This window comes from Notolabrus celidotus, chromosome 21 (assembly GCF_009762535.1).
Source record: "Notolabrus celidotus isolate fNotCel1 chromosome 21, fNotCel1.pri, whole genome shotgun sequence".
Lineage (NCBI taxonomy): Eukaryota > Metazoa > Chordata > Actinopteri > Labriformes > Labridae > Notolabrus > Notolabrus celidotus.
Window position 1 is genome coordinate 15,783,667 of NC_048292.1, and position 217,500 is coordinate 16,001,166.

At 40.7% G+C, this 217,500-nt stretch overlaps 6 protein-coding genes and 1 long non-coding RNA gene across 9 annotated transcripts; 3 read left to right on the top strand and 4 right to left on the bottom strand.

Annotated features, from left to right (window-relative positions):
• Nucleotides 1-17,855: 17,855 nt before the first annotated feature.
• On the bottom strand, nt 17,856-20,505 carry LOC117805352. Its single transcript, XR_004629410.1, has 2 exons — nt 20,412-20,505; nt 17,856-18,030 (listed from the first exon to the last, which is right to left on the bottom strand). It is a non-coding gene; the product is annotated as an uncharacterized LOC117805352 (long non-coding RNA).
• A 65,666-nt stretch (nt 20,506-86,171) lies between these two features.
• Nucleotides 86,172-140,442, bottom strand: flncb (filamin C, gamma b (actin binding protein 280)). Of its 2 annotated transcripts, XM_034674024.1 has the most exons (49): nt 139,486-140,442; nt 120,108-120,356; nt 119,597-119,694; nt 118,314-118,464; nt 118,013-118,131; nt 117,842-117,919; nt 115,799-115,961; nt 115,402-115,602; nt 113,733-113,855; nt 111,493-111,630; nt 111,230-111,356; nt 110,811-110,947; nt 110,432-110,625; nt 110,230-110,343; nt 109,991-110,134; nt 109,689-109,812; nt 109,345-109,505; nt 109,161-109,251; nt 108,421-108,590; nt 108,220-108,337; nt 106,843-107,105; nt 106,126-106,723; nt 104,652-104,825; nt 101,340-101,502; nt 101,087-101,247; nt 100,788-100,955; nt 100,540-100,663; nt 100,301-100,457; nt 97,435-97,624; nt 97,330-97,353; nt 95,977-96,224; nt 95,695-95,787; nt 94,949-95,048; nt 93,693-93,833; nt 93,359-93,487; nt 92,925-93,098; nt 92,155-92,316; nt 91,867-92,070; nt 91,445-91,597; nt 91,208-91,330; nt 90,828-91,085; nt 90,147-90,416; nt 89,711-89,848; nt 89,190-89,305; nt 88,660-88,792; nt 87,720-87,896; nt 87,404-87,622; nt 87,085-87,291; nt 86,172-86,991 (listed from the first exon to the last, which is right to left on the bottom strand). In XM_034674024.1, exons 1-49 carry the CDS (start codon nt 139,865-139,867, stop codon nt 86,804-86,806), a joined length of 8,337 nt encoding a protein of 2,778 aa, XP_034529915.1. In that variant the 5' UTR covers nt 139,868-140,442; the 3' UTR covers nt 86,172-86,803. The 2 variants fall into 2 exon arrangements, with proteins under 2 accessions (XP_034529915.1, XP_034529916.1); XM_034674025.1 differs by lacking the exon at nt 113,733-113,855.
• Nucleotides 140,443-144,624: 4,182 nt separating this feature from the next.
• Nucleotides 144,625-172,571, bottom strand: LOC117804700 (coiled-coil domain-containing protein 136-like). 2 transcript variants are annotated; one of them, XM_034673019.1, is made up of 10 exons: nt 172,116-172,571; nt 171,542-171,713; nt 169,209-169,438; nt 161,196-161,477; nt 160,960-161,034; nt 158,060-158,353; nt 157,713-157,830; nt 157,356-157,566; nt 156,131-156,265; nt 144,625-150,884 (listed from the first exon to the last, which is right to left on the bottom strand). In XM_034673019.1, the coding sequence occupies exons 3-10, from the start codon at nt 169,258-169,260 to the stop codon at nt 150,792-150,794; spliced, it is 1,260 nt and encodes a 419-aa protein (XP_034528910.1). In that variant the 5' UTR covers nt 169,261-169,438; nt 171,542-171,713; nt 172,116-172,571; the 3' UTR covers nt 144,625-150,791. The 2 variants fall into 2 exon arrangements, 1 of the variants encoding a protein (XP_034528910.1); XR_004629226.1 differs by lacking the exons at nt 144,625-150,884; nt 156,131-156,265; nt 157,356-157,566; ... (2 more) ...; nt 160,960-161,034; nt 161,196-161,477 and adding an exon at nt 167,411-167,654.
• Nucleotides 172,572-176,420: 3,849 nt separating this feature from the next.
• On the top strand, nt 176,421-179,505 carry LOC117805271 (protein SCO2 homolog, mitochondrial). Its single transcript, XM_034673949.1, has 2 exons — nt 176,421-176,552; nt 178,059-179,505. The coding sequence occupies exon 2, from the start codon at nt 178,079-178,081 to the stop codon at nt 178,913-178,915; it is 837 nt and encodes a 278-aa protein (XP_034529840.1). The 5' UTR covers nt 176,421-176,552; nt 178,059-178,078; the 3' UTR covers nt 178,916-179,505.
• A 1,262-nt stretch (nt 179,506-180,767) lies between these two features.
• Nucleotides 180,768-187,750, bottom strand: ncaph2 (non-SMC condensin II complex, subunit H2). Its single transcript, XM_034673302.1, has 20 exons — nt 187,622-187,750; nt 186,584-186,701; nt 186,352-186,453; nt 186,131-186,192; nt 185,961-186,042; nt 185,097-185,153; nt 184,909-184,988; nt 184,503-184,669; nt 183,816-183,961; nt 183,561-183,641; nt 183,385-183,448; nt 183,209-183,310; nt 183,057-183,101; nt 182,890-182,960; nt 182,683-182,794; nt 182,466-182,558; nt 181,827-181,876; nt 181,522-181,623; nt 181,274-181,423; nt 180,768-181,136 (listed from the first exon to the last, which is right to left on the bottom strand). The coding sequence occupies exons 2-20, from the start codon at nt 186,689-186,691 to the stop codon at nt 181,008-181,010; spliced, it is 1,803 nt and encodes a 600-aa protein (XP_034529193.1). The 5' UTR covers nt 186,692-186,701; nt 187,622-187,750; the 3' UTR covers nt 180,768-181,007.
• An 888-nt stretch (nt 187,751-188,638) lies between these two features.
• On the top strand, nt 188,639-199,627 carry socs2 (suppressor of cytokine signaling 2). The gene is made up of 3 exons (XM_034673303.1): nt 188,639-189,363; nt 194,420-194,660; nt 196,948-199,627. Exons 2-3 carry the CDS (start codon nt 194,534-194,536, stop codon nt 197,421-197,423), a joined length of 603 nt encoding a protein of 200 aa, XP_034529194.1. The 5' UTR covers nt 188,639-189,363; nt 194,420-194,533; the 3' UTR covers nt 197,424-199,627.
• Nucleotides 199,628-207,435: 7,808 nt separating this feature from the next.
• Nucleotides 207,436-216,337, top strand: cradd (CASP2 and RIPK1 domain containing adaptor with death domain). Its single transcript, XM_034674123.1, has 2 exons — nt 207,436-208,028; nt 214,828-216,337. The coding sequence occupies exons 1-2, from the start codon at nt 207,725-207,727 to the stop codon at nt 215,121-215,123; spliced, it is 600 nt and encodes a 199-aa protein (XP_034530014.1). The 5' UTR covers nt 207,436-207,724; the 3' UTR covers nt 215,124-216,337.
• The last annotated feature ends 1,163 nt before the right edge of the window (nt 216,338-217,500 follow it).

Genomic DNA, 217,500 nt, shown 5'->3' on the forward strand with positions numbered 1-217,500 from the left:
CTCGGTTTGTTACTCGTCGTCAGTCTGGATGCTTCTTTCTGACATGGTTTCTCTTTCATCTCAGCTGACTTCTGGTCAGTTTCACTGCTGCAGGCTGTGTGTTTGTGTAGATCAAAGTGTGATGTGGGAGGTCTCAGTCTGCAGAAAATCAAACTTTAAGATGAGGCTGTAGCTCTGCCGGAGTCTCACTTTGATTCAGTTTTGACTTTTCTTCTCCAGGACGCTGTTTGAAACCGATCTCCATCTTGTTTCAATCTTCATCTGTACCTGAGTCATGATGTTTAATCCATTTACAGTAACTGTGAGTGTCTCATTTTTGCCTGAAGAGCCTAAACAGATCTCCAAATCTGAGCAGAAATCTATGAATACTAAGAGTCTCAAGTTTTGGGAAACAGTTCACGATTACACACATCTTTACTTTCATTTTCAGGCAGAGCTCGTCTGTAGCTTTTCATACTTACATGAAATTTCATGTTTAGCTTTTACACAAATACAAGGTTGTCTTGCTCTGTTTTGTTGCCCTTGATTTCCTCTATCAAGTCCCCAAAGGACTTCAGATGTTGTTCAGCTTCTTCTGAGGGTATTCTCTTCTATTTTTGATGCATGTCTTCATTTTGCATTGTTACACCTAAGTGGTTACTTCTTATGTTAAAAAATTAAGGACATATTGAGGTTAAGAGGTTTGCATATTTAAGGGAAAAGCTGACTTGACTGACAAGATGGTGCAATGTTATGGTTATATTTTTGGGTCATTTTCGCCTTTATTGATAGGACAACTGGAGAGAGACAGGACCTTTCTGCGACCTCTGTGACAAGGACCTCAGCCTCTTTATATAGGGTGTGCTTAGAGCGTTAGGCCACCGACGCCCCACTCCCACTAGTCTATGGTAACGCCTAAGGGTGGGAATCGAAAACCGACTTAGAACTGGTTCCAATTGATCAATTCCATTGGAATTGTGCACCTCAAATGTTATCGATTCTTCTTAACAATTCATTTCCAAGCACAACGCCACGTCATGTCGCGGTACGTTGCATTACGTCACACACACTGTGACGCAGAGCTCCTTCAACCACGAAGAAACATGGAGAGGAAAGGCTTTTCCTCTCCAAATACAAAGTCTTTTCATCCAGTCTTGAGGGTCCACATCCGAACCGAGAATGAGGTCAACCTATTGTTCAGTATGTTCAAGTTGAATATGTTCATGTTCAGTCTTGTGCAGACATAATTTTGGAAAAAATAAAATGGTTCCTTTTGGTGCGGAAGACTGTGTAGAACTACTTTTTTTCCCTTAAAAAAATACTCAGGAATCGTTAGGAGAATTGATAAGGAATTACCCATAGGAAAATAAATTTAGAGAAGAGATCTCAAAAGTGTTTCATTTCTGTCTCCTAGACAACAATGAGATCTGTTTGAAAGCAAAATGAGACTATAGCTTATGTCTCCTGTTTCTCATTCTTGCCTCCAGAAAAAAGTTGCAAAAAGTCTCAGCTTAGTCTCCCTTTCAGTTCAAAAGGAGATCTGATCAGAATCTGAAATGATTCTCAGGTATTTCTTAAGTGTTGTGACTCCTTTTGAGCTCAGGAGGAGAAATCAGGGAGCTCTCTCAGTTGTCTCAATCTAACCTCATCCATTTGTTTTTGTCAGACTCAGTTTTTGTGTCTCAAGTTGAGCTCAGTTGGAGCAAAGAAAGAGCCTGAGCTCATCTTTTCATGAACATTTATAGTGCCCTGCAAAATTAAGATTCCAATGTAATTGTCCACAAACTTACAATTCTCATGAAAACATTTGAACCACTTCAGATCAGCTATTTAGATGTCAAATGATCTCTTCTTTGACTTCACAATATGGTCATTCCTTTACAAGTCTGTTTGAGAACAAAACAACTTCACAAAGAGTTAGTGGATTTGAGAGAAATTGCAAAAGATAGAGATTTCATACCAGGTATGATGATTTATTTAAAATGTGGGCCGCAAAAGGGCTGACCAGATTTAGCCAGATTATTACAGTTAAAGGGATGGATTGGTGGAAGCACTGGTGGCCTAGCAGTCTAAGCGCCCCACATACAGAGGCTACAGTCCTCGTCGGAGGGGTTGTCGGTTCGATTCCCAGCCGGTCGACCATTTCCTACATGTCTTCCCCCACTCACTACTCCCTACATTTCCTGTCTCTCTTCAGCTGTCCTGTCAAATAAAGTCAAAAAGGCCAAAAATATATATTTTAAAAAAGAGAAGAAAATGAGCCATTAATGAGATCTCTCATTTAAGTCTCAAATAAGACTCATGTCATGGTCTAAACTATTTCTCCTAGTGAATTTTAGGAGAAACTAATGAGAAACCAATGAGAACAATTTGAGACTTGAATGAAGCTGAATGGAGAATCTCAATTTTGTCTCCAGAGACTTAGAAGAGAAAGTCTTGTGCAGTAGAATTTTCCTCTGGGTAGATTGATAAGCAGAATCGACAATGGCATTGAAATTGATAAAATGGTATCAATTCCCACCCCTAGTTATGCCCCACCCTAAAACAGTCAAAGCCACAGGTTTGATAAAGGACACACCCAAAATCATTCAGCAAAGACCAATTAAAGACAAAATCAAGCTAGCATAGCAACACAAATCCTCTGCCACTGCAAAACTGGACATCACTGGAGTTTTTTATACATCCAAGACCAAGTGCATTGCTCTGACTCAGTATCACCTGAAGAGCTCAGCAGAAGGTGAAATGGGAAAAAACAGAGCAGGAAACAGCAGCTAAAGAAAAGAGTCCACACACCGAGCATTTGGGGCAAAAAAGCCTAAATCAAAGTGTTTGGTGCTGTGTGAGGTGTACAAGTTGTTTTGTGGATCAAACCGAACCACACAAAGTCAATAAATAATGATGCACTGGAAGTATGAGGAGCTGAAAACATCAGTGTGTGGAGTGATGAGCAAACAAAAAACTAAAAAATGTAATGACACCCGTTTTTCATGCTCTGTGAGACAAATGGAGCTGTTTCATGGCCTGTGTCCTCTACTGGGATGGTTTGTTACTGATGGAAACAAGCAGCTCTTCATGATTTATTTGGATCATTTTTCTCAGCTCAGTAAAAAATATGAACTAGATTTGGATGGAAACAGAGACTTTATTCAGTGCAGAGGTCTCATGAGAAAGTGAAGCAGACCTTCAGGTCAGAAACTCCCAGAGAGAAGTCTGAAGTAACTAAAATATCTCCGCTCTGCTCTGCTAGCAGACCACGATCCTCAGGAGTCAGTGTAGCTGGACTCTTTCGAACCTCAGATTAAAATAAGACTGAGGAGACAGACTGCTCCTCCTCCTCTCCTCCTCCTCCTCCTCCTCTCAGCCTGTCCTTGTTCTCCTCACTCTGAGTGGATGTGATCTCTCCAGGTCTAAAACGGATCAGTCTGAATGATCACAGACAGACTGGCACTCTGGAACAGACCTGGACTCTTCACAGCTCTCTTACACACACACACAAACACACACATGGGACCTGCTGTTTGTGTTTGTATGTGACAGGCACATCTGTGTGCATTCATGTAGACACAAATCATTGTAGTGTGCATGTGAATCACTTGTGTGTATTCAACTTCTTGAATAAGTAAACAGAATTTTTCTGCATCACTGTTTTGCACCACATCGGCTGCTGCGAGTGAAAGAAGTGATTTCTTGCTCAAAGGTTTGGACTCTGTCCAAAAGTTTACAAAAAAAGAATAATCACTGTTCTGCAACAAAAACTTAAACCACTAGATTAAGGAGGAAATCAAGATTAAGCCTTCAAAGAGTCCCAAAATAAACCTCAAAAAAGATTAAAGCAAAGAAAACTGGTTCAAAGATCAGAGCTCCAAAAGTTTCACAAACCAAACTTATTAACTGTGATTGAGCAGATTAATCCAACTTGTGTGCGCAAGATGTCTAATGTCAGTGTCCAGAATTCATAACTCAATACATACATTTACTTGTCTGCTTAATTCTTCAACATTGGAATAAAACATTCTCTATTTGAGCATTGGGTGAACAAGATACTTAAACCAAACATAATCAAATGTAACGTACAAGATTCTTACTTTGAGCATCCCAAGTTCCTTAAATTATATGAACAAACCCCTGTAAAAGGTATGCTCACAAGATTTACAGTGTGCAAGATCCTATATTTAAGCACATATCAGGATTTGAAAACGTCATGGGACTACCCCTGGATCCTTACTTTTTGTCAGAAAACCCCGAAGTGAACTTTCGTGCGCAAGATTCTACATCTGAGTATATAACAACTTATTTCAAATTGACCTGAAACACATTTTATGTCAGCATCTTAAATTCTTCATTTTGGCTCACTCTTTTAATTGAGTGTGCAAGATTGATTTCAGCACACACAGTCGTTAACTTTTATTAGCAAGATACTTCATAAAAATGTACCAACACTCTTGGAATTTTAGTGTGCAAGGTTTTCAATTTGAGCAGCCAAAGGATCCTATATTTGTGTGGACAACCCCTTAATCATCATATGTGTAGGAATTTTTGACTTTGCAAGATACTTCATTTAAGTGCGCAAGATTGTTAACTTGATTGTTCATTTAAGCAGGCAAGATTATTTTACTGTGCAAACTTAAAAGGGATCCACTTAATAAATGTATAAGCCAAAGATTTCATCTGAATAATTTTTGCAAGATATTCAAATTGCAGTGCAAGATCCTGCGCTTATTATGCAAGATTCCTCATCAGGTTTACTAGAGGCTTAAATGCAGGTGTGCAAGATCCTCAGATTTGGCATCTAGAGATCCTGTGTTCCTGAAAGATTTTTAACGTATTCAAGATGCTTGAGCTTGCTTTCTTGTTAAATTAGAGCAATATACTTGAAAGAACTCTGGTGCATTAAACTTGTATTTTAACCTACAAATCTTATGGTTGAGTTTACTTTTTTTAATTACATGTTCGCTAGATCCTTCATTTGAAAACAATGTTTAGATTCATACATTTTCTCAGGATACTTGTAGGGACACTTTTTAGGGGGTTGTCTTTGGGTTTATTGATTTGAGTTGGAATTATTCTTGAAGGGATTATACTGTAAGTGTGCTGGATCCTTTAGTTTTGCTACAGCCACATGTTGTGGGCTGAAGATGCTTTTATATTGTTTTTATAAAGTTTGTGCAAGATCCATATCTGGTGCACATTAGTTGTTGGCAACCGGGAACATATTCTCACAGGCGAATAAGATAAGTATCTTGGGTGCACAAAATCATAATTTGTGCAATAAGATAAAAATCATGTTCCTAGACTTCAGGCAGTCTAAATCATCCACCACAGAAGAAGAAGAAATCTCTGCTGTAATCTCAGTACTGTACATCCGTCCACACAATGACTAGATTAGGTCCATTAAAACTTGTAAAAAACAAAAGTTAATGTTTTAATGATGACTTCCTTCAGTTGCAGTGGAGCCTCTCCGCTAACTCAGAGGCATCAGGATTACAGACTGATCTCTAACAGAGTTAATCAGGCATCTCCGTCCTCAGGTGATGAAATCCATCTGAACGTCTTGAGTGTTAATCTGCTGCTGCAGCCGGAGGCAACCAATCAGAGGCCAGCCGGAGCAGAACCGGATCAATGCAGTTCTTCTCCTGCAGCTGAAGCTGAGTGTGGATGTTAATGTGTGTGAAACAGAAGCTCAGTGTTCAGCCGGACCACCCGCCCGCTCTTCCCCCGTGCCGCCGTCACTCCACATAATCAGAAGCAGGATGCCATCGATCAGCGTCACACTCAGACTCTGCTCCCAGTCCTGAAGCTGCTCACAGTTTTTTAATTAATCCTCCTCCTCCTCCCTGATTCTCCCACAACCCTCCCTCCTCTGTCATCCAAGCCAGAGGGGAGAGGAGGCCGGAGAGATGGAGGGCAGAGGGGAGGAGAAGAAGAAAGAGAGTGAGGGGGAGATAATTAGAAAAGAGAGCTCGGAGCTGAGAGAATCAGTCACCTGAGCTTAGATCTGCAGGTAAAAGGCGTCAGACGACAAATGAGAGCAGATTAATGTGAGGGAGACAAAAGATGGAGAGGAAGAGGAGAGATTACCTGGAGTTTCATCACCACTCCTTCATTACAAAGATCTACAAAGACATCAGACCTAAACCCATATCACACTGCACATCACTGATCTGAGAACAGTGTGACCCAGCATGTGAGAGATCAGGAACGATGTTTAACACGAGCGTGTGTTGTTGTTACTTTACATTAACACATGTTGTTACATTTCTGTTTGAATCCCCTTTAGTTTGAGAGAAGCTGTGCACTTTGGACATTGTGGGTCTCAATATTTTGTCTTCTTGGTCTCCTCATCCCTGATTTCTGGTGTAGGCTTTACATTTCCAGTTTCTGTCTCTTAGATTGCTGGCTTGGCCTTATGGACTTCTGGATTTCTTGTTTCTGGTGTCCCTGCCCTTACTGACTGTCTCATAGATTCTTGGTTACCTGGCATCAGTTCCTGTACTTTGGTCCCTGCATTTTTTCAAAGGTTCAGCATCATTGTTCTGGGTCTCTTTGTTCTTTGTCTCCAGGATCTGTATTTTTGTTTGGTTTCCTGCTTAATAATAATAATAATAATAATGATAACTGATATTTATATAGCGCCTTTCAAGAAACCCAAGGTCGCTTCACAGGGTCAGGTAGGGGGTCTGGGGGGTAGGTAGGGATATCTAATGGGGAAAGGCCTTGGTTCCTCTTGCTGCTTTGGTCCCTGAGTTCTCTGCTCTTTGTTATTTTATGTCTTTAAGTATGAGTACTTGTCACACCATGATCCTAGTCTGTCATAAAACTGTTTGTCTCTTGTGCTCCCTTTTTTTGGCTCTGTAATTGGGCTCCCTGGTTCATCTTAATGCCTTCAGTCCCCTGGAACATCCTTACTGTCTCTGGATTTCCTGGTCTCTTTTTTCTGATCTGTTGATCCACCTTGATCTCCTTTCTGTGGTCTACTATCTTCATGTGTCCATGTTCCTTGTATATTTGTTTCCAGTTTCAAGTCTTTGTCTCAAGGTCCTGCTTTCTAGTTCATCATCTTAGTTTTTTGCACTGCTGTTTTCCACTGTAGTTTATATGTAGTTGTAGACTCTAGTTGTAGTTCTTGTTGGCTCTAGTTGTAGTTCTTCTCAGCTTCAGTTGTAGTTTTTGTCAGCCGTGGCTGTACTTTATGTGGGCTTTATTTGTAGTTTTTTTTATCAGCTCTGGTTGTAGTTCTTGTTGACTTCAGTTGTAGTTCTTGTTGTCTTCAGTTGTAGTTCTTGTTGTCTTCAGTTGTAGTTCTTGTTGGCTTCAGTTGTAGTTCTTGTCGGCCCATCCCTGATTTCTGGTATAGTTCTTGTCGGCTTCAGTTGTAGTTCTTGTTAGCTCTAGTTGTAGTTCTTGTCGACTTCAGTTGTAGTTCCTGTCGGCTCTAGATATAGTTTTTGTCGGCTCCATTTGTAGTTCCTGTTGGCTCCAGTTGTAGTTCTTGTCAGCTTCAGCTGCAGTCCTTGTTAGCTCTCTGTAGTTCTTGCTAGCTCTAGTTGTAGTTCTTGTCGGCTTGAGTTGTAGTTCTTGTCGGCTTGAGTTGTAGTTCTTGTCGGCTTGAGTTGTAGTTTTTGTTGGCTTCAGTTGTAGTTTCTTGTCGGCTTCAGTCGTAGTTCATGTCGACTCTAGTTTATGCTGGCTGTAGTTGTATTTAATGCAGGCTGTAGTAGTAGTTCATATCTTGGTTGTGGTTGTAGTTTATGCAGGCTGTAGTTGTAGTTCATATCTTGGTTGTGGTTGTAGTTTATGCAGGCTGTAGTTGTAGTTCATATCTTGGTTGTGGTTGTAGTTTATGCAGGCTGTAGTTGTAGTTAATGCAGGCTGTAGTAGTAGTTCATATCTTGGTTGTGGTTGTAGTTTATGCAGGCTGTAGTAGTAGTTCATATCTTGGTTGTGGTTGTAGTTTATGCAGGCTGTAGTAGTAGTTCATATCTTGGTTGTGGTTGTAGTTTATGCAGGCTGTAGTTGTAGTTTATGCAGGCTGTAGTAGTAGTTCATATCTTGGTTGTGGTTGTAGTTTATGCTGGATGTAGTTGTAGTTCATATCTTGGTTGTGGTCGTAGTTTATGCAGGCTGTAGTTGTAGTTCATATCTTGGCTGTAGTTGTAGTTTATGCAGGCTGTAGTAGTAGTTCATATCTTGGTTGTGGTTGTAGTTTATGCAGGCTGTAGTTGTAGTTCATATCTTGGTTGTGGTCGTAGTTTATGCAGGCTGTAGTTGTAGTTCATATCTTGGTTGTGGTTGTAGTTTATGCAGGCTGTAGTTGTAGTTCATATCTTGGTTGTGGTTATAGTTTATGCAGGATGTAGTTGTAGTTTATGCAGGCTGTAGTTGTAGTTCATGTCTTGGTTGTGGTTGTAGTTTATGCTGGCTGTAGTTGTAGTTCATATCTTGGTTGTGGTTGTAGTTTATGCAGGCTGTAGTTGTAGTTTATGCAGGCTGTAGTAGTAGTTCATATCTTGGTTGTGGTTGTAGTTTATGCAGGCTGTAGTTGTAGTTTATGCAGGCTGTAGTAGTAGTTCATATCTTGGTTGTGGTTGTAGTTTATGCAGGCTGTAGTTGTAGTTTATGCAGGCTGTAGTTGTAGTTCATATCTTGGTTGTGGTTGTAGTTTATGCAGGCTGTAGTTGTAGTTTATGCAGGCTGTAGTAGTAGTTAATGCAGGCTGTAGTAGTAGTTCATATCTTGGTTGTGGTTGTAGTTTATGCTGGCTGTAGTTGTAGTTAATGCAGGCTGTAGTAGTAGTTCATATCTTGGTTGTGGTTGTAGTTTATGCAGGCTGTAGTTGTAGTTAATGCAGGCTGTAGTAGTAGTTCATATCTTGGTTGTGGTTGTAGTTTATGCAGGCTGTAGTAGTAGTTAATGCAGGCTGTAGTAGTAGTTCATATCTTGGTTGTGGTTGTAGTTTATGCAGGCTGTAGTTGTAGTTAATGCAGGCTGTAGTAGTAGTTCATATCTTGGTTGTGGTTGTAGTTTATGCAGGCTGTAGTTGTAGTTTATGCAGGCTGTAGTAGTAGTTCATATCTTGGTTGTGGTTGTAGTTTATGCAGGCTGTAGTTGTAGTTTATGCAGGCTGTAGTAGTAGTTCATATCTTGGTTGTGGTTGTAGTTTATGCAGGCTGTAGTTGTAGTTTATGCAGGCTGTAGTTGTAGTTCATATCTTGGTTGTGGTTGTAGTTTATGCAGGCTGTAGTTGTAGTTTATGCAGGCTGTAGTAGTAGTTTATATCTTGGTTGTGGTTGTAGTTTATGCAGGCTGTAGTTGTAGTTCATATCTTGGTTGTGGTTGTAGTTTATGCAGGCTGTAGTTGTAGTTAATGCAGGCTGTAGTAGTAGTTCATATCTTGGTTGTGGTTGTAGTTTATGCAGGCTGTAGTTGTAGTTTATGCAGGCTGTAGTAGTAGTTCATATCTTGGTTGTGGTTGTAGTTTATGCAGGCTGTAGTTGTAGTTTATGCAGGCTGTAGTAGTAGTTCATATCTTGGTTGTGGTTGTAGTTTATGCAGGCTGTAGTTGTAGTTTATGCAGGCTGTAGTAGTAGTTTATATCTTGGTTGTGGTTGTAGTTTATGCAGGCTGTAGTTGTAGTTCATATCTTGGTTGTGGTTGTAGTTTATGCAGGCTGTAGTTGTAGTTAATGCAGGCTGTAGTAGTAGTTCATATCTTGGTTGTGGTTGTAGTTTATGCAGGCTGTAGTTGTAGTTTATGCAGGCTGTAGTAGTAGTTCATATCTTGGTTGTGGTTGTAGTTTATGCAGGCTGTAGTTGTAGTTTATGCAGGCTGTAGTAGTAGTTCATATCTTGGTTGTGGTTGTAGTTTATGCAGGCTGTAGTTGTAGTTCATATCTTGGTTGTGGTTGTAGTTTATGCAGGCTGTAGTTGTAGTTCATATCTTGGTTGTGGTTGTAGTTTATGCAGGCTGCAGTTGTAGTTCATATCTTGGTTGTGGTTGTAGTTTATGCAGGCTGTAGTTGTAGTTCATATCTTGGTTGTGGTTGTAGTTTATGCAGGCTGCAGTTGTAGTTCATATCTTGGTTGTGGTTGTAGTTTATGCAGGATGTAGTTGTAGTTTATGCAGGCTGTAGTTGTAGTTCATATCTTGGCTGTAGTTGTAGTTTTTTGTTGACCCTAGTCGTAGTTTATTCCAGCTGTAATTATAGTTTCCGTGGGCTGTAGTTACACTTTCTGTTAGTTTCCTTGTGACAAACCTTTTCTCCTTAGAACGTTGAAACAAACTGGAGTCCATCTGTGAAGTCTGCACACTTTTCAAATATTTATGTAGGTTGTATTTCCCTCTGAGCCGTGTCAGCTAGTGGAGCTGCATCGATCGATCGCCTCTCACTGTTTTCATTGTTTTTAATGAAAGTCAGCAGCAGACCTGAATACTGATGAGACCTCACGCAGCTTCGCCCTGAAATAAAGCTGATGATTATGTTAGAGTCTCTCCTCCTGACAGTTTATACAATCATCCTTCTCTCTCTCCCTGAGTGTCTGATTAATCATCTGAAGAGGAAGAAGAGGGGGACTGAACCAGGGAGTAGACTGATCCATCATCACTGTTTCTACACTCTTTCATTCTTCATCAACATCCAGCAGCTCATCCAGAGAGACAGCAAGCCCCCAGAGACTCATCATTCTGATTTCACTCTGACAGAGGGAGGTAAAGAGCTCTCACAGGTGGGTGTTGGAAGACAAATTACGCAAGTTTTACTTTCTTGCCCAATAATACTCAGAACCTCTAAATACAGTTTGGACTGTATAAAAGTCTCCCTGTAGCCCTCTGTATGTTGCAATTTTCCTTTGCATATTTGTACCAATCCCCAGAGTGTGCCCAGTGTGTCCACCTGACTGATTTTACGTTGTGTTACAGAGCAAGCCTCAAACACACACACACACAGCCTCAGACAACAACACAGCGACCCTCTGTCCTCTGACGTTTACAGTGACGCAGTGTCTCCACTGTTTCGTCTCTTTCTGACTGTGATGCTGGCTCACTCCACCATCAGACCATAAGTGACATTTACTCTGACAGTGAAGTATCTGAGGCGTAACTGTCCTGCCTTGAACATGCCGTGTGAAAGGGGTTTATGTGTATGTTAATGTGGTGCTTAAGGGAAGCAAATTGTAGCTTCATGATATTGTTGGAGTTTTTTCTGCAAGATCAGTTATCTTATTTTCCGTTGACTGAACACAACCCTGCCCTTTCAGATACTGCAGAAAAACAACACGCAGTCATGTTTGGGTCCAGATATCAACTGTTTTATTTGGAAACCTTTTCAAGATTTTTTGATAAACCATTTTATTCTCGTCATTTAATGACAATAAAAAGATTTAGTGTGATTTAATGACAAAGAACATATTTTGTGTGATTTATTGACAATAAACAGATTTTACTGGAATTTAATCACAATAAACAGATTTAGTATGATTTAATGACAATAATCAGATTGTACTTTAATTTAGTGACAAAAAGCCAATTTAGTGTGATTTAATGACAATAAACAGATTTTACTGGGATTTATTGACAAACAGATTTAATTCTGATTTAGTGACAAAAGTAGATTCAGTGTGATTTAATGACAATAAACAGATTTTGTGTGATTTAATGACAATAAACAGATTGTACTAGGATTTAATGACAATAAACAGGCCTATATTATATTGAGATTTTGAGGAGGTCTTAATCTTGTCAACTTTGTCGGCAAGACCAGGCAAGAAAACAACTTTAGAAATGCTTATATTTTGAGCTCAGGTTGAACATCTGCTGCTGCAACCTCAGGCTTGAAGGTCACAACCTGAACTAAAATGCACAAAAAAAGAAAAAGCATATTAAAAGTTGATGCTCCTGACCCTGTAAACCCCAGAGACTGCTGAGATTGGGTGGTTCTGTTTGTTAACAAGAATTGTGTCCTTTCTGCAAGATCGTAGAGAACAACTGCTCCATGAAAGGATTCATAAAATCATCCAGTTCACACGTTAGTTAATTTACCCTCTTTTCAGGGAACAGTAGATGGTGTTCAGTGTTGGTTAATGCTACTTATAAAAGTAACTTGTAATACATTACATTCCTGTGTTACTTAGAAACAAAAGTAATGCATTAGAGGTCTCTTACATTAATAAAATGAAAACCCCTTAAAGCTCCCAACTCATTTTGCATATCAGACATAGTCCAGACGTTGTGTAGTCTATATACTCTGCATTATGGGTTAGAAGAGTATCAACTCCACAGCCTTTGAAAATACCAGGATGGATCATGATGCAGATTTATAAAAAGTCTGAATTCATGCTGGTCAGGTCTTTCTGCTAGATGAGACAAGAACACAGTTATTGAAAAAAAGAAAATTGTCAGGAGGTCAGGTCTGCATTCCAAAAACAAGCATTTTAAAACGTATCTGCAGATGACCCAGTACAAACCATGCTGACCTCCCAGGTCAGTCTTGATTTCTTGCCTTAAGCACACTGCAGCTGCTTTGATTTTCTGAGCTGTTGAGCGTGTGTAAAAATAAAATGACAATCCAAAGCTGAAGACAAATCAGTTTACCTCTGCTTTAATCAGTTTTTTGTGAGGTCAAATTGTTTTTCACTTTGTTTTTACTTAATTTCACTCTCTCTACCAGATCATTTCACCATGTGCTGTTATTTGTAAGACTCCCATTCTACTTTGAAGCATATGCTCTGTTTTATTTGATTAATCTTTTAACATTTTCTTAAACTGCTGATAGTTTTCGTAATGTAAAATATCAATACTGCATCTGAAGTTGTCAGATAAATACAGACGAGTACAAATCACTTCTTATAGCTGCTTCAGGCTGGATACATGTTGGCTGTATGATGGCTCCGGCTCATGCAATCAAAGCATTCAGTGTTTTTGCTGCATGTTGGTTGCATGATGTCTGCGTGTTGTCTGCTATGTGGCTGCAAGTTGGCTGCATCTTGGCTGTTGGTTTGATGCATGCTGAATACAATGTGGCTGCATGTTGGTTGCATGTTGACTGCATGTTGGCTGCGTGATGACTGCATGTGTGTGCATGTTGCGATGTGTTTGCATGTTGGCTGCGTGTTGAATGCAATGTGGCTGCAAGTGGGCGGCATGTTAGCTGCATGTTGGCTGCATGTTGAATGCAATGTGGCTGCATGTTGGATGCATGTTAACTACATGATGGCTGCGTGTTGGATGCACGATAACTGCCTGTTGACTGCAATTTGGCTAAAAGTTGGACACATGTTAACTGCATGATGGTTGCATTAGCTGCATGTTGACTGCATGATGGCTGCATGTTGAATGGAATGTGGCTGCAAGTTGGCAGCATGTTGACTGTGCCATGGCTGCGCGTTGACTGCAACGTGGCTGCATGTTGGATGCATGTTAACTGCGTGATGGCTGCATTTTGGTAGCATATCAGCTTTCTCTGACAAGGCACTTGGCTTATCATGGTTAAGGATTTCAGAGTGGCCTATTAGGTGGCCAAACAGATTTCAGGGGTGGCCACCCCCTGAGAGAGCCGCTGAGTGTAGTCCTCAGAAGATTGTTAAACTCAGCGGTAGGTAACTCTCAGGTGATTTGATAAGTTAGCTCACCTGCAGACTGTAAAAGTGAAAGTTTTAGACACATTTGAAGTCGTTTGAGAACTTTAAGAGAGTTAAATTAAAACATCAGTATTCTGTTACAGTGCGTCATTGCTCTTCTCTTCCTCCCTGTGGAGAGGAAGACGAGGATGAAGGATGAACTGAGAGTTTCAACTCTCCCTGTGAAAACAAGACAGTCAGGTGGTTAAAATCAGATCGAAATTGAAGCAGTGGAAACAAAGCTGGGGAAGAAAAGGAGCATTTATTAGAAACGGATGAAGTGTCTGCGGAAACAGAACATCTGATGAGAGAGGAGTCGGAGTAAATTCATTCGTTGAATGAAGTCATAGAGAGTTGAAAAATAACTGTAAGAGACTGATGAGCCAAAGTTTGTCGAGGAGAATTTGTTGTGATGTTTGAGTGGAGGTGTAACTCCAGAATAAAGCTGATGTTGAAAAGAGTCAAGTCGATTATGGGAAGTTCAAATATCAGATTGCAAAGCATTCGTAGTAAGCAGTGTTGGGCTAGTCACCCAAAAAAGTAATTACTATTTCCTTTTCTTAGTTACTCACTGCTGAAAGTAACACTATTAGTTACGTTACTTTTGCAGTACTCACTACTCTCCACATGCTATTTGTACATGCTGACTGTACAGAGGGTGAATTTTTAATCTCTTTCTTTTGATGACATTAAGGTAATGAGATTTTTATAAGTAGGGTAACAGCTGACTTGACCGACAGGCAGGAACACTGCTGCTGTTAGCAAGGAGGTTAAAGGCCTGTAACAACTCCACCTGTTTGCATTATGCTAGGACCATAGAATGTATAAGATATGGACGTAGTATCCGTGATGTCACCCATCTGTTTCTGAAGAGCTGTTTTTAGGCCAATCGTCGGCGAGAGCCATATTGCTGCTGTCAAGGCAGTGTGATGTAAAGAGGCGGAGTTTGAGCCTCCTAGCCAACAGCTGCAGTGTTCCCGCAGCCAGCTGTGCCTCTCATTGGAAGATTCGCAATCTCAATATCTTCGAAGTTGCAGCGTTAGAAAAAAATTCACTCCCCTCACAGTGTGAGCACATCGAGAAATGAGCTATCCAGACTACACTCGTCTTTTGTACCAGGCTGTAAACATGTTTATTTCTACTGTAAAGATCGGCTTTTTCCCATTCATGTGTATGTGACTTCCGGTTCTTCCGGAGCCAGCCTCAAGCGGATCCTCAATGAACTGCAGCTTTTAGCACTTCCGCATTGGACTCATACTTTTAGAATGGAGGTTGCCGCTTGGCTAGGACCTGCAAAAGTGAGGTTGAGTTAGCATTTCCAATATGGCGACCGTTGTTGTTGCGCTTCAAAATGTCAATGAGTGGGTGACCTCACTGAGACTACATCCATGTGATACAGGATATAGTACTCACATTTTCGTTTTCCACAGGAAGAGATAATTTCATCAACACAATAACAGAGTATCACTACTTATCACCCCGATATAATAATTAATGATTGACAGGAGCTGTTATTTTCAGCCGTTAGTCTGTTCAGAGGCAACCAGGCTCGAGAGTCAGCACTTTAACAAACATCAAGTTAAAACAAGCTTTTCATTGATTGGCCAAAAGGTATGAGAATGTCATTTCAACGACAGGAATTGTGTTGGTTTGGACTTTATCCACTAGTTAAGAGGAACTTTATGTCCACACGGTGCAACCAAACAATAACACTACTTAAGTTAGGACTAACTCATCTTAATCTATGGTTTATTGAGGACTTTACAGGACCCAACTTCTACTTCTAGCTCTACTTTTACGTTTTTTTTAAAGCACTGTTATTTAGATAGATAGGTAGATTTTTATTTGACCTTAATAAGAAAATTTGTCGCCACCGTCTGTACAAGGAATATATGTATAAAACACAACAATGGTGCACATCATCCCACATATATCCACATTTTATGCTGACACTAAGTCTTTCATTTTTGTAGTGGAGGTATTTGTGTAGCTCTTCTCTTCTGTGGTGTTGCATTTTTTTCCAAATGAAATGATACAGAACATCTCATCAGAACCTGGCATTTAGAGTTTGGAAACAAATGGAGGACACTTAATCAGAGGTGAAAGATTCAGACGGATCTCCTGCAGGATGAAGCTGCAGTCACAGGCTGTCCCTGTTTTCTGTCTGTGAGTGCATGTCTGATTAACATAAACATGTCAGGAGACACTGAACACATTGATTTATCATTTCAGAGAGAGAGAGAGAGAGAGTGGAGAGAGAGAGAGAGAGAGAGAGAGAGAGAGAGAGAGAGAGAGAGAGAGAGAGAGAGAGAGAGAGAGAGAGTGATTGTCAGTGTGCTTCGATCAGGAGATAAACGAGTGAGACGAGAAGGAGGAGGACCTCCTGATGTTCAGATTTGTAAAACAAATGAAGCTGTAAAGGTCAGATCACACTGACCCAGAGAAGAGATGATGATGATGATGATGAAGGATGGAGGCAGAAAAACACAGTCAGTAGATTTTCCACCAGGTTACATCAGCTGCCAAGAAACAGCCAATACATGTGAAGAGATCTGCTTAAAGAATCAGGTATGACTCTAAAACTGGCTGATTAAACTAACAGAGAAAGAAACGATTTACCTCTTTCTTTACAAAATGCACAAAGTGAATACCGAACTGAAATGTTTTTATAGGATGAACTCTGTTCACTTTAAAGTCCAATTAGAACCAAAGCAACAACCGTGTTTTACGCTCCATACCTGATAAATGAGTTCTAATTAGAGTTCAGTTTTCAGTGAGTTCACAGCAGGTCAGATGAAAATGCTAAACTGTGAGAGCAAAAGTAAAATACAATGTAGAAGTTACAATGATTAATGACGATGAATAAACATTAACTGTGGTTTAAATGAAGCGTTTCTTTACTCTGGACATTCACTCTCACAGAAAGTTTATCCTGTGAAAAATGTTCAGAGGATGTAAATGGCAAAGGATGAAAAGGCCTTCAAACCTGGCAACAAAGTTATTTTTTTCCAAATTGTAATTAAGCTACTTCCACATTATACAGATACTTTTAAAAACAGAAAATTAAATAAGAAAGACCTATCTACACCAGAGATGATTTTATAAACTTTCTGTCCACTCAATAAGGCAGAAACGGTTAAAAAACGCTCACATAAGCATGCCAGGTCAGCAGGGGGTGATACTGTGTAGTCAGTTTACGTTGAACACTATAGAAGAACATTGTACGCATGTGTATTCATAGACATATAAAGAGTAGACGCCGCATCAACCGCCACTACCTATTGGCGCTGCCGTGGGGACCGCCATCTTGCTCCGGTCACCTGCTCCACTCAGTGTAATCTGTTTGGCAGGCGCAATTAAGTGTCAGCGCATTTAATCAATCATAACTGAATACTAAACTGATTTTCATGCAGGGTTTTTTTTTCTGCAATCATCATACATGTAGGTATGACACAGGACACATGGTTCGGCGTATTTTAATATTCATAGTGGGCTTAACAGTAATAGAATATTCTGATATGTGATATATGTGATGTATGATAGGTGTTTTGCCACACAGTGCTCTGGCATCTTGAAGTCTCTGCTGCTTCAGTTTACGTTCACAGGTAGGATCATGGGTGACCGGACCAAGATGGCGTATTTCTTGTGCCTCAGCAGCCAATGTGGCGTCTACTCTTTATATGTCTGTGTGTGTATTGGGCGTCTTCTCCTGTATTAAAATATGAAGCCAATGCAGTGTTATAAACTGCAGTTCATCGAGCGTCCACTTGAGGCTGGCTGCAGAAACACTGAAAACCACATACACACCCATTCAAAAAAGACAATCTCTACAGCAGAAATCAACATGTTTACAGCCTGGTTCAAAAAACGTTAATAGTCTGAATAGCCAATTCCTCTCTCAGCACACACTCGGTACAGGGGATGATTTTTTTTTTAACTCTTTAATTTTGAAGATATTCATTTTTCCGAAATAAGGGCATGGCTGACTTGATTGACAGGATGGCATCCAGTAGCTGTTAGCGAAAAGGCTACAGCCCCGCCTCTTTACTTCACATTAGCTCGACAGACATTGGCTTCAAAACAGGGCTTCAGAAACTGATGGGTGTTGTCACGAATACTACGTCCACAGTCTATAATACAGAGTGATAAATCAAAAACTGTTGAGTGTGATACATTTATTCGCCCTTGGTTTACTTGTGTTGCACTGTAGGAAGCCAGAAGTGTCAGTGGAGAAAAAAAAAGTAACAACCATGATTTGAGCTTCTCTATTGGCTCAATTTTTATTTTGACTGGCCACAAAACAAGAAACACAGCCCACAGTGACAAAACAGAGCCCCAACTGACCTCAACCTTTTAAAGCAGGCTGCCTGGTCCCTGGCCCAATCAAGAAGGAGCTCTGCAATCACTGCCAACTCAACTCAGGTGGGCTTAATCACCTCACCTGAAACAAGACAAAGGGAACCACACACGATAGTAATGTACAAGAATGAACCCTCCTCAGAGGTAAAGCAAGCCCATTTCATATACGTAATACAGGAATATGCAGCTTCCTCTTGATCTGACTTTAGACATTCATCTCAAAATGAGTAAGAGTGTGGCATTAAGCTTCATGACCTTAATGACATTAATCCCAACACTGCCACCAACCTTTAATTAAAGCTAACAGTACTGAGCAGATGTGGACCATAGACTGTATATATAATAGACAGCGTCGCTCTGCCTTTTCCCATCGTACGGTTTTGAAGCCAAAATATCCCGTTCCAGAATGCTGACATCTTTTAAATTTTCTGCAGCCAGAGTCTGCGCAGTAGGGAATTTGTGTGTTTCCACGGTAACAAGCTCCGCCCTACAGTGTACCTTCCTGAGGTCCTACGGAGTTTCTCTCTACGGCAGCTGTCAAAGTAAACCCGGATGTAAAACCCTGTTTTTTAACCTCTAATAACTAACGAAACACTCAGAGAAAAAAGAGGCCTTGAACACAAAACAGTCAAATAATAACCACATATCACCACAGCATACGTATGTGAGAAACATTCGTATGACTTTTATTTATTTTTTAAGGTTTGACCGCAGCTCCATTCAAATGAATGGGGAGAGTTTTTGACCTATACTGCAGCCAGCCACTAGGGAGAACAGTTTTTGTGGCGGCCTCACTTGGAGCCGAGCAAGATGACATCCATTTTATATACAGTCTATGATGTGGACCAGTAGCCCGCAATCTTGCATGTGCAATACATAAATAACAACTGCGATGCATGAGTTGAGGTGATGATGTCACAGTTCTCAAAAACGCTTGTTCACGAAAACAGAAACAAAGGAGTTAAAAAAAAATCTCCAAACCCCCAGATTACATCGAAGTGTGGACATAAGGCCAAAATACCTTGAGATAAACTTTGAAAATGTCTACACACACGTGGACGGGGCTTCAGACTATCATACATTTTACCCACAGATTCAGAGCAGCGAGGAGGTCAATGCCTCACAGGCATTTAGGCAGATTAGAATACTTGTCAAAAATTGGACACCACTCACAAAAATACAGAAGGTTACAAAGCTTGTGAGTCATTGCATGATCCAAAGGGGATTTAACAAGACTAGCTTGGTGACGTTCTACTACTGAGAAGGACAAATTCTCCTGGGTTGACACAGCTGGACTCATTTCTCTGAACTAAACCAGCAGATGTTGAGTCCTGTGATGTCGCTCCGCCAAGCACCAGCTCCTCTGCTGATGTTGAATTGGATGTAGATAGTGAGTGACATTAGCTTGTCACTATTTTTACACTAACTAATTCTACTATTGATGATTCAAGCAGCTGATTGTCCTCCTTTCTGAGGTGTTTGCGTTCTCAATGCAAACAAACCGTTCCAGGGTTGCGAGCCGAGACCTCGTCTTCAACAAGCGATCTCTGCTAAATCAATATAATCCACAACACACCTTATTAAAACGTGCAGAGCGTCTCAACACATCCTGAAGCCGGTGTGTTTATTAAATAATATTCCATCATAATGTTTAATCATAGGAAGCTAATCTAATGAGACATTTACTGACTGTCACTGGTGTTGTATTCATTACAATGACTGTCAGAATGATGCCTTCAATGACCGCTGATGACTGTAAACATGTCACGTTCAGCTTCTCATTATGTCAAAGGGTTTATCAGACACGCCACTCTCTCTCTCACACGCGCACACACACACACACACACACACACACACACACACACACACACACACACACACACACACACACACACACACACACATCGAATGGTCTGATCTCCTTGGACAAACTGTTGACATTTGAACGCATGGCGGTGAATCCTCAATGACTGAGCTGAAGGAGACCTGACTCCCCGAGGACCGACAGGAGGAGGAGAAGAGATGTCACCGCAGCAACTAGCGTCCTCCTAATGACCATTTTATACACTCACTATGCTTTGCCCCCCCCCCTCCCCAACACCTCCTCTTCATCACCTGCGGCAGGATTATGTTAATGAGACATGACAGAGAGGAGGAACAAGCAGGTAAAGAAGAACAGAGGCTGGTTTTGTCCTCGAGGGGCGAGCAGAGATCCAGAGAGGATTTCTGGTTATTGAGGCTGCAGTAAAGCGCTGATTTAGGTGATGGATGGAGTGATAAAGAGGAGGAGAATGAGAGAGAAAACGGGGGATGGAGGGAGGGAGTGAAACGAGGTAGTCGACTGAAGGACGAGAGTTCAGGGTCTGAGTTCACCCATTTTACAGGAACAACGGTAACGCTTTCAAGGCTGCGGGTTTGAGGGGAGAAAGATTCAGTTTTATATTTCTGTTAAAACCAACAAACCTTGAACGAGAGATTATCGTCCATCTCCTCTGAGTTCCCTTTTAAGGTCCTGGACAGAGGGTGCTGCGTTCAATTTGTGCTTCTTACAAAAGGATCCTGGAGAGGACATGATATACGTTGGATGGATACCTCCTGAATAAAATATTAGTTTAACCTTCTTTACACAAAAGAGCCTGAACTGAAAATGGAAACATATCTACACTGTTATTTTGTAAAATACAAACAGTTCAACAAATACCAACATTTTAAATTATTATTATTTATTTCAGCAAAACTTGGAGCCGTTCATTCCAGAAAATAACACAAAAATGTGTCTCTTTTTCAAGTTAATTTCACTGAAGGAAGCCTGAGTGAAGCCTCTGTGTAACTTACTATCAACAGTGAAACTGAGACTCGCCAGAAACAGATGAACAGGTGTTCCTCTGGGGGATGTATCGAACGTAAAAAGTACAGCATTTCTTTTGCAGATGTAAAAATAATCTTGGATGGCAGCAGCTCAGTGCTTGACTGGATATACAGAGAGGTTTACATCAGTTTGGAGATGCATACATCATCATCAGGCAATGACAAACCATGCCTACTCATGCAAACCTGAATCAGTTTACCTCATCATGTGCAAGGTTTTGCTCATGTCACATTATTCTGTGACACCAGGATTGTTCCAGTCAGTGAGATTCGAATAGTGTAAGACAGTTGTTCTCAAAGTTGGGTCCTGGGACCCCTGGGGGTCCGCGAACCATAGCGTGGGGGTCCGTGAAATAATTTGAATACATTTCTAATAAATTATAAAATTGTATCATTAAAAACAGCATATACACCATTGGTCGCTGGTTCGAGTCCCAGTATGGATGAAGTTTGGCAAGTGGACTGGTGGCTGGAGAGGTGCTGGTTCACTTGCCTTGCCTGGGCACTGCCGAGGTGCCCTTGAGCAAGGCACCGAACCCCCAACTGCTCTGGGTGCGCTGGTTGACGGCAGTATCCTCACTCTGACATCTCGCCCTAAGCATGTTCACTGCATGTGTGTGCATTTTATGTATATACCCAAAAAACTGTATGTGTAGCATGTCCATAATAGCATGAGTGAAAAAAAATGAATTTCCCCCCTGGGGATCAATAAAGTACCTTTCTCTTTTCTTTCTTTTTATTGTTATGACACCATTTGGTGTCTGAAGGGATATGTGAGTCTTGCTACTGTTAATTTTCTGAAAGCGTTTAAGATCAATTACTTGAAAAGTATAAATGTTGTCATGTTGAGTCCACAAGGAATGAAATGACCCTCTGTTTTAAAGTATACAAGTGGTATTTACTTGATTCAAATTGAAGTGTTATCTGTTTATCACTATGGTACAGGTCTGAAGTATTTACATTGATACGTTTTACAATACAAATAGTTCCAAGGGCAACTAAGAGTGCAAATGGTAGTAAGCATGTGTTTTAGTGATGGGACGGTCGGCTCTTTTAACTCAGCTCCCAAAGAAGAGCCGGCTCTTTCAACTCCTGAACGGCTCTTAATTTAGGATCTTTTGTGGCCGTAAATTTTACCTTAATTTTGCAAAAACTAGTGGTTTGTGTGTTGAAACCCTTTTACGTACAGTGTTTTTATGAGAAGCCTTTTAATTGACCAATTTTGTGCATTTATTCTGTTACAAAACCATTCTTACTCTTGGTAAGTATTTTAATCAAACTTTTTTATTGCACAAATTAAAAAAAACTGCAAACATATCCACAGAACAGAACCAGGGGTTGTGATTAGCGTTGGGGGTAGGGTTAGTGTTAGGGTTATGATTAGGGTTAGGGTTAGGATTAGGATTAGGATTAGGGTTAGGATTAGGGTTAGGGTTAGGGTTAGGGTTGGGATTAGGGTTAGGGTTAGGATTAGGGTTAGGGTTAGGGTTAGGATTAGGGTTAGGGTTAGGGTTAGGGTTGGGATTAGGGTTAGGGTTAGGATTAGGGTTAGGGTTAGGGTTAGGATTAGGGTTAGGGTTAGGGTTAGGGTTAGTGTTAGGGTTAGGATTAGGGTTAGGGTTAGGGTTGGGATTAGGGTTAGGGTTAGGATTAGGGTTAGGGTTAGGATTAGGGTTAGGGTTAGGGTTGGGATTAGGGTTAGGGTTAGGGTTAGGATTAGGGTTAGGGTTAGGGTTAGGATTAGGGTTAGGGTTAGGATTAGGGTTAGGGTTGGGATTAGGGTTAGGATTAGGATTACGGTTGGGGTTAGGGTTAGGATTAGGGTTGGGGTTGGGGTTGGGGTTAGGGTTAGGATTAGGGTTAGGGTTGGGGTTGGGGTTAGGGTTAGGATTAGGGTTAGGGTTGGGGTTAGGATTAGGGTTAGGATTAGGGTTAGGGTTGGGGTTAGGGTTAGGGTTAGGGTTAGGGTTGGGGTTGGGGTTAGGGTTAGGGTTAGGATTAGGGTTACGGTTGGGGTTAGGGTTAGGGTTAGGGTTAGGGTTAGGGTTAGGGTTGGGGTTGGGGTTAGGGTTAGGGTTAGGATTAGGGTTAGGGTTGGGGTTAGGGTTAGGGTTAGGGTTAGGATTAGGGTTAGGGTTGGGGTTGGGGTTAGGGTTAGGGTTAGGATTAGGGTTAGGGTTGGGGTTGGGGTTAGGGTTAGGATTAGGGTTAGGATTAGGGTTAGGATTAGGGTTCGGGTTAGGGTTAGGGTTAGGATTAGGATTAGGGTTTGGGTTTGGGTTAGGGTCAGGATTAGGGTTAGGGTTAGGGTTTGGTTTAGGGTCAGGATTAGGGTTAGGGTTAGGGTTTGGGTTAGGGTCAGGATTAGGGTTAGGATTAGGGTTGGGGTTAGGATTAGGGTTAGGGTTAGGATTAAGGTTAGGGTTAGGGTTAGGATTAGGGTTAGGGTTGGGATTAGGGTTAGGGTTAGGATTAGGGTTAGGGTTAGGGTTTGGGGTAAGGGTTAGGGTCAGGATTAGGGTTAGGGTTAGAACCAGAACTAAATTTAAGCAAACAGAAGCAGAACCAAGCACATGCAAACAGAACCAGAACCAATGCCAAGCAGACAGAACCAGAACCAAACTCAAGCAAACAGAACTGGAACCAGAACCGGACCAGAACCAAACCAGAACCGGACCAAAACCGAACCAGTACCGAACCAGAACCAAAACCGAACCAGAACCGAACCAGAACCAAACTAGAATCGAACCAGATCCATACTCAAGTAAACAGAACCAGAACCAGAACCAAACTCAAGCAAACAGAACCAGAACCAAACTCAAGCAAACAGAACCAGAACCGAACCAGAACCAAACTCAAGCAACCAGAACCGAACCAGAACCAAAACCGAACCAGAACCAGAACCGAACCAGAACCGAACCAGAACCGAACCAGAATCGAACCAGATCCATACTCAAGTAAACAGAACCAGAACCAGAACCAAACTCAAGCAAACAGAACCAGAACCAAACTCAAGCAAACAGAACCAGAACGGAACCAGAACCAAACTCAAGCAACCAGAACAGAACCAGAACCAGAACCGAACCAGAACCAAAACCGAACCAGAACCAGAACCGAACCAGAACCGAACCAGAACCGAACAAGATCCATACTCACGTAAACAGAACCAGAACCGAACCAAAACCCAACTCAAGCTAACAGAACCAGAATTGTCCAGAACAAAACTCAAGCAAACCGAATCAGAACCGAACCAGAACCACACTCAAGCAAACAGAACCAGAACAGAACCAGAACCAAACTCAAGCAAACCAAACCAGAACCGAACCAGAACCACACTCAAGCAAACAGAACCAGAACAGAACCGAACGTCACGTCGCGGTACGTTGCATTACTTCACACACTCCTAGGTGCAAATACCTCCAATATGCTGAAGCATTTGTCGACTCGGCCTCAGAGCCTGGGGTTTGCATTGGGGTGAGTGGAGAAGGGTTCCATGTGAACATGTTCACATCGGGGAGGCGAACCCCTGCTTACCTCTCCCCTTTCGAACAAGGATGCTTTCCCTCAGGCCTGAGGGGTCCCGTCCGGGCTCATGCGGCCGAAAATTAGGCACAGAGAGCGGGGAAAATATCTCTGCGATGACCCCCGGAGGAAAAGTGTTTTTCCTCTCCAAATTCAAAGTCTTTTCATCTAGGATCAAGGGGCTACGTCTGGATTCACGCAGCCGAGAATGAGGTCAACCTATTGTTCAGTATGTTCAAGTTGAATATGTTCATGTTCAGTCTTGTGCAGGCATAATTTTGGAAAAAATAAAATGGTTCCTTTTGGTGTGGAAGACTGTGTGGAACTACTTTTTTCCCCTCAAAAAAATACTCATAAATCGTTAGGAGAATTGATAAGGAATTGGATTGATAAGCAGAATCAACAATGGCATTGACATTGATAAAATCTTATCAATTCCCACCCCTAGTCTTCAGTCATTTTTCAGATGTGGACACAGATCTTTTTCACAACAGTGTTATATGAACGTAGGTTTTATTTAAAAGCAAAGGAAAGACTTTTCTGTTTCTGGGGCTGTTCTCATCTAAACAAGGCCTAAGTATCATCTCCATCATTGTTTACACCACTGTGGTAACTTTCTGTTTTCTACATAAACTCTGTTCTAACATAAAGAATAAAAAGCTCTGAGACATTGAATTTTCTCCCACCATAAGCAGCATATATTTAGTCTGACAGGTCTTTCACAGCAGAGAGGAGAGGACGTCCTTCACACTGCACCATATTTCAGCAACAGTTTATCCAAACTGAGATGTAATACTGGATATTTATAACAGAGGAGATTGAAGGTGTACAGCTGATACAATGATCATAGTATAACTAACCATTTCATGCAAAGTGAGTATTTATAACTCTAAGTTTGATTGTCTCTGACTGAAGATGAACCAATCAGGGTCCAGGGCAGCCTGAGAGGCAAAACCCAGGACTGACATAGGGGACACTAAAGAAATGACAGTTGTATCTCATTAAGCTGGAAGAATTGGATCTAAGGGATCATTAAGCTGAAGTGTTGGAGGAAAAACCTGAAAAGGTGCAGATGGACTTGGTTTGTCCCCGTGCAGCTGAGAACCCTTCAGCAGACAAACTCCCCGTGTATTAAAGAGTGGATATCAGTCAGATGACTTCCTCTTATCATGTTTGCAGGGAAGCTTCTTACGCAATGAGAGCGATAAGAGCGAGCGCAGGAGGCAAAGAGGTAAATCACAGCAGGAAGGAGGGAGCAGAGAGAGGCCCTGGGGGGAGGAAGAGCAGAATAAAGAGGAAACATGGAGGGGGGAGGAGCACCAATGCTGTGTTTCATCACTGTCAGCAGGCTGAGTTGCTCGGCATGCTGGGACGGAGAGAATTGGAAGGAGGAGACGCAGGAGGGAGTTCCATCTCACTAAACTCAGCTAATTTATCTGTAATCTTCCTCCGGATAATGTTCCCCAGTCAGGGCTTCATTCCAGTTTGTTTGTCAACATAAAGATCTGCTTTCTGGAGAGATCTCAGTTGACAGAGAAGAAGTCTTTCATCAAAACTACTTCCTGAGTATCAGAGATGATCAGGAGCTGCTGTTGCTCCGATATTTAAAACCGGAGTCAAATTGTTACCGATGGTTTCTGTCCTCTATGTTTACCCTTCCTACTGGGTTGTTCAGTGAGGATGGCCCTGATATGTCAAGGGACAGTTTGTTTTTTTCAAGTGTGGTTGTATGAAGTACTTATCAATAGTAAGTGTATTAGCCACAGGGGATTCCAGACAGCTTGGCCCGTTCCTTGAGAGAGCATCTAGGGAACCGCTTTTTCGGTTCATTGGCATTTTCTTGCAGTTTGTACCACCAGATAACTTAGTATATCTCTAGCTGTCCAGTTAGCAGAGAAGTATGTCCTTTTTTTCATTCAGTCTTTATTGAGTCTTGTTTTCTTCTGTTAACCCAAAGTTGTCCATGTATGTCCACAATAAACAGCATGTCATCTGCTCTGTCAGAATCACTCATTACTGAATTTGGTTGTATTTATGTCACTTGAATCTCACCGACTGATCATTGCGCTGCATGTAAAAGAGCACATCTTTGCTGCACCCGCAAATGGTGCAAAAAGAAATGTTTTCTTTTTATGGCAAAGTACACTTAGAGTAAAGTGTACACTTACACCAGGATGAATGCTCGGGTCAGAGTTTCTTAAAGTTAGATAAATTACGTGGTAGACTTGGCCCCATCTGCAGAAAACTGTAGCCCAGCTTGAGTGGCTATTCTTCCAGCTGTTTCTCCTTAAACGGGCCGAGCTGACCCGCATTCATTCAGGCTATCACACTTACTAGTAGGGGTGGGAATTGATAAGATTTTATCAATGTCAATGCCATTGTCGATTCTGCTTATCAATCCAATTCCTTATCAATTCTCCTAACGATTTATGAGTATTTTTTTGAGGGGAAAAAAGTAGTTCTACCCAGTCTTCCTCACCAAAAGGAACCATTTTATTTTTTCCAAAATTATGTCTGCACAAGACTGAACATGAACATATTCAACTTGAACATACTGAACAATAGGTTGACCTCATACTCGGCCGCATGAGTCCGGACGTGGCCACTCGAGCCTGGATGAAAAGAATTTGAATTCGGAGAGGAAAAACGCTTTTCCTCCGGGGGTCATCGCGGAGATATTTTCCCCGCTCTCAGTGCCTCATTATCGGCCGCGTGAGCCCGGACGTTGACCCTAGTGCCTGGAGGAAAATACTTTGAATTTGGAGAGGAGAAACGCTTCTCCTCTCCATGTTTCCTCTTGGTTGAAGGAGTTCTGCGTCGCAGAGTGTGTGACGTAATGCAACGTACCGCAACGTGATGTGAAGTCATGCTGGGAAATTAATCATTAAGAAGAATTGATAACATTTGAGGTGTACAGTTCCGATGGAATTGATCAATTGGAACAGGTTCTAAGTCGGATCTGGTTTTCGATTCCCACCCCTACCTACTAGTGACATGTAACTCATACAACCCCACTTCAAAAATACCAAACTATCCCCTTAAGAGTTGACGTGGATGAAGAAAGTGGAAGCTGCACCTTGAAGCGAGGTCTCAAGTTGATAAATGACAGGTGATCAATCTTCAACACAATGCACCACAAGAAAAGTATACGTTTTTTTGGTGCGCCACATCTGGAAATTCTCTCTCATTGAAATCAAATTTCATGCAAACATGGCTGACACGTCCACGAAAAGAAAACACAAATATGTGTTGAAATTAATCAAACGAAAAACACACGGGCAAAGTTTTGTTTCTTTCCTAGAAAGTTTCAGATTCAGCTCGGTGTTTTCGAACTCGTTCAGGATGAGCAGCATGATGTGTAAACCTGGAGGTGTTGGTGGAGCTGCAGAGTTTCACAGTGATGCAGTCTGAAAAACAAGTCGTCACGGAGACGAGTCGATTACTGCTGACAGAAACACTCTCATTATCTTCAATCAGCTCACTCTCTGCAGGACGGTGAGCTTTAATGAGAGTCTGAACTGACCCTGAATCTGCTGCTCGGACACACATATACCATTATCTTCATCACCACTCTGTCAGCATCATCATCAGCTGATTATAACCATACACAATCCTCCATCTCTACCTCTGCCACTCTTCTATGACCGAGACGCTCTCAGGTTTATTATCACACCTCACACACTGACTCATTTCCACAGAAGGACTCCTCATCGTGGTTTCATTAGCTGCTGCTCATCTTCCTCAGCGCCCACTAACTTTCAATTTACAATCTGAAATCATGTTTCTGTCAGTTCAAACATTAGATTGGGGATTTGCTGCAAACGTGGAGACGGGATGAATCTCTCCTCTGTGGTCCTCGCTAATCTGAAGCTGCTGTGATTGGTTCTCAGACTGGAACCAGTGAGGATGAAGATGGTCACTCCTGACTGCTCCACTGAGGTTTACAGACCTCAGTGAGCTTTTATGTTTGCCTTGGGGATGTAAGATGTAACTGCGGACATGTGAGAGGGCAATTATGTCTGTAGCTATACTGATTTGGATTTTGATGAAAATAAATGGAAAGGATTATAAAAGAGGGATGAAAGGACGGTTTTAAGACACCCCCACACAGCTGTTTTGGACGCCCCTCCAGTTGCCAGATATAAGAGCAGATATCTAGGCAAACCAACACATGTTGCAGCACTGGAAGCCTTAAAATGAACTGGTTCAGATACACTGCTAACTGATTCTACCTGACCTAAAAAGGCTTAGCATTTTTCTAAAAAGCTCCAAGACCAGGTTAGAGCGCTGAAAGGTTTCAAGACCGACACAGAGGCGACTTATTTTCACCAGGCAAAGCAAGCAGAAAGTGGACAGGTAAGCATATAAATATATAATTTCTAATTTAACATGGCTACTAATGACATACCAAGGCAGTGAGTAACGATATCTAACACACATGGCCAGTAAAGTGACAGTTCATTATTCTAACACGAGCTGATTGCTATCGCTAGCCAGACTGGCTCAGGTGGTGAACAGTGAAGTTACACATCAGTCTTTCTTTGGCAGTCATACAAATTCACAATGTTTTGATCTACACCATGACTCACATGTTTTCTTTTATATAAGAACAATAAGAACATGACACCACGGTTGTTCGACATTTACCAAGTTGAGTTTCAGGCTCTTCTTTCGCTCCTTAAGCTTCAGTGTCCATGATAGCAACATTTGTCAGCTCTAAGGGGAATGGGGCGAGAAGAGACAGCTCTCTTCAGTGTTTGATTTTGGACTGCAGTACACATTTTAAACACTCAGGGTCACGCTGAAATATTACTCCTTCAATGCATTTACTTTCTGTTCAGGTAGAAGTTATTCTCATGTAAGTTTACAGCATCGAATATGCTCAAAGTCCATAAAGACATGCAGAGGATTAAGGTTTTGTTATTAACTCTGAAACACTAGCTTGGAAAAGTTCTTGATGCAAGTTTCTCTGTCTTCTGGATCTCTAAGCAGTATCTCATGCAGTGTTGCCAACTCCTCAGTGAGGAAAGTAGCCATTGGCTGTCCTAAAAGTCTCTAGAAGTAGAAATGACGGCATCACTTAATTTGCATAATTGAAATTATAATGGACGCTGCAGGAGAACCGTGTAACGTTGAGGGAGAAACAAAAAGAGGTTAAAAAAACACCCTGAATATTTTTATAACTACACTTAGGAACCCACAACAAATGAAAGTAAAACGTGAAATTATTCAACCATAACATTTTCTACATTTTTAGTGTATACACTCTACATTAACAATCTAAATGGACCAAAAAGACACAGTAGATAGGATCAGCCAGCGGTGTCTTCGTACATTTGCAGTCTGGATGCTGAGGGATGAACGCCTCCTGCTCTGAATGCAGCCTAGGAGGGACTCACAGCAGCATCCACTGTTTGTTGAGAAGAGTAAGAACGATACATGCTTTCATGTTAGTCTCGAAAAGTCTCCATTAACACCAGAAAAAGTAGCTAGATTTGTCACTAGTCACTTTTTTTGAAAAAGAGTTGCTAGAGGGGTCTGAAAACTCTCTAAATATAGCGAAAAAGTCGCTAAGTTGGCAACACTGATCTCATGGCCTTCAATTGCTGCTGAGGTATTCCTGGTACCACAACAGAGGCTAAGCTATCAACCGCTACAGACAGGGTTAGCTCCACCACGTAATTTAGCTCTGACCCAAACACTATGTCATTGTGCACCCTCTGTTTGGACATTCTCCAGCACTTTACTTCCATCAGAGAGTTCATTTGTTGTCGCATTATTCTAGGACGTGACACATGCATGTTCCTCCGCCTGCAGCCCAACTATGGAATACATCTATCTTTGACTTTCTTCACATCCAAAGGAGCTTCCTAATGTGGTTCAACATTTCATCAGCATCCTCCTGGATGCCTTGCTTTAGAGATTTCTGGTCATGTCCAACGTGGTAGACCCAGATGTGAACCCAGAGCAAGGTGAAAAAACAAATTTCATCTCGCCTCGTTTCCCAGGAGAAGGTGGAAAAGAAACGTTGCTGGGCAGAGAGATGTCTGGATTAATCATTTTTTGCCTCCTGCCCAACACCGGATAAGAGGCAGAAAATTGACGGATGTTTTGATAGATTTTGTAGTCTCAGTTTCTCTGTGTGAATAAGAGGCTTGTTTGTTGTGTGGTTTGAAAGCAACATGCCTCAGATCATCTCCTGAGGGGAGAATAAAGTATGAGGGGGCTTCTTCAGCTGCTGTTTGCTCCTCTAATGGTGACAAATAAAGATCTGACAGATATAAGTGCAGGAAAAAACTTGTGTATGACTGATGTAACACCCCTCTGCTAGATTTCCTTCCTCCAGATGAAGAACACCAGGCCTGGTCTTCAGCAGAGAGTGAGCCGCGCCTGCTCTCTGGGTGTCTGCCTGTAATGAATCAGCTCTGACTGATATTACCATTATGAGGCCTGGGGAGAGCGGCTGTCGCAGTGCTGCAGTGCTGCTGTTCAGCCGCTCAGGGAGGAAACAACACAAGCAATCTCACAGGCTGTTACTCATCACAACAGGAGGAGAGACAGAGAGAGGACAGACAGAGAAACAGACGGACAGATGGAGGATTGAAGTTTGACTCTGCAGCAGCCTGTCAGAGTCAGCAGGACGGCAGATTAATGTTTTGACCTTTGCAGTGGCAGCGGCAGTGATTTCCAACATATTTATGATCATTACTTCCTGTCTCCTGCAGCCACGTCCCTCCTTCACCACGACACGACTCCAAATGCTGAGGTGCTGAGAGCAAAAACACAAACCTGCATCATCCAGACAGAGAGCAGACCAAATATAAGGACAAACAGATATTTCAGACCAAAGTCCAGAGGGGCTTCAGAGAGCGGCTGAAGTCTAATGCTGTCTCATGATTGGCTGTCGGGTTAGATTAAATTATAGGTCTGCTCTTCAGACATATTAACCTTTATATTGAACCAGATCTCCTTTTTAAATTTGAACTAACTGTAGCAACCTTTCTGACATTTTATACCATCGTAATTCACTCAGGAACCCCAGGAACGTCTTTCAGATCTGCGCAACCTCCACAAAGTCTTCTAAAACTTCAAGCAGGTCTTCCAAAACTTTCTCAAAGACCTGTTAGACTTCTTCAACCATCACAATGACATTGAGGAGCTAACCTCTGCAATAACTTCTAAAACTTGAGGACCTTGAAGACCTGTAAAACCATCTGAAGGATGTCTTACTTCTTTTCAATGGACTCTTGGATGTCTTACACCTTCTCAAGGACTTCCAAAGACCTTCCAAGAACCTTGGACCTCTCAAAGTTCATCAAGGACCTTTAAACCCCCACAAAGAGATCTGACAACAGTAAAACCGCTGCAAGGATTTCTGAAACCTTCTCAAAGACTTTCAAAACCCTCACAAAGTTTAATAAATAACTAGCCTAAATCCTTTCCAAGGTCCTTGGACCAGTAAAACCTTCATTGAGATTCCAAAAACCACATGTGAACCCCCCAGGTCCCCCCAGACACCTTCCTAAGGATCTCCAAGATATCTACACCCATCACAAAGACCTCTAAGACCTAAGATCTAAGACCTCCGAAAGTCAAAACATTCACAAGGATACTGCTGATCTTCTTTGGGAACTCAGGGATGTCTTAAACCTTTGCAGGACTTCCAAGACCTTCTTAAAAACCTCATCAAGGGTCTCTCAAGCCTTAAAATTGAGTCTGGAATCTCTCCAATAACTTTTAGAACCTTCCCCAGGAACCTCTCAGACCTTTGCAACCTCCTCAAGTGGATCTAACCTCTACAAAGACCCTTAAAACCTTCCACAATTACCTTTCTGACCTCCCCAAGGACCTCTTAATCATCTTCAACCTAGAGGCATCTACAACTGTCTCAAGGCCCTCTTTGACCTCTACAACAGACTGCCAAAACCTTCTCAAAGGCCTCTGAGACCTCCACAAGGAATCCTTAAACCTCATCCCAGGTCTATAAGACATATAAAACCTCCACAAGGACATCTTAAACTCTCCCAAGCCCCTCTTGGACCCTTCCAATGACTAATAGGACAACTAAACTACCAAAGAAGCTGTCTCAACACTTTCAAAGACATCTGCAACCTCTCCAAGGATCCTGTAGCTTTTATGATACACACTAAGCCTTGAAAAAGGACCTGGAAACTCCCCAAATTACTTCAAGACCTCTTTTAAACCTTTAAGGAACATTGCTGATCTGTGACGCCCTCTTAAGAACCATTTCGATGATGTACAGCCTCCTCAAGGACCTCTTAAGAATACTGAAGCACTCACTGAGTTCTGTGTTTTGGGTTGATCCCTGCCAAAATATAATCCTGCTCTCTGACTGGCTGTGAGGTGGCTTAACATAAACTTCTGGTATAAACATGACTGGAAATCATAAACTAGTGTGACTGTAAGAAAACATTATCTGTTTAAGTTTCATGTTTTTGATGGAATCTTTATCTTGTCGTTCGTTTCGCTGCAGTTTGTTTCCATTTCTCTGAACAGACTGGTACAAATCTTTCTCATTACCATGTGTTCTGTGTTTCCTCCATCCATTACAGCTGATTTGTGTTCCAGGCTGTTTTCTTGCTTCTTAAACTAAAATCAATCTCACATCTCTAATTGCTGCAGGAAAACACATTTCCTGTGTAAGTTGAGAGTCATTTCCCAGCTGGAGATTGTGGTTTAAAACCCAGCAGGTTATTTGTTATAAATCTGTCTCTCCTGTTACAGATGCTGCCGAAAAAGGACCTGAAATATAGTTCTGTTTACTCAATCTCTCTCCATACATTCATGCTTTCTGTGTATTCCAATTATACAGACCCACCTGTTGTTTGGTTCCTGTCGTTAGTTCTCGTTAATCTTGAATTCCAGCACACAGTTTCACTAAAATGTGATGGATTTTCTATTAAAGTTTACAGCAAAGAACAGTTCACATAACCCGACCCTGATCAAAGGTTCTACATCATAGTTTAGTGTTTGAGAAATGAGACCAATGTGGCGGTCCTTAAAAGTGTAGTTCCCCCAGTGTCCACTAAAGGCTGCCCCCAAAAGTGAGTCAGTTCCCATAGAGCCTCATGTTACACTGGAAAAAATGCCCCCTCCAAAAACAAGAAACTTACTTATTTCAAGGTACTTTTACCTTAAAATAAGCAAAAAAAAATCTGCCATGAGAACAAGTGAATTTTTGCTTGGTAAGATTTCTTAAAATAAGACTTAATATTTAGAAAACTGAGCTTAAAATTAGCAGGGAAAACTTATTTTAGGCAATATTTTACCAGTATTTTAAAGCTTAGTGTCTCAGAATAAGCCAGGAATGCTAACAATTCAAAAAGAGATTTTTGCACTAATAAATTTCATGTCAACTTCTTCATTTGAGATATATTCACCTTAATTGGAGTTGTATTATAGTGGCTCTTCTCTAGGTTTAAGACCATCTTGTACTTGAAATAAGATTACAAAGTTTAATTTGAGCATTTTGAGATATAATGTCTTCTCATAGTGAGCTGGATATACTAATATTCAGTCATGTTGTTTTTTAGGATAAGCCAGCTATGCTCAAAAAGTAAGTTTTTCATTGTGTGCATGTAGTTTGAGGATGTATATTTCTATCTGATTTAGAAGAAACAGTGCCTGAAAACTGTAACCCACCCTTTAAAAACAACTTTCCTTTCTTTTTTTCTTTCTTTTATGAATGAAGCTGTTTTCTGATAGATTCTCCTATAAAATGCATTGACTTTAATCAAGTAAAGGGTTTGTCTTAAATCAAGATTATCCATCATCTACAAATAAGATCTCAGCTTGAAAAATGTATGAAATGTGAAATAAACCTTGTTTCTGCTAAATTACAACTCAAAACAAGATCATTTCAAGAGTGTTTCACTGAACAAGATATTTAGGATGTCTTAAAAAAAGTCCCTCCATCTTGCTAAAATGTTACTTGTTAAGAAAATGTATCTTAAATCAAGTGTGATAAGACCTTTTGACTAAAAATGAGACAATTTCATTTGGTAAGATTTTGAGTTTTTGCAGTGTAAAATGTCAAACTTTACAGCAGCATCAAACATGTTTACAGCATGGTACAAAAATCTTGTTTCAATATTAATGCAACTGTAGAGGATACTACAAAATGATGGTGTTTAAATAAAACAAAGGTTTGAAATTTAAAGAATCTGGTAGGGGACAGTGCCTTAGCCCTTTGAATGAGCCTGGCGCGCCTGTCCAAGTAGCTTTCAGTGAGGGTTGCACTTGTATTCTCTCTTCCTCTTGGAAAGAACAAACACTCAGACTGTTGAAGTGCTGTCTGAAAAGCTTCTTTCAGCCCCAGTGTTTCCTTTAAGGACCTCCTGTATCACCGAGCCTCCCCCGTATTCTCTCCAGCTTCAGTGTGAAGTGAGCTGAGTGAGCAGTGATTAAACAGTGATGTATATGTGACAGTCTAACAGTGTAATTCAGAGGGAGAGGCATTAGTAGAGTCCCAGCACTCTGTATTAATTAGGTCAGTCTCTTTTAATTATCTCTCAGTCCACAGAGAAAATTAGTCTCTCTTTTCTCCCATCATCCTTTTTCTGCTGCACTCGGTCTTTTGTCCCGCAGACTGAGTGGTCAGCGAGGTCTCAGTGTGGAGCTTTTAATGTCTCCATTACAGTTTTAGAGCCCTAATAAAGGCTTCAAGGTCAGAGGTGATGACAGCAGCAGAGAGCAGAGCTTCACTTTCAGCTTAATGTCAGATTTTACTGAGTCCTCTCTGAGAGAGACGACACTTTAATGGAGGAGGAGATAGAGGAGATCATATCAGCTTCTTTCACAGTTTAACTGACACGCTCAAACTTCCCATTTATTGATAAGGCACAGCCTGCAGGGTCAGAAAAATCTGGGGTTTACTGGATCTCATCTCTCGGGACTTACAGCGTTAGCATGCTAATATATTGAATCACAAAGAGACGGAGTTGAATTCATTCAGATGTACAAACAGTTTAATTTGACATGTTCAGAAACGGTGTTCATCCCTGCTTTGGTCTTCGGGCTAAGCAAAAGGTGCATTTTGACAAAAAGCTGTGGCAGAGGTCGGCCGGTGTTTTGGTTTAAACCGTGACCCTGTTAACTGCCGACTTTCAGCCGGATGCATCCCTCATAAACGCCTTTAGACGATCATTAAATATCTGATGAGGATATGGAATCTTAAAACTCTCTGTGTTTCAACAGCTGTGTAAACTCCAAAAACACTGTTACGTTCAGCTGAAGGTCTCCAGTTTACAGGGTCACTTTTAAAACCGTAACACCGGGAGAGACGCATTCATGGTGGACTGAGAGAAGACTACTGTTACAAGCTGCTAAATCAAGAGAATCACAGCTTCTTCTTTTGAAAAGTACACACACATACAAAAAGTAAAGAAAGATAAATCAAATGAATAAAACACTGTGGTTAATCTACCAATCAGACACGTTCAGCATTGCAGGCCCTGCCCCCCAAAAGCCCCAGGGCTTTTTGAAAAGTACTACCCCTCTAGCCCTAGTTCCTCCAGTCGAAACACACGTAGTTCAGGGGTAAAGTCCCTAGTTCCTGGGTAAAGTTTCAAAATGCCCCTAAAGCTAACCCCATCTTCTCCAGATAAAGCTCTGTGAGTGTCGAACTGCTCCTTTAATGAAGGAGTGAAAACGACCCTCTGAGCGCTGAGAGGAGAGCGTTCGGAGCAGATTAACTTGTGCTGCTCGACTGAACCTGAATCCTTCAACATCATTAAGATTAGTTTCACACAGACGCAGAAAAAAAGATGCAATTATAACCCCGGTGATGAAGCTGCGGCGCGAGTAGGCAGGACCAGAGAGGGACAAGAGGAGAAACTCTGAGAAATCAACGTGACAAAGAGACTGAATCTGAGCGTGTGCTGACTGAGCACTTTAACATCCAGAGTTATTAACAAGCAGAGATTTCACTTTGTGTGCGGGTTTATCTGAGCCGTCCAGCCAGGAGCAAATATTCACATCAGTCACTGCAGTAAAAGACTAATACCACAGTGTTCAACGGTACTCTGAAATAAGGATGTTTTATCATTCTATTCTCACATAAAGACATCAGAGAGGGATCAACGTGAAGAGGAGAGAAGGAGCTCAAAGCTCAAAGTGCTTCTTTCATATTTAAAAAGTACAGATAAGGACAGTCATTAACGAAATGGACTTAAAAAGATGATGAAAAAGAGGAAGAAATGGAGGAAAAAGAACAACCAGAAGATGAAGAACACAGAGACAATGAGGATGTAAAAGAAGAAAAGAGTGTGCATCATTCAGACAGTAAACACAACACTCCGGATGATAATCCCTCCCCATCATTCAGCTGTTCTCTCTGCAGCTCTGACAGCCTCTGTGTTATTTCCTCCATCAGCTATCAGTCTGCAGTCACATCTTCATCATCATCTTCATCTTTATCACCATCATCGTCTGTCAGGCAGACTCCATGCAGAAATAGAGAGGGATTATTACAACAGAGGACAGAGGAGGTGAAGTCTGATAGATCTTCATGACGCTGAACAAAGCTCCATCACAGAGAAAAAAAAGCTCCACCTTGCCACAGTGGGATGTTTCCTCACTTTGTTTGACATCATCGGACATTTGCAGTCAGAAATGTTGCAGATAATCCCTCCTGTTTACCTGCGTAGAAAAGAGAATGATTCAATCTAAATAAGGAGGTAGAGGAGAGCATGGTCATATAAACAGGTTTTACATGGGCTGATGAGATAAACAGAGCAGAACAACAAAGTCAACACAAACATTAGGAGGCAGAGTGTTTACTGGAAGCCTGACTACACACACACACACACACACACACACACACACACACACACACACACACACACACACACACACACACACATTCAGGATGCAGTGTGTGCCCCTGTTTTATTCATTGACTGGAGAAACAAAAGAAACAAAATGAAAATCATGAATAACTGGACGAAGACACTGAGGGGAGATACACAAATAATGGATTGTGGCTGTTGTAAATATTTCACGCTAACTTTGCGTGGCTGTTTGCACCAGTGTTCACGAGTTAGGTGTTATTTGCAATGAGGCTCATTTGCATAGAAAGTGGATGTTTTTTTTTGTTTTGTTTTTTACTTTTTATTTATTATTTTTTTAATTGACACACAACAAGCACACATACGGGAGATGTATTCCCTTTACACTCTCTTAATCTCTAATCTTTATATCATTAATGAGACAATTTCCTATACCTAAAATCTCTCTGCCTCTCCATTGTGTAATGCTGGGAGGTAGTGGATTTAACCAGGATGTTGTAATTGTTTTTTTTTGTTATGAAAAGCAAAATTCTTAGAAAGTACATTAAGGGCCCAATCTACTGAGGGTTTGCATGTATAAAAACACGTGCAAACTTGATAGCGCACGCCGCAAAGCAGATGTACTAACAGGTTGCACCGAGGATTGCGACTTTCAAATGAGCAAAATAGCACTCGCTATCCATTTAGCGTGTTTGCCTTCATGAATATGCAGAATACATGTAGATCATCAGAACGTGCAAAATAGGAGGAGGATGCAAATGTAATCATTTAGCACACGCAGTGTGATCTATCAAACCTGAAGCAGATAGCGCGCTGTTTTTGCGTCTATATTTAGCATGTTTGAAAGGCAGATGCAAACTGGCACAGCGTTACGCACACATGGCTGCGATCACTGTAACGCTCATCATAACATCGCTTTACAACATGCCCACAACAGCAATGCTTACAAGCATTACTACATTTTTTAGTCAATCAAACCAAGAGAACAAAATAATAATAATAATAATAATAAAACAACACAAATTCAAAGCAGTTCAGCACCACGGATAACGACTTAACTTTTTCATATAATGAGAGCACAGTAGGTCACCGTATCAACATACAGTTTAGTAAAATTGGCACAGCGGCCCACATGTTCACATACAAACAAAAAATCAATATGAAGTACTCGGCCTACTCACCACTGTTTGAAGGAGCCTTAAGCTCCGCGGACTTGTCCACGATGCGCTGTATGTCCATTTTCTTTGATCTGTCATTCTCAATGAATAACATGACATGTCCACTCAGTCTATTCTGTCCCATCGTGCTCATCAAGGGGTTTTTAGTTAGTTTTAACTTGGAGAATGAGCGCTCACTGAGCTGCGCCAGGCAGCTTGGTATAACTCCTCATCTCGTGCTTGCAGCAGTGTGTTGGGGTGAATTGCCTCAAACATGTTCCCAGTTCCATTTAAGCTGGTGAATCTTTGGGACAGTTGCTGGATGATGATATCAGGCATTAAAAACGTTCACTCGAAAATTGCTCTCTGCGTCAGTGAGGCGACTGTCTTCATCAAAGTGACGCCTTACTTTTCTGGCCCTGGTTGTTTCAAACTGCGATTGACTTCCCAGTTGAGTAGCTAGAGCAAGGCTGGCAGACTAAGCCTCATCAAATCGCTCTCTAAATTCCATCAAAACACTGATAGCGTTTTGGAGTGGAGTAGATGCGTTTATTACATCGGCAGATCTTCTGTTTTTTCTCACATCATTCACCTTTTCACAGATGGCCTCCCAAATCGTGTTTCTAACGCTGAGATGTCTCTGCTGGAGTTCACCGATGTGTTTATTTCCCTCCTCCACAAAGAGCTCCAACTCCATGGCTTCAAACTTCATTTATCGCTTAAGGCCACTCTGCTCTCTCAAACTCTACATGGTGACAGCTGATAGCACACGCAAAATCCTCGTAAAATAGGGCGGTCCACACCACTTTTGCACTTTTTATCATTTGCGCACGCAGTCATAGTAGATCACCCGCAACACGCCCAGAAATTGCACGTGAAAAATTATTATTTGCGCACGCAAATTAGAGCTCGTTATTTGGGATCTTAGTAGATCAGGCCCTAAGTCTCTGTCATTAATGTTATCAGGGGCTATGCCAAGTACAGAGAGAGAAGGGTTTAAAGCAAATTTCATACCCAGGATTTGTTGAAGTTCTTTTTGAATATTTTTCCAAAAATCAATAAGTTTTAGGCAATCCCAAAATATAAGGGTGAAGTCCCTGATTAACCTAAGAGGGTGCTTTAATGTAAATGAACGTGTAATGGCTAATTTAATTGTATGCAAACAACACTGGCACACAGTGCAATGTGAATTAGATGAGGTTTTTTGACCCATTTTTGTTTTACGGCTGCTACTGTAGAGAGAAATACACCTCTCTGCAGACGATACTCTGGTTTACTTTTCACAGAAGTACTGCTAGAAATGTCCTTTAAAGCAGAGGTTCTCAAACTTTTCAGCCCGGGACCCCAAAATATAGGTGCCAAAGAGTCGCGACCCCCACTATCCCTCAAAGTGATTTAATTTGGCTTCATTTAGCTGGTCTGCAGAAAATGACCCTACCTATATGAGCATGTGGCTGTGTTTCCTGTGCCGTTATGAATTAACCTACTGCTACTGATGCTTTTGATCATTAACTGTTCACTAACCCTAAACTTAGGAGTCATCTGACAACAAAGAAAGGCAGAAAACTCATTACATTTTCTAATATCAAGGTTTTATTTCAAGTTTAGCCACTATTTTTGTCGATATTTTTAACTATAACGGGTAAAATGTACTATTTTTTAGTTAATAAAAAAAAAACATTCCGGAAGACTTCTCACGACCCCCATTTGTGTCTTGCGACCCCCCAGAGGGTCCCGACCCACACTTTGGGAACCCCTGCTTTAGAGAGACATTACTTTAAACTTTGAGGACATTTCATAGCATTGAATGCACAAACCAAGTTTATTCAGTACTTGTACTTTTGACAAGATGCTTTTGCCGGAGTAAGGATTGTTGTACTTGTTAACTGTCCACCAAATTTGTGTGCCCAGTGTGTGCCGATAGAGAAAAGAGCTATCTAGACTACACTTGTCTTTTGTACCAGGCTGTGAACATGTTTATTCTGCTGTAAAGATCAGCTTTTTTGAATTGGTGTGTATGTGGTTTCCGGTACTTCCAGAGCCAGCCTCAAGCAGATCCTCGATGAACTGCAGCTTTTAGCACTTCCGCATTGGACTCATACTTTTAGACTGGAGGTTGCCGCTTGGTTTTGACTAAAAACTTCCTGCAGTCTTCCACAGAAGAGTTTGAAGTTGAAATATGTCAAAGGTAAAAAGAAAACACACTTGTCTAGTAGCAAGAAACGCTTACAATAATATCAGTGTCAGACCATATGAACTTTTTTCGGACTACAATGTAGGAATCTCCTCACAAGTCTACATTTCACTTTAATACACACAAACACACAACCAGGATTGACATGATACCCCCTTTTTTTTTCATCTGTTGAAGACAACAAGGTTTAAAATCATAAAGATATCTTCACAGAGATGTTAAAATTTAGAAACTTTGCAGACAATACTTTTTATTTTTAAACAGAAACAGCTGGTGAATGTTTTTTGCCTGAATGTCTTTTAGAAGAACACCGTTTACTCTTGGAAGAACATTTCAACCCTGAGAGTTCTTTCAGTACTTCTTCTATTGCCAGAGTCTGTATTTAAGGAAGTATTTGTTCTTCTTATTGAGTAAAGATTGCTTGTCCTAAAACCAACTGTTCATGGTCCCCTGACACACATAATGTCTCAATTTGCCAAAGCCCTTGTTGGTTTTAAACTCTTCCAGAAGAAGTTGGACCTCCATCGTTATTATTTTTAATCTTTGGATCAACAGAGACAAAAAAACACAATCTGTGTTATTAATCTGAGTGTGTGTATAAACAGGTTTTACAGGGACAAACAGAGCAGAACAACAGAGTCAACACAAATATTAGGAGGCAGAGTGTTTACTGGAAGCCTGATTACACACACGCATACGCAGATACACACACAAACACATTTCAGATCCAATTCTTTTAAAATTTTACTGCAGGAAATAAGCTCATTCTGTCTTTTCTTTTCATCCTTTCACTTTCTCATCGCTGCCTTTTACAATCAGAAGATGCAAGTTTGGTAAATCTGTGTTCCTGCAACATCTATGTATTATTATTTGCACAGTTGATCTCTATATATACACAAACCATACATATACTTAGAGCATACATTTTTTAATACATTGTTACACTGAAGTAGTTGTGAATGGTTTAAAGAGTTGTCATGTATATGTAATTTATTTACAGTTTGGTGACAGCTCCAGCTGTACTTTGGACTTCCGTAAACTTCCTGTTAGCGCTTGCTGTTCTGTCTTCACTGTAGCTTGAAAAATGAAATGTTTCTGTCTTTATAAAGTGTGACTCTGTCTGGTGGTCAGAGGTCAGAGAGAGAAACAGCTGATGGTTCGTGTTCAGCTTAGATTTATCTCACTCTGCGCTTGTAGAGAAACTGTAAGAACAGCAGGAATCATCAGTCAGACGGTCTGTGACCCCAACATCACACTCTCTCTGTCTGCTGTTAAACTTCAGCTGAGAGGGGTCAGAGGTCAACGCTCTCCTCTCCATCATCTCTCAACCATCAGTCAGTCAGTCAGAGAGGAGGAGGAGAAGGAGGAGGACGAGGAGGAGGAAATAGAGGAGGAAGGAGTGCAGCCAAACAGAAATCAATACCGTGGCTGCAGGTTTCAATTCATTCCAAAACAACACGCATGAATTCTTCCATTTCCAGCTCAGATTGGCTCCTCGCTCCTGAAATCCCCGAGGAGGATGAGGAGGGGGGGGACGAAGGCTCCCTCAGCACCGTGACAGGGAGAGATGGAGCTTTTATTCTGACACTCTTCTTTACGCTCCTGGATTGAGGAGGTACAGAGAGGACGAGCGGTGACTCAGCAAGCTCACATCGTCGCACTCTTTAATATTTCATCATCAGCAGGAAGACAACCAAAACGAACTGTTCCCTCTCTGAGCGTCTGTTTACAGGCTGCTCCTCTCACGCTGACACCAGACTGGTAAACCAAAGTCACAGAGTGGCAACATCAACTCATTTTTAAAAAGTGTCTGTGCAAATTGCGCACTATGCATTTATGCAACATCCGGCATTCCCAGTTTTTGCACATTTCATCCTCTTCATTTTAAACTTGTCCCCCTCATGTAAGATGGGAGCAACAGAAAACATTTGGATTTAGCAAAAAACAATCATTTGACACATTCCACCAGATCCGTGTCCAGTTCGTCTCCGATCCGCACGGCACCGGATCTAATAGGTTTCTATTCTAGTTAATGTGTTAACTCCCACTGGATCCGCTCTGTTGCGCTCCGGCTGCGTCTCTGATCTGGCAGATCGGAACGCAACGGATCAGATGCGCAGGACTTCTATTTTGCGCGATGCCATAGCACCACGCATCAACTCAGCACAGAGCAGATGGAGCGGGGCAGGGAGTCAGGCACCAAAACAAAATCAAAACCTGGTTAATTTTCAGAATAAAACACTCTGTGTTATCGTTAGATCGTTTTTAACTTAAATATGAAAAGAAAAGGTCATTTTGAGCAGAGGCAGGCCTGGAGTCAACAGGTCAGAGGTTTTTAGAGGACCAGAAAGACAACATGGATGAGGAGAGGAGGAGGAGAATCCTTGATTCAGTGATTGCCACTGGAAAACCTCAGTCACATGACTCCAGCTGTCCGGCGGTCCTGCTCCGTGCTGCGTTCCAAATACGCAACCGGTGGGTGTTGACTGTCGAGGGCGCACAAGGCTGGACCGCAGTAGATCGGAGACGGACACGGATCTGGTGGAAGTCTGGTGGAAGTCCTGTGTCAGGCGGCGAGATGGGGAGTGACGTTTGAGGAGGTCGGTCAGGTATGAGGGGGCAAGGTTATTGAGGGCTGTGGATTTGGTGCTGTATGGGGAGCCAGTGGAGTTCTATAACACTAACACTAGCTCTGCTCTGAAAATTTGGCAACAAATGCAAGATGGTTGCCATCAATTTGAGAATGTAAAAATTCAAGCATCTTACAAGTGAGACCTCAACACAGATTACAGCGTGCACGTGCACCCAGAGAAGTATCTGGATCAGGACTGTGAGATGTGAGATTCCGTACGTATAAAACCTTTTTTCCCTGGCAGCAAACCTAGTTCTCTTTCTGGTAAAAACTTTCCCACAATCGACCTCACTCTCACTGCCATGATCAATTTTGCCCAGCTGCTCTTGGAACATTTATCTGCACCAGCTGTTTCGAGACTGCGGTTTGGCATGGCCCATTATGAAATCTAAAAATCTCTGATCTCATCTGCTGTTGCCTGATGGTGATGATAGTTCATCTGGGAGCGATGGTGGTGAGAGACTATGGGCTTCTTTCTCTGTGAGTTGACTTTGTTCACAGTCAGACTGGCAATTTTGGCGAAAAGTCGAACAGCAGGATGTTAGCTGAGCTTTTGTCTTTTTACAATGTTTGACTAAAGGCCTCATTAGATTTCCACCAATGCGATCCAGAATTCCAGGATTGCTGCAATGCGGCTCATTTTGAGAACTTTGCAAGACTTGGCCTGAACGATAGACTGTATAAATAATGGTCGTAGTGTCCGTGATCTGTTCCTGAGGGCTTTTATGAAGCCAATTGTCGGCAGGAGCCATATTGGTAATGATGAACTTAACCAAACTTAGTGTGAGGTAAAGAGGCGGGGTTCCAGGTGGGTGTGTACTTCAAAGAGCTGCACTGGAGCTGCTGGGTGGACTCGTCCTCCAACATTATCCCAATAAGACGTTTGAAGCTGACGTCAGGTTCAGGCCAAGTGGCAACCTCCAGTCTCAAACTATGAAGCCCATGCGGAAGTCTTATAAACTGCAGTTCATCAAGAATCCACTTGAGGCTGGCTGCAGAAACACCGAAACCACATACACACCAATTAAAAAAAGACGATCTTTGCAGCATTAATAAACATGTTTACAGCCTGGTTCAAAAAACGGCTTGGCTCTACGTAGCTAATTTCTCTATCAGCACACACTGTGCGGGGGGTGAATTTTTTTCTAATGTGATGGTTCAGAAGATATTACAATTATGGGTTTTTGCCCAAATATGGACATGACTGACTTGACTCCCAGACAGGAACACAGGTGCTGGCGAGGAGACTCAGACTCTGCCTCTTTACGTCACACTATGCCTGGTTGAGTTCCTCATTATATGGCTGCCGCCATCGATTGGCTTCAAAACAGCGCTAAGGAACAGATGGGTGACGTCACGGATACTATGTCCATATTTTATACAGTCTATGGGTTTTTCCGTCAAAGCAATAGAATAAGGAGGTTTTTGTGCTACAAATCATGCAAAGCTACTCTGTAGGTGTGCCAGGTCGGCATAATGAAAGATGAAAATGAGTAGAATAGGTTTTCTAAATCAGGCCGCACCATTAATTGGCTCGCAATCCAGTTTCTCTCTAGTAATAATCCACCACTCGAGTTCAATTTTCCGGCAACTCCACAAACATCTGATGGACTTATGGACCATGATGCATTGCTGCAGATTAAATAAGCCCACAGCACATAGAGAGGTTAAAATGAGCATTATCTGAAACATACTCAGCATGCACTGTATAATAACAGGTAGAGGATTATTGACCTCTGACCTATCACACAGTGAGGACGTCACGTGTCTTATTGTTACATCATCAATAAGACTCTTATATTCTTCTTCTTCTCTTAGAGTAAAGCAGTAAATCTCCACTCTGCCTGCTGGGGGTAGATAACGCTTTCTGCTGAACAAACACACTCCACATTAAACCAAGCGCTCCTCCCCCTCCTCACCCCGCAGGATCTGTCTCCACCAGGGCCTCAGGGGGGGGGGGGGGGGGGGGGGCTCTGTGTTATCACATGATGGAGATAGTATTTTATTTTTCTGCGCCATCATCAAAGGCTGGAGGAGAGCAGCAGGTGGTCATGTGACCTGACAGAGCTGCAGGTGTGAACTCACCCACTGTGAATATAAATATCCTCACAACGGGTCTACAGAGGAGGTCCAGGTGTAGTCAGAGGTGTCTGTCACCTGAGTTTAGACACTACATGATGTAGTCTTGACCGGAAAGAGAAGAAGAGCGACTTTAAATCCAAAGAAACTTTAAGGCATTAAAACATATACTGTAACTCTGTGAAACTCTGTGCTGTCAGTTTTGTTTCACTTGTTTTCACCGTGCCAGAGTTGGTTTGAATATTTCATTTACTCAGACATGTTTGTTCTTGGTCTCTGCCCTCGGTTCCCTCTGGCTGCTTCAATGAAAGGACCAGAGATCACTGACAGAGGGAGCAGGGGATTGTGGGATACCAGCCATAATACTTGTCAGAAAGAGGAAAAGACTATTAATATTGTTTCATATGGACCAGAGATAGACTTTCACTTTATTAAGACAGCAGTTAACCTGCTGCTCAGATAAGGATATGTTTACTCTGTATTAAATTAAATATGATATATTATGTCTAGTTTATTAACCATTTTTTCTTTGTGGCTGTTTGTTGTTGAGCTAGATCTTGATGGTCTAAAGATGAATCTTGTTGGTCTTGAGCTAGAACTCCCAAGATAGTTCCAGTTCGTTTTCTTTTTGATGCAGCTTTTTGGATTGGACTTTAAAAATATCTTGTTGTTCTTGAAATGGATCTTGTTAGTCTTGTGCAAAATGTATTTGGTCCTTACATAAATCTCCTGTTTGGACTACTGCAATGCACTTCACACTGGCATTAACCAGGCCTCCCTCGCTCGCTTACAGGTAGTCCAAAACACGGCTGCTCGCCTTTTAACAGGAACCCGCAAGCATTAGCACATCAGCCCCGTTCTCGCATCCCTCAACTGGCTCCCTGTCCATTTTAGAATTCATTTTAAAATTTGAATGTTTGTTTTTAAGTCACTACATGGTCTGGCACCTCAGTACACCTCTGGCCCCATAAACATCTACGCCCACTCCAGAGGTCTGCTGATCAGATGCGTCTTGTCGTGCCAAAAAGCCGACAAAAGACGAGGGGTGACCGAGCTTTTTCAGTGGTAGCTCCTAAACTGTGGAATGAGCTACCCACCCAAGTCAAAATGGCCCCCACCCTGGATACTTTTAAATCATGTCTTAAAACTCATTTTTACTCCCTGGCTTTTAATACAGCATGAGAGTTTGTGTTGCTCTTTGTTTGTCCTTTAATTTACTGTATTTTAAATTGTACTATTATTTGTTTCTACTGTTGGTATTTGTTGTGCAGCACTTTGGTAAACTTGTGGTTTTTAAAATATGCTATATAAATAAAATGGATTGGATTGGATTGGGTCTCAGTAGTTGTGAGAAATTGCAGCTAATCCCGAGATAGACCTTGTTGGTATTTATGTAGAACTTGTTGTTCTGGCCAAATAAATTGGCACATCTCATTGTTCCTGAGATAGATCTTGTTGATCTTGAAATATCTTTTGCTGGTAACTGAAAAAGGTTTTTGGAGATACATCTTGTTGGTTTTACAATAAATCCGATTGGTCTGAAGACAGATCTTGTTGATCTTGAGATTAACCTTGTTGGCTATGACAACAATCTTATTGGTGTTGGTATAGATCTTGTTGGTCTTGAGATAAGCTAGTTGTTTAGGAGAACAATCTTGTTGGTTTTCAGACATGGTTTGATCTCTGGAGATAGATCTAATCGGTTTTGAGACGGATCTTGAGGGTCCAAAGAGATCAGGTAGGCTTCAAGATAGATCTTGCTGGCCTTGTGATGGAACAAATTGGATTAGAGATAAATCGTGTTGCTCTTGAGAAAGATCATGTTTGACTTGAGACATATCTTGTTGGACTTGAGATTGTTGCTGGTCTGGTGCAAGATTTATTTGGTTTGATAGATCTTCATAGTCTAGAGAGATCAGGGCTTCATGATAGATCTTGCTGGCCTTGTGATGGAACAAATTGGATTAGAGATAAATCTTGTTGGTCTTGAGCCGGATCTTGTTTGACTTGAGATAAGTCTTGTTTGACAGTAAAACACACTGTTTGTCCAAAGATAAATCCTCTGTAAAGTACAGCCTAATAGTCTGAATTCTCTTTTCATCTAAAGGGAATTAAAGATTACTAACACATTTGATCACATCTAAATCTTGCTGGTCTTGAAATACCCTGCCAGGCTTGCAATAAATCTTGAAGATTGGGCTACTCTTGATGCTTCAGAGATGGATCTTGTTGGTCTTGAGATGGAACCCTTTGTCTTGACATTTCTAGTCTAGTGATACATTTGTGATGGTCTACAAACAGGAAAAAATAAGTGTGGCAAAATATCTTGCTGTTCTTGGGACACATCTCAAAGCTTTTGAGCTATATCTCTTTGGTCCTTAGATAGACATTGCTGACTTAAGATAGGCATTGCCGGTCCAGAAAAAGATCTTGATTCTTGGTGGTTTACGGATACAACTACTACTTCTTAGAATATCCTCTTGGTCTTGACTCATTGGGTCTCTGAAATAGGGCCTTTATGAATATCCCGAATCAAAACTTAACTTGAGATGACTTGGGACTGTCTTGTCTTCTGAAACATGTCCTGACCTTTAACTAGGACAGAAATGCACACATTGTGTTTTTTTGAAAAACATCTTGATCAGATTTCTTCCTCCTGTGCGTCTCTAAACATTCTTCTGATAAACATGGACACTGCAGACCTTTAACTCGTCTTATGTCTGAAAGAAGAGAAAGCAAACCCTGACCAAAAGAGACCTGACACACTACCGACTCCTCTCTTTTGGATATTTATCATTCAGCTGTTTGCTCTGGTTTTGTCCCTGGTGCTGCGAACACAAAAGAGCTTTTCTCCTTCAAAAAAACATCTTTAAGCAGAGCACAGACAAAATACTTTTCAGTGGTCTGTATGTGGTTCTTTGGTAAATCCCCGAATACCTCTCACTCTGCTTTGTCTCGGATGAAAACGTCCCTGAACTCATACACCCAGCATTTTATCTTTCTGAGCTTTTTATTATCTCCCACACTGAAAACCTTCCTGTTTGATCCTTCTTCTGCATTATCACCCAGACTGCTGATCTGAGCTGTTGTGCTCCAAACAAACACACTGAAGACATCTGATGTAGTTTGGTGGTTCCACTTTGATATTCATCAGAGAGAATAAGATGTAGTTCACACAAAGAAATGGAGATGACATTTATATATTTCAGCCTTGTGTTGAACATTTGAAAGAAACAAGGAGTAGGGGTTTCTTTTGGGAACTTTGGGCCTTCCTGACACTCAGACTGACTCAGAAAGTTTAGAGAAAGACTCATGCTGATTCTGTTCTGAACTCTCCTCTGTAAAGTACAGTCTAATAGTCTGAATTCTATTTTCATCTAAAGGGAATTAAAGATTACTAACACATTTGATGAATAAAGGGCTAGAATTTAATTCTGTTTCCACATAATTGTTATTCTGGGGAATACGTGCAAAGCATTTTTTAAAGTCTACATTTAGACAACACAATCTGAATTTGAATCTTATCAGTGTTGGGATTAGATGATGAGCAGAAAGGCTCCATATTTGAACCATGAATGACTCCTGTTGTGGAAGTTTTTCCTGCTCCTGATGAAGAATGAAATCGAGAACTTCTGCCGGCTGACAAGGTTTTATTTTCTTTGCAAAGAAAAGGTCAATCAAAACACGAGCGGTCTGAATGAAGAAGGACCCCTAACATGGGGAAATCTAAACATTTATACCTGAGGAACGCCCCCTAAGGTATGCTTCACATCCTTTAAGTGTTTTTCAACCGCAGGAACTTGAGTTCAGGGGTAGATAATCTCCCCCCTGAAAACCCCCTGCTTGGGGGGGTAGTACTTTTCAAAGGTCCTGGGACTTTCAGATGAACGTAAAGGTGTTTGTGGAGCTAACACAGAACCTTTTAGTTCAGGGTAAAGTAGTTCTGGGGGCTAAAAGACCCTGGAACTCTTGGTTGAAATGTTTTCCTTTTGTCTGCTGCAGGTATCAGCACCAGGACAGGGTTGTGTATTCATACGGGAGGTTTAAGAGGTCGAGACATCACAATTTAAAACACCAAAGGACCTGGTTTCTCGATGGGGCGCCTCAAGCAGTTGAACACAAAAGAACCGAAATTATCATTACACTCCAAAGACGGAAAGGTCGGGTGAGAGTGTACTATGTTCAGAACTCGACAACCAGGATGGAAAACAGTGACTCTTTCAAAAACCTGCTGAGTTTTAAACACCACAGAGGATCTAATGGATGGATATCTGCAGGCATTAACACTGGAGGGCTGATTATGAGTGGGAACAGGTGTGCAGGTGGGCGGGGCAGCTCAGTTACTACGTTGAATGATGAGAAACTAACTGGAGGTGTTCAATGTATCCAAACAGATGTAGTGTACTTTATATTTCTGTATCAATCTACTCTCTGACAAGTCACTTTCAAATGAGCCCTTTGAAAGCACAAACAAATATATGAACTAAAGACACAAGCTTCAAAACTTGAGCAAGGTCTGGAGGGTCTGATGAAAGCCACAAGCCAAAACATGTTGGTCTAAGAATAAAGATGTTCTTTCAACAATTGTTGCTGTGGTTTTTGACTTCTCTTCCCCTCACGGATGGAAAAACAAGGAGGGAGGACACATGTCTAGTTTAAAGTAAAATAATTTAATAAATGAAAGAAATAGACAAAGACAGGAAGTAAGACGAGACCAGACAACTCTTCACACACATGTAATACAAAATTAAAACCATTAGGAAGACATGAGGTCAACTTATAACAAACACAGAATACACACAGGAAGGAAACAAAACTGAACCAAGGTAAATCTAGACACTAAACAGGTCATCAATGACAGAATACAAACTAAACGAAAGCAACTCATGACACTTCCATCTCCGTGCACCTTGGAAGTCGGTGAAGTTAAGCCAAAATATCTCACTCTGCAAATAAAGACATATTAAAGTGGATTACTGATAACTTTATCAATGTTCATTCTATATCATAGACTTTTCTTGTAACAGCAATATTACCAGTTAAAGTAATACAACATGTCTCATCAATTTGTGCATTTTTGAATTTATTTTATCATTCTTATTATTACTATTAAGTTATATTTTGGGTCTTTTACCCCTTTATTTACCGAAAACAGGACAGTGGATAGTGTAGGAAACCAGGAGAGAGTGGGGGAATGACATGAGGGAAGGGAGCCGCAGCCTGGAATCGAGCCCTGTTTGCCAAATATATGGGCGAACAACTTAACCATTAGGCTAAATCTGGGACCCAATTTGTGATTTTTTTTTAATTTTCAGGAAAATAAAAGTAGATTTTTATCCTAAAATGTTTAAAATAAAAAATGTAGTCCTTAAAAAAAAGGGATAGGATTTTTTAATCTAGTTTTCACTCAAATAATTGCAACTAAATTTCCAAATTTACCGCAACTTTTTTTGCAATATGCATTATCTAAAGTTTTTCATTGTTTTTTTTTTGCTTTCAAATATGCATTTTCTTCCTCATAAAGCAATTAGCATCTTATCTTCATGGTTTGGGTAACACTGCAGGTAACACGAATGAAGACTTTAATCTAAAACATTTGAAAAATCTCCATATTATTTATTTACAGCTATTGTTGTACTGCTTAACGCAGATTCAACCTCATTCATTTTGCCCCCTCTCAGTATAATAATAATAACCCGGGTCTCATGATGTCAGGACCCACACTCTGTTGTCTTTGACCTTGTTAAAGTCATTGTTTCAGTCTGCTCTGTCGTGTAATCTCTGCAGCTCTACAGGCGTTCTCATATGTTGATTTTTTTCTTGCTTCATTGCACATCAGTTGTAGAATCAGTGTAGCATGGGCAAGCAAGGTATACACAGACAGGGAAAGAGAGAGGGAGTGCAGATATTATAGAAAGTAGGATTTTTTCTGCTTTGTGGTTTTGGAACAACAGTGCAGTGTGTTTCCCCTCCAGCAGCAGCAGCTTGGTCTGCATCTTCTCAGAGACTTCAGCATGAATGAGACGCCCCAGGCTCTGCATACGAGAGCTCTATGTATAGAAACATCTTCTGTTCTACTTCATTCTGTGATGTAAATAATGATGCTCTCTGAAGCGTTAATACTCTCATTCATCTGAGAAGCAGATCTTCTTATCTTTTATCTCCCTCCTTCAGCGGAGGGACGTAAAGTGTGCTTAGATGTCTCTGACTCACCATAAATCCTCTTATAGAAAGTCTCTGCTCTGATGGAGGGGACGAGAGCACAGAGTGATCTGTGTCGCTTCTCTCCAACTCATCAGTCTGAGTTACAGAGACAGACTGCAGACTCAGCAAAAACTGCAGGAAACAAATAAATAAGACAGTACTTCAACTCAAAATAAAAAAATCTGCAAACTGACCCTGCAACAAATGAAGAAACCTGCATGCTAAAGTGAGAAGGCCTGCAGAAATCTAAAAAATCTAAGAAATCTGCATGAAACTGGAATAGCATAAAACCTAAGTTGCAATGAACTAAATTTACCATAATCTACTGTGAGATAGATTGCAACACAGATAGAAAATGCAACAAAATGAAATTTCAGCTATCATAAAGAAGCTTCAACAAACAGAGAGAAGCTGCAACTAAAGTCTCCAAAACTAATATGGGAGGCAGAGCATTCAATTTCCACGAACTTCGTCAGCGAAGTCCACAAAGAGGGAATCTACAACAAACTGAAATTGCAATTAACCAAGAAACTTTTTAATTACCAAAAGAAACCACAAAAAACTTAGAAACTCAACCTGCTGAGAAACCTATCAAAGCTGAAAGTAGTGATGGGAAGTTCCGCTCCTTTCAGAGAGTTCTTTTGACTCAGCTCCCAAAGAAGAGCCGGCTCTTTCGACTCCCGAACGGCTCTTAGTTTAGGATCTTTTGTAGCTGTATATTTTACCTTAACTTTGCAAAAACGAATGGTTTTTGTGTCGATGTACAGTGTTTTTATGCAAAGCCTTATAATTGCCTAATTCTGAGCATTTATTCTGTCACAAAACCATTCTTACTTTTGTTTCGTATTTTAGTCAAATTTTTTTATTGTACAAATTAACAAAAAACTGCAAACATATCCACAGAACAGAACCAGAACCAAACTCAAGCAAACAGACCCAGAACCAAACTCAAGCAAACAGAACCAGAACCAAACTCAAGCAAACAGAACCAGAACCAAACTCAAGCAAACATTATTAATGTCCTCAGTGCAGGTAGGCATTCAGAAAAATCAGATGCCTCAGCTTGGATGGGCTGATCCGATTTCTCCTCTCAGGAAAAAAGAAAAGAAAGGGAAAAAACAGGGAGCCGGCTCTTCTGATTCACTATAAAGCATCGGCTCTCAGAGCTGCAGCTTTTGATCATGACACATCACTAGCTGAAAGGAACAGCAACAAATTACAAGAAAATGCAACAAACTTATATAAACTACAACAACAAACAGAAACTGCTGCAGGCTTTAAAATCTGCAAGAAACTGAGACAACAAAATGCAACTTAAGGCTCCAAAAGTAGTATTGGAGGCAGAGCTATTATTTATAAGGCCCTTTGGCAACTTCAATAAATAAGAAACTTCCACTGATCCAAAGAAACCGAAATAGCAAGAGGGAAAGTTCAACAACTGGAACAAATTCAGAAAAACTGCACCAAACTTAATTGAAAAAAGAAAGAAAATGCACCGATATCCAAGAGTAGTAGGGGAGGCAGAGCCTCAATCATTAGGCTCCTCTCCAGCTAACAGAATCTTCAACTAACTGAGAAACGTTTGGACCAAATTCAAGCCACTACAGCCTGCCATGAATTGTACTTTAAATTCTGTCTTAAAAAGAGAAAGATCCTGTTAATCAGCTCCTGTACCCATTGATTTAATTCACCATCTCTGCGTTGTTGCAGTTGAAACATGGGTCTGCCTCTCAGTTTGTGGTTTGACTGTTCTTCCTGTCGGCTCAGCTGGAAGCTCCTCAGCTTGCACAATTTATTCATTTTTCTCACCACAGACTCACAAAATCACCATCCCTCTCTGGGCGTCGCTGCCCTGCCAAGCCTGCAGTAATAAATGACTCTGGTCCCGCTCCAGGGTCCATGCAGAGGGGGAGAAGGAGGGGAAGGGGCTGCAGGGGGGTCGATGCATGAAATGATGTTAGAGTTTCTCGTTGCCCTGCGTTCGAGCCAGATCAAACCAACGTCAAACACCTGACGGGCAACAGCCAATCAGATGAGTCTCATACATTTAGGCTGAATTTAGGGAGAAAGAACATACATTACTTACAGATTAGAGAATTAATATGCCAAATGGATTTACACAACTATATTAAATACAACTGAACTGTGAAATTAATACATTCACCTTAGGATTTTATGCTTTCCTTAAATCCTCCAAAGGTTGAACAGGGTTTGGCTCCAGGTGTAGCTGAGAGAGTGTTTGATTCCACCGGTCACCACCTCCCAACACTCCCCCATTGATTCAACATAACTCCAGTGTCAGAAAGAATACCTGAACAGACTGCTGAGGCAGAGGAGGTGAAGAGGAGGAGCAGCAGCAGGAGGAGGAGGAGTAGGAGGAGAGATAGCTCAGGGTCAGTGGCCACAGATCTAATCCACATCTGATCCAAGCTCAACAGTCAAGTCAACTATTGTTAATAAAGCATCAAACCATTGCTAGACTTCCCTCAGCAGTCTAAGCCTATAGCAGCGTAACTAAGAGCTGGTCCAAGCCTGTGCCAGGTCTCACTATAAGCATCATCAAAAAGGAAAGTTTTAAGCCCATTCCTAACGGCCAAATTCCACCAGATCAGTGTCCGGTCCGTCTCCGATCCGTCACGGCACCGGATCTGATGGTTTCTATTCTAGTCAATGTGTCAACTTCCACTGGATCCGCTCCGTTGCGTTCTGGCTGCGTCTCAGCTACGGCAGGTCAGAATGCAACGGATCGGATATGCAAGACTTCTATTTTTGCTGGATGCCGGAGCACGACGCATCAATATACAAATGAAAGGGACAGGAAGTCAAGCACCAAAACAAAATGAAAACATCCGGCTAATTTTCAGAATAAAACACTCTGTGTTATCACCAGATTGTATTTCACTGGGGAAGCATATGAACGGAAATGGCTGAAGTACACCGACATAGCAGCAGAGGCAAAACAAAGTGCTTCCAGTCGAGGTGGGATGTAGAGGGTTTGTTGCCATATCCACCTCCAAGTTCCTCAAGGGAATGGGATTGCGACGACAGGCCTACCGACAAGCCATCAGATCAATGTCAGAAACTGCCGAACAAAACAGCAGAAGGCTATGGATCAAAAGAAAGGACCCCATCTCGGCTGCAAAATTAACAGGGGGTAAGAGCAGAGGGGGGCACACCTGGGATGCCAGGGTCGCCGTTGAGCCCTGCGGAGGTGTCGTGAGCCTATCAACAAAACACCAATGAAGGAGGGTGCCCACCTGAAGACCCTAATGAAGTGCTTACCCCCACCCCACTCAACATCAGTGCTGATTAATCTGTAAAGGATTGTGATATCAAGTCCTGTGAGCTCAACACTTAACTACAACAACATACGGTCACGATGAGCGGGGCCAGGCCTGGAGTCAACAGGTCAGAGGTTTTCAGAGGACCATAAAGACAACATGGATAAAGAGAGGAGTCAGATCATTCTTGATTCAGTGATTACAGCGGGAAAACCTCGGTCAAATGACTCCAGCTGTCCGGCGGTCCTGCTCTGTGCTGCGTTCCGAAAAGCGCAACCAGTGGGTGTTGAACGACGAGAGAGCAAGGAGATAGACCGGACACAGATCTGGTGGACCCGTGTAAAAGTAGAAAGGGTGTCTTCCACCTGAGCCCTAACCGGTAGATGATTCCAAAGGAGAGGGGCCTGATTGCTGGAGGCTCTACCTCCCATACTACTTTTTGAGACTTTTCCAGGTTTGTTGATGTTTCTATTGGTTTCTCAAAGTTTCAGTTCCCTGCAAAATAGCCAGATAATAGAAGGTTCTACCTCCCATACTACTCTTGGAGACCTTAGTTGCAGATTCTATCAGTTTGTTCCAGTTATTTACACCTAAAAGTGTTTTCAAAAAGGGCCTCGACCCCTGCAGCATCGGAATCCCCCTTTAAAAACACAGCATCAATCACAGTTACTGAGCCCTGACACACCCCAGCTTTCTGATGGGTCATATGTTCATGTTAACAAGACTTTTTCATGACTCTGATGTAAGAGGTCAGCAAACTTAACTTTCAGATCTGCAGATACTGCAGATGCACACACACTGAATATACACACACACACACACACACACACACACACACACACACACACACACACACACACAGACACACACATCAGGGGGGCTGTTAGCACACACACACTGACATCAATCGTGCAGTGAACGAGTGCTGGTGTTTACCGTCTCCTACAGCCGTCAGCCATGATGGATTCAGTGCTGATGGGAGAGGAAGGCTCCAGAATTCATCAGTCACACACATACACACACACACGAACACACACACACACACACACACACTGACCCAGATAACCTGATCCAAACTGTAAACTGTGGGTATACATCACTCTCTGCTCTGTAGTTTGTCCTCAGCTAATCCAAAAAAACAGCTGGACATGAAGTCAAACCCACTCTAAGTCACGCAAACCAGTCGGACCAATGACTCAATGACATCACACATTTACTGCCTGTTTCTAAAGTCTCAGTCTTAACTAAAGTCAATACATTTACAGATGATCATCCCCTGAAACATCAACCATATTTATGAACAGCTTAAGCTTTTGTTTATCAAGAAAACACTGAAGTTCCATGAGCTGCAGTTCCTTGAGCACCAACTAGAGGCTGCCTCCTGAAGTGAGTCAGTCCAATAGACTGTACAAAATATGGACGTAGTATCAGTGACGTCACCCATCTGTTCCTGAGAGCTGTTTTGAAACAAATCGACGGCGGCAGCCATATTGGAAATGCGAAACTCAACCAGGCAGAGTGTGACGTAGTGTGAGCCTCCTAGCCAATAGCTATGTGTTCCCGACCGGGAGTCACGTCAGTCATGTCCTAATTTGGGCAAATCTCGTAATCTTAATATCTTCTGAACCATCACGTTAGCCATATCTGCAGCCAGCCTCAAGCGGATTTTCGATGTATTGCAGTTTATAACACCTCTGCATGGGCTTCATAGTTTGAGATCGGAGGTTGCCACTTGGTCAGTCCCCATAGAGCCCCATGTTAAAATCATAGACTGTATAAAATATGGACGTAGTATCGGTGACGTCACCCTCTGTCAGAACTCTGTTTTGAAGGTAATCGACGCAGCAGCCATATTGGAAATGTGGAACTCAACCAGGCAGAGTGTGACTTAAAGAGGCGGAGTTTGAGCCTCTTAGCCAACAGCTATGTGTTTCCGTCCAGGAGTCAAGTCAGTCATGTCCTTATTTGGGCAAAACTCTTAGTCTTAATATCTTCTGAACCGTCACTTTAGAAAAAAATTCACCCCCCGCACAGTGTGTGCCATTAGAGAGATTTTCTACATAGAGCCAAGCCGTTTTTTGAACCAGGCTGTAAACATGTTTATTAATACTGCAAAGATCGTCTTTTTTGAAATGGTCTCTATGTGGTTTCCGGTGTTTCTGCAGCCAGCCTCAAGCGGATTCTTGATAAATTGCACTTCTACATGGGCTTCATAGTTTGAGACCTGAGGTTGCCGCTTGGTTAAAATGTTAAACTTGACAGCAGAAATAAACATGTTTAAAGCCTGGTACAACATAACAAGTTGGTCTCTGTAGCTAATTTCTCACCTCATAACAACTGCACTGGGTTGAATTTTTGTATATGTATCCATTATATCAAGACTTGAAGTTGTGTATAATTAGTCTACAAGGTTTCTGCAGTATTGGCTGAACTCCTTTGTTCATTGACCAGCCAAGGGATAAGCTGTGTGCACAGACTGTTAAGCTTTGATTAAGTGGTGTTTGCTAACCTCTCACTCCTCTCCAGCCAGACATGGTCACAAAGATGGTGATGTACAAAGGCTTTCAAACTGTTCACAGCTTGCCTAACAATCTGTGCTCTTGATACTGAAGAAACCTTAAAAGCATACAAAGACAAAGCTCCATATTTTCAGTTTATTTTCATGTCTTTGAAATAGTTTTCTTAGACTTGCACTAAAATCTCTCCGTGCTGCAGCTGGTGGTTTATTCCCTCGCTCACATCCTGACAATATTTGTTAATGAAGGGAGTTTCAGTGTTTCTCATTAACTGTCTCACTCTCTTTCGCCGCAGGTTTCCTGATTAAATTAAAAAAGATTCTCCCCTGCTTCCTCCTACTGAGCTGCTTCAAATCTTCAAGTTTCCGGTTGTGGGTCTCACTTGAACACTGTCACTCATTTGCATCACCCGGGGCTGTGAAACCCCCTGAAGAGACACCTGCTGGACTTCAGGAAACTCAGCCAGTCCTGTTGATTCAGATCCATGAGGAAGAGGAGAAGAGAAGAGCTGCTTTGTGTTTTTAATTGAATTGAAGCAGAGACTTTTTTTTGTCTTTCACATATCAAATAAAGTTTCTACTGTTTCTCTGAAGAGAAAAACATCAAATATAAATCTGACTGGTCTAATCTGAATAAAGTCTTTATCAGCGATCAACAGCTTTAAGAAACATCAAAGTCTGAGATCCGATGTTTGAAAATCACAGATCCACCTGAGACCTTTACAGAAAGACGCTGTCTCAAACATGAAAGGAAAAAGCTGCAAACTGAAGATGTGAGGATGAAACTTTTTGATGGCATATTCTGAACCTAAATGAGAAAAGTTGAAGCATTAATATTTTTGTCACACGGAGATAATGACTCCTCGAGATGCTAAAAAATAATATTTCAGGTAACTCTTTATTTGCACATTTTAAAGTTTCATTAAAGGCAAATTGATCTGGGCATTCAGCTGCAGAATGCAGACTTAATCAGTTTACTAAAGCATATCCAGCAACTTAAATAGATTACGTAAAACCAATCAAGTATTTTCTTGTACTTAAAATGGCTTAATTTCATCTTAATTTACTGTGAATTTGTGAAAGTTTTGAGGTTTAATTAAATAACTGATTTCATGCTATCAAGTCGACATTAATTTTTAAAACCATTCTTTATTAACTTCATTCATACTTTAATTTTCTGCCGTTGATCAAGAGCTTGGTTGAGGTCGCAACAGGCCAAGAAAGTTACCACAGACGTCTTTCTCCCCATAGCATTTTCCAGCCTTGGGGGACCCCGAGGCATTCAGGCCAGACGGGATGTATAATCCCTCCGGCGACCTCCCTGTTTGGCATCCCAGGAAAACCAAGGAGGATCCTCATCAGAAGACCAAACCTACCTCATCTGACCCTTTCTCAAAGGCTGGACCCAGACACCCTGCAGAGGAGACTCAATTCAGCCGCCTGTATCGGCAGTCTCATTCTTCAAGTCACTACCCAAAGCTCATGATCACAGGCGAGGGTTTAAACGTGGATCGACTTGTAAATTGTAAGCTTTGCCTTCAGGCACTGCAGACGCTCTACTGACACTGGAACACAACCCCTGACACTTGCTGGAGGTCCCAGAGTGAAGAAGCAAATAGAACCACATCGTCTGCATAAAAGCGGAGCTGAAATTCTGAGGCCCCCAAAAACTGACATCCTCATCCCCTTGAATACACCTTGATATCCTGTTTATGAAGAACACAAACAGGATCAATAAAAAAAAGATACGATGACAAGTTTTATTTACTGCAGGTAGATAAACCTTAGCAATGTCTTCATCTTTACATCACGATCGTCTGTTAAAATGCTGCTCTTGTTGCTCTCCTCGTATTCAGCTTGCAGATATTGACCTATATATAGCTGCCTTTGTTAAAAGTCATTAATATTTGATAATTATAGAGACATTTGTAGTTCAAGGAGACAACTGTAATAGTTTCTTCATTTGTTCAAACGGCCCTCTGCTCAGCTTCAGTTTCTTTACGTCAGCATGAATCAGCAGTCAAAATTACTTTTTACACAACAAAGCTGATTTTCTATTTCTCCTGGGACGTCTTTATCCATCCTCAATTTCCTTCCAGTTTACTCACTCACATATCTAAAGCTCCACCCGCCAAACACGCACGCACACACACACACACACACACACACATACTGTATTCACTCATCCACACACTCTTCTTGCAGCTCTGAGACACTTTATGAGATTAAACTTCCTGTTTTCACGTCCGCTGATTTTATTAATAAAAAGTGAACAGAAAGAAAGAAAGAAATTAGTTTTTAAAGATTCGGACCATCAGCTTTGAAAAGTGACATCACTGATTTACGAACACACTCAAACACACACGTACACACACTCACACACAGCTGCAGCGTCATTAATGTCTGTAAAACACTGTAAAGACTGACAGGTGAAAAACGAAAGTTTGAGTCAAGCTGGCAAACACCACAGAGGAAGAAACACTGAAACACTGGCGGACACAAAAACATCATTCTAAAGGTAAAAACTGTAGACTGTATAAAATATGGACGTAGTATCCGCTATATCACCCATCTGTTCCTCAGCACTGTTTTGAAGCAAATCGACGGCGGCAGCCATATTGGACATGCCGAACTCAACCAGGCAGAGTGTGACGTAGTGTGAGCCTTCTGGCCAACAGCTATGAGTTATGTGTTCCCGTCAGGGAGACAGGTCAGTCATGTCCTTATTTGGGCAAAAACGTAGTCTTAATATCTTCTGAACCGTCACGTTAGAAAAAAATTAATCCCCGGTACAGTGTGTGCCGATAAGAGAGATCAGCTACGTAGAGCCAAGCTGTTTTTTGAACCAGGCTGTAAACATGTTTATTAATGCTGCAAAGATTGTCTTTTTCCCATTCATGTCTATGGGCCCGATCTACTAAAGGTTTGCGTGTATAAAAACACGTGCAAACTTGATAGCGCGCGCAAAGCTGACCTACTAACCGGGAGCACTGAGGATTGCGTCTTTCAAATGAGCAAAATAGCACTCACAAATCATTTAGCGTGTTTGCCTTCATGAATATGCAGAATACATGTAGATCATCAGAACGCGCAAAATACTGGGAGGAGGAGATGCAAATGTAATCATTTAGCACACGCAATGTGATCTATCAAACCTGAAGCAGATAGCAAGCACTGTTTTTGCGTCTATATTTAGCACGTTTGAAAGGCAGGTGCAACAGCGGAGCTTACAAGCATTACTACCATTTTTTGTCAATCAAACCAAGTGTACAAAATAATAATAATAATAATAATAATAATAATAATAATAATAATAAAACACAAATTCAAAGCAGTTCAGCACCACGGATAGCGACCGCATCATTCTGACACCCACTTTAACTTTTTCATATAATGAGAGCACAGTAGGTCACTGTATCAACAGCTATACAGTTTAGTAAAATTGGCACAGCGGCCCACATCTTCACATACAAACAAAAAATCAATATGAAGTACTCGGCCTACTCACCACTGTTTGAAGGAGCCTTAAGCTCCGCGGACTTGTCCACGATGCACTGTATGTCCATTTTCTTTGATCTGTCATTCTCAATAGATAACATGACATGTCCACTCAGTCTATTCTGTCCCATCGTGCTCATCAAGGGGTTCTTAGTTAGTTTTAACTTGGAGAATGAGCGCTCACTGAGCTGCGCCAGGCAGCTCTGCGTAACTCCTCATCTCGTGCTTGCAGCAGTGTGTTGGGGTGAATTGCATCAAACATGTTCCCAGTTCCATTTAAGCTGGTGAATCTTTGGGACAGTTGCTGGATGATGATATCAGGCATTAAAAACGTTCAAACGTTCACCCGAAAGTTGCTCCCTGGGACAGTGAGGCGACTGTCCTCATCCAAGTGACGCCTAACTTTTCTAGAGCAAGTCTGGCAGACTAAGCCTCATCAAATCGCTCCCTAAACTCCATCAAAACACTGATTGCATTTTGGAGTGGAGTAGATGCATTTCTTTCACTGGCAGATCTTCTGTTTTTTCTCACAGCATTCACCTTTTCACAGATGGCCTCCCAAATCGCGTTTCTAACGCTGAGATGTCTCTGCTGGAGTTCACCGATGTGTTTATTTCCCTCCTCCACAAAGAGCTCCAACTCCATGGCTTCAAACTTCATTTATCGCTTAAGACCACTGTGTTCTCTCAAACTCTCCATGGTGACAGCTGATAGCACACACAAAATCCTCGTAAAATAGGGCGGTCCGCACCACTTTTGCACTTTTTATCATTTGCGCACGCAGTCTTAGTAGATCACCCGCAACACGCCCAGAAATAGCTCGTGCAAAATTATTATTTGCACACGCAAATTAGCGCTCGTTATTTGGCATCTTAGTAGATCAGGCCCTATGTGGTATCCAGTGTTTCTGCAGCCAGCCTCAAGCAGATTCTCAATTAACTGCAGTTTATAACACTTCTGCATGGGCTTCATAGTTTGAGACCGGAGGTTGCTGCTTGGTAAAAACTAAGAAATGATTCATTAAATTAAAGCACATATAAGTTTGTATTTAATACGCAGATAATAAAAATTTGAGATTTTTCAGTTTGTGGAAGCTGGACTCTGCTTCTGATGTCATGACAAGCAGATCGATCTCACCTGAGACATCAGACAGGTGAGAGTACGACTTCAAAATGTATTATTGAGGACAATTCTCACCTTTCTGATGCATCAACAAAAACTGAAAATGCAGAAGCTTTGAAAAAGTAGAATATATGATCAATCTGTTGTGTTGGATTAGATTGCACTGGTAGGTGTGCATCTGTGTGTCATTCAGTTGTCCACATCACACGGTGTGTTGGCACAATGCTTCTTGATGCTGTCTAACATGTTGCACAGGCGCACTCTGTGGTTCTACTTTTCACACTGTTGGTTAACGAAAGTTTCTAACATGCCAGAGATTCTTTTCTGACATGCCGCTGGACACCACTGCAAACAAGCTGACAACTTTAAGAACAGTCTGACTCAAAAACTGGGTCAGAGTTGATTTCAACCCCTGCAGTGTACACCCAGCCTAACAGAGGAGATTCTGCCTGTTCAGTAGAGGTCAAAGGTCAGGATCAGAGATTCTTAAAGCTACATTTTGTACATAAAATACTAGGATACATGCAAGGAGCAGAGATGCAATGTATGAGGGTGAAACAGGTCTCTAATCAGCTGAATTAGAGTCGTCATGATGTGAGCCTCAAACTGTGAGCATTCACCTGCTGCTGCACATCCAACAAAGGGGAGATAAAGAGTTTGAATGAGACCTTCGGGATGATGACTGACACAAAGAGGGGGAGGAGGATGCTCACAGGTGGATGCAGAGAGGTGAAGCTGCAGTCAGATGTAATGTTTCCCTCTGTGGATTTCTCTGCAGCTGACAGACGGATCTCTCTCTCTCTCTTTGTTATGAAAACCTGCAGCTCCTCTCCGCAGATGTGTCTTCTCTGTCTGCGTCCAGATGTGCGGAGCAGCTCTCTTTATTCTCTGACAGCTGAGCTCTGGTTGTGCAGAGCGAGCGTCGTCGTGTTTTTCTCGGGGGAGCCCTCAGTGCTGAGCTCGATCTGTTCAACGCCGCCAGCGGGAGAGAACAGCTCAACACCGACTCAGGTTTACATCACGGAGATGAGATGGTGTGAACTGAGGAACAAGGAGATATGTGACAAAGTATTCAAAATTTTCAAGCCTTTATTTACAATTGCGTGACCCTGATCTGATGAAAACTTCAATCAAAGTTCCTAAACAGCTCAATTCAGGTTTTAACCTTGTTACATCTGAATAGGGTTAGATTTGATTTGTTGTCCTGGCAGCTCCTCGCTGATGCAAATACAGCTGAGTTTATTTTTCAGAAAGACTTTTCTTTCTTTAACATTTATACACTCAGTGAAAAGGAAGAAAAGTCAGTGTTTCTTACACATAAAGACTGGTATATATAGAGGACTGTTTTCCCTCTGACACCAGATATGACCTCATCATACACCTGTGTGTCCTCTGCGGGTGTCACGTTCCTCATAACAGAGAGTTGGAGTCTGAGTGAAGATCAGAGGTCACACGGTCTCTCCTCATCATCAGTCTGACCCTCCTCTTACTCTGCTGGAGGTTATCGGACAAAGACGACCCATTGTGTGTGCGTGTGAGAGAGTGTGTGTGTGTAGGTGTGTGTCTCTGCGGGGAATTGAGGGCACGCCCCCTCCTGCACCGCCTGATGGGAAGGAAGCAGCAGCTCGCTCTAATGGAAACCAATTACCCGGCCATCAGAGAGGTCCGAGGGAGTCCTGAGGAGAAGACAAGGTGAGGGAGAGAGAGACAGAGTAGGTGTGTGTGTGTGTGTGTGTGTGTGTGTGTGTGTGTGTGTGTGTGTGTGTGTGTGTGTGTGTGAGAGAGAGAGTACCTGCAGTGCTGCAGTGAGGACGTTTGTACGGTGGCTGAGAGGTCCCAAAGCAAACAGAGCAGACAGATTCTTTACACACGATTCAATCTGAGACACAGACTGAAAACAGGAAGAGTCCTCACTGTGTTAGGAGGAAAGCACTGACGTGACATTTATTCTTCCTTTGACTTCGTACTTTGAGAAACTATTACTACAAAACCTCCATTAAGAAGCTGTTACTGGAGCTCCTGACCATTAAAACCATCTTTATTAGCAATGCAGCTCCAGATTTGTCACTAAGAATGAAATATACTTCGGGCGCCCCACATACAGAAGCTACGGTCCTCGACGCAGGGGTAGCCGGTCCGATTCCCGACCGGTCGACCATTTCCTGCATGTCTTCCCCCTCTCTCTACTCCCCATATTTCCTGTCTCTCTTCAGCTGTCCTATGGAATAACGGCAAAAAAGCCCAAAGACATAACTTTAAAAAAAGAAAGAAATGTACTTAGATAATCTACTTATAGATTGCACTGGGATGTATAGCTTTAAAATGTCTCACAATGAAAAGAGAGAAAGGAAGAGATGATTGAATACATTACAAAATTAAAGTTTGCTAAATACCGTATTGTTATTATTATTATTATTATACAAATACTTTAACCACTTGCTTTTTTGTGACTTCGCCTTTTTTAATTAACTTTTTTTTTACATTTATTCATCTATCTTTATTTTATTTAACTAATTTATTTTCATTCTATTTTTTAAATTATTTGTTTTATTATTTCATTATTTCATTTGAATGTTATTAATTCATCTTTTTCTCTTTTCGCTTATGGGATGTTGTCTTCTTAAAACCTTTAGTTTTTTAAAGCAATAATAGTAATTTACAGTTCTTATATAGCGCTTTTCTGAAGTGCGAAAAACAAGATTAAAATGAATATTTTTTCCTTTTTAACAATGATTTATTGGTCTACTGTTTATCCCTTTATTCTGTTTAATTTGCTTTGACAAAGCACTATGTAAACATTTTTTTTAAAGGTTCTATATCAATAAAAGTTTATCATTATATAAGTAAGTATTTTGCGAGTCATTGGATTTTAATGAGAGGTGAAATGTCCTCAAGTCCTTCAACCAGGTCCACTTTGTCTTCTCCCGTCATTACCTTCAGAATAAAAGTCTGAGTCTAAAGATTTTCAGCGGCATCTCTAGTCACTAAATGTTTGTTTTTTTAACATTTTACAAAGTATATCAAATTATGATTAAAAAAGTATGTTTGTTAAAGCCATATTAATCGTTGAAAATCCAACAGACTGTGAGGAGAGGGTTTGACCTTTAATCTCTTTGTTGTCTTGTTTATTGTCCTTGTTTATTGTTAGTTTTCATTCTAACACTCGATGTATTCGTGTCCAACAGGCCGTCATAAATATGCTCAGACGTCTGATCAGGTCCAAACAAACCAAACAAGAAGGTGATCAATAAGCAGCAGGAGCAGAGGATTGTGGGCGCTGACAGGCAGAAACAACATTTACAAATGAGGAACGGTGATGTGAGGGCGGCGGTGAGGACGGGTCATTACTGCAGCCAATGAGACGGAGCTAAAATATGTGTCCTCTGTCCACAGACTAGCGCTAACTGCAGACACAGAAAGTTATTTAAAAGTTATCAGAGCCACAAACTTCTCTGACTCACAAGATCAACGATTTCTACATCCACAGAGTTTACTGAGAGGCTGGAACCAAACTCTGTTTGGTTTTATTGAATCAGTGCACTCTTTGCTTAATATTTCTGACACTCATCTCCAAATAACGCCTTTGCCTCAAGTCCAAGTCACATATTCATTCACTTCAAGTCCTCACAGGCAAGTCTTTGGGGACAATTTGAAGTCAACTTGGTCTAAGTAAGTCCCAAGTCACATGCCAAGTTCAAACTATTAAAGCTTATCGTCAATTTGTGTATTTTTCTTAATAAGCTTCGAGGCACTGGGAAAGTGAAGTCTCAAGTCTTTGTAGACACAAGTCAGGTTTAGGAGACTGGTTTTGGAATGCCTCAAGCATTACTTGTACTTGTACCCAAGATCTGAGGACAACTTCCATTCAAAGCAAGACTTGAATTAAGTCTTAGTCCTTGGGAACAAGTCCTTGTTGAATCCCATGCCTGCAAATTGCCAAGTCCCTAAAAGTGAGTCACAGTCCAGATCATGACACATTTTGCAGCAATGTCTCAAGTCTTCAAGGCAAGTCCATGCAAGTCTTTGGGACTTGCTCTGGCAGACTTCGGTATTCACTTGGGCCCGTCCGCAGCTACCTGAGGACAAGTTGCAGTCTTTCCTAGAGTCTCAAGTCTTATGCGGTAGGTAGTCAGGGAACTTTAGCCCATATTTGGCCAGAGTTAGGGTCAGGGTTGGGGTCAGGGTAAGGTTTAGGGTTGGGGTTAGGGTTGGGGTTATGGTTTATGGTAAGGGTTAGCGTTAGGGCTAAGGTTTAGGATTAGGGTTCAGGTTTTTGACCCCCTGACATAATGGCGGTCATATTACCCCTGCAATATATTGTCGGCTCATATTGCCCCCGCAATATATTGTCGGGTCATTTTGACCCCGCGATAAATTGTCGGGTCATTTTGACCCCGCGATATATTGTTGAGTCATTTTGACCCCGCGATATATTGTCGGGTCATTTTGACCACGCAATATATTGTCAGGTCATTTTGACCCTGCAATACATTGTCAAGTCATTGTGAACCACCTTCCATTCATCCGTTGTCCTGGGGTTAACGTCACACATCCTCGTACCACCTCGTACCACTTTGTGTGTCATTGCTCAAAGATTCAAGCCGAGTCTTAGTTTTTGTAACAGGTCAGAGTCAATTCACAGCCAAAGGAAATCTCAAGTCGTTGGCAGAAGCTCAATCAGGTCTCAAGTCTATCACAGCAAAACTTATTTATAGTCTGAGGTCTTTGAGGACAACTTAATGCAAAATCCTGAGTCGGGAGTCCTTGGTGCAAAGCCACAGAGTCATATAGTCAAAGCAGGGGTAAGGGGTAAAAGTCAAGTCAAGCCTGCCAAAGCAATCATTGTATCCCTAAGACCTGGCTTGAGTCCTGGCAATAGCCTCAAAATATAACTGCTTGCTCTCAGGGACTCGAGACCCAAGCCTTCCACGGCAAGTCTCAATGCCAAATGGGTTGGGAATGCTGACTTGTCTCAAGTCTGTCGGAGCGAGACTCAAGTCCAGAACTTAGGGGCTCCAGACATCAGACATCACACATGACTTGATTAGAGACTGCGCATCTCTGTCAGAACAAAGAGGACTCTCTTGAGTCTACATGGGGCAAGTCCGATTCATGTCTACAATCTGTCAAAGCAGGTATCAAGTCTCTTGGCTGAGACATATTTTGAGTCAAGTCAGAGTCTAGTCTCAAGATCAGGACCGGTCTCAAGTCACATCTTGTCGTAGTTAAGTTCCTGTACTTGGTAAAAAGTCTAGTTTCTGTTGAGTCTTCAGAATAAATTTGAGACAGCTTCAAGGATGTGTTGTCTTATATCAGAGATTTTGATTTTCAAATTCAAAGTGTACATTTGTATTTGTATTTGTACTGTTTAAAATTTCATACAGCTCTTTGTTGATTTGCAGTGAACTTTAAAGCTTCATGAAAATCCTTCAAACACTGAAAACCGCAGAGGTCACAGTTGAAAATTGTCTATTTGGAGGAGAAGAGCATCAATTCTCGATCCTGTATTCTACTTTTTGGATTTTATTGCCTTCAGCTCAGAAACTGCTATCAGCTCTGAGCACTGAACCTCTCTGACTTTCCCTCCTTTATTTCTGGGCTCTTTTTTTCCCCGAGTCCAGCCGAACAGAATATTTTGATAACGATCGAAGCGCGGTGGAGGAGTTTCCCGGGACAGATCTCATTTCTCCTCCCTCGCTGTGGCTCGTTTGAGAGCGAATGATGCCTTCATCGTCTCCTCCATCCTTCACCCCGCAGACAGACTCAGCAGAGGAGTCAGACTTCCTCTCTCTCCATCATCCTTTACTTCAGTCATTACCGCAGCTCCTCTTCATCATCCTGCTGCAGCTCTCTGCTCCTCCTCCTCCTCCTCTGATGAACGTCAGCTGTGACTATAAGCCTTCATCAATCTGTCCATCCTCCTCCCAGAGACTGATGGATGGGAACATAAACACACTGTAAGGTTTTGTGTGAAACCTGAGTTCCAGAAACATCATCTTAATAATGGATTTAACAAAGTAAAAGTACCATTTTAAGACAAAAATAGATTAGTAGAAGTACAAAATAAAAGTAGAGGAGTTGAAGTATAAGCCAGGAGATCCACTGAGACACAAACACAGACTGGATGGGATACAGAGAATAAAATCCCAGGCTGTCATAATTGTAAAAAAACATTAAAAGTGTTTTCTGATAAACTCTGGAGTTCATGAAGGGGCCACCAAAACCCTGAAGTGAAAGTAATGAAAAAGAAGAAAAAAAGATTGAAAAAAGGAATTACCCAGAAGGGCTGCACAGATGTTACCTGTCAGGTGTTATTTGATGTTTTTTTCACTCATGGAGAAGTCAAAAAAAAAAAACATGAGCAGTCCAGAAAGCTGAAGTCAGGGTCGAGCAGAGTGACGGAGGGATGAAAGAGGGAGAAAAATGTGAGAGTGAAAAACAAAATAAGGGACAACGTGCAACAGAGAAAGAGAGAGAGAGGGAGAGAGGTGAAAACAGATTGAAAAAAAAAAAAGGCAGCACACCTGGCCAAGGACGCACACACACACACACACCTAAACAGACACACATACACATCTGAACACACGCTCTTATAGCATCATCCATTACAGCAGGTGGACAGGCGGTAATGGCTGTGAGACACAGAGGACGGAGCTGCAGCTATAAACACTGTAATCACACACACACACACACACACACACACGCACAGACACACACACACACACACACACACACACAGGGCTCATTATTTATAATATAGTGCTCCCCTCAGAGACACACAGGTGTGAGGTGGGGGGGTCGATGGGGGGTAATAATGTTGTTGATGACAAAACTAAACTCTACTTTTAAATCGACCTTCTCTCTCCTGTTTCACTTCAGCTGAACGTCCTCCACTCCAACGTCACTGCCTGAATGATAGAGGCCTGTTAATAGAATCATTAACAAGTGTATGCAGTTAAAAGAAAAGAAAAAAACAGCTGAGAAACCAAAGAGCTTAAAAAATGAACTACATGCAAAGCTAATCAATAAACTACCTAACTGACTTTGTGTTATAGCTGCACTCATGTAACATAATTCATGACTGACTTTGGATTCAGCATCAATGTTGAATCCATTACTGTAGTCTAAATTATGATACAAGCATTAAAAAAGCCATCTCTAGACACTGCAGCAAAGCCTCATGGGACCTGTAGTATTGATTCCATATTCAGAGGAAAAATGATCCTGACGCACGAGTTAAGTATTTAGGATGAATGTTGGTAAAATAAAAATAACACAGAGTGTGATGGTGATACATGAACTCATGACAGAGCTGATGTTTCTCTTTTTAATGTTGTCTTATCTTTGTGTCCCCAGAGTCCAACATACAGCAGCTGTGACATCGATGTGCATCAACACAACAGCTGCTCTTCTCTATTCTACACACACACATACACACACACACACACACTAACACACACACACACACACACACACACACACACACACACACACACACACGTGTACTGTTTCTTTCCAGTAAACATTGATGGATGACGGTTTCCTATTTTCGGATATTTTTGCCAACATTCAAGAGTTGTCTGCCAGAGGACACTTTAAGGCTTGTTAATCTGACTGACAGTTTAAACGTCTTCGTCTAAAGGTTTTGCACCAGTTAGCATAGAGTAAGCTTCTAGTCTTTGACCCCTGGCTCCGGTCAACGAGACCCAGCTGACTACAGTAGTCTATGGATTTGTACCCTAGCGCTACATTATGTGAATCAGACGGTTGCTCCAAGGACCGCTGTTTCTGCTAAGCTAGACTACACATGGCCTGGAGTGGCCTTTAAGTTGAGTTTGCTTCTCTGTCAATTGAATTAAATTGGCAGCTCCGTCCTGTTAGTTTGAAATTAACGTTTAGGTCCAAATTTCTCAAATTTCTCAGCCTTGCTATGTTCAGTTCACATGCAGATTAAGTTAGCCTCTAGATATAATTAGCCACTTGTGAAAAGTTATTAAGTTCGCCAAGTTATGTTAGAAGTTAGCTTCAAGGTCCAGTTAGCTTTAGGATTTAACTTCAAACATCTTTACTCACTTAGAATTAAGATTTAGGCCCAAATTAGTTTAGAGCTAGCTTCTACGTTCAGTTAACTTCAAGCTAACTTTGAATACAATATAATTCAGTCATTTTGAGTTTAGCTTTAGTTTCCATTTTGCTTAAATATCATGTTAACTCACGGCTAGCTTTTAGGTTAATTTTGAGTAAGCTTCACTTCCAGTTAGCTTCTAGGTCTAGTACTTTACAGAGTATGCTTAAAGCTCATAAGAGATGTCAGCTTTGTGCTAGCTTTAGCAATTTAATTGGGATAGCTTTTAGTTTCAGTTTGCATTCAACCAAGAGTTGGCAGTGAGGTGTAGTTAGCTCCCAGGTCAACATAGCGTCTAAGTTCTTTACAAAAAAGATATCTAGATACATTTTTTTTTGCTTAAAGTTAGCCGCTGGGGCCATTCAGCTTCAAGCTAGCTTTAAAAACCTTTTAATCAAGAGAAAAACCTGCTGTTTGAGTGAGTTTTGGGTTAGATACTAGTTTGTATAGAGCTAGCATACAGGTCCAAACAAAAATTGTGCAACTAAGTTAACTAACTAAGACTTTTGTCTCACATTTCTAAGTCATATTTGCTTCTAGATGTAGTTAGCTTAGAGCTAGGTTCTACTGTTAATTTAGAGTCAGTAACTACATCAGGGCAGAGTAAGCGTCTAATTCTAATTTGGGGCGGCAGTAGCTCAGTCCATAGGGACTCGGCTTGGGAACAGAAGAGTTGCCAGTTCAAGTCCCAGCATGGACAAAGTTTGGCAAGTGGACTGGTGGCTGGAGAGGTGCTGGTTCACTTGCCTTGGCACTGCCGAAGTGTCCTCGAACAAGGCACCAAACCCCCAACTGCTCAGGGTGTGCTGGTTGTTGGCAACATCCTCACTCTGACATCTCTCCATAAGTGCATTTCCACTGCATATTTATGCATAACAAATTGTATGTATATACCAAACTATAGCATGATCAAAAAATAACACAAGTGGAAAAATTGAATTTCCCCCATGGGGACTAATAAAGTATGTTTCTTCTTCTTTAGCTAGCTCGGGTTTCCTAATGTCCTGACCCATACAATCAAAATTTTATAGAGATTTAAAAAAAAAAATCATCAGTCAAAGCATCTCTGACCAAAGTGCCACACTTAAAATAATAAACTTAAAGGTTGTAATAGGAAAAATAAAATCTGAAATTTCTCAACTTCACTGTTAAGGACATTTAATGAATGAATATTATATCAAAGAACTGTTCCAATTTGTATTTATTTTTTTTACAATTTTATGAATTGACCCTGACAAGCCCACGGCACAATGCCATTACTATTTTAGAGTGATGTTCAAATATCCCCCCTCAGAGCTGTGAGGTGTTTCTGTGTGTGTCAGAGTGTGAACAGAGCTGCTGCAGAGTCTCTCTGTGAGACTGTATGAGGAGGAGGAGGAGGAGGAGGACTGAGCAGGTACACAAACACGACAGGCTGCTACACCTAATCAAATCCTGTCTGTTAAACTGATGTCAGCCAGAAGGATGAGGGGAAGGAGGAGGAGGGGAGGATTGGGGAGGCAGAGGGCAGATAAATAAACCTGGAGGGTGAGGGGTAATTGGTGTTAGTGGGAGACTCTGCTAATGAGCACAGAGAGAGCTCCTGGTTTATGTGAAGGATGGAGACAGGAGGAGGGTGTGTTCACTGTGAGTTGAAGGTAAAATTAAAATAAAGGGTCGCAGCTAGGATTAACTGGATGTATCATCCAGAATAGAAGCTGTTTAAATAGAAACATTCTGCAGCTCGTAGACGTATAACTAAAATCAGAGCAGGAACCACATTAGTTCACATCCTTCATTGATCCACTGGCTCTACAGGTTTGATTCAGGATTGATTTGAGCCTCACTGTGTGTATCTGAGAGAGGATGTTTCCCAGCAGGATCCATCTGATTAAGTGTTCCTCATCTTTCAAAAGTCTCAGGTGCTGGAAAAGTGTCTCTGTGTTTTATATTCAGGTCATATCAGGATCTATAAATTTACAGGCTCCACAAGTTTCAGATTTCCCAGCAGACTCACTCTCTGAAATCCATCTTGTGCTGCCTTCACGACAGAATATAAACTTTATTGGGAAACTATAGAGCAAATAAGACTCGATCATGTTGTGGTTTTCCATGTTTAAAAAAAATAAGACAATCACCTCAACCCAACACAATTCCCCGCTCTGAGACCGGGGAAACACACTGTAAATAGACAAGTAATTATTCACTCCACTAAATAATCAAAAACAAGTTGACGCAGTGAATCGAATGGGAAATGTAAGAACGGGTCAACACACGTGAGGCTCAGAAATATGCTCTGCAAGTGAGGTTGACATAATTGGCGCAGCAAATGGAAAGGGTAAATTCTTATTTTTGTTGCTAATTGAGGAGGATGTTTGAGTTTTCAGGTCTGATGATTCCAAAGGAGTAAAGCCTGGAACACACCGATTTTGTGAGACCACACACAGACACACAGACACACACACACACACACACACACACACACACACACACACACACACACACACACACACACACACACACACACACTCACGATGGCAAATAATGATATCTTTATCAGTTTTGTCCCTGTAGTGTATGGTGTGTAATGAGGTTGCCATCAGAGTAACAATAATGATAATAATGCTTGTATTTGTATAGCAATTTTCAACACAAGTAACAAAGTGCAAAAACAGTAAAAAACAGATGATAAGAGCAGAGAGGTAAAAAGTAAAAAAAAATAGGGGCGCTGGTGGCCTAGCGGTCTAAGCGCCCCATGTATAGAGGCCGTAGTCCTCGTCGCAGAGGTCGCTGGTTCGACTCCTGGCCGGTCGACCATTTGCTGCATGTCTTCCCCCATTCTCTACTCCCCACGTTTCCTGTCTCTCTTCAGCTGTCCTGTCAATAAAGGCAAAAAAGACCAAAATATATTTAAAAATAAAATGAATTTACAAAATAAAAGCTTTACAATAAAGATGTGTCTTGTGTAGCAAAATAAAATTAGGGACCGATTCTGCAAGTCTGAGCTCCTCTGGCAGGCTGCTCCACTGTCGGGGGGCTCTGACAGCGAAGGTCCTGTCACTTTTAGTTTTCAGTCTAGACCTCAAAACAGCTAGCAGAGCACTGCCAGAGGATCTCAAACTGCGTCCTGGTTCATAGGGGGATTGAAACTCAGAAATGTATGGAAGGGCGAGTCCATGTTGTGCCTAACACGTGATTAACGGTATCTTAAAATCAAGGTAGCTAATGTAGGGATGCCAAAATTGGGCTGATGTGGGAAAATGTTTTATTTCTAGTTAAAAGCCGAGCTGCTGCGTTTCATACTGTCTGAAGGCGGTGGATGGATTTCTGGTACAGTAGTCAAGGCGGGAGGAAATAAAAGCATAAATGAGTTTTTCTAAATCTTTTGATGAAATTATGGACTTTACTGTTGCAATATTTCTGAGCTGATAAAAATCATAGCACACAAAAAAGTTTATCTTCACCAGCATCAGAGTGTGGACTCTCAGAACTTGCAGTAAAACGTGACTTTATAGGTAAACAAACATGGTGGATTTAAGGTTATGTCTTTTTCGTACACCTGTGAATCCTCATGTTGTTGCCAAGAATCAACAAGTAGGTTTCTGTATTTCTGGCATCCATCTAACTTTGTGCTTTGTGTTACTGTTAATGCCATGGCTGTGTTTGGTGTGTCAGCCTGCTTCCTGATTGGTGATCGTTTTGTTCCGCGTGACAATTCATAGAGTCTATGCCCGGCTGTCCTCAGGATTCCCTGAACAGGATTTCTGATCGCAAATATAAAACATGTTTGATATATCTGATTTCAAATAAGGGCAGCTCTGATTTTCTTCTGAGTAGATCAGGGGACTAAATCCCTTTAACCCTCCTGTTATGTTGTGGGTCAAATTGACCCTTTTTAAAGTTCAAAAGTCTAAAAAAAAATGTTTAAGTATTTTTTCGGTATGAAACGTCTTCTGCATGGCTTAATGGGTCAAATCAACATACAAAACTAAAATGGTTCATTTCACGTTTTAGGCAATATATTCCTTCCAAACCAACTAAAAACAGCCTAAAAATCTGGGCAGCATGTGTAACAAGAGCTTTCAAACAAACATCTACGTCATGTAAAATTATTGTATTTATATTCAAGTCTTTCCAATGTACTTTTTGAAAAGTTTTAACGTGAATTTTCACTAAAAACAAGTGAGACATCCTCATTAAACCATTATCTGTGAGGATTAAAGAACACCAATGCACTTAATATTGATTTAAATGGTTAGTAATGGAGTTAACAATGAGATTGAAAAAAAATGTGTTGGAATTTTGGGGGGGTTTTGACACTTTTGGATAACTAAATATGCCCTGGGTCAAATTGACCCAGGAACATTATTGCTGTTCCTGAGAAATTAAAATAAATGAAGTTAAGGTGTTAACTTAGATTCGGGAGCAGGACCACGCCTAAACCACACCCTCATTTACCTGACAAGCCTTCTTAAACGTAGCAAGCCTACTCCAACTGCTTGTCCGTGATTCTTCAACCCACCCTCCCTCACCTTACTCTACTGCACTTAACCTATTTCCTTGTCCTCTCCTACTCAACTCGTGCTCGCTCCTTCTATGCTGTCTACTATCCTGTCTACTTCCAGGTACAACCTGGGTCAAGATCAGCTCCGGCAGGATAACGCTGAGACGGAACCCCCATCCTGAGTCTCCTTCTGCTGGGCACACTACGCACAACTAATTCATTAAATGTTCAACTTATATCCTTGTGTGGCGTGGTCCTTGCTAGTGAACAGGAGGGTTAAAGACCCCTCACACCACAGGAAGATAATCTTCAGAACTACCCTATACTCTGCCTTTAAATGGCTTTTGTTGGAAGAGGTAATCTGGCACAAAAATCAGTGTGTGTTCCTGGCTTAAAAATAACTTTCTCATTGTTTAAGTGGATTAAATTACATTGTTTACAGATTCTTGAGGAATGAGCGATGTCCATAACTCCCTGACATTTGTCTTGACTTTATTACCTCCTTTAAACCACACCTGAAAAACACCAAACCTGCATTATTTTTTAATTTTAACATTTTTCCGCATCAGTCCTCAACGAACAAGAAAAACTGAAAAAAGCAAAGTAACCCAGAGGAGTGTGGTAAGATGAAAAGTGCCCCAGGGACTGGCTGCTTCTCTTCTTATGTGCATGAGAAACAGTGGGCCCAGGTGTGTCTCATATCACTGATTTACCTGCCAACAGGTGTGCAGCCTGCAGACAGAGAGTGGAGAAAAACATAAGACACCAAGTCTAAATGTGCTCCAAAATCTCAGCAGATGTTCTCAAAGTTTTGTCCACAGTTATAAAATGTGGATATAAAATATGGAAGACACACGCATACATATACACACACACACACATACACACACACACACACACACACACACACACACACAAACGCACACACCTGACCGTCCTCCATCTCGATGTTTGATTTCCTCCGCCTAAAGCATCTTGCGAGTATGTGTGTGTGTGTGTGTTTTCGTGCGTGCATGCATGCGCGTATGTGCGTGTCTTAGCTGCAGATTATCCTTGGAGGCAGAGAGAGAGGATCAACTCACGGTATTACAGGATTACAGGTATTACCCAGCAGGATTTGCTGTTTGATTTTAGCAAAATGGTTCACACTGTAACACAAGTACACGTGCAGGCACACACACACACACCCTCTACAGCTCTCACAGCAGGTGTAGTTCAGGTGTGTGAAGAGTTCTTCATCCATATTCATGTACAGTACAGGAGATCAGCGTGTGGGAAGAACCCGATGTTTCACACTCTCCAAAAAATGAATAACAGATTCAGACGGGTCCTGAATAAACACACAGACACACGCATGGGAATTAAAAGCTCTAATAAGCAGAGAAAGTTCTGAACTGACCTCAGACTGTGAACATTCAAGCTAACAAAGAAAACAGATCACAAACTGGAGCATGCAGATTAGGAAGACCGGTCAGAACAATGTTAGACACAAAGGAGGGGAACCACAAAAGATAAAAACATCAAAATAAGTGTGCATCCATTAAATATAAAGGAATATTCTAGTGGCCTCATCTAGCCTGGTCCACCACTATAAAGGGATAATGTAGAGTTAACAGGTGGTGATGCAAATTTGAATCCTGACAAGGTGAGTAGAATCCAGTCCAGTCTCAACCTGAAGGGTGTCCTGCTGCACAACCATACATTCACCATCCTGCTTGATATTTATTCTACTGCTAACTACAGGTGGTGACAAGCGGTCTTCTCTGTCCGAAATCTGAACCTCCTTAAAGGACTGTCCCTTGCCCTTTAGATGTAAATGTCAAGCCGGGTCCTGGCTTGAGGAGCTGGCTCTTTTGTTCTCGGTCGTGTGCCTGTGGATGTACACTTCCCTGCAGGACAGCAAAGTTCAGATTAAGGACATAGAAGACAGTTGGTTTGAAAGTGTTAAGGAAGCCATTGCCAAGCTTCCCTTAACAGAGGAGGTGGTCTAAGAAACCACTTATTTCCAACATAAAATGCTGTTTTGTTTCTCTATCAAAACAAGTAGAGCCTGGTTTATACTTCTGCATCGAATTGACGCCATAGCCTATGCTATAGCCTACATCATAGGTCTGTATAGCTCTTTTCTGATGCAGAAGCCTATGTGCATAGCCTGACTTGCACGTCCTCCAAAATGTAGATTCGTATTGAAACGATGCAAGCCCTGTGATTGGTCCGCTGAACAGCATTGTATTTCCTGCATTCACAGCACTTCCGGAATCGGTGTACATCGGCCGAACATCTGCTGTACATTTCGTCTCCTCTGACGTCTCCTCTCTATTCTTCCTTGCAATGATTGCTGTATGATAACCTCGACATATATCAGCTCTAAATTAACATAATCGCTGGACACAGGCGACCTGACTATCATGGAGACCACACTGCCTGTAAGCGTTTTGGCGGAGTACTGCAGAGCGACGTGGACACATCGACACACAAGTATGTAGTATTCAGGTCCCCATCAGCTACTGCTGCATAGGGTCAATGCAGAAGTATAAACCAGGCCAAAAGCCACACACACACCAGGGATCATGTGACCCCAACAACCCGAAGACCTGAACAACCCTCGGGAATTAGGTCAACGACTCTGTTAACGACCTCATGTGACGACCTCTACTGGCGACCTTCAGAGGCTTATATTTTCTAGATCCGTCCACTGGTCAGTTAATTTATGACTGAGAACCGTCACTGATCTAAATGAGGCAAATGTAACAACTTTGAACATTGTTGGTATGATCACTCCAACTCATGGTTTACGCTAATTTGTAGAGTCTTTGGGTTGATCTGGAGTGCTGAAATTTCACAAAACTTTATGATTAAGAATGATCAAAGCTCCAAATGTTGTTACATCTGCACCAAAGGGCTGATAAAAGAACATCTCCTCAGTCACCATTTGCTGATACACCTCTGATTTACCTGATGTTACCTTTCGAAAAGCCTGTAGGAGAAGCGGAGCTAATTCCATTCTGAACTGAATCAAAGGATAATTAAATTTCTATATTTACCCTCTCATTCAGACAGCTGCAGTCTCTCTCTGGGCCTATACTCCATTTTATTTAGCCTGAAGGAAAGCAACTGTTAAAAGGTAAACAAATAGTGTTTTACGGGGAATTTGTTCCCTCAGAGCAGCCCACTAAAGACTCAGAGAGCGGTGACTTCAATGACTGCGAGCCAAACGTTTGTGTTTTCCGCTGTGAGTCATGGGCTGCAGCTCTGATAAGAAAGAAAGAATCCCAGCGAGCCGACAGGAAACAATGCAGAGCAGAGAGACAGAGAGAGGAAATCAGCCAGAACCACACAAAACAACACATTTCTGTGGTTTTACTGCTCCAAAATTCACACATTGTTCACCCGTCACTGATTCATACAAACAGCTGCCGCAGACTGACACAGAAAACAGACAGGAGTACACCCACCAGTTATTATTCCATGTTTAAGATTATTTCTGGCTTGCTGGTTTGGCAGAGTGGTTAAAGTGCATGCTTCATGAGCCGCACTGTAATAGAGGCTACAGTTGTTGCTGGTTCGACTACCAGCCTCTATCCTTTGCTGCATGTCATCCCCCAGCCTGTAAACATGTTTATTTCTGCTGTAAAGTTGGACATTTTAACATGGAGCTCACTTTTGGGGACAGCCTCTAGTGGACATTCTGAGAACTGCATTTGTTGGGACTTCATTTTCCTAACTTTGGAGATTTTTGAGTAATGATGCTATAAGATGTTATCTTTTTTTGAATCATGTATATTATCTTCTCACAGTGTAGCAGCTTCTCTTTCTTCACAAACTCCTCTTTTAGGACTGTATTTCAGGTTTTTGATTTTAGCTGTAAACAATATAAACCCTGTTGGGTGACTGTCCTGACATTGCAGCAGAGCAGAGGATGTGTTTGTGTGATCTCAGAGGAAATTAAAGTGTTTACTGGTCAGATCGTCCAATCAGAGCTCGACAGGCTTCATAATAAACAATTACTTCATCGTGTCTGATCACTGACACGTTAATAAGAACACTGACTCCACTGACAGGAACAAAGACGCTAATTGGTTACAGGCGGCGAATGGACCCGAATGACTGTCAGCAGATAATACAGCGTGTGTGTGTGTGTGTGTGTGTGTGTGTGTGTGTGTGCGTGCGTGCGTGTGTGTTTGTTAATGTAGGTGTGTTTACATTAACGCTGGTGCTTGCGAGTCCCGAACAGTGCACTTTAAACTCCCCTGTGGTGTGTCAGGACCTGAAAGTATGAGTTTGTGGAATTGCGAGCGTGTGTGTGTGTTCGGTGTGTGTGTGTGTGTGTGTGTGTGTTTGTGTGTGTGTGTGTGTGTGTGTGTGTGTGTGTGTGTGTGTGTGTGTGTGTGCGTGTGTGTGTGTGTGTCTGTGTGTATGTGTGTTTTAATAAAAGCAAAACAAACATCTTCTTGCAGTGGGGCCGTCAAAGAGAGGTCTGAACTGAACGCGTGCAGATGAATAACAGAACGCTGGGGTTAAGACCTGCAGCCGGGCACTCTGATTGGTTTAGAAACACCTGCTGCTCTCACAAATAAAACCAAACACACACTCACACACAGAAATATCCTGCTCCTTCTTTCACCCCAATTTTATAGCCCTCAGTCAGGAGCTGTGTGATTGGCTCAGGGGGGGAGAGGGGAGGGACCAAGGGGATACTGGACTTGGCTGACTGGTTTTCTCTTTATTACAGCTCCCAGAATCCACTGGGAGCCACATTAATGAATTATGAGGAAAGCATCAACCAGTTCATTTCATTCTGTAGTTTATTTTTTTGAAACGTTAAATGCAATGTGTCTTATTATTTAAAAGTATAATCTTGACCTAGAAACAGCAGAACATCTTTATCTCAGGTCGATATAGCAGCATGTTTGGAGCCTCATATCGTGTTTTTCCTCCTTCTCCATGAACTGCGTCTGGATTAACCTTCCTGCTGCTTCCAGCTTCTCGAGGCTGAACAGTGCCCAGTTTGACTTCCTGTCAGTCCAGGATCAATACTAGGATTTCTCTGATCGACACCAACTACCGGCATTCTGTCCCAGCTGTGAAGCAGTTTTCCATCTGTCTCTGCTGAGTCTCAGTTTCATTGTATCTAATGGGGCGTTTACACCAAACACAAATAAAATCATTCACGTGAGGGAATTAAATGTAAAGTCAATGTAAAGACATGAGTAGACTCAAGCCGTTTTTGGGCTGCACCAATGACACGAATTGGGCTGTGAGAATTAGTCTCAAAAGTGGCGCAAATTTACCGGCCAAAAATATTTTTCACCGGCCAAATAAAGTAATCCTGCCTTATTTGATTTAAAATAATTACCATATGTTTTCAAAGGCTGCAGCTCATGCTGTGATTTGTCAGGACCGAGGTTGGCCAGCCTACTGTAGTAAATTTTCCAGTTTTCTTTGAAACGTCGTTTAGTGACATTATTCGGTTTAGCCGTCTGTTCCTCTTCTGGATCGTCTCCTGCCTCTTTGTTTGTCCTTTTTGTTTGCGGTGGCTTCACGCCGGGAATGTGTCGCCACATCTTCCTCGAAACACTCTTCCCCCCGTGCTTCTTCAAGCAAAGGGAATGAATAGAACTCCAGTAGCTGACGTAACGCCGTTCCCGACGTACCGAATCACAACACAAGTACAGCACGCCACAAGGGTCAAAATAGCCTGACAGTCAGCAGAAATGGGCTAAAGTATGAAAACAAAACCTCACTTGCAATACAACATTTTCCATCGGCCACTGGTGGGTGTGTGGTTTTTGTTTCACACGCCAAACTAATTTTTAACCCGCCATTGGCGCTTGGTGGATGTTACTTTTATGCCCTTCTGGCAGAGGTTTACTAATCTGGAAAATATTGGACAAATTGATTATATCTGTACTCCTTTTTTTTATTGGAACAGGAAAAAACAGGAGCTCACTGGTCGGATTAACTGTTAAATTTGGAGAACCTCTTTTTATTTCTTTATTTCTTAGGATCCCCATTAGCTTCCACATTGCGGTTGCTAGTCTTCCTGGGGTCCACACAACAAAACAAAAACAAGAAAAACAATTATTTAAAATCACACATTATCCATAAAACAAAGATGCAATAGCGGTCAGTTATAAAAATCAAGAATGAAAATGAAAAATAAACTAAGTATCTGAGCAAATAAACGATAAGTAGCATTAAACTATAAATAATGGAAACAAAAACAAAATTGTCACAAACACATGGCACCAAAAATGAATAAAACAAAGACTTTCAAAACAGCGATTACATAATAACATCTATGAGGAATTTATCAGCATTTGTTTTTGTGACTTTTTAAAAGAAAATCTGTTTTTGATCATTCTCTTGTCAGTCACTTGAGCAGCTATTCAGCTATCTGTTGTACTAGCGAGTTAGTACGTCCCCCTTTGTCATAACCGGCTTCACCATTCAATGAAGTCAAGCTCAACAGACAAGAGTCCCATTTGACAGATCGCCTTTCCTCTTAAGAAAATTCACATCTTGGGCATTGAGTACTCGCAATTTTGATGCACGAATGGAACAAGTTATTTGTGCGAATTAAGCGAGTAAAACATTCTGTCGTTCATATTCGTAAATAGGCTGACATCTTTTCTTACAACAGCGCTATGGAGCCAAGATAAACAGATTTCCCTGTGATCAAATGACGATGAACAGGCTTAAAGGAAGTTGAAAAAACTACATCAGGATGCTGATTTGTTACAAGACTGAATTCAGGATCTGTCAGGTTTGACTGCAAGATGTTGGTTTTTAAACCCTTCTTATGTTCTTTTTTTTTAAACTGAGTTTGGTTTGACAGTTCTAAAGAATCATCAGGGTGTCTGGAGAGTCTTGACAGTGAGAGACTCTGGATATATTTCTTTACTGATGCTTGTATTTCAGTGAGAAGTATCAGTAGACTTCTTTCACTTCTGACATTCATCATACAGGGTTTTCTTTTTTTTGTGACAGACATGAGACTGAAAAAAAAGGTTACAATGAAACATGAAGACAGAATGAAACGTGGATGAAGACAACCACGAGGAGGAGGAGGAGGAGGAGGAGGAGGTCTCCTGGATTAGAAATCCGGCTGGTTAAATTGGGATGGAGTATTTTTAGCCTCAGCTGCCCCATCATCCTCCCCCCTCCTCTAATTCTCCCCCTCCTCCCTCCTTTACAGGCATTAATTACACCCGTCCACTCAGACTAATAATAACCTTACTGATGCTGCTGGAGGAGGAGGAGGGGAGTGAGGAGGAAGAGGCAACGGGTGGGGGGGATCTTTTCGTCATCATTAAGGTTGTTTTTTTTCGGTGTGGTTTTCAGTCTCCACCTGCAGGCAGATCTGGTCTCTGATTGGCTGATTGGCTTGTTAGCAGAAGTTATTGATGCCTGGTGTTTACTTGTTATTGATCGTCAGTCTGAGGTGAGCGTCTCTGGGACTCTCTGTTTGCTCTTGTTTGTCACAGCGGTGCAGCTGGTCACTTCATCCATCAGCTGATGCTCATCAGGCCTCACCTGACCACATGTGTTTGACCTGCTCACAATATTTCAGATCAATAATCTTAAGTGCTCTACTGCAGAGAGGGGGGGGAGGTAAGAAGACAAGAGAGGAACAGAAACTGAGTAAAGAGAAGACAAAATAAAGAGAAAATACAAACTTGTTGAATATCTCTCAATCTTAAATCCTCAGGCCAACACAGGCGTCTCTTAATTCACTGATTGACTTGTGTTTTTAGAGTGTAAAGATCAGGTATGAGAAACAGGAAAGAGGAGTATATCGAAGTCAAAATGTTGAAGACTAAAGCCCAAGATCCACAGGATGCGTCGCGTTACGTTACGGCTGCGCCGCGCACGTCGCAGCAAATAGGTTCCCATTCAAGTCAATGCTCTAGAGTCCACAGGGCACGCTGCGGCGCGTCTCAGCTCCGTCTCTGGAGCGTTCCGCCGCGCCGCTCTGCCAGAGATACGCGGGGAGTCTATTTTCGCCGCTCCCCGCGCCCAGCACGCGTCAATCGACACAGAAATGATCGAACTATCCCGGAAGTCAGGCACGAGGATCGTATGCAACATCCGCTCACTTTCAAAATAAACACCATGTGCAAACACAAGATCGTAAATTTCACCACTTCTTCAACATTACGTCATAACCTGTGGCATCGGGCCAGACGTCAGTCTCAAAAGATATCCGACACCATGGACGAGGAAAAGTTTATACTGTGTTGTTCTCGCGCGTTTTGGAGTTCTCGAGGGATCTTGAGTTTCCTGCTCCGGAGTGCGCGCCGCTCCAAACACGCATCCTATGGACCAGGGCGAAAGCCCCGGGACGGAGCAGAGCCGTGTCGCAGCCGTAACGCGGCGCACACGCATCCTGTGGATTCCCCGAGTAAGGCAAACTCATCAGAAAGAGAGACATTTCAAAGTTTCACTTTTTCTCTAGTGAAGGAAAAAGTCTCATGTTTTGGTCTCATCCTCTTTATCGTAGAAAGTTATGACCCAAAGAGAATTGGTCCATCAATATGAGATGATTAAACTACAGCAGACAACAATTGATGAGCTGGAAAAACATGAAAGAATGGAAGCAGTTCAAATGAAAGCAAATTGAGGATCTGATTAGGTTCAATTTCCTTAAACACAATATTATCTAGAAACTTCATATTAAAAAAGAACAGATATAAATCCACAGAATGAAAGAAAGGAGGCAAACATGCCTTTTAGGGAGACAGAAAGAAATCAAAACTGCATCAGGATGATCACAGAAATAAAAACTTCTCCTTCCAGGATCTCCCTGCCTCTCTTTCTTCCATCCTCCGGCAATCAGACTGGATCAGACTCACCTGATGATTTTCTCTCTGTCCTCTTTTTATTGACACTCTTTTCTTTTCCGCTCTTCACTTTTTCAGGATCTGTTTTGCATCATCTCTGATGTTTTACTGTGAAAACGAAAACCTTTGAGTGTAATATTTCATGACAGATAAACTGTCTTAACACATTTTCCTGCCGAGCTTCATTGAGTCAGTTTGATGAACCTCTGTTGCCCCCTGCAGTTCTGCTGCGATACTACAGCTTCATTCACTTAAAGCATAGATCACAGACTGGGAGTTTGTTTTTATACAAGATATGATTAGGAAATTCTCCAAAAGAAAAATTTTCATTAATGAATAAATAAAAAAAGTAAATGAAATGAAACAAAATACAATTAAATTAAATTAAATTAAATTAAATTAAATTAAATTAAATTATTAAATCCAGTAATAAGAGCTAATTACTGTTAAGGTTTGTCCTCTCTGTTGTTACTTTTTCCATAATACAAAAAATGTATGTTTCTTAATTTCACAGTAGTTTTTATTTTAAGTTATATTTTTGGCCTTTATTGACAGGAAAGCCAAAGAGACACAGGAAATGTGGGGAGTAGAGAGTATATATATATATATATATATATATATATATATATATATATATATATATATATATGGGTACTCCAGAATTTTTAAAAAAACATCCAGATCTCTGAAATAATAAAAAAAAAGACAGGTTGTGAGTGCTCAAAGTGTCATATATGTTTCTTTTTTGCATCTCAATTTTTTCATCTGTAATGAAATTTTGATCTGGACTATCCTCTCTTTCTTTTCTTCCTTTTCTCCAGCTTTATCTCTCTCCTCTGCTTCCTTACAGAAAACTTTTCCAACCTCTTGTTTTCACTTTGACCAGAGTTCAATCTTTCTGCAGAAACCTTTTTTTTCTTTTTTATAAAAGTCCATTTTTGACTAGAGCAGCACTTCTTCACAGTGTTTCTCTCCCTCCTGGTTGTTGTTCAGATGAAACTTTTAAAGCTCCCTGTGGGCCGGAATCAGCTCAGACTGAGACTCAAACAGTCAGAGTCCAGAGAGAGAAGCAGCTGCTGAGTCTGAACTTTCAAACAGACGAGGACGAGAACAGCACCAGTTTAAATTTTAATCACAAAAGTTCACGTTGGAGCCTGAAGCTAAGACTGAAAACTGAAACTGAGGGACCAATATTCAATCATTCTCCCTGTTCCTCTCACTGTCTGAAGCTTCTGCATTTGAACCTTCACCTTAGGACATACATTTAAATATTGTAAAAGTCATATTAAAATTATCTTGAAATCTCTTCGCAAAAATCACAACCAGCCGAGCATCTTTGTGGCAAGTCAGCGAATAAACTTTATTATGCCTGCACAATCTCGCCGGATTTAAGGTTAACATATCAAACAGTTAAAATTCATTTCATTCATCATTTTTTTAACATATAAAATCACTATAAAATGTCACTCTGTAATACTGTGTCATTGCAACATCTCCTGTGTGTGTTTTTTTTTTTTTTCCAACATTCACAAAATAAACTGAAAGTTTCACCGCACCGCTTCCTGTGGTAAAAAAAAATCTAAATCATCACATCTGTCTTCATCTGAACACAAACTCATCACCTGCTCTCTCAACAATAAGACCATTTTCTGTCAAAGAAAATCAAAAGAGGAAAAGAGGTCTGAGAATAAATTAACTTTTTCTTGTCCCAGCACAGCTCCTCCTGATCCTCTGATTTCACTTCAGCTTTCTGCAGCTCTGTGGGACGAACCATTTCCACGCAGGTCTGACCGGACAAGATACAAAACACGTCTCTTCTTCCCTGGTTGTACAAACTTACTTTGAGAAGTAGAAAACAAACAGGATTTACACATTCTGCATCCAAAGTTTTTGGCTTGAGTCCTGATTTTCCCAGAAATATCCTGAATACATTTTAATCTGACAAATATCTGACAAATGATCTTGCTCTGACGAAGATTGTCTTTCCCTGAACTGAGTGAGAATCAATTAAAGTTATTCAAAGATGGTCTGGCGTTAAACTAAAAATCTGTTTCCCCTCTCACTTAGCTCGTCTCTAAAGTTAAAGAGTTGATTTGTTTAATTTGCGCTAGTATCTTGTAAAGGGGCGAAAAAATATTGATACAGCAATATATCGCGATACTTTGACCTCAGATATAATATCAATATTTCAACTCTTAATATCGATATTTTTGTAAAAATAGAAAAAAACATTTTTTTAGCCAAGTTGGAACTAAAATACGACTTCAGTATTCAAAAACAATGAAGTGAAAAAGTTGTTTTCACTCAAATAGTTTTGACTTAATTTGTCCTTTCAATGTTGAGTAATATTGTGTGATTTACATTTACACCATCCCTATTTTTTCTTAGTTAACTGTGTAGAATATCTCAGTATATCACAATATCGTTATATTATGATAGATCGTGATACAATTGAATCGTGACCCAAGTATCGTGATGCGTATCGTATCATGAGGTTCTTGCCAACACTCACCCCTAGTATCTTGTCCAAGCAATATACCAAGTTGTGCATCAAGAAAAAGAACCAGTATCTTTTACTAATAAGATACTGACTTCTAAAGATTTTAACCTTGCAAGCAGGACTATCAAACAAGATACCCTCAGCTTAATCACTTGGATGAACAGGATACCAAATTGTGCAAACAAGATTCCAACTTGTGTAGAAAAAACATTGGACAGACAAACGTATACAATCAATCCAGAGACAAACTTGGGCAACCATTCTAGCTCATACAAGATACCAGCTTGGGTAAACAAGATACTAACGTGTGTGAATGAGATACTTACTCGAGCTTTAAATGTACGAAGAAAAAGATGCATACTTGTGCAGAAAATTTGTGCAAACAAGATACTAACTTGTGCCAGCAAGATATTTATGTCTGTGTACAAACTTGTGTGAACAAGATACTGACTTGCACATACAGCTACAAACTCATACAAAGGTCAGATACAAGGGAAATGTTCCACATAAAGAAATCTTCAATTAAAATCTTGTGCACATGTTAATATATTGTTTGTTCAAGGTTGTATCTTGCGTTTACGCAAAATCTTGATAATATCGCCCTATGATGACTCACTTTGGGACACTCTGATTCTCCCAACCCTTCAAGATGAAGCACTGATTGGCAAGTCATACAACTGCACGCAGTATCTTGTTTCAATGCTGTTGTGACGGAGAGCTTAATGTTTCAAACTTATTTTGAATTAAAAGCAAACAATCTGACCACCAGAGAAACAATCACTGAGTAACTTTCTTTGACTGAACTTTGGTGTCATTTTTCATGAATGGTGACAAACATGTGACCCGCTGTTGTTGCAGTGATTTCTTGTGTCTCCAAGCGTCAAAAGAAAGAGAATGAAATGAACAAAACATTTGTACAAAGTGTAAAAACTGTCTGAAGGAGTGAAAAGTCTTTGTGTCTTCAGTGCATGAGGATAAGGAGCTGCAGCAGAGGGAGGGACGGAGAGACGAAGAGTTCAGTTTTTATGGGACGGTGACGTGGAAAGGACTGCCAGGGACGTTCTCATCCCCCCATTTGACGATGAGGATGTAGCTGCCCTGCTCTTTCACCGTGTACGTGACGTTGTACATCCTACTGCCCATGTGTTTCACGTACACCTCCTCGCAGGGCGTCTTTGGGCCGTGAACGCCAACCATCAACATGTTGGTACCTAAGGAGTAAAGAACAGAGTCATCAGTCAATTATTTGAATTTTCTTTTTTCAAAGTCAGGTACCAAATCATGTCCTTCTTCTTCTTCCTCACCTGCTTTACTGCAGTCAACCGTGAACGTGTTCTTCTGACCTATGAAGGCCTTCGACAGACCGGACCCTCTGGAGATGACTTTGCTTGCGTCTGAAGAGAATTTGGGCAAAGAGGCGAAGGCTCCTCCCATCACTGATGACTTACTGACAGTTTCCACAAGAACAGATGATGTCTCGTGCAGACTGTGACCACCTGACAGGCGAGGTCCTGCAGAGAGATTCAAAGAAACATCAGCCAACCGGACTCAGTGTATCTCAAGAGAACAATCAAAGCATTTGGAGCACCATCAAATCCAAGCACTGCCAACACTTTGACCCACCTGAGACTTTAGCCTTGAAGGGGCTGCCTACAATGTGCTGGGGTCCTCCATACTTGATGGAGATCAGGTAGTTTCCAGGAGCCATAGGTGTGTAGGAAACCTTGTATCCCTCGGAACACTCCTGACAGTCCATCTTCACCTTTGATGGTCCGTCAATGGTCACAGACAGAGCTCCTGAACCGGCGTTACACGTGTTCACGACAAACTCTGAGGCCACACCTGAAAGAGAACAAAACAGGTGATAAATTCCCATTAAAAATCTACTGAATTATTCCCATAAGTCTTCGAAATGAATGCGCTTCGTTTAAGTTAATACCAGTTGTTCCTCCCTCCAGTCCTGGTCCAAATGCTGACACCATGCCAGGGTCTCCAACCTGTCCTGGTTCTCCGACTCTGATCTTGAAGGGGCTGCCAGGAACGTGGCTGCCATTGAAACGAACGTCGATTGAATGAACTCCATTTTCTCTGGGGATGAACCTGATGGCATGCTGGTCTGTAGAAACACAAAGAGCACAAATTTCACTCATTATTACTTACTAGCACACTAAGTCCCTACATTACTTATGGTCTCTGTTTGTGCTTATTCAGATGAAGGACATTCTGCTTTACCAGAATACATTTGTTGTAGCTATAAGGAAAGCTTGGATCACAAGAATCAACTGCTACATAGAACGGAATGTTATCTGTATAGGGATGAACTTAATCATTATGTTTATGGATTATAACCATGCAGAGAAAAGATTTATAAAACTTAAAGGTAGTGGGACGAGAACTGAGCCTTGTAGGACACCACTGATTCTATTTAGTTGTTTAGACTGGGTAATGGAAGAAGTGGACCTAGAATTAGAAGTCAATAAAGAAAGGAATTGGACCAACACTTAAGCCTAGTGTTGGTCTAAGTAAGTACTGTCTATTTAATATGGTCAAACTCCTTTTTCCCAAACTCAATCAAATCCTGATGCTGATGAAAAATATGAGGGGTTTCCACAAAAAGAAAAAAAAAGCAGTTGGAATGGTTTACTTTAACTTATACAATTAATCAGTAGTGGATCCAGAACTAATCCGTGTGGTACTCCAAGTCTACGTTTCATAGTTTGATTTTGTTGAAGAAAATGAATTCCCCCAGATTATTGCTTCTGGTGCCCCATGTTAAATGAGCAGTTCTCTTTTCTTCTGCAAGTCTAATAAAAAGCATTAACACTGATGACAGTTAAATGCTAATCATACTTTCACTAAGAAGTGACACCTAGTCTTACCGCTGTCGAGCTCGGTTATGAAGCACTCCTCGATGGCTCCTGAAGGGGTGTGGATCTTAGCATCGACCAGACCTCTGGCTCCATTCAGCTGTACAGCAAAGGAGGCCTCCTGCCCAACCTTCAGACCCATCTCCTGATGTTCAAGAGGAGGGAATATATGCTGTCAATCTCACTTATGTCAACGTGGGCAAGGAAGCTTAATACAGCTGGGCAAAAATATTTTTAGTTCATCTTAGATTAAAAAGATCAAACTAGCTTTCTATGTAAGTACATGTGGAGGTGCACTTACTCAAACACACACACACACACACACACACACACACACACACACACACTGAAACACTCTCAGTATAGAGCAGCTGGTCAGACACTAATAATAAATCCATTCACAGTAAATCAAACTGTCACCTTCGATATAGCAGATGACACATTAAAGGGGGGACTCATACATTCGTATATCAGTGACCTCAGCTGGCTGTGCATAAACTGGTTTAGTGATCTTAATGAAGGTTCAGATTGCGCGCTCTCACCTGCAGGCTGGTGATGGTGAGGCGGCGAGCATCGTCTGACAGAGTGGCGATGGGGACGATGAACGGGGAGTCTGGGATGTGTTCATCGTTGAACTTGATGGAGACCTCATAGTCACCTGGAGAGAGATGGAGATAGCAATTAAATGTCAAACCTCAGTGATGAAGGTCAGCAGGGCTCCCTTCATGGCCTCATGCTAATTTCAATATCCATGTTACACTGCAAACTTACAGTTATAACAGTCTAATTCTATAATGGTCTTCCCTGAGCAAGGTTACATAGAGCTGAATGTCGTCTGCATATCGCCGAACATTACCGCTATGTATAGGCCTCCATGCTGGTAATAGAAAAGTAAAAGTAGAGAGCCAATGACTAATTCACATGTGGGACACCTTGGTCTTTCACAGGCCCAGCCTTTGGATCACTTTACATAAAACCTCTGTAGGAAACGTTCAGAGTTCAGTGTACATCTGATTAATATCTATGTAATGGCTGAAATCTGGGGTCAGGTTTTGAGTCTCACCTGGCTCCTGCACCACATAGGCCACTCCACAAGATCCATCCTTCCTGTCTTCAAAGGTGATCTCAGCCTTGCTCGGTCCCTCGACAGCGATGGACAGACCTCCAGCTCCAGCCTCTCTGGTCCAGATACTGAACTCAGCTGGAAAACAAACAAGCCTTGCATTTATCGTCAAAAAGAAAACAAGAAAAGAGGGACAAAATGATAGAAATTCTTTTTTTTTTAAAGTTATATTTTGGGGCTTTTTGCCTTTATTTGACAGGACAGCTGAAGAGAGACAGGAAATGTGGGGAGTAGAGAGTGAGGGAAGACATGCAGGAGATGGTCACGGCCGGGAGTCGAACTGGCGACCTCTGCGACAAGGACTGTAACCTCTGGATGTGGGGCGCTTCAACCCCTAGGCCACCAGCGCCCCATGATAGAAATTCTTAATGCATACCTGGGATCCCTGCAACTCCTCGGTCCAGACCAGTCCCTCCTGCTCTGACTTTGTGGGCCCCTCCCTCTCCCAGAGGCCCCACAGTGAACTGGAAGGGGCTACCAGGGACGTGCTGGCCTCGGTATTTAACATTAACAGTGTGAGCTCCCATCTCCTGAGGGATGAAGCGGACACTGTAGGTGCTGTCCTCTCCTTTAATGATCTCTGCGTCCTCAATCTTTCCTCCTGGACTCGTCACCTGAGCCGTCATCTCCTGGTTAGCTGCCTCACCTGGGAGAGAGGAGGGAGAAGGGAGGAGAAAGAGGGACACAGATCAAATAACTCATCCTAGATTCGTGGCTCAGGCTGAACAAAATAAGGAGTACCTTCAATGAGCTACGTGGGAATAACATTCAACTAGATTATAGTCAAACCTTTCAAACAATACACTTGATTTTTTTTCGTGAGAGAATTTAAAGAGTTTCAAAATTCAATTTCTGACATGTAGACGTTAAAATTCAACAAATGTTTTGATACCACCGAAACTTTCAGGGATCCTTATCATGACATTTACATGCAAAATCATGTTATAAACAACATTCCAGTTGGTTACTTTTACATGCACACACGCACACAAACACACACAGCTTTTTATTATCAATGCAGTTAGAGACACAGCATCACACACTCCTCCACACACACCGTCCTGCAGTGGTGGTCGGCTGCCAGCCGGCATGCCATTGAATCCGCTCAGACCATCTCGTCCCAGGAAGTCTCCGAACACGTCTCTGAAGGGTTCTCCTCCCACCTGCGTGCTCTCCTCCACCCTCACCTCCCTCTTGGTCTCCCCCGCCCGGGTCTTACTGATCTCTGTCCGCTCGGTGCGAGTGTAGGTGTGACTGCTGCGAGTGAACGTCCGTGTCAGGCGCTCCTGAGCCGACACCATGTGGAACCAGTTCCCTGAAAACCAGCAAGGGGGAAGCAGGGAGGAAGGAAGGAGGGACAAAGAGACAGAGGTGAAGAGGAGGAAGCAAGGGGGACAGGTGGAGAGAGCTGGGGGAGGAAGTAATGTCACAGCTTACCTGGGATTTTCAGGTTGAGGTCACAGGTGCTGCCCACTGTAGCGATGGAGGGAGCCTGTCGTTTCCTGGTGATGCTCTCCTTCATCCGACCCTCACCAAACACCTTCACGGTGAATGGACTTCCTGTTTTCGCCAAAATAAAACCACAGTTACAGAAAACGTGTCCTCCAAAGATGTTTCACTACATACATTATATTAATTGATTTTTTATTGGATTTAATGTAGTTTGGTTTGTACCTGGGACGTGCTGGTCAGCAAACTTGATGTTGATGATGTAGTTCCCAGGCTCAGTTGGACAGTAGGTGACTTTACATGTGCCGTCCTCTACGTCCTCACAGTTAATGTCCACTTTACTGGGACCTTCAATGGACAGGCCAAGTCCTCCATAACCTGAGCACACAGGATTCACAAAAACACAAAAAACAGTGGTCACAAAAACCTTTCAACCATTCCAAAAGATACTTTACATGTTGTTTTATTCAATACAAATTAAGTCATATCAAAATTTTCTGAAATAAAGCCTAAAATATTGTGTCAGTTCATGATTTTTTACCATCTGCTGTTGCCAAAAGCAAACTGTTAAACTGCTCAACATTTAAATCTTCAAAATAAACGGGTTCTCCTGATTAGCTCCTTTTTAGTGTCAGATCTAGTCTTACCTGCGTTCCTGGTGTCGACGATGAACTCAGCTACCTCGAAGGTGTGTCCCTCCACTAGACCCTGACCGTAAACCTTCACCTTAGTGGCGTCTCCGATCTCCGACTGACCCACCATTATCTTAAACGGACTGTTGGTCACATGTTTCCCGCTCTTCTTCACACTCACCACGTGTTCTCCCACCTCCTTTGGTGTGAACGAGATACCTGCAGGAAAAGCCCTTCATCATATTCAGCTTTTATTTGACTTTCCATTTTGTTGTCCGTTACACTGATTCTTTGGAATTTTACCGATGTGTCTGTTGGGCAGCCTCTTCAGCAGACACGGCTCCTCGTTCCCAGACGGCGCTCTGATGCTTGCAGTCAGACTGCTCAGGTCGGTCTCCATGATCTTTAGGGAAACATCTGTTGATGTGCCCACATTGAGCTGAGATGTCCTCATGGCTTCATCACCTTGACAACAATCAAAGAAAACATGTTAAAATAAGTTATTGACCTGGCAAAGTTCACTGAAAAAGTCAGATGCTTTTGAGAAGCACATGAACATAAAACTGTGCATCGTCTGCACAAGTGAGATTCATATAAGACTGTGAATCAAGTGACAAGCCGGGAAAGATTAATTAAGAAAGTTAAGAGGATCCCAATACTGGACACTTGGGTGTCTCACAATATAACTGGTACAGGATTAAAGTAGGGGAACCATTGGTGTTTTCATTTGTTTTCACATTACAAGTGGGTTTTTGAGGAAACAACGTAATTAGATGTGTGACAAGAAAAAGTTTTTTTAATGGCCTATGTTTTAACTAGTTATCCCTGGCCAATCACAAAAAAAAAAAATGTAAGAGAACACATAGTCAGGTGCAAGTGTTGTCCAATCAAGAGTTAGAGAAGCTTGTAAGGAAGCTGATTGACATAAAATAAAATTGCAAATTAAAGGCGTTGAATAAAAATCTTAAAGCAACCCCTTCATAAGATATCTGTGACTCTGTATAGCCCTGGGTATATATTTTAGTTCCTGTCTAAAATGGTCAACGCATACAAAGAACTATCAGAGTTAGTACCAGTGATCTTTGCGGTGAACGGGCTGCCAGGGATGTGTTTGTCATCAAACTTGACGATGATGTTGTAGTCCCCAGGTGCTGTGGGCAGGTAAGACACAGTGCAGGTCCCGTCTTTGTTGTCTTTACAGCTGATCTCTGCTTTCGAGGGACCTTCAACAGCCAGAGACAGACCACCTGCAGACGGAGACAAGCGGAGATTAAACTAGGCACAATGCCAAACCAGAATATCTGTTTTTACACATGCATCTACATGTTTCTACTGTTTTTGGATCAGTGTTAAGTTGCTGTCAATTCAATGTAAGACTTCCTGGTGATGTTTTGAAATAAAGATATCTTACAGTGGCTCAAAAGTGTATAATCCTTGCCTTAAAAGGAAGTGAGAGAACTACAACTTCTTTCAATTAACCTACGACGATGAATTAGAGTACTGATACCTTCTCCTGCATCTTTAGTAACAATAGTGAAGGTTGCCGGTCTGTTCATCGTGCCGTGACTCAGACCAGGGCCATAAGCAGTCACATGACCACTGTTAATGGCATCAACATAGAACTGGAGTGGACTCCCTGTAAGAGAGAAAACGCAAAATGAGTATAATCAACACAAAAAATATCATTAAGTGCAGTCCAGGTTTAGGACAATGTCATATTCATCTGAAAGTCAATCTTTATGCTGATGATACCACACTGTTTCTCTCCAAACACTGAAACCTTAATCCTTTGTGCTGCAGCTGGGCCTCCAAAGCAGAATAAATGTGTACTGGGATCTCACCTGGGATGTGGTCTCCATCATACTTGATGTCCATTTCATGCAGACCTCGCTCTGTCGGGGAGTATTTCACCGTCACGGTGCCATCTTTGTTGTCAGTGATATTGGGAATGGCGGTTCGACCAGACGGCATCCGAACTTCACCTGAGAGACAAAATGCAAACAATACTCCATACATAAGCACTTGTATTACCTAAATATGACCATAAGTCGGGTCATAGTAATCAAAAGAGATTGTATCTGCTTCATATTAACATTAAATCACAGAGAAAGTATAACATACGATAATATCATTAACATTATGAGTCTTGAAATATGGAAAGAGTTTAAGGTCCGCTGCTCCTGCAGTCTGGAATCTGCTGCAGGAGGATATGGGTATTTTTAAAAGTGGATTGAAGGCACTGGAGGAGGATGCATCAGGCTGTAGATGATTTGACCAATTACTTTCTGTGAAGTGACCCTGGATACGATAACGTGTTTGAAATTGTTATGTGTGGTGTCTATAACTACAACCGATCGTCAGCCAGGACACTCTTGAAAAAGAGATTTTTAATGTCAATGAGGCTAGCCAGATTAAATACATTTGAATAAATAAATCAAGGAATAATAAACACACCGTTGTTTACACAGACCATACTGCTACTCCCAAATACTCATTAAAGCACCACATGTGGATTCACCAACCACTGAAAAAAGCCTCAACAGATATCCTGTTTTTCTCCTATTTACTTGACAAAAACAAACTAAATAGAGCAGCTATACTACAAATGGAAACCATGTGTTTTAGGCTGCTTTTACATTTTTAAGTCATCATTAGGATCCTGTTGGTTCAAAGCTAAGAGAAACTGGACAAACACAGGGCTGGTTTTAGAGTTTACCAGTCAACTACCACTGGGTGCCGCAATAATAAGCAAAACAAGTCACACAAAAAAATCAGCTTGAAGTAATGCCTGTCTGTTGAGTCATGTGTAATGATGACTTGTTGTGTCAGTCTAAGAAAATTGCCTTCATTCAGATTTCCCTGGAGATTGGCAGACTGGCTCTTGATGCTACATATTCACACCAACACAGAACTGCTGTTTACAAATTATTGATCATTCTGAATGGTGACATGCATGTTATCCTCCTTCCTGCAGCAAAAAACACAGAACAGACCCTGATACTGAAACTTCTACATGCAGAAAACTGAAAAAAATCCTCTGTTATCTACAAATCTGACTGTTTCTCAAAGATCAACGTGTATGCCAAGCTGCTCTTACCTGTGATCTCTCCTTTCTGCACAGTGAAAGGAATGACCAGGCTGAAGGGGCGGAGCATAGGCTCCATCCCGTCCACAGGGCTGATGGGATCATCTGTGGCCTAAACCAGAGCCAAATGGGAGAGGGGGGGTTAGTAGTGTCACTGTACTGGGTATTACTGGCATATGGTCCAGAAAGGACAGTCGGTTGGAGGGAAAGAGGAGGATGAAGAAGGAGAAGCACAGCAGTACTGCAGAGAGGCTGAGAGAGCATCAGAGGCTGGATCTGCAAATATGGAAATAGGTCTGACACCGGTTTTAACCCAGTGAAGCATTAAAATGAAGTGTCAAGAAACATATGTAGAATAAAGCAAATCAAAATCAAACAGAGAATAGAAATTGAAGGGAGAAAAACTAAAGAAATAAATTATCTAAAAAGAACACCTGCAAGGGATCTGTTGAGAGCAGAGCTGAGCAGTTTGAATCTGTGGCATTATTGTCGAATTTGAAAGCATCAAACTTCAGATTCTAAAGCTCTGAAAACTTCCAACATGCCTGTGTGTGTTCTGCCCCCCCCCCCAGCAGCAGACAGATCATGCAGATGAAACATGCAGCACCATGCAGGGCCAATCAAATAATCTATACGTGAATGTGGGTTGTCATTGACTGAAACAGTTCCAGTGAACTGACAGAATCTGTAAAGAGGACAGTTTGAACGAGGAGCAGCTCTCTGCAGAGAAACAGCAGGTATGTAATGTGACTGAGTACCCATTGAGGGGAGAAGCCCGCATAGGGAGAGTAGGGCGTCTGTAACTGAAGCTTGTCACATGGTTCCTCTATTATTGGGACGGTATCACACGCCTAACAGGGAACAAGGTACAACCTTTAAGGAACACACCAACACACACACACTTTCATGCACAAACATGAGCAGAGAACTGTACACCTGCAAACATCTGATGTTTTTTGATGGTTAAAGTGGTAAAATCATCAACACTGAAACACTAATCTTCCCCTCAAACCAAGCTGACCCACAGCATTGTTACTCACCACCACATGAAACGGGCTGTTTGGGATGTTCTCCCCTCCAAACCGGATGGTGATGACATATTTCCCAGGCTCAGGAGCCGTGTAGTAAATATCAAACGTGCCGTCAGCGTTCTCCACCACGTCCACGTCCAGCTCTGCTCCGTCGGGAGTCGACACCTTACAGGTGACTTTACCTTTCCCAGCAGCCTTTGCATCAACAGTGATGACTGTCTCCTCTCCAATCTGGATGGTTGGGCCGATACCTGATCCTGACCACATGGATGAAGGACCAGGATGTTAATCATATGGAATCATCTTTACTTACATTTTCTTTCAAAGTCAAATTAATGCTGTTGGCAAAGCTAGATACAGACCTAGCTTATGAACCAGTACTGTTACTAATGTCTTGTTTCCACCAAGCGGTCTGGTATGGATCAGTACAGTTTGGTACGGGTCGGATCGGTAACGCCTGATACTTTTTGCATTTCCACAGCCAACCGTGCCCTACTTGGTGGGCGGCGTGTAAGCTGGATGCCGACAGCCGCGTCAGCTACGTAATAGCGTGACGTCATGGAAGCGCGTCACAGTGTAGCCCGCTAATAAATGCAACGAAGAAGAAAAACACGAGGAAAGTCTGCACCTCCATGGTCGACCATGGAACGCTGTTTCTTGACGCCATCTTCCAAACAAAAAAAAAGTTATCTTCCCGAAGTCCACTGGAGATTTAAACACGGCGGGTTTATGTGTTGTTCTTTATTACTGCTGTCGAACGGGAAGTGACGATTCTTTCGACCAATCAACGGACTGCAGTGTTTCTAGCTCCACCTTTTGGGGTCAGATCGGTATGTCTGGCACCCCAACGGAAGGGTACCAAAAAGTGGGACAGTACGGCTCAGTATTTTGGGGACCTGTCCCGGTTTTAGTCAATGGAAACGCCACAAAATGCGTGCCGTACCGAGACGAACCGAACTAAACCGCTTGGGGGAAACGGGGCTTTAGAGGCCTGTGGTGGAAAGAGCTGACCAGTCATTCAACAGTAGTGGTAACTATGCAAAAAACCCACTGGATTGGCAACAAAGGAGGTCATGTACTGGCTTGGCAGGCCACTAGTTTCCAAGTCCAGCGAAAACTGGCAAATGGCATCAGAGGCTTGAGGCTACCAAGCCAAAACTAGCATCACGTTGGATGTGCAACTGGCTTTGCTCACTATTAGCTTAAAAAAATGTTAAGTATTATGCCGCAGATACCAATCCACTTCCCTGTACTTTATATGCTAGTAAGCACACTGAGGCTTAACAGGCTATGCTTAACCTGTTGCTACCTGATCCTGCAACACACGTTAAATAAGAGTAAGAGAGTTTAAAGCTAACTCACCTGGTCCGTGTCCACCAATTGACACTGTAAGAAAGCACAAGAATTAGAAAAGTGGTAAAATTCTAAGGTGATGAAGTCTGATTGGTGTGATGGGTGGATCCTGACCTGTGACAAGACATTTGCTAGCATCCCCACTGGGCAGGGCATGGATGCGGTAAGGCGAATACGGGATCTCGTCTCCTCCGTATTTGATGGTGATGGTGTAGCGTCCTGTCATGTCCGGTACGTAGGACACCGTGTACGTCCCGTCTCTGTTGTCTCTGATGTTCGCCTTCTTGGGTTTTCCCTCAGGGTCCTGGAGACACACAGACAGGAAGTCAGAGTTTCCTCTTTTTTAATGCAGATCCACTGGTGTAACGAAACATCTGGAGTACTGGCCATCAGTGGTCTCAGTGTGCTGCTGATGATAATCTGCACTGATGTCTCTCTGGGACTTTGGTGTTTCCTGTCAACTACTTTAAGCTTTCTTGCCTGACACCTTTGGTACCTATGGCAATAACTGGCTGAATGAAATTGTGGTCTTTGGTTTTCAACATTTTTAATTATTTTAAAACTTCAATTATCCTTTCAACCATATGCTGCCTTGACTAGCTTAACATATAACATGTCTAGCTAACTAACCCTGTCAGGGGGAAGTTGCTGCTCTTTGAGCTGTAATAGGAGCATGTCTAGACTTGGAGACCAGTGGTGTTCATCGTACTCACATGTGCGGTTTGAAATCTCACACAGGGTCTAAGTCTACTGAAAGCAGCTGAGGAGGAGGAGGGATGGATGGAGGCAGGTTTACGAAGCACCCTGGTTAGTGGAGGACTGAACACCACATCATTAGACAAACTGAATGGAGGTCAGTTCACATTGGGACCATGGAGGGACAGAGGGAGAGGAGTTTGAGTCATTGTACTAACCTGTATTTATAGATGTATTTAATTTTTTCTTTTATTTGATATATTATTTATGAATAAATGCGCTCTTTAACATCATAAACCCAGTATGCTGGAAAACTGTTGAAAATGTTGGGATAAATAGAGATTGGATTGGATTGGATTACATTATGTTGGATTCAAATAAATTGGATTGGACTGGACAAGACTAGACTGAACTGGCCTTTACCTTACTGGATTGGAGCGGATCGGATTGGATTGGAGCGGATTGGGTTGGGTTGGGTTGGTTTGGTTTGGGTTGGGTTGGGTTGGGTTGGGTTAGTTTGGGTTGGGTTAGGTTGTGTTGGGTTAGTTCGGGTTTGGTTGGCTTGGGTTGGTTTGGATTGGGTTGGGTTGGGTTGGGTTGGGTTAGTTTGGGTTGGGTTAGGTTGGGTTAGTTTGGGTTTGGTTGGGTTGGGTTGGGTTGGATTAGGCTGGATCTAACTGGAATGGGTATGACTGAATTGGACTGGACTAGACTGTAGTACATAAAATTGGATGGGTTTGAATTAGATTAGATTGGATTGCATTGGATTGGATTGGATTGGATTTGATTAGAACATATTGAATACAAATTAATTGTATTGGACTGGAGAAGACTAAACTGAACTGGCCTTGACCTTACTGGATTGGACAAATCGGATTGGGTTGGGTTGGGTTGGGTTGGACTGGATTAGGCTGGATTTAACTGGAATTGGTATGACTGAATTGGACTGGACTAGACTGGAGTACATAAGATTGGATGGGTTTGGATTGGGTTGGATTGGATCTGATTTGACTGGACTGGGTTTGATTTGATTTGATTGGTTTGGTTTGGTTTGGTTTGAATTTAATTGGACTGGATCAAACTGGATTGCATTTGATATGTTTGGATTGGGGCTGCACGGTGGTGCAGTGGGTAGCGCTGTTGCCTCACAGCTAAAAGGTTCCTGGTTCGAATCCCCGGCCGGCCGGGTGCCTTTCTGTGTGGTTTGCATGTTCTCTCCGTGCATGCGTGGGTTCTCTCCGGGTACTCCGGCTTCCTCCCACAATCCAAAAACATGCTCAGGTTGATTGATCACTCTAAATTGCCCGTAGGTGTGATTGTGTGCATGAATGGTTGTCTGTCTCTCTGTGTTGGCCCTGTGATAGGTTGGCGACCTGTCCAGGGTGTACCCTGCCTTCCGCCCGAAGCCAGCTGGGATAGGCGGATAAGCGGTCAAGATAATGGATGGATGGATGTTTGGATTGGATTGACTAGTCTGTCGTTAGAAAAAATCCAATCCAGTCCAGTCCTATCCAATCCAATCCAATGAATCATGCTATGTGATCAAAAGCTTCAGAATGGCTGTATTAATGTCATATAATTATTTTTGTTAATGGCTGTTTGACCTGTGAAAGACTGAAATATTGAGAACAATGTCTAAAGGACTGCTGAGTCCCTTTAATGCATCTGCAGAAGACCTAGAAATAGAAATAATTAAGTTCCCTCAATGCAGACAAATAAAAGCATAGTAAATAGGACACGGCCTCACTGGTCTCAAATGAATTCACTAATCAATGCAATAAACTTGAAGACAGCAGAAGATTAATTTCCTCTGTTATTACTCAGAAAGGGTTTGGGGGTAGGAAAGGGGGTAGGAGAGACATGAGACAAGATGACGAGGGAGGAGGCGACACAAGGGAGAGTTCAGGCCTTACACAGCCTCTCCTATGAATACTGAAGGGGATGGTTTTCTTTACTATATGTGACGCCCACACCCTCCTGCCCCAGTCCTCCACAAACACAGAGGCCTCGCGCCTGCACCCATCCGGACCCTGCAGGGACAGCAACAAGCCCCCAACATGGTACAGTGGTACAGGAAGTCACATGGAGGGGTTGACTCAGGGGTTAAAACAGAGAGATTGTGAGAACGATCGAGGAGAAAGCTCATAACCAACATGACAAAATCTGAATTTGTATTCAACATGGAAATGTTAGTGGGTCCATCCCTTGTCTTTATCAACCCTTCTTTTTCACCTTGTTCCCTTGAAGGACCTTGTCCAAGTCAGAACTTAAATCTTTGACTCACCAGAATCTGAACAGTCAGCAGTCCCTCCCCAGCATCTCTAGCATCGATGGTGAACTCCACCGGCAGACTGGCTGAAATTCCAGATGCATTCAGACCAGGACCACTGGCTCGAACTTTACTGGCATCATGAGCCGGCAACGTCTTAATCTTAAAGGGACTGAGAGGAGACGGTTTAAAGGTGAAATACTAACCCCACAATCCAGATATTTTTCTTTCTAACCCACTCTTTCAGTACTGACCTGCGAGGGACCTCCTGGTCGGCATATTTGACACACACTGTGTACGGGCCATCGTTTGAGGGTGTGTAGTTGACTGTGTGAGTACCATCGCCATTGTCAGTGATGCTGATTGGTTCGGCCACACCTTAAGAGCAACAAGAGCGGAAAGAGAGAGTTTGAAATGTATTCTTTCTTTATATATTGTTGTTTGTTGTCTGCCACTTCTACAAGGTAATTGACTCAAAATTAGTGATAGTAAGGAGTCTTACCTGTAGGACCATACAGCAGGACCTCCAGCTGGGCCACGCCTGCTTTACTGCTGTCGACAGTGAAGGTCTGAGGCACGTGGGCTCGGACTCCACTCCCAAGGCCGGGACCTGAACACTTCACTTTGCTGGGGTCCACCAGCTCTCGAACTGGAACCCTGAACGGACTCCCTACAACAAATAAAAAGATGGTCTTCAATTAGTGATTGCTGTACCCTAAATATCCGCAAAACCCATCAAATCAATGGCACACCCAGCTGGGTGTTTAATAATATGGTGGATCAAAGTTTTAGATCATGCACCTGGAATAGGAAGGCCTCCAAAGGTGATGTTGACATCGTACTCTCCAGGTGTGAAGGGGATGTACTCCACACTGCAGCTGCCATCTTTGTTGTCCTTGCATGACATCTTTGCCTCAGATGGACCCTCGATGGCCAGGCCAAGACCCCCGGTGCCAGCACCTCTGAGGAAGGGAGACAGTAGAGTGGACGTAAGAAAGTTAGTCTGAAACATTCAATTTGTGTTTTTTGGGCTAACATGAAATCAAAGGCTTGCCTGGTCTCGACAGTGAAGCGGTTTGGTTTGTTGACCAGTCCTTCCTCCAGGCCAGGGCCATAGGCTCTGACTCGACTTGGATCACAACCCTCAGTTACTGACACCCTGAATGGACTCTTGGGTACTGAGACTTCATCAAACAGCACTTCAATCAGATGCAAACCTGCAGACAGACAGAAGAGGTCAGTTTAACATGAGGTGAGTGTATATGTAAATATGAGAGTCATTGCACATGTTGGCCAGAAATCAAGGTATCGAGGCATGGGGGTGAATCCAGGTATATGTATTTTGATAAAACGGTTGTTTTTCTTAATGGATGTCAATGCTGTACCTCTTTTAATGTGTTTCTCCCTAGAAATGTTGCCCCTGCATTTCAAAATCCATATTGTTTTGTTCCAATACCTTAATTGCCTTTGGGACAAGTTCCCCAAAGTTTGTAAGCACAAAACGTTCCCAATTCAACTGAGTCACCTGCATACACAAAGATTAAATGAGTATTTCAGCTAACGTAACTTTGGCCAACAATGCCAACCCGTGTTAGCATAGCTGACCGTAAAGGTAATGGGCAGCTTCTGAGTGCAACATTGAGCCCTTATTGGACGAATTTCATTGCCTTAATAAAACCTTCCAATGCAAGATGTGAAGCTTCAATAGCAATCAGTCATCCCATTGGAGTCAATTTAACCATCTTTTAACGTAGCGTCTTGATGCTAGCTTCCAACCAAACTCCATGCAGTTGTGTAGTCAAGCTAGGTAATAGCAAGCCAGCAACTTTTGCTAGCTATTTGTGTTATCCTAATGTAGTAGATAAGCTATCCAGCTTCCGTACCTTGGCAAGTTTTGAAACTCTAACATGCCTTGGTACCTAAGTGGCAGCAGCGTCACTTGTCCATTGTGACAGATTGTGGCATTTGATACTTTAATCAGTGATTTTGTCACAAAGTATTTCCAGACCTAGTAAAGCCGGAGGTTGAGTTTCTTGTTGATAGGAACTTGAACATTAGTCTGAAGTTAACAGTTCACTGTTTTCAAACCTTGAAGCGAGTCTATGTGTGTTCGACAGTGACACACTAGTCGCACCTTTCACCAAAATCCCAAGTCTGACTGAAGCCTCCACAAGGGAGAGTATTTCTGTCCCACAATGCAATGGGCTCCTGCATGTCACACATTACTATCAGTGGAAAACCATCTGCTCTGAGCAGACAGGCTGTCGCTATTAATACCAGAAGCTCATCCCTCCCACAGCTCACTCTCCCTCTCTGTCTGTCAGTGATCAGTTAAAGGCTTCATTCATTTTATCTCATGTACATTTTCTAACACTGTATATCTGTCACTATTGAATCCTCAACCACTCTTCTGTGCTTACTTTGGATCTACATTTCTATTGCTCAAGAGAGTTTCATAACTGCACAGTTAGCCATGTGATCATTGAAAATACTTTACTCTTAATCCTATTAATATAGTACTATTACTATTACATGTGGGTATAATTACCCCCAATTTTAGCTGACAGGAGGTGTCCATTTTTATTTGGTTCTCAGGAACTTACATAAGAAGCTGTATAGCACAGCTCAAGCTTTAATTATGGATTATGAATTATGAATCAAAACTTTGATCCACCTCTCCAAATGGCAAACTAATACAGATGCAGATTAGCATGCTAAGGCTAATGCTATTTTTTACATTAGCATGGTATCATGCCTACTTACAGTAAGTAGGTCTATTAGCAATTTATACATGCTAAGAACTGATGTTGTAGTAGTAGTATGGGGATAATAATTCAAGGAACCCACAATTAGACAAACATGATGCTACAACCACATTTGTATTGCTACATTGATTAATACAAATGTGCATGTTTACTATTAGATTTTTTCATGCAGATAACTAACAAATTTATGTCAGCATATTGGTGTACTCAATTAAAGCCTGTTATTATGTTTGCACAGTGTAATATCTTTTTTAAATACATTTTTTCTCCAGCTGCAAAGCCAAAGAACGCTAGCACCCAAAGTAACTGCCTTGGTGTGTTAATGTGCCTTGAACAATACTCAATTTTATTTTAAAGAGGTGGTATTGTGTTTTTTTCATATTTTCAAAACAAATATTTAGTTAAAATGTTGGATGTCGGTACTAAATGTGAATAAAGTTTCAAACTGCAAGGTCAGTGTGAGTAAATCCCAGGCTTAAAGCTGCTGTTGGTAGGAATGGTGTAAAAAACATTACTTTTATTCTGCTGGGTTTGGAGAAAAGGTCATAATACCCATCAGTGCTCATCGGTAATTTGAAACTATTGCGAAATCTCTGTTTTCCGATGCCTTTGTATCAAGCAATGTTATTATTCCCCTTGTTCCCGTTATGACGGACCAATCATAGCTGATCTCCAATCCTCTGTCCTGATTGGTTAATGGGAGGCCCCTACTTCATCCTCCAATTGATTATGAGTCATTATCATGACTGCACACACCGATCTGTGTTGGGGGGCTAAGAGGAAATCTGGTTTAGAGGGATAGTGTTGACATTCAAAGTCCCTCTCTCTGAACAGATGTTTACTCTGTGACTACCAACAGCAGCTTTAACCGCTTGTTGATAAAATCACACGAGAATTCAACAAGATCAACCTGAGATTTGCTCAAATCGTGGCATCACCAGTTGGTGAATCTGTAAAAAAGCACATTTTTCATTTTGAAAAGGGATAAAAAGTTTTGCTGTATGGCAACACTGAAGGAGGCTTCAAGAATGTTGTGTTCTGGAATGCTGTTGGGGACTCGAAGTGTTCAGATAATGGCCAAATGAGGGTTTTCAAAGACACCAGCCCAAAAAATAAGTATATTTCCCTCTTTTAAGTTTATTTTTGGGCTTTTATGCCCCCACTTAGAGAATAAGACGGAGCAAGAATCTGGTGTTAACATGTTCTTGGTTTTGTTGGTTGTTTATTTGTGTTTATGTTTGGATTCTGCCAAGAACACCATTACAAGGATCTGTTGTGTTACCAAATTAAGAGTCCTAAACATGAAGAGATCATTCCAGAGGGTAATTATTAAATGCCTCGCTCGCCTCTGTCTTTTCATTGTGGAGGGAAAATAGGCACTACATGAAGCCACAGGCACGGTGTTTCAACATCATTATGTGTTGTTGTGGAAAACAGCCATCAAACATTAGCACAAACCTCTCCTCCCGCCTGTACTCTGACTAAATCCCACTGCTGCATCAACAGAAACTGTTTGCTGGCTTTCAGCTCTAACACATCATAAGTACAGCAGAGCCTGTTAACACCTCCTGCCTACAAAGATGTATTAATATTAGTCTCACCGTCTTCATACGGTGTGTACTCCACCCTGTAGGTCCCGTCTCCTTTGTCGGTGATGTAGGCGTCGGTGTTGGCGCCCGATGGGTTGGAGATGTCAGCTTTGATTTGGCTCCCACCACTCTTGTAGTGGGCTCGGGCATCCACGATGAAATGAGTAGTCACTTCCCTCAGGACGCCTGGAGAGACCAAACAAACATGAAACTACTGTCTCAGTCACAGTTCACTTTTTCCTGGTTCTTGGTGACGTCATCATTTCGTTGGTCCAAAAGAGTAATAGTAGAAACAAGATGGAAAAAGTGAAGTCCCACAGAACTGCAAATGTGCTGCTGAGGTTTTTCTAACTGTCTTAATTGACTGTCATAGAACTGCAGGAGGGCAGCAAATAAAACGCCAGTGAACACTAAAAATCTGACCTCAGATCAGCAGAGTTTGGAAAAAATAATCATTTGTGGCTCTTAACTGACAATTTAATGTCAAAAACAGAGACTGTTGTGGATAACTATGGTATATCAAGATAATTAACATCCTTAATAAAGTTTAGTGTCATGGGCCTTCACCCAAAGATCAAATTACTTTGTTGAAACAGCTTTTGAAATGGACGAACAACAAAAGAGATCTTTGGCTACCGAATGATAAAGTGTTTAGCAGATACTTAAGAAATAATGGTTCCACTTTATGAGCAACAGTGTTGTTAAGTGTTACTGGAATAACAACTGGTACTTTTGGGAACCTTTTTAAAGAAATATATGACTTTTTAAATGGGAACTTCTTGGTTTTACTTCTTCAATACTAAGTTTTTATCAAATTGCATCGATTTATGTCTTTAATTGAAAAACTATTTTGTAAGGGATTTGTTCAGAGATCCTGCGTATAACTATGGTCGCATTGTTTACATACGAGATCACCTGTTAGCAGCCCGTAGCATGTCGATGCTAAACGATGCCAGGCCCGATGTTCCCTGCGAGCTGAGGGGAAGGAGGCAAGGACGACGTGCTGGTATTGAGGTGCAAGCTAAAAAAGACAACATCGACCTTTTCCTTCCACCCACCGTTATGGGGAATGTAAGATCTATCTAAGATAAGGTGTACGAGCTAACCCAGCACCAGAGGGAATACTGTCAGAGTAGCATCATGCTAACAGAGCTAACACCGGACACGAACGCCACAGGATTTCACCTGCTGTGGGTGGACAGGATACAGGAGAGCAAGAACTAACTGGTAAAGGCGGCCAGCTCAGTCCTGGACCCTGTGGAGGTGGTGGCTGACAGGAGAATTATGGCCAATCTGTCGTCTCTGATGAACATTTCTTTTATTTATATATTCTTGTTAAATTCTTATCTTTAAACTGAGAGAAGTCAGACGAAATTTCATTGTACTTGTACAACGACAATAAAGCCGATTCTGATTCTGAGTAGCACTTCATGGATTAAGAGTTTGAGCACTGCCACATTGTACTTTGGCAAAAAACCCTCCTCACCTCTTGGTTCCACTCCTGGTCCGTAGACCTTCACCCCACTGGTGTCCACAGCCGGGTCCACCTGCAGTCTTGTGGGGAACTTTGGCACTGGATGTCCTCCATATTTGATGGTGATGGTGTACATGCCGTGGAATCTGGGGATGTAGGTGATGGAGTAGGTCCCATCACTGTTGTTCTGAACGAGAACTTCAGCTTTGGCTCCAGAGTCAGAGATGATCTCGATGGTGAGCTCAGCTTCTCCAGCTTTGGAGCAGTCCACGGTGAAGGATCCGTCCTCGTTGACTTTCCCTCTCTCGAGGCCGGGGCCACTCGCCGTCACCTTGCTGGGGTCAAACACGGACTGGACCATGGCCTTGAAGGGGGATCCAGGGATGTGCTGGTCTGCAAAAAGGATGTTGATGGCGTACTCTCCGGGCTCGGTAGGCAGGTAGGATACAGAGCAGGATCCATCACCGTTGTCCTGGCATTCAATCTTGGCCTCACAGGGTCCTTCAACTGTCAGACCCAGACCACCAGTACCAGCTCCCTTTGTGTCAATGGCGAAGGGGGCTGGTTTACCCACAACACCACCCTGAAGACCTGGACCATAGGCTCGGACCTAAAAAGTACAGATTCAAAGTAATAGATTGAAAAGGACCAAGCTATGGTCAAGTCTTTCTAAAGTTCACTCAGACCAAGAATGGGTACCACAACAAAGAAAAGAACACCAAGTCTCACCTTTGTAGGGTCCGGTGGCATGACTCCCTCCACAGTGAACGGACTTCCTGGTACAGGGTTCCCATCATAGCTGATGTCCACTCTGTATGATCCTTCCTCAGGGGGAATGTACTTCACCGTGTGAAGCTCATTGGCTGTGCTCGTCTCCAGCTTGCAGGGGATTGGTCGACGTGACGGTGAGATGATCTTAACATCCAGTTTGCCCTGACCTCCAGCGCCCTGAGTGGAGACAGTGAACTCCTCGTCTTTCCCAACGTCCACCTCTTTGGTTTGCACACAAACACAGGCACAAAAAAGGATGTATAGTTAGGGCTCTATGTCACCTCTTTACAAGCTTTTGCTGCACTTCGGTTGGAAGTGCACACATTTTGCTTTAATGGTTCCCACACTTAGTACTAAGGGTAGCTTTAGTACACAATATTACTGTATCTTGTGCTACAAGATTTTGCGTTTGTAATAAGTTGTGAGAAACAGATGTTTCTTACCAGACCAGATTATTGAGGTACACATTTGAATGTTTGACACACTAACACACACAGGAGGGAGGAGGAGAAATCGTACTGGGGTAAATCCTGCATAAACTGATGTTATTTGATCAGTAAAACTGCAGTATGTACCTGCATGAATTATGATTCCATTTAATATACTTTTTTTCCAAATGTTGTGATGCTTTGGGACTTTATAGTGATTTCTGGGGAGTGGTGTTTTCATGGAATGATCTTGTTTCCATTAAAAACAGGTGCTTAATTTTCACACAGATACTACCTGAGCAGATAGAGGGGCTGACATAAAAGGAAAAGGAGATTGCACAAGAGCAAATATCTCCCATGATGTAACTGATTTTATTTTGTAATTAATACAGCTTACCTGCAGCCAACATGACTTTTAATTTTTTTTTTAAAACAAAAGTTCTGCGGAGACTCGAATACATAGCTGTGGAAGTGACTAATTTGTAGTTCTTACCAAATAATGTAGCTGTCCTGGACTACCTCTCCTGTATAATCTTAACAGGATTGCGCTGTAAACGCATACATAAATGGGCCACAGGAACCATTTAGTTCCTTAAAGAGAAGTTTCTGGAATTAAAAGTTCCTGGTTCTTCTGGTTGAATTGGGCCTTAAGTAGAAGTCTTTGGGACATTTTAAACATCTAACGATATCAATTAAACTTCATTGGTGATCTCTCTTTCTCTTCCTACCATACCTACTCACATTGAAATGTTAAACATGAGACTCAAAAGAATCAATCACTGCACAGTTGTTTGTCTGAACTCAACCTGAACCTGACATGAAAACAGTTTATCCTTTAACATGATGAAAGGTTTCTCATTTCCTCTGATTTCCTTGAATAGAAACCATCAGACTCTGGTTTACTCACTGTTGTTCAGACCCTGAACTTTGACCTTGTTGAGGTCCAGCGGGGGGGCCACTGTGATGTTAAATGGACTTTTGGGGATGGGGTCTCCTCCGTGGCACACAGTGATGGACATGTTCCCCTGATGGAGACACACACTGAGGTTAACACCAGTTTATCACTCAGCTGACACATTAGTTGTAAATCCTGTGAGTGTTGGCATACCTGCTGGATGGCGGTGTAGCGGACGGTGTAGGAGTAGTCGTGGTTGTCGATGATCTCAAAGTCTCGAACAGATTCTCCTTTAGATGCTCCGGTGAAATGAACCTCAGGCTTGGCCTTGCCAGCTCCCTTTGTGTAGATGGTAAAGTGAGTCGGTTTGCCCACCTCGACACCTGCAGACAGGTCCAGAGGAATAAAATGTTAAAGATTGGGGAAAGATACTTTGAGGGTTGTATGTATATTTTTGAACCTGGGCCCTTACTGCAACATAATCTTTGCTGGATCAAAGATAGTCCACTAAAAGTTCAAGTTTATGCCCTGACAGGCTCAGATAGGAATTTTACGTGTCAGAGATGGAGCTTTTTGTTCAAAGGGGAGGTGATTTTTAACAAGAAACAGCTGTTTCACCACTCTCTATGAACACAACAGACTACACTGAGAAAAACAGGACTTTAACCTGACAGAAAAGTCAGATAAAAGCTTCCTTCTGCCTCAGCCTGTAAGTAAATTTGTATTTTTGTGTTATTGACTTTGGTGTTATTCATGGTTAGCTTTGATTTGGCTTAATATGTGCGAGTAACTAGTCTAAGGCGGAAACTGAAGATCAGCCCATGTTGAATATTTAAATTACTTTTTCTGATAAGAAAAAATAAAGAAAAAGAGAGAACGTTCAAACTTGGCTTCAGTCTGGGCAATATCTAAGAAATTTCTTGTGTGATTCAGAGCAAAATCGATAATCTCACCTGTCTTGCTGAGTCCAGGTCCTTCTGCTCTGACTTTAGCGGCATCATGGGAAGGATCCACTTTTATTCTGAAGGGGCTGATGGGAATTTCCTGTTGTGACATTAAAGATGAGAGTTCTTCTTTTAGAAGTCTGCACTTAACAGAAAACATCTCCAGGAGTGTTTTACCTGTGTTTGTTCTCACCTGATCAGCAAACAGCACCATGATGGTGTACTGACCGGCGCCTGGAGGCGTGTACTTCACCGTGAACGTGTCGTTGTCGTTCTTAATGATGTCAAAGTCGATGTCAGCCTCTGCGGGGCCTACTACACCTGGAGCACACTTGATCCCGATGCTGACGTCACCTGCAGGTAAAAACAGATGCTATGTTTATTTCAGTTGGAATGTAAAAATATTGTCCATGTAAACATGTATGCTGATGATGATCATGTTCCTGCCATACTTTAGGGTTTTCCCAAGGAATCTTTTGAAAGAAAAGCATAAGAAAGAAAAGGGTTCAAGACATGATGGGTGTAAAGATGTCTCACCCTGTCCTGCCTCACTGCAGTCCACGGTGAAGTACGTCGGCTCGTTGGCCTTCAGTCCCACCTTCTCCACACCCGGACCGTAGACCTTCACGTTTTCTGGGTGGCTGCCTTCTCCGATTGTCACCTGATTCACAGAATATAAAAGTATGAAAGGTTAAGAAATTAATCTTTTCTGGAGAAGGAACATTTTTCTAAATAAGCAGAAGAACATATTTGACATCTTGACTTTTTCCCAAGATACACAAAGGACGATTAATTCAAAGACTCTGATGTGAGTGATTGCACATGGTGTTGTATTTTACCCTGAAGGGGCTGTTGGGGACGTTGACTTCTCCCCAGGTGATGATGATGGTGTGTTTGATGGGTTTAGTGGGAATGTAAACACAGAAGAAGGTGCTGTCTCCGTTATCTGTGATCTGAATGTCGATGGGGAAACCCTCTGCGTCCTGAAAGCACAAACAGAATCCATTTATCTTCTATTAGAGCAGAGTATCATCATCATTCAACACAGCATCATGGGATCAGACCTTGAGATTCTCACCTGAGCGTAGAGCTTCAGCTCTCCTCTGCCGGCTCCGTGGGTGTCAATGGTGAAATCTGCAGGTTTGTTGACTATGCAGCCGAGCGGCTCCAGACCTGGACCAAAACACTTCACCTGAGGAAGGGAGAATGCTTAACATACCAATTTTAAGCTGAAGTTACCTGTGACATCATCATTGATTATCAGTAATTCATGGTCCTACGTTTTCTGGGAATACATCGTTGGCAGCAGGGAGGATGTGAGCCATGAAAGGACTGTCCTTGATGTCCTCATCGTCACAGATGACGTGCACAGCATAGTCGCCTGGCTCAGTTGGCCAGTATCGAACATCACATGAGCCGTCACCTTTATCATCACACTCAATCTTCGCCTGAGAGGGACCCTCAATGGAGAAACCTGTGTACAGTCACACACCTTTATTCAAACATCCTGCACTCAGATAAAGTAGCTTATAGTTAGTTTGACTTAATATATATGTAACACGTAGTAATGAAGACAAATTAACCACAAATCCTCTTTAAGCCCCGCCCCCTGGCCTTCTGTCTGTGATTCAAGCTATCAGGTGAGGTGTTGTGACTTACCAAGAGTTCCCACTTCCGTGCCGATAGCCTCCACTACAAAGTCAGCACTCTTCCCCACCATACCGGTCTCCAGACCTGGACCCCAGGCCCTTACCTTCTGAGGCCCCGCCTCCTCACTAACCTGGACCTCAAATGGACTGACAACATACAAACACACAAATGTTAAGGTTTAATGTACTACATCATTAAAGCAAGGTGAGTACAGAAGGATTTAGATTGGTAGTTCGCAAGCCTAAAAATGTTTCTGTGGAGTACCTCAGGGCTCTATTCTGGATCATTTAATTCTTCACTTTTTATGGCATTATCCAAATTTAAGAGTCATTTTTGTGAGCTTAAACTTGAAATAATTGTCTGTTTGGATTGACTTCATTTGTGTGATAGCTAACACAGGACAATAACACATGTGACAGATGTCTTACCTGCGAGGGATGCCGTGTCCTCCCCAGGTGATAGTTACAATATATTTCCCTGTCATGATGGGGTAATAATTACACTCAAACAGCCCGTTCTCCATCTCAAGAACCTTCACTGGCTCCTCTGTGCCCTCTGGATTCAAAACCAAAACATCACACACAGTTAGTCCTGATCATCAGGTTCAGTATAGTGAGTTATACATATCAAAATTCAGGATAAATCTCAAAGTTCTTCTGTATTTTTCAGTTTCAGACTTATGTCGTCTTACTTGGTCCCTTCACGCTGACTTTGAGCTCTCCACTGCCGGCTCCTTTAGTGTGAACTTTAAAATCTGCCACTTCTTTCACCCTCAGACCTTTCGGCTGCAGACCTCTGCCCGTCGCTCTGCAGGCGTTTGGATTACAAGCTGAGGGCCAAACAGACAGAGATATGGGACTCTGGTTAGAGTGGGAAATCATGTGAGAATAATAATGACACTAACAGAAACACTCACACAAACACACACATACCTGTTTTAACTGAAGACTGTAAGAATGAGAAAGACTTTTATGTTAAATTGAACTGTCTGCTGATTAAATAGTTGATAAATCTCAGTCAGAGTGATTTGACTAAAAACATAAACTTCAACATGACATTTTTACATCTCTCCATCAATACGTTTACATGCAAAGTTAAGTCGAGCTTGATTCGGCAGTGTCATTGGTCTACTCTCCTTGTCCCAGTACAAGCACCGGACTAGAATAGATTCATTGACAAAAGGACATGCACCTCCGCTACGGTAGGTGGCGCTATACCCTTTTTCAGCTAGTTTACTCTTATTATTATTATTCCTTTGAGATTGTTTACTAGGTGACTACCTTCTACACTTTTATCCTGATCGACTTCTGGGTCAAAGCCCTGGTGTACTAACTGTGGAGCATAACACCTAATCCAATTTGTGTCCAATTGAGGTGTATACATGCAAGAGGTAGTAGATTCCCAACCGCATTATTTGGGTATGTTAGTCCGACTATGAGAAATTCAAACTAGTGTGATTTCAGTCAGATAAACATGTTTACTTGTTTTTTCAAAAGTCCAGTTTTAATTACACTAACACCAGGGATAACATTATTTTAATGGCATGTAAAAATACTGACACTGAATCTTTATTCTGACCCCTAATGTAAACTACAACTACACACATACGCACACATATACACAAAGATCTCTGCAGGTTTGTTTCTGTTAGTCAGCTGATCGGGGCTGAGGGAAGCAGTTTGCTTAGGCTGTAAAGAAAAAAACAGCAAAGATGAGGAAAGATGAAATGATGCGTCTGAAAGACAAATAGTTCAGACCTTCAGTTTGATGAGTTACAGACGTTAAATAGAACAACACTTTGAGACAAAATGTGTCTTTTGTGTTGAGTCCATGAGAAAACAGAGAGGGAGGGCTGCTGATAGAAGAGGATGAGGTTAAGGATGAGGAGGGCCAAGAATTGGAGGTTCTTGGTTTTAATGTGTTTATTTCATATTAAATGTGTATGATTATTTTTGGACTTTTTTTTTTGTTGCTGTTTTTCTAGTTTTAGTCCAGTCGAGTTCATTCTAGATATTGTTAATTTCATTAGTAGTGACTCTGATCACTGAGTTAAATGATCAGCTGGAATCCAGACATTTGCATAATTTTTTTCAACAACATAATAAAAGGTTGCAGAATACAAACAACATCATTGTCTCTGATAGACTGCCAACCAAACCAACCAAAAACTGATTGGTTCTTCCTCCAGATGCTGGCGTGAAGTGACCCAAGAAATGCACATATGTAGTATATGAACACACACACGCACACACACACAGTCAAAACCTTCTCTGGATGATAAGGTAAATTTACTGAATATTTTCCTTGTTTGTAGGAATAAAGAAAACAATTCAAAAAAGCAATTAGCCATATAGTTTAGCCCAATTAATATGACCATAAGGACCAACCATGATCCTCTGAGTCCATTCTGGCTACTGTTTCCAGGATATTTCTGAGATTTTATGTTGAACTATAAATAGTAATATAATCAACTTAGAGCTTCTGATGTTTTGTTAATAATTTGCAACAAGTGCACCAAACTAATATACACCAAACATGTTCATGAGAGATTCTTAGGACCTAAAAACAGCTACAAGACAGGGTATGTTTATTTATGTCTTTGTATTTGGCCAGCCTTAACTTGGCTGTATGTAACTAGAACTGAATTTTATAAAGGTTAATATAAATTATAAACATTTGACAGTGTAATCAGACATAGTTGGTCTGAATTCTGAGATCATCCAGAGCAGGCTCAACACTCCCTCATTCACTCTGTTTTTGGGCTGTAGAAAAAGAAAAAGCTGCTCGGGGGGAAGCAAGTGCTGCACATGCTCAAAGCTGGGGAACCCCTGTAGAGCATCAGGGGCAGGGATGGTTTTGAGTGGAGGTGGAAGGAAACCAGGCTAGCGCAGGCAGGCTCCAGGCACACCCCCACCCCCAGCCTGTACTAACTTGGTCGTCTGGGTTTGGGTGGTGTTGGTGGGGGGGCTCTCCTTGTCTTGTCTGAGGGTGGGGTGTGTACATTCTGAGGTACAATGTGCACTGGAGAACTGGGGGGTTGGATGCTCTGCAAACCTGAAGGAAGGTACAACAATGATGATACATACATACACCAGTGCATAGCCAGAAGACTGCCAGGCCACCAAACCACAGAGCAGGAGAGCTGTCGAAAACTGGTTTAAACAAGGCAGGTTACATCCCAAGCTGCGACAGTCCCAAATCAAGGTTATCATTCCCAAGTCCTACATCAAATCAAAAGTCATGATCAGTAATCAACAAGTTTGAAGAAGTTCAAGATCTAAGTCAGGTTAGGACAAACAAGTCTCAGACCAGGGCAGTAAGTCTGTCGTCATTGAGCTTAAGTTAAGACCAGCAGATCCCAAATCAAAACAGCCAGGTCCAGAGCAATGTCCCATGTTAAGGTGTGCCAAATATGTGTTCCAAGTCAGGGCATGCAAGTCTGGGCCAAGTCCAAAGATAAGACCAGTTTTATATTAAGATTTTTAGGGCAGCTTATGTCAGACAAGATTCAAGTCTTGTCCTAATTTAAGCTTTATGTCAATACTGGAAATTTCAAGTCTGAGGAAGTCCAGAGTCAAATCTAAATCCAGTCAGAGAAGGTCCCAAAGTCAGGTCCAGAGTCAAAGGCAGGCAATGCAATAGTTCAAGTAACCCATTCTCATGTTGCAACAGCAGCAGCAGAAAATGCAAGAGCCCAGACATCCTTGAATCAATGATAGACAAGTCTAAAGTCAAGCTTCCAGTCAAGACAAATAAGTACTAAATTAAGACAATCCCAAATAAAGACTGTAAGTCCCAAGTCCTAAATCATTACCAAAGTTAAAGATATGCAAGGCTCTATCAATCCCAAACTAAGTCCCAGACCAAGACTGGCAATTCCAAGTCAAAGATACACAGGTCCCATGCCACATCCTGGCCTACTAGTCCAAGTCAAGACAGGACAGTTCCATTCTTGAGAAATTCCCAAGTCAGATCTTCCTCCAGACATTTAAGACCCCAACTGAGGTCCACATTTTGAGAGTGGCAATTACAAAATCCATTCAAGCAAACATGCAATGTAGCGTGAGTGTCCCCAAGTTCAAAACCAGGTAAAAAGTGGCAGGTCAAAGGTGAAGTCCCAAATCCCAAGTTGCATCCCCCACATAGTCCCAAATCAAGATTGGTTACCACAAAGTCCAAACAAAAAACTATACTCAAGGTCAGTCCTGAACCAGATCCAACTAAAAGACTGATCCAAAAGAAGTCTATAAAATATACATCAAAGGCAGAGTCCACCTTACCAAGGAGACCACTGAACACCTGATCCAAAAAACACCAAGAGCACATAAGAGACTCAGCCATTAAACAACAGTGATTTCAGTATGATTAGAAATAAATACTGTTGAGTGGGACATGGTGTTACAAAGGGAAGGTCAGACATTAATTATGATGTTTCATATTAGATTAAATATCTGCAGGTTTCAGTTCACTATCACAGTTAAATGGGATTAATCTTTGACGGATTTACAGGTCGTAGTTTTCAGGGGACAACAGTACTATATTAAAGAAATAGAAGTCTGAACAGATAACAGTGTGATGGATATAAATGTGTACACCCTACCCTCTGAGATGTTGACAGTGAAAGGACTTCTGGGAATCTGCTGCCCAGCAAAGGTCACATAGACGGTGTGAGGTCCCTCCAGGACGGGAACATAGGTGCAGCGGAAAATACTGTCCCCTTTGTTCTCCAAGACAATTTCCACTGTATCCCTCCGCCCGTTTGAATCCACAATGATGACGCCTACGTCTCCAGCCCCCGCCCCTGCAGGACAGACGGATGGACACACAGACATTCAAACACCAAAAGAAGAATGTGACTCTTAATAAAAACAGAACCAGACGGACTGCAGACACGGCAGCTGTGAGGGCTTGAAGTCAGGTTTGACATTCCCCTTCAGTGTAAACATGGAGGCAAAGCCAGCAGACACATAAATATGAGTTTCAGTCTGAGTGTTTACCTGCCGTGTAAATGTCAAAGTATGTTGGTTTGTTGGCTACGTTTCCTGTCTGCTGCAGTCCTGGCCCACGTGCCTGAACTCTGGTGGGGTCGCCCATAGCCTTTGATATGTTCACCATGAAGGGGCTTCTGTCGATGTCCAGTCCAGCAAACAACACCTTCACCTGGAAGGAAGAGTGATAACCAGGCCTGTCAGGGTTTCCAATGGTCACAAAGAGTGGTTGTTCTTCAACAGGAGGCAGTGCGGCACCGCCTCCCAAAAAATTTACAGAAGAAGGGTGTCAACTTCAACATAAACCAATCAGATAGGGTGAAATAATGAAGTAAAAGTACTTTTTATTTTTTGCAGTGTCTGGTGTTCTGTTGGCACCTGTCAGCCTTCATTAAAAAGTATTCTTTAACATATAAGGTTCTTTCTGCGTGGTCTATTGGTCTATATTTGGTCGTATAATAAACCTTTTACAAGGTGTAAACTAGAAGGAAAAAAAAGACGATAAAGAAGCTTGGACCAGACCAACCCAATTTAAAAATTCAGCAGCAGACAGGCCCTCTTCTGTTCCTGCTCTGGGAAACAGAGTTGGCTAGCTGGATGTGATGGGAGTAACCTTCTTTACTGCTTTCCCTGTGTGCTGTTTCAAAGCATAAGCACTGAAGCATTGTGAACAACAATGGAGGGAACAAGACTTAAAACATCTCTCTCAAAAATATGAACATGAAAGTAGACTTGGCCTTCTAGAGGACAACTCTTTGAAGCTACACTTTCTCAACAGGCTTAGCATTGCTGAACAGCTTGATGAAGGCTACAGGATTGGAATTAAAAAGCACAAAGAAGAAGCTCAATTTTGTGGAGTATTTGAGTTGGCTTTTCATCTCATCTTATCTTATCTCACTCTCTTTTAGCCATGAAGTACCTTGGCAGTTTGTTTCTCACAACTGAGCCCTCCACAAGATTTTTTTCACCATCCATGGTCATGGCTGTCATGGTCATAAATGAGGTAAGCTTTTCAGAATGACATACAACCAACCATTATCTCAAATCCATCCATAAACTCCAACTGGTCCAGAACTCTGCTGCTTGTATTATCACCCGAACTCCGTCCATTAATAACATCACTCCTGTCCTACAGCAGCTTCACTGGTTACCGGTCAAGACCCGCATTGATTTCAAGATCCTGCTCCTCACCTTTAAGGCCCTCCATAACCTCGCTCCTCCATACCTCTCCAAACTTCTGCACATCAACACACCCAGCCGCACTCTTAGGTCTTCTTCTTCCATTCACTTCACTATACCAAACGCCCGCTTAACCACCTTGGGGTCCAGAGCCTTCAGCCGGTCTGCCCCCCGCCTCTGGAACTCCCTCCCACCAGACATCCGTAACATCGACTATCTTTCCATTTTCAAATCACATCTCAAAACACATCTTTTTAAACTGTCATGTTCACTCTGATTACTCATCTTCACTGCACTTTATCTGATCCTGTTCATTTTATTTGTTTTTATTACTTACACTGTATCATGCCTTGTTGATTTTATCAGCTTAATTTTGATATTGTTTTCTTAAACTCTGCCCTGTGCGGTGACCTTGAGTGGCCCAGATATAGTTTGCCAGAGACAGCCCACACATGGGCCAGCTTAATCACAAGCTCAACCTTAATCGGCCCAGATGCGGCATGGACAGATCTGGGCCACATAATCCAAGCCACAATGTGGCCAAATGTGGCATGCCATCATATATACATTGCCGTCATTGCCAGACCTGGTCCACATCTGGTTGACATACCACTTGCCATGCCAGCAGTCAGCCAGCAGTGCCGGCTTGACGCCAGATCTGGCCCAGACCTATCAGAACAATTTTGCTATGTGGGGTGTGATAGTTTGTGGGCGAAACATGACAACATGTCCTTGGTTAGAACTTGCACAAGACTATCGGTAGTTTCCAACTTCCGAGATCAAATGGAACGCACCATAAAAGCTGATGGAGCAGCTTCGAACTGTATGAGTGGAGTGTGTTTAATATGTTTCAGGGATTTGGCTTGTACTTACTTTGTGAAGCCCCTCTACTTTGGGAAGGTAGACCACAGAGTAGGTTCTGTTCTTGTCGTTGTTGGGGATGACTCGGGCCTGATGGATACAAAGGGAAATCACTTTTAGCACCTCTTCACACCGCTGAGTTCAACCGATTATAATATCAGAGTGTGTGTTCCCACTTCTCACCTCCTCTGTGTGTCCCTCTGGATCCTCCACATAAACCAGAACTTCACCCAGACCGGCCTCCACTGTCTCCACCAGAAACTCAGCTGGTTTCAGAACCACATTTCCTTGAGGCTCAATACCTGTGAGACACGTGAGAAGATGGTGGTCGAATAAAAGATGTAGTGATTCCAAAAAATATGACACTTCAGGTTCAAACTGAACAGACAAGTTTATTCCCACTGAGTAAAAAAAAATCCAAAAGATCAAGCTGTTCTCGTTGTTCTTTTCTGTTCTCTGTTTCAGGGTCCTGTTTCTTCCTCACCTGGTCCGTAAGCTTTGGCTCTCTTTGGGTGCAGTGTCTTTGCCCTCAGGGGGGCGCCGGGCTTCAGTTTGGATTTGGGGAACTGCGACAGGTAGGTCATTACAGAGTGCTCATCTACATTTGGATCAACGATTTCTTCCGGAGCGATGACCTGAAGAACAAGGGGATAAACACATGATGAGTTTGGCTACAGCTGCTGAGAGTCTTGATGATAAGAAACTACTAAGTGGATTAAAGAGTGACGTAGCAGACACACATCAGAGAGAACCACGGAACATGAAAACAAAATGTGGTATCAGATCTGACAGATTTGAATCCAACATTATTATTAGGAGAGAAACCAAAGGAAATCTGAGTGTTTCATTGTAAGAGGTTTCCTTAGCAGCTGGTGAGCACATGAAGACTTTGTCAGATGTCCAACCTCCTCATATCACACTCAGATTTTCCTGTAATAATCTATAACTCTGACAGAACAAAGTATTAAGTCTCTGCTGCTCTCATCAGATAAAAAAACATCTGCCTCACCTCCTGCGGCTGTAAAAACTTCATATATCACACTAAGTCCTCTAAACATGGAAACTCTGACTCCATGTCTGAAACCAACGAGTGGACTGTCAACAGTCCTTCATCATTTGAGTCTGCAGGTTGTGTTTGCTGCTAATTTAAACTAGGAGATCAGAGCGCACGCTGGAAATAGACCAGACCAACATTCAACACATTAAGAGCAAAGTTCCTGAAGGCTGTCAGCCGAGTTAACAGAGCTGTGACTCAGAAACACAACAATCGAATAACTTGGCTTCAAGACTTGTTTTATGCCTCTTGGTTAAAACTCTTAGATTTAATAACAATACTTCAAATTCTCTGATTTACGCGGTTAAGGAGGTTTAAGCTGTCTGTTTGAGGACACTTTAAAAACAGATTCAAACATTTTCTATGTTCAGATCAGCTCAATAAAGCTGATAAAAAGAGTTTAATTTGTGCTTCCAATATGACTGTCTTGGCAGGGGTTGAAGAATTTCCTGACTATAGCTCTAGAATAATTACCGGAATGTATCTGTACCCTTAAAAAAATCTCCTAAGGAACACAGATCAAAAACATTTGTACACTTAAAAATATATATATATTAAGGTACAGCTTATTTGGGGATATTTATTAGTTTATCATTAGCAAAACAGCATTGTATGCTTGATAAACCTCTTATATTGCTCATTGGCTTTCTTTTCAAATCCACCTCTATCCTTGTATCTTGGTCATTGTAAAGGTCAAAGGTCATGTTAGTTACCTGTGGTACTCCGAGCCAGTCATCGGCCTGCTGCATGGCCTCTCTCGCATTCTCCACGGGCTGACTGGGATCCCAAGTTTCCCAGTCTGGACACAGACCTGAAGGCAGCACAGGAAGAGACAGAAACCTCAGTATAACAACAACAACAACAACAACAACAACAACAAAAACAACTGATAAACATGAGATAATACCCTCTACTGTGACACATTTCATCCAGAGCTCTGGAGGACTCAGAACTTTATCTGAAATCTGCTAGAGGAAAACACTTTCTATTCTTTTGAATTAAATAATTTTCTAAAAAAAAGTAATTATATTGATCACCATATAAAGTAAACAAACACTAATTCAAATGCATGATGTATAATCTGACACTTTCGGGTCTTTAAAGATGACTGAGATTTAGATCTTGTCAATAGTTGAGAATTAACTGGCAAAAGAGCTGATCATTTCCCAATTGAATGCCCAGTAGACATCAATCAGTGACCTCACAGTCCTCGTTAGTCCCCACCTGGAGCGCAGTTGTCCACCAGAGCTCCCAGCGCCTTGCCGTCCCTCCAGTCTCGGTGGAAGTTGGTGATGGGGAGCTGCGGCACCTTGTTCTGGATCCAGCCCAGCAGACGCTGTTTGGGGGTCAGCTTCTTGGCGTCTTCGTCGTCCTCATCCTCCCACATGGGCATGGAGATGGAGTAGTGCAGGATCAGGGTCCAGATCAGACCCAGGATGAGCTTCAGGTTCCCATCCACGATGGCTTTAGAGTCTAAGGGGGGAAACAGTTGGTATTACAATCACATATTTATCATTTTACATCACGAGAGGAGAAGACTTATCCTTCATCAAACACTGAATCATCTGTTATATAATGAGCTGGTTTCAGCTCAGAGGGTTTGGAAGGAGGTTCAGGATTTCTTGTCTTTGTCTAGCCAGTTTTCCACTTTTGGCCCAGAATGATGTCAGAAATATTTTGTGTTCAATCCAATCTTTTTATCGAGAAAAGTCAGAAATGAGCACAAACAGAGAATGAGAAATAGAGTGATAATCTGGGTTTGGTAATCTATGAAAGTCTGTATCTGGATTAAGTTGATTGTATCAAGTTTCATTCAAAAAAAAAAGGACAGAAGTGAGGTGGATTACCTGATCCAGGATTTAAAAAAGTGGATCTCCAGATCCTGATAATTTGATAGTTTTATCCTCTGGGGAACATGAATGTTCATACATCTTATATGGTAATTTACACTACAGTTGTTCTGTCTATAAAAGGCGTTTGCTCTGTCGTTTGTTCTGTTTTGGATTTATTAGTTACCAACCTAATATCATCAAAGTGCTGCCATGACTACCAGCTTAACAGACTTTAACTCCCAGCCATGCAGGATCTGTTAAATCTCCCTCTCTGCTTTAACCTTGTCTCTCTGGCTGTAAAAACATTTTTTAATCAGCTGTTTTTTGACCCACTTTCCTTTTCTGTTCCACTGCTTCAGATCTACCCGCCAAAATAAAAGTTCACGACTTCACTGTGTTTATATCTGGGCTGACAGGAGACGTCTCTTAATGTGAAAGTTTCATCCATCGACAGCACGGTGATGTCATCAGCCCCCAACTGAGGAATGAGGTCATGCTGAATGGGAAACACATGCACGCACATACACACACAAACACACACACATACGCAGGAATGTGAGGGAGGAAAAATAGTTTGTTTTACTGAAGACTCTGTCGTTCTGTTTCAACACCTGTAAATTGATCAAACCCAGGATTGACTCAGAGTCCTGATCCTCTGTCTTTAAATCAGTTTCAGTCCCGGTCCAGTTCTTCTTGTTCTCACCACGTGAACTTGTGTCGTCTTTAAACAGAACGATGAAAACCTCATGTTCCCTCTGAGGAACATTTGAGTTGAAGTTTCTGATGGATCGTCCAATCAGAGGAGAGGAAGCGGTCATAAATCATGTGACTGTTTCTGCAGATTGTTGGCTGAGTGATGATAACCCGCTCAGAGTTATTTTTCAAGCGCCTTCCAAAATCAGCTGACAATTAAATTAAATTGTCTCAGTGCGCTTAAATCAGATGATTCCTTATCTTTTTTTAGACTGCAGTGAGAAGTGGCCCCTGGTACAAGTTTTGCTGTGCTCAGATGCTTCACTCGAGTAAACGTAGCGGTAGAGACAGAGTGGTGAGTGAAAAGAGACCATGAGGGAAAGACCTCACCTGCAACCAATTCACAACAAACGTTATCTCAAGACTCTTTACAAACAGAGCAGGTCTAGACCGTACTCTATGTTCTATTATTAACAAAGACCCAACATCAAGACAGGATCAGATCCAGTCCCATCTTACAGACAGGACTCAGTCTGATCTCATCTTAATCCACCATGAGCAGAGCACTTTGCAGCATTTACCAAGTTACAGTGGCAAGGAGAACCTTCCTTTAACAGGTAGAAACCTCCAGCAGGACCAGACTCATTTTAGACAGCAATCTGCTGAGACCGAGGTGGGGTCAGAAAGAAGGATAAAGGAGATAAAGAGAGAGAGATGATAGTGTTGAGACCGATAGTAGTTGCGGAAGCTGGAGTCTTGCATGTCCACAGCAGCAGGTAGTCTACGGCAGCGACTCAGAGGAACCTACGAGACAAGGGAGCTCAGGGACTCTAGTGGTGAGTAAGTTCTATGGTGACTAACTTTAATGGGACAGAGAGAGTTTATGTTAGTAATAGGCAGAGAGAGGAGAGAGATAGGATCCCAGTGGGATCCCAGTCAGTTCCTGCAGCAGTCTAAGCCTATAGCAGCATAACTAAGAGCATCTATGACAGCGATCCAGAGGAACCTACGAGACAAGGGAGCTCAGGGACTCCAGAAAGGTCTATTGTGGCTAACTTTAATGGGACAGGGAGAGTTAAAGTAAGGGACAGGCAGACAGAGGGGAGAGATAGGATCCCAGTGTGTAAGTTTCCCCGGCATTTTAGGCCTATAGCAGCAAAACTAAGGGCTAAGAGCTGGTCCAAGCCTGAGACAGCTCTTACTATAAGCTTTATCAAAAAGGAAAGTTTTAAACCTACTCTTAAAAGTAGAGAGGGTTTCTGCCTCCCAGACCCTGACTGGTAGATGATTCCAAAGGAGATGTGCCAGATAGCTGAAGGCTTGACCTCCCATACTATTTTTAGAGACTTTAGGTACGAAGAGCAGGCCTACATGTTGGGAGCGTAGTGTTTCAGAGGGGTAATAAGTCACTATGATATCACTATGATCTTTAAGATATCGGGCTCCAATATTGGCCACGATGATAATCGGTCAACCCCTAAAACAGAGTCTGAGTCACATATGAGGACATAAGAATCAGATTAACTTCTGCCACTTTTAACAGCACTGTAAGTGAAGACCACTTTCACAGAACCAGAACCAAGTTTTTCTGCACTTGCTCTAAAAGCTGACGCTCATTGTTCTCTACATTGTCAGATGTTGACAATCCTTCAGGTTTTAACCTCAATGGTAAAATAAAATATCCTCTTTTGCTCTCACAGTTTGAACTTTAGCTGACCATTGACCTTCCTCATTTAAATAACACCTCTTGCAATCAGTCATCCAATATCAACAAACTTTTCAGCTCGTTCAGCAGCTTCAGCTCAAATCATAATCAGAGCAACACCACCAAAGCTAAACTATAAAACAATGAGTTTCCTGTGTGAGTGTGTGTGAGTGTGTGTGTGTGTGTGTGTGTATGTGTGTGTGTGTGTGTGTGTGTGTGTGTGTGTGTGTGTGTGTGTGTGTGTGTGTGTGTGTGTGTGTGTGTGTGTGTGTGTGTGTGTGTGTGTGTGTTTGAATAACAGACACATGAGCTCACTTAGGGAAAATATGATTTCACGCATGCTCTGTCAGGAAGCTGTGTGTCCAGAGATTAGTCTGATCCCCGTACAGAGAGGAAATGTGTTAGGAGCGACGCTGTAATGTTTCCCCAGGAAACAGGAGCTGATCAGTTTGTTTGTTCTGCTCTCTTTTCCTTTCTCTTCAGATCAGCTGAAACACGAGCTGATAGCGCCCAGATTTACTGAACACAAACACTGAGGAACACGTCAGGTTGTTATCAACCATTCCTGTTATTCTACTCTCAGTTTGGTGGAGTGTTTCTCGACTAATCAACGACATCTCAAAGCAGGATATTTTAGTTTTCACATCATTTTGTTCTCTAAACTTTCCACAGGCTGCAAGGCATCACTTTGATCCATGCAGCAGGTTTAGGTCATGAACTGCAGATCTGAGTTTTTCCTGCTTTGTTCCACAGATCAGACTTTATGGAGGAAAAGGTCACAGGGGTTAAGTTGCATTTCAGGATCAGGGAAGAATCCCGAGTGGAGGGAGCATCATGTTTTCCACTTTCTCAGAAACTATGAAGAAGTTCCACTGAGCAAGGCACTGATACTCACAAAGCACAACGCAAGAATCTCCACAGAGAACAGACTAAAACCCACATGATTCAACTTTACCCCTTAAAAACAGACCTCCTGCAGGCAGCCACACACAGCCTCTGTTTAAATGACCTAACATTAAAATGTTAATCACCAGAGCATGAGTACAGTAGTACATTTCCACAGTAGGAAGCTCAAACTTGTGTGGTTTGTGTTTAACATTTGGTGCCAATCAGCTTGTGAGGGGGTTGCAACAGCTGCTGAAATCACTCTGAAATAAAAACTATGACAGATCTCATATTTCTACAACACAAAGCTGAGATCTCTGACTCTGATTACATCATGATACGCCACATACACGCCACAAGGGCTACTTCAACTATACTCCACTGTAGCTTGAGCTTACCTGTCATCAGTCTCAAGTTGAACATTCAGGTATGACATGCAATATGAAGCATTTCAATGAACCCCAAATATCAACGCAGACTTTGTATTTCTGTTGCATATGAAACTATCTTTATCCTCCGGTGAGGATCTGTCAGTTGGTGTTGATTTAAGCGCCTCCTGTTGAGATGCAGAATCAGCCAGTGGGTCTACATTTTACTGCAATTCTAAGGCCCTTGTTTTTGCCAAAGAGCACATTCTTAGTGTGTAGTGTAACCATTTTTAGTGTCTAACTCTAATCCTGATGATAACTGTTGTAACAAAACAAGGGTCCTTGAAATGGAATTTCCCATTTGCAGTTATAAAACTGCAGCTGTGCTCCTCAATGTCACTTCTTGATCAACCAATCAAAATCAAGAAGGGGCGGGACTCATGATGGCTCCCTTGTCAACATCAGTGGCAGAGGAAACTGACTACACTTGTTTTCTTCGAGGTGTCCCTATGCTGACACCACTATTTTTTCAACTGTTTCAAGGTTTTTGTTATTAGAAAGCCAAGGACTGAAACAAATACAAAGTATACAGGTCATTTTAATACAGACTTAAAAGTCTCTTATGGAAGTGCAGCAATGACTTGCACCACTGAGATGTGCTCTGAAATTGAGGTGGTGGTTGCTGCCAGCACAAAACAAAAACCGGTTGAAAGGACACGCCACCCAACATGTCTGATTATTATTTTGAATTTTTGACATATTTATGATCAATTTGGCTCATTGACTTACACAACATTTTAAATCTTGTTGCATAGATTTCAGGTGTGTGAAGCACTTGAGAAGAATTAGGGGTATTAAATAAAAACAAGCAAAGTACTGATGAAGACTCGGGCAGACCATCTCTGCTGCAGAGAGTTAAGGTGAAAGTACAGGTCTGTGTCCAAACTGGGAAAATTGGGATCCCAGTCAGCCCATGGAGAAAGCCAGAGAGCCCATGCAGCAGGCAGATGACTGGCTTCGGTGGCTACAGCTAACAGTTACTTGACATGACCTTTGACCTTTAAAATGACCAAATTAAGAAGGAACTTAACCCTCCTGTTATGTTTGTTTCTCAGGAACAGCAATAATGTTCCTGGGTCCATTTGACCCAGGGCATATCTAATTATCCAAAATTTTCAGAATCCCCAAAAAATCCCAATAAGCATTTTTTTAATCTCATTAATAACTCCATTAGTAACCATTTAAATCAATATTTAGTGCAATAGTGTTCTTTAATCCTCACAGATCATGGTTTAATGAGGATATCTCACTCGTTATTTATGAAAATTCATGTTAAAAGGGTGTGTGTGTGTGTGTGTGTGTGTGTGTGTGTGTGTGTGTGTGTGTGTGTGTGTGTGTGTGTGTGTGTGTGTGTGTGTGTGTGTGTGATTGGGGTCAAATTTGTCACACAGTTGCAAAGAAACAATTAGTATTTGACACTTCTGACCCCTTTTGGCCTCAACTTTGACTGCTGGGTCAAATTGACCCACAAACAGTATCTATATCTATAAACATGCAGGGGGGTTGCAAATATGTGAAATCAACCATTTTCATTTGATATGTACATTTCATTTTTAAGCCAAGTAGAAGAAGTTTCATACCGAAAAAATACTTTTAACATTTTTTGGGGAATTTTTTTTAACTTTAAAAAGGGTCAATTTGACCCGCAACATAGCAGGAGGGTTAAAAGTACAGTGTGTAAAAATGTGAATATCTAGTGGTCAGATTCTAAGCTGAAACACTCCCCTGCTCATCCCTCTTGTCTGTGAAACAATGCTGGTCTTTGAAGACAAGAAGCTCCTGTGATGCATGATTAGTAAGATTCTCCATTTCTCAAGTTTTCAACATAAAAAATGTTAATTAATACAAATTATTTTGCAAACAACAACGACTCTCTTTTACTTTTTCCTCCAATTTCGGATGGCCACGCAATAAATACTAAATCGTCACTAGTTTGTCCGTTCCGTGATACTGTACTGTCCGTGCTTGTGTTGAACTCACTGCTAAATAAAACTCTGACACTGTAACGCTGAACTGATGATACCATGTGACTTTTTGACCCCGCAGGGAGACCGTATTCTGCATATTAAAAACTGCAAAAGCTCCGCTGAACTCTTGATTTTCATCCAAACAGCTCCTGAGCCTCACAACAACACCTCTGTCTGAAACACAACATGTCCTGTTCGCTGACACCCGCCTCTCTGTGATGCTAACAGCGCTGAGTGTGGTCGACATGGTTACCAAACAAACAATCTGCAGAGGAACAAAGGGAGTCCTGACAGAAAGATTCACGGCGTCTGCACAGAGAGAGTCTGTGCTGTGACATTTAGAAGAAGAGGGGATTTGGGGAGGAAGTGATGGACGGAAGAACGAGGGATGAAAGAGAACAACAGTCTGAATTCTGCAGGAGGACAAAATGTGAAAAAAAGACAGATTGAATGTTCTCCTCTTCGGTCAGCGAGGAGGATCTTAGAGTCTAAATCTGATCGCTGGGTCCTCTCAGAAAGTTTCCCTGTTTTACATCTGCAGAGTTATGAGATCAAACTTCCCTCACTGCTGTCTCATAAACTGTGCAGAGAGAACATCCTCAGCGTGTACAGATCAAGATGCTTGTCCTGAAAAATAACCGTGATAAATGACTCTAACTAAACCAGATCACGAACCAGGAAGTTAACAGAACTCAAGACAAAGAGGCTTTATCAAAAGTCAGCTTCATTATGAAAAATTCAAACCTGCTGGCTCTTTTTAAAATGTTTCACCATGCAGAAAAGTTATTTTAGTTTTGCACAAATTCAAAAGTGTGACATGGTTTAGTTTTTAAGTTCAGCTGCAGTTTGCACTTTTTATGGACTTCATTTTTTTTTGTTTGAAATGTCCTCTCTGTAAGATTTATCGAAACTAAAACAGTGTATTTATGTGCAATTTGTCCAGAAGAAAAACAGTCCTCATCCAGTCAGAAGCCTATGAAAGAGGATTAAGGCCAATGAGAAAATAAAAATTAAGGTCCAACATTTTTTTATGTTTTTGTTCTGAGAAAAAAGTCAGAATTCTGAGATTAAAGTCAGAATTTTGAGAAAAAGTCAGAATTCTGAGATTTTTCTCAGACCAATAATAGAATATATTGGACCTTTTTTCAATGGATTAAAGTCAGAATTTTGAGGAAAAAGTCAGAATTTCAAAAACATAAAAAAAAATATATTGGACCTTAACTTTCTTTTTTTCAGTGTCCCTAATCCTCTTCCGTAGAAGCCAGATTGTAGTTTTTACCTATGTTTCTATCCAGTGAGAGCTTCTGTGAGTTCATCCAGTGTTTGTGACAGAGTGATGAAGACTACAGTCGACTCTCAGTGTTCCTGTTCTTCATCAGTACCGAGCACAGAGCAGCACAGGGAGTCAGCGTCACCGTGGGAGGATTTCTCTCTGTATCTGCTCGACATGCAGAGACTGAAGGCTGAGCTTTAACATGTCTGTCAAACAGAGGAAGATAAATGTCTGCTCCTGAGTGTTACTGACTGTGGTGTCAGAAAAAGAGCCAATCAGAGCACAGAGAGGGCTGGAGGTTAAACAGCTAAACATGTTTTAAATTAAGACTTCGTAAGTCTGAAAGTTTGCCTTTTAAAGGTTTGGTTAGCTGCTGTAATATAATTTCTTATATGAACTAAACTTATTTCACTGTTTCAGTTGTGAAGACTGTTGCTGTGTTTAGTCATATACACACACTGGGTAACGAGTAACGAGACACAGGTGAGACAAGAGGCACAGGTGCAGACAATTAAGGCAGGACACATTATCACAGAGGAGGGAAAACAAAGGAAGTAAACTAGATTTAGCACACAGAGAAAATACTACAAAATAAAACAAGAAACACTGAAAACTAACTTGAGAAAAGACCAGCACAAGAGTGTTAACTGAAGATGGAGAAAAGATAACTTAAGACACAAGGAAACCTTAAAGAAAGACAAAAAACACATGAAAAAACTACAAAATAAAATACTAAACACTCAATAACACAAAGGTAACAAATTATAATATGACATAAGACGTGAATCTCTAATAAACAACACAAGGAAGACAAAAGGTTAACTTATAACTACAACAAACAGGAAGTAAAGACATGAAAACACAAGGTAAGATCAAGCGGCAACCTCCGGTCTAAAAACATGAGTCCAATGCGGAAGGGCTAAAAACTGCAGTTCATCGAGGATCCGCTTGAGGCTGGCTCCACAAGTACAAGAAACCACGTACACACCAATTCATAAAAAGACGATCTTTACAGCAGAAATAAACATGTTTACAGCCTGGTACAAAAGACGAGTGTAGTCTGGATAGCTAATTTCTCGATCGGCACACACTGTAGGGGGGGTGAATTTTTTTCTAACGTTGCAATTTTTGAAGATATCGAGATTACGAGTCTTCCAATGAGAGGCACAGCTGACTTGACTGACAGCCGGGAACACTGTAGCTGTTGGCGAGGAGGCTCAAAGTCCGCCTCTTTACATCACAATTGCTCGACAGCAGCAGTGTGGCTGCTGCTGCCGATTGGCCTCAAAACAGCGCTTCAGAAACAGATGGGTGACGTCACGGATACTACGTCCATATTTTATACAGTCTATGGGTAAGATCTATAGAAGGAAATCAAAGCCAGATACAACTCCAAGAAACTACACACACTACTTAACAAAAGCAACAGATGACATTTTATGCAAAGTTATGAATGAATGTTGTAAAAAAATCAACTCTTTAAAGTCACAGCTGCGTCTCGTTGGCTCTGATTGCAGAGCTCCTCTCTGATTGGCTGAGAAATCAGGTGACTGAAGTTGGGGGGAACTTGAAACTGCTGGTCTGTCTAGTCACTGTGAAGGCTGTGAGGAGAGCCAGTGTGTTATGATAAAGTGGCACATTTTCTGTCTGTTTTATAACAGGGAATCACCAAATGTTTATCTCTTATGCGGCCAGCCTCAGAAATCTAATTCCAATACTTCATTTTCTTCCTCTTTGTCTGTTTTTCCTTCTGTATTTTTACCTCTTCTGTTTATTTTACTGTATGAAGTATCTTCCAGTTATTCTCTATTTGTTTTGCTGTTGTAAAAATGATGTTTGATGTTATAAATAATCAATGAACTCAGTTAAAAGTTTGCAGATTCAGAGGTCTGGAATCAGGTCAGGGTTCTGATCTGCAGCACAGCTCAGTTAATAACTGACATCTGTTTTGTGACAGGTACCAGGATCAGTGACTGTTACTGAACCTGAATACAGTCTGATTATTAAATGCAATGGGCTACACACACACACACACACACACACACACACACACACACACACACACACACACACAAACCTGCACACACTCTCTTCTTCTCTCTCTCTCACACACACACATACACACACATACACAAAGCAGGTGGACAGCAGCTGAATCAATGTGTGAGTGATTTTGTTTATCCCAACAAACCCCGAGAGTGTTCAGCTTCACAAAAACTCAGAGCTATTTAAAGACACACATACACACACACTGGCAAGCACACACACACACCTGTGACCTATAAAGGACCGAAGTGTGCATTTCCAGCCAACAGCTGGAGGAGGAAATCCTAGAGAGTGGCACACACACACACACAAAACTGCACAAAACTACAACACCATCTTACACACTTAAAAATCTTCCAAGCAACCAAACTCCTTTATAAAAAACAGTAATTTTACCTCACAGAATACAGGAGTTGATGGTCTACCTCTGCATTGATTAATTAGCTTGTTTGGGTAATGATGTGTTACACAAACACACATTTAGATCCAAATGAATCATACAAAAAACAAGTTGCATCTTTGAACAGGACAGCTGTGACCTGCGTTTTAAACCCCTGTTTTTATCAATGTAGTCTGGTGTGTGTGTGTGTGTGTGTGTGTGTGTGTGTGTGTGTGTGTGTGTGTGTGTGTGTGTGTGTGTGTGTGTGTGTGGAGAGAGCGGTGTAACAGCTGTTCCTGGTTCAAAAAATCATCTTCCTCTTTAACAAAGAGCTCTAACTCTGTAGGGAGCCTCTCTGTAATGTTATCAGACACTTAGATTAACAATCTGAGCTGTCAGCGACAAAAACAAGAACTTTGAGTGGTCATACTTTGATTCTTTAAGGATTATGTTGCAGCCATTACAGCCTGTTTACCTGCTGCAGGATCGACTCGTCTACTGGAGACATTCACAAACATTTAGTGCCAAAAAGCTGCACAGAATAGGCCCAAAGTTGGCCTAAACGGCGACCATAAGGAACACCAACTTTATTGATTTGAACCCGGAATAACAAGCCACTAAAATGTACCTCCTATTAGCCAAATGTGTATGTATGTGTATGTTTATGTGTGTGTGTTTGGTGTGTGTCGGCATGTCTAGGATCTGTTGAGTCTCCAGCTGTTGGCTGAGATGCTTAGGACCAACTGTGATGACAGCTGACACACACACACACATACACACACACACACACACACACACACACACACACACACACACACACACACACACAGACACACACAGTTTCTCCCTTTGACTCCCACACACAGATAGCATTCATTGACCCCCCCACCCCAGGCTGGGACAGACCATATGACGGGGGGGGGGGGTTGTGTGACAGTAACAAGACTGAACGTTTGTTGTTCAGACTCAAAGTGAACATTAACGATGAGGCAGCAGTGTGACAGTCAGCAGATTACGGACACACACACACACACACACACAGCTTAAAGTCAGCGTTTCATACACCAGGAGAACACCACAAAAAGTTCCCCTCAGCTCTGAATACGATCTTATAATATCTTCTTTGACTCTGGACGAGCGGCGAACTCGTATGATGTCACAGTGATGTCATCACCTTATGCGTGGAAGCTGTAGATGTCAAATAAGCAAACACTGTGTTTGGCGAGTATGAAAAACTTTGCTCTGTATCACAAAGAGTGGTGGCGATGACAGATACTATCCAGGTGCATCATGGGAAATGTAGGACTTAGGGTTTATTTGTATTTCTTTCATATTTTGAAACTTGTCTCTTTCTAGTTGTGACTTTTTCTGTATCCTATATGTGAATGAAACACACACCATAGTCCTGAATCAAGGTCCACTCATTAGCTGTTCCAGAGCTTCCTATTGCATTCACTGCTACTGTAATAGTGGAAGTATATTGTAATGGAAATATATGAACATGTGTGCTCGGTGCAGGTATGATTCCAGCAGTGTTTCCTCCCCCTCTGGCCTCCTTAGACAACCAAAGACAACAGAACACTCTGGAAAGAGTTTGTTAGTAGACAGAGTTGGATTTGTTTGGTCACTTTTTCCAGCATTAGGAATAAACCTGAATGCACGTCTGGTTTACATTCTTCAACATCACGCTCTCATGGGATTAGATGATAAATGTTTAAAGTGGACTCAGAAACATTTGTTGAAAATCAAATCATCTTTTATTTTTTTATGTATATTTTTGGCCTTTTTTGCCTTTATATGACAGAACAGCTGAAGAGAGACAGGAAATGCAGGGAACAGAGAGCGGGGGAAGACATGCAGGAGTTGGTTGACCAGCCAGGGATCGAACCGGCGACCCCTGCGACGAGGACTGTAGCCTCTGTATGTGGGGCGCTTAGACCACTAGGCCACCAGTGCCCCTCAAATCATCTTTAAAGTTACATTTTCAGAGCAACCTCTAAATATTAGATAGTATCAGTTTGTATTAAGTTTTTAAAACTCTGTTATGTTGTTGGAAAACTTCACAATGTTATTTGCACTACTTTTAACAATTTCCAAAATATCTAATTCTGTTTTTTCAACATTTACCCAGTGCCCCAACTCTTATGGAATTGGGGTTCTACTTCCAGGAACTGACACCAAACTGAAGTGTGTGTATGTGCGTGCGCGAGTGTGTGCGCGAGTGTGTGCGCAAGTGTGTGTGTGGAGCAGCTGACAACAGCAACAGATGGAGCGACTGTTTCCTGATATCAGCCCTCTGACACCTCCACCGCGTCGCAGTCTGACAACAGCTCCAGCTATCATTACACAACACTCACTGTCACATTCAGGACTCACATTAAGCTTCATCATCACTAATTATACAGATAATTAGTATCTTAACTCAGACCTGACTTTTCCTGTCTTTCTTTGGCAGAAAAAAAAGGTTAGTTTAAATTCCTTCCAAGGGCATTGTTATATTTATATGTGAGAAGCAGCACTGTCAAGACTCATATTCACATGAAGTCACAGAAAACAAGCGTCCAAGGCACTGTCTTTGTTAACCGTTGGCATTCATCGCCCTGTAGGACATGTTGTTGTGATAATTGATGTTCATTTCAAGATCTACATGTTATTTTAATTTCTTAAAGAAGAGATCATCATCTTTCTATGATTATTTTGATTATGTGCATTTCAAAACTGTAACTGGATGATGAGACATCAACATAATGCCTGAGAAATGTTGTTTTGGACTTCAGATCTCATTTAAACTTGGCTGTCTCGACGGGTTCCCTCTCTCACAGAGACACAGCTACTCATCGTCTAATCATCCATCGTTGGTCTCTGTAATTATTAAATCATAAACCCATGAGCTCAGGACAGCACGTCCCTTTATCCAGTCAACAAACAAACAGAATATACTTTGCAACTTTCACAAGAACTGCACATAAAAATGGAGAATGTAAAGAGGAAAGTAGTGTTCTTTTTAAGTTCACTTTGAGGTTCTTGTACTTGTCCTGTTTTTATCTGCAGACGACTGCCGCCATGTTAAAGCTCACTTCATCCACCATGAACCTGACCTTTGACCTCTGACCTGTTGCCACACAGAGTCTGCCTCTCCTCTAACATGATCTGAGTCCTGCTGCATTAAAGCCCTGATATCATGTTATCTGAACCAACAACAAATGTTAATGTATATTCCAAACAGTGCTATTCTTTCTACACTGACAGAGAAAGCTGTGTTATTCTGCACTTGTAGCTGTTCCTACATGTCCCAGGATGCATTGCAACACCATTGTATATCCTAAATGAATAAATAAGGACATTATGTAAATATTCAGTCAGAAAAACTCTAGATATTTCACTTCATCTTTATAGTCCCCGGCACTCTTATTCCGATCAGGATAAAATCCAAGCTTGAACAACATATACTTCTTGTGAGAGCTTCTACAACACCTGCAGCTCATTCTTATACTCTCATCACACCACAGGTAGATAGAGAGAAGGTTCAAAATCAGCAGATAACCCCTTTAAATCATCTGATCATTCAGCTTTTTAACACATCAGGATAACTGTTTGGTATTTTCTCAGCTGAAGTGCAGATCAACGTGTACGCAGACGATGCAGTGATTTACAACAAAGAACTTCAGCAGGCTGTAACAGAGTCTGCACCGAGCTTAGCAGTGTTCTTGACTTAATACAAGGACAGGTGGGCCTTGATCATTAGCCAGGAAGTCTACATCTTCAAACAGGATGGGTTTTAACCAGCAAACTTAAAGTTTTGGGTGTTTTTATAGAGGATTCATGCGGGACATTTGTTCTGCTTTGTCTAATGAGAACAAACCGGAGATGTGTTTTAAAGTCCTCAGAGCCACATGGTTCCTCCTGCAGGTAACATGAGCTCACATGAGAAGGAGGGTGGGGGCTGGCCTCGGAGACCCTCCTGCTGATCTGCAGACTGCAGTTACACAGAAAAACTCACTAATTAGTCTGAGTTAAAAACAGCCGCATGTCATGAAAACAGAAACCACAGAGGACCCAGAGTCCCACTGTTAGATCTGGTTCTAGTCAGGACTCAGGTTTGTGGTTCTGATGGTGTTGTGTGGTTTAGGTGGGTCTTTTTGTATGTGTGTATGTGTGTGTTTTATTGACCAGTTATGTACCTGAACTTGATATGACATTGGACACACAGCTGATTGTTGGATTCGTAGGATGTGATCATTCTTCAAACAATTATTTTAAACCTCACAACGACTTTATTATACTTTTACTTTATTACTTTATATAAAACCAATGATTTAAATCTGTCCTGTGATTTTCATATCAGTCTGTATCTATACATCTCACATCTTATATTCGCTGAATGCCTAAATGAGTGCTTCACTGTATCCTGCTAAATTCAGTAAGCCTTTTTTAACTGTCTTCCTCTGCTTTCACAAAGAATTCAAAGGAGGAATGACGTTGAGCATGAGCTATAAACACTCTGATACCTGCATCAGAGAGATTTCTGAGAATTGAAATTTTCCACGGATGATCAATAAATCAAATCAGTGTTCAGTTTCAAACCTGAATGATTTCTACCACATATCTTCAAATGAAGTGACTAATGACAGACTGCAAGAGGTTGATGAAAAGAAGTGGGACTGAAGGAGTAAATAAAACATGAATATGATCCAAACAGAACCACAAACACACACATGGCTCCATACACAGAAAATGTGTGTGAGTGTGCGTAGAATGTGTGTGTGCATGTGTGTAAGTGTGTGTGTGTGTGTGTGTGTGTGTGTGGGGGGGGGGGGGGTCCTGGCTTCAGCTGGACATTTTTGTGAGCTGACTGCCTCAACACATGGAAACCATTACAGAGAGAGAGCGAGAGAGAGACAGAGAGAGAGAGAGAGAGAGAGAGAGATTCACACAGCGGAACACACTCATTCATTCTGTTTCCTGCACAAACTTTTATGTCTTCTTGACATATTCCTGAAAGTTGAAGTTTTCCTGAGACTTTTTATTCTTTACTCGAAATAAGAACACACACACACACACACACACACACACATGCGCACAATCGTTCCATCCAAGTATGTGTCAGCGTCTGATTCCAGTTCACATTTAAGCTGAGTGTTACACATACATCCTGTATAAGCCTGTCTGTAGTCTCTGTGTCATCACCCATTGGTTTCTGAAGAGGTGTTATGAAGCTCAAAGATGGCGGAAAATGCTGACTCCAACTAACTTCCAGCTAATCTAGAGACAGACAAAGAGGGGGAGCTGAGAACATAGCCTAGCCACCTGGCTGAGAACTACAACACAAGCACCTGTCACTCAAAGAGGCCGCGCCCCAAATAATGCTTAACTTCAATCCTTAAAAATCTTGTTGTTGTGTACAGAGCGCTCAATGGTCAGGCTCCAGTCTACATTAGGGAGCTGCTGAAGCCTTATAACTCCAGCAGGACTCTGAGGTCCTCTGATCAGGATTTATTGTGTGTGCCTCGTACCAGGTTAAAAACTAAAGGGGGCTGTTGCTTCCAGGTTGTTGGTCCTAAACTCTGGAACAGTCTCCCTCTGGAACTCAGAACTGTGGACACTGTTGACAGGTTTAAAAAGCAGTTGAAGACCAATCTGTTGAGACTTGCCTTTGTTTAATCTGTCTGTTTTTATGTCATGTTTTTGTATTTATTTGCAATCTCTGTTTTGCCTTTTAACATTTTTCTTTTGTTGTTGTTGTAAAGCACCTTGTGACCTCTGTTCTTGAGAGGTGTGCTATAAATAAATCTTACTTACTTACTTAATATAATGTAAACAGGTGAGTTGTCAAATATAGACATGAGCTGTAAAGACCGAACTGTTTTTTTGTACCAGACTGTAAACATGTTTTTTTCAGCTGTAAAGTTGAACACGATAACATGGTGCTCTATAAGGATTGACCATAGACTGTATAAATTATGGACATAGTATCCGTGATGTCACCCATCTGTTCCTGAGCACTGTTTTGAAGCCAATCGACGGCGGCAGCCATATTGAAAATGCGGAACTCAACCAGGCTGAGTGTGACGTAAAGAGGCGGAGTTTGAGCCTCCTAGCCAACAGCTATGTGTTCCCATCTGGGAGTCAAGTCAGTCATGTCCTTATTTGGGCAAAAACTCATAATCTTAATATCTTCTGAACCGTCGCGTTAGAAAAAAATTCACCCCCCGTACAGTGTGTTTCCCAATAGAGAAATTAGCTACTGTAGCCAAGACGTTTTTTGTACCAGGCTGTAAACATGTTTATTTCTGCTGCAAAGAGCATCTTCTTTGAATTGGTGTGTATGTGGTGTCCAGTGTTTCTGCAGCCAGCCTCAAGCAGATTCTCGAAGAATTGCAGTTTATAACACTTCCGCATGGGCTTCATAGTTTGAGACGGGAGGTTGCCGCTTGGGATTGACCCACTTTTGGGGACAGCCTAAAGTGGACACTCCAGGAACTGCAGTTTTTAGGACTTTAGCATTGGCTTCACTTCTAACACCAGAAGTAACCGTGTGTTTTATTTTATAGCTATAATATAATAGGTGTGGCACACATTACAGACTACAATACCCATCAGCCTCTGCTGAGGTTGCCACAGAAAAGACACCATTGACTTTTTTTTCACTTGTATCATTTTAATATTTTTCCTATTTATGAAAACTTTAATTGAGGCAGCAAAAGTGAATATTTTCAGTTGTTTTATGAAGAGAAACATTCAATGTGTCTTTATTTCCAAAACAAAATGAAAAAACATCTGTTTTCTTGTCAGTTTGGATCCCAGGTCTGATATTGATGATAGTCTCAGTCCCTGCAGTCTGCAGACGGTCTCTGCTGCTCCGAGTCTCAGTCTGGGGTCTGAAGTGGATCGCTTCCTGGTTTCCTCTCTAACTCTCCCTGTCTATTTTCAGCAGCTGTTAGAGGACTGAGAGCAGGATCAGCTGTGCTCCATCAATCACCTCAAACACCCCCACACCACCCCCACCTGACCCCCCCCCCCCCCCCCCCCCCCCCCCCCCAGCAGACACAGTCAGAGCTTAGACAGTGGAAAACTTGAGGAAAGTTTGTGTTATAGCTTGATGTATTAATGTGAGGAAGGTTACAGCCTCGTCGCTTCACACTCACAGATCTCATGTTTCAGCTCCTCGTGGATCATCGTCATTTACACACTCGGGCTATTTCTATCATTACAATCTCAAAAGTGTTTACAGCTCACACAACAGGACACTCACTAAAGATATTTAGACGGGTTTTAACTAGGTTTTTCCTCCCTGATGTTTCTGAGCTTCAGTCGGTTTGGAAGTCAGAGGAGGAGGAGGAGGAGGAGGAGGAGGAGGTGGTGACGTCTGTTCAAACTGAGGAGGTGAAACCAGATCACAGCTAAGAGGAAACTACAGGTCAGTGTCTCTGCTGGCAGGGTTCAAACTTCCAGCTGCACTTCCTGCTTCATATATCAGAATCAGCTTCGTTGGACAGGTGTGTGCCCATGTGCAGGGATTCCCCACTTTTTTATTAGTCTTACTGTGATATCTCTGGTTCTGATTGGCTTAGTGTTTTTCGTGTGTTCCCCTGTGTACAGAAGCTGAAGTCCTCATGGAAGCAGTCACTGGTTTGACTCCTGTCCACAGCCCTTTGCTGCATGTCATCCTCCCTTCTCTGCTCTCTCCATTTCATGTCCCTCCCTCTGTCTCTCTTAATAACATGATCTGAGTCCAAATTCAGGGGCAGCATCCTTCGAAGAACGTATTTAAAGACTGATTGCATCACAGCAGGACTTCAACGCTGTCTCATTTCAAATGTGGTCGACAAATATGTCCTTAAGGATCCATGTAGTGCATCCTCAATGGCCCCATATATCCAAGGATTCCCTCTTCAAATAAGATGGCAGACTCAAGCGGCTCCTCAAGAGGAGTACAATTTTAAATGTCATTATTTGGACCATCTCATTTCAACTCTACCTGAGCATCAACACATATTGCTTAAGACACTTCCTCCACAGCCTGCACCCTTCAAAGGATTCAAAGGATGCAGTCCCTAGCTTGGACCACAACTTTAGCCTACAGTCACTTTGGATGTTTGGGTCAATTGGGTAATGGAAATGGATAATTCCTGAAGCTGTGATCGAGTAAATTGTTCATCAGATTGATGAAAAATGCTTCCTTTCTCGAAAACACTTCCAGCCGCAGTAAAAAAAAATGTACGAAAGACATCTCTTGTTTCCTGAGACACTTTCTGTCCTCCTCATAAAGTTCCTGTTGCCAGTCTCCAGAAGATCTGATATGTACATGCTGTTTTAAACTTTGCCACAGCTGTTCCCACCTGCGAACACACCTTAGAGTGATAACACCTGCGCAGACTCCTCATGAATCCAAATAACACGAAGATAAAAAACTACAAACACTGCATCGCCACAGAAAACTTTATCCCTTCAAATCTTATTTCAGGGTCCTCATGTCAGATTTCTGTAAATCTGTTCACTGCACTGTTTAGTTTCATCATATTGAATATTTAGAGATGACTTTGTCCCCTTGAAGTTACATCTTACATCCACGCAGCACTTTCATACAACATTCTGAGTTTGAGGCACTGTTAATGCAAAAATCGAGATTATATTTCTCAAATTGTGTCATTTTAATCTGCTCTAAATTGTCACTTTAGTACAAAGCCACAGATATTAGGCGGGCCACAGATTATTGAAGTTTTATGTTTTTATGCTGCTTACTTTTACTTCCTTATTTCTGCTCCCTTCATCATAAACATCATAAATATAATCATATAGTAAATATTGTACACTTAACTTGTACTTAGTGATTGATTTTAACCATTTTTACTAACCAGAACACTGCTTTGTACATTATTTGGTGTGGCATTAAATTGATATTTATGATGTTCATATTGCATAAAATGTAAGTTCTGGTTCTTGCACATATATCTGACATATTCAGGAGGATATATGGATACAGTTGTTTAATTTGAAATGATAATATGAGTTAACTTGGCTGGAAACACGGTGGTAGTGGTGGTTTGGGTGGGGGGGGGGGGGGGGGGGGGGGGGGGTTGTGGTGTTGAGTAACTTAAGGTCACACTTTCTATTTTCTAGGATTGATTTATGACTAAAGATGGAGATATGGAGGAATGATGATCTGATTTGTGACTTCAATGAGCTCTTTCGGGACTTTGTTTCAAACTCATGTGTCTCATGAGCTCATGATAACAATAAAAGCTGGATCATGATCATCATGTCTGACGCCTCAACTCTAAGCAGTTCACTCAAGCTTCACGTTAAGTTGGTTCATACAGTTCGTCTTTTGCGTAAAGTGTGCGTAAAATCTCTCCAAACAGAGCGCGTTCGGTGTTTTTTCTGTATGACTCACCTATAGAAACCAGTTTGATGTGCTCTCTCTCCAGGAACTCCAGCGCCACAGAAACGTTCTCCAGCTTCATCTGTCTGAAGTTTGGTCTGGAGTGGTACTTTCGGTACATCTTCTTCTGGCTCAGCACCTCTAGCAACCCGATCAGCTTCAGTCCGTCAGTCAGATCCTTCTGTAGGTCGTTTATGCGCTTGTTGAGGCACTTGAGGTGCTCATTGCACCATCGCGTGAACGTGTTCTGCTGGATCTTCTTCCATGGAGCGTCCTCGGCCAGGTCCTTCTCGGTGGCCGGCATCTCCTCCTCCTCCTCCCCGAGTTCCGCGCTGCTCTGGAAGAACTGCGGCGGCAGCTGCTGCGGCTCCAAGTAGCTGCTGCTGCTCATCATGGTGCCCCCCTTTTATAGCTCAAAGCGGGGTGGGAGAGAGGAAAAATCAGAAAAAAAGAGAAAAGAAGAATAGAAGCGGAGCGGAGGGGCAGTGCCAGGCCGACGGGGAGTGACACACTTCACCAGAGTCTGAGTGCGGTCTCAAGGCAGATCCAGGGTCAGTTAGTCCGGTCCCGAAGCTGTCATAAGCTCGTGTGGGGTCAAAAGTTAAGTGAAGTTAAGGAACGGTACAGCAAAAGAAATAAAAAATAGAGAAAATAAGTTTTTTCTTCCTCCGGACGGACAGGCTCCTGTGTCCGGGCAGAGAGGCGCAGGCGGCGGGGTGGAGGCCTGGAAAGAGTCGGGACTGCGGGTGGAGGAGAAGTGGATCAGAGGTTTAAAGAGCTCTGCGTCACTGCGCTGGACTCCCTGGAATGCCCCCACCATGACCATATACAACGACAGCCTGGGCATCCTCTGAGCCCGCAGAGATATGGTGGACACAGCTGATTGGGTGGTGTCAGGACAGGGGGGCGGGGTCAGGTCGGACCCCCCCCCTACACCAGGACCCGGGGCTCCACAGGCACAGTGACACCTCAGAGTATTTTTAGAGGCTCTAAACCTGGGTGGGACACCAGGGGCCCGTTTGTAAGAAGCTGCTCATTAAGTGGTGCAAAGAGAAAACATGACGTCAAATAAAGGTAGCCAATCAGATCAACCTGAGAAAAGGAATTCCCCAAAATAATCTAACAAAAATAGTTATTGATTAATTTGATCTAAGTAAAGGCTTCTCAGTCAAAAGATGCTCCCATTAGAAAAATGGATGGGGACACTTATTTTTTAAGGTGCAGAGTGGAATTTTTGAGATTACACACACTGTAGAGCAACATTGTATAACTGAATGTATATAAGAAAAGGAAAATGTCTCAAATTTGTTTGTAGACTAATATTTCCAAGCCTTGAAAACTTTAACATGGGGCTCTATGGGGATTGACTCACTTTTGGACAGCCTCTAGTGGACACCAGAGAAACTGCATTGTTTGGGACCAAATTTTGTTTCATTATCCAGCCACAGGAGCAGTTGTTAATACTAAAATCTTAAATCATTGATGAGCTGTTGTTTGGTTGTAAATAACTGTAAAGGCATTGATGTACACTCACACTAGTTGTGGTTCATTAAGTGCCCACACAAGTATACCACCCATTACCACTTTATACCACCTTATACCACCTTATATCACCCCCTTATACCTTATACCACTTTATACCACCTTATACCACCTTATACCTTATACCTTATACCACCCCCTTATACCTTATACCTTATACCACTTTATACCACCATATCCCACCTTATACCACCTTATACCTTATACCTTATACCACCTTATACCACCTTATACCTTATACCACCTTATACCACCTTATACCACCTTATACCACCTTATACCACCTTATACCACCTTATACCACCTTATACCTTATACCACCTTATACCACCTTATACCACCTTATACCTTATACCACCTTATACCACCTTATACCACCTTATACCACCTTATACCTTATACCACCTTATACCACCTTATACCACCTTATACCTTATACCACCTTATACCACCTTATACCTTATACCACCTTATACCACCTTATACCTTATACCACCTTATACCTTATACCACCTTATACCACCTTATACCACCTTATACCACCTTATACCTTATACCACCTTATACCACCTTATACCTTATACCACCTTATACCACCTTATACCACCTTATACCTTATACCACCTTATACCTTATACCACCTTATACCACCTTATACCTTATACCACCTTATACCACCTTATACCTTATACCACCTTATACCACCTTATACCACCTTATAACTTATACCACCTTATACCACCTTATACCTTATACCACCTTATACCACCTTATACCTTATACCACCTTATACCACCTTATACCACCTTATACCATCTTATACCACCTTATACCACCTTATACCATCTTATACCACCTTATACCATCTTATACCACCTTATACCACCTTATACCACCTTATACCTCCTTTTATCACCTTATACCACCCTATACCACCCTATACCACCTAATGCTACCTTATACCACATTGGACCACCTTATCCCAGAGTAGGATTCAAACACAGAACTATCATATTGAAAGGGAGCAGTCCTATCCTCAACACCACAGGCTGCTTGGAAGAGCTTTCTTTTGTAGGTCTTTTCATTATCCGTTTGGATATTGTACTTCAAAAGGTCACTTCAAAAGTGTTTCTTTTCCATTTCACATGGTCACTCCATGTCTGAGATTCAAACCCAGGATCCTAGCTTTGAAAGGCAGCAGCCCTATCCACAACACAATAGAGCTGCTTGGTAGTGTATGCTTTTTTTTTTTAGGACTTTTCATTCCATCATTGTCCCAGAGAAACTCCTGCAGCTTTAATATTTTCAATATATGTCATGTTACTTGTTCTTTATGGGAATGGGGGGCAGTCAATGTACATGAGCCGGTGTACTTGTTATTGCACCATACAAAAATAATTCTGTTTTAAAATTCCTCATGGTGAAAGAATGAGATGAAAGTTGTAAAAAAACAGTCTTTAACATTACATGAAGGTATGTCATTGTGATGTCAGGGTTTGTAATACAGTTCCAAACAGGATGGGTTTGGAGGGCTCACTGGGTCCTAATAAGGATGTTGAGTGGTAATAAAACGTGTAGCTCTCTCTAAAGCAGCCCTGTTAAGACTCTTACTATAAAAAACATCCAGGGTTACAAACTCACACTCACTCACTGTGAAACTATGTGGATCATCTTCCTCCTCTGCATGTCACTCTCACGTTTCTGTCATCATGAGGGTAAAAACAACAGAAGTTTAATTATAGAGACAAACTGAAATTAAAGCTATGACATAGGCTTCAAGCTCTCAGCGGGTGTAATACTGAGTTTTTTAAAGGCTGTGTAGTGCTCTGAGAAGGACACGTGGGAAATAAACGATAATGATCAACATTATATAGACTGGGTCAGTTAACTCACTTTAACTCTGACGTCAGGTTTTCACAGTTGTTTGTTCTGAAATGAGTCTAGAGGTTTGGCACACAAGTCCCTGAAGCCCCCAACATTTTAAAATTTCACTTTAAAGAATGAAATAATGCAACATTATATGCGGTAACATAAAAAGAGAGGTCACCCTATTTTAAAGTGACGAAAAGTAATGCAACATAAAATGACATAAATAGAGATACCTTACATCGAGGAAAGTAACAAGGTGCCAGCTGCCTAGCGGTCTAAGCGCACCCCTTACACAGAGGCTATGGTCCTCGTCGCAGCAGTTGTTGGTTTGACTCCCAGCCTCGACCATTTGAGGCCTCTCTACTCCCACCATCTCCTGTCTCTCTTCAGCTGTGCTAAAGTGAAAATGGCGAAAATATAAATAAAATAAATATAAATAAAATAAATATAAATAAAATAAATATAAATAAAATAAATATAATATAAATATAACTTTAAAAAAAAAGATGTGAACAAACCGTGGTGAAATATAGCATAACAAACAGCATAAAGTAGCGTAGCACAACGTAATTAAATTACAAAACATAGCATAACATTACATCACGTGATGTAATTTAAGGAAAATAAAACATGACAAAATGCAACACAGCAGAACGTAAGAAAACATTATGACATAACAGAAAAGGACAAAATGACAAAAAGTAACATGAAATAAAATGTTACTACAGTTAATGCATGTGATAACGTAACAAAACATTAAGTAACATGGCAGAATGTAACAAAAGTGCAATATACTGTAATGCAACATAAAGTAATGTTATGTAAGCCAGTCTAATATTATGTTATGTTATATTTTGTAATATATCATAGCATAATGTTATGCAACATAGTGTTACATAATGTTCAGTAACATATTGTAACTTTTGGTAACATATTGTAGCGTATCATAAAACATAGTAATGTATCCTTACATAACATTCTGTTAATCCTCCTATTATCTTCAAATTTTACTGAGCTGTGCATTCTTCTATATGTCAGCTCCACCCCTATGTTGTGTGAATCATCAGTGTCTTCACAGGACAATATTTCACACTCATGGGAATGAAATTTCCCCCCTGTCCAATGATGTTTGACCAATCAGATTCTCACGGTACGACAGGTATGGTGAGGTTAGGGCCCTAAAGCAGAGGGAGGTTTTTTTAGATAATAAAATTGTAGGTTATAGGGACCTCAGTATTAAAAAACAACCAAACCAAATATGTGTAAAATGTAGATATTTCTTATGTTTAAACAGCTAAAACAGCCAGGGGTCAAATTGACCCCAAGAAACACGGATGCGTATAAAATGTGTGGAGGAAATTGGAACATATCATCATATTAATTTTTCTGTTTACCCAGTTGTCCCATTTGAATTGGGAAAAGCCATGAAATATGAAGCAAAAAAATATGTTAACCATATTTTTAGAGACATTAAACATTGAATGGGGTCAAATTGACCCCAAGGAAAACAGGAGGGTTAATATAACATGGCATATAGAGTTAAATAACTTAGCCAGGATAAACTTCTAATCATTACTTATGCAAGGTTACTCAACTTCACATTACTAATGTAACAAAATGTAATGTTGCGAATGTTAACATAATATAAAATAGTTTAACGTAATGTAAAATAATAACTATAACATAACACAACACAAACAAACAAACAGACATGCATAACATACCATAAGGAACATAAAGTCAAGGATAAACTAGTTTTTTATTGGTCGATTCATTTACAAAATGTACAGGCTTCTTTAACAAAATCATCACAAAAAATAAACGCTTCTTCAGACATTGAAAATTTACAGAAACATCCAAAAGACAGCCAAGTGTTCAGTCCTTTACAGAGTCAGAGAACAGAAACGCACAAAAGAGCAAAACAAGCAGAACAAACAGCATCACGATGACAACATGCAGGCTCACTGAGACTTAAGACATCGAGCTAAAAGCAGAGCTCATACAGCACATCTGATACACCCGACAGTGACTAACAGTGTCAGAGCAAATACACAACAAGTCACAGAAAAGCAGCCATTACAGAATCAAACAGAACAGTAATCAGTAAGAGACAACTGAAGGGTTAGAAAACAGTCACATGATTTCTCAAGTCATCCTGATCTTTGTTTTTCTCCTACAGACGCAGATTTGTCTCATGAATATCAGTTTCATCTCTGTGTCCATTACAGTGATGGGTGCAGTTCATAGTTAGCCTAGCTTAGCACAAGGAAACAAAACAAAACTGCTGGCCTTGCTGAAACAATGAATACTTAATAACTGATTTAACCCTCCTGTTATGTTCGTTTCTCTGGAACAACAAGAATGTTCCTGGGTCAATTTGACCCGGGGCATATTCAATTATCCAAAAGTGTCAGAACCCCAAAAAATCCCAATACACGTTTTTTCAAAATCTAATTTTTAACACCATTATTAACCATTTAAATCAAGATTTAGTCCATTGGTGTTCTTTCATTCTCCCAGATTATGGTTATATGTGGATTACTCACTCGTTTTTCATTAAAATTAATGTTAAAACTTTTTAAAAGACTTTAAAAAGGGTCAATTTGACCCGCAACATAACAGTAGGGTTAAGCTAGGATACCAGTTTATTAATGCTGACTTATACTGGCTTTATGCTAAGCTAGGCTAAAAACACTGTTACAAATGATGCTACTTCTGAGCTACAAAGAGTCATCAGGTTTTAAATGGCAGACATCTTGATAAATGTACGCTTGTACAACTACAATAGGAAAATGCTTTACACACCTGGCTCAGCTAGCATGATGTATGATATGTGCACACATACACACACAAACAGGTACTGCTAGCCCTATTTTGGAAACACTAGCTAAAAAGTTGTACCTTGCTAACAGTGTGTGCTAAGCTAAGCTAAATCTACCCTTGCACAATACTAGAAAGGATTACACCCAAAAATCCACTTAAAATAAAACTTTTAAATACAGTTTTTTCGACTGCATAAACACTGAAATCAAAAGTATTACACAATTATCAAAACCGTACACTCAAGGAGCAAAACATCGGCCCATATCTGCACCACGATAAGCACAATGTCACCCTCACACTTTTTGCAAAACAACACACACAGTGATTTTCAAAACACTAAACACACTTTTATACATTAGACACAGAAGTATATCATGATGTCACTTCCTTCAGTTTCAAAGCACTGACTGTCAAATGACCTCACCTATGAGCTGATTGGTTAAACACAGCCATCAGGTGAGCAAACACATGAAGGCCTAACTGTAGACACACCAATCAGGTTTAAGCACTATAACAATGCAGCAGGTGAGTTTACCTGCAGCTGGATCCAGTATTTTATGTTTGTCTGATATTTGCTGAGCTTACAATGTTAGGCACACTACTGTAGTAGCATGAAAAGTCTGTTTTGTTGTGATTCTCCATGTTGACATGTTGACTGATTTGGGTATATAGAGAGAAATGAAGTAGAATTGCTAAAGGTGTTTTAGGAGCAGCAGTGTGTAACTGGTTCAAACAGAATGAAGTCATATGAAATGTGTGTGTTTCATATGGTAACAAAATATGGTTTTGATAAATGAGTGTACATTTTTTACCAGAGTGTTTCATTTTGCAAAGGATCTTAGGTTTTTCTGCTACTTGTGTGTGTGGTTGTGTGAACTGTATGTAGTGTTTTTTTACAAAGTGGGCCCTGTTTTCAAAATCATGTTTAAGCAATCGAAAAAAACTGTAAAACTAACTTTTTTGTTGCAATACTAGCTAAGGATATCCCCTGGGTTTTGGTCGTTGCACTAAGCTAGGTTTAAACACATCTAAGAGTTAGCAATTATAAAAATATCTGTACTAGCATACATGTTTCAGCTAGGCTAACAAAACTAAAAGGTTGCTATCTGCACCCAACTGTTATTTTGTTAGATAAAGCCAGCTACTCCAGATACCTACATAGACAACATTTATCATTAACTAAATATTTCCCTTTTTTGAAGCTAGCTTAGCATTGGCTAGCATGTCGCCTATCTTTAATCTAAGCTAAGCAAGTAATTGTAAAAGCAACTGAGATAAGACTGATATCTATTTGAACCATAAGACTCTGAGGATTACAGACAATCAAAGCTTTTTAAACATTATTTAACATTTACATTAAAGCCTGTAACTATAAAAGCAGATAGGAAGCAGTCTGCAATAACCGATGGAGGAAATGGATCACAGTGCTCATGCTAACACTGTCATATTCACAGAGCATTGTCTATCTCTACAGCTGATATCTGAATCTACTCGACTATTTTCATGCACATGTTCTACCTCTCTATATCTAGCATGCAACACTGAGCCGTCTACAGTGAGCTAATGTTTGTTCAAGCACTGCCAAGAATGGACTTTTTCTGATATCACTACAAAGTAATCAGGGTTTCAAACAATAACTAATATTCTGGCTCTTCTGCATAAAATGGCGTCCTCCATTAGCTGCGTCAAAACAGGATGTCAAATACCTGCTGATAGACATCATTATGCCGATAATAAATCCACCTGCATGCTCTATTCCTAATGCTACATTATTCTGCAAGTATGTCACTACATAGAACTACAGTCCAATCAGCTGAACAGATAAATCTTCCCTTTAAACAAGCACTAACCCAAAATCAACTGGAATTATTCTTTGTATAGAACAGAACAAAAAACATTTTGAAAAGGATATATAAAAAATGAACGGATTGATATTAGCATGCTGCATCCAAGGAGAATTTGTATTTGTACTAATATGGAAAAATATAAGAACTGGCTAATATACAATTACTCAATCAATATTCTAACTCACTATCACAATTAATTTCTCACTTTTTTCACTAATGTTCACATTTTCACCATTTTACAGAGTGACACTGGTGTTTTCTGTCAAAAGCAAACAAAAATACATTTGTAAACAACATTTTTTGACTCATAATCGACATCAAGACGCAAGTCAGAGTTCACATAACTGCACAGACTACAACACACTGGAGTTATCTGATCTATGGAAGCCCAGTTACACCACTAATTACCTGCTTCATCACAACCAACCACATCTTTAAACAAACTACCAAACATCCAAACACAAAGTTGTTAATTCACAAAATCTATTAGTCTGGATGTCCACCGTTATAATCTGACCAAAATTACTACAAGTCTTATTTTCATGCAAAAAATGACATAAAGATCTTTATGACATGCTATTAACCTTAGAAGAAACCTGTTTTTATCAATGTCCTGATATTAATCACAGTATATGTAACTCTAATATGTGTTCTGTCATGTTAATGCCATATCAAACAGTTCATCACAGTTCGGTTTTTAAACACATTCTTATTAAGCAGAGTGAGCAAGGGAGGTTTATCTATCCATATGTTTAGATTTTAAACAGTGTGATAAGGTCCGTGTCTGGACTTAAACTGGAATGCCTTTCATTAAGAAGGGTTTGATATTTGGTCAAGTTCATATACATCATTTCAAATAAAAACAGAGTTAAAACAGTTCTTAACCTAAACACCTGATTTGAACTTTAACAGAATCACAGTAATTTCAACATCTGATTGTGTTCTATGATTGTTTGGTCACCACTTAAATGTAAACATAAATCAGGTTTCTATCCGAATCCTTTAAATCTGAAACAATGTACAAATAAAAGAGGTTTCAGTACCCTTAATAAAAGTGATAACAAATGTTTAAAATACACCAAAACTGATATGTCTGACAAAAAAAGCGAGATTTGAGACATCTTTTTGTGATCATCACTTCTAAATCTCATTGAAACAAAGGCAGGAATATAGAGTGTTTCCTCTGGAGTTTCAGATCTACATGAATAAGATGTTTGTGTGACTTTATGTCGTTCAAACTGAAGCCAAATTTGTCCAGTCGAACACAATTTATGTAAAGGTGTACCACAGGGCGCTATCCTCGGTCCTCTTCTATTCCAAAAAAATCATCACTCTTGTGTCTTTATGATAAATCAAACCACTTCCTATATTTTCCAATATGTTAGGATAATTCCTCCTTATTACAGACAAATATTTCTGAGCCTAAGCATAATCAGTGTGTTAAAAATGTTTAAAAACATATTCAGTTATACTTTTCATCTTTCTGCTAATCTTTCAGAACTTGAATAAAAAAATATCTCCATAAATAGATGTACAGATCCACCAAAAAATACCATACCTTGTCAGAATTAAATCCAAAATAAATAAATGATGTCTTCTTTAAATTACCAGCTTTTCTCTGGTGTGCAAAAATATCTAAAATCTACTTAATCTCTGGCACAATCTGAGTGTAATACTGGCACAGTGAAATCAGTCAACATAAATAATCTCTCTTTAAAGTGATTCAGCTCCAATAAATATGTTCTAAAATAATTTAAAAGTGCTGTTATTCTTCTGTAGATGTATATACAACTATTTGATACCATAAACATACAAATACAGAACATTTGAATCATTCTGTAAAGGGATAGGAAGGTAAATACTGGTCAGTGGTTTTCCCGTAATGACCTGTTTCTCATGCTACAAAGCAATCCTGTTAGTAAGTTGTATAGATAGTCATTTATGGACAAACACGTGATAACAAGGAGAGGAATACTTTTAAACAATCAAAGTGTATCTGCTACTGTAATCTCCTTCATGAGTTTAACTCAGTGAGTGCAAATGATTCTTTAAATCCACTGCGGGAAAATAAGGCAAATAATTCAACAACTGAAACCATCAACAGGCATCAAAAAGTCATCAGCTGTTACACTGATTATTGAATAATTATTTGTAAGATGTTAGGAAACATTTGCAGCTGTTTGTGTTTATTGTCTTTATGAATAGAAAACCTTTTGTGTTGTCTTTTTTAAGATTTGGATAAACCAAAAAAAAAAAGTTTACTCTGGCTGAGAATAATCTGGATTTGGAAATCCAATTTTTGTCAATCCAGGATCAGGTGATCTGGTCCTGTTTTTCAAAGAATCACCCTGATCCAGATAAAGACTTAAAGCTCACCAAATCCAGATTACCAGTGCCCTAAAGGGGACTACATACTTTGTCCACAGGGGGCGCCAAATCCACACAAACTGAAAGAACCCCACAGCTGCTTTAGATTTAACATTTTAAGTTTAATATTGATGCTCTGTGGTGAAATATAGATAGAGATCCCATAATCAAATGATATAATGTCTTAAGTATCAGCATTATTGTAAAAATGTTGTTTAGTTTGACCAGTTTAAAGGTTCTCTCACACTTAGTTCCTGTAATCCAGCCTGAATCCACCCTCTGCTGGGATCCAGATAATCCTGATTCTGGATCAAAGTAATCCCAGGTATGAACACCACAAACTGGAGGTTTCATCAGGATTAAAGAAATTGATTGCCTGATCTTTTGCAATTTTATAAAATTATTTTCTTTTGAACATCCAGTTTTCATGATTCAATCTGTCAGCTTTAATCTGCTCAGATTACCTTGAAACAGCCGGGCCCAGGTGTTATCAGGACACATTGGAAACTTGAATGCAGAATGAGAGTTGTCAGTCAGACTCTGGATCACGATGGTGGATGTTTGAAAACCTCAGAGGGGATCAATAAATCAACCGGCAGTTCAGTGCTACAATAACGACCTGCAGGAAGACTTAAAGTCTGCGTAGATGACTTCATGTATCTTTAAACATCTTATTGCTGTTCCCCCTCGTTCACTCACTGACGTCTGTGTCCTTCAGGTGAAACCGTCCTGTCGGTGCCGTCCCGTCAAACAGAGCAATGCAGAAAGCAGACATCAGGACAGCAACATGTATAAAGGCAGCACGCTGATGGGTGAAGGATATCCCACAACCTCACACATTTCCCAGTGAGGTCACTTCCTGTTCAGCCCTCAGGCCCGGGTGAAGCTGGGGACCACCAGAACTGCAATGGCTGCCACGGCAACCGCTGCCACCGCCAGGTTCCATCCTTCAGGTTCGCTCTGCTGAAGAGAGAGGAGGTGATGTCAGGGGAGGGGAGACGCATTTCAAAGAGTTAAGAATTAAAGTATATAACTGTGATAAATAAACATGACAACGAATGTCTCAATTACACCGCACTGCGCATGACTGTAGAGTGATGATTTTTACAAACTGAGCTCTTAATCATCTCAGATAATTAAAAGTGTGAACGGGTTTATCTCATAAGGTGGCATTCACAGCTTTCTGACACCAACAACACATGCTTATATAAAAATAAGGAGTGAGAACAAAGAAAAAATCAGAACCACAACGTGAAAACTGTAATTTGTTATGTCTACACCAAAGTCCAATTTATAAAATAACAACCCTAAATCATAATTAACTGAAGCCGTGAGTCGAACATTAACATAGATATCTTGCCTTTTTGACCTTTGTCACATTTAGTATTCCTAAATGTGACAAAGTATACAAAAGAATGATATCAAAATATAGAAATTCTGCTCTCACATGGGAGTATTGGAAGAAATTAAGCATTTTATAACCAATGATAAATGATCGTCAAAATAAAAGTGCTGGGCGCTGACTTTGCCTAATGGTGAAGTTGCATGCCCATGTAATGGGTGGCCCTGGTTCGAATCCAGCCTGCGGCCTCCCCCCGCATGCCACTGTCCTCTCCTCTATAAATAAAAAAATTTAAATTAAAAGTACTAACCTTTACAGAGAAAATATTTTATTCCAGAAAATAAAAAAATCGCCATATTTATATTTTTTTATAAATGTTGAAAAGTCATATGATATTATATCATATCACCTATTATTTCAAAAATTCTGAATTATATTACAATAAAATGACATGAGTTATGACCGTTTACAATAAGTAACAATTTCTAAAATATTTCTGAGACAAATATTCAACATGTATTTTCTAATTGAACCAAGAAATATTAAGTCCAAAATATATGATGTCACATGGCAGTGTTAAAAGAAAAATATTACCTTTGTCAGTTCAAATTAAAAAAATGTGAGATAATGGCGAAATAAATATGTTGTGTTAATTGTTGAAGATGTGCAATTAACAGTTGTACAGTGTCTTTGAGTTCTTGAAAAGCGCTATATAAAATAAATGTATTATTATTATTAATACAAGTAAAAGCATTTTTCTATTTGTGGTTTTATTCTATGGAGGTGTGTTAATACACCATTCAGGATCAATTCAAATTCGACAATAAGGCCAAAACAATATGATCAACCCTTTATGTTTTCATGTGTTTGATAAGTGTTCTGGCACTGATAGGCTTCCATACTAAATTAAGTTTTAGTAGAGTATTATAATAAGGTGTTGTCTGTGATTTATATGAGTGAGAGTGAGAGAGATTTTAGCAGTGATGTCATGTTGGCAGAAACTCTGTAAGGGGGTCCCTCCACTCCCTGAGCTTCAGTGACGACTAACAGTAACCCGACCGCTATTACACACACACACACACACACACACACACACACACACACACACACACACACACACACACACACACACACACACACACACACCACAAAAACCTCCTGACTGAGACACACTGTCGGTCCCACTCTCTCCTCAAACCACCACTACAGAGAACAGGAAGGACCAAAAAGACCTCAGCTGAATGACTCTAGCATGTCTCTGTTCAGCTCACCTCAGCTCACGGTTTGGACATAAAAAAACCTGAAAACTTAATTTTTTTTTATCTGCAGTGAATCGTTTCTTAGTTTTTGTTAGTACCCCATGAGTCTCGCTGATGTTTTCATGCTATTTAAATGCTTTATTTGATGGCAGAAAATGTTAGAAAGCATCAAAAAAGGCCAGAGAGAGGTCTGATGGCAAGTTAGCACAGATGTTAAAAATTTAATTTTCAGATTTCTCCAAATATTGAAATTTTTAAAATGTGAAAAGTGGACCTTAACATATTCCGAAGTGTAATTTAGTGTCAGTGATATTCAAGAATTCTTAATGTACAGAGAACTATAAATACATAACACACCACAAGCTACATTTAATGTGTTTTAAGGCCAAATGCCTAAAATCAAAGTTAAATAATTGTTGAAAATTAAGATTTCTCAACACCTATTTGCTCAAGCCTCCTGAGTCTGCAGCTGGAATGTAGCCATAAAGATAAATATTTAAACTTTTTGAGCAGACAAAGAAAAAGTGAAGAAAAACTCCAAACTTCCGGCCGGAAATATCTTACATACAATCATTCTGTATGTGAGCCCTTCATTCAGCCACTCTCTGAGATTTAAAGAAGCAGAGCGACCGGTAGAGAAAGAAGGGCGTGGCCATACCTGGTCCCCTCTAGGACGCCAGCTCCTCCCACCAGCACCAAATCAAGGCCACTATTACAATCATTCCTATGAAGGGGATGGAGAGAACAGGGGGCTCAGACGGACGAGTGCAGTTCTGAGGGAAAAGACAAAGGGTGGGAGTGTAGGGGGGAGATGGAGAGAGGGGTGTGGTGAGAGAAAATAAACGCATAAAATAATCAGAGTAATAAAGTCCGAGCGTGTCGGGGAAGAGGCGAGCGGGGACGAACGGCAGGCAAAAAAAATAAACGATAGAAATAGAGTAAGAGGTTGAACGGAAGGCAGGCTGTGCAGCAATAAGCATCAAATTTACACAGAATTTGATCAAGTTTATTGTGAGAAGTTTAAAGGATGGGGATCAGATGAACAGATGATGATGAAAGGAGAGAGATGGAACAGAAGCGGACGTGAGAGGACGATATCAAAGATGTTTAAAGACAAGACAGAGAGTTTTGGTAACATTAGAGTCCAATCAAAAACATCCTCAGCTTGTCTTTCAAAGATCTTTGCCAACACCAGAAGGTGCTGCCTTTACAAGCAACTTGGAAACATCAGCAGCAATGAATTATGGGTAGTCAGAAGGGAAACTGCACCCATGAAGTAAATGAGTAAATGAATGATGCAGTGGAGACCAGTAGAGGTCACTCTTTCCCATGTTAAGACTTCTAACTCTTAAAAATACAAAGTTTTGTCTCCACTTTTGAGACTCAAGCCCCAAGTCAGCAAACTAAGCGGTCCAAAACTGAGATCAACAAGTCCCTCAAACAAGTTCTTGCAAATCAAGTCATAAGTGAGGACATGGACGGAAGCAAGTCCAACATCTAGTCCAAAGTGGGGACACTAAAGCTCAAGGTAAACCCAAACAAGACAAGTCCAGTATTTCCAACAGACAAACTTCTAAAGTCATTGGTCCATTCCAAGGTTCCAAACGTCTCAAGTCTCAAGTCAAGAAGGTCTAGTTGCAAGGTAAGCTATAAAGAAGTCCCAAGGTATCACATGAAGTCCACAGAAAGTCTCATTTTTATTGTTTAAACAAACCTGGTTTATCAGAAGACAGACTCATCACAGATCAAGTTCTGCAATTTAAATATAGTTTGACATCTTGACTCTAAAATCCCAAGACCACTTACAAGTAAAGACCTGCGTGAGGACAGTTAAAGAGGTGGTATTGTGTTTTTCATATCTTAGAATTCAAATATCAAAGTTGCCGTGTTTGACAATACTAAACCTGGGCAAAGTTTCAAATTGCAAGGTAAACAAAAGTATTTTGATGAGACTGCAGGTCAATGACTTGTTTAGAAAAATCACACGAGAATTCAGCGAAATGAACACAAGATTTGCTCAAATCGTGACATCATCAGTTGGTGAATCTCCTTAGAAGGACAAATTTGTCATTTTAAAAAGAGAAGCACTAATTTTTTGCATGGCAGCAGTGAAGGAGGCTTCTAGGATGTCAGATTCAAGAATTCTGGGGGGGCTTAAAGAGACAGTAGCTGAAATGAAAGCTTTCGAAGACACCAATGTGAGATAAGTGAAGAGTATTTTTGAGCTGTAATCATGTAAAGAGATCTAAGAGGGATAATATAAAGCCTGAAAATTAGCATAATACCACCTCTGAGCCAAAGTAGGTAAGTCCCTGTCCCCAAGTCTAAGGTCTACTGTGAAATTACAAACAAGAAGTATTAAGTCCAAATGCAGCTCTTAAGGTACAGTAGTACAAGACCAGACTAGACGGACCACCTTACAAGTACCAGTCAAGCACCAAGTCATGAACTTGATCTGGTCTTGGACCGATTTAAAGGTACAGTGTGTAGTTTTTTTAGAACAGACTTGGTAGCAATTGGACTATAGTATTCATAATATATTTAAATTAGTGTAGAATCCACTAATATATATATTGTTTATTGTTTTTATTTACTTAGAATGAGCCTTTTATATCTACATTCGGGCGGATCCCATACCATGGAGGCAGCCATCTTGGATGGCATGTTTCTACAGTAGAACTCAGAACGTTTCTCAGAACGGACAAACTAGTGGCATACACGGCTCTGTATTTAGAGAGTCGCTGTCTAAAATGCACCATGGGAAGATAAAGAGAAGAGAGCGGTTGTTGTTGTGCACAAAATAAATTGTATTGATGGATGTTTTTGATATTTAGAAACCTGACAAATGGAGGATCATACTTATCACGCATCACAGGGGCTTTTTGTCCTTGAAGGCCACCGTCGCTTCACCGACAAGAGGGGTGAGTAAGGGAGTGTTTTAACCTGTAATCTGATTGCTAGATATTCAAATTACTGTACCACACACTGTACCTTTAAGGAGATGTTCGACACATGGTGGATTTTCAGCCAACAGGAGGTTCACAATAGTCGGCACAGTTCAGCGTTTTCTTGTCATTCAGAAAAGGAATAAACCTTTGAATGAGGCTGTACACAGGGAGTGGTAGGTTGAGCAGACAGACAGATGACTGCTTTGATGACAACAAACTGCCCAGAAGCGACAGATGTTCAAAAGAAGCTCACAACAAAAGGCTCAAATATCAGCGACATGACCACAGAGCTGCAGAGACAGCAGACCAGGAAGCAAAAGACAAATGAAGCATCCAGAGACTTTCCAACAAGCTCCTCTGGACCCACATGCACACGGTACAGACGGACAGACTCATGGAGAAACCATTGATTCACAGAAGGTAGAGAGTCTTTCTTGTGTGCTCTCCTCCACACTTACCTTGAGGAATTTTAAAAAACATTAATTTTAACTCCTCAGATCTCATTCTACTTTAAACCCTGAGTTGTGGTTCCTGTTGAAGCTCCGTTACTTGATGTAGCACGCAGATTTCCGATGCAGCAAACAGATTTTGGTGCATGAGGAAAGATATTGTCAACCCTCATACTAAAAGCACCTGAGCAGTCTACCTTCGGCTTCTCACCTGTGTCTTCTTGCTCACTAGTTTCTGCAGCTCCGCCTTGCAGCGCTGCAGCTCCTGCTCCAGCGCCGTCCGCTCCCGCTGGCTGCTGTCGTACATCTGCTGCAGCTCCACCAGCTCGCTTTTGAGACCCTCACACTGACAGACAGACAGTAGGACAGATTCAAAGTAGAGATGAGCTGACAAACCAACAAGGCAAACATTGTTACTAAGGTGGGTTCAGACCAGAAACAAAGGGGATTCTCTTCAGGTGGAACTGGTTGACTTTTATTGTGAAACATTTTGTTCAGAAAACTAAACACAGTGGTGTCTGAGTGTTTAGTATCATCCTGAGGAGCAGCTGGGTTAACCTCCCCTGCTTCTCCATGAACTGTGTCTGGATAAGCCTTCCTCCTGCTTCCAGCTACTTGAGGCTGACCAGTGCCCAGTTTGACTTCCTGTTAGCTAGGATCACTAGCAGGATTTCTCTGATGGACACCAACTAACAGTGTTCCGTTTCAGGTGTGGATCCCCTGTCCAGCTGCTTCCACTAGGGATGCAAATTTCAAGCTTTTTTATGTGATCGATCTTTGGAAATGTTTACAATCAATTGACATGGAAATCATTGAAAAAAACGTGAATGTTTTCCATGTCAAAAGCGTTTTCTGTCTACTCGTTCTTATTGAGAAAAATAAGCATGTGAACGCAGTTAGGTATCAGCCGGGAGCGCAACCGGGTCATAATCAGTCCGGCGGCAGAGAAAAAAAGCGTCTCGTGGAGACCTGTCACTCAGCCGCAGCCGCCAGCTGAGCGTCTCCGCTGTGCGCAACACCTTCAGTCAGCGGATTCACATCGAAACCTGCTTTAAACTTAAAACAGCTCCCTGATAGCTGAACGAAATATGAGACCACATGATGCAGTAAAACTTCACAGTGATTCACTTTCACAAAGAGTCCAAATGTATTTGTTGCATGAGTTGAAACTATGTAACTCCCCTGAATATGTTTCTATTTGTATCTTTATGCAGACTCTAAAAAGTTGTGTCTTTTTCAAAGAAAACAAGCAAACAGCTCTTAAAACGCTTGTTTACTGAATGATTTTCGGCTCAGCTATTTCAGGATGCATTGTGTGGAAAAATCTGTTTTGCCTTGGGTCTGAATATACTTTCAATTAACTGCAGAAAGAACAAAGTAAGCGGAAAATACACAACACCCACAGGCACATTTCCAGCACTTGTTCTCTGCGTTACCTCTTTCTGAACCTTGTGAGCCGTCTCCTCGGCTTCTCTCAGCTGCTCCTTCAGGACGCTCAGCTCTAAACTGTAGTCTTCTTCGGGGACAGAGTCCGGATCTTCAGGACAGGCCTGAGACAGGGTGATGTAAGAGTCTGTCTTCACCAGGTCCTCCTGCACGGGCTTAATGCTGCTCTGGCCTCTGACTGCCAGGTACACATCGTCACACCTGGACATGGCAGTCAGAGAAGAGAGGAGGTTCATTTGAGGAAGGGAGGTTTTATAGAGGTGACTGTAGGATGTATGGTGAGTAGAATGCACACAGTGATGTCAGGAATGGGACCACGTTGATTGACAGCTTGTTGGACCACTCACGTGTCTCGTTGCTGCTGCAGTTGCTCCACTTTGCTGCTCAGCTCTTTGTTTTTCTTGGTCAGAGATTGTTGCTCATCTTTCAGAGAGAGAAACTCCTCCTTCAGCTGACCCACATCACCTGAAAAAAACACAGATGCATCTTTTTAAGGCAGATTAGTGAGGGGAGAAGTTTACTCTTCAGGTATGTTCTAACTTTGCTTTTCTTTTTCCCCTGACTTAAATTCTGTTGGTGCACAACAAACATTTGGGGAAACACGACTGCTCCATTTCAGAAAGGTTGCACTTGTTCTTTAACACACACCATAAAAAGCCAACAGGTCTGTTGTGTGTGTGTGTGTTTTCCTCACCATGTGCGTGTGTGTTCTGTCTCTTCATGTTGATCTCGGCTCTCAGCGAGGTGATCTCCAGCTCGTACTCCTGCGTGCTGCCGTGGAGACGCTGAAGCTCCGCCTTCACTCTGCACAGCTCCTCCTGCAGGGAGGCGATGTCGTTCTCCCGCTCCGCCGCCGACTCCTCGGCCGCCTGCTGCAGTATCATCACCTCCTCCTGAGCCACACGTAGCTCCTCCTGCGCCTCCTCCAGCTCGCTCTCCTTCTCCTCCTCCAGGCTGTCCATTTCCTCCTGCACCGCTCGGAGCTGGGCTGGAGAGGAACAAGGAGGATGATGGGGTCAAATGATCAAGTTATACTTCAAATGACGAGGTCAGGAAAAATCTTTAATTTCAACAAGTAAGATTAAAACATATCTTAATATGATATCTTAAAACTAAGTGTTTTGTTGGGCTCAAGAGTAATGACAGTTTCAAATCTCAGAGAAAATATAGTGACACTGGAGACTCGGAACATCAAACAACATCTTTGTAAAAACACTTAAATTCTTAGGAGGAATAAATATCTGACAGTGAAGGTATTTGGACACTTGATCAAGACCCTGAAGACTTTCTCTCAGAAAGAACATCCAACTGCAGTTTGAGAGCAATAGGAATTTGTTTATTTTTAACAGCTGGGAATTTTTGGAAATGTTAGTCCCTCATTGTAAGGCAGAGGTTCCCAAACTTTTAATGCCGGGACCCCTAAAATAATGATGCCAGAGACCGGCACACCCTATTGTTCCTCAAGATGGTAGAACATTGCGCCAAACACATTAATAGGCTTTTCCAAGAGCTAAACATTTAGAATATTTAAGATGAATTTATAAAGACTTGCGGCAGAATTAAAGTAATCTTAATTTTTAGCACTGATGGACATACTCAGCAGATGCAGAGGTGGTATCTGTTTCCTGTTTCCTATTGGCTTTAAGCCTAGGATACGTAATTTAGCTGGATTCCAAAATCTGATTAGTTTTATTCAGGATGTACCACTATCTTTGAATATGTTTTCATAATAAAAGAAAAAAAAATGCACTTAAAATAATTTAAGATTTAATCTGCTTTTGGAAGGCATCGAATGACCCCCATCCGGTGTTTCATGACCCCACACTTTGGGAACCACTGCAGTAAGACCCTCTTTCAGTCTGTCATTGCCTGCATCACAACATGTCTGCTTGTCACTCCTGCCTGGACTCATTCCCACCAAGTGTCTCCACCCTGTTTGCCTAAGTCTCCCTCTATACCCTCAAAACCACTCCAAGCAGTTTTTAAAGACTGACACCAGATTGTGGATGCATGAATGACATTGAATCGTCTACATTCATCCAATGACTAAATTAAATGTGGAATGGATTCCTGGATCCTTCGTTTAAAGGTGCACCGCATCAGATGTTCAATGCACCAACATCACTCCAGAAATATTGGGACTCATTCACTAATAAATGCGTAGAAATGTTCTTACTCTGCACATAAAATAAGTGCTTACGCAAAATCACCGTCGGATTCATAACGAGTGCGTACCAGCCAATTTTGATCTCACCACCGTGCGTATATTAGTGAATCAGAATCATTCTAAATTGACAGGCGCGTGCCCGCAACCTGCAATCAACATACTACCACGCCCCGATTCATCCATATAAGGACATCTGTTCGGTGCATCAGGACGCTGAATTTCACCTCGGCAGAGAGAGAGGTGATTGTTGCGGAGGTTGAGCAAAAGAAAACCAACACTTTTCCGAAGCGTATCAACAGGAATCACCATGACAGAAAAAAAATGAAGCCTGGGTTTCTTACTGAGGCTGTTAATGCTGTGTCTCCTGAGGTTGGCACCGTGGCTCTAGTTAAGAAAAAATGGTTTGATATTAAAGTGGACGCAAAAAAAGACTAGCAGAACAGAAATGAAGGAAGGACACTGGAGGAGGACAAGGACCACCTGATCTGACAGCTCAGGATTAAAGAATGCCTGCGATTATTTGAGTCACCTCAAAGAATGTGTTCCCAAAACGAGGGATAAAGTGATGATTTTCAACCGTCGCCTAATGGTAATTTATTTAATTTAATGAACACGGCACGCCAGAATTATCTTGAACACTTGCTCAGGGGCGTAGAGTAATTTGCCACCAGCTGTGTCCAAACACATCTATCGAGCCTTCAGCAGCCCAAATGTGCACTCTACTCCGGCACGCGTGTGGGCATGGACGTTGTTATAGCGCACCTCCTGGGGGGGAGGGGGGTTCAGGACTCGCAAATGGAGTCATAAGCCAGGCCATATCTCACGTATAAACAACAACATTTTAGCATAAACACGATAGAGATTTAAGCTAAATATAACATAAAATATGCTCACCAACTAGCCATCCGTTTCTTGGGGCAGGGGTTCCCAAAGTGGGGGTCGAGACCGACACAAATGGGGGGTCGTAAGATGTCTTCCAGAATGTTTATTTTTAAAGTTGTCTAAAATAGTACATTTTTCTTTTACTGAAAGTAGTTTAAAAATGTCATGCATTTAGTTCAAAGAGTATGTGTTTACATTTTCTGAGAAAGTTGGTCATCATCATTTGTGCGTACGCATGGTGTGAGGAAGTTCTAAATTTGTTCGTAGTGTAAGAACAAATTCAAGTAAGAATATGATGATGAATCCCAGATTTGTGCTTCAAACGTGCGTACGCACAGTTTAAGCATGTATTCGTGCATACGCACTGTAAGTGAATAAGGCCCATTGTTTTTTCACTTGAAATTTAAGATTTTTATTTCCTGCAAAGTGTAGACAACCATAAAACTTATATTTCTGTGGAATAAAGATTATGTAGAATTTGGCACCCTCCTGAAATCTGTGAATTTGATGTGGCAGAGAGAAGGAAATGGAAAACCTGTGAGTACCTTGCAGTCTCTGGATCTGTCTGGTGAAACTCTCTGCCTGATGAGCGCTCGCCAAACGCTCGTCCTCCAAAAGACCTGAGATCAGAAGAGTAGAAAGTTACAAACAGTGATGCAATCACATAAAAGTAGAAGATGTCCCTCTGACGTGTGCTGCGTTGTAAGTACAGATAAATAGTTTAAAGAAGAAATACTGCAGAATCATACTCTATTTAACATTCAAAGTCAAATCCACTGACCCTGCATCTCCAGGAAGCTCTCCTCGTGTTTCTGGGAAACCTCCCTGGTCTCCTCCAGCTCCAGCAGCAGCTGAATCACCTGAGCCCTCAGCTCCTCCAGCTCCTCCTCTTCGTCCTTCTCCACTCCTCCTCCCAGCTCCTCCTCCTTCTCCTCCTTCACCTCCTTCTCCTCTCCATCTCCCACCGTCTCCTCCTTCTCCTCCATGGACTCCCTCTCTTTGGCCGTCAGAGTGTCTCCTAACTTGATGGGTTTGTTCTCCTCCTTGAGCTCACACAGCTCGTCTGCACACGGAGGAGAGAGGAGAGAGAAGAGGAGAGGAGAGAGGAGAGAGGAGAGAAGAGAGAGGAAAGAACATCAGCTGGTTCATTCTTTAATTTCTATTAAGCACATACAAATACAGAGATAGGGTCATCTAAAAACTACCAGCAGCAGCTCATGGAATCCTATAAGACACACAACACATCAGTACATATTCTATTCTTTGTGTTAGTTTAATATTTTATCTGTCAACATTCTTCTTCTTCTCTCATTTTAATGGCAGAACACACTAACTTTAATGTTGCACACCGCCACCAATTGTACCGGAGTGTGTAACATCAGGGTTTAGTACTTCAGGTACTAATAGTAAGACCATTCTCCTTGAATGTGAAGGCCTATTGGCTAAAAACAAGAAAGTGATGCGTAACCAATATGAGGCATAGGGAAGAGGAAAAGAAGAAGAAGGAAAAGAAAAGAAAATGAAAATGAGGAAATAAACTTAATCACAGCCAGGATGTATCTCATAATAAGCCTTAAGATCATCTTCCTTCAGGGAGGGAAAAGAAGTCTCAGCTTGGTGTTGGACTGCAGTCAGAGGCTCTGGCTCCACCTTGTGGCCATAGACAAGAAAACATGATTAACCTGCTTTAACGTGGAGCAAAGAGTCAGAAGATGAGCTGACCCTGTAAACTTGTTTTTGGAGGTCTTAATTAAAAAATATAATAAAAGATTTTTGTTTTGAAAATAACTGAAAACTTTCACAGATTTATGCACACTACTGTTTACTACTGTGATGCAGATTTTATATATTTTATGTTACTACTCATTGTTGTCTTTTTTTACTGTCTGATTAAACTGATCAAATTATTCAAACTTTACAAGAATATAACTTACACGCCTGTTTTATATCTTTCAAAATGCAGTTGTTTGCTCCTTCACAGATTTGTATCTTTTTAATCTAATAAAAAGTAATGAAAGTATATTACAGAAAATAAAGGAATACATCTCTGCTGCTGGAGCTAAAGTTTATCTTTTTATATATTTGTGAAAAACTTTAAAATTCTATCAAAAAGTATGAAAACCTTTCACTCAGATGATTCATATTCATGTCTTAAATGTGAGAATAGCAGAGAGAAGTATCGTTAATCTTCATTTTTGCACATGTAATGTATTTCTATTAACACAGACATCTTTTACACTCAGACTCTTGCACATCTTAATTCTTGTCACGTCATCTTAAGTCCTCTCTGATGCTGTGAGAATGATTTAAATCTGATCTGATGAGTCAGTGTGATGATGATAATGAGGTGAAAATGTCACAGAAATGTCAAACACCAAAGTGATGAAGATGATGATCTGTTGTATTGTGTCGCATTAACATTAATCTGAATATTAAACTTTGTGTCTTTGTGTTGTTTTGAGGTCAAAACTGAACAGAGGGATGAGACCTGTCCCCGTCCCTCCTGCTGTCGACCTTCATCACGTCTGTCGTCATCACTGCCGCTAAAAATAGTTCTGCCCTCCCCTCCTCATCACCGCCATCCTCTTCATCACCTCTCCTCTTCCTTCATCTCTCTCTGTCTTTCGTTCCCCTCCACCGGCAGGTATCAAACACAGCAGCAGGTTTTAGTGATTAATAATGAAAGTCAAACACAGAGTGTCACATGTAGAGTCCTCAGAGAGATCAGCTACAGGTTCAGAGAAACACCGCAACACAGCTGACAAAATAACAAGAAGAAGACATACTGCAATAATAACCTGTGCATGTGTCATGTGCAATGATCATGTGCAACAATAGACGTGCAAAATTAAGTATGTGAAGTTACAGATGCACAAAACTTACACAGTTTGCCATTATACATTTTATTGTGTCTATTTTTGCATAGAGTAACTTTATGTGCTTTTATATGGTTATAATGTCAGTTCAGTCAGACAACTCACGTTTAAATTGTTTATTGTAGCAGCAAATACATATTCATGTTTGGCGCCCAGGCTCCGGCCTCATCACTCCCTGCAGAAAGCTTACATGCAGACTTTGAGGAGTGATGAGCAAAACATACTAAACACCCCGGGAGCCTGCAGGTGGAAGCTGGGGAGGCGGCGGGGAAGAAGAAAATATCAGCAATGGCATGCAGCAGCAGAGTCGTTGACAGGCAGAGGGAGAGATGGGAGATTTTTCCCAGTTTAAATAGACCGCCAATTTGAGAGGCAGAGGGCAGGATTGGATGATGGATAAGAGAGTGGGACATGTGACGTGTATGGTATTGCAGCTCGAGTTGTCTGCCTGAACTAGCTCGCAGGCGTCGCTCCATTTATTTCCTCATTTGGCCTCTGTCTGAAACTCTGCTGTCTCTTTAAGGCCCCACCAGCATCCAAAAATACAACTCTCTAGAAGCCTCCTCCACTGATGCCAGCTGTTCTGTTTCATCTGAGTCCCAGTTTCACTGTATCTAACAAGTCACACTAAAGTGGGCTGAAATCTTATCACAGCACTACGAAAGCCACAATAAACAGATTATACTGTGATAAATGACTATCAACAGGCTGAAAGGAAATTTGACACTGTCCCTTTAATGCCCCCAGTATTCCAGAATGCAACATTCTGGAAGCCTCCTCCACTGTTGCCATACAACAAAGCTGTGTTTCTCATCTTAGAATGTTAAATTTGCCCTTTTAAGGAGATTCGTCAACTGGTGATGTCATGAAGTTTGAAGTTTTTATTTTATCAGTGTGTCATGCATATAATCATATGCCCAGCCCACATTGGGTACGGTTACATGATGTTTTTTAATTCTGAATTAATAATTCCGAATTAAATAATTTGGAATTAAAGTTTTCTCCTTCATGTTTACATGGAAATAGTAATTCCAAATTGAGGTTTACATGGAAAACATGTTTAATTGTTTTTATTCAATTCCTCTTAACGTCTGGGGGTTGGGAAGGGTTCTGATTGGACAGGGGCGGGCGTGACGTATTTACGTTTACCGGAAGAAAACAGACTCCAGTTCCTGCTTCTTTTATTTTCGGTTACAACATGGAAGACCACACAATAAGTTCAAATTTCGCTTTGATTTTGACTATAGTTGTTAAAAAGCAGCTCGACACAAACGTACTGCTTCACTTTCGTCAGCTGAGGAGGAGAAGAGAGATAGACGACCGGAGAAGGGAGGCGGAAGACCGGACTGTGGCGATTCAAAGCCGGTTAGTGCAACGGCTGCTCTACCTCAGCCTGAAATATGAGCCCGCCAGCGCGGAGTATGTGCGTCATCGCGACAGGACAAGGGAACGAGCATGCGCAGAATGACTGGAATTCATTTAAAGCGGAATGAACGTATACATGATCGAGGAATTATTCAATTCGGATTTAAAATCTGAATAAACCAGCTACTTACATCGGATTTAAGTTTAATTCGGAATTATCATTTTCATTCGGAATTAGGTGTTTACATGGTCATTTTAAATCTTTTTAAAGAGGATTTAATTTTAAATCTGAATTAAAGAGGAATTAAAAGTCTCATGTAAACATAGCCAGTGGCTACGTTTACATGAGAAGTAAGTGGCTGGTTTATTCTGATTTTAAATCCGAATTGAATAATTGCTCGATCATGTATACGTTCTTTCCGCTCTAAATTAATTCCGGTCGTTCCGCGCATGCTCGTTCCCTTGTCCTGTCGCAATGACGCACATACTCCGCGCTGGCGGGCACATATTTCAGGCTGAGGTACAGTCATCCGTCTCCCTTCTCCGGTCCTCTATCTCTCTTCTCCTCCTCAGCTGATGAAAGTGAAGCAGTATGTTTGTGTCGAGCTGCTTATTCAAAACTATAGTCAAAATCAAAGCGAAAATTGTACTTATTGAGTGGTCTTCCATGTTGTAACCAAAAATGAAAGAAGCAGGAACTGGAGTCTGTTTTCTTCCAGTAAACATAAATACGTCACGCCCGCCCCTGTCCAATCAGAACCCTTCCCAACCCCCAGACCTTAAGCGGAACTGAACAAAGACGGTTAAACGTGTTTTCCATTTAAATCTCAATTCGGAATTACTATTTCCACGTAAAAACAGAGAAGAATACTTTAATTCTGAATTATTTAATTCTGAATAATTAATTCTGAATTAAAAAAACATCACGTAACCGTGGCCATTGTAAGGAAACTGAGGAAGAAAATGATAACAGAATAAAGAATCTTTTTTTTTTAAATGTGCACACTACTTAAAAAGACTATCTTGTCTTCTTTTCCAGGCTTTTGAGACAAAATAAGCAAGTTTACACACATCAGAATTAAAAAAAAGTTCTAGTTTTTGCACATCCGTCCACCATAATATTTCATGATTTGAGCAAATCTCGTGTTTGTCATGTTTGAACTCTTGTGTGAGCCATTCAGGAGAGCCTCCTGTGATTACTCCAACACACTCCACATTTAGCATCAACACCAAACATATCTTAATATTTGTTTTTAGAATATGAAACAAAGCACATCACCACTTCTTTAAATCTCTATATTTATGTTTCTGACTCCAGATCAGCTGTTCACTCTTATCCTGCAGATCTGCTCGTCATTGATCTTTTTGGCAGCCAATCAGAGACAGGCAGTGACATCATCATCACCAGAGAGATGATTCAATTATCACTGTATCATCCTCGTCATCATCCTTTTCTTCTTGCAATCATCTGATTCTCTCTCTCTCCTGTTTATTTCCACACAAGTCACTCTCTTCTTCTGTGTTTTGTAAATTTTTTCACCAGTTTAAAATCACAAAAACGACTTTTAAAAATCCCAATGTGGGGATTTAAAATCTAAAATGTCAAAAAGAATTAACATTTCTTTTTTAAACCAAATTAATATTGTCATGATTATTGTAACTGTTATTATTAATCTGTCCAGGCTCCTCTTGTCCAATCACAGCTGACCTGGTTTGATGACTCACTTGTCACCATGGTGTCATAGAGCTGCCCCTCAGCTGATTCTATCTCTATCTGTTGGAGGTATATAACTACATTTATGAACAATTCAAATAAACAGGTCTAATAGGTTAATTTTTTAATTGTAAGATATTTCATATTTTTTTACATTTAAATGGATGTCTATTTATTTATTTTTTACTACATCAATCTAATGATAACAGGTTCAAGCAGCTGATAACACCACAGGCTGTGTTTACAAACACTGCTGAGTCACTATCAGGCTGATCCCTGATTAATATGATGATTAAAATAATCTGGCTCCAGGAATACATCCGTCTGCCAAATGTTCCTGAGATTTGGACGATAACACAGACTGTCTGATCCGCAAAAACAACACACACACACACACACACACACATACACACACACACAACACACACACACACAGAGACACACACACAACACACACACACACACACAGGCACAGGCACACAGTCTGTAGCTGCAGAGATGGGATGGTAAATTCCTAGATATATGTACACAGGCAGAGATACACAGACTCGGTGAATCAGAGCAAACTGACTCTCCAAACATGAAAGTCTTAAAAAAGTTCCCACAAAGTATCTGAACGCCCACACTTGACGTTACGCAAGATCTGTTTCACACCTTGGAGCTTTCTGTTCACCTGAAAAAAAACCTTAACGTAACAAGAGCCTGGGTGTTACAGCGAGGGAGAGCAGCAGCTTTTAAGACAACAACAACAACAACAGAAAGCTAAGCCTTTCTGTTTGGGTGTACTGCTGACCAAAACAAACATGGCTGACCAGTTCAGCAAGGCTCCACCTGAGCATGTAAACACACAGAGGCTTCATATAACTGTCTCTGTCTGTGTTATCAGTGATAATACTTCAAGGGAGTCATTACTGTTCTCTAGTAGGGCTGTAACAATACTCTCAGCCTCACTGTGCTGGGCTCAAGATTTTTTCCACAATTTTGAAACCGAGAAAGTAATCTAGTTTATATTCCATTTCTAAAAGAAAAGACTGCCTCATAAAACTTGTACTTGTGATGCTTTTATTTTGAAAGGACACTGTCACGACCCTAGCTCAGGGGAGGCATGAGTCCAGTCTATGACCAAATATTTACAACAAAAACTAATACAAACAAAACAACAAAAGAGGAACAGTGATGGCTGCTGCTTTGCTGTTGATCCTGGCTGTGTGTGTGAGAGTGGGAGGGGCTTATCAGAGGTTATTGTAGCCAGCCCACAGGTGTCAAGGAGCCTAGCTGAGCACGCCTAGCAAGGAAAAAAGAGCCAACAATCATTTGTGCACGTAACAACACAAATGTCCTTCCACTAAATCGCAAAGTTACAGAAGTAAATGGAAATAGCTTAAGGGGCTATATTAGCGCCCCATGTAGAGACATAAGCACTCCCATTGTTGTAACTTTGTCTGTTACGTCTCTTTCTCTCTCATTCAAATGTTAATTGTATAAAGAATGTTAAAATATTGGTAGAATCTCAAGATACCGCCAATGCGTTGGAAAAACTAGCGGTTTCCCCTCAACTGCAAAATCTTTACCTGCTGCCGCCAGGTCTATATGCCTAAATTTAGCTACAAATGGAAGAGACAGAATGACTTCCAACAAGAGATGTCAACAGGAGATAGTGCCCTCTGCTGTTTATAAAGGGTATAATGTTCATTTTTCATATCACTGATTTGAATCAACACTTATGTGTACTAACAAGGTGCTGTTTTTACCTCCTCCATCATGACCTGTTGGTATCACACATCAGTATAATGTAATTCTGTTTAATACAAAAAGTTTCTTAACTTCTTAGCTAGCTCAGTCTTAAGGCTGGTTTATACTTCTTCGTCTCCCCTAAGCATGAGCCCCACATAATTGTGCATCGTTGTGTCCGTGTCCTGCAGCAATTCTACGCCAAAACACTTAGGAGAAGTGTGGTCTCTCTGATAGCCGGTCGCCTCGTCCGGTCCCACTACGATCTCTGTTTACTTTTCCACAGCGATGCAGAGCGTGTTATGTTAATCTACAGCTGATAAATGTTGCTGTTTATCATACAGACATGATTACATGAAGAATAGAGAGGAGGAGATGAAATACACGGATGTGCAGCCGATGTTTGTGATCCCGGAAGTGCTGTAAATGCGGGAAATACAATGCCGCCGAGCGGACAAATCACAGGGTTTGCGGCCTGCCTTGATTCTACGCGTAGTTACATTTTGGAGGAGGTGCACGTCAGCTACGTGCGTAGGCCTCTGCGTAGGTACAGGAGCTACGCAGACCCCCGGCGTAGGCTACTCCGTCGACTCGACGCAGAAGTATAAATCAGCCTTTAGCTTAGCTTGGCTCTTTACTAGGATTTCATTGGTATGATAAACAGATTTAAGTGTGATTCAATGACAATAAACAGATAGAAAGTATGCTGAAATAACCATGTTCTGATGCTCATTAGTAAAAAAGTCTACATTAATGATTTGTCATGTCTGACTGTGAGATGAGATGAGAAACAATTTTAAATGCTTGTTTTTTGAATGGAGTTTGGTCCTGAGTTTGAGTTCTGCTTCTTACTTTGCTTTATTTTCTATTGAGCGAAGTCATCATGTCTCTAATTGTTTTAATGAACGCTTTAACTAATCAAAGGAGTTTCTGTTCTCTTTTTAGACTCACACAGACAGTTTCCTGTGCAGACTTTCACATTAAAAGCCTTCCATGCATCATCTTGACATCCAAATGGTCACTGCGCACGCACCTAAAAAAACCATTAAATGACAAAACTAATCAACCATTTTTAAAGTCATTACTGTAGAGGTAAACACAGACTGACCTGACGAGTCGAGGACCTCCTCTATGAGGGGGGGCAGGCGGAGTCCGTCCATGTTTCAACTGATGGAGGAGAGACGCTGCTGCAGAGAGGCGGAGGATCACAGCTCCACACAGAGGGGGGAGCAAGGGGGGAGGACGAGGCAGGCACAGCCCAGAAAGGGTCGTCACGCTCCGGGCAGGCTGAGCCGCTGCAGCCCCTTCATCCTGCCGGAGCTGAGAGACGACTGAAGACTGAGGGGAGACAGAGGGGAGGGAGGGAGAGAGGGAGGGAGGGGGAAGATGTCAGGGAGAACTGCGACACACATCTCCACCGATACTGCATCAAACAGGTCGATACTGAGGACGTTAAATCAAAAGGTTAATGCCACCTGGAGATATGAATATTCAGAGTTGTTACTATTTGAGCTTTAGTTTTACGGTTACATTTTTTCTTTTAACTGAGAAAAGGATTTACGTCATTGTTAAAAGTTTCTATAACTGACTTCTTGGATGTGACTGTATAAAGAAACTAAGAGTTACTCCTGTGGGATAATAAACTTTTATATTCTGATCACCAATCTCAATTATTCTCATTTTATTTCCCTCACGTAATACTACAATACCCATGAGCCCTAGCTGCTGGCTTTGTGCCATAAACATGGCAGCTGTACCTCATTGGACGGCAGTACAGAATCAAAAATCTTTTCAATTTTTGTTTAATAAGAAGCTCAGTTATTGGTTGTTTGCCGTTTTAATGCACCATGGGAGTTGTTGTCTTCCTTCTGAGATTTTTGTCAAGAGGCTTCTTGTAGCTCTGACTTTTTGTCAGCGAACAAGATATCTTCCAAGATAGTTCAAATATTTTGTTCTGATGCTGAACCAGAACCAGAACTATTAGTAAAAATTAAATGGACTGTAACTGCAGCATCTAGAGAGTAACTAAGTAGCTTATCTCACAACCAACCCCTAAACTTTAAATCAAAGCAAACATTAAACTAAGGTGGACAGCTCCATGCAATTTTAAACATGGTTTTAAATACCACAAACATCACAGGCTGCCGCCCAGTGTCCTTGTTGCTGATTGGCTGCTTGTTCTGAGCCAATCATTTTGTCCAGCAATCAGAAATCCAGACTACTCAATCTTAATCAGCTGTAAGATCTTACACCGACACATCCAGAAAAACAGCAAAATTGACAACAGGTGAAAAACAATCAAGGTGCAAAAACATTTTTTTTAAATGTAAGGAGTGCCTACATATCCCAGAATGCATTGCAGCGTCAGCCTTGCTGTATAATCTTGCCAGTAAAAATGACATCTGAATATCCAGATAAATAGAGACAAATAATTGTCCCTCTAATCATTGATGTCATTCCATAATGACAATATGTGAAGGGGATCAGAGGGTTTCATGGACAAACACAAGAACTACAAACACAAGAATTTTTTTTCTGTTGTGCACAAAATATATGAACTTATGCTCACCAGAAAATAACTTGTGCACACAGAGTGATTATCTTTTAGGAAAAGGAAATTATTCCGTGTGCTCAATACCATAATCAATTATTTTATTTGTGGGAACAAGATAAATATCTTGTTTGTAAGATATAAATATCTCGTTGGTAAAAGTTATCTTATGCGCATACGTTAATATCTCACAAACTGTTTATTTGTGCGCACAAAATATGTTAATTTCTTGTGTGCAAAAGGTAATTATTTGGTTGCCAGAATACAATATTTTGTGAGCACAAGATAATAATATTGTGTGCACAAGATAATAACTTGCTCTCACGAGATTATGATATTGAACGCACAAGATAACCTTGGTGCACAAGATATATCGTTTATTGTTGGATTCCTAATCTACATCAATTTTGTTTTTTATCCTGCAGAATTTACTCCCATTTATGTTAAATCCAGAACAGGGATACGGTAAGCGGCTGGTGGTCGAAAGGTGTACTGCAACAGTTTGGAAGTAATATGTTTACTTTAGTGATTAACTGTATTTAAGAGCACATTTTAATCCTCAAAATGACTTGTAGGTAACGTAATATAGTAATAAGTGGAGAACTACGTAATTTAAAGTAACATGTAGTAGAAATATGTAGCAGCAAAAATGAGTATACAAGTACTACAGTGAATTTACTTAGTTACTTCCTCTGCTGCACTATAACCAGCTGATATGTCTCTGGAGCTCTGACTTCCCTCTATATGACCTTCCTTTGTGTTTGTCCTCTCATATAAAACCATTTTTCCTCTCTGGTCCTCTGCCTCTGACATTTCTCTGCTGCAGACATGTAACACAAAGCAGAACACAAGACATCATGCTACACAGACACACAGAGAATACCAAATACCTGGTGTAGAGATGCAGATGGTGCAGCTTACTCTGCTGCAGCTTTATGGCTCCACACAGTATTCACCTCCTACTCCTCCTCTTCCTCTTCCTCCTCCTCCTCCTGTTGTCCTATATTTCCTCCTCAGCATCAGCACTGCTCTCAGTGTGATGCAGAGCAACGTCACTACATGCTACAGACACACACACACATACGGCCATGACAGGAATACACAATGAGGCTGCATGACTTGATTTATTAACCATTTCTAGACTCAAGGACAGGTGTATTCTGTGCACAAGGATGGAGCTGCAGTCTATGCACTTTTTTCATAGATATATATATAGATATATATTTATATTTATTTATATAGATATATATATGTTATAAACAGAAAATATATTTTTCAAAAATTCAAGTAAATAAATTAAAAAATTACCTTTTTTATTAAAAATGCAGACAAATATGTTGTATAAAAAATATAATTTATATTTAATGTACATTTAAATAGTCTTGCTAAAAACGTTAGTATTTCAATACATGAATTAAAGCTATTCTCCACAGACAGAAGAATGCCAATAACATGTTAGCTTACCTTAGCATCATGGAACCTCTTCTTCACTCTGTTAATGCTTATTAAAGTGAGCCCAAAGTATGCTGAATATTCTGAAGAAGAAATATTCACTCAAAGACTCAACTATAAATGTATATTTTGGTCGAATTAACCGAGAAAAAAACGTTAAAACAAAAAGTTACTGAAACTATTAGAAGCTAGCCCAACAAACATATGCCACTGGCATGTAGCTAACACTCTTATCTTTATCACTTTGCTAATGCTAACTGAAGACACACCAGAGAGCTACTAGCTAACCTTTCTCTCTGAGAAATGTATATTTATTTGAATACTAAATTATTAAAAGAAGGCTTAACTTGTTTAACTGCACAAGAAAAATATTAGAAGTAGGGTTGCAAAATTCCAGGAATTTTCAAAGTTGGAAACTTTCCATGGGAATAAACCAACGAGAATAAACCAGGAATTTACTAAATTGAAGGTTGTCTCTTAACAGGGAACTTAAATATAGTTGGGGAAAATATATTTTAGCATAATCCTGACTAAGACAACCAGATTTCATGCAAGTACAGTTGAACATCTATGCCATTCCTCAATCACATGCACATAGCACACTGCTAACTGCAGGGTTATTGAGACCACGCCCCCTACATGCACTGTGCATTCCTCCATCACATGCACAGATGATTTTTAGAATCCTGCAGAGGCTAGGCTTGAGAAGCTTGAGGGAAGATGCTTTTTTATTTGCATGTTGAATTGGACGTTTTTTGGAGGGAGAGGGGCTCTTTTCATTTCACATTTTGAATGGGACTTTGTTGGGGTTACATTTTTGTTCATTTTTGAATGGGTTGGGTCGGGGGGATGAGTAACATTTAACTCAATATTCATGCTTTTGTTCTTCAATGAAAGAATTGATTGTACAATAAGATATTTAACCCTTGATAAACTTCTACTTACAACTAAATCTGTTTTAATTGCATCATTTTGGATGGATCTCTGTTTATAACAAAACAAATATTTATGCTTGGATAAAATACCTTTCCATTAAATTACACTCGACTCCTACTCAATTCCCATGGAAAGTTTCCAATTTGGAATATTTCCAAAATTCCTCAGTTTAACTTCCCATGGAAACTTACCAGAAATGTTCCACCCCTTTGTAACCCTAATTAGAAGTAACTTCAACATTTTTATCCAGCCAGAACCCCCCTTATTTTCACACTTTGCTTATGCTAACTAATGATGAAAATGCAGCAAACTTCCATCATATTCTTCCTCACTTTTTCAGTGGTTGCTAGGCAACACAAATCCAACCAGGATAACATCAGAGCCCCCAGGATGAAGAGGAAGAAGACGAAGAAGAAGAGGAAGAGTAAATAAATGAGAAAACAGAGTGACTTAACAGCAGGTGAACTGTAAAGATGATGTGATGTAAAAGTTACTGACAGCTGTTCAACATCAACTGTCATTCCTTATCTGTCATTCCTTAAAACAGCCACAGGGGGGCACATCAGCTGATTAAACTCAAACCTTTTACTGTTTGTAAACAATTAGGTGTGCATGCTCATCTTTTGGATGATGGATGCTGTAAATCGGTCTTTAACATTTCATGATAATCACATGAATATATTAATTTATCTTCAGGTAAATATCAACAATTATGTTCAACCTTACAAGGTGAAAGATCAGGAGAAATTGTAACTTTAGAGCACAAGTTTTGTTGATTTTTGTGATTTGTTCACTGAAATTAGGTTTCAGATCACTCATTTTCATTAATGCCACAATGAGTCAAATATTTCGGGTACACAGGCATTTTACAGGTTTCTAAAACCTCAATGAAAGCTTTAAAAGTCCACTCAAATCTAAACTGGTACTGAAACAAATTATACAAAATTGACAACTTTACAAGCAAAAATCATGCATACCACGTGTCTTGACCTCAAATTTCTCAGTTTATACCACAAATTTTGTATATATGTTGCAGTTTTTGCCATTTACTTGTCGTAGAAACCATGACTTGATCTATTCTTTGTCCACATTAGAATTGGTCCAAGCCAAACTTGGAGTCTCAGGTCTTAGATTACATTTCATTCTGTGTGTTGTGTATGTGCATGTAGCGCTGCAGACTGAGTTATATAAGGGCTTACACAGGCCAACAGAGACTGCTGTGAAACTCGAGGAGGCTCAGAGAAACACTTAGATTCACTTTGTTCTTCAGGGTTACATAAGGAGATGAGGAGGAGAAAAAAACTGCAGGTTTCACAGAGATTACTCCTCCAGGTTCACTGTGACGTTGATCATATGAGTCGATACTCAGTGGGATATAAAAGACATTAACTTAAGACACTTAAGATAAGATAGGTAAGATGTGAAGTCATGGGTTACTTTACCTAAGACACCATTGATATGTATAATATCACATTAATGTACACATTAAAAAGATTCTAAGGTAATTTATGACACATTAGATTACATATAATACAGCTCTAAAAATTGGTTGAATAAATTACACTGGGATACACTGCAATTAAGTCAAATCAGTAATGATTAGGTACAATATGATGTTTAACTATCAGGTTTAGTACCATTAATAACACACATTATGAAAAAATATAGCAAGATACTTTGAGCTACAGCACAATCCTATTAGTAACAATGATATATGAGATGCTTACATGTACAATAGTATTTAAAATAGTTAATAAGAGCAAACTTGATTTCAGAGTTAGGATTGATTTAGTAAGATCCTGTATATTTAAATTTGTAAAAACAACATCTAAAATGAATTTGTAAGATCTAAGAATATTAATAAAATAACACACAGTACTATTACCTATGTTATTGACTGCATAAAAAAGCATATATGCACGTTTAAATAAAAAACATAGAATTAAAGATACACAAATTATTAATATCATGGCTTACACTGCTATATTAGATCAAATATACTTTAATATAATAAAATAAACCTTATATACATATTAATATTGCATGACTCTGCAGTATTTGTGTTGCGCATCAACAGTGTGTGTGACCTGGTTTCTTCCTCCTACAGAGTTCATTAATAAAAGATGGAGAGAACCAGCAGAGAGGAGAGTGGCTTACCCCAAGGACAGGAAAGGTCTGTCCTCGAGACAGAGACAATCTCCTGAGAGACAGACGACAGATTCATTACCGATGTGTCCTACAGTGACCACAGAGGACTAAAGATACACAACACAGAGGGGAATAGAGGACGTTATTACTGATAACACAGGATGCAGAGCAACATGTTCATCCAGGCTTGAACACCGTCCTCTGATGGCTTCACGAGGACTTAAAACTATGTCTTTTATCATCCAGCTTTTGGAAATGTTATTTATTGTAATAGTGATTGATAAAATAAGTGCAAAAAAAAAATGTATAGATACAGTCCATGCTGATGCCCATGCTAGCTGAAGCTGGACAGATGATGTTGATGAAGTATAAACGTTGTATTGTGATGTTATTTAAGTGTACTGACAGTTAATTAGAGTCCTTTAGTTGAATAATGGAGGTTATTATGCTATAGGTGACTGGACAAACTAGTGAAAAGAGCTGGCACTGTGATTGAACTCAAGTTGAACTCACTGGGGGCTGTGGTGGAGAGATGCACACAGAAGAAGCTAGAGGCCATTTTAAATTACATAGATCATCCACTTAACAACTTCTTTGTGGACCAGAGAAACAGCGGCAGTGGACGGAAATCATTCATCCCTGCAGCCATTAGGCTTTCTTACTCTCTAGCCAATGGGATATGAGCTGACAGACATCTGAATTACTTGTTTTATGTGATTTTTATAATTTTATCTGGCTGACACCTGAATTTTCACTTTTGGGAATTAATAAAGTGCATTCTATTCTATTCTATTCTATTGTGTTTAAAAAAGCTTGTTTTGCTGATTTAAACTTAAATCAAATTAATTATTAAAACTGTGTTTTCATGTTAAATATCTATCACAAAGTTTTAACTTTATGTTGTGATGTTTCTTTAAGTGTAGTGACAGTTTATTTCGAGTCCTTTAGTTGAATAATGAAGTTTATTATGCTATAGGTTTCTACATAAAAGCTTCCTCTAATAGTTTCGCTATTATGGCGCCATCTGGTGGAGACTTCCAGTATTGCAGCTCTCGTTTAGAGGAAACACGAATCTGCCGATATTAAATGCAAATTGAACTGGAGAATTCTGTAGACGCTTGAGTAACGTCTAAATAAATGTGTTATTTTAAGTATTCTATTAAAATAAAAACTAAACATGTCTGTGTCTCTTTTAAAGCTGATTATTCTGTGTGAGTTGTTCTTGTCTCTCTTTAGTCGAATCAGCTAACGTGAACTGAATTTTAGGTAAATGCAGTTCATGTGTTTTACAACCGGCTCCGTTTGACTCAGGCAGTTAGCTAACTTCATGTTTGACCGCAGAGCTTGTCTGAGTGGACACTGACGGTGAGTTTTTCTCTCTCTTTCACGTTAAAAGCTGTTGTTATCTCAGTAAAGACTAACGTTAAACTGATGACTCGTTGGCATTGTATGCTAATGCTCCTGTCAGTTAGCACTCAGCAGCAGGTTAACGTTAAGGTGACTTGTTAGCCTCTGTATCTCTGGAGTTATCATTTAAAGTTAAACCTTTGTGTCATCTAATGTCAGATTAATCTCTCTTCTACAGTCCGGGGGGCTCAAAGGTGATGTCAGGCAGAATTAAAGCAGCAAATATAAGACCTATTTGTGGAAAGGGAAGGGGAATGAAACTACATTTATTATTAGAAGTGTTCAGTTCAACACAGCGCCATGTAATTTCTCACAGACTAGCTCAGTGCTGCCCCTGGTGGTGGGACGTTGTATTGCAATCGCGTGGTAGTAAATGAACAGAAGCATAAGTACAAATTTAAGTTCTTGTTTTATTATCGCCTTTTGGAGAAAAATAATGAAGATTTAATGTACCTATTGAGTTAACCGTTGCATGACAGTAGGTGTTGTTCTTATAGCGTATATAACAAGTGGCAACCTCCAGCCACAAGAAATGAAGCCAATGCGGAAGTGTTGAAAACCGCAGTTCCTCGAGTGTCCACTTGAGGCTGGCTCTGGAACTGACGTCACCCATCTGATCCTGAGCGCTGTTTTGAAGCCAATTGACGGCGGCGGCCATATTGGAAATGCAGAATTTATCCAGGCATAGTGTGATGTAAAGAGGCGGAGTTTGGGCCTCCTAGCTAACAGCTATGTGTTCCCATCTGAGAGTCAACTCAGTCATGTCCTTATTTGGGCAAAAACTTGTAATCTTAATCTTCTGAACCGTTGCGTTAGAAAAAAATTCACCCCCCATACAGTGTGTGCTGATTATTAGCTACGTAGAGCCAAGCCGTTTTTTGAACCAGGCTGTAAAAATGTTTAATAATGCTGCAAAGATCGTCTTTTTTGAATTGGTGTGTATGTGGTTTCCGGTGTTTCTGCAGCCAGCCTCAAGTGGACGCTCGATGAATTGCAGTTTATAACACTTCAGGGCTTCATATTTTGAGACTGGGGGTTGCTGCTTGGGTCAGACATATACTGAGGAGCTGAACCATTTAGTGCTTTATGGACAAATGATGAGAGTGATTCTGGATTTAACAGGGAGCCAAGGAACTGTTCTGTATATCGAAGTGATGTGTTCAAAGTTTCTTGTATGTGTCAGGACTCTGAAGTAGCTGGAGCTAAGAATAACCTAGCATACAGGGCATAGCAGTGATCTCGTCAAAGTTTAGTTTTCAAAAGTGAAACAGATGATATCAAAGAGTGTGAAAGTTTGTAGACAGGACTAAGATCACTAATTAAAAAGGAAATGTATAATCAAGTATCATCAGCATACAAGTTGATTTTTTTTTGGGACACTATTAAGAGGGAGCATGTATAAATGAAAGAGGGGGATGATCTGTTTACCTCTTTTTTTACTTCTGTGTCGTGTTTCTGCTGCAGGAGGCCGTCTGGAGGTGAGGATGTTGGGGCTCAGATGCATTGTGGGTAACCTGCCTGGAGGAGGTAGACTCCTGAGAAATCTTCAACACATCCGGTTTGTCTCGTCCTCTCTGACGCCACAGAGTCAGCAGGTCAGACTTCATCGTGGTCCTCCTCAGCTGACTGTGAGGCGTTTACTGTCTCAGGATCAGAACCCGTCTGTCCGCTCTGCTCGGCTGAAGCTGCGGACTCGCCTGGCAGTGACCCTGCTGTTCGGCGGCGGGCTGATGGGGGTCTGGTACTACGTTTACTCTGAGAAGCAGCAGAAGTTGAGGCAGCAGCGCGTGAAACAGCTGCAGCAGGTCGCTCTGGGTCAGGGGAACTTCAGCCTCTTGGATCACAAGGGGGAGCGCAGGGCCAAGAAGGACTTCCTGGGTAGCTGGGTGCTGCTGTACTTCGGCTTCACACACTGTCCCGACATCTGTCCTGATGAGCTGGACAAGCTGAGCGCCGTGGTCTCTGATCTGGACCGGGACTCCTCGCTGCCTCCTGTGCAGCCGCTCTTCATCACGGTGGATCCAGAGCGGGACGACGTACCGGCGCTGGCCCGCTACGTCAAAGACTTCCACCCTCGTCTGATCGGCCTGACGGGTACGCCGGAGGAGGTGAAAGATGCGGGCCGGGACTACAGAGTGTACGCCAGCCCCGGACCAAAGGACGAGGACGGGGACTACATCGTGGATCACACAATCCTAATATACTTGGTAACTCCTGATGGGCTGTTTCTGGATTATTACAACAGAATGAAGAACCAGGAGCAGATCGGGGAGAGTGTCAGAAACCATATCAAGAACTACGTCACACTCGCAAACACCTGAACGCAGCACGGGAATCAAAACTAAACTTTAAAGACCTGAAATACTCAAACTCTGAGGATTCTCTCTGAAGCTCCTTAACAATATCTGTCTGAAAAATTAAGTCTCACATGTTTAATCAGATCAGTCATGCTGTTTTCTCTCTTCATGGTAAATCCTGAATCTCTTCAAGAACCACTACTGAGGATTTAGCCACTTCTAATAAAGATGCGGTCTCACTGTTTTGGGCTTCTGTACGATCAGGATTCCCCTGTAATAAAGGTTCTTTCAACATGCAGAATGCACCGTGATTATTTCCAGGTGATTTCAAACCAATGAAAACATCCTGATGGAGATTATTTTCACATTTCTGATGACAGCTTTTATTCTTACACACTGGATCTTATGAATCAAACTCTGTTGTCCAGCAGGTGTTTCCACACTCTGCCTTAAAGTTATAAAATAGTTCACACATACTGCAACAGACACTTTGCTGCGTCAGTCTCAACTTGTGATATTCAGACCTCAGAGATATTTAATATGATCATGAGTTAAAATCTGTTGTTTCATTCATGAGATTTGATTCAAACTTTAAATAAATTATGTTTGCAACATCTTATGCTTGTGTGTGGTCTCTCTAAAGTGACTCTCCTGATGTGAGTTTCTTCCACTTGAGACCTCTGGGCAAAGTAAAAGCCTATCTCCCTCCTAATGAGTTTGAGAAGGTCATACACATCACTCCTCGCCTGGATTATTGTAATTCTCTGTATGTTGTTGTTGATCAGTCGTCTCAAAATACAGCTGCACGCCTGCTGCCTGAGAAGAGACGACAAGATCAAATCACGCCTGTTCTGGCTTCCTGTCAGTTTTCAGGATCCTGTGCAAATGATGCTGGTTTTTAAAAGTTTACATGGGTTGGCACCATCATACCTGAGTGAGTGTTTGTACCTGCATGCTCCAGCCAGAGCACTCAGGTCAACGCACCAGGTGCCTTTAGATATACCAAGATCCTGCTCCTACACTCTGGAACAGTCTACCTCCAAATATTAGAAATGCACAGACCATTGAGAGTTTTAAATCTTTGCTTAAAACCATAGACTGTATAGATAATGGACGTAGTATCCGGGAAGTCACGCATCTGTTTCTGAAGCCAATTGTCAGCGGGAACCATATTGGATATGCTGAACTCAACCCTAACTTCTATCGAGGTAAAGAGGCGGGCTTTGAGCCTCCTAGCCAACAGCTACAGTGTTCCCGCCTGTCAGCTGTGCCTCTCATAATGGAAGACTCATAATCTTTGAAAATGCTGCATTATGAAAAAATTCATACAGTACAGTGTGTGCCGATTGCAAAATTAGCTATCCAGACTACACTCGTCTTTTGTACCAGACTGTAAACATGTTTATTTCTGCTCCAAAGATAGTCTTTTCTTGAATTGGTGTGTATGTGGTTTCTTGTACTTCCGGAGCCAGCCTGAAGCGGACACTCGAGAAACTGCAGTTTTAACGCTTCCGCATTGGACTCAAGTCTTGCGGCCGGAGGTTGCCGCTTGCTTGAAACACACATCTTTGCGTTGGCTTATAATACCTGCTGAGAGAGACTTTCTGACATTTTATTTGGCTTTTATTTATTGTGGCTTTTCTGTGTTATCTATTGCATTTTAATACCTATTCTTTTTAACTAATATTTCTTTTAAGCTTGTACAGCACTTTGGTCAACTGCGGTTGTTTTAAAATGTGCTGTATAAATAAAGTTTGACTTGACTTTGAGGTTATCTAAATTTACTAACAAAAAATCTCAACTTTAGCTTTAAAAAATGTTTTTCTTCTTCATTTTTTAATTTCAATCACCCTGAAATTGTAAACAAACCACAATCTGTTCCAAAGGACATGTTTTTATTACAAATATTCAGATTTCAGAAATAGCTGGAAGACAGAACACGTGATTATAAGTCATGGTTCCTCTGTCACAGAGACGGATCATGATTTAGTGACAGAAGGAATCAGAGGTACAGAGAGAGTAACATAGAAATATGTTCATGTGGAGGTAAAGGAGGATAAAATACCCTTAGAGCACACGCACGTTTGATCTCATGTGTTTGGAGTCCTGGTTGGTCTCATGTCGAAGAGGTCAGAGTTTTGAATCTATCTGTCGCTTTGTGAGTGCTGAGGAGAGTCAGACCCATCGAGTCCACGCTCTCCTCCAGACCGACAGCCGAGTCCACCTCCACTGTGTAGTCGTTCGCCTGAGAGAGACAGAAACAGCTGATTACACCTCCTCAATCTTTACATTTAAACACTGCATGTTTAAATAAAGCAAGAAATGTATGATAAGCTACGACTGTAGTTTCTTTATTTGGGCGAGTGCGTGTGTGTGTCTCACCAGCTGCAGTGTAGCCAGCATATATTTGCAGGCTTCAAAGTTATCCAACCCCGACACGATGGAGGCGAAGGATCGACGCTGACCGACGGCGTTCAGCGCTCCAATGATCCGATCGCCATAATCGTGGATGTCAAACACTGGACGCGCCTCCTGATCGCAAACAGGAAGTGACATCGTGTTTACGTTTGTTTACGGAGGTTATGAAGCAGCGTGTTCACGTCTCCGTTTATAGATTTATGAGTTGTTACCTGCAGCATGAGCTCAGGTCGGATCTTGTCCTCCCAGTCCTTAACTCTCCGACTCAGAGCCGTCTCCTGAGTGTAACCTCGGCTGTTCACCACCAGCTGCTCCTAAAACAGACACAGAGACAGAGACAGAGACAGAGACACAGACAGACAGACAGACAGACACACAGACACACAGACACACACACACACACACACACACGTTAGATATTTATCAGATATTTAATCTATCATTAATATAAATCATTAATGCAGCATTAGAGTTTCTCAGTGAGTAAAAGACGAGAGCGGACAGATCCATCTCTTACCACTCGTAGCTTCACCAGATCTTCATAACTCAGCTCGTCTCTCTGAGCGTCTGAAAACACAGAAAGAGATTTTCATAAATACAGGTCATCATCAGTCTGTTTCAAATCATCAAGCAGCCTCAGATCCCATAAAACCCCTAAAAAATGTCATAAAACACAGCAGACTTTCAATTGCAGATAGTTTAACTCGTTTAACCCGAGGCATGATGGCTGTCTAACATGAGTCTGGTTCAGCTCGAGGTTTCTGCCTGTTAAAAGGAAGTCTTTCCTCGCCACTGTAACTAGCTAAATATTGCAAGGTATAATACTCATGATGGATTAAGGTGGGGTAAGACTGAGTCTTATCCTGTCTTGGTGTTGGGTCTCCGTTCATAATTTTTCATAGAGTGGTCTAGACCTCCTATGTCTGTATGTTTGTTTCTATACAAAGAAAGACTGATTGATTGATTGATTGATGGTTCACAGGAGTGAAATCTCCATCACAGATTTTATATTTATCGTTTTCCTCTTCCTTTTGTTCAGTTTGGTCGCTGTTATTTCTTCTTTGTGTGTTTATTTATCATGTAGGTATACATCTATTGACATTAACGACTGAATCTGTTTAATAAACTCAGTCAAAAGCGATTCAGGTGTTCTTACCTGGTGAAATGAAATCTGCTCCTCCTCCAAACTCAGCAGGAATATCGTCCGGGAATGGTTCATGTTCGTTATCTGAGATGTCGTCATCTCCACCTTTAGAGAGATCGTTTCAAACTTTAATCAACAGGAAAATAAAAACACTGAAACTTAAAACAGATCCCCTCCGAAAGGTACCAAAAGAAGTGAAAATCAAAGCGAGCAGGTGAAGCATTTTTACCCAGCAGGTCAGGGTGTCTGAATCCATCCACAGGCTCCTCCCCTTGTTGATGTGGCCCCGCCTCTGGCTGCAGGAAGGTCCGCCTCAGCTCCTCATCAGAGACGACGACACCCTGAGTGACATCATCATACAGTATAAGGACTGTACACACTCGTACCGTATATAAACAAAAAACACACACACACACACACAAAAAAAAAGTCATACCGCTCTCCTGAGGACCCTCTTCCTCGTCTTCACTTTGTCTTTCATGGTGCTCAGGTAGATGTAGTTCAGATCTGGAATAACAATCATAAACTTTGTTAACATGTTAATGAAATGTGACAAAGATTTAATGAAACTGAAACAAAATTTTCATTGTGCAAAGACATTACCTGTGAACGTGGGTCCAGTCTTTAGTTTGTGCTCTGGAGGATCAACTGGAACGACAGAATTAAACATCTGATTAATTTCAGAACAGAAAAACCAACATCATCACCGTAAAGATTTTCTTCAGAGCAGATAGAAGATGTCATTTTGTCCTCACAGGTTCCTCTGAACCAGCTCCTAAAGTCTTGCAGAGCCGTTCCTCGTTTCCTCTTCCTCTTCCCACCGTCGTCCAGACCGTCGGGTACTTTGTAACATTTTCCTGAAGAGAAGATAAAGATGCGTCAGGAAACAGAACGACAAACTACGAAAACACCCGAGAGTCCTGAAACTCACCTGATTTAAAGGGTTTGTCCTCCCCGAGGATGGCGTACGGGTCGTGGTGCGCCCACACATTCACCTGGAACACATACGAAGCAGACAGAGGGGGCATGATTTGTTGTTAAAGTGACAACAGTTGGAAACAGTTTCACAAAATGAGAAAGATTTTTCTCTCCAGGTGAAGATCGTACCGGAGGAGGAGCCTCCTTCCTCTTCAGTTTGTCGTCCTCCAGCTGTCGTCTCTCTCTGATCATCCGGCCTTCGCTCGGAGCCTGAAGGACATTTAAAAAAAGAAAGATAAAGATTTCAACACAATGAAGAAACACAACTCAGAGTCTGGAGCTTTAAGAGACTGTGACCTTCAAAATAAGAGACAGATTTTAAACTCCAAAATCATCAAATCATCCTACAGACATAAAAACGTCTCCAAAAAGCAGCTGTGAGACCTCTTGTCTTTCCACATGTTCGTCAACATCCTGCTCCATGTGATCGTCTTCCATCGGGAGGAAGCTGTCGGCAGCGTCAACTCCGTCACCGACATCAACAGGACCGACGGCGGCATCAAATGCTGCTTCACCTGCAGCAGCAGCGTCTGGATGAAGAGAAGATATATTCAAGTTGTTAAAACTCACAACAGACAACAACAGACTGGACACACAACGAGAGTAACACAACAAAATACATTTAATATGAAAAGTCCAATAAAGTCCAAATCTCTCGTAATTGTCCAGAGAAAGTCGCGATTAAGAGAATAGAAATCCAGATTAGGAGAATCAAAGTTTATATTAAGATAATAAAAGTCCCCATGCAGAGAATAAAGTTAAATTCAACAAAATAAGTCAGTCATATTTAAAAAAAACATGTTTTTATTTACTGGTAAGACAATTTTAGCATATAAAATATTATATTTTTTTAGATGAATATTTTGTAATTTTAGGAATTTATACATTTTCATCTAGAAAAAAATCACATTTCTACAGTTCAGTGAAATTCTGCTTTTTGTTCCTTGTGAAATGATCGCTTTATTCAGAACATTTTTGCAACCCTTTTTTACCCTTGTCTTCATGCAGCATGCAGCTTTCGCAAACAATCCGTAACTTTAATAGCGCTCATGTCTTTATTCAAAGTGGTACCTTGTTGTTGTTGTTGCTGGTTTGCAGTCTCTGCAGCTAGTTGATCAATTTCCAGCAGGAACCTTGAAGCAGCCGATCCCAGCGTGAGGAGGATCATGTCCTCGTCTCCAGGGATGAAGATGTTAATCCTGAAGTCCCTCAGACTGCACAGGACCTCCCCTTTCACACTGACACACACATCACACATTGATTAAACTCAGAGTGAAAAAATGTGAATCATTCAGCTTGATTAGGTCGATCTTTTCCAGCCTGACATGTGACTCATCAAACAATAATCAATAAACGTATGATCTAATAAACTTTTCCTCATGCTTCGCATACAGCCTGTGTTTTATTTCCTTTGTAAATAAATGAAACCTTTGAAGGTTAAAGATTAAAACCTGAGTCACTTCCTCCTCACACTCACCTGATGAGAGGAAGTTTCTGCTTCTCATGAGTTTCAGGAGGAATCAGAGACTCAGGAGGAAGAGGAGTTACGTTCACTGTCTGTACAACACACACACACACACACACACACATCATCGGTTAAATCATCATCATACAAAAACAAACTGCAGGTTCAGACTGTGTGTGTTCACAGAGTGTGTGACTGACCGTGTTTGAGTCGGCTTTCTTTGACTTCTCTGAGGCGTCGAGCTCCAGAGGAGTGAACTGAGGAGACAGACAGAATGTCAGCTTTAGTCCACATAGTATCTAATTTAAAGACTTTATATGAACAGATGATGTCAGACAGCATATTAGAGTCTCCACTGACTCATCACTGCATCTCAATAAAACATCCACTCATGTCAGGCATTTGTGAAAAAATAAAAATAAAAATAAAAAATAATAATTTAGAAAAAAAATTAAAAATGTGCAAGATCTCCATGATATATTCAGTAAATGATAATGTATGGTTAGCAGGTAGTTATGGGAAATAGAATCCCGACAGGGTGAGACAAGACCCTGACACGAAGATTGATTTGACCAGAAGTGTGATCAGTTTGCCTCTGGAGTTGCTCATATCAGTGAAAGTTAATAACCATTGTCAAGGGGTAGTCAAGGGGTTTTGACCAATCAGAATCAAGCATGTTACACAACAGGAAGATTAGTAAGAGAGCTGGCAAATAAAGTTTAATAAATTCTTGACTTGTTAAGTATGTTGATGAAGTGGTTCCCAAACTGGGGGTTGAGACCCCTTGGGGAGTCACGAGACAGTGTTTGAGGGGTCTCAAGATATAAAAATAGATGCTAAACTGTCAGTGTGAGGAGAGTGAGCTGCTACATGTCGAAGTCTAGAGTCCATGAGAAAATTAAACCAAACTCCATTCAAGATTCTGTTGATTACTCTGATCTGCCAGAAAACACTGATTCATACTCCTCTAGAGAGCAATACATGAAGCAGTCACCGCCCGCTGATAAATAGAAAGAGAACTACATGATTCTGGTTTGGACTCAGCCGCAGGTTCTCTTTCTCACCTCGGCCATATCGTCAGAATCGTGGCGGTCCACTGCTCCGTCTTCACCGTCCTCCTGAGACTCTGCTGTCTGTTTATGTCGTCTGTGGAGAGAAACATGAGGAAAACTTTATTATCCGATCATAATAACAATAAAACAAACAATCAGTCTGAACTGAAAGGTCGACTCACTTCTTGTTCCTGTCGTTGATGTACTCCAGGGTTTGGTAGACCAGGCTGTGCAGGAGCTCCACCTGAAACACACACACACACACACACACACACACACACACACACACACACACACACACACACACACACACACACACACACACACACACACACACACACACACAGGATGAGCATTTTTCTAACAAAGTCAGACTTTATGTTGATTTATTTTTTCATGTTACCTTTTTGCTGTAGATGCAGGCTGAACCCTGGATCAACAGAGCTGCTTCTGCAAAGTTCAGTCTGGTTTTCCCTCCATCGAACGTGATGCACATCTCATCCAGCTGCAGAAACACACACAGGTGGGTGGGGTCAAATCAATACCACAGATACTGCAAACTTACCACAAACTCACTCTTTTTTTATCTGAATATCTGAGTCTGTGTAGTGTCTAATAATAACTGTAATCTTTACCTCTTCCAAGTAGTCATTGAGCTCTGACGCCACGTCGATGTCCCAGTTCTTGGTGAGCTCCCTGATGGGCTGCAGCAGGTGAGGGAACCTGCTTTCTGTGCACTCCATGACGGCCTCACTGAGAACAGAGCAGAAGACACACTGTGGGTCAATTATGACAGATTTTTAAATTGAGTTCCGCTTCATTAATATTAGTCTGAGCTTCATCCATTCAGTTATCTGATCCCTTAAGTCAATGTCATTTGAGTGAACATTCTGGACAATATGTCAGATTTTTATCATTTAGGAGAGCAAAGCCAGACTACATTTAAAATCCAGACAACTTTAGCTATAAAGAAATTTTAGGTAAACATTCTGGATTTAATAGACCACATACTTAGAGGTAGTATAGTTTTGTATGATACAGCTAAACCAAACTCCATTCATTAATCTGACAACTTTGGTTTATGTCATCCGAGTTAAACTGTAAGAAAGAAATATGACACATTTGTAAATGAAGTTTGGTGACTTTTAAGACGACTATGCCAAAATCCTTTCAAGATTATTATAATTGTAGTCAACATTTTCTTAGTTCAACATATTGTAACACCTTATCTAATCATTACACTAAATTTGAAGTTAAATCTAACTGTATACATCTCGTTTCTTTTCCAAATAAGTCTTTGCGCATTTGAAGTCTCCACAATAACAGCAGAATCAAGGGAAAAAATAACATTAAAACACTTAAATAACGCGCTGAATACAACAGATTTCCTAACCGATAAGCCGAACATGAAAACTAGTCTTCTATAATATTTTTATTGACCGAAAACCAAGAGTTAGTGCCGGTTAGGGCACACTTTACAGATTTATAAACCTTCTTCTAGTAAAGTTTCCCTACATTAAGACAGAGATAGTTCGATTAAAGGTTAAACATTAAAGTCGATTCAGCTGTTTTAGTCCTTTAATCTCTTTAAGAGCTACTTAGCTGTGTGTTTGTTCCGTTAAAGTTCAGTTTTTAAGTCAAATTACAGGTAAATGTTTGATAACTAAACTCACCGTGTTGACAGATCCGAACTCAGCTAATGTTTGTAGCAGCTAGCTAACCAGTCAAACAGCCCGCGCTAACTTTCTTCTTCGCTGGTTTTCAGTTCGGCTCCTCCTACTTCTTCTTCTTCTTCTTCTTCTGTTTTTCTTCATCCTTGGTTAATGGCAGATACAAACCAGTTAACAGCTGCAGAGCGTCCCCTGCTGCGCCGGAGAATAACACGAAAATACATTTGATCTTGATGTTACGCCATGAAGAAACAAGCAGGGGAAAAACTACTCATTAATAGTGATTCAGGAAAGCAACACAAAGACGGTGCAGTTTCATCAGTATGAACAGCAAAATATACGCAAAGGTAGAGGAATACATCATGCAGAAAAAAAAGGCAATTTTTTAAATAATGAATATATAAAATATTTATGCATGCTTTTTATGCATAAAGATGTTATCAGTTAAATGTTGCAGCCAGTAAAGATTAAGAAATTATTTCTCATGAGCCCGAAAGTTCCAAAAAAGTGAAGTTTTATCTTGTGCACACTAAATAATTATGTTGTATGTTCTGGAAATGAGATAATTCCCTTTTTGCTTCTAGATAATAGTCAGAATAATCTGCAAAACAGCATTTAAACATTCTGTATTTATACAATTTATAGGACAGCTTGAGTTATTGGGGGGAAATTATCCTGTGTATAATAATTGACTTATAAAAAAGGACACTTAATAGTTATTCTGTTTCCTTTGATGGCCAGGCAAGGCAAGGCAACTTTATTTGTACAGCGCATTTCATACACAAGGGCCACTCAATGTGCTTTGATTTTTCGTGTAAATAAAAACTGTAAACTCAGAATATTTATTTTATCTCGGGATTAAAAACAAGATTTGAAACTTGTATTTTACTTTGAAATGTTTTCTTCTGCCAAAAGAGCGAAACGTCATCTAAATATATATATGGCCCTAATCCTCTTCCGTACATTAAACACAGTGGAAGGGGGGGAGGGGAGGAGGGGGTGTTTGCACCCAGCGACCTCAGTTATGTTTTTGAGGTCTCAAAAACATTTCCGTAGCCAGCACGTGCATCCAACCTGTAATTTAAATATCTCACACCACACCTAAACACACACTCAGGCTGCAAAGCACGCATTTATTCTGTACTGATGCATGTGTGTGTGTGTGTGTGTGTGTGTGTGTGTGTGTGTGTGTGTGTGTGTGTGTGTGTGTGTGTGTGTGTGTGTGTGCGCGCGTGTGTGTGTGTGTGTGTGTGTGCGCGTGTGCGTGTGTGTGTGTGTGTGTTGGACCACCTTAAATCGCTACTCGCAGCACCACGTGACCGTATTCCTGGAAAGTTCCTGGAAATGCTTCTTTTGTGTTCGTGGTGCTCTCGGTTATTCAGCGGCTCGGCAGACACGCTCTGTCCCGAGCTCAGAGCCTGAAGGACGGACACGATGTTCGCACTCGCTCGGTGTTTATCTCGCTGTGGTTAAACGCAGATAAGTCGGCGTTCTGTTGTTTTGACGTCGCCGCGGCTCTGACTGATACATTTTTGACGGAGGGGGAGGCTGCTCTCTTCGACACTTGGATCCCCGGACCAGAGCCGCTGTTTGTGGGCTAATAACCTCAGGAGAACCGGACGGATCAGAAGAACACATGACCGGTCCGACCGGGTCTGCGGATTTAACCCGGGATGATATAGGCAACATGTCGGGCTAATGCACACGGAGGATAAACTGGCATCGCTACTTCTCAACCCACGGAGGTAGGTTACTAATTAAAACTAGAACTCAAATTAATTAGTAATATCAGGTGTATTATTACAGTGCGGACACACCGTGTGAAGCACCTGTGCTGCTGCCTGTCCTTTAACGCAGGAAGGGTTCCCAAAGTGTGGGTCGAGACACAGATGCGGGGTCGTGAGACGTCTTCCAGAATTTTTATTTATTTAATTTATCTCAATTTATGACTTATGTTAGTTATTTTAATCGAATGGTGCTATTTGTACTTTTCTTTTCTTTATTTTTGTTTGTGTTTTTGGTTTCTCCTCCTCTTATTTGGATTTTATTTATTAATTAATTTTTATTAATGTCTTTTGAAAGGCATTTACACTAAACTGCTGTCAAAGGAACACAAAATATAATAAAATATATATCCAATACAGTCTGCTGGCACATCCTTTAAACATGTTTTCGTTTTCCTTTTCTCGTACACAAAGACAAAAATAACATAAATAACATAACTAGCCTGGCAATGAAATACCAGTCGGGCCAGACATGAAAGGTTAAACAAAATTTATTTTACTTTATTTTTATTTATTTTTTTAATCTTGATCTTTTTAGGGAGCCTTTTTTTACATCTGGCAAAGGACTACAGATGTAAACTAGCCTTTTGGCTAATTCTTGCATATTTACAGAAGTGTTAATTAATATGCATGGTCCTTTTTAAATAATGAATATATAAATAAATGAAAATATGTATTATTGTTATTATTTATATTTGTTTATTTACCTTGTTTTCTTATGTTTATCTTCCTTTATGTTTGTAATGTTGATTATTATAATAATAATAATAATTATAATTATTATTATTATTGTATTTATTATTTTTTTCTTCTCTTTGTTGGTTTTGTATTACTTATATATAATTTCTCAACTTGTGGTGAACAAAGAAATACTAAAAAAATGCAATAAAAAAGTTGAATGACAAAAGTTGTCTAAAAATAGTCCATTTTACCCATTATAGTAAAAAATATTGATAAAAATAGTAGCTAAACTTGAAATAAAACCTTGAAAATAGAAAATGTAATGTGCCTCTCTTTTTTCAGTAGCAGCAGGTTAGTTAATAACGGCACAGGAAACACAGACACATTCTCATATAGGTAGGGTCATTTTCTGCAGACCAGCTAGATGAAGCCACATTAAATCACTTTGAAGGACAGTGGGGGTCACAAGTCTTTGGCACCTATATTTTTGGGGGTCAAGGGCTGAAAATTGTGGGAACCCCTGATTTAACGTGTCCTTGAAGGGACCAGAACTCAAATCGTACTGAATCCCGGTCTTATATTGAGCAAATGTCACCTTGATCTGACTTTAATTTATATTTATTTACAAATCCTTCACTACACTCCGAATTTCTACAAACAAAGATTAATTAGTTTTGTTGTAGTTATTTAAAACATGTCTAATATATATGAATACATTTCCAGTCCACAAGTGGAGAAATAATTTCCCTTTGCCGGATTGCAATTCAAAACAGAATTGTTTTTGTGCTGATTTGAAAAGCAGATGGAAAACAAAAATCATGATTTTTATCTGAATCAGTCGTCCCTCATATTCGGCTCTCAGAAATCATCAATCAATAATACAGGAGAAATGTTATTAGGACATTAAACACAAGAGACAGTATAAAGAACTTCTTAATTATGCCAAATCCCATTTCTTAAATTCAACAATTTGATATTCCCTAAGTCTGTGGTTGTTCTCTAACTCAGCTGGACAGCAAGACTAGTATTTATTTATCACAGTTCAGGCTTCATTTCAGCACACAGCATGCAATACATTCTGTGGCATCTATTTAAAGATATAAAATATTCAGTGGCTTCAAATGGAGATCTATCATTCACACCAAATCCCATTCAAAATCAGTCATTTTACTCCATCTCTTTTTTCTGCTCACATGTAAACTTGAAGTTTACTCAAATGTATTTTTTTTAAGTTCTTGCAGATTATATTTCTGCATACAAACTTATTTATATCTGTGATGTTGAGAGTCAAAAGAGACTGAGTAAATCTCCTGTGCTGTGCCCTGGTTTTTGAATTTGGCAGTTCTTTCTGTTTTACCTCCGCTCTCAGGTCAACTGATGTATAAATGTGTTAATAGAAAATAGTCTCTCTGATATAACTCATTTAGTATGTTATAATCTAAACCATACAAGTTATTTAGCTTTACAACAAACACAATAAACAAGATTCTAATCAAATCCGGACCATTTTATGCCGCCCCATGCTATCACTGTTTCCTGCTTTAAATGATCCGCTGTAAAGTTCAGCCACTTGATATTTATTAAGATATGTAGGTTAATCGAGATTCATCACGCGTCATGGTGTAGAAGAGCTTTGAAGTCAGAAAACAGAATCTTCTTCGTCATTATCTTCAATCTGTTGGTTTTCGAGGAAGCTTTTCAATAAAACAATCCCGTCACACCAAATTCTGTTCACATTTTTCCCATTTTAAGGTCTCCTTGTTGATCAGCTGATAAAGCAATCTGCTTAAAGTATAAAATGACTTATTTCTGCCTCATACTTCCACTCTTTAATTCTGCATGCAACGAGAAACTGACCATGCAGTTCCTCAGGCCCGACATAAAACGTTATGTAATGACACAGGGATGTGAAGCAACAAAAGAAGCCATTGTCGATTACTTTTCTCAGAGGGAAGATGTGCAGCAAATAAACGGAGTTCAGAAATATAATAAACCTGTCAGACGTGAACCTGTCAGCCTGTAGAATTAATCTTTCTACCTTTTATTTCTCCTCACTTCCAAATTCAAATTAAGACTGAATGGAACCTTCATGACGTCTTTCTTCTTGTAGTTTTGTTGCCTTCACTACATGCAGTTCTTACCATATGTTTGACCTCTAAATGTTCTTTCTGCTTGTTTTCTTGTCTATAGAACATCAGAAAAAGTTTATCCAGACCCATGGTCACATCCTTAGATATCTTGTTTGTAGGAATTTGTTCTGCTTTAGAGAGAAGCAGAAGATTCAGCACACAACCTTTCACTGGTTATGTAATATGTTTTACATTTGGTGCTGCTGAGTTAATTTTACACAAGACGGTTGATATTCTCTGCTTGCTTGATTTATTTTGTATTCATTACTAGTATTACCTTAAGTTATCCCCTTTACAGTTCAATATGTACATTAAATTCCTTTTTTTACATGACATAAAAAATGTTCACAATAATGGAAATGCTGACTCCAACTACTTCCTACTGATCTAGAAGCAAGCAAAGAGGCAGAGTTGATGACATAGCACACACATACAACACGCTCTGTCTCAAATCGACCACGCCCCTGAACATGTCTAATTTAAATCCTTAATTTAATGTTAAAAGGTATAAAGATTGAGCACTGTGCAGTTGTCACGAGAAGAGAAATGAGCTATCTGGTTGTTAAGTGTTGACGTCACACCTTCATACAAAACTGTTTCAAGGTCCAAGCAGCTAACACAGATTGTATTCTCAATATGCTGCAGTGCGGTGTTCCTCGCTATTTTTAACTGATCAGAATCTAAAATGACCTTCAGTAGCTTTTTCAAATACTCATGTGATGACAAAGAGAAGGAGAGATGGCTGAAGTTTCAGTTGAATTCTTAAATGGTGGAAAGGGAAACTAATTTAAAGTACCCTGAAGTTGGCATAAAGCTATGGAATGAATTATACAGGGCGCTGTTGACCTAGTGGTCTAAATGCGCACCCCATATACAGAGGCTATAGTCCCCGTTGCAGAGTCCGCAGGTTCAATTCCAGCCTCGACCATTTACTGCATGTCCTCCCCCACTCTCTACTCCCCTCATTCCCTGTCTCTCTTCAGCTGTCCTATACATTAAAGGCGAAAATGTACAAAAATATACATTTAAAAAAAAAAGATGAATCATACACTGATATGAGTGACATTTGAAGCCATAAAAAGTGAATAGTAGGCCAAACATTTGTACATAATGTTACAAAAAGCTGCAGTATGATGCACAGTTGAGATGTAGTTCTTCTCTCATCATATGTAGGAGGGGCTGCTATTTCTTAGCTAGCTGCTCAGTTAACAAAAAATGTTGCTGTATTTTAAGTTAAATGGAAAACAAAGCCCTAAAAAGAAAGACTTAAAACAGAAAACTTTTGTTACGCTAGTTTGTGAACAATGTATAATAGCCCACATAATATTAGCCGAGCTAGCATCTCATTAACAGAGTTGGATGACGGACAGTACAGATAAACAGATGACTTTTCTACATGCTAACCATGTGTTTTGATAATGTTTTGGGTTTTTATTCGTAAGTGAACACACACAAAGAGCAGAGGAGAGCGAGTGTGTACTAGCTAGTGAACGAGTGTTCTGTCCCGGATGTAGGTTACATGCCATGCGGGATGTCCAAGCGGCAACCTCCGGTCTGAAAACATGAATCCAATGCGGAAGTGCTAAAAACTGCAGTTCAGCTTGTGGCTGGCTCCGAAAGTACTGGATACCACATACACACCAATTAAAAAAAGACGACCTTTACATCAGAAATAAACATGTTTACAGCCTGGTACAAAAGACGAGTGTAGTCTGGACAGCTCATTTCTCGATCGGCACACACTGTAGGGGGGTAGAATTTTTTTCTAACGCAGCAATTTCAAAGATATTTGAGATTATGTTGTCTGTTGACTAGGAGGCTCAAAGCCTGCCTCTTTACGTCACAATCACTTTACGTCACAATCGCTCTAAACAGCGCTTCAGAAACAGATGGGTGACGTCACGGATACTACATCCATAATTTATACAGTCTATGGTTACATGTCACGCGTGATGTCACACTTAGCCTTACTGAGACCAAAGCAGTTTTTGGTACCAGGCTGTAAACACGTTTATTTCTGCTGTGAAGTTGGACATTTTAACATGGGGCTCCATGCGGATTGACTCACTTTAGGAGACAGCCTCTAGTGGACATTTTAGGAACTGCATGTTTTCATTCTTGTTTTTCATTTTTCCGGAGTCGGATGATGGATATTGCTGCAGTCTTTAGGCAGTCTGTCCTTTCTAATAACTTCATTTTGTTTCCAGGACCGTGCAGACCAGGTGACCCCCCCCTCCTCCCCTCCTCCCTCCTTCTGCTACAGAGCCTGTCCCATGTCTAATCTGTAGGCCTAACACTAGGCTGAAGGTTGGACCTGTCCAATGACCTGCCAGTCCTCTGAGTCCACAGAAAGCATCGAGAGTGACCGACGAGCCGACAACAACTCCAGGAGTGTGGAATCAGACGAGAGCCGCATCGCGTTAGCCATGAAGGACCTGAGGAACACAGGTACTTGAATTTAACAATGAGCGTGAAAGTTTGTGCCAAACTTTGGGATTGGGTGTTCTTTTCTGCTTATTTAGCTAAATACACTTCTTAAAACACCTTTTAGATTAGTTGGAAAATGCAAAGTCATAATGCGTCAGAAAAGCAGCTGGATCACATCCCGGACTCTCCAGGACTCGGGTCCACTTTCTGACTCAGAAGCTGAGTTTTAATATCCGCCCTGCAGACCTCAGACTCCAGTCTTTGTGATTCAGACCTTCAAACTTCTCTCATCTCCCCTGTTTGTAAAAAAAAAAAAAAAATGAAACGAGCTTCAGCAGAAACTTGTGTCACATCTGTTTCATTTTGTATTCAAGACTGCATCCAAACTTTCTCAAACTGTCGAACTGCAACGTTTGACTTTTGAAGGAAAGAAATAAAAAGCATGAACACAACTCTTGTAATACCCTAATAAAAGTCAAGCATCTGGTGCAGCTTTTGAACCGCAATCAGAAACAGCTGTGACATCACTCTGTATAAAGCCACCAGACTACATTCAAAAAACAGACATTTTACCTCACAGAACATAGGAGTTGTTGGTCTACTGCAAACACTATCTGTCAATTTGTTTAGTGATAATGTGTGGAAGGGTAATACTAGGTTGGTTTTGAAGAAGCATTTTAAAACACCAAAGTACTGAACAATCAAGGCAGAGGTAGACCGACAGCTCCTGTGCTCTGTGAGCTTAAATCCCTGTTTTTATCAATGTAATTTTGTGTGTTTATAGACAATGGTTTAAACGGCAGATTCTGGTTAAAAAAAACAATCTTCCTCTTTAACAAAAAGCTTCATCTCTGTACGTATCCTTTCTGTAATGTATCAGACACTTAGAATAACAATCTGAGTCTATCAGGGACAAAAACAAGAACCTTTCTTTGATGTTTTAGTCATATAAACCCTAAAATATAAATATATGTTAAATTCTAGTGCAATACATTTTTTTGTAATGAATGATATCTCTAAAATAAAATCTGGTTTAACTTTTCCATCATTATGAACAAGAACAGATGAATCAAATGGGGCTGAACGCTTCGTCAGTTTTATTTCAGATTAAACAGAGTGAGTCATTCATTAAAGATCCTGTGAGGATTTTTTTTTATCTGGTTATGAAACAGACTGAAATTGATATATCTGCCCGTTTGACCTTCAAAAGCAAACCAGGCCTGATTAACAGCACGCTACAGAAACAGAGTTTTACTTTGTTAACAGCAAAACTTCACAGGGAGTGATAGTTTTGCTGTTAAAGACAGCAGGAGGAGATTTTTCTTATTTCTTAAATACTTTATTTATAGCTTTTTCAGAAGACATAGAACATTCAGAAGGTTAACAGAGAAGAACAACCCCCCCTCCCCCCAACCACACCCCTGAAGGGTTAAAGAGGCGATGTCATGCTTCTACATATTGTGTTTACACACAAATGTTGAGATGAAATGTTGGATGTCGATACTAAACGTGGGTAAAATTTCAAACATTTTGAGTGTAAATCTGAGGATAAGACTGCAGGCTGCTCTGCTTTCAAATCGTGAAATCATGCTTGGTAATTCTTGGTAAATCACGATCAGTAATTCTTGTAATTCTCCTTTAAAGAGCATAACACACCAAACAAGGACATCCTGCTCTGTTCTTTGTTTTACTGGGGATTATTTCATCCCTTTCCAAATTTTCTAGGTCATCATTCTTAAGAGGGAAACACCGTTTACTTTATGACGACGGCTTTGTAGCATTGCAACAGCGGAGGAGGCTTCTGGAATGCTGGGGAACTGCACATTTTTTTTACCTCCTCTGTCAGCTGAATATATTTGAGACATTTGAGGTTGTAATCTAGGTTGTATTGTTATTTTAAGATGTCATGATAAACAGAGGCTTTAGTTCTTGTCCCAGCAGCCGCAGGTTCGACTCCCGGCCTAGGCCATTTGCTGCATTTCTTCCCCCACTCTCTGCTCCCCACATATCCTGTCTCTCTTCAGCTGTCCTATCAAAAAGGCACAAATGCTCACAAATATAACCCCCCCCCCACACACACACACAAAAAAATGTCATGGTTTAAGTTATGGGAATGTACGGCGGCCTTCAAAGTGACTTAGAATTGTTTAAATTCTTCTTTTGTGAAGCTGTATGATCCACGTACTCACAGACCTGCACCCTGGGAGGAGAGGCTGTCTTTATCGACTTAGTTCTGTCAGTATTTTCTTGTTTTTCCGTCATCCAACCCTCACATGTTCTCTCTCTCTCCCCCTCTCTGTGGACTCAGGCTGGTACTGGGGCAGTCTGACGGCTAACGAGGCCAAAGAGATCCTGCAGGACTCGTCTGAGGGGACCTTTCTGGTGCGGGACAGCTCTCAGAGGGACTACCTGTTCACCATCTCGGCCATGACGTCGGCGGGTCCCACCAACCTGCGGATCGAGTACAAACACGGGAAGTTCAAGCTGGACTCAGTGGTTCTTGTGAAGCCGAAGCTGAAGCAGTTTGACAGTGTGGTCCACTTAGTGGAGCACTACGTCCACCTGTCCCGGACCGGCGACAGGCCTGGGGCGTCAAACTCGCAGCCCTCAGGGGTGCCAAACGGCACAGTGCAGCTGCTGCTCACCAAACCTGTGTACACGGCCACGCCTCCTCTGCAGCACTTGTGCCGCATCGCCATCAACAGGAGGACTCGGCGGGTCCAGGATCTGCCTCTGCCCAACAGACTCAAGGACTACCTGACAGACTACAGTTACCACGTGTAGACATGGAGCAGGACTCACTGTGTGCTGTCTCAGCATGCACTGCTCCCTCAAATCTGAGAGGAGCTGCAGGAATATCCAGATACTGGACCGCAGGGAGGACTGGCCTGTGCTGGACCCATCGGCCCTGGTCTGAGGTTCTGTAACAGACCACAAACTGACCTAAATGCTGCCTTTACATGTCCGTTAAAAAAAAACAGAGACGCTGATTTAGTCTTAAATCATAACTCCAGACAGTCACAGGTTTTATGAATCACAGAGAAGAGACGCTGGGGGTCCAGGTCTGACTGAAGCACTTCAGACTGCAGCTTATTGATTCAGCGATTTATCCTCACAATGTAAAACAAGAGTTGGAAAAATCTGCTCATAATAATCTATTAAAGCCCACAGTGAAGTCTTTGCCACAGTGTCAACAGGCAGACGTGGAATGCAGGACTTCTTTACGCGGATTGATTTGATATGACCTGTGAGATCAGGTTGTCCCTTGCTTCACTTTGCTAACAGGAAATAATAAACCTTTACTGTGAAATTTGGACCAAATAGCATTAACTATTTAAGATGGCCTGGTAATAAGTAAGAAAGTAGGGTGAACAGTTCAGCTAGATCCGGCTCTGTTTGTGTCAGAAATTCAACAACTGGCAAACATTAAACAAGAAAGTCTGCTTCCTGGAAGTCTTAACAAGAATGTCTTTAAAGTATTTTTCAGTCTTAAAGACTTTAAAGCGATTAGCTGCTGCAGCTCTGATTCTGACTGAAACAGATCTTTAAAAAAACAGGTCACAACAATGAAACCAGAATTAGTTTGCTGTACGAGGTGCCATTGTTCCTGTTTGTATTCAGAGTAATATAGACCAATCAAGTTTGAGCTGAATCTCTGTAAACAAACACAGGTGTGAAATCTGATTGGTGCTCTCTAACACTGATGTCACATTTAAGGCGGTACTGTAATCCTTATATTGGTGTCAGAACAACTCATTATCTCTCAACTTCATTCTGGTGTCTGAAGTCTGATAGAAATCGATGATGTAGAAACTGAAATCTGGGCCCTGAAGTGTGATGTCACTGCAAGACGGCACTTAGATTTGCTCTACAGACGTAAACTGAGATCCATGAAACACCTGGACTTCCAGCGTCGCTCATTTCCGATTTTTTGTCTCCGTTAGAGCTCAATGTTTTGTTTTGTTTTCTGGATTCTTCAACTTTCACAGCATCAGTTCTTACAAGGACTTCTGAACATGTTTCCAGCAGGAGCAGAAAGAGGCAGACCGAAGCAGTGGATGTCTGAGCGATCAGTAAACACGCTGCTTATATATGAGATGATTTTCTACAGACATTCAGGAGGGTAATTATCGCTGTTTTATTACTCTGAGTAATTTATTGTTAGAGACCTTTGTGTTGATGTTTCCATCAGAGTCGCAGAAAATATCTGATCAATATTCCTGTCCTCAAACAAGTTGTTTTTTAAACTTCACTGTTTTCTAAATGAGGTTCTGTTGATCCTAAAAGCCTTTTTTTTTTCATGCAGCTGAAACAATATTTATACAACATGAAATTCTACTTTATGAAATCACAGTTTGTCATTAGACAACACTGCATGCAGAATTTTTTCAGATGATTTTATAAAAAGCCTGCAAAACAAGGAGTCGAAAAGCAAACATTTTGAGGAGTGTTATCATCATCGGGTTTTATTTTATTGAGTAATTTATTCATTTTTTATTTGCCATACAAGTGATGATAACAGAGAGCGTGTTACTGTTGTTAAAACTCCCTCGGCTCTTAAAGACAATTCATTTCCTTTCAAACATCAGGAGATCATCATAAATTGAACTGAAGGGGAATCTAACATGTCTCCTCCAGGTGACAGAAACTTAATTTTTCTCGTCATTTATCTCTTTTTTTTTTTTGTTCGCAGAAAAAACAAGAAATGTGTCAAAGTTTAATTCTCTCTAAGAAACATCTTTATATTTATTTATTTATTATTTATTGAATCTGTCCAACCAAAAGTCCAAACTGATATTTAATTTGATCGTCATTTTACATGAATAAAGCAGCAAATGTTCTCGTTTGAGTTCCTTGAAAAGAGACTTTTATGCAAGCCTGTTGCTGATGAATGTTTCATTGATTGACCAATCGAGTGATAAATAAAGGTTTCAGCTCTGAGTTCAGTTCGCTGTGTCGAGTTTTATAAAATAAAAAGCTTCTTTTAACCCTCCTGTTATGTTTGTTTCTCTGGAACAGCAATAATGTTCCTTGGTCAGTTTGACCCGGGGCATATTCAATTACCCAAAAGTGTCAGAACCCCAAAAAATCCCAATACACATTTTTAAAAATCTAATTTTTAACTCCATTATTAACCATTTAAATCCAGGTTTGGTCCAATGGTGTTCTTTAATTCTCACAGATCATGGTTTAATGAGGATAACTTACTTGTTAAAACTTTTTTAATGTACATTGGAAAGCCCTAAATATAAATACGATAGTTTTACATGACATAGATTTTGTTTATTTCATTTTAAATAAAAATTTTTTTTATTTTTATGAAGTGATGTTGTTAAATTAACACGAGACACCTCTTCTGTCACATGCTGCCCAGATTTTTCTGCTGCATTTAGCTGGTTTGGACAATTTATATTGCCTAAAACATACTTTAAAAAGGGTCAATTTGACCCGCAACATAACAGGAGGGTTAAACCAACGTAAATACTCCACTGTTAATCATTCATTCTCCTTTAATATTACAATTCACTTTTAGCGTTTTTACCCGTTTGGGTTGGTTTGCCTCAAGGACTCGACTGTAATGTCTCTATTTCCCTCTTTCATCTTTCTCAGTCTTTTCTTTAAAGTAATCCTGAAATCAAGGATCAGTTTTTAAACACAAAGATGAAGAATAACCTTAATTTGTGTCATGGTTTTCTGCAGGTCAAAATAAAACAACATCACAAACACAGAAGTAGAGCATTAAGATAAAAAGTTAGATAAACATGAATCCGGTGACATCAACACCAAACAGACAAACAAAAAAAGAGAAACTCCTTCTTTCTCTCTGTTTGCTTTGTGGCTGAAATGTTTGTTTTTGTAAACGGAGGCGTCTGATTGGCTGCCTGAGCAGCGGCCGTAAGGAGTTCACTCTGACGTTTGTGATGTTTCCTGATCGATCGGTGAACAGAAACAAACAGACGTGTTGTTGTTGCTGTTCGTGTATAATGGGTCACAGTTTGACCCCTCCGGGCTCCTGTCAGACTCTGACCCTGCTGGATGTAGTACTTTAGCTTTCAGCCAATCAGATCTCAGGGAGAAAAACGGAGCACACAGGGCCTATTTATTCTGATTTGTTGTGCTACACTTGAACTACAGTACTTTCAGACACTACATATATTCACTAACAACTAACTGTTGTTTTTACATTTATCATACATTTTCTCATGTATAGAATGTCATGAAATACAGAAAACTGCAGATCAGTGCTTAATAGAACCTAAGAGAACATCCAAAATGTTTCAAAAATATTCATCTGAGTGTCATAAAAGAGAATAAAGAACAGATATCTTTATTTATGAAACCTACATTCTTGTTTATGTATTTGGCAGATGATGTCTCATCAACCTTGCCATAAAAGTGTCCTTAACTTGCCTTAAATGATCAAGTTTGATTCTTTACTTGTATGTTTTGTTGTCTGAACGTCAACTAACCAGACTCCATTTAAGAATATCACGATTATGGGGGGCTGGTGGCCTAGCGGTCCAAGCGTCCCACATATAGAGGCTTTAGTCCTTGTCGCAGGGGTAGTCGGTTTGATTCCCGGCCGGTCAACCATTTCCTGCATGTCTTCCCTTAATCTCTACTCCCCACATTTCCTGTCTCTCTTCAGTTGTCCTATCAAATAAAGGCAAAAAGGCAAAAAAATAATTAAAAAAACATAAAGGGACAAAAGAATAGCATGTTTTTGAGATTCCTTCGGTATTATGAACAGGTTCCACCTTCTGAAATGTGGATAAAGCCGTTAAAAACATGAGGTCTTCTTGTAAAATGTGGCTTGGTTGCACGGAGAACGCGACACCAAACTCCATTTTAAAAATCTCACGTTTTTTGGATTCCCTATTCATTTAAACTCTTAACATCTGGCGTCTCACAGAAAAAAGCGCTTTGCTGGAAAAGTTCATTCCTCCTGCGAAGGTTCATAGAAATGTATATGCACATTCTCTTTGGGGCGCTTGTTTAGTTTTGTGAGTTCTCAGGAGTTTCTTTTTTAATCTCCTTATTTTCTTTAGGCTTTTCTCAGAACTAAACAAATACATCAGCCACATGAAGCTGATGGTGATGAGTCACGTGGCTGTGATCATGTCTGCCAAACTATTTGTATTCCTTTTTTGGATGCACTGTTGTTAAGAGACCACTCAACCAGACTCAGTTTAAAAATGTCACGTTTTTTGGATTCCTTGTTTATTGTGAAATCTTAATGTCTGGTGGGACACAGACTATGAGCTTTCTTTAAAAGGGTCAGGACTTCTTGTAAATTATGTTCATATTCGATCCATTAATTGAATCTGTATTTCATCGAAATACTTCTGCGCACACTCCGTTTGGTTTCTGTCGTCTAGCTCTGCTTGTTTTCATCAGATTCTTGTTAAATCTTCTTAACTGCCCAGCTTTTCTTAAACTAAACAAATGTCCACCAGATGATCATGATGGTTACGAGTCACGTAGCTGAGAGCATGTCCACCAAACTGTAGCTTTAAATGTAGAAGGTATCCTTTTATGGGTGCTGTGTTGATTACAGACAGTTCAACCAGACTCCTTTTAAAAATCTGACAATTTTAAAACTCCTTGTCGATTGTAAAAATAAACACCTGATTAAACATAAATAATGAGCCTTGTTTAAATTGTTATGTCTTCTGCTGAGTTCACATATATTTCATGTATTTAATGGAAATTCAGCATGCACTGCTCCCTCGAATCTGAGAGGAGCTGCAGGAATATCCAGACACTGGACTGCAGGGAGGACCAGTATAATATTCCTAGAATATTATATAATAAAAATGTAGCCTAAGGCTCATGCGGTTTGGTGGTTGTTATCTGGTTCTGTGAATTAGAATTGGTTCTCTGTTAAAACCCGTCAGTTTGCACGTTTTCCTTAAAGCTAAACAAATATCTCAAAAACATATAATGCTTCACTTCGAGGTCATTGTGTCTGCCAAAGTGCAGATGTTAATGTAAAAGTTATATCCCAATTTTGCTGATTTGAGTCCATCGGACCAAATCTCATTTAAGAATCACGCGTTTTAATGGTTCCTTGTTCATTGAGAACTTCTAACATTGATTTAAACACAGAATATACACATTGTTTAAAATGTCAGGTTCCCTTGGTGAATTCGACTTAAATAGGACCCATTCATTGGAGCATTTTTTCACAGAAATGCTCTTACACACACACAGACACAAACTGTTTCTGCAGTTCGGTGAACTATGATAAGTCATTAATCATATTACAGAAGTTTATGGGCTTTTCTTTTAGCTTTGAATATATAATTAAGATTTAAACAGTCCCTCTTTTGTGATCTCCTTCAATCGTCAGCTCAGAATAATGACATTTATCTCTTTTTTAATGGTCTGTTGTATGCAGACCACTTCACCAGACTCCATTTAGAAATCTTACATTTTAAGGATTTCCTGTTTATTGTAATATTTCAGCACCTGATTCAAGTATCCGCTTGGGTTTTCTGCCAAATTTGGATTAGATTCAATTTGTGAAGTGGAACGTCAGTTAATCGGAACTTTACCTTCAGCTTTGGCTCAAACTGTTTGGTAGCTGTTGGGAAGTTCTGCAAAATCTCATTAGCTTCCGATTTAATCATATTAGTTTACAGGATTTTCTGTTAGCTTAAAAATGTCAGCCAGATATTAGTCCTTGCCAGGTTGCGGTCATGCCCTGAACACTTCTGCTTACACTGTTGAGTTCTTTAGCCTCTTCTGGTGTTTTGGTGTGAAACATGAAATCATGGAACCAAACTTCATTTAAAAAATGTCACATTTTTAGTAATCCTTGGTTATTGTGAACTCTCTAATCCAAAAGAGCATAGGATATTAGCTCTGTTTCACACATCTGGTCTCCAGATAAATTCTGGCTCATTGGAATGGATTGCATTTATTGAAAGTTTGCTTTGTGGACATACTTCAGCTGAATTCTCATTAGTGCCCTGTTTAATCAAACTACTGTATAAGATTAAAAATGATGTTGGCTAGATATGATTACTTTCTTGGTTTTGACCATGTCCTCAAAATTCCTACTTCAAACGCTTCATTTTTTAGCCTCTTTTTGGTTCTTCATTATATTGAAACCATTTTACCAAACTCCATTCAAAAATCTCACAATTGAAGATCCCTTATTTGTTGAGCACTGTGAACATCCAATTGAACACAGAATACATGTTTTTTTTTTAAGTGTCTGGCCTCCTGGTCAATTCGGCTCATATTTGGATCCATTAATTGACATATTATTTCCTATACATAGTTCTGCTGACGCAGTTTGATAAGCAGTCGTCCAGTTTCCGTGAATACATACATATAAGTTTCCTGTTTTTTTTTTTGGTTTTTTTTGGAAAATTCTGTTTATTCATTTTTCTTCATTCTTATTCGGACAAACAGTTTACAAAACACCATAGAGTACAACAACAAAACAAAAACAAAAACAAAAACAAAGAACAAAAAAAACAAAACCATGCCATGACAAGGAGAGATGCACCCACAATCTTCAATGTAACATACACATACATACATACATATCTTCCCCTTACACTTTACTCACACATCTACAGGTGGCTGATATTTGAACACAGATGAAGTACGAGTACCAATAAGTTAAACATTGTATTGACCGGACTCTAGATAGGCCATCCAGGGGTCCCAGGTCTTGTGAAACAGCTGTGGGCTACCTCTGATGGAATAGGTTATTTTCTCCAAAGGAGCACATGAATTGACCTCATTAATCCATTGAATAATGTTTGGAGGGTCTACATGATTCTATAAGTTTCCTGTTTATTCTGATTACTGAACAAGATATTTTTTAAGAAAATATGTCAGATATGATTACTTTCATGGCTGGGAACACGTTCCTAAAACATGTGCTTCAAATGTTGTGTTTTTAGCCCCATTTTTGTTTTTGTGAAGCTATGCTACCAAACTCCATTCAGAAATCTCTTGTTTTTAGGATACCTGTTGATCCTGATCTCCTGTCACCTGCTGGAACAAAGAATTTGAGCCTCTCTTACAATGTCAGACCTTCTGGTAAATTCAGCTAAATTTAGATCATTTTGTTTCATTCTTTTATTTCATATTAACCTTAATATTAATGCAGGTCCACACTTATGGCAGCTAGATACGATGACTCAATCACTCGTCTTAAAATCCTCTCAGTGGCCTTTTTTTGTGTGTTTGCAGTTCTTTTTCTGCGACTCTGACAAGAAATCATCAGCACAAATGTTTGTTTTAATTCTTCCAGTACCAGTTTGAATCATTAGTCACTCAGGTAACCCCTGTTGTCAACATGGTGAAGTCTCTGTATATATCCTGTTTTTTATTTCTGTAAATGATGGAGGGAGGAAGCTGCTTTTTCTCCTCTAATCTCATAATGTCCAGACTGTGTGAAAAAGGTTATCAGTTCAATGTTAAGAAAATCAGCTGATCTTTGTACCTGCAGACGGATCATTAAACATATTTATTCAAGTGTCACACTGTGTTCCTGTGGATTCTTTCTGGAAAAACAACAGCTGCAGCTCTCTTACGCTGACCCTTCACAATAACATGATTATAAGGTTCCTCATGTTGCTGATTATGTCTTTCATTAAACACTAATGAACCCTTTCACTTTTACTTTGATATTATATTAATTTGCACAAACACACGTAGAGAAAAGGTTAAAGGTCAGAAGTTTGTCTCTATATCTGAAATGTATGACTGTAGTGTTTTTATTATTGAATCATGTGAGCCAAGATAATGAAAATATAATACATTTGTTCTAAATCAAAGTGGTGCAGAAGAGGCTTACTTTTTTTTTACTTTGTAGTTTAAATCGTATGGATTTTCAAAATATCTTTTCCCATCAACAAGCAAATAAAAACACAAACAAACAAGGTATAGCAGCATGGCAAAATAAAAGTTATTGATATAAAAATAACTTAAATGAGTAACAGTGATGCAGTAAGCATAATTTATTCCTTCCACATTTCTAGTGAGGGGGTTTTGACCTCTTTCCACCAGCATAGAATATTTAAATATTTAATCACAATATATAGTACATTAATGTATCCCTGCATTTACTCCATATACTCCTATATCACAGGATTCATTCTGAGTCTGTCATTTTAACAGTTTTTCCATGTGCACTATTTGCATTATACTATAATACTTAATACATGTACAGTGTAATTCTACTGTGCAATAACAAACTACCTGTAGGTGAATATATATATATATAGTATAGTATATATAGTATATAGTGCATGCTTATTTTCTATATCATTATTATTATTATTATTATTATTATTATTATTATTATTATTATTATTATTAACAACATTATTATTATGATGATGATTAGAATGACTATTATATGCTTTATTGTTTTTTATTATTACATTTTTTATTTGTATTAATTATTTCATTATTATAATTGTTGTTGTTTTTCATGGTACAACTCTATTCTTGTCCATTTATTTTCAAGTCTTTTGTATTTTTTAACTCTCACCGAAATCAAGCGATACCTCTGAGCTACTCATGGCAGGCATCTCGAGCTGCCCTAATTTCACATTTGCCAATCATCATTCTCTCAAATCACTGAATACTAAGTGTTCTCCCAATTAGGTGGTCTACTTAAGCCAAAAGATTTCCATTTTGGCCTCTCCTTTGCCAATGCACCAGTGCTGCGCTCAGACTTTCAGCCCTGCCACCTCGCCAGCATCCATCTGCAGGTATTGTGGGATTAGACACCAAACACAGTGTGCTACTGCTGCAATTAAGTTTGAACAATACAGGGTGAGTTGACTGACTTAACTTCCCTTGTCTCTGACAGGAGCTGTTGCAATTGGAGGAACCAATACATTATATCTTATCTAATCTTACCTGATCCAGTCTTGTCTCATTTATAGAATATATTTATAATCAACTTTCAAAGGAGAACAGCTGAAGTGCAAACAGACAGGTAGATCAAACAATAAGGCTCCTTATAAATGTATCAGACAATCTTATATATCAAGGGTCAGTCGGCACCAGTTCTCCAGGTTTTCCTGGAAGAACACCGAGCTTATTATTAATCCTGATTTATAACTGTTCACACACACACGTACACACCCAATCCCCCAAACACACACACCTGAATTTAAACTGAACTTCTTAGAAAAAGTAGATTATTTTTTTACAGAGGAAATTAGGAGTCATGCTGTTTAACAACTTTATATGTTCTTTGACAATATTTATATCATGTTTCTGGATAAGCATCAAAACAAAGACACACATTTTTCTAATGTGTAAAATGTTTTTGCCAAAAATAAGTTTTTGATATTTATTTCTCCGCCTAGTAGGTTTATCCTCACTTTGTGAGTCAACATCAGAAAAACAGCTTCCCTGGAGATTTATTCACACTGACAGTGTTTGTTTTAAACTTGTTTTTGTCTTTAAGCAGTGTTTATTGTGTTTTATATGTTTGAAATGTGAGATGAATAAAATAAGCCCCTGTCAGAGTATCATATCCAAGCTGGTCCTTCTGTTGTGCTGCCTGATTTCACTGAAAAATCCTTCACTTTAATTATTCCCCGTTTGTCATTATCTCTTTAGAATTAGTAAAGCATGAAACATGTCCTCTTTCTTTCTGAAAATTCGTCGTACATTTAATGGAGCAAAGCCTTCTCAATCTCATACAAAACAACCCTTTTAGAGCTAGCTAAGGTGTTTGCATGCTGCTACAGAAAGAGGTAGTCTGTGGTTTATGAGATATTTTTCATAGTATATCGATTTATGTTGTATTATATGGACGCCGAATTCAAAAGCAGGTCATCATAACTCATAAAACTGATTTTGTTTGGCGATTTTAGACAACCAGGCTAATAAAGACGAATTTTAAAGTGAAAGACAACGGGGTGTGAAGTTTGGTTCCACTGTCTTGTTTTCAGTCGGACACAATAACATAGAGCGCTGGTTGTGAGCATGGCGTCTGTGTTTGTGAGCGACTTGTTTTCGTTATGAATAACTAGGTTAGTTGGTTATTAGTTAACTAGTATGCTTAGTAAAGTTATTAGTGGCTGTCAGCTATTCAGATGGACCCGAAACACAGAGCTCTGCTGCGGACACACAGGCTGTATCTGTCCGGGGAGCTGCTGGTCTCCGACACTATCGTTCCGTTTCTGTACCAGGAGGGGATCCTGACGGGGGCTCAGGTGGAGGACGTCAGGTCCCAGTCTACGGACAGACAGAAGACTCTGAGGCTGCTGGACCTGCTGCCGAGCCGCGGACCCCGGGCCTTCGACCTGTTCCTGCGGTCTCTGGATGACTTCAGCTGGGTCAGGGAACAGCTGTTGGTGGAGCTCCAGAAACAACCGGGACCTGGAACAAGCTCAACAGGTGAGACCCAGGTGAGACCAGAACAGGAGACGTCATCAGGCCGTGAAAAAGGTGCTAGATATCAAAGTTGGAGTCGTGACGACGTTTTAACCGATTTCAGTTTGTGTTCAGGGGCATGTCCTCCCTTTTTACACCTAAAGAATGTTAATACTGATAACATTTAAGTAGGCTAACTTCCAGATGTTATATTGCATAGTAAAACTTTTAAAAAGTATTTTTACGCATCGGTGTTCCTTGGGGTTAATTTGACCCCAGGCTGTTTCAGTTGTATATAACTTAAAAAATATCAACATTTTACACACATTTGTTTTGGTTGTTTTGGATGATATTGAGGTCACTATAACCAAGGACACTTCCGCATGTGACTGTAGGAACTGGGATCGAACCGCCAACCTTTAGATTGAGATATAATATTTCCAGCCACCATGTCTCTAAAGACATTCCATGATGTGTCCTGTGTCATACGTTTTGATAACATAGAAACAAACTCACAGTAGTTTGTCATGCTTGAAATATATTTTATTTAAAGGACTATTTAGGTAGGCAACAAAGAAACATAAAGTACCTGACACATAAACCTGGGTAACAATCAGTTTCTGGAGGTTTAAATAGCTGGGGTCAAATTGACCCCAATGATAAACAATGTTAGTAAATTTGAGGTTAACAGGAGGGTTAATAACTTAATTTTTGAGGAGCTAAAAAAAAATGTTCTCTCAAAGTCTCAATTCTATGGGTTAGGGTTAATAATTATCTTTTGCGCCCAAAATAATATCCTGTGTACACAATATTACAAAAATATTTTTGGGACCTCAGGGGCTCCGTACAATTCAAAGTACAGTGGCCTGTTGACCTGAGTTAAAGAAAAAAAAAATCTTTTTTCCAGAATCAGATGTGTTTTTCTTTTCCAAAGTCCACATTTTGGGATAAAGGTCACACGAGATGGCAGGGTACAAATTTACTTTGCTAGAAAACATTACTTGCACACGTACAGGACAAAATCAGCCAAGATGTGCGAGGTACTGCTTTGTCCGCAGGGGGCGCCAAAATCCACACAAACAGATGGTCCCTGGAGCTTTAAAGAACAAGTTGTAATATGAAGAAAAAAAGTCAAAACTTTTAATTTTATCTTTAAAAAAAAGAAGTTACTGTCAAAATTGAAAGAAAAGAAAATGATGATACACTTTTTAACTTTATAGAGGAACAAAATTGATACTTAAACTCAAAATGTGACTTTTATAAATCTGCAGTCTGAATTGTGTGAAAAAATTTAATGGATTAAAGATAAGATGAAACACAGTCTGGCACATTTTATTTAGTTACACACATTCGGACCCTTTGGGGGATAATCTGAATTTTATTTGTTGGCAATTAAGTTCGGAGATTAGAATTTGAGATAAAGTCATGACTTTCATTTAAGGTCTGCAAACTCTTGATGTAAAATTCAGTGATTCTAGTCAGGCATTCATTATTTTCAGTCTGTAATAGAATTAAAAAATCTAAACTTTGACATCAAAGTGATAAAAGTGAGATTATATCAGGAGTTAAAGTTTGGTACTTGAGGAGGATGAGTGAGATTTGATTTGCAAATAAAGTCAGAGGGATTAAAATGATCAATGAGTCTGAACAGATCTGTGAGGCCGGACTTTTCCCAGAACAACATACCCCAAAAACTTTCCAGGAAAAGTATCTTCAAAGAAAAAGAATAATCACCTCACGAGGATTCCTGGAATCAAGTTCTGGAAACCTCGGCAACTTTCACTTATTCTAAACATATCATCTTTTACAGTGTAGACGGTTCAACTGAGGAGGAATGACGGCCAACAGGAGATACAATCATTCATGTAGTGAGTGTGTGTGAGTGTGTGTGAGTGTGTGTGAGTGTGTGTGAGTGTGTGTGTGTGAGTGTGAGTGAGTGTGAGTGTGTTATGTAACAGCAGGAGCACGTGTATGACTGATCAGATCACAGAACAAATGAAACGCCCTGGCGCTATGGTTGCGCTCATGTTTCAGTGGTTCAGGTGTTTGGGGGCGGAGCTACAGGTGTGTCACTCCTTCAGGGTTCAAAATATTTTCATACCTGAAAAACAGAAGAAGAGAAGGAGGAGTTAGAGTGGAGGAGGCAGAAAAAGAGGCAGACAAGGAAGCACAGGAGGCGAAGGCTTGTGATCTGTCTGGATCATAGTGCTCACCTCTACCTCCTCTTTCCTTCTTCTCCTCTTTCTCTTTCTTTTCTTCCACTTGTATCTCTTCTCTTTTCTCCTCCCTTTTCCTCTCCTTCTCATCTTCTTTCCTTCTCCTCGTCTTTCTCCTCTTCCCCCTGTCCTCCGTTCAACATTTTCCTTTTCTAGTTCTCCTTCACCTATTTTGCCACCAGTTCTTCCTATCATCCTCTTTTTCTTGTAATTGACTGTATTATCCTTCTCTATTTCTCCTCCCACTCCTCCACCTATTTACTCTTGCTCTCCTCCTCTTTTTCCATTTTTCCTCCTTTGTCTCCCCCTCTTCTTTTTCCCCTCTTCTTCCTTTATCTCCCCCTCATCTTTTTCCACTCTTCCTTCTTTATCTCCCTCTTTTTTTCCCACTCTTCCTCCTTTTTCTCCCCCTCATCTTTTTCCACTCTTCCTCCTTTATCTCCCCTCATCTTTTTCCATTCTTCTTCCTTTGTCTCCCCCTCTTCTTTTTCCACTCTTCTTCCTTTATCTCCCCCTCATCTTTTTCCACTCTTCCTCCTTTATCTCCCCTCATCTTTTTCCATTCTTCTTCCTTTTTCTCCCCCTCTTCTTTTTCCATTCTTCCTCCTTTATCTCCCCCACATCTTTTTCCACTCTTCTTCCTTTTTCTCCCCCTCTTCTTTTTCCACTCTTCCCCCTTTACCTCCCCCTCTTCTTTTTCCACTCTTCCTTCTTTATCTCCCTCTCTTCTTTATCCCCTCTTCCTCCCTTTTCTCCCCCTCTTCATCTTCCACTTTGCCACTCCCTCCTTTTTCTGCTCTCCCTTTCTCCTCCTTTTCCTCTTCTAGTTCTCATCATCCTCTTTCTTTTTCTCTTTATCTTCCACTCTTCATCTTCTTACCCCTCCCCTTTTCCCTACCCTTGTCACTTTCATGGTTCTCCTCACCCTCTCCTCCTCCTTCTAACACTCTTCTTTCATACCTCCTACTCCTCTTTCAACTTCTACTCCTCTGCCTCTATCGACACTCCCTTCTCCTCCCTCCTCTCTTCTTCCCTTTCCTTTTTCCTCTTCTTTCAGAACCCCTCCTTCTTTTCTGCTTCTCTTCTTAAATTTCTCCTTATCCCTTTTCTCTTCTCCCACTTGTCCTCCACATACCCCTCATTTTACACTCCTCCTTCTCCTTCTCCTCCTCCTCCTCCTCCTCCTCCTCCTCCTCCTTTAGGTGATGAAAGTGTTGAAACCCGTAAGGGCTAATAATTTGTTAAATAGCCAATCACAGCTCAGGTTTTTTGAGGTGGCCCCCCTGTCCGCCCCTGTAGATTTGCCCCTGTGTTTGCAGATTCTTAAGTGTGAGTGTAAAGGTAAAACCTGCCTAAAACAATAACTAAGAGACTCATTTATAAATAAAGGTATAAATTAGAAGAAGGAAAGTCTTTAATTTACGCCTGGCTGAAAAACAAACAATCCCCTACTCCTCCCCCTCCGCCCCTCCCCCCGCCCCTCTTTTTATGGCCTTCTGCTTTCCAAGAATCTTGGCAGGCCCGGCCGCAGCAGTTTTCTCTGTTATAGCAGCAGAGCCGGATGCTTCAGATCATCGCATGCTCCTTGTCCTGACTTATGACATCCCCGCCTCAATTACACCCCTTCCTCTCCAAAGTCAAAGCTCCCCTGGGCGCTTTCTGAGAAGATTTCAAGGAGTTTGTGTTTGAAGAATATTTTCCAGCTGACGTTTCTCTCCTGAAAAATCCACGAGACCAAAATGAGATCAGTGTGAGGAGAACTTTCTTCAATAGGTTTTGTGTTTTACCCGCAGTGAGTTCAGTCAGTGTGTTCAAACACACACGCACCCACTCATGCCCTGTCCAAGGTTACACACTAACAGAGCAGCACTTCCTGTGTCACAGTGACCTTACAGAAGAAAAACACTGATTGCAACATGCGCTCTGTCGTACAGTTACCACTATTTATTTTTTTTGAGCTGTCGTCCACTCAGTGAAGAGCAAACAGTTCATCCCTCCCTGACTGACACATACTGAGAAATAATGTTATACTACAGTGTCAACAACATCCTGACCTATTAAGTTTAATATTCAAACCTGGAAACTCTGAGAGCAACAGGCTGAGGTGTTTGTTCTGTCAAAGTTCCACCTACTGGAGGCAAACTGCGCATCAGTTCACTGAAACTACAAAGAAAGAAAAGATCAGGCAATAAAGAGGATTCAGGTAATTAAAGGTCAACTGATATTGCGGTCAAAGGCGTTATATATAATCAAACCTTAAGATAAAACCTGAGTTCTGAGAAATGTGTATCACACTGTAATCATTTACTTTTTTAAATTAATTTTTATTTTGTGATTTCTTCTAGTAACAACATTATTTATCATGGTTTTAAGATAAATTAGCGATACAACCTAAAAGTATTTAAAATTTTTGAAAATTTCAAAATCTTGAAATTAACCTTTATCTTAGGAGGAGAAAGTTCGGAGTCCGACCTAATGTAAAAGTGAGTATCCTATGTGACAAGTTTAATTCTGAGACAATATTGAAAATACAGTTTTATTTTTTTTAAAGATGACATATCATGCAAAATTGATTTAATGGTTCTCTACCTGAAATATGTGTCCCTGGCATGTCTACAAACCCCCCGAGAATGAAAAAAATCCATTCTGCCCCTGTTCTGATTTCTCCACCTTTCTGTAAATGTGTGTGAAACGAGCCGTTTCAGACTTCAGTGTTTTTGTTACGTAACAACAATATCCGGTCTGTCACGGAGTCAGAGCTCGGAGCTTGTTCAGCCCATAGACTGTATAAAATAATACTGAATCCCTCCTCCGTTTTTCATTACCTGCACAAATGTGTGCTAACAAGGAGCTTAGGAGGGAGGCATGCTAGTTGTAGGCTGTCTTAATAAACACAAAGGTCGGTTTTACTCCCCACGTCTGCAGATTTGAAGATCTAGTGGATGATTTTTATTTGTCATGGATAAGTGCTAGCGCTAATTAGCATAGCCACATAGGTACATGTTCGTAGCTGTAGCTGTAGCTGTGTACCAAGACACACGTCGACATACTGACAAATAAAACAACAAGAAACACTAAATCTGTGACCAATCCTTCAGAAAGGTCCTGCTGCAGGCGCCTCTCCGTCAGGATCAGATTCTGGATCAGACTCAGAGGGTTGAAGTAACGCGATCTCTGAGCAGCCGTGTATATTCAGCCAACATGTAAACATTAGATCAACGTGCTGGAGAGCCGAGGCACATCCACTTCCTGAGGGGGCGTGGTCATAGAGAAAACAGAGTGTTCTGAGGACTGCAGAAGAGGGATTTACAGGCATGCCAAAATCTGATTTCAAAGTGTTTTTTTGAGCATAAACTTTAAAGACATGTTTTGGGGACCTCTTAGACCAATATATATTGATGAAAAAGCGTGATATGTCACCTTTAAATAGAAGTCATATACCTTTATTTTTATCAAAATTAATGTTAAAAAAAATGAGTTGAGACTTAAAGTAACAACTCAAATTTAGAAATCTCAATTTTCAGACACAAAAGAAAAATGTTCTGTTTGAAGTTAAATTTAATATTTTGAGATTAAGTTTTATAAGGGATACAATATTCAAGGATTCAAGGTTTCTTATTGTCGTACCAACACAAGCTGTTGCAGGATATGGGCCGAAATTTTGTTTATCAGGTCCCGTATAAAGCCACAAAGAACACACAATTAAAGGAAGACATTAGTAATAAATATAAAATTATAAATATTGTGCTTGGACTGATTGAGTTATTTATGTCATAGTGCATTTGAATATTAAATGTTGCATTTATTGATTATAATCTTGTTTCTAAACTTTATCTTTAAGTAGATATTTGAATACTAAAAGTGATCAATTTAATTTGAATGCTAACCATTAATTTAAAGTCATTAATTTACAAGTGACTCTTAAATTTGACCTTGAAGTATGAAACTTAGAAGTTATTCCAAATTCGACATAAACAAATATAATTCAAATTTTTTTATTACTTATTTTTTCTATTTAAGAATTCATATCCAAAACTGGGAGAAAATAATAGTTGAGAAATAGTTCTTGATTTAATCTGTGAAAGGAATTATCTATAAGTAACTTTGGAAATATAGATCAACATAATTAGTGATGAATTGAGCTGTAAACACATATAAATCACAGTATATGACTTGTTAAACTAGATTCTAATCACAGTAGATTACAGATGTAAACCTGTAATCTCAGATTATAATCTCAGATTTTAATCCATATAATTACCTGTAAACTATGAGTGTAATCCCTTTTTTACATCCAAACTGGGACTATAATCTTTCTTTTCCAGTTTTCAAATGACTCAGATTATATTCTCATTATAAAATATGTTGATCACTGAACTCAGATTTTAATCCCAGTTATTAACCATTAGATTTTTATCAAAGTATTAAACCTATAAATTAAAATAGTATTCCTATTACCAAATCTTTAATACCAGATTACAATCCCATTTTTAGACCTCAAATGTCAGACCTAATCTTCAAACACGTATTACAGTCCCGATATTTAACATCTTAATCTCTAATCTCTGATTATAGACTCAGTGTAAAACTTCTTGATCTCTCTGCAGACGAGTGCCAGCTTCCTGACTCAGTTCTCCAAAAAGTTCCATCTGATCGGGATCTGTCCCGGCTGGCGTCCCGGCTCGGGGCAGAATGGGAGGCGGTCCTGATAGATCTGGGTCTCTCTGCAGAGGATCTGTTCCGGTGCCGGTCTGATCACGCTCTCAGCACTCATGGAGCGGTTCTGTCAGGTCTGGTCACGTGGAGACAACGGGAGGGGAAGAGAGCGACGGTTCGGAGACTCCTGCAGAGTCTGAACGCTACTGAGATCCATCATTCAGTTCTAGAAGAGGCCCTGAATTGACCCAGGACCAGGACTTTCTTTTTTTTAACTTGTTTTTTTACAGCCTGATGGATGGAAACTTTTCTCCACAAATCATTCCACTATGGAACACAGACCTTGAAGTGACTTTGATGGAAATGTTTTTAGAATAATGTGTGACATGAACATGATGTGAGAACATGCAGATCTTGTTCTTTCCTTCTTGTACTGTTTTCATTGTGACATTTTGCACAAAACAACTCTAAATGGATTAAAGAAGCAGGTTTAAAACAGATGATTAAACGTTACCTTGTGGTTCTAAAGCAGGGGTTCCCAAACTTTCTTGTCTTTGACCCTCAAAAATAACAGTGCCAGAGACTAGAGACCCCTGTTGTCCTGAGGTGATTAATAGTAAATCCAAAAACCTACATATTTCTTTATGATTTAAAAAAAGGCAAGAAGCAGCATAACTTCCTCAGGGGTCATGTGACAACAAAGTAAAGAAGAAAATTACTGACGTTTTTTATTTACATGATTTTATCTAAAATTGAGCTTCAAGTTTTATATATTTTTTTAAAACCAAGATTATTCTACATTTTATCGTTTTTTTAAGGCATCTCACGACCCTCCTATCAGTATCTCGAGACCCCCCTTTGGGAACCACTGCTCTACCATTTGTCATTTTGCCAGATTGACTTAATTGTAATTTAATGTGATTTTTTTGTTAAAATCTGTGGTGATAAAATGTTCAAAAACACCCAAAATGACTCAGAAAAGACTTACGATAATAAAAAAAATTCAAGGAATTAATCAGTAAGAGCTTTGAGATTCAAAGTATCCAATTTAATTTCAAAATTTAGGATCCTGAGAGAATTTAGTCCAACTCTTTATGCTCAAAAACAATAATCTGGAATCTTAAGAGTGAATTTTGAAGGACCACATTTTGGGACGAGACCAAAACTTGAGCGTAAAAGTTTGACATTTTTAAACTATATTAAAGTCTGAGAGCAAAAGAAACAAGTTTGAGATGAGTGTAACATTTTAAAGTGGTAACGTTTTGAATCTATTCCCATTTAAGTCTCCTTTCTGAATCTAAATTTGGACATCAAAACCAGGATTTTAACATTTAAATCTGCATTTTGTAAAATAATGTGTTACTTTAAACAGACAAGCTAACAAAAGATGAATAAAGAATAATGTTTCAGATTTTTTTTTTTAAGGAAATGAAATTAAATAAAAATGTTAAAACCATATGTAAGCCATGTGTAAAACCATTCATGTTTGTATCATTCTTTCACCCTCTGAGTTTTAAGTGACAAACCAAAAGTCCTTCTCTTGTTTTCTTCAGTTCTTAACCCTTTATTTCTTCTTCCCTCCACTTGAAACCGGTCTCCTCCGCTTGTGTGTTTTTTTCACAGAAGTCGACTCTGTCAGGATTTCCCCGCTTTTCCTGGAAGACGGCTCACATTTCTTTCAGAGGAGCGATAAGAGGCGCCGCAGCAGAGCCCCATGTGCCCAGAGGTTATGCAACACAAAGATACACAGTGGTATACACAATAACAGTCATAAACACTATCACACAATAACACACAGTCATGAACAGTATCACGGAATAACACTCAGTCATCAACAGTAATACTCAGTGATCCAACATAATGATCAGTAACACTCAGTAATGCTCAATAAAACACAGCCACAAGCATCAGTGTAGTACACATAGTCACAAAATACTCTGTAATAAATGGTAATACGTACTTATACACCACTTTAAAGTCATAACACACACATTAAAAACATGAATGCACTAATTAATGAATATTTCACACAGTTACTCATAACTGTGAAATGTCTTATATAGATCGTAAAACACAGCAGCGTGTGGTGTCTCTCAATCATGAATTATGCATTAATACTCATTGATACTCTCAGTAATACCAAACCTTAACACAGTAACAATGGCCTCTCTCTGTACTTCATTAATTCCTGAACAGCAGAGCTGCAGCATCAGCTCTCTGCTCTTAAGGTGGACTGATCAGATGTTAAACCTGCCCTGAAAACAAACTGTTTATTTGTTTTTGTCTAAAGTAAACACTCTATATCAAACCCATTTGTTTTCTTTTTTTATATTTAAAAGTTTAGAAAAGTTTGAATTTGATAAAATTTATATTAAGAAACAGGTCTCAGATTAAATGTCATTATACTGTGTTTTATTGTACAGCTTCTTTTAAACAGGAAGGCTATTATTTTATAATATGTTGTGATTTGATTCAAACTGTCCAGAACAAGAAAACAGAAATGATCTGACAGCTTTAAAGAAAACCAAAACAACAAATCTTTAAGTAAACTAAATCAAACTTAGATTACATTTTAAAAGTGCTCTGACAAAGTCCTTAACTCTGAGGATCTATATTTTCCATTT

Coding starts and splice junctions, on each gene's coding strand:
- ncaph2 (XM_034673302.1), bottom strand. CDS start 186,691: ATGGAGTGCACAGAAAGCAGGTTCCCTCACCTGCTGCAGCCCATCAGG. Junction 184,989..185,096: donor AGAAAGCCGACTCAAACACG/GTCAGTCACACA, acceptor TGTGTTGTACAG/ACAGTGAACGTAACTCCTCT. Junction 184,670..184,908: donor CAGAAACTTCCTCTCATCAG/GTGAGTGTGAGG, acceptor TGTGTGTGTCAG/TGTGAAAGGGGAGGTCCTGT.
- LOC117804700 (XM_034673019.1), bottom strand. CDS start 169,260: ATGGACGGACTCCGCCTGCCCCCCCTCATAGAGGAGGTCCTCGACTCG. Junction 161,478..169,208: donor GGAGGTCCTCGACTCGTCAG/GTCAGTCTGTGT, acceptor CTCCGTGTGCAG/ACGAGCTGTGTGAGCTCAAG. Junction 157,831..158,059: donor ACAGAACACACACGCACATG/GTGAGGAAAACA, acceptor TGTTTTTTTCAG/GTGATGTGGGTCAGCTGAAG.
- cradd (XM_034674123.1), top strand. CDS start 207,725: ATGGACCCGAAACACAGAGCTCTGCTGCGGACACACAGGCTGTATCTG. Junction 208,029..214,827: donor ACCTGGAACAAGCTCAACAG/GTGAGACCCAGG, acceptor ATCTCTCTGCAG/ACGAGTGCCAGCTTCCTGAC.
- flncb (XM_034674024.1), bottom strand. CDS start 139,867: ATGATGAGCAGCAGCAGCTACTTGGAGCCGCAGCAGCTGCCGCCGCAG. Junction 110,344..110,431: donor ACGATGTATTCCCAGAAAAC/GTAGGACCATGA, acceptor TCCCTTCCTCAG/GTGAAGTGTTTTGGTCCAGG. Junction 87,623..87,719: donor ACTGGAGGGAGGAACAACTG/GTATTAACTTAA, acceptor GTTCTCTTTCAG/GTGTGGCCTCAGAGTTTGTC.
- socs2 (XM_034673303.1), top strand. CDS start 194,534: ATGACCTGCCAGTCCTCTGAGTCCACAGAAAGCATCGAGAGTGACCGA. Junction 194,661..196,947: donor GAAGGACCTGAGGAACACAG/GTACTTGAATTT, acceptor CTGTGGACTCAG/GCTGGTACTGGGGCAGTCTG.
- LOC117805271 (XM_034673949.1), top strand. CDS start 178,079: ATGTTGGGGCTCAGATGCATTGTGGGTAACCTGCCTGGAGGAGGTAGA.